The sequence below is a fragment of the Pelodiscus sinensis genome, chromosome 4, assembly GCF_052426305.1.
Source record: "Pelodiscus sinensis isolate ZL-2025 chromosome 4, ASM5242630v1, whole genome shotgun sequence".
Classification (NCBI taxonomy): Eukaryota; Metazoa; Chordata; order Testudines; family Trionychidae; genus Pelodiscus; species Pelodiscus sinensis.
The window spans coordinates 101336011-101624368 of NC_143055.1; the positions used below are offsets into that span (position 1 = coordinate 101336011).

A 288358-nucleotide genomic window follows, 5' to 3' on the forward strand; every position below is an offset into this window, starting at 1 on the left:
GGATGGGAGGGGGGGAGGAAGGAAGGTAAGTGTCTGTGAATTAATTATATACATATGTGTTAATTTTTTTAATTGTATCCTTTGGTATATATGTTTGTGACTATTTTCTTCCACTATTTGATCTGAGGAAGTGGGTCTGACCCACGAAAGCTCATCATCTAATAAACCATCTTGTTAGTCTTTAAAGTGCTACATTGTCCTGCATTTTGCTGTAAGGGGAGAGGCAGCAGGAGGTTTGTAAGAGGGAGTGTTGAGGGAGACCATGGAGGGATTTGGAGTCCCAATGGGGAGTTCAGATGGGGCCGGGGACCCCATCAGTGGCTTGAGGAGGCAGTGGTGAGGAGGGCAGGGCCGCGGGATCAATTCTTAGCGTAGGGATGCTGGAAATCATTTAACCGAACTGCAATGTAAAGCCTTTGTAAGGGAAACCGCTTACATCTGAGGGGATGGGGAAGGGGGGAGATAGTCCCATCTCCAGGCTGCTTATTGCCTTCCATGCTCCGACTCCTCCAAAGGGGGGCGCCCAGGGGAGCGGGCGGGAGGAAGCGGCACTGGCCCCCCACGGTTGCCTGGCGGGGGCTCCTGAGGCGGGTGAGGCTACCCCGTCCTGCGAGGGAGCTTGTGTGTGGGGGGGGCCCTAAGGGTCCGCACCCCGGGGAGATGCCAAAGCAGGTTGCAGCGATTCACTGCCCCTGCCCGCTGCCCCCCGCGGCTCGGCTCTGGGGGCAGGCACCTCTCTCCGCTCCGCTGCTCCGGCGCGAGCCGGCCGGGGGGAGGGTGTGTGCGCGCCGCGGGAGGTGGGGGCAGGATTAGAGCGAGGCAGCGGCCCCGCCCTCCCGCTTCACACTGGGACCGGCTCCGAGGGGGAGATGGCCCGGGAGAGGCGGCACTGGCACCATGGCATTCCCCAGCCTGCTCGTGGCGCTGATTCTAGGGACGAGCCCCGCAGCGGGCAGCTCTGACACGGCCTCGCTGAACCCTCCCTTTGCCCCCGCGCACGGACAGCGCCGCCCGCCTGGCCAGCATCCCCACCCTCCGCCCCGCTCGCCCCCCGGCTGCCCTGGAGGCCAAGGGCCAGGGGGGCGCTTTGTCAACGTGACCGAGTTCGGGGCCGAGTGCCTGCCCTGGGCGGAGGTGCCCGCTTTCCTGGAGAAGACCCCCCAGGGCAGGGGGCTGCTGGGCCAGCACAACTTCTGCAGGAACCCCGACGGCAGGAGCAGACCCTGGTGCTTCTACAGGACCAGCCGGGGCAGGGTGGACTGGGGCTACTGCGACTGCAAACAAGGTGAGCGCGCGCGCGTGTGTGTGAGCGCTGCAAAAGCAGGAGCAGCAGGCACCCGCGGCTCCAGCCTGTGCTCAGCCGGATACCGGTGGAGAGGGCTGGATCGATCGCACGGCGGGGGTGTGGGTGCAAGCCGGGTGTATTGCTTGCTTGTCGAGATTGCTGTGCCGTGCGAGTGGAGGGGGGAAAGGAGCGATGCGTGTAACAGCTGCTTGTGGGCTCCGCCGTGGCCGTTTAGTTGGTATGCGCGAGTGGGTGGACGGCCGAAAGGAGCGTGCATTGGAGGGCTGGTGTGTGTTTTGTCTGGGTCGGTGTGTGCCCGCACTGGGTGCCTTTGGCGTGTATTGAACTCCTTTCCCTGGGAACACACTGGCTATACTGTAACCGAATGTAACACTGCTAAGCTTCTACGGGTGCAAGTGATCATTTCTGTAAAGGCGGTTTTGGCAGAGCCATATTTCACTAGAAAGGAATTTTGTACAGGTAGATCATGACTTTCCTTTTGTGTGTCTTAGCTAAGCTGAACCGTATTTCATTTTCACCCTACTGTGGGTGAGGTTAACACCAATTTTCCTGCTAACAGACTGCTCAGGGCAGAGGAAATTAAAAAAAAAATCTCTTACAAAAGTGACAGGTACATAAGCGATACTCTGATCGGTTTTTACCTTTAAGACATCTGTACACTCGTTTGGAAGCATAAAAAGGTCCTTCTGTGTTCCTACTTCTGGTAATATATTTCTTATACTCTTTGAACTGAAAAGTTATATCCAGTATACTACTAATTCAATTTACAATAATCTCTTTTTTGTAATGTTCATGCACTTCTCTGGAAATCTAAGAAAAATAGAAAGGAATTGCTTTAATCAGGCAGTTTGCAGCGCTTCTCTTTCAATTTATTTTTTAAATCTTGGAAAAATTGGGTGCACAGATTAATGCTGCTGCTAGACAACTTGTATGCATGTAACTCAAAGGGCCTTATTGCATGTTCTTATTTATTCACAAAACTCCCATTGATTGAGGAGGGATTTTAGCAGATCAGTTATAAATTTCCCCACATCCAGTAGCATTCCAGGGGTGGTCACATTTGTACATAGATAATCAGATCTTTAATTATTTCCATAGCCGTAAACATTTCATTCTGAATCAGTGGTTCTCAAACTTTTTGGCCAATGGTCCACTCCACACAATGCAGTCCTTTCTGCAAACCACCAGCCAGTCACTTATGGGTGCAGGATGGTATGGGGTGCAGGGTCTGGCCAAGAGGCAGGGTGCAGGAGAGGGTTGTAGGTGGGGGTCTGGGCATGAGGAGGATGGGAGATGCTTACCTGGCTCCGTGCTCCCACTTGGCTGTGATTCCGACCAATTGGAGAAGCAGGAAAAGCCTCCTGGTAAGTGTTTTCTGTGCTGCTGTTCCTCCAGCCAGTGGAGGGGAGCAGTAGCATACAGAGCTGCTTCTCCACAAATTGGATATCGACCACGAGGTTCATCCTCCCTGCAGTGGGAAGCCAGTGCTGGCACTCCAACTTCATGGTGGGGAGGGGGAGAGAGACATGGACCTGGACTGCCAGTGCAGGTTCCCCACTGCAGGTGGTCAAGCCCCAAGCCCACCTGCAAAAGTACCACACTTTGAGACTCACTGGGATCATACTAATCTTTTTCCTGTTTATATCCATTTCCTCCAAAATAAGTTCAAACTATTGTGAAGAAATAAAAGAAAAAAGTAGCTAGCCTGTTGTACAAGTTCCCTTATATATCATTTGCATAATTATAGTGTAGGCACAGAAGTATATTTTTTTATTTTATTTTATTAGGATTTTGTTATGCTTTTCTTTAAGGATTGATTTCCCTTTCAGATCCCAAAACCAAAGTAACTGAGATTGGTTTTCTCCAACAATAATTCCAGTGTGTGTGAGAGCAGCTGGGAATGAGAAAGAGAAGGTGATATGAATTATGAGATAATTGTATTTATTTCTATGATCCATTATGCAAAATGTATGTGGAACAATAACAGCTGCATTGCTTATTTATACATTAATAAAAGTAATGGACTTTTTTCATCCGCCTATCTGAAATTTATGTTCAATATCAAGCATAATTTTCTGTACTCCTACAATAAGATAGTGGTTCTGTGTTACAGATATTTCCTTGGGGAGAGTATCAGGCAGCTAATGTCAGAAGAGAATTCGGTGGAGAAGACATAACTATACACTAGGAGAAAAAATATATGTTATAATACAGCCCTAATTTTGATGAAGGGTTTGCATATCGGCCTATTTAAAAAAAATAGCTCTTTTCCAAATGTTTCAATTTGATTCCCAATGGTCGTCATGAATCTCTAGATAATAGAGCATGGAGTCAAGTGGATTCAGTAACTTTTAATGTGTCAGATTCTACAAAAACCCAATCTGCTTCCATTTAGATCAATGGCAAAACTCCTTTTAAGTTCAATGGGTGTTTTATTAGAGGAGAATGCTCTTAAAAGGATTGCAGGATTTGGTTTAAACTTGGCTTCTTTGTTGATTTAAGCTATCACTTTGCAAAAAGGAAATGCAAGTCCTAGTTCAGGTTGACTATTTCTAGTCCAGTACCTCATTGGTGCCAAATCAGAGAATTTGCCTAACCACGGGAAGTCAGTGTTGTCTAGCAACATTTCCACTGCTTACTGTACTTTTGGAAGACATTTAGGCTATGTCTAGACTGCAAATCTCTCTCAAAAAAGAGCATCTAGACTGCAACTAGTACTTTCAAAAAAGCAAGCCGCGTTTTTGAAAGAGAGCACTCAGGCAGTCTGGATGCTCTCGTTCAAAAAAGCAGTTTGCATTACATAGCACTTTTTTTCTAAAGAGCACTTTCGAAAAAAGGTGTTCTTCCTTGTAAAACAAGGTTTTCTGTGGTCGAAAAAAGTAAATCGAAAGAACGCGGCGGCAGTGTAAATGCAGGGGAAGCCTTTTCGAAAAAAGGTCACTTTTTTCAAAAAAACCCTGTAGTCTAGACACACCCTTAGGGGCAAATTAAAGCTAAATAACAGCACAGAAGACTGAAAGCCGGGACTGGTGGCTGTAAACAAACTATGGGACTAGGGGAAACTTAGCTACAGATATGATAAGTGCACATCTGGCTAACTAAATTCATGCTGGAACACGAATGTTGCCGGACCAGAGTGTGCTGGATTAGAGAGGTTCAATGTGTACCAGTCAAGACAGAGGACATAGCCTCTAAATAGCAGCCAACTCTTTCCAGCTAAAGATAGTTCTCTGGTCCTTTTAAAATTAATAGCAAACACCCATTGATTCCACTGGGACAAGTGTATAAAGCAGTGGTCCCCAACCTTTCAAAGTCGTCGGGCGCCAGGGGGCGTGGCCGTTCTCCCGCCGGGCGCCAGAGGGCGTGGCCGTTCGCCCGCTGGGCGCCAGGGGGCGGGGACACTTGCGCCCGGGGGGCGGCCCCCCCCCATAGCCGCGCGCCCGGGGCCGGCGCTCCCCCTGCCATGCGCCTGGTGCCAGGCCAGCCCCGAGCACCTGGCGGGGGCATGGAAATGCCCCCGCGGGCGCCATGGCGCCCGGGGCACCGTGTTGGGGACCATGGGTATAAAGCCTTTGTCAAAGAAATATCAAAATGTATGTTCAGAATATGTCTGATGGAACATGGCAACAAGTTCTCTAAAGACCATTATAATGCTGACTCAAAATAAATAGCTTCTTGTAAAATGAAAAATAATACAGCTATGTTAAAGATGAGATTTACACCAAGAAAAGGCAGGATGTTCAAAATAAATCTCAATCACTCATATTACATGTGTTATGGAAGTTCATTACATAGTTGTTAGGCATCTGCATTAATAGACATGATGGCAAGCGTTAAGCCTTTATTGATTTTCCTGGCTCTAAATTTGTCTTGTCTTTAACATTAATAAGACAGACCTTTTGTTTCATGTGTGTGTGCACTTAATTGCTTTATATTTTAACATCAGTAAAACAAACAGAAAAATCTCATTAAAATTGTGCTTTGTCTGATCCCTGTAATTCCAGTTTTTATATTTTAATTTTTTTTTCATTTCCTATTTTTTGAATTCATAGACATTTGCATGTTACTTACTTTTTGAAAGCAACCTGGCCAAAAATTGTTCATGATTAGCCAAGGAAACCATGGATTAAAACAAATGTCTACAATCCTATTCTGTCAGAATACTTAGTATGAAAATGCTAGTATAAACAATGTTAATGTTGTAATGTTTTAGGTATCTAAAAGGGTGTCACAAGGAGGAGAGAAATTTTTTTTTTCTCCTTGGCCTCCGATGATAGGACAAGAAGCAATGGGCTTAAACTGCAGCAAGAGAGGTTTATGTTGGACATTAGGAAAAACTTCCTAACTGTAAGGCTGTGTCTAGATGGCAAGTTTTTCCGCAAAATCATCTGCTTTTGCGGAAAAACTTGCCAGCTGTCTACACTGGCCACTTGAATTTCCGGAAAAGCACTGACGATATCATGTAAGATTGTCAGTGCTTTTCTGGAAATACTATGCTGCTCCCGTTCGGGCAAAAATCTTTTTCTGAAAGACTTTTGCGCAAAAGGGCCAGTGTAGACAGCACAGTACTGTTTTCCGCAAAAAAGCCCCGATCACGAAAATGGCGATCGGGGCTTTTTTGCGGAAAACCGCGTCTAGATTGGCCACGGACGCTTTTCCGGAAAAAGTGCTTTTGCGGAAAAGCATCCTGCCAATTTAGACGTGCTTTTCTGAAAATGCTTTTAACGGAAAATCATGCCAGTGTAGACGTAGCCTTCGGGTAGTTAAACACTGGAATAAGTTGCCTAGGGAGATTGTGGAATCACTATCTCTTGAGATATTGACCATCTCTTGGGATGGTCTAGACAGTATTGGGTGCTGCCGTGAGGGCAGGGGGACTGGATTCAATGACTTCTCGAGGTCCTTTCCAATTCTAGTGTTCTATGATTCTAACATAAAACTGTTGTAAATGTCTTTCATTTGAGAATCTCAGAGGAAAGTGTTCTTTTCCGTTTTACCAATGGGAAAAACAAGTCACAGAGGTTGAGTGACTTACTTAAGAGTGAATAAGTTAGTGGTAGAGTTGGAAATAAATTGACTTTCAGGGCTTGATTTTCTTCTAATCTATGAAACTTGTATAGGGTAACTTCATTACAGCCAGTTGAGTTACTACTAGGCTACGTCTACACTGGCCCCTTTTCCGGAAGGGGCATGTAAATTTCACCAGTCGTCGTAGGGAAATCCGCGGGGGATTTAAATATCCCCCGCGGCATTTAAATAAAAATGTCTGCCGCTTTTTTCCGGCTTTTAAAAAAGCCGGAAAAGAGCGTCTACACTTTGAAGTAGGAATAAGACCCTCCGGAAAAGGGCACTTTTTCCGGAGGATCGGGGCCAGTGTAGACGCTCTTTTCCGGCTTTTTTAAAAGCCGGAAAAAAGCGGCGGACATTTTTATTTAAATGCCGCGGGGGATATTTAAATCCCCCGCGGATTTCCCTACGACGACTGGTGAAATTTACATGCCCCTTCCGGAAAAGGGGCCAGTGTAGACGTAGCCCTATTGTATATATGTGTGAGAGCAGGATAAAGCCCTTTCTGATTATCCTATTCTACCTCCTTGTAATGTGAAAGCCTAAAAAACTGTGAAACTAAAAAAGTAGCATGGGTTAAAAATTATATCCAGAAGTCATATTTCTCTCTGAGACAGAAACAACTTCTCTGGAGTCATTCTTGTTACAGTTCTACATTATCCCCTGACTACCTAATTAGTTAGATAATTGCAGCTCCATTATATGCCTATCATTTCAATTTATTTTTAAAGGAGTCTAAAGCCATTGATCATTGACATGATGAACTGTAATATTCCAAGGAACTTTTGCAACCAATACATGCAGTATTTAGGAATCCTTCTGTCTCAAAGATCCCTGAATGTGCAGTAAAACTGCCTACTAAAATCTCTTGCTTGTTCTTGAAAAAGTAGTTCTCATGTGTGCACAATATCCATTTTTCCCCCAAGAGTAAACTTCTTGGATTAGATCATCATGTTAGACGGAGTTTAATGCTTATGAAAATGAGGTATCAATAGCATTGGCTAAATGGAAGCAAAACCTGATCCAGTACCCACTATAGTCAATAGGAGTCTTTCCAACTCAGCAGATATTATATCAGGCACACTGCAGGATCCAGCACATCCAGCACAACAAAAAGACTCTCCCTTTCCTGCTCTGTACCGCAAGCAGGAGGCTCCCAGGGAGGGACAGCTCCAAGGCAAAGGGCAGGAAGTGTGGCAGTGCAGGGAGGGGCAGCTGAAATGCAGGCACTTGAGAGCCTTTTGGCCAAACCAGTCAGGATCACCTGTCAGAGGCTCCAGGATCTACCAGTTGATCCCGGTCTACTGTTTGGTGACCACTGTTTTAAAGTCAAATTTTGGAGTGGGTAGTGCCATGGAAAGTCATTGCAGTAGCCTTTCATCGCTGCTGCCGGGGGTGGGTGTGTGTGTGTAAAGGAGGCAGCTGCTCTGCAGCCCAGTGATTTAAGCTGTGGCCCAGTGATTTAAAAGGGCCCAGGGCTCTCAGCCGCCCCCTGTACAGCAGCAAGAACTGGAACTGAGGCTCTTTAAATCGCTGCCAGAGTCCTGGATGGTGTTGAAGGTTTGGTTTGGGGAGGCTAGCCCCCAGCTCCGCCCCTCCTGCCCAAGGCATTACCACCACCTCTGGGGGCTCAGGGACTGCCCCCACCACCACCTTGCCCATGGCTCAGCAAAGTTTGTTGGCCACCCTGTCTTGGAACAATTGTCAGAACCAAATTGAAAATGAGTTTGATGGTCTTATCCTTGTTCGTAATTGTCAGCCCCTACAGTAATTCAGCAAAGACAGAATAATCTCGGATTTGCAAAATTGGGCCTTTCCTAATTAAGGACTGAACTGCACTAACTAGCCTCTCTCCTGCTTCTCAAAAATAGATTTACATCCAAGTTACAAACCTTTGAACATAGTAGTCTATAAAGGAAATGCTGACACACCTTTAGCTAACACCATGAACACGTGTTGTAAAATTTGCACATAAGCAAATGGAAGTGATCCTCATCTCATTTTATTCACATTAATCTATACTGATACTTGTTTTTGGTGAGATGTAGAATATAGACACCTAGAATCTTGATTTAGGAGCAAATTAACAAGAGAGGTAAGTGGTACAGCCGTACTGTTTACAAGCTGCAAGAAACATGAAGACCATCTGTTCTTTAGTGCTAATTAAAAGTTGGCTGAAAGTTTTTTCTCTGTGTCTTATCCTGAGCCTGTGTGGCAGGTGTTGCAGAGCAAGTCTCAGCAACAGCCAAGCAGATAAACTTACTTGCTGTTAGAAGCAAACCCAACTTGGTTTAGAAGATAGCACCAGTTATGAAACCCATCTGACTCAGGGCAGATCCTAGAGCAACTAAAATTGCCAAACTGTTTATAAACACATTAACTGTCAATAACCTTGGGTGAAACTGATTGAGAAACACAATGCAAATGTTTTTCCTCAGTAAAATAAATCATATAGAAGAAAAAGGGAGTTTCTGTTAAGAGTTTATAGTTCTGTATATGTGATTTTCTAGTCCTCTTTCTTCCATTCTGGACTCAATTAAGGCAGACTAGGTCACCACCTTCTACCTTACTCAGTAGCCCTGCCCTTGTGCCTTATCCCCATGTCATGGAGCTTTCCTGTTTCCCAGACAGGCAGAGCCCCCTACTTCTTCCTCCCAAGATTAGCAACAAGGTCTTTCTTCCATTGAGAGCATATTGGATGACAGTAGTGGACCACTGTACTGTAGAGAGAAGCAGGGCATCAAACTACCTTAGGGAAAGAGCAAACTTGCAGTATTCTTCTCGTACCACAGAGTCCTGTACTGGGGTAGTGTTGATTGTGCTCCTTAGAACAGTGAGTCTTGACAACAGTCAGTTGGGATGCACCTTTTACAGCATTGTCTCCAGGAACCTATAGACCTGGGAGACCTCATTGTATTAGTTAGGTTCAGGTCACTTTTTCAATATTTTCTTTGCAATCAACAAAGACAGAAACTTACTTTTAAGTAAGTGAAACAGATTCTGATGAGAACACTTGACTCTATAACCACAGGGCATTTACATCTTCATCTAATTCTGTTTCCACTTTTACTTTTTAGTTATATCTGCATCTACAGCTATTAATCCAAATAGTTTTGTATGAAACAAGCTTGTTAGAGATGTGGTGGTCTTTCACGTACCATTTTCATAGAAAGGATAAAAGAAATATTTGTATTCTTTGAAACTACTAGTTTCAGATGAAGCAGGGAGAATAGAAGGGAGAAGCAGAAGCTCCAGTGTGTTCCTCCCTTCTGGAAAGCTCAAGGTGATGGTCAGGACTCAGTGGATTCTGAGAGGGTGTGTACAATGGGATATGGTGGTAGCAGAGACAAGCTGTAGTTGGTTGCTTCCTTCAGTGCTGGTTGTTTTTTTATTATTTTTTTGATTTGTTGAAAATTCCATGACTTTTTTTAATCACCATTTTAAAATTAATTCTTCTCTTCCACTAAACCAGCATTTTAGGCAGAAATTCACACATGAGGTAATGTTGCTTTACCAGAGGTAACTCTACTCCAGACCCTGTATCCCCTCCAGAGATGGGATAATGCACAACTGCTAGGGAAACAGTAAATGAGCCTGGCTTCTATGGCAGCCTTGCTCTAGGGAGCATCTTGCTTTATAATGCCGAGGGAAGACGAAGGTTAGATCTGGGCATATGAACCCTTAGTTAGAAAGCTGTATCTCTCTCTTTCTTTTCTGTAAGGCCACAAGCCCTCTCCCTTGGTGAAAGAATGAGTAGTTTGGGGGAGGGGAGGAAGGAATAGATTTTAACGCCTGCTGGTTCTTCACTTCTGTGCATGCTAAAGAAGAGAGAATGTTATAATCCCTTCATACATATCTTGACCAGCACATTATGACATTTTCAGTTCTTTCCATACAAGCTCAGGAGGTAACAGATTAAAATCATAGAATACTAGAACTGGAAGGGACCTTGAGAGGTCATCGAGTCCAGTCCCCTGTCCTCATGGCAGGACCCAAAGCAGACATGGAGGCTTGTGCAGGATTTTCTGTGTTTTCTGTTCTAAGCATAACAGCTTGTCTGAAATTGAAACTGTAAAAGTGAAATTGACTTGTTAAATTTTCAAGATGAAAATTGACCAAAAAAAAAAAAAAAACCCCAAAAAATCCAGGAGAGAGAAAAGTAAGTTGAACTTTTACATTTTCATTTTCTTTTAAGGTACTCCCAGTAACATTTTGTTGAGGTTTAGGTTTACAATACATGATTCTTAAGGTGATGTCCTTTTAAATTATTTTCTTGTAATTAAGGGCACATCTACACCACACATCAATTGCGTAGCTTAAGTCGAAATAGCTTATTTCAGCTGTTGGTGCTGTCTACACAGCAGGAAGTCCAAGTTAGAGCACTCTTCCTCTGACTTTCCTTACTCCTCATAAAATGAGGGTTACAGTAGTCAGAGTAAGAAGTCCTCCATCTCAATATTATTTCAACATTATGTTGAAATAACTACTGTAGTGTAGATGCAGACTATGTTATTTTGGAATAATGTCAGATATTTTCCCATTGACTTAGCAGAAGCTGGATGGCGGCCTACATGCATGCACAGAATCAGTTACGCTCTGGAAAATACATTAGCATGGACCATTTATTCTCTATAAGGGTATATTAATGAATAGCTAATTACCAATATGTTATGAACATATACAAGTATTGATAAATGTAATTTCTTGTTCTATTGTGATACATCATATATCTTATATGAGGAGACCACGCCTATTACAAAATCAAGAGTGTTTTATCTATAGAAAAAACAGCCAGACTCTCAAAAAGGTTTAAAAGATTAATGTGTTTTTTTAAAGTTAGCTCTATTGCGTCCTATATAAATTACGTATCACATTTTGTCATATGGATATTTTAAAACCATATAAATCCAGGGAGTCAAATTTAGAGTAGCAGCTGCCAGAATACTGCAACATGTTAAGTAAACTTTGGGGGAAGTTGTTTTAGTTCATTGGTTAACTTATTTTATCCACTACATAATTATGACATGAGTCACACGTCTTTAGGGTGCATTACATACATATGAAGTACATGCAAGTACGGTATCACTTTATTGTGCAAACAGACATCCTGTAAATAAAACTTTTGTAGAGAACTTATACAATTTGGATAATTTTATCCTGACTGTTATTTTATGCAATGTTAGACAAGCAAAGGATGTCAAGCTTTAGGGCAAAATTCTCCAGTTTGCAGAGTTAATCTTGACTACTTAAGTCAAGATCTGCCTTGTAGTTCATAAAAGGAGGATTTTGCTCTTCGAGTATTTACTTATCCAGATAATAGAAAGGTCTTGCAATATTTACACAGGAAATATTCTTACTGCTCTCTGAGGCTGTCTCACAGAATTGTGAAAGGAAAAAGATAATTTTATTTTTTTAAGAACAACATTTAAAGCTTTTTTTTTTTTTTTGCATGTCTGGAATCACTTTGTTCTAAATATTGCTGTGTCTGCAGTTGACTTGTGATTAAAATAATGGTTTATCCAAAAGGGTTTTGGAAATAGGAGCTAAAACAGAAATAGATGATAAAATTCCAATGTGTGTAGCTGGCTATATCTGTGTGTCTGAAAGGGAAGGCTATAGAGTAAACTATTGATTTATCCAGATGTAGAGTCTTAAAAATACTGTTATTTCAGTGCTTTTATATACTATTTTTATAATTAAACCTTTTATAACATAATGTATTCTGTAAAAAAGATCACCTTATAAAATTGAGTATATTATTGTATAACATGCTGTGAACATACATCATGAACAAAACGAGAGCATACACCAGATTTGGGGTAAAGGACTTGAACTACTTTTACTGTCAAGGTTTTCTAACTCTTGAGAACAGAATTAAAAACAAAATAGACTTACAGTGACATTTGTAGGGAAGGAACAAAAATTTAGCCTAGCCATTATAATAAAGAGAAAGATTTTCAATTGGAAGAGGGACTATCTTATGCTATTAAATAGAACAGAGTACAAGCAGGTGGATCACCTGCTATTTCATGCTGTACCTATCCATGGTATTTAATAAGTGCAATATATTATCTTGTCAAATTAGTAGCATTTTTATGGCCCATTCATTGTTTGCTCTCCCTTTGTACAATAACAAATATCATTATGATTGTTTTACATTTGGTGCTTGAATTGCATGTAGCTATAAGAAGTTTTTACACTTCTGGACAGAGAATAATGTGGTATCTACTATAATCCTATTCCATTTCTTGACTTTGTTTTCTATGTTCTTAACATGTATTTTGGTGATCCACACGCAAGGACTGTGTGTGTTATAGTTACATTTTTAGGTTGTTTTATTTGGGATTTGATAGAGGCCTATAATGAATTTGTAAGAACTACATCATATGTTTGAGGGCAAGTAAATACAAAAGCATTCTTTAGCCTGAAATAAACTGTTGGCATCCATGACATGCATACTATTATATGGGTCAGTGCAGAAGCTATGCAATCCATGAGATTGTTTTATAATTACTTTAAATCAGATGGAAGGTAAAAATATAGCACTTGTGTATAATATTTTGTCTCCTTTTTGTAACATTGTTGATTATGTTAAAAACATTCATGTAAAGACATCACATTTATATTGATATGTGCATATATTTTCTCTCCCCATATTTTTGATATTTTGGCTTCAGTAATAGAACCAAGATGTTTCCTCAATAAATTATTGTGTGGAATCAGTTACCTCCTTTTGTGAGTCATCAGAAACGAATTATAAGATACTGGAGAGTGCTAATTAGAAGCAACCTCTTCAATAAACTTGAAGCAAGTGCATGATACATGAAATAGGGTTCATCATAGAGTGAACGGAGACTACATGTCCTACAAATAACACAAATTAACTCAGTCAGTGACAGCAAATATCTTATTTAAAGAATTTACAATTCTCTTTTATCTAGGGTCAGTGCGACTTCGAGGTGGCAAAAATGAGTTTGAAGGTACAGTTGAAGTTTATTTAAATGGAATTTGGGGAACAATCTGCAGTAGTCACTGGGACAATAATGATGCCTCAGTCATATGTCGGCAGCTTGAGCTTGGGTAAGTTTTAGTCGGAGATCAAATTTACCAGTTTATTTCAATGTCATCTTTAAGAGTTCTGGGTTTGATAGGTATTTTAAAAATTCATTATAAATAGGATATTCTAGAAAAAAGTATTGCTCTTAAGTGATAGTTTCATTCTCAATTGATATAGTACGTAAATGACAGAAAAAGTGGTACCTACTTAGCAAAGTTATTAGTGAGAGAGTTGTGAATATGTACATATAATCTGCATGTAACATCTTCACAGAAAGAAATGGATATTGTGTTGCAGACTTTGCTGTTGAATCTATACCTATGTGTCCAGTGCTATAAAGATGTGTGCAGCAATGCCACAATATAACATTAAGCCAAAGTTTGAATCTCTTTTCTACCATGACCCAATATTCAGACATTTACAACTAGAGGAGATGACAGCTTCTGCAGGCAATTAGTGTGGGTGTATTGGGGGGCATGCCCCAGAACAGGCGGGACCTGCACTGGAAGGGGCAAGGCTAATGGTAGCCAGCCCTCAGCGTCACTAGGACCGTGCCACTATTCCCATCCCTCAGACACACCCTGTATGGCACTCCAGCAGTGATTTAAAGGGCCTGAAGCTCCAGCTGCTGTTTCAGTAACAGCAATTGCCCCTTCTTCCTCTTCCCCCTCCTCGGTGGGCCTATTCACAACCCTTACTCCTCAGATGCACCAAAGTTTTGCTGCCTGAGGCAAGGTAAAAAATGCCAGTTTTGTCTTGTATATTAAAACTGGTTCTCCTCAGTATCCTTACCCCAAATTCTTTTAATGCTTCAGATAGAGTTGTGAAAGTGTAACCATGCACACAGTTAACCGATAAGCCTAGGCTCATCAGTTAATGTGCATGGTTACACGCAGCCCTCCCACCCCAATGTTACTACCTCTGATACAGAGGCAGCAACATGAGGTGGCAGGCAGGAACCACCTGTCCCTGGCATGTAACTGTGTAACTACTGACGTTTTTAGTGGTTACATGATTACTTAATTAAACACATTTTAACATCCCTAACTTCAAAGGATTTGCTGTGAGAATCAACACATGGTTTGTAAATTGCTTTGGCATCTGAAGAGAATTAGAGGCAAAGATGGTAATCAGGTTTTCAGACTGAAAACTGGGACATTGAAAATGAAAGGTTAGAACATGCAAGTACTGTTTCCAATGGCACTGGAGAGCCGTGCATGGGACAGTGAGAGAAAAGTGTCAAGCAGTCCCCTTGTCGTCTTTTCTGCTACCTTACAGATCTTCCATGCAAAGAAGGGATGGCTTGAGGACTTGTCTGAAGGAGGCAGCTCATTGGGAAGTCTGAGGGAGGTTGTTAAGATGTGGGGAGATCCTTGATACATAGATATGATATTCACAACAACCTTGCAGATTTAACAGGCTCATCTGGTCAGTAAGTCCTTCAGGTCTCTAGACTCATCAGAGGAATAAATATACACTGGAGGAAAGAAATATGGGGTTTAATTCTGACTTCACTGTACATGAGATAAATCAGAAGTTCCACTGAAGTCAGTGGAGCTTTAGCGGTATAAATGAGGCCACAGAGCAATTTTTTGTAAAACCAATAAAAACCTGTTTCTTAAACAGGACCTAACATTTGGGAAATTGCTGGATTCCAGGGACATATGGCCTGTCACTTCAATAGTAATTCCTTACACCTGTTCCAAAAAAGCTTTGGGAAGGGAGTTGTAACTAATTTTTGGTGTATTATTTTTACACCGGGCTTCACATGACGAGGTTCTCTGTATGCCTGCTCCACCATCCTGACTTTAAATGTTAAGCAAGTTTTGCATGGTTTCAGGTTTTCATGGAGAATGTTTACAGAATTCTAGTCATGTTGCACAGGTTGAGAAGTCCTCGATTAGGCTAACATTTCAGTACCCCATTGTCCTTAGGACTATCTGGGCCTAGCAAGCAGCAATTATTTCTGTATTTGCCTAATCAGAAACGATCTATTCTACCAGATGTCTCCAGGAAATAGAAAACAAAATGCTTTGTCAAGACTCCAAATTTATTTGAGGGAGGGGAACATGTATGTTTAATCTGCCATTATCTGTAAAGTTATCTGACAGAGACAGGAGAATGACTGTCTAAATTATGGGATCTAACAGGCAGGGTAACTATCATATCATACTCAGTAGGATGCCTTGAGTAGTTCCGAGTGGTTTGATTAATTAAGTAATAGTGTTCAGAATATTTTCTGGGGATAAATTATCACTAGGAAGATGTGAACTATGCTCCATTAAACCTAGCCAGTCATTTATCTCTAGGAAGTACCTATACAGATATGGCAATTGCTGTAAGATGAAGGGTTAGAGAGAAATGGTCATAAATGTATGGATTTCCCCCCCGAGGATAATGTAATTTAGGCTTCTAGAGAATCAATGCTGTGTGCATTAGTCAATCAAATTACTAGAATCATCTCAACATCCCTTTCAGTTTACCATACATAGTAACTCCAAAATATGGAGGCTTTATTGCCTTTATGGCATTGTTTCAGCTGTACATCAAAAGTCCTTGTTTGCTACTGGCTCTAGGTGTTAGCATGCAATATTTTCACTCTGACATTTCTGGTGATTATTCTACTTTTAAGAGTGCCAGTCAGATCTGAATCTAAGCTGTTTTGGAATGTCTACTGTTAAGCTGCATACACCAAGCCAACTTATAAAAATATGCAGCTTAGAGGAGATAAAAGTTCAGCCCATCTGGAGACTGTGATTTTGCTTATGGTTTCAGCTGCCTACGTGCAGTATTTCTTTATCCTGTTTTCATTTTAACTTGTTCTTACCTTCAGCACTCTGGGTACTGTACTTTGTTTGCATAGGCTCTTTATCAGCAAGAAAAGTTTAGTGTTGGTGACAGAAGCACTTAAACAAAACTGACTAAAAATAGGAATTCATGCAACTAAGAGTGGAAAAGTATGCATGCTTATGTTGTCATGGCACAAACTTTGGGCCGTATGTAAGTGGTCTGGGTGTTCTTCAGGTGCCCAGCACCTCCATAAATTTGATCCTCTGACCTTACACTGTCTGCTTTTTCCTCATTTGCAAAGTTCATTTACTTATGGGACCAGTGCTGTAACAAGGGCAGGGCAAGTGGGGCGCTTGCCCTGGGTGCATCATAACCAGGGCGCAAAAATGCAATAAGTAAAAATAATAAGCTGCAAAAGTAAAGCATGTGATGTGTGCTAACCTAAGGAGAAGGGGCACATAATATTTTGTCCCAGGTACAAAAATACCTAGTTATGGCACTCCATGGAACAAATCCTGGGCATCCTGTAGAGGTACATAAGGGACAGAAGCAGCTTTGGATATGTTTACACTGCAGCTGGAAGCGAGCCTGAGCTCAAGCGGCTACCCTCAGTGTCCCCCTGCTTATTTTAGAATATTAGTTCAAGCTGAGCTAGTGCAAGTCTGTCTACTTAGCCTTGCAGGGTTGCTCCCAGCTGCAGTGTAGACATACACTTAAACCTGTGTTATCTAAGTGGTGGAATAAGAGCACTAGAGGTCTCATGTAGGGAAACTGCCTTTTGTGGCCTATGGGAGAGATCTCTGTGGTTGGTCTCTGCCACTCAGAATATGGAAGAGGGGAATGTGATTGGGTTAGAGGCCATGCAGACCCAATTGGTCTATGTGCACTATGGCTCCACTGTACCAAACCATCTTACTGCAGTGAGAAAAAAGGCTACATTTGGTATTCCTCTTCCTATCCTGTATTAGTAGTGAGGGCCCAAATACATGAACATCCCGACTATCTGCAGACAAGGATTCTGCCTTGCAACTTTTTCTTGCCAAGCAAGACTTTTTCTCTATGCTCCAGGACTTGCACTTCACTGCATGTATTTGTGAGTAGGCATCTCAAACAAATATTTTGCAACTATTTTTCCTAATATCCAATGCTAATGTTTTTCCTCCTCAGCAAAAGTGGTACAGCAAAGCATGCACCATTTTCTGGACTGGGTCTTATCCCTGTTTATTGGAGTGATGTACATTGCCATGGTGATGAAGAAAATATACTGCTGTGTGAAAAAAACATCTGGAAAGGTGGAACATGTCCTCAAAAAATGGCAGCGGCTGTCACATGTAGCCTTTCCCATGGTAAAAGTATATAATTTTTTATTAACTTTTTGTCTGATTTGAACAGTCATAATGTATGAGATTACATTAAACATCTTACTGTAATTTTATCTTCCAAGAAAAGATCTGAAATAAAATATATTGCATAGGATCATTCACTTTTTAAAAGTCACATTGTTCCTTTAAAACATAGGTTATGAGTAAGGATCAGTTATGTAGCAGTGGACATTCCAGAGGGAATTCTGTTTGAAACTAGCCAGAATTCCTCCAAAGTAGAGGGGAAAAGAGTCTAAAGGCAATTGCAGCTGCTGGAGTGAGCTTGTCACTCTTGGAAACAGTGCAGTGTACAGCAGCTCCCCTGGGAACCATGAAGGGTATTGAGGCCATGATTTCATTTTCACTTTACCCCCATTCAGGAGCCTAGCCCAGTGGCACTAGATTAAAGCTGTGATTGTTGAAGGTCCCTGCAAAGGATTATAAGGAATTTTTAGGCTCTGTACCTTCTTTTCCTCTCCCTCTGACCTTATGGCCCATGCCAGAATGGACACATTTTTTTCAAGTTTCTATGAGGGATATTCTGATACAGGCAGTCCCCGGGTTACGTACAAGATAGGGACTGTAGGTTTGTTCTTATGTTGAATCTGTATGTAAGTCGGAACTGGCGTCCCGATTCAGCCGCTGCTGAAACTGACCGCCAGTTCTGACTTACATACAGATTCAACTTAAGAACCCCAAGTCAGCTGCTGCTGAAACTGATCAGCAGCTGATTCCAGGAAGCCTGGGGCAGAGCAACTGTGCCTCGGGCTTCCTGTAGTCAGCGCTGGTCAGTTTCAGCAACGGCTGACTTGGGGACGTCTGGGGCAGAGCAGCTGGGGTGCTGCTGGGTTGCTCTAGTAGCACTGCTCCTCGGCGCTACTGGACCAACCCAGCAGCACCCCAGCTGCTCTGCCCCAGGAGTCCTGATTCAGCTGAAACTGACCAGCAGCGGCTGAATCAGGACGCCTGGGGCAGAGCAGTTGGGGTGCTGCCGGGTTGGTCCAGTAGTGCCCAGAGCGGCGCTGCGGGACCAACTGGCAGCACCCCAGCTGCTCTGCCCCAGGGTCCACAACAAAAGCCTGGTCTGCTGGGGAGGGGGCACACTAGCTGCGCCCCCCCCCCAGCAGACCAGGGATATAGGGAGCAAAGCGGCGGGGGGGGGGGGGGGTGCCTCGCCTCTGAGGCTTTGCTCTGGCGCCGGACCACTTTGCCCCCGGTGCCCCTGGTTTGCTGGAGACGGTCCCCAGCAGACCAGGGACACCGCGAGCGAACCCGCAGCAGCGGCGGGTTCCCGCGCTTCTGAGGCTTTGCCAGAGCAAAGCCTCAGAAGCGCGGGAACCCGCCGCTGCTGCGGATTTGCTCTCGATGCCCCTGGTCTGCTGGGGACGGTCCCCAGCAGACCAGGGGTACCGGGAGCACCTTTTCTTGCCCCGGAGCTCGAGGTGGCTGACCGCTGCCTGTGAGCTCCGGGGCGAGAAAGCCCCGTTCGTAAGTGCGGATCCGACATAAGTCGGATCCGCGTAAGTCGGGGACTGCCTGTATTTAAAACGTCCAAAGAGTAAGTGATCAAGTTGTTTTGATCATACTTAGCTTCACAGTTTGACAGGAAACAGGGGCGGTAGTCCAGTTAATTTAGAAAACAAACTGGACTACAGGAAAAAAAACTTAAAAAATGAGTGATCCTGTAGCACCTTAGAGACTACGCAAAAACGAACAAACAAACAACCCTCCCCCCCATCTAATATATATATATTAGTATCATGAGCTTTTGTTGGCATAACCCACTTCTTCAGATGTGGACCACAGAAAAAAAGAAAACAGCAATACTGAAGGCCAAATGGGAGTTCTGCCATTGACTTGCATAGGATCCAGATTTAACTCCTAGAGTACATAATATACAGAATTCTTTACTTTTGCTATCAGAGTGAATGTGTTTGGGATCTGTAAGTATTATGTGCCTCATTTAAAAATATTTATTTTTTGTACAATTTAAATATTTTCCCCTTAATCCTAATTCCACTAAATTAAAGTTAACTGTTATATATCTGAGGAGAAATAATTTCCATAAGAGGAAGGTTATATCTAGCATTTAAGCAATTGGATTAAGCACAATTAGGGCCAAGTTTTGAGCCTTGCTTTCATTGGGCCTTTCTTTTTTTTACCTACGGAAGGTGGCCTCAAATAACTATGATATAATTTAGGACTCTTGAATATTTAACTACTTGACTGTGCCTGCAAATCAGGTACACAAGTGTCCAAGTGAAAGTTAATGCCTTAGCAAATAGTGGCTAGCAGAAATAGGTCAGCCAGAAGCCAAACATTTGAGTCTTATTATTTGCGCAAACCAGAAAACACTATACAAGTAGGTACAGTTTAAGTTTTTGAGATTCTTCCCTTCCTCTGTTCTTCCCCTCCCCCCAGGAAGTGCATTAAAATAGTGATGTTTTATGTATGCATGAAGTACAGATGTAGAAATGTCATTAAAGAGTATTTACAATCCCACTGTTTTTGTCAAATATTCACAATGTAGATGTAGATATAACTCCAGTGATGTCAGTGTTGGATTGAATCCTTTGTTGTGAAGTTTACATCTAGTGCAATTCAGAGTGGAGTTTCTAGCATGTTATTTCCAGGGCAAGTAAGGAACAATGTCAGCAACCCCAGAATGAGCCTTCTGCAATATGTCTGACACCTCCTACCACCCTAATGAGAAGGAATTACTTTCCAATGGAAAGAGATGACATTCAGCCACCACACTTGCATCTTTTTGCTAGGATTTTTCTAAGCAGAGCACGTCAGGGCTACGGCAACACTTTAGCCTTCCGGAAAAGCTTATGCAAATGAAACGCGGTGTGGAATATTGCCACGCTTCATTTGCATAATTAATTAGCAGCTACTTTTGCACAAGAGGCTTTTGCACAAAAAAGAGCTGTGTAGATGGCTTCTTTTTGCACAAAAGCCCTCTCTTGTGCAAGAGCCGTTCTTCCTGAAAAAAGGAGGAAGAACGGCTCTTGCGCAAGAGGGTTTTTTGTGCAAAAAGGAGCCGTCTACACAGTTCCTTTCTGTGCAAAAGCAGCTGCTAATTAATTATACAAATGAAGTGTGGCAATATTCCACGCCACGCTTCATTTGCATAAGCTTTTCCAGAAGAAGGCTACAGTGTAGCCTTAGCCTAACTGATCAAGTCTGTGTGTATTTTTTTTTGTAATGGGAGCTGCTATCCATAAAAGACTGTATGGATCCTGTAGCCTCATTTCACTCTATATACATCCTTCTTCCTTTTCAACTTGTTCCCCATCTAGCCTTTCAATGTAAACTTCATCAGAAAAATCGTCAGATTTCATGGCTGGTGAAATGGTCAGAGGAGCCTTTAGAAATTCCAAAATGTTTACATTTAGCAGCAAATAACTGGAAAGATAACACTAAGTAAATTTGCTGAAGGGTGCACATTGAACTAAGTCACACTTTAGTCATCCAGACATTGGATACTGATGTAATCTTTAAAAAATTAAACCAAAACAGTTCAAGTGCATTGTATAACTTTGTATCATTTCCATCATAATAGTTTCATACTGTATGAAGCTGTTGAAAGGAAAACTGTGCAGGAGTCACAGCATGAGGGGACCTTGTGCCCCCAATTTGAGCAACAAGGAAAGCTCTTTGCAGAGAGAAGTTATGTCAGGGGAAAAACTATCCTCAGTTAAAATAATCCAGACAGTTAATGAAAAGTCACTCTGTGGTACAGACTGGGATCCGTGCCAGAAGACATTCTGGGTGAAATCCTGGCCCCACTGTGTATCAGTGGGAGCTTTCCCATTGACGTCAGAGAAGCCAGGGTTTCTTTCAGCCTATGTGATCAAAACTCTGTGGAGCAAAAGCTGCCTTCACATACTTTGGTGCAACCCCCCCCCCCCCCACCATCTTCACTGAGGGCAGCATTTGTCCATGTCACCTTAAAATTCTGAAACACTTAGGCACTTGCATAACTTCACTGGGGTGATTTTTATGGGGCTACTCATCAGTGTAATATTCACATGCCTACGCATTTCCAGAAGGTGGCCTGACAAACTTTCTAACCAGTTCAATTTCAGGATTGTCATTTAGTTAAGATGTTGCATAATACTTGACAAAAGCCAGGCAAACCTGAGCTCTCTCCATTTGTGTATAGTTTTGAGGAAAATTGGGGGAAATAAATCACCATCTCCTGTTTTGTGTTTAAATGCAGCCTTTATTCCAATCCGCCTGGCTGGTGGGAGCAATGCTCATGAAGGAAGAGTGGAAGTCTACCACACTGGCCAATGGGGGACTGTCTGTGATGACCAGTGGGATGATGCAGATGCTGAAGTTGTGTGTAGGCAGCTTGGCCTTGGGTTAGTTTTTTTTTAAATACACTTTGCTCATAACCAAGTAGGAAAGCTAAAGTCACCAGAATTATAGAATTATAGCTGACACATTTATTAATGCTTGTAGTAAAATGGGCCTGACATTTTCCAACATACTACCCTGTTTTCACTTGCTTATAATTTAACCAAACTTAAGCAGGCCAAGCTGAAATTTTTCATTATAAGAAGCTGTTTTGGGATGAAGATTTTCTTCAGAAAATGTCATAAAAAACAGTGCAGTCATTTCCAGTTATTGGATTAAGAAAAAAGTTTTGTTAATGTTTAAAAAAAATGTACAACAATGTAATGTAATTGACCAAGGACAGGGTGGGCCCATTGCTCAGTGAAGAGGGAGAAGCAAAATAACAGAAAACTTGCAAATGGCAGAGGTGCTGAATGACTTTTTTGTTTCTGTTTTCACCAAGAGGATTGATGGTGACGAGATGCCTAACACAGTGAATGCTAGTGGAAATGGGCTATGTTTAGAAATTAAAATAAAAAAAGATCAAGTTAAAAATTACTTAGAAAAATTAGATGTCTTCAAGTCACCAGTGCCTGATGCAATGCATCCTAGAATACTCAAGGAGCTGATAGAGGAGGTATCCGAGCTATTATCTTTGAAAAGTCATGGAAGTCAGGAGACATTCCAGAAGACTGCAAAAGAGCAAATATAGTGCCCACCTATAAAAAAAAAAAGCCCAGGAAATAAGAACAACCCAGGAAACTATAGACCAGACAGTTTAACTTCTGTGCCAGGGAAGATAATGGAGCAAGTAATTAAGGAATTCATCTGCAAACATCTGGAAGATAGTAAGGTGATAGGTAACAGCCAGCATAGATTCGTAAAGAACAAAGCATGTCAAACAATCTGATAGCTGTCCTTGATAGGATAACAAGTCCTGTAGGGATAAGGGAGAAGCGGTGGTATACCTAGATTTTAGTGAAGCATTTGATACGGTCACACATGACCTTTTTATCAATAAACTAGGAAAATACAACCTAAATGGGGCTACTATAAAGTGGGTGCATAACTGGCTGAATAACCATTCTCAGAGTGTAGTTATTGATGGTTCACAAACATGCTGGAAAGGCATAACAAGTGGGGTTTCGCAGGGTCAGTTTTGGGACTGGTTCTGTTCAATATCTTCATCAACGATTTAGATATTGGCATAGAGACTACGCTTATTAAGTTTGCAGATGATATCAAGCTGGGTGCAAGTGCTTTGGAGGATAGGGTCAAAATTCAAAATTATCTGGACAAACTAGAGAAATGGTCTGAGGAAGACAGGATGAAGTTTAATAAGGACAAATGCAAAGTGCTCCACTTAGGATTGGATAAATGGACGGTAAGATGGATAGAAAGATGGCTAGAAGGCCGGGCCCAGCGGGTAGTGATCAACGGTTCGATGTCAGGATGGCGGTCGGTTTCTAGTGGAGTGCCCCAAGGTTCGGTTCTAGGACCGGTTTTGTTCAATATCTTTATTAATGACCTGGATGAGGGGATAGATTGCACCCTCAGCAAGTTTGCAGATGACACTAAGCTGGGGGGAGAGGTAGATACGCTTAAGGGCAGAGATAGGATCCAGAGTGACTTAGACAAATTGGAGGATTGGGCCACAAGAAATCTCATGAGATTCAACAAAGACAAGTGTAGAGTCCTGCACTTGGGACGGAAGACTCCCAAGCATAGTTACAGGCTGGGGACCAACCAGTTAAGTTGTAGTTCTGCAGAAAAGGACCTGGTGGTTACAGTGGATGAGAAGCTAGATATGAGTCAACAGTGTGCCCTTGTAGCCAAGAAGGCTAATGGCATATTAGGATGCATTAAGAGGAGCATTGCCAGCAGATCCAGAGATGTCATTATTCCCCTTTATTCGGCTTTGGTGAGGCCACATCTGGAGTATTGTGTCCAGTTCTGGGCCCCCCACTACAAAAAGGATGCGGAAGCATTGGAGAGGGTCCAGCGGAGGGCAACCAAAATGATTAGGGGGCTGGAGCATATGACCTACGAGGAGAGGCTGAGGGACTTGGGTCTGTTTAGTCTGCAGAAGCGAAGAGTGAGGGGGGATTTGATAGCAACCTTCAACTTCCTGAAGGGAGGTTCCAAAGAGGATGGAGAGAGGCTGTTCTCAGTAGTGACAGATGGCAGAACAAGGAGCAATGGTCTCAAGTTGTGGTGGGAGAGGTCCAGATTGGATATTAGGAAAAACTATTTTACTAGAAGGGTAGTGAAGCATTGGAATGGGTTACCTAAGGAAGTAGTGGAGTCTCCATCCCTAGAGGTATTTAAGTCTCGGCTTGACAAAGCCCTGGCCGGGTTGATTTAGATGGGATTGGTCCTGCCTAGAGCGGGGGGCTGGACTTGACCACCTTCTGGGGTCTCTTCCAGTTCTATGATTCTATAAGGGGATGGTTGGATGAAATAACATGATCTTGGTAACTAATTGACCATTCATTATCAGTTGGAAATAGGTCAATGGAGGGATGATAGGAGTTGCTATAGGGAACTTTCTGGGTGTCTGGCTGGTGAGTCTTGCCCACATGCTCAGGGTTTAGCTGATCGCCATATTTGGGGTCGGGAAGGAATTTTCCTCCAAGGTAGATTGGCAGAGGCCCTGGAGGTTTTTCGCCTTACTCTGTAGCATTGGGCACAGATTACAGCTGAAGGACTCTCTGCATGTTGGGTCCTTCAAAGTATTTGAATGCTTCAATATCTTTGATATAGGTGAGAGGATTATTCTAAGAGGGGTGGTTGAGATTCTGTGGCCTGCACTGTGCAGGGGGTCAGACTAGATGATCATAATGGTCCCTTCTGACCTTAAAGTCTATGAGTCTATGAGGAAGAAACCGTCAATTTCACACATACAGAATGGGAAGTGACCCACTAGGAAGGAGTACTGCAGAAAGGGATCTAGGGGTCATAGTAAACCACAAGCCAAATATGAGTCAACAGTGTGACACTATTTCAAAAATGATTCTAGGATGCATTAACGGGAGTGCTGTAAGACGTGAAATAATTCTTCTGCTCTATTCTGAACCGATTAGGCCTCAGTTGGAGTATTGTGTCCAGTTCTAGGCACCACATTTCAAGAAAGTTGAGGAGAAACTGGAGAAGGTCCAGAGAAGAGCAACAAAAATGATTAAAGGTCTACAGAACATGACCTACGAGGGAAGACTGAAAGAACTAGGGTTGTTTAATTTGGAAAAGAGAAAGACTGAAAGGGGATATGATAGTGGTTTTCAGGTATCTAAAAGGGTGTCACAAGGAGGAGGGAGAAAATTCTCCTTCGCCTTTGACGATAGGACAAGAAACAATGGGCTTACATTGCAGCAAGGGAGGTTTAGGTTGGACATTAGGAAAAACTTCCTAACTGTCAGGGTGGTTAAACACTGGTATAAATAGCCTAAGGAGGTTGTGGAATCTCCATCACTGGAGATATTTAAGAGCAATTTAGATAGACATCTATCAGGGATGATCTAGATAGTGCTTGGTCCTGCCGTGAGGGCAGGGGCTTGGACTTGATGACCTCTCGAGGTCCCTTCCAGTTCTAGTATTCTATGATTCTATGAATTAAAGGACTAGCAACTCTTTACTTCAGAGCAGAAACTTGAAATTTGGCAATGGTGCTGCATTGCCTTTTGCTGTTTCTGAAAATCTGCCCAAATTTTGCCAAGTTATGAGGCTCTGGAATATATCAATTTACACATGTTCACTAGATACTTAGCATTTGGCATCTCACTTCCACATGTACAAATAATAGTAATAATAAAATTGTTAAAAATCTATTTTAATTTAAAACTAATCCTTTAAATTCTTACAACTCCAAAAGCCAACAGTTTCTTGAACTGTCCATAGATATACCCAGTCTCCCAAAAATAGAATATAGTGAAAACACTGCTCAATTAAAATAGGGAATGTGGACAGGTAGCACTGTATAGAAAGAAACCAAACTTAAGATATATCAATATATGGATGTATAGGATCCTAGAAATTAGAGATGAAAAAGTCTGGATATATCTCTGTGGCTACGTCTATACTGAAGGTATTTGTCGGCAGAATGTCTGCTAATGAAGTGCTCATTAGCATTTGTTGCGCAGTCATTTGCATATCTCTGCCTATGCTTTTTGAGCAAGAAGTTTTTGTGCAAAAACAAGCAGTGTAGTTTTGCAAGTGTCCGTTTTGCACAAAAAAAACCCTTTTGTGCAAGATCCCTTATGCCTCAGAAAAGGGTTTTTTTTGTGCAAAAGGGTTTTTTTTGTGCAAAACAGACCCGTCTACACTGCTTGTTTTCGTGCAAAAACCTCTTGCACAAAAAGCATCAGCAGAGATATGTTAATGACAGTGTGACAAATGCTAATGAGTGCTTCATTAGCATACTCTCTGCTGACAAATACCCGCAGTGTAGATTAGCCTGAGTATTAAAAGTACTGAATGTCTTTTGTAATGCTTTCTATAAGGGCACAACTGAATTCTGGTATTTTGTATTGAAGACTCATTATGTAAAGAAAGGAGATAAATTCTGGTAGTGAAAGAAATAGAGGAATACAGATAGGAAAACTCCATTCTAAAATCTGTCACTGATTTGCTATATAAGCTTGTCAAGTCACTTAATTGCTCTGTGTCAGTTACTCCATCTGTAATATGTTGTTAATTATGCTTACCTACTTCATGTCAGGTTTGCTTTGTTGAGGTGTGTATGGATTAGGTTTAATTAATATGCTTTGAGATCAGGTGAAAGTCATTATAGAAATACACAAATTATTGACATTATATGCATGTAATAAATGATTGTTTGGACAGGATGGCTGATATATCTCCATGGTATTTTCTAGAAATATCAATTAAAAGGACAGAGAAGGAAAATGTCATGCATAAAACATAACAGAATATGGTAATGATACCAAATATCATAACTTTTCTAAACATTATGAGGGCTCAAAGTAATTGGGGAGGCATGGGGGAGACAATGTGCTCTCATTTGTCTCTGTAGAAATCAGAGTTTAGTAAGCCAATCTGACAATGTGGAGTTAAACCAGCCAGATAACTAGATTTGTGAATCCCAACTTGCTACTTGAAAATTTGCTGCTGGTAATGATGGTGATTAAAGGATATCCAACATTTCCACCTCTACCAATGAGTTAAAGGTTCTTCCTGATGGTATGAGTCTTTCCTTATTATGTTTGGATAGGGGAGTAGCCAAGGCATGGAGCCAGGCTCGCTTTGGAGAAGGCTCAGGCCCAGTGCTGCTGGATGAAGTACGCTGTACAGGAAACGAACTGTCTATAGAACAGTGTCTGAAGAGTTCCTGGAGAGAACACAACTGTGGCCATAAAGAAGATGCTGGAGTTTCCTGCACACCTCTTACAGGTAGTCTCCTGAACAATGAGCATATTAATATTAATTACAAACCCAGGAATGAGAATTGGAAAAGTGATGTGTTTTAGAATTGTAAATTACACTGAAGCCAAGTAACAGTCAGTAATAAAATATGCCAGCCCTGTCCTGCAGTCCAGCTGTAAGCATGTGTGAAACTTGGAACTACAGAAGGTCTTGCTGTTCAGCATGATGCCTTTACATCTCAGAGTGTGTCTAGACTACAGGGTTTTGTCGACAAAAGTGGACTTTTGTCGACAAAACTAAACCTGCATCTACACTACCGCTGAGTTCTGTCGACATAACGTCGACAGAACTCAGCAGTTTTGTCGATGCTGGTAAACCTCATTTTACGAGGAATAACGCCTTCTGTCGACAGAGTTCTGTCGACAGAAAGCGTTATTGCATCTAAACTGTCCTTTGCATCTACACTGCCATGTCGACAAAGCAGCTTGCTTTGTCGACAGAACTGGATGTAGTCTAGACGCTCTTTGTCGACAGAAGCTTTGTCGACAGTATCTGTCGACAAAACTTCTGTCAACAAAAGCCTGTAGTCTAGACGTATCCTCTGTAATCGATCTTTCTTCTATGCAGAAAAGATAAAATTTATGTACAATGGGTCATCGACATTAGAAGCATAATCTGACTCATATATTTACAGCCATATACTGCCTCCATTTTGTAGTACTTCTCTCATCAATAACAATACTATAAACATTTCAGTGAGGAGTGAAGGCTGTTTTTTGGTCACTGTCAAAAAGGTCAGCATTTATCAACAGTCACTCTCCTGTGCAATATACTATAGTACTTTTCTGTAAGTGGTATCCAGATCTCATTGTGCGGTGGGAGTGAATGTTGACATTTTAATGGCACCCGTAGTATATGGCTCTTAAATTGGAAATAAACAGAATATACAAAAGGAATCTGCAGAGCCACAGATACTATGTATACTTTGACATTGCAAATTAAAACCCAGTCCTGCCAACTAGTCATGTGAATAAAGATTAGCAGTCAGTGATTCAAAACAATATCCCATTGCACTTGAACAACTGCTATATATAAAGCATTGCCCACTTGACCAGATATATTATGTGGGGCTTTTTTTTCATCTTCTCTTCAAACATTATTGGCAGACATGATAGCCCAGTGATCTGACCCAGTACACTAAATGTTGCAATTTCTTTTCCTGGGAAATGGGAAGATAAGCGCATCTTAAGCAGAACTGATTCTTGTTTCTTCTTACTTGTTAATGCCACAGATGGTGCAATAAGACTAACAGGTGGGAAAGGCAGTCATGAAGGACGCCTGGAGGTACATTACAGCGGGCAGTGGGGCACAGTCTGTGATGATGGGTGGACTGAGCTGAATACACAGGTGGTTTGTCGGCACCTGGGATTTAAGTAAGATCCTTTTATATGAGACAACTCAACACTTGGCTTAGCAGTACTGATATCCCTTTGCAAAATACTGTCTGCATTCTGCAAACTATTAAATGTGCTGTGTTGCCTTTTTTACCTGGTATTTACACTAGCATCAGTTTTGCACTGTGAAAAAGCTTTGTAAACTGCACTTCAGTAAGAAACACTGTTCAGAACACTGAACAAAAATCAAAAAATTTCCTACTTAATTTATGAAGCTGGCTGTTCTCAGATTTGGAAGAACATTAACACATTGCTGCTCTGAGTCAATTTGATATATTTAGAAATCCAGGGGAAGACTCTCATTGTCTTTACTGGGCTTTGGTCAGAAAGGTCATTTTCAGAATGTGAAGAAAATTCCTCCTTGAGATGAAAAGAAGAAGTTCATAGCTCAGCCATAACTTCATACTATTAAGATCATAAATAGTCACCTACAACTGATGTGTTTCATGGACACACATTGCACTCATGGACCCTGATTCTTCTCTGCAGGATATCAATAACGCCTATTCTCAATCTCAGTGAGAATTACTTTTATTCTGAAAGAGAAGAATTGCGTCTCTGAAATTGTGAAATAATGCATGCTATGTGCAAAGAAATGAGCTGAAATCCATCAAACTCTATCCCCATTTCCTCCAGTCTCTTTTAGACATGCACCAAGTTCCTTTCTAATATCCTTCTTGCTGCCTGAGGCTAACTAGACATATTCTGGAAAGAAAAGCTGCTTTACCATGTTATATTTTACTTTTAAAAGTCTGATTATGCCAATCTTTTGCCTATGGAACTCCCATTAAAGTCACTGAGGCTTCCCCATGGCATAGGTAATTCAGGATCTAGCTAAAAAAAATTAACAGCCATGTTCTGGAACACTATTTTTTAAATCCATCTTTTACAAAATTTCCATTACGATGCCGTATTTTTACTTTGCATCATCTTTGCAATTGTGTCTGAGTACAGAGATAACTATGAGCAAATGGAATCTCTTTACTAATATATATTGTCTTTATCTTGCTTCATTTATTCACCCTCTGAGGATATAATTCATTATTCATAATACAACAGAAAGGAATTCCACAGTATTTCCAGGAATGTGGCATCTCCAGATAAGTCAAGCAGAGGTAAAGAGCTAATTACGAAAGACAAAGATTGATAATAAATAATGACAGAGAAGGGAGTACAGAATGTAATGTTAATAGGGCCACAATTCAGCAAGGCACTTGAGCTCACACTTACCTTTAAAAACATGCCTAAGTTCCAAACTCAGTGCTTAAGTGCATTGAGAAATGAGAACCATACAGGTAACATTTTCAAGTAGGGATAGAAAAGGTTAACTGGTTACCCAGTAACCATTAGGCTTACTGGAATGCTTACCAGGTAACCAGTTGGATGGAAAATTGCAGCAGGCTGGAGCAACCCTGGCTGAGTCCAGCCAACCGTGTGAGGGCGGCAGGCAGGGTTGTGCCTGCGTTGTTGGGCCAGTGGGACGTCAGCCACATGAGGGCAGTAGGTGGGGCCTCAGCTGCTCCAAATTGGTTTGGGCGGCCTGGCAGGGCCCTGGCCCCCAAGCAGTGCCCCATCCTTGGCTGTGCTGGCAAGCAGGTGGTGCTCTGGTCCCCGCTGCTCTGGGCTGGCAGGCAGTGCCCTGATCCTGGCCACTCAGACTTGGCCCAGGCAGGACAGTGGGACCCTGGTCCCACTGGAGCAGTCAGGGCAAGCTGGCAGGACCTCAGTCACGCTGAAGTAGCCTGGCCCTGCTGGGGCAGTCAGCCCTCTGCGACTTAGCCCAGATAGGCTGGTGAAACTCTGGCCTTGACTGTGCTGGAGTGGCCCAGGCAAAGCTCAGCCCCGGTTGCTCAAAGTCAGCCCAGGCAGGCTCATGGGATCCCAGCCCAGCTGCTTGCCAATGGTTAACCAGTTAAACATTATAATTTTAGTCATTTAATTGGTTAACTATTTAATTGGTCATTTACATCCCCATTTTCAAGATTGTTTCAATATGCCAGTCATTCTTTAAGAACACAATGAACCATGATTTTCTCTGAAAAAGGCATACATAGCTTTAATGTCAGCTGAACTTTCTTTTGCCAGAGATACATTTGCCTATTCTCCTGTGCTTGAGAGCAGTTGGTTTTATCTACTCACAAAGAATCATTTCCTCTTTGGTGCTGACATTTCATATATCCCCTGTGCAGTATTGCTTATAAATTGTGCATACATGTTATCTAGGTATGGGAAAAGTGCATCAGAAAGATACTTAGAAGAGAGCTCAAGGCCTATCTGGTTGGATGATGTCAGCTGCTCAGGAAAAGAATCAACCATCCTTCAGTGCTCAAAGAGAGAGTGGGGAAAGCATGACTGCAGCCATCAGGAGGATGTCAGACTAACCTGTCACCCAGATGATGATAGCCATAGACTCTCTCTGGGTAAGGCACTTTTGTAACTAATGAATATCAGTATTCCTCTGTGTACAAATTGAGGAAAAATGAAGCCTCTTTAAAAGATACTACAAATTTGAATCTCCACTTATTCTTTTGCCTGTATGTAGTTAGGCTGTCAATCAGACAGAGGTAGGCATGTATGTATGTGAAGAGAGAAAGCTCTTCCCTTGAAGAGCACATGGAGCTGGTAGGCAGTGTTGCACATGGGAACAATGTGAATCAGTAATGCAGAGAATTGCAGTGAATCCAGAGCCAATGAAACTTTTTGTCTGAATGGGATTTTAGTCTCAGTGAACACCTCCTGATAACATTGATACAAGTTGGACCTCCCTGGTCTGGCATCCTCGGACATGACTGGTCCCAGATGATGGATTTTGCCAGATGATGGGAGGTCATTTCTAGCCCATATGCCACCAGCCCCCTCCAGCCCTGGCCCCACTGCTGGCCTCCCAGCCAGCTCCCCCTCTCACTGGCCTTCGCTGCTCTGCTGAGTAGGCCAGCCACCTGTGTGCACTGGGCTCCTGCTGCAGCACACAACAGCCCTGCCACCTCTGTGCACATCCGGCTCCAGCTGCAGCATCCAGCAGCCTTGCTGCCTCTGTGTGCACTGGGCTCCCTCTGCACTACTGGGTAGCCCCACTATCTCATGAGGGGCTTCTACTGCCCTGCTGGGAAGTCCCACTGCTGTGCTTTGGGCTCCCACTGCCCTTCCAGCCTGCCTGGCTCCCAGACGCTAGCTCTCTACCAGGACTCTCTGGTCCTGAAATGTTGCTGGACCAGAGAGTCCCCATTAAGAGAGTTTCAATCTGTTGTACTTTTCAAGTTGTAATAAATGGAAAATCAGTAGTATGGACTTAGGTTCTTGCACTCCATCTGAACAGAGATATTGGTGAAACAAAGGACATTCAGAGACATAGAAATGGACTATGAAAATGGCTGGAGACGTAAGATTTACTTCTAAATCATTGTCATTATTAGTGATCTGTACTGTATTACAGAAGAGTCTAGACATCCCCTCTAAAATAGATGTACTGAATTTGGAAAAGATACAGAAAGGTCAACAAATGATTACAGGTAAAGAACAGCTTCCATTGATGAGAGAGTAACAAGACTGGGACTTTTCAGCTTGGAAAATAAATGATTAAAAGGTGGGGGATAGGTTAGAGGTATAGCAAATTATGGTGTGGAAAAATAGAAGAAATAAATGTTATTTATTCCTTCATTATAACATAACACAAGAAGATCACCCAATGACATTTACTGGCTGCAGCACTGGGCGGTGGAGGGGGAAATGGGAGGAAAGCCCCTGCCAACCAGGAAGGCTGAGGAGAGAGAGAAGGTCCCTGCCACTTGGGGGGTGGGAGGGGAAGGGGGTTGGAGAGGAAGAGGAGGGGAGAGACAGAAGGCCTGCCAATCAGGGGTAGGGTGGGGAGGGGAGAAAAGCCCTGCTGGATGGGACTCCTCACCCTGAGCCCCTTCTCAACCCCCAACCCTCACTCTTGTATCCCACACATTCCCAGCCCCCTGCCCTGAGCCCCTTCTCAATCCAACCTTGACTCCTGTACCCCCACATCTCCAGCCTCCTGCCCTGGCAGACCTGCACAATGCCAGGCAAATGTTCTAGTAAATTTTATAACGAAGATCCTCTGTCCCTATCTGGGTAATGAGAGTATAATTTACACTAAAATTATGTTCTTCCAGTATAGCACTTCATTACAACAGAAGAATAAATATGAAATTGACATTTACTATAATGTTTCTTGTTGGACAGAAGACAAAGGCTATATTGTTACCATATGTTTCCTAACATTGGAGAAAACATTAAATATTTCCTTTACAGAGGAATTCAGTGGAGAAAGAGTATGAGAAATAAGCTTTTTAAATACAAACGTTAAAGGGAGAGACACAACTTGTTGAAGACAAACCAGATTTTTGTTAAAATTCCTCTGCAGATATTCATTTGTAATTCATTTTATTTCATTTAACAAGTTTTGCTTATGTATTTAAATGTTTCCCATAGAATGGTGAGAAACCAAAACCTGAAATATAAAGCTTTTTTAAAGAACAATTCTGTTCTAAAGCTTTTTTCACTTTTAATAAGATGACCCTGGGTGAATTTAGCCCAAAGGTTAATTCCAAATTATCACTAGTTTTACTTAGAGCAAAATCTCCCCCATTATTTGTTCTCTCTCATGAACAGGCAGTCATTTTTACTGGTTTATTAGCTAAGTTGTCTTCAACTGGAGGGATAATGAGGAGGAAGAATAACTTGTCCAATTATTGAAAAAAACTCTAAAGTATTAGGAGTATACCAAGTACTACATACAAAAAGTTTTAGGAGCTGGTTCTCATTTACACAGAGTAGATGGGTCTCAAATTGGATTTATGCCTACTTTAAAGCCCTTGCACTGCCCAAGAGCTGAAAAAAGGTATTAGTGTAAATGAGAATTATACCCGTAGGACCTTTTTATGACAGTATTTTCAAAACATGCAGTCCAAATAATTAGCTAGAAGAATAATATATGCAATTGGCCTTTAGGTAAGAGACCATAATTAATAAAAATATCATTAACATTAATGACTGGAAGGCTGATTTTGCATTATCAGATTTTCTGAATGAGAGTATATGAACAAACAATTTAAAAAGCCAACAAAAATCTATAGGATTTTTCAGTTGGACCTACTCTGTTTAGTTTTAATAACGTTAATATTTCAGACTATAGTAGTCAACATGCTGGAGAATACTGTGTATATGTAATGAGTGCTTAGTAACATGAATCCTCTCCAGTACTGGGGATAGTACATTTGCTGCTGAGTGAGTATACTCTTAGGTAGGCACTTTGTGTGAGTGATTGTATTTATCAGTGCGGTTTTGCTAAATCCATCTCGAAAAGCAGATGGGTGCCATGTGGGTATAGACTATAACATGAGAATCAACCAAATTGTTTTCTACTGCTGAGGAAAGAATTGGGCTTTGCAAGTTACAGTCAAGTTACAAGCTGTGCTCTGTATTTATATATAATGGAAGAAACAGATGAATTCTACAGCTTAAAACATATGGAATAGCGTGGTGCTTCATAATATGGTGCAATGTGTATAAAATGCTTCATGCTGCCTGGCATGGTAAAATACGTAAATACTTCAACAGATTATATTAAAGTGGAAATCTTTTTGAACATAAGCGTCAGTTGACCCCCTCTCTGGAATAGGATGAAAATGACCTAACATGCTACTTTTTGTTTCTACTGTTGTGCAACTTATTCCCAGGTCCTCCCATCAGGCTGATGGATGGTGAGAATAAGAAAGAAGGACGCGTAGAGATTTTTATCAATGGCCAGTGGGGGACAATTTGTGATGATGGATGGTCTGATAAGGATGCATCTGTGGTCTGTCGACAGCTTGGCTACAAGTAAGAAAAATCCTTGAACTGTTCTTCTGATTACCATATATGATTGCATAAAGTCTGTGCAACTGAGTATCACTTCATCAAGTTTCACTAGGTAATACTTGTCTGCTTAGCATACTTTTACTCTGCTGTACTTGAAATATACAAAAGTCATGCATACCACAGTTTTACTATGTCTTCATAAGGAAGCTAATATTCCTCAGAAAAGGGGTAGTAGTGCCAAAGCATAACTGTCTTTACTATGTTCAGATAACAATCGAAGTGTAGGTTAAAAGCAGTTCTAGAAAAATCTATTTAATAAAGCCAAATCTTTCAAGATAACTAAGCTACAGTATAAATACTATATTTTACTTGTTATTTATGTAGCTGTTCCTACTATATATGCACAATAGGTCAAATTCTCATTTACACTCAACTTTAGTGAGTTGCACCAAAGTAAATAAGAGAATTAGGCTCAGCATATCTGCTGAATGTTCTTCCCTGCTTTGAACTATTTTTAAATTACCTCTTTGGTTATAACTGAGCCCTTATTTCGAAATAACAAGCGGAGCATCCACACTATCAAGCCCATTATTTTTTAAATAAAGGACTGGTTATTTCAAAACAGTGGTAGTGTAGATGCTCCACTGGTGCTCTTTGAAATAACTACTCTCCAGGGTCATTCAAAGTATTTACTCCCCAGTGCTTCCTGGGGCTCTAAGTCAAGGTAGAGGGTCCACATTCAGGATATATCTAGACTACATTGGGGGTTTTTTTGGAAAAAACTGCCTTTTTCAAAAAAACGTTACCTGCGTCCACACTGCAATCGTGCTCTTTCAAAATTAAATCTAAAGAACTCAGGGTTTTTTCCGACATTGGTAAACCTCAAATTACAAGGAAGAATGCCTTTTTCAAAAGAGCTCTTTCGAAAAAAGGTGTGTAGATGCAGCACAGGAACATTTTTTGAAAGAAGAGGCAATCGAAAAAAAGTACAGGTGCCCTGGTGGCCATTCTGTGAAAAAGCAATCAGGGTTTTCTTTCAAGAGAGCGTCCATGCAGTCTGGACGCTCTCTTTCGAAAAAGCAGATCACCTTTTTGATCCAGTTTTGAAGTGTGAATGCTCTCTATCGAAAGAAGCTTTTTCGAAAGAGCTTTTTCAAAAAAGCTTCTTTCAAAAGAAGCTTGCAGTATAGATGTACCCTCAGGGAGCCTGCCCTGGACTAATTGCACCTGTGGACACGCTATGTCAAAATAGTTATTTTGGGAGTTATTTCATTTCAAAATAATTTCCTAGTGTAGACTTGCTTTGAGTTTGATTTCTAGTCTTCCTAAAGCACTAATGAAGTTCAAGGAAATTAACTGTCATATCATTCAGGAAGGGAAAGATTATGCAAACAAGAAGAAAATTAACATTCAAAAGAATACACTATGGTGTAGTCTTGAGCTGAGTGATACAGATAATGCCCATTAATGTTAACAGAAATGATTATGTGTATCTCTGAATCTTAGAGATCCTTTGGCTTTTTTAAGTTTTATTTTTATTGTAACAGTTGTTTTGGGGCTTGGGTTCTAAATGACAATAATCTGAATTTATATAATACTTTTGATCCCGAAAGATTTTAAACTGATGCATGTGGCTGCAATTTATTTATGACCTGAATTGTGGCCATGTTTGAGGTGAAACAAAGGTAATATTTAACAGTTCAGTGTAACATTACACATTAGAAAAGGAAACTTAGTACAGAATATCTATCCTAATATAACTACAAAAGAGTTATATAAGGTCAGACAGTAAAACCAGCTTTGAATTTGGATAGAGTAGGGACATTGATCTTACTCATGCAAAGACCTCAATGAAACTGTTTATTGTTTTTTATAAACTATTATTGTATTAATATCTATGTGCTGTGATCTTGAATGACGTCAAATAGTTGTGAAATCTTAAGTAGTTTTAATTAAGGATGTTAGCATATAGTCGAGTAAACGATAAGCCTACCGACTACAAGTACTCCCCTCCTCCCTGCTGCCTCTGTAACAGCATCCCATGGAGCAGCCTTTGTCTGCAGCAATCATGAGCTAAAGAACCTTATAGATTTGTATTATTTGCTACTGAATCATTTAATCTGCTTCTTCCTCAGCTTAATTAGACTTTTCATATTTGTCACAGACATACTAAATCCACTCATTCATCCCCACATCCCATTTTTAAGCCAGCTCAAAGATATAATTTGATTCTTAGTTTATATTTTGTCATTAAAGGGGGTCAAAATTATGGAAGATAACATAGTAGGGTACATATCAGCTGAAGGATTTGGGGCAAAATACAAATCTTAGATATTTGGGGATTCTGATAATTGGAAGAGTTAGCCAACACACTGCCCTGAGGGCTGGCTTCCTTGCTCATTCAGTAGATGATACAGTTACATTCCAGAAGCATGACTTTGTTCTTATTTGCAGCCATATATATGAGAATGATCATATCTCAGGACTTCACTACATATTTATCTGTTTGCTTTGGTTCAGACTTCAGTCTGAGCGCTCATTTGAATGTTCCATTTCAAAGTTAGGATGTTCTATTTACACACCTAAGTTTAAAAATGGGGATCTGTGTGTGCTGCTTTTCAGAGACAAAAACAAGCGCTTTTCTGGAAAGTGTTAGCAAAGAGCTAACTACTGGAGCTGACATCAGTTGTCATTTAGAATGACCAAGGAACTAAAAGTTCAAAAACTGAAGTATTATATTCTACTTACATGAATGTGATTTACACTTACAGCACTGCTACTGGGGACTGTAGGTCTGATTTCACATTTTCCAGGAAAAAAAAAAAAGCCTGTAAATCATACATGCACATTTTTTACTCAGGCCAAAAGGTATGGGGAGATTTCCTTAAAATTCAGATTTATGCAGCACAGAGTAAAACAAATAAATTAATAGTTGTACTATACATATTACTCCCAAGGTTAACAAGGAACTATGTTTCTATTTTTACAAAATAATCTTATTAACTTTTTATTAAGATTTGTTTCTGGAGCTGAATCTGGAATACCCAAAGTGTCTAGGGTCCAGTTAATAGTACTTTTAAAGATCTGTCATTAAGCCATCTTGCATACTTTTAGACTAAAGTTAGTAGCAGAAAAACAGTCTGAAGAACTTTAAAAAGCCATCCTCTAATGGGAAAAGCAGTTGTAAAATAAAAAATTAATGGTGGCTATTAGGGATATGGAACATCTCTCTCTCTATATATAAAAAAACTTTTCCTGTGGGATGACAGAGTGACCTGTCTCTGTGGTGCTCAGGCGCTATGTGGCCTTCCTTCTCCCCCTCCAGTGCTCAGTCTGCCACGCTGCAGCCTTGGCCTGGCCCAATCCTCCCCCCCCCCCCCAGTGGCCAGAGGGCTGGGGAGGTCTCAGCTGGCACCCCCCAGTGTCCAAGGGGGATAGAGCTGGGGCTGGCGAGGCCGGAGTGTAGGGAGTAGAGCTGTGGCTGGCAAAACCTCGGCCCTCCCCAGCAGCTGCGTTTTGTGTGTGTGTGTGTGTGGAAGAGAGCGGGGGCTGGTGAGGCTGAGATGGGGAGGGGATGGAGTTGGTCCAGTCTTGGCCCTGCCCGGCAGCTGGGGGGAGGCCACGGCTGCCACAACATGGCTTGGCCCTCTTCGGCAGCCGTGCAGAGAGCTGGGGCTGCTTACCTCCAGAGAGAGGGGGGTTGGCGAGCATAGCAAGTGGAGGGTGGAGGGGGGAAGAGGCAGGCCGCTAGTACATATATATGAAATGAAGATTAGAGTATTTTTTCAGTACAGTTTTCGTAATGTAGCAGAAACTTCCATTCCACATATTTTATGCAGATTTTCTATACGAGAGGACAGATCTTTTCAAGATATTAACTGGAATATCCATGCATCTATGGAGTTGGTGGGTCTAATCTACCATTCTGAAGTAAAGATCCCTGCTTTTTATCTGTTATTCTTTTATATACCTACATAATGCTGAATTCAGCATTCCTTCTTGTTCTACAGTAATAGTATCACTGGTGGCACAGACAATAGAATTTTCCAAAGTGTTCTGCATGAACTGAACTCTGCCACCATTGATATTGCTGAGCATTTTACCACTGTCTTCAGTATGAATAGAGGTAGGCCAATAGTGCGCACTTTTGAAAATCCCATTAGAACCCTTGGCTGGGTGCCTGACTTAATAACAAATAGGAACTTTTAAAATAAATAATGTTTATTTCTAATGGTTTACAACTACCATGTATTTGGTTAATATATTGGGATCTTAGTATCAACATGTATTTTAGCAAAAACTCTGTAAAATTCACTTTCAATTTGTGGTTATCCTTCTAATCTACACTATGGAAGAAATTTTGGTCTCAGTTTCTCTGGATTTAAACTGATGTGAAAGAGGTCAGATTTTTTCCTTTTATTTTTCTGTACTGGACTGTTTTAGGTTTACAGGGGGTTGGATGCATTTGTACTGCTTGCCATACACCACTATTTTTAGCATACTAGTGTGTGTCATTCTGCAATTCACCTTCTCATCTACTGAAGACATACCTCAAGTGCAACAGCAATCTGGGACTGGTGTTTTGTTGCTTTTTGCTTTAAATATAAAGGCATTGTTTTTTTTCTATTACAATAAAGCTACATCTACACTGCAGCACCATTTGTATCCCAAAATAGTTTTCCGTGACTTTTGAGCACACCCATTATTTTGAAATATAACGGGCTTGCTATTCCAATGTCCCTGTAAACCTCATTCCACGAGGAGTAAGAGATGTTTCAGAATAGTGATTTATTTCAAAGTAAGTGCCGTGTAGATAGCGCCAAATTTTGAAATAAGGTATTTCAAAATTGACTTGAAATAAGCTACATAATTTGCGTAGCTCAAATTGCATAGTTTATTTCGAGCTATGGTTGCACTATTGACGCACCCTTAGTGTCCTACTTCAAAGAGCTTTTTTAAATTAATAGGATTTCCAAATGAACACAAGACTCCATTTTAATTACAGTGTCCCCACAGAGCTCATTGTGTTACTGTAAATGCCATGAACCTGGAAAGTATCAGAGGGGTAGCTGTGTTAGTCTGAATCTGCAAAAGCGGCGAGGAGTCGCTCCTACACTTCAGTTAGTCTATAAGGTGCCACAGGACTCCTCGCCGCATGAACCTGGAAAGAATCGCTGAGATGGTACCTGAGGCCCAGATCCTCAAAGGTATTTAGGTCCCTAAGCACTAATTTCAGTGGGAGTTAAATACCTTAATACAACTGAGGCTCTGGGGCCTATCCTACTGCCTGGGGCAGCTGTGAGATACCTGCTCTGGCAATCTAACATATGCAGCTGGAGTGAAAGGTGGTAATTAAGAAATATATACACTTTCTGATAAAGATGGACTGAAAGCTGTTCTTTTAGCATGCTCTAGCACAAAATTGAAATGCCCAAGACCTAAATACTATTCGATATCAAAATCTCCCAATTAATTACTTTTCCCCTTAAAGCAGTACTATTTGTTGCTGAGCATCATTAGAATTAAGTCTTAAAGCCTGTTCTCTGGGAGAAGTCCTTTTAAAACTAATTTTTAATTAAGCAAGTGCCAATTAAGTGGAGTGCACTGAATAAACTCCCATGCCTAGCAACTATCAGCAATGCGGCAGCCAGCACCAGTGCATGGCAGCAGTAAGTTTCCTAATGTGGTGTGGAAGAGCTCCGATGAAACATACACTGAGAAACTTGACCAGTAAGCACCACTATAAGACTGGCAGAACGTAAAGGTATTTAACTCTCCCTCCTCGAAGCATATATCTAGTACTGAGCTGTGCTATCTGCCCAGCAGATGCAACTGAAGATCAGGACAATTATACGTATCCTGGGGTATTCATTACTTCCTTCTCTTGTGGGATGGCTGGGAGAAAAAGATGTGTAATAACCCTGGCTACCACAAACACACAGTTAATTAAACATGCTATGCAGAGATAGATGAACATGTTATGCATCCTATTTAGATGTGCCTGGGGGAAGCAAAGTCTGACTGATACATTAAAATAACTTCTCTATTAGATTATGCTACAGAGATTAATTTTCCATTTTATCAACTCAGCACTTAGATATAAAACCAATGTTATATGGTAACTACATGATCTACATGATGGTTTGTATGGCTAGAAAAGATCCAACTCTAAATTTTAATTATTGCAAAAGAATTATTGCAACAATGAAATTTCTCTTTACGTGTATTATTATTTTACTTCAAACAAAAGTACACATGCTGCAATTTGAGGGTTATATTCTGTATTAACTATTAGTGATTTTCTGTGCCATGATTTATGTTAATAGTTGCCATTAATGTATGGTATTCTTGAAGGTATAGTTCTTAGTTAACTGTAGAGCTCCTTTCTTAGCCAATTTAGTTTTCTGAAAGAATTGCAGCATAAATAAATTATTTTATCATACACAGATGCTGAGTTTAGGCAAGGATTAAACAGATTATGAAAATCCTTTCCATAGAGCTTTTTAGCAAAAGCTAGGAAAACATTTTATAAACATTAACTAATGAATCCTCCAAAGATAGTTACTATGCTAGTGCAGGGGTTGGCAACCTTTTCAAACCAAAGAGGCAAACCACATCAAAATTCAGAACAAGTGGTCAAGAAAGAGCCAGTATAAAAATATCTATTTGCATGACTGAAAATATACAACTTAATATTACTAATAATTGACATACGGATTATCGGGAGGAAAGATAGCTCAGTGGTTGAGCATTGGCCTACAGAACCCAGGGTTGTGAGCTCAGTCCTTGAGGAGGCCATTAGGGATCTGGGGCAAAATCTGTCAGGGATAGTACTTAAGTCCTGCTGTGAAGGCAGAGGACTAGATTCAATGACCTTCCAAGGTTTCTTCCAGTTCTAGGAGATAGGTGCCCCCATTCACTTTTTTTATTAGCATAAATGAAACATTGTATTCAAGAACTTTATCTAATGGGGCTTCTGTTGCTGCATTTTTTTGGACATTTCTTTGTAGTTTATATCATAACTGGTCAATTTCAGCTTCCTGAATGTATTCAGGCTGTCTTCTGTCAATCTTGAGAGCAAATTGACTTTGAAGTGATTCATATGAGAATCTGCTCTCACATATAGATGGAGCCAATCACTGAAAGTTAGGTCAAGCTGACATTCTGCATGTTGTTGTATGTGACAAAGTTCTTTCCAAGGTTGCAGAATCAGATTATCATCATGCTCCAATATCTTTGTCAACCCACTTGTGTAGATTTGCCATTTCTGCATGTTGTCGAGCAAGGCATCCTAAATCAGAAGTCAGCTTGACGAATTTTTTCACCCAGATATCTGACTCCTTGAAATCTGCTATTTTCATTTCCAAATCATTGCCTGAGATGCCTGGAAGGAGTGTCAAATCTAATTCTTCAACAGGTGCTTTATGGGCAAATCAAACTTAAACAAAGCACTGTGTTTGCAAAAGTCAACTAAACAAGACTTGAATGTCATTAGGAGCTCAGAAATAAACACAGCAAGCTGCTGTAAATCAAGGCTGATATTTGGATTCTCTCTGATACTAATCACTAAACATTCATAATCTTTCAAAATGTGCCAGTCTGCCCATCTCATTATATTTGTTGAAGACAGTCAATTTTTACTCAAATCCAAACATTACATTTCCAAGTTTGGTTCCACAGATTGCACACAAAGTGCATCCTGATGCACCATGCAAAGAAAGTTCAGAAGTGGGAAGTTCAGCTGTTCTGACAACAGTAAGGAATGCCCTGTATTTGCCAACCATGCTTGGTGCACAGACAAAAGATTATCCAACTGTATTTCTTTTTCGTTTACAAAGTTGATCACAGTTTTAAGGATGTCTTCGCCTCTTGTTTGATTTTTTTAGTGGTAATATTTCAATCCTTTCTTTGTGCACAGCATTTTCACAAATATATTGTCCCAGAATACAAAACTGATCAACGTCACATATGTCAGTTGTCTTGTCCAAAGCAAATGAAAAAAAAGTAGCTGTTCTCAAATTTTGATTTGTTCCTTGTCAATTTGATGGGCCGTTTTCACAGCTCTGTTATAAACTTTATTTTTTGCCAATAATGGTATGTCTTGAATTTTCTGTAAGATTTTGTCGTTGTGAAACTAGTTAAATAGTTCATGACCAATTTTTAGCATGCATCTCTTCACATAATCCCTGTCAGTGAAAGGCTTCCCCTCTTGAATAATGCTGAATGAGCCTGCAAAAACTTGTGGAATTAAGTGCCCACTTTTTTTTTTTTCGACCATGCCAGTAGGCTATTTTGTCCAGTGTTCATTTTTCGCTGCAACTCCTAGCAGGCTTTTTTTCATGTGTCACCCTTGGGTATTTTGTAGCAAATGCTGCATGTTTCATCATGAAATTATTTTATTTTGTTTTGTTTTGTTTAAGAGCAATCTCTCACTACAAATGAGATAGTGTGGAGATCCAGACCTATCCACAAATACATACAAGTCTGTTTACTCCTGAAAATTTTGGTACTCGTCATCTCTCTTTCTCTTCACCATTTTTAGAGTTAGGGGGTCACAGAGTTCACCATCATGTATGATTGATGGAAAGATTTCTTGACCTATCAAATAAAAAGAGAATATGCATAACCCTCAATAAGTAGAGAGGATGGTTGTTAAAATGAACAGTTACAGGTGAACTAGACAACAAGATCATATTGACATGAGTAATTGCACGTTTTTAAATTTTAATTTAGAAAGTTGGGTATATTTTGGGAACGACAAAAAAGCCATATTTGGCTATAGTGCCATAGGTTGCAGACCCCTGTTCTAGTATATAGATTACGTTTAAGGCAATGAGAAGATAAGTGACTTGTCCAAAGTTCTGCAGTGAACTGGTAACAGAATTTGGAATAAAATCTCAGTCTTAATCCTTGGTACTGCACTCACATCCTTTTCTATATATTTCAGCGTAGGCAAATGTAGGACAATACTTAAAAACATTTTAATTAAACAATGGTGTTCTGCTTTCAGAGGCCCAGCTAGAGCAAGGACTATGGCATATTTTGGGGAGGGCAAAGGACCAATCCATGTGGATAATGTGAAATGTACAGGAAATGAGAGATGCTTGGCAGACTGCATAAAACAGGATATTGGAACACACAACTGCCGTCACAGCGAAGATGCTGGCGTTATCTGTGACTACTTTGGCAAGAAGGTCTCTGGGAACAGTAATAAAGGTGAAATACTTTTGTGAGATTTATGAAAAACTAGGTATATTAATTATGATGATAGCTGGCAAAAGAAATGGAAAGAAGCGGACCTCAAGGAGAAAAACGTATCTATAGAAAAAAAGCTGAGAAATGCTCAGTATATTAAAATCTATGAGTCAGGTGCTTGCTCTCTCTGTAAGTCTGACAGTACAAAGGAAACACAAAGACAATTTAAATGGCACAGGGGAATCCTCTAGAAGTGTAACCCCGTGGAGACCATTAGTTAGGTACAGCCAGGGCTTTAAGTTATGCTTAAGTAAAATGAGATCAAGGGAGGCATAAAGGTGAGTGAACAACCACCTTTGTCCTCTCCCACCAGCTGTGCCAAGTACAGATTGGAGACAACTAAGGAATGAAACCCATATAGGGTGAAATTCTGCTCTCACACCAGTGTAAATTTGGGATTATTTAATCATATGCAGTGTGATTATATCCATGCTAGCCTCAGGGCATTAGCGACACAAAATGGATGAGTAATACTGTGTATTAGACCAATTTCTGTTGGAGAGAGAGACATGCTTTTGATCTTAAGAGTTTATATAGGCAGTTAGGACATGATTCTGCAAGGTGCTGAGTGCCCTCACTATCCAATGAGACCTGAAGAGCTCTGTGTAAGCACAAAAACTTCTGGTCCAATAAAAGGTATTACCTCATTCACTCTGTTTTTCAAATTTGTAGAAGTCAAAGGTGTGACTCCAGATTTACACTGATGTAACTAAGATCAAAATATTGGTTTTATGTTTAAATCACTTTAGATATGAAAAATAATGAAAGATTTCCAGCTCTGTGTGTATAATTCATATTACAACCTTCACATTTATTAAGAGATTCTTTTTAGTGGATCGCATGCAAAAGGGTACCTTGTTCTTACACTGAGAACTGAAAAGTCCAAAGATTATGGTTTGAATAATTGTTCAGATTTCATTTTGGGAATGGGGGTAGTGCTCATTGTCTACAGTCCTGAAAATATTCTGAGCCAGACAGAACCTTTAAAAGCTGTGGATCAAAAACCTATGTATGTGAGTCTTTTTATGGAGAAATAACATTGTGTAAGTCAATTACTGACACAAGAAACATAATAAAATACACTTTTCTTTATCTGCTGTTTGGGAGTTCAAAGCCTAAACCACATTTTCTATTTAGATTCCCTTGCTTCCGTTTGTGGATTGAGGTTGCTGCATCGTAGACAGAAGCGGATAATTGGTGGTAAAAATTCTTTAAGGTAAATGACATTCAATACTGTAAAAGTCACTTTTAGTATAAAAGTGTGGGATGTACAGTTGCCATAAACCATCAGTCTTGTTTAGCTACTGATTAAATTTTTTGCTTCTCATGAAATAAATGCAGATTAACAATGTGAATTTTGCTATGTTGGGCTTAGTTGGGCACAAGGAACATAATTTTGTTCAGGTATAGTTTTTTTTCAAGTCAGTTAGAACTGGTTGAATTTTTCACCCGTTAATTCAGAGTGAAGCATAGCTTTGTGCAGCCCCATCCAAAGGCTGGTTTTCCAGCTTACATCTCTTCATCTTCCGTCTCTGTGCCAGGCTCTGTGGTTCATTGTGACCTTTCTGTGTATAGTAGTCACACATACTATACACTCACACTGTGGTAATACTATACATTCACAATGTAACTTTGGCAGATTAACTTTTCCCCGCTGCCTGCTCTCTGCCAGAGCCTTTCCTGGCTGCCAGCATCTTTCTTGCAATGCTTAAAGCACTCCAGCAGTGGAAAGCTGCTGGAGTGTTTCACTGTAGCAGGAAAGAGCTCCAGCAAGGGGAACTACCAGAGCCCTTCCTTATAGCTGCAGTCTTTTCCTTCAGTGTTGAAAGGCTCCAGCAGTGGAAAAGCCTTTGTAAATGGAAAGACACAACTTGAACAAGCAAAAAGCCATGGAGGTTATGTATTCAAGTACATACCCACATCCTTTCCTCTACTTGCTTAAGTCATGCCTCACCTTACCATCTGCAGTGTTATTTATACATGTGATAGCATACTATGCACATTACATGCTTTTAAAGGAGGCACCCTGTAATACACAGTAATTATACATACACTTCCATAGGAGCCACTCTGCCTATAGTACTTCTTGTACAGCCCTCATATGGGACGTAGAGAATGGTTGTTTTTATTTCTCGTATCTTTGAGAGCCATTTGATGGCAATATACAATATTCAGCATTTGAGCCACTGAACACACAAATTTTATTTCATGTTTCAGTATCTTGAATGACTGTGGAAATCTTACAGATGTCTAATGAGAATGCTTGAGATTTTGAATTCAAAATTTGCTTTATGTGAATACTCTAATATATACTTAAATGTTGTTTTGAATTAATATTCCTACTGATGAATTTGTTCACTGGAGTATTCATAAAAAGCTCACACAAAAGGAGCAAGCATGCCTTCAAAGCAAATCCGAAAACCAGATAAAAAAATCACTGATAAATGTTAGCAGTATTTACCAAACTCGGTGGCTGATATTGCATTTCACTTTTAGGTACATTGTAAATTTAATCTTTAAACATATTAGATTACCCTTCTTAGAAAACAGCCATTGCAGTTTCTCCTGAGAAGCAAATCCAGACCAATAGCTATGGACCATATAGATGGATCTTTGGGACTGTCATGAATTTAAAAAAAACCTAAAAGGCTAAATAATGAAAGAAGGTTGTGTATTATTAATTCTTTAAATACATTTTGCTTACATAAAATATACTTCTTTGATGATGATATATCTGTGAAATAGGACTTTTAATTACAGTAAAACTCCAATAGTCCGGCATCCAGTAGTCCGGCACTCCTGATAGTGCAGCATCAAAATGACAAGGGCCTAGTGAGTGAGCTTCTGCAAAAAATGAGTCACAAGGTAACAGTGGCAGCAACTGAACTGAGCGAAAAGGGTAAAAAAGGGTTAAAAAAACTAAAACATTACAGTATATTGTATACAGTATGTACAATAAAAAGGGTTTAAGAACACTTTATATACTGTATACAGTATACATAACTATTTTATAGTACCTCCTGATATTCCGGCATATCTGATAATCCGGCACCACCTAGGTCCCATAGGTTCCGGATTATCGGAAGTCTACTGTAACTAGTAGTTGGTTCTTAGCCATATTGGTATATGACATGCACCCAGACTTGTGTAATTGCAGTTACAGGTAGACTAGTTTTCTTAATATTTATGAACTATGACAACCACAAAGACTATATGAATACAGCAGTAAAGAACAAGATACAAGGAATTTGATGGCGAATGATACAACGAATATTAAAGTTTTTATATAAATAAAAGCGGTGGACCATCTAGAATACCATGTACAGTATCGGTTACCTCAACTCAAAAAGGATATTGCAGAACAGGGGTGGAGTTCAGAGAACAACTCCTAAAATGACAAAAATAATATAGAAAAAAAAATGACATATGCAGAGATTGAAAAGATTGGGATTGTTTACCTTAGAAAGGAGAGAAATAAAAGGAGATAAACATACGAAATGACAGTATCAAGAACAGAGATCAGAAACTTCTCTTCTCCCAGTATCATAACACAAGAACAAGGGGACCGGTTATTAAATTAAAAGGAGAGAAATTTAAAACCAATAAAAGGGAAATATTTTTTCACACTGTGCATTATTAGACTGCTGTAGTTAGTGCTACATAAAGTCATTGAAGCAAAGTATTACACCAGATTCTAAAAAAGAATTAGATATTTGTATAGCGGTCATGATTATGAGTTATCATAATTCAAACATACTTTTTTGAAAGGGATATCAAACCTCACACTTCAGGTCTTAAGTTAATTTTTAACTATTAGAGACCTGCATGAGACCTATGTGAATGTCAGATTACCCTACGTTCCCTTGAGCATCTGGTACTTCTCAGTGTTACCCACAGGACACTGGACTAGATGGAACATTGCTTGATCCTATTTAGCAATTCCTGTGTTCCAGTATTTCTATTCAAATGGATCGTTTACAGGGACAGAACAAAATTAAACTAGCTACTACTTATGTTTTCTCTCTTCCCTTCTTGCTAGTTTTGTATATGAGAAGATAAAAGAACTAAATCTTGTGATTCCACAATGAGTTCTATCTTTAGACAGTGGGCATATGTATTCTTGATCTGATAAATTGTTTGGATTTATTTTGAACAGATGACCACATGTGGAGTTGAGAAGGAGCTAATCTGTGCATTTGTTGTTGTTTTTTGCCTTCCCCTAAATCCCGTTGATTTTGAAGGGTAGATGGAACTACTTCGGCTTTTGCCGAAGCTCACTCACTAGGCTCTTGCCATTTTGATGCCAGACTATTGGATGCCGGACTATTGGAGTTTTACCGTATTAGCTTTAATGGGAAAAGAAAAGTAGATTTTTCATGGAATTATCCCCACCTCTACTCCCAGATTTTTGGCTTGGCAGCCATCTCCTTTACAGTTTCATAGTTTTTATATAGTAACTATTAGAATTGATACCTTTTCTCTCATATGGACAATATTTGGTGGGGGACAGAGATTATATGTTTTTGGCATTAAGGACTTATTCTGAGAAGGGATGGTTACACTGATTCAGTGGGATGAAGGGCTTAGAAGTTGGATGTCCAAGCAGTCTATAAACTATCCTTGAGGATTGTTAAATGGAATTCTTAATGCTATGCTAACATGATTAAATGGAGTCCCAATTGTTACTCAGTAAATAACATTTTAAGTTGTTTAAACCAATGTAGTAATATTGACTTTACACTCTTGCCAGTTACCTTTACTCTTCCATTTTGCTTAGCACACTAAAAGACATGACTGATTTTTTTCTCTCTTTAGGGGCGGCTGGCCCTGGCAGGTTGCCCTCCGACTAAAATCATCTCATGGTGATGGAAGACTCTTATGTGGTGCCACTCTCATCAGCAGCTGCTGGGTACTCACTGCAGCACACTGTTTCAAGAGGTAGTGCTGCATGATTAACAATGGGATTGTTTTCCACTACCACTGCATTGTTACCTTAGCTAGGCCAATGGGAAGGATACAGAGGCAAAAACCCTATCCTCACTACCAGCATATTGAAAATTTTTCCCCAAAAGACAGATTTCTGTTTTTTAAAATAGTGCTGAATTTAACTTGTATGTTTAAACTATTCTTACATTCTAGCATTACACAGATGGCATTCATCACTCAACAAATCTGTGTTCAGAACGTTAGCATTACCAGGGAAAACCTTTATAAAGAAAACTTCAGACTTCCTTAGCATAATCACCTAGGGGTCTGTCCTCATGGGCTGTGTCTAGACTACACCTCTCTGTCGACAGAGAGATGTAGCTTAGGCATGTCGAAATTGCTAATGAAGTGGGGATTTAACTATCCCACGTTTTATTAGCATAAGCATGGCCGCCGCTTTTGTTCGAAATGGAGCTTTTTTGAAAAAAACCCCAGCAGTCTACACGTGGCTCTTTTGAAAAATAAAGCCTTTTTCGAAAGATCCTATAAACCTAATTTTTCAGGTCCTGAGGTTTCCAGGATCTTTTGAAAAAGACTATTTTTCAAAAGATTCACGTCTATACTGCTGTTTTTTTTTTCCGAAAAAGTGGCGGCCATGTTTATGCTAATGAAGCGTGGGATATTTAAATCCCCACTTCATTAGCAATTTTGATATGCCTAATCTACATCTCTGTTGACAGCTCTGTAACACCCTGAGACACCTCAGTGTTAACCTTACAAAATGAGTACATGAATCCTGTGTTGTATTTTGATATTCTGTCTGAGAAAGCATAGTCAGATATGAAACTTAACATTCTTCCTGTAATGTTTACAGACTAATTGAGTTTATCTGTAAGATCCTCTCTCTGATCAAATATTTTTGTTTTGTGCATTCTAAGGGAAAAGTAAATTTGCACTATGCTCTTGTCTGGAACTAATTAGTTTTTCTTACTCCTTCAGCCAGACTATTAGCAACTGCCTTACTCTTTGGTTTCTTAGGGTATAAAAATTAAGTATTTTGCAGCCATCTTAAGAATTCCCCCAGCACACTCAGGAAAGCTTTAAAACACATTCAGCCAAATATATGGATAAGTCTAAGAGGTTTTAAGCTACTGCGGCTTACACCTTCTTCCAGCCACTCAGCCTACCATAGAGTAAGTTACACCAGCTTCAGCTTCCTTCCAGCCATTTGTAACTATAGCTCTCATACAAATCATCTCTGAATTGACCTGTTTTATTTCACCGTGTACATTAAACTATCATCTAACTTTTCTATATTTATTCCCTCATTTCTGCTTTTTATATATTTTTTTATTTTTTACTATCTTTCTGCTTAATTTCTTTTCTGATAGCCCAATCCAGTATTAGTAACATCACAATCACTGCTGCTGAAGTTACTGCAACATCACAAGCACTGATGTAAATAGCAAGGCAGTGGATATAATACGCAGACATGGAGAAATCTTCATTTTGCAGCAATGACTAGGAAAGAAATATAGAAGAACTTCATAATAATAATAAGAAGGAAGCTGGATAAAATTGATCTCAAAGATGCTGTGAGCAATTTAACTTTAACCTTTGTCCCTTTCTTTTTTCCTCACTTCTTAGTAGAAGAGAGGCAGGAGATTGCGCTCATTAAAATGAATGGAAATTGGTACCTTTTATTTAGAGGCAGCTGCTCAACATATTTTCATTTTCCTGTTTCCAACTGCCATGTGGGACTCTTCTTGGTAACTGTTCAAACCTTAATAGCTAGACTCTGTTCATTAAATTGCACACTGTTTCCACTGAGATTCAACGTGGTTTTGTTGCAGAATATGAAAGTGCAAAGTCTTGGGTTTCTATCATTAAAGCTACTATAAACTGAACTCTTAATACCTGTTCATGAGTCCCATGATGATAACAAGGGATGAAGGTTAGCAGAATATTTTAGACTTTTGATAAAGCATTTTTTTCAAGACTTGAAAACAAAGCCCACTCTACCCTTCTCTCCTGTTACTGAAATTTTGACAAATAATAACTTGCATTTCACATTTTGGACATATGGGGGAAGATTCTTCACCCCAAAAGAGCTCCATTCAGGCACAGCAGAGAAAGAGGAAAACCATAGAATGCAGGGATTTGAGTGTATAAACAGTTAATGGATAAGCCTGGGCTTATTAGCTAACGTTCACAGTTAAACGCCGGGGCTCACCCTGCTCCTGGAGAGCCACCTGTCACCCCAACGCTGCTGCCTGTGATGTAAAGGCAGCAGTGTGGGGTGGCAGCTGGCTCCCTGGGAACAGCATGCACCGGCTCCGAGGGAGCTGGATATGAGTATTGTCCACTGAGTTTTTCAGCAGTTACACATTTACATAATTACCCACGTTTTAACATCTCTAATAGGAAACCAGTTGTGGTTTGCTGATCTTCAACTGGCCAGGAGGCAGCTCTAGCTTAAATCTGTGGAGAAGGTGATGTTCTGCGCCCTACTGTAACTTTCCGGTTTGCACATGCCCTGATCTTAGGGAATGCCCAAGGCATACTACTTGCATCCTTTTTTGCCAGGAGTAGGGACAGAGGGCACAAAATATGGCAGAGCTGCCACTGTGATCTTTCTGCCAGCAAAGTTCTTGTACCCAGGACTAGTTCTTCAATAACACTGGCATAAGACCAAAAAAATTCAGGCTGTCTCCCATGTACTCTTTAATGTGCCTTGTAGCACAAAAATAGGCATCCACTGCATGCATTTTTCAGCTTTTCTTATTTGTTGTAAATAGAAAAATAGATATTTTCCTTTTATAGCCTTTTGCCCACATGTAGTTAAGGATGTTAACTTTAAATTAATCAGCTATTCAATTAGTCGATAAGGGCACCTCTGCCTTTGAAATGTAGCAAGAGCCAGCAGGGCTCTTGCTACATTTCAAAAGCTATGTGCATGCGGGGAGTACAGGGCCAGCGAGGGACTCAAGCTGTACTGTCTCCAGGGGTGGGGAGCAGGGGTACAGCGGGGAACTGGCTGGAGAGGGCTAAATTTCAAAAGCAGGGAGCACAGGGCCAGTGGGGGACTGCTTGAGTCCCCTGCTTGTCCCGTGCTCTCGCAGTGCATCTGCTTTTTAAATGTAGTAAGAGGCTCGCTCTTGCTACATTTCAAAGGTGGAAATGCCACCATCCCTGCATCCCTGCTCCCCACCCGCAGAGATGATGCTGGGGGGAAACCAGCTTTTAAGCCAGCTCCTGCTTCCCCACTTGCTGCCTCTCTCTGATAGAGGCAGCAAGGGGGGGAGGAGTGACTAGTCAACTATCAGATAAGCATATGTTTATCGGATAGTTGATTAGTCGCTTATATCCCTACATGTAGCAACTCAATTGGAGCATCTCTTCTTGGGTTGAATCTGAGCAGACACCTCCATTCTCAACTGCTCATTGATATGCATCTGAGCAAGTATGTACACGTGCCTAAGCAGAAACCTTCAGTGAGGACCAAAACTCCTCTATGGTATAATTCCACTGGTTTGAATGGCTGCACTGGGGACTGATTTGGCTTTCTGCATCCCAAATTCCCATTGATCAAGTGCTTATTCTCGCTAATGCTTATATGGGAAAGCAAGAATGCAGAGCCTTATAGTGAGAATGGTGGAATGAAGGCATTTGTAGTAGTTATAAGAACATAAAAACATAAGAACGGCCGTACTGGGTCAGACCAAAGGTCCATCCAGCCCAGTATCCTGTCTACCGACAGTGGCCAGCACCAGGTGCCCCAGAGAGGATGGACCGAAGACAATGATCAAGCAACTCGTCTCCTGCCATCCCTCTCCAGCCTCTGACAAACAGAGGCCAAGGACACCATTTTATCCCCTGGCAAATAGCCTTTTATGGACCTAACCTCCATGAAATTATCTAGCCTCTCTTTAAACTCTATTATAGTCCTAGCCTTCACAGCCTCCTCTGGCAAGGAGTTCCACAGGCTGACTACACGCTGTGTGAAGAAGAACTTTCTTTTATTAGTTTTAAAACTGCTCCCCATTAATTTCATTTGGTGTCCTCTAGTTCTTCTATTTAGGGAACTAATAAATAACTTTTCTTTATCGGCCCTCTCCACGCCACTCATGATTTTATATACCTCTATCATATCCCCCCTCAGTCTCCTCTTTTCTAAACTGAAAAGTCCCAGTCGCTTTAACCTTTCCTCATATGGGACCCGTTCCAAACCCCTAATCATTTTAGTTGCCCTTTTCTGAACCCTTTCCAAGGCCAAAATATCTTTTTTGAGGTGAGGAGACCACATCTGTACACAGTATTCAAGATGTGGGCATACCATAGTTTTATACAGGGGCAGTAAGATATTCTGGGTCTTATTTTCTATCCCTTTCCTAATAATTCTTAGCATCCTATTTGCCTTTTTGACCGCCACTGCACACTGTGTGGTAGTTTTCAGAGAACTGTCCACGATAACTCCAAGATATCTTTCCTGATTTGTCGTAGCCAAATTAGCCCCCATCATACTGTACGTATAGTTGGGGTTATTTTTTTCCCGATTTGCATTACTTTACACTTATCCACATTAAATTTCATTTGCCATTTTGCTGCCCACTCACTCAGTTTGGTGAGATCTTCTTGGAGTTCCTCACAGTCTGCTTCTGTCTTGACTATCCTAAACAGTTTTGTATCATCTGCAAACTTTACTACCTCACTGCTTACCACTTTCTCCAGATCATTTATGAATAAGTTGAAAAGGATTGGTCCCAGGACTGACCGTTGGGGGACACCACTAGTTACTCCTCTCCAATCTGAAAATTTACCATTTATTCCTACCCTGTTTCCTGTCTTTTAACCAGTTCTCAATCCAAGAAAGGACCTTCCCTCTTATCCCATGGCCATGTAATTTACACAAGAGCCTTTGGTGAGGGACCTTGTCAAAGGCTTTCTGAAAATCCAAGTATACTATATCTACTGGATCCCCCTTATCCGCATGCTTGTTAACCCCTTCAAAGAACTCTAACAGATTAGTAAGACAGGATTTCCCTTTACAGAAACCATGTTGACTTTTGTCCAACAAATTATGTTCTTCTACGTGCCTTACAATTTTATTCTTTACTATTGTTTCGACTAATTTGCCCGGTATTGATGTTAGACTTACCGGTCTGTAATTGCCAGTATCGCCTCTACAGCCCTTTTTAAATATTGGTGTCACGTTGGCTACCTTCCAGTCATTAGTTACGGAAGCCGATTTAAAGGATAGGTTACAAACCACAGATAATAGCTCAGCAATTTCCCATCTGAGTTCTTTTAGAACCCTTGGATGAATGCCATCCGGTCCCGGAGATTTGTTAACATTAAGTTTTTCTGTTTGTTCCAAAACCTCCTCTAATGACACTTCAATCCGGGACAGTTCCTCAGATTCATCACCCACAAAGGACGGTGCAGATTCAGGAATCTCCCCAACATCCTCAGACGTGAAGACTGAAGCAAAGAAATCATTTAGTTTCTCTGGAATGGCTTTATTGTCCTTGATTGCTCCTTTTATAGCTCGATTATCTAGGGGATCTACAGGATTTTTAGCAGGCTTCCTGCTTCTAATGTACTTAAAAAACACTTTGTTATTTCTTTGGCTAGTTTTTGGCTAGCTGTTCCTCAAAATCTTTTTTTGCTTTTCTTATTACATTTTTACACTTGATTTGACAGTGTTTATGTTCTTTTCTATTTATCTCACTAGGATTGGACTTCCACTTCATAAAAGATACCTTTTTGTCCCTCACTGCTTCTTTTACATGGTGGCTAAGCCACGGTGACTCTTTTTTAGGTCTCTTGCTATGTTTTTTAATTTGGGGTATACATTTAAGTTGGGCCTCTATTATGGTGTCTTTAAAAAGTTTCCATGCAGCTTTCAGGGATTTGGCTCTAGTCACTGTGCCTTTTAATTTCTATTTAACTAACCTCCTCATTTTTGTGTAATTCCCCTTTTTGAAATTAAATGCCAGGGTGCTGGACTGCTGAGGTGTTCTTCCCACCACAGGAATCAGTGGATTTATCAGTGGATTTAGTATGGAGAATGTACTTGCCTTATATATTGAGTAGCTAAGTAAGGAAGAATTTTTAAATTACTAGTGCTGTATTACAAAGAACTTTTTTAAGTCTGATAGTGACAAACACACCATCTTCAACAGTTTTTGCAGCCAGAACACTGACACGGACAACTGCTAGAGCTCCATTCAGACACAGCAGAGAAAGGGGATGACCATAGGAAGCCAGTTGCAGCTCCCTGATCCTCAGCCACTGGCCAGGAAGCAGCTCTAGCTTACATCTGTGGAGAAGGTTGCATCAGTGTAATTAAGATTGCATTGATATGATTTAGATTGGGATATCCCACATTCCTAGCACATTTCACGAGGCTTACAGGAGTGGTTGACAAAGGCTTCCCTTGTTGACCGCGCCGCGTCTAGATCACCGTGCTGTGCTGGATCAGCTGATTGTCGGCACAGTGTGGCAGCCATTTTTATTTTAACAAAGCGGGGATTATTTAAATCCCTGCTTCATTGACTATGTCGAGTAAATTACTTTACATGGCTCCGTCGATGGAGCCAGGTAGTCTAGACACACCCTTCATGTAGAAAGGGCAGAAACTAATCTCACTCAAAATTTAACATTTTAATTAGAACGATTAAATATCTGTTTTACGGTAGGATGCAGAGGTCATGGTCAAGAAGCATATCTTATATTGAGTGCTGTACAAAATGCTTAAAAACAATCCCTGCTCTGAGGAATTTAAATCTAAAGACAAGACATACGTGGTTGGGGGAAGAAAGTTAAGTGTCATAGTAACATATGGTAGGTAGACTAGCTAAGTGAAGAATTTGCAGGGTCCCCTTTTCTTAAATCAGTATGAAATAGCTAACCACTCTAAGTTTTTAACAACTCTAGCCATTAATTAAAGTGTTTTATAAATAGCTCCAACTGCATTTTACACATCTTATCCAGAAGTATTACTAAACAGATCTCCAAGGCAGCAATTTTATCTTAAGCATTGAGATCAACACAAGAAGGAGCCCATATTAAGCGTACAGTTAGGGAGTGAAGCGTGCAGCTGTGGCACTTTTTCCCCCCAAATGCCACTGATGTACCTAGTACAATGGAAGGTACTGGTTTTCTGCACATACACTTTTGAGGAACTATACCCCTAATTATGTCCTATAGAGGTGGGACTACATTTGCATCTTGGTTAAGAGCAAGTCTAGAACCCAGTTCTGCAAGTCCTCTTCACACACAGGACTTTCAGGATTGGATTTTTAATGTCACCAAATAAATCAACTCTATACTACCATACTGCACTGATCATAGTTTAGACATTGACATGAAGAGGAAAATGAAAGTTCAATAAAATTATGAATGGTGTGGTCAAAGTGAATAAGTGTTATTTACTCCTTCACATAACACAAGAATCAGCGATCTCCCACTTAAATCAACAGCCAGCACGTTTAAAACAAAAAACGAAGGAAGGACTTCTTCATGCAGAGCACAGCTTACCCATGGAACATGTTGCCAGGGGACACTGTGCAGGTCAAAACTGTAACAGGGTTAAAAAACGAACTATGTAAGTTTGCTAATGCTAGGCCCCTCAATAGCTATTGGTCAAGATGGTGAGGAAAACAATTCTATGCTCTGGGTGTCCCTAGCCAATGATTGCTTATTCTGTTCACTCCTCTGAAGCACCTGGCATTGGCTACTGTCAGAAGACAGGATAGTGGACTAGATGGACTATTGGTCCAACCCAGCATGGCCATTCTTAGGACACACTCTCCAGAGTATCCATCAACAGACGCACATAACTGTAGCTGTGCACTGACTTAATTGTGTCTCAAAGTTACTACTGAATATACTATGGCTACTTCTGTGCTCCTTGCATATTTTGGCCAAACCCTCAACGCAGGATGCATAAAGCCTCCAATTTTCAAGTATAAAGGAAATGGGTATAAGGTAAATTCCTGCCTGATATAGCCATACCTGTCACTCACTTATTTCCCTACTCCAGCATAGTGGACCTGTCAGGGAATGCTAGGGAACAGGAGAGCATCAGGTCAGAGTACCTTGTGTTGCGGTAATCTCTGGTTATCATGACTGTTAAAAGTGGGCCTCAGTTGGAATAGTCCTGAGACTGCTTTCATTTTGTGCCAGCTTGTGAGAGTGCTAGGTGATTTTAAGCCAAATTTGTCCCCCTTGGTGTCCTATGCCAAGTGCAATTCAGCCAAGCCTAGGCATCTGGGCTTTTGGGGGCAATACAGTTTGGAAAAATCTATCCCTCCATTTCTTTGTGCTGCACTATTCAAAACTTGCATAATGCAAATTGTCAAGTGTTATCTGTGTAAATGTCATGTCACATATATTGCAGAAAGCCCCCAGCTCTCTGCAATACACTACAATACAAGGAAAGAAGTCTCTACTTCCTTATGAGATATACTGTGGTAAACAAGGACCAGATTATGGTCAGATGCTTTTTGTGCACATATGGGATGGACCATCCAGCTGGTGGGCACAATTACATCCTCTGGCTTCTTTGTATCACAGGTATTCTCTCATGTGCTCCCTGTGGCACTAGCCGCTATAGCAGAAGCAGGACAGAAGAGAGGAGACAGGACCATGTATCATTCCCAGTCCTCCTCAGTACACACGTTCACACAAGCTGGAGGAGCTGATCATCACCCTATCATTTACCCACTGGACAATTCTGCTTCTTTTTTGAACTGGCTCTTGTGCAATGTTTAAATGTGACAGAATGCATAATTACATTCTAAGTAGGGATGTGAAAGTATAACCATTTACATGGTTAACCCATGAACCTGGGCACATCGATTAACACGTACGGTTATGTGCAGCCTGGGCGAAGCTAATACTCAGAGGTGGGGCTAGTACTGGGGAGCTCTAAGAGATCGGGGGTTCTAAGAAGCAGTCTGACATTGGGGGGCACTGAGGTATGCGTGGTGGGGAGCAGGCACTGGGGGTGGGACTAGTAGTGGAGAGGCTTTAGGGGCAGGGATAGCAGGGGGGACTCTGAGGACAGGGCTAATATTGGGGAGTGGCACTGGGAGGAAACTGGAGGGGTGCAGTGGGGCTCCAGAAACAGGAGGCTGGTACGGGGGTGTCTGGTGGTGGGCTGTAAGGGACAGAGGGCTGGCACTGAGGTGTTTGGGATGGGGACTGCCATGGGGGGCTCAGAGCGGGAGGCTGGCACAGGGGACTCGGATGCAGGGGACTCTGGAATAAGTGGCTGGTGCTGGGGGGTAGAGTTGGGGTGCTCTAGGGATTAGGGCTGGCACTAGGGGGCTCAGGTATACCCCAGAGCCACAGCGAACAGCTGGCTTCAGCTGCGGTAGCCACCCGCCATGTGGCAACTGCTGGAGCTGAAGCTGGCTGTCCATGACGACTCTGGGGCTTTTGGCAGATGGTAACATTTTATTTCCATATTCATTATTTGCATAATGAATATGCAAATACAGGCAGTCCCCAACTTAGTAACGGGTTACATTCCGAACACCTGATCATAACTCGGAAATACCCTTAAATGCGCTGCCCGCGCTGTTTGAAAAACTTGATGTACATGGTTCTCAAATTGAAAATATTATAATGGGGTTAATGGCAGGTTGGTTGTAAGTACAGATGGTCGTAGTCAGTGTGTCCGTAAGTCGAGGGATGGCTGTATGAAAATAAAATGTTACTGTTCTGCCAAAAGTTTGAGAATGGGTTTGCCGGTCCGTGGTATAAAAAAAGATTGGGAACCGCTGCGCTAGACAAAAGAAAGATATTTACTTTTAATGCTAGTGACTCTGCATCTTGCCATCCTCATACATAGGAACATGCAGACATACGCTACTAAAATAAAAATCACTAATATGTTTTCTAACTTTTATCAGGGATTATCTGAGGCAGTAGGCTTCCATTGAGAATAGAGAGTTATTAATGGCAATGAGATCAACAGTTAAAAATACAGGACCTGAGGCAAAAATTATTGGACTATCTAGCATTGCTTAAGTGGTAAAGGAAAGAGCATCTTTTGCTTAACTGATTAGTCACCAATACTGCGTATTTGGTTTCCTGAGTGAGATTCAACCAAATATGTATATAGCCACGGAGCTATGAAATTCAAGCGGAGAATTGAGGTGTCAATACAAAAGAATTACATTTCATATTTTGGTGGTGGATTCATTTAAGTGAACTATTAAGAGATGATTATATTAGACTGCATTTAAAAGAGGAAATGTTACAGAAAAGGAAATTCTGCATCAGTTTCCTTTGTAGGTTCCTGGTTTTTTTAGTGAAAATGTAAAAAGCTGGCTAATATTTTGGTAACATCAGCTAAACTTATCCTCTGAGTATGTAAGCTCACCCAGTGGGAGAGGTGACACTGGAGGAAAAGTATTTGGCTGGCAACCTAATCCATTCCAGTGTCAGGACACACTTTGCATTCCAAGCATTACATCTGTTCTGTAAATAATCGCTAAGTGTGAAGGGAGACTGTGGTCAAACTGTAGCTTTAACCATTCAGCTACCTTGACCTTGTCTAGTTTGGCGAGCTACACAGTGATAACCGTGGAGTTATTTCTCTGGCAGCATGTAAAAAATATTTCTGAACAGGTATATTTATGCCTCTGTTATGATAATTTCACAGATGAGAATTAAGATGAAAAGTAGTTTGACTTTAACAGTGTTCCAGTTGCCACGTGCATCACTGTGGAGTGTTTTCCATCAATGCCTTATAAATAGAATGTGAAAAGCCTCCCAAGAAATCTTGTTTCTAGGGTCGACATATACTAGCACCTACACTGACATTTTCATCAAAAATGAACACTGTTCAGTTTGAGTTAGAGCTCTTGATTTGGTCATGTCACATCTCATAGCCTTTCACCAAGTTTGCAATGCAATTGATATAGAACTCCTTAAGTCACCTTCCAGAAGGTGCAAACATTACTTTTGCAGCCTCCTATCCAATGCTCTTTATAGTGACAGGCAGCGGAGATTGCTCATATGCTTACTGAATTGTTTCTGCACCTTCATGCAGGGAAGGGCACTCATGATTTCACAAGGAAACAAATTCATTACATTGCTAAAATTTTCCATATTTATAGTAGGCAGAGGCACAGAAGTTGGAACTTGGCGCAAGCAGGGACTGCAGCTTTTAAGCTGGCTCCCCCAGCACCGGCTCCCTCCATTGCTGTCTCTCTCCGATAGAGGCAGCTGGGGGAGAGGAAGGGGCCGAGAAGCGACTAGTCGAGTCACTACTTGACTACCCGATAAGCATTTGCTTATCGGGTAGTTAACTAGTCACTTACATCCCTAATCTACAGTCATACTGGTATTTTTCACTAATAAAACATATCTGTATATGAATATGTAGAAGCACTTCAAGCACTAAAATTTTCAAGATATAATGTTGAGAATTTTTGCATATAACCCATGAAAATTTAACAGCTTTGTCTGTCTTTGCAGCTTAATTAACATACTTGTTAGAACCCATAGTTTACATACAAGTTCCCAGGCAGCATTAACAGGAAAAAGTACATAACCACTGTCCGGTTCTATAGCCACACCAACAGCCAAAATATGAGAAATTTAAACATTGTTTCAGTATAAGTCAAGAAGAATTATGAAATAATATCAGAAATTACAGAAGAACATGATGCTATGAGAAACAGGGACTCTGGTATTTAACATAAATTGCCTATTGTAGCAGCATATGTATAAACATTCCAACTGTATTCTGATCTCAAAGTGCTTTCTGAAAGAGTGTAATGGATGGGAAAAATAAGGCCCAGACATAGACTTGCCCAGGCTCTCACATGAGAGGCAACAGTGAGAACTCAGGTCTCTACATTATAAGCCTACTACTTTGTACTGGCACACAACACACATAATAGTTAATAGCTGTAATAAAGAGGAACCACCGTAAGAGACACCACTACTATATGAGACCAGTATAAAATGACACATCAGTGATAAGACCAAATTAGGCCTAATGCTGTAAAACACAATTATCACTTTTCTTACCTTTTATTTAGTATGCAATGCATTGAAACAATCACCATAACAACACAGACATCCAAGAACATGGGCTAAGTCAGCACACCTGAGGCCGACCATTAACTTATATTCTGAATGTAGTGACTCAATGCTGTCAATAAACCTGCCCTGTTTAAAATAAGGCATGTGCTGATCCAGGCATGGAAGAGTGGGATGCTTGATTTTCAGAGCAGGAAATGGTTAGCATTACTAAGAGGCAGCAGGTGTCTGGGATTTTGACAGCTTTGCTTTGATGCAGAATTTTGGACTTTGCTGATGTCATAGTTCAGATGACCTATCATGCTCCACAAACCCATTTACAGCTTGATGGAGTGTATTGTTGTGTAATATCTGCCTAGAAGCATTACCAGACTAAATAGGATATCTTAAGGCACATTCCTGCCCAATCTGTGGAAATTTTGCCATTTACTTGAAAGAACTGAACCCATAAGATCAAATCGGTGATTTTATTACTGGAGAAAAAATGAGGTTTTAACAGTGAAGATATAGAAACTTATAAAAAATTAAATTCTCTGTGAGAAGTGCCTTAGAAATCAGACCAGCAAACACCAAAACATGCTGGACAGGACCAAAAGCCTCTGAGTGTATTGTAATAAGACAACAAAAGGAAGTACTTTATTTTTCCTCCCTTTATTTGAAGGGACATGCTCCTTTTTTGCTGATGATATTTAGCAATAATACTCAGAATTCTCTAAGGACACTCCCTTCCCATAAAAATGGATCCACTGATAAGTTTTCAACAGACTGTTTTGTGTTCTACCCTAGTGGCTCCCAACCTGTGGTCTGCAGACCCCTGGTGGTCTGTGACGGTACTGCAGGGGTTTGTGGCAAGTTTAAAAGGATTGGGCCCACCATGGAAGAAAAAACCCCTTTCCCGCAAGATTGGTAAACCTCCTTTTTTAGGGCATAAGGATCTTGCGGGAAAACAGGTTTTTGAGCAAACAGAAAACATCCACACTGCTTGTTCTTGTGCAAAAACCCCAGCACAAAAACAGTTTGGCAGAAAATATACAAATGAGATCGCAACTCATGCAAATGAGTCCCTCATTAGCATATTTTTTGCCAAGAAAACTAAGTGTAGATGTAGCCCAGGGGAATAAAGGAGACACTAGACAGTGTGAAAATTTGCAGGTGGAATAGAGGGTCTGGGGAGAGGGTTTTGATAAACCTTTGCCTGATATTTGTACATTCATGGTGAACCAATACATGTCCTACAAGAGGTCTTGAGGAAAAGGGTCCTAAGATTTTATATTAGGGTTAAGACAATAAAACCAACACTTTTCAATCCTAACTGGTTCTTTTCTGGGAATAGAGACAAGGCCTGTAAATCCTAATCCTCAGTAGGCAGTAACAGAAATAATGATATGAGCAATTTCTGGCCAGAGTACCTGTGCCTCCAAAGTATCCTTCAAGTTTCCTCTTCAGTACTGAACATATTAAAAGTCATGATTAGATGAATATATCCCACACAAGTAGCTGCCTGTGACTGAACAGCCTTCAGGTATCTGGGGACATTGGTCCTTCCCACCTTCTGTATTTTTTTCCTTACTTTTTTGTTAGTTTATCTTTGGCTGAGATGTATAGAGGCCTTCAAGCTCCAATGTCCCCAAAATTTTTTTAGTATTAATAATTTTCTTTATTCAAGGTTACATTTTAAAGCTATCTTCTGTTAAAAGTTTCGGTTTTTTCACCTTTCATGAATTTATTTGAGAGTACTGCAGTACTGTTTAGTTTTATTAGTGGTTTTGCATTGGATGTTTGTGTTATACTATTTTTAAACAATATGAGTCTGCTTTTTCTTTTAAAGTAATTGTCTAATAAATGAATACAAGAAACTCTCACTATCTGCATAGCTTAAAGGACTGAGGCTACATCTAGACTGCATGGGGGTTTTTTTTTCAGAAAAAGATACGTAAATTGCTATCTTTTTCCACCTTTTTTTTCGGAAGAGGCTTTTCTGAAATCTACATGGGGCAAAATTTTGGAAAAGCTTCCTTTATCGTAAGATCCCTTATTCCTCTCACTGAGAGGAATACAGGTATGCTGAAAGAACAAGCCCACTTTTTCGGAAACTTCCGAAAAAGTGGATGCGTTCCCTGGACGCGGCAGAGGGAAAGCTCTGCAGTCTAGACATAGCCAGAGAACATAGCCTAAATTTGGAATTTCAAGAAACTTCTGAATTTCACATAACTATTGTTGAGATAACTGGGTTTACCACCAATAAAACTACTTTAGTATTGTCATTTGATTAGTAAAGAGATCCTTTGGTCACAGCTGATTGTCTATTTATGTTGTGAGTTTGTGATATGAGCCCTGCTCTCATTCTCAGGTATGGTAACAACACTCGTAACTATGCCGTGCGAGTTGGGGATTATCACACACTGGTTCCTGAGGAGTATGAGGAGGAAATTGGAGTCCAACAAATTGTGATGCACAAAGAGTACAGGCCTGACAGTAATGACTATGATATTGCACTAGTGAGGTTGCAGGGACCGGAAGAACAGTGTGCCAGATTCAGCACCCATGTTTTACCAGCCTGTTTGCCACTGAGGCGAGAGAGGCCACAGAAAACTGCTCCCAACTGTTACATCACTGGATGGGGTGACACAGGTAAGAGTGACATATATACGAATTCATCCAAATTTTCCTCTGCTTCACCCACAACAATTTGAACTATTTCTTAACAAATTGTTCAATTTGCTATTTCTAACATTAAAAGGTGGAATAATTGTTACCAGGTTTCCTCATTTTTAGATAGGAAAAAAGTTTGTCCCTATACAGGACTAAAAGCACTAATTTCTTTTAATGTAGTTTGTGCTTAAAAAAAAAAAGTGTAATTGTCTCTACCCTTATCTCTTCATTCTCTCAGACTAGTGTTAATTACACTAAATCATTGTTATGTCATCTATCCACTCTTATAGCTTCCCATCAAATTGGGGTCCACACTTTCACTTTCCTTTAAAATCACATTAGCTATGCCATATTTAATCTTATGAGGACCAAAAATACTTTTACTGATTTATTTAAATGACACCTGGATGTCAAATGACAAATGGTGAGAATATGTAATGGAGAATCAAGTGCATGTTATTTTTCCTCTCTTGCTGCTACTGCCATTTCCCAAATCTGAAATTGCAGCAGCAAAGATCTGAGTTAAAGATACAGGGGAGGCAAAAAAACTACAATCAGACTTTTAGATAAGGAGCAGGACCTGTTACTCTACTGGGTATGTACAGGAGTTTCTTTTCCAGAGGGCTCTGTTCCTTCATAAAGAGCCACGATTTACTTTTATGTTTTTATTGGGTTAATGACAGAGGCTTTCCCTGCTGTTGCCATTGGCCGGTGCTACCTGGCAGTGGTCTCGGTGGTGCCCAGCGGGGAAGCAGCAGGCCACACTGCCACCAGGAGCCCTCTAGTGCTGCCACAGCCTGGCATCCAGCCCCACCCATAGGGAGCCAGCTCTGCTAGATGCCCTGGCATCTTCCCACAGGCCCCACTGCTTCCAGGTACTACATAGGGAAGGCACCACATCAGTAGCTGGGGAAGCCCTGGATGTGGCAGGACTGGCACTGTCATGCTGTGGGGCTGGGGAAGCATCCAGGGGAGCCCGGAGGCCTTTCCCGCATAGGACCCACCCATCCTGCCTTCCGCTCAACAGTGCGGGCAGCTGCATTTTCAAGGCGGGGAGAGCTGCTCTGTAGGGCAACTGTGCTCAGCAGGGCTCCTCCAGAAGCCAGGGGAGGGGACTGCCTGTTTCCCCAGGAAGTCAAGGGGTGTATGTGCAGCAGAAGGAGCAGAACCACTAGGGGACTCTGTCCCCTACTTTCATCCCTCACTGAAGAGCTGGTGTAAACAGAGAAAAACTTCTGTATTGCATTGTGCCCAGTGCCCCCCACGCCCTAGCTTTTTGCAGAGGTAAAGAACAAGCTATCTGGAATCTCAGGATTTCCTGTGGTGACAAGGTACCATTTGGGTTGCCATAAACACAAAGCCAGTGCAGAGGACAACAGAAGAGCCACCCAGCGCTGAAGTGGGTAGCAATTCTAAATATTTGGTTTTGTTTAGAAACAATAGCCTGTAGGAACGTGCTACTTCTAGTAGCAATTTCTGATAGGAATTATAGTACCATAGCAATATTATACTAGTAGCAGTCTTACAAGGGAGCATCTCTCTACAAACCACCTACCAATGGTAGCAACGTGAAGCCGGTAAGTGTTGGTCCTCATGCCCAGCCCCCTGCACACCAATCCCCCTCTCTAATTCCCTTCCCTCACCAAAGCCCCACACCCCCAACTTACTCCTGCACCCTCCCTGCCCAGCCAGACTCCCTACCTTAAGCCCCCTCCTTTGCTCTTGCTAACTCCGCCCCAGCCAGACTCCCTATTCCTAGCCTGATTCTGCACACTACCACCCAGACTTCACACCCTCACCCCTCCAGTACCCCACCTCCTGCGCAGATCCTGCACCCCATCTCTATCCCACTTGCTAGCAGCTGTCATACACATGAACCCCTAATTTTTCTGCCTACCCGAGCCTAAGTCGTCCACAAAATCCACTAACTCCGGAACCCCAGAAAGATAATTCTGGCGTATGGGAAACCCTGAACCTCAGTCCTTCCTGTACCTTTCCCTTGCCCCGTGGGGCTGGAGTGCCAGAGGAGTGAGGTGTCTCAGTTGGGGGCCATATCAGTGAGGGTTGGGGCTTTTTGCTTCTCATTTATGTGATCCCCAAGTGATTTTTCTGTGAGTCAGTGGCCCACAACCCAGAAGATGTTGCCCATGGCTGCCGTAAAGAAAACACTGAAACCTTTTGTATTGGACATAAATAAATATTTTACTTTATTTAAAATGAATTGATAAACATGAGAAAATTAAAATGCTTAACCTGTTTAATAATTTAAATTAAACTGTTCTCCCTAGCTGCAGCACTAGCAAAATGGCTTGGGCATAATTATGTAATTAACTGTGAGTTTCCATTAGCAACTGGAGCCAATGTCCACAAGCCAGAAAGTTTGAGAACCACTGTCCTAAATGGTAAGAGTTAGGCTCACCTAATTTAGTATGCACCTTCCTCTTATCCTAACTTAAATCAAGGTCAGGGTTTGGTTGTAAGAAAACAGGATGTGCCGGGAATGTGACTGTTTTCCATAACACAGAAAGGGCAAGGAAAGGAGAGAGGGAAAGGGAGGAGGAAGAGAGAGGAGGAACAGGATACTGAGAGTGGGCACTTGGGCAGTGAGCCAGTAGGGGAGAGCAATATGCAGAGTGGCCCTGAGCCTCTCCTCACCTCCTAGCCCTCACTTTCACTCTCCCTCACAGCCTTCTGCCCTGCCACCCCCACATCCCTAAGACCCTGCCCAGACTCCTACACTGCCAGTTACCTACCCTGGAGGACTCAGGCAATGCTGGGTAAATCTTCTGGTTGAAAATAGAGAATAAAAAACCAGGATATGAGGTCTGCAATACTGTGCATATTTTGCCAAATAAAACCCACCTCTTAGCATTTTATGTAATTCACTATACAAGAGTTCTGAAGAGATACTACTTAGTTTAGTACATCTATTTAAATGAAAAACTAGCTACTTCAAATCCTACTTTAAATGCAATAAATTACATAATTGCACCATTTACTGAGATTTTCAATGTTCTGTGCAGTCAAGTTTGTCATACAAGGATAATTAAGAATTTTTTTAAAAAACAAAAAATGATGTTTCCACTTTTCAGAGAATGATAAGGCTTATGACTTTTTATGATGTGTTATAGAAAAATATTTAAATGACTTCAAATATGGAATCTTGCTTGGACCTCTACTAGAGTGAAATACAGTAACTAGTGCTGCCAATTCATTGCAGTTAACTTGAATGAGTGAAATAGCAATTTAAAACTGTCATTAACTGCTTTGTTTAACAGTAATATTTATTACTAGACTGAGCTCTGGAATCTGGAGTCTTATTTATACAGTAGCAGCATAGTTCCCTGTAAGGTGTGCACCTGCGCAGCCATGCACAAAAATTCTCCTGCTGGAAGGTGAGTGGCATAGTGGATTTCTGCTCCAGCAGCAGCCACGTGGGCCCAGCTGGCTGGGCCATGTGGCGGGCTGCTGCCCCATGTGCTGCAGCCGAAGTCAGGGCTGCAGTGAGGCTGTCCCTGCTGGGGAACCTCACTGCATTCCCCATTCCAGCAGTCATCACGTGGCCTGGCTGCCCCATGTGCTGTGGCTGGAGCCAGGGCCACGGGAGTCGAGAACGCATATATTCCTCTGCTATTGCAAAGGCAAGGTCAGGTTCCTCCAGCTGCTGCTGCTTTAGGGTCTCACAGCAAAATGGCTGCTGCCAACTCTGATGCAAGGCATCAAAGTGAGTCGTATTTTACTAGTGTGTGATGGGGTGGAGCAACCCCGCCACTTGAGCGAGGCAGACGGGGCCGCCGCGGAGCCGGCAATCAGCGCGGCAGGCCCGAGCGGGGGCGGAGGGACACGTCATCACGCGGCGCCAGGGCGCGCCGGTGATGACGTCGGGAGAGCAACGCCAGGGACGGCAAGGGGAGGGGGGATAAAAGGAGCCGGGGAGGCCAGGGGAAGGAGGGCGGAACCGGCGGGGCCAGCGGACCCGACTGGGCAGGAGCCAGCGGCAGCGGGGCAGGAGCCAGCGGCGGTGGGGCAGGAGCCAGCGGCAGCGGGGGTGAGACCTGCGGCAGCCAAGCCAGCCGGAGGAGGGGCCCGAGCGAGGGAGGAACGAGCCACGGGAGCCAGGCAAGGAGGCAGCCAAGGCAGCGGGGAGCCCGCAGAGACAGGCGGGTACCCGGGGCAGTGAGGGTCGGCGGAGTGGAGCAAGACCCAGGGCGGGCTGTGTAACCCGAGAGCAGGGGCGTTTTGGGGTACCGGCCCCCCCTGCTACCACTGAGAGGGCACCTCTCAGTGTCAGGGCCCTGGGTTGGGGTCCGGAGAGAGGGCGGGCCCGGACCCCCCACTCCGCCCGGTGACCCAGAGTCAAGTGGTATCCTGAGCGCGGCCTAGGGGCAACAGGAGAGGCGGCGGCCCGGACGGGCGGCCTCTTGACACGTGGTGGAGAATGTGGGCAGTGGCGGCCCTGTAACGGAGGGCACAGGAGGAGAGGGGCCTCGTTTTTCTTTCGGTCTTGGTCCCTTCCCCCTCTTCCATTTCCATTGCTACCCCGAATAGGTTGAGGCACCATGGATGGGGACAAAATCGTGGAGTGGCTGGTGGATAGCCAGCGTCAATTACAGAGGCAACAGACAGAGGCATTGCGGCAACTGACAGCCGAATTTAGGGAGCAGCAGAAACAGCTAGTTCGGGAGCTGAGGGATGGGACAAGGCCGGCGGGACCCACCGACGAGGGGGAGGAGGACATGACGGGCCCAGTACGACTACCCATCAGGCTCGCCAAATTGGGGGAGGAGGACGATACCGAAGCGTTTCTAGTGACGTTCGAGCGGGTGGCCATAGCAGCCCGTTGGCCCCAGGAGCACTGGGCTACGATACTCGCCCCCTACCTGTCCGGCCCGGCGCAGCTCGCCTACCGAAGCTTATCGGACCGCGACGCGTTGTGCTATTACAAGGTCAAGGAGGCGATCCTCGACCAGATGGGCATTTCCCCAGAGACGTACAGGCAGCGGTTTCGAGCAGCAAAGTACGGAGCGGGGGAGCGCCCCCGAGCGGTCGCCCAGCGGATCCGGGAAGCCGGGCTGCGGTGGCTGGAGCCATCTAATAAGACAGCAGCCCAGGTGGCGGACCTGGTGGTACTTGAGCAGTACTTGCAGGTGCTCCCCGCGGAGGGCCAGCAATGGGTACGCCGACACCTGCCCGGGACTATGGAAGAAGCCGTGACGCTCATGGAGCACTTCATGGCGGCCGAGGCACCAGTAGGACACGGCAAGATAGGGTCCGTGACCAACCCGGCGGGTCGGGGAGACCCCAGCCCCAGAGGGAAGGAAGGGCGGGGCAACACAGGGCCCAGGGCCAGAAGCCCCCCAACCCGAGGGCCGGAACGGCGATTAGCCCCAGTGTGGCGCGGGGCCGCGCACCGCGAGAGAGTGGAAACATGGACCGGGGCCGAAAGGGGCACGGAAGAAGCACCGGGCCCCCAAGTAAAACCGACGTGCTTCCAGTGCGGCCAGGAGGGCCACTTCCGCCAGGAATGCCCCATGATGGACTGCACGTTTGGACAGCCCAAACCCCAGAGAGGGCCGCGATCGGAGGTAAGCCGGGCCCGTATAACAGGGCAGGTACGCCTAAATGGGGAGGCAGTGGAGGCCGTACTGGACTCGGGGTGCGGGCAGACGCTAGTGCGGCGAGACGCGCTAGGGAAAGGGGTGCGCACCCGAACCCCGGTGTGGATTAAATGCGTGCATGGGGACACTAGGTCGTACCCCACGACCTGGGTGAAGATACACGACGGGCAACAGGGCGGGGATCTGCGAGTAGCAATAACACCCCGGCTACCCTGCCCCGTGTTACTGGGCAGAGACTGGCCCGGACTGCGGCGGCTCCTGGGGGAATGGGACCCCCGCGACCAGGGAGGCACGCACGAGGCATGGGCCACCCAGGAGGAGGACACGGGGCCGCTGCCCCCGCAGGAACCGGGGAGGGGAGAGTCATTGGCAGCCCTAGAGATCGATAAGGGCGATTTTCTAGTCCTGCAGCGGGAAGACCCGACGCTACAGCACGCATGGGAGAACGCACTGAGCACCCCGGGGGAGGGCGAAGAGGCCGAGCAGAGGCCCGGGCAAGGCCCATATTTCAAGATCCAGGGGGATCGGCTGTATCGGGTCCCGGGGCTAGGAGATGGGGCAACCCAATTGGTCGTGCCGAAGGCGTATCGGTGGCGGGTGATGGAGATGGCCCATAACAATCATTGGGCAGGGCACCTGGGGACCGAGAAAACGCAGCAACGGGTGCTCCAGAGGTTTTATTGGCCAGGGGTGTACCAGAACATTAAGGATTTCTGCCGGTCGTGCCCGCAATGCCAACGGACCTCTGGGGCCCGGGTACCCCGAGCCGCCCTAGTGCCCATGCCGCTGGTATCGGAACCCTTCGAGCGAATAGGCATGGACCTGATAGGACCCCTGGAGCGCACCCGGAGGGGGCATCAGTACATTTTGGTTGTAGTTGACTACGCGACGCGCTATCCGGAGGCCGTGCCCCTACGCAAGACCACTACAGCCGCGATAGCCGACGAGCTCGTAAAGATGTTCGCCCGTGTTGGACTCCCAAAGGAGATTTTGACCGACCAGGGCACGAATCTGGTGTCGCGGCTAATGAAGGAGCTATGCAACTGGCTGCAGGTGAAGAAGATCCGCACCGCGGCCTACCACCCCCAGACGGACGGCCTCGTCGAGCGATTTAATCAAACTTTGAAGGCGATGCTACGGCGATTGGTGGAGGATGATCCACACGATTGGGACAAGCTGCTACCGCCCCTGCTCTTCGCGGTACGGGAGGTACCACAGTCATCGGTGGGGTTCTCGCCGTTTGAACTATTGTACGGCCGGCGGCCGCGGGGTATACTAGACTTAGTGCGGGAAGGGTGGGAGGAGCAGACGTCCTCCGCACTGGGGGCCGTCCAATACGTAATTAAGCTACGGGACCGTATGAGGACCATAGGGAGGTGGGCACGGGAAAACCTGGAGAAAGCTCAAGAAACCCAAGCCCGCCACTACGATAGGGGGACACGGCCGAGGACCCTCAGTCCGGGTGACCCGGTCTTGGTGCTGCTGCCAACAGGGGAGTCCAAGCTGTTAGCCAAGTGGCAAGGGCCATACCGGGTCATTAAAAAGATCGGAGAGGTAGACTATGAAGTCCAAGTGGGGGGTAGGCACCGTCAAAGCCAGGTGTACCACATTAACCTATTAAAACGGTGGGTACCACGGGAAGAGCCCCTAGCAGAGGCCTTGAGTACAGAGATCGAGTTTGGGCCCTGGGGCGAGGAAGAGGTCACCTGGGCAGCTAGCCCTGTGGGGAAAGAGCTAAATCAGGTTCAGCAGGGCCAACTCCGGGCAGTGTTGCAACGGGCAGCGGCCAGCCTAACGAGCCGACCTGGGAGAACGAGCCTAGTGCAACACGAAATCACCACGGAGCCGGGAAAAAAGGTTCGAGACCCAGTGCGCCCCATCCCCCGGAAGTTGTGGGACACAGTCCAAAGGGAACTGCAGGACATGACACGGTGGGGAGTAGTGGAGAAATCGCGGAGTGAGTGGCGGAGCCCCATCGTGCTAGTGCCAAAAAAGGACGGAGCGACACGTTTCTGCATTGACTTCCGTAAGCTGAACGCCGTGTCTAAGTTTGACGCGTACCCCATGCCCAGAGTAGACGAGCTGCTGGAACGGTTGGGGCAGGCAGAGTATTTGTCGACAATCGACCTCACAAAGGGGTATTGGCAAATACCCTTAGCACCGGCAGCCCGAGAGAAGACAGCGTTCGCTACCCCGTTTGGGCTTTTCCAATTCGTCACCATGCCATTCGGGCTGCACGGCGCGGCAGCTACATTCCAGCGGATGATGGACGAGATATTAGAAGACCACCGCGAATACGCCACGGCATATATAGACGACATTGTCGTCTTTAGTAGGACTTGGGAGGACCATCTGCAACAGCTGGAAGCTGTCCTGCGGGCGCTCCAACGAGCAGGACTCACGGCAAACCCCAAGAAGTGCCAATTCGGAAACAGGGAAGTATCGTACCTGGGATACACGGTGGGGAGGGGGCGGTTAAAACCACTGCTGGACAAGGTACAAGCCATTAGAGACTACCCTCGGCCCCACACCAAGCGACAAGTCCGCCAGTTTTTAGGCCTCGCGGGGTATTACCGGCGGTTTATAAACCACTTTGCCTCACTGGCGGCCCCGCTAACAGACCTTACAAAGAAAGATCGCCCTCAAAGGGTGGTGTGGACGCCCCAAGGTGTGCGGGCCTTTGAGGCGCTCCGCCAGTGCCTGATGTCAGGGCCAGTGTTACGGCCACCTGATTTCGAAAAACCGTTCATATTACAAACCGATGCCTCCGAAGTGGGGCTCGGAGCGGTTCTCGCGCAGGAGGAAGAGGGCACGGAGTACCCCGTAGCCTACCTGAGCCGCAAGCTGTTCCCTAGGGAAAAAAACTACGCAGTGATTGAAAAGGAAGCGTTAGCCGTCAAATGGGCCATAGACTCTCTGCGCTATTTCCTTACAGGCAATGCCTTCACGCTGGTGACGGACCACGAACCCCTGAAGTGGATGCAGACCATGAAGGACAATAATGCGCGGATAATGCGGTGGTATTTAAGTTTACAACCTTTTCGTTTCGAAGTCAAACACAGACCCGGCAAGGACAATGGGAATGCAGACTGCCTCTCACGGTTGCCGGGTGACGAGCAACCGGGGGTGTAGGAACTTTGCAAAGGGGGGAGGTGTGTGACGGGGTGGAGCAACCCCGCCACTTGAGCGAGGCAGAGGGGGCCGCCGCGGAGCTGGCAATCAGCGCGGCAGGCCCGAGCGGGGGCGGAGGGACACGTCATCACGCGGCGCCGGGGCGCGCCGGTGATGACGTCGGGAGAGCAACGCCAGGGACGGCAAGGGGAGGGGGGATAAAAGGAGCCGGGGAGGCCAGGGGAAGGAGGGCGGAACCGGCGGGGCCAGCGGACCCGACTGGGCAGGAGCCAGCGGCAGCGGGGCAGGAGCCAGCGGCAGCGGGGGTGAGACCTGCGGCAGCCAAGCCAGCCGGAGGAGGGGCCCGAGCGAGGGAGGAACGAGCCACGGGAGCCAGGCAAGGAGGCAGCCAAGGCAGCGGGGAGCCCGCAGAGACAGGCGGGTACCCGGGGCAGTGAGGGTCGGCGGAGTGGAGCAAGACCCAGGGCGGGCTGTGTAACCCGAGAGCAGGGGCATTTTGGGGTACCGGCCCCCCCTGCTACCACTGAGAGGGCACCTCTCAGTGTCAGGGCCCTGGGTTGGGGTCCGGAGAGAGGGCGGGCCCGGACCCCCCACTCCGCCCGGTGACCCAGAGTCAAGTGGTATCCTGAGCGCGGCCTAGGGGCAACAGGAGAGGCGGCGGCCCGGACGGGCGGCCTCTTGACATAGTGTAAAGCCAGCAAGGGCAACTGAACACACTCCAGGTTCAGCAAGGGCCCTCAGGCAGGGCAGCAGGGAACAGCACACAATGCAAACTCAATGCAACAGCAACCATACACCCCCCTTCACTTGCTGCTCAGCTGCCTACAGGGATGGATCTTATAGTCCAGAGCAGAGCTCACTCTTCATACCACAAGGGCAGGCAGGCTTCCGGCTTGCCTGCCTGGCTCTGTGGAGCTCAGCAAGCCAGGAGCAGGATCTGGGCCCTGCCCACTTGTACGGCAAAACCAGGGGCTGGGTTGCACTTGAGGAGCCCCCCGGATGCTGCCCACCTGGAGCTTATGCAGATACAAGTTTCCTCAAGTCTTGGCCCCACGGGCAGCTTGGGAGCACACTCCAGTCCCACCACACCCCTGCTTGGCCCAGCGGTCTTTGGACAGCCACAAGCAGATACCTGCCTCTTGTGCCCCCCACAACTTTTGTCTGTCCCTTCCCCAGTCGGGGTGGAGCTCAGCTGTGTTCTCCTCTTCACACCCCTGTAGGAAAGCAGTTGCCTACAAGCCCCAGCAGCCTGTGTGCTTCCACCTCACTTGTAATTGGAATGAACCAGCCCAAAGGTGGCTGGGGCTTGTCATCTGAGGATCAGGCTGAGCGAGGACTGAAAACGTCTAGTTTGGCCTAGCAGAAGTCAGGCTGGGCTTCGAGAAGGACCACATACACTGAGAGTGACTTCAAGTTGCCTGTGAAAGTGGCAGGTATAAAGGCTATAACCTATTTCCGCACTGACTAAAATACATATCCAGTGTAGAAAGGAGTCTCACTCAGGAAAAAAAAATGTAAATGGAGCACCTGGTCAGGTTTTAATTTCGGAACACTGACACTAGTGCTGAGGGGTTTTGGTACAATAAGCTTAGTAAAAAGAAGATGGAAATCAGTGTTAATTTGAGACGGTTTTTGTTTCTGGATACTTCTTTTATCTCTAGCCAGCTGTGTGTGTTTTGGCTAGAGCCAGGGCCACAGTGAAGAGTAGGGTACATATTGTGACTGGGTCAGAGAACAATTGGGGAACATAGGATTGAGCTGCAAAGGCACAGGGAAATCAAGGCGATAATGATGATTTGGGAGATGTATAGAGTGGTTTTGAATGGACAGGAAGAATGATCAGGTATAGGGTGGAGGGTTGCAGTGGCCCAGAGCTTGCTCAGATTCATGCTGATCTGGAGTAGGAGTAGAAAAGAAGTAAACAGTCAACTACGGCTGCTGACACCAAACTCATAAGGAAACCTACAGCAACAATTACAATTTGAGGAAAATCAAAACTTATGCCACATCGCCTTTAGTTCAGACTTCTCTTTTATATTGGGTATGTTTTAGCCTTTTTTATGTTGTTTTTTTTCTATTTTTAATAGAAAAATCAAACTTCTCTCATCCTTGGACCCCTAGCGTCACTCCAGCAACCATTCCATAAGTAGAATCTTCTGGAAAAAAAGTCAGGGCAACAAAAACTAGGATACTTGTCTTTAATAACATTTTACTGATTTTGTTCTGTTCTATGTTCAAAAAGTTTCTAGTAAATTGATTTGCACAAAGGTATGACTTTAATTCTTCCTTAACTACCTCGTTATTGTTTTTGTCTGTAAGCAGATTTTCTGTAAAGACAACTTTTTTTGTATTTAATTTGTCTGTTCTTTTGTTTGGTGTAGTATAGTTGTTTTAGTGTGGCACAATATAACAATAATAGAAGTCAGCCTTGGTATCACCGAGTACCTGCCCAGACTAAAGTAGCTTTCAGAAACCTTATGATAGTCTTCATTTGTAATTCTCCCCCTTTCTGCCCCTTAGATTTTCAGCTAGGAAAGTATGCTCAACTTGTTCCTCCTATCATATCAAAATACATATAAAGCACAATCTAACGCTATGGAATAGCTGTTAAAAGGAAATTAGATACATTTTAGGAATTATTATGAACAAAGATTCCTAATGTTCATATAAACTAAGATTAGCTTATGTGAATGGAGTCTGCAAACATATAGTTTACAAGGCAATCCCGAAGAGACAGAATTTAAATGTGTATGTTAATGGAGGAAAGTTTAGATACCCAGTATCTTTTAAATAACTTCGTCACCTCCGCACAGGGACCATGCAAATTTTACATAAGAGATCATCTAGTCCAGCTGGGGGAGGGGCTGGGAGATGGCTATAAACACATCAAGTTAGCTACTGAAAATTTTGCAATATTAATTTTTTTCTTTGACTCCATATAAAAAACATTTGAAGTCATGCACTTTGTTAATTATCCCTTGTTCTGTTATTCTTCTATAACATTTTAAAAGATATTTATTAATAACTTGGGGGTTATGGTGGTGCACATCCAAACAACCACATATGACCTCAATATTGGTGTACAAGACAAAACTCGCTCCACTCATGGATGGAAAATCTGAGGGAACACTGAGTAGGCAGTGCTAACTTCTTTACACTGTCAATTCTAATCCTTCACAGGGGTAGCCGAGTTAACTTAGGAAAAAATTAAACAAATTGTCTGGTAGCACTTTTTTTCTTGTTACAGTGTTTTGTTAGTCTTTATAGTGCTACCGGACTATTTGTTGTTTAAGTTTTTTCAATTCTAATCGCGAGGATCATTTTTTGGGAAAATAGAGTACAGGTTCATCAATTGCATGTCCCCAGGGAGAGTATTACATAGGGATAGTAATTTTTTGTAAGAGCAGCTTTATAGATAGTTTACTAAGAACCAGCATGGAAAGCTGAAACTCATTTGATATAAACACAAGCAGCTTGCTAAATGCTAAAGACTTCTGATAATTACCAAGTAGGCTGGTTTTGAATAGTGTTCTAAATGTGAAGATCTCTTCTGCCAATAGCTCACTCAAACCATCTAAAAACAGTTTTTCCATTACAAGTGTTACAGGCTATATTTCTGTAGAATCAATTATCTAATGCTGCTAAATCTATTGTCTTGCTTACAATTTACTGTCTTTTCAAAGGAAAAGATGTATTTTCATCTTTTTTAATCATTGCTGGAACACTATAGTAATGTTTAATAAATACAGATAAATCATACCTATCTAATCAAGTATCAAGTTATTTTGGTCTTTCTTTACAGGAAGGGCCTATTCAAGAACATTACAACAAGCTGCCATCCCCCTACTTCCTAAGAAACTGTGTGAAGAGCGTTATAGGAGAAGATTCACAGGGAGAATGCTCTGTGCTGGGAACCTCCAGGAACAGAAACATGTGGACAGTTGTCAGGGAGACAGTGGTGGACCACTTATGTGTGAACGTCCAGGCGAAAACTGGGTTGTGTATGGGGTGACTTCCTGGGGTTATGGTTGTGGCATCAAAGACTCGCCAGGAGTCTACACCAAAGTCTCATCCTTTGTACCGTGGATAAAAAGTGTGACCAAACTGTGATCATCCCGACTCAGAAACAGTAAGCATTAATAAAAGGAAGTCTGTTTGAGTCAGATATGGCAGCTTGAACACCACAGCCTATGCACAGCTGGGACCCACACTGGGTAGAAAATGCACATGTTCTTCTGTTTTACATTTTTTTAAAAATTTTTGTTGAGTCAAAGATTTATATTCACACTACTTTTGTAGTTATAGATTAATGTGTAATTTCTTTCATGTTGAGCAAAAGTGTTCCACTTAACTCCTTTAATCTTAAAAAAGGCATAGTCCTATTCTCTCAAGTACATTTCAGGTATAAGCAAAGCACATTTGTCTCTGGAACATTCTTGGTAACAATTCTGCACACTTCAGTAGAGCAGACTGACTGTTACACATGCTAATAAAAACCTAATACTGCGAAACATATGTCCTCACAAGCCAGCATTCCCGCCTTCCCCACCTTGCACAATGTCCAAGTACAGTAAAACTCCAATTGTCCAGCATCCAGTGGTCTGGCACTCCCGATAGTCCGGCACCAACTGGAACCCGGAAGTGCTCCCGCCAGCTGGACAATTGGAGCTGCTCCGTGCCACTTCCCCAAGTCCGCCGCTGCTGAAACTGACCAGAGGCGGACTTGGGGAAGCAGCTTGGAGCAGAGCAGTTTGGGTGCTGCCGCGTTGGTCCCGCACTGCCGCCCCTCACTTCCCTGCTCAGTGCCCGGCAGCACCCCAGCTGCTCTGCTCCGTGCTGCTTCCCCAAGTCCACGGCTGCTGAAACTGATGAGCGGCGGACTTGGGGAAGCGGCGGGGCAGAGCGGCTGGGATGCTGCCTGGTTGATCTTGCAGCGCCGCCCCTCATCCCCCTCCTCAGCACCCTGCAGCACCCCAGCTGCTCTGCTCCGCAGCTTCCCTAAGTCCGCCGCTCGTCAGTTTCAGCAGCCGTGGACTTGGGGAAGCAGCACGGAGCAGAGCAGCTGGGGTGCTGCAGGGTGCTGAGGAGGGGGATGAGGGGCGGCGCTGCAAGATCAACCAGGCAGCATCCCAGCCGCTCTGCCCTGCCGCTTCCCCAAGTTGCCGCTGCCACTTGCAGCCCCAGCTGGCCTGTCGCTGACAGCTGCGTAGGGCTTCCTCCGCCTCTCTGCAAAACGACGGAGGGTTCGCCCCACGCCACGCGGTTCCCCGCCGACTCGCCCTCCTCTCCCCCCAGATCCGTCACAGCCCCCCTGCCGGAGTACCTCCTGATACTTTGGCATATCCGATAATCCGGCACCCCCTGGGTCCCAAAGGTGCCAGATTATCGGAAGACTACTGTACAGCTAGACAGTGCAGCGGGGTATTAAAATTCTTGCCAATAAAATGCCCCATATACTCACATATGCCATATTAAAAAAAATGAAAGAGGGCAGAGGCATGTTTGATTTTCAGATATACAAAAGTTCTTCATAAATGCTTCAAAAAACAAGGCACACGCACATACTATTTTTGGAGAGAATTACAAACCTTTAGGGGAACATTTTAACCTGCCTGGTCACTCAATTATGGATTTTAAAAGTAGCTATTCTTCTACAAAGGAATTTGACTAACCAATTACAGAGCGAGTGCAGAACTGGAATTTATTTACAGACTTGACACCATTACCCAGAGCCTAAACAAAAATGTTAAATGGCTAGCACATGACAAAACCAATTTCTCCTGCCATTAACATCAGCATTTCCACATCAAAAGCTATGTTTGGGACATAACAGAATCTGGATTCAGGTATGGGAACTAGGGATGTTAAATTTCCATTAATCAGCTAACCGAGTAGTCAATGGAATCCCCATCGATTTGTTGATGGGGGAGTGGGTGCTCGCTATCCCACCTCCCCTCTCCCTTTGAAATTCACAAGGGCCACCTGCAGCTCTTGTATATTTCAAAGGGAGAGATGCAGCAGTGGGGAGGAAGAAGTACCCACTGCCTGGGTTCCCCTCTGGGCCTATTCCTTTGAAATCTACAAGTGCCACAGGTGGGTCTTGTATATTTCAAAGGGACAGAAGCAGCAGTTGGACCAGTGTGAGTTCTGAATAGCTGGCACTTCCCTCTAGGTATCCATGATCCTGGTGGTGGGAGAAGACTTTTTGAGTGCTCCCCCTTGCTACCTGCAGGTCAATCAGGGCCTGGGGAGGGGAGCACGTGAAGTCTCTCGCATTCTGCCTTCGCCCTGCAAGGGAGCTCCGTGCTTAGAGTCAACCGCCAGCTGAGCAGCAGCTGGCAGGTGACTAAGTGCTAAGCCTCTTGCAGGGTGGGAGAAGACTTCATGTGGCCTGGGGGCAGGGCGAGTGGCAGGGCCTCTGTGGGCAGGATCAACTCACATGGAGGGCTGAATCTGGCCCGCGGAGGCCCTTTTGCCCACCCCTGGGCTAGCCACTTGTGGCTATTTGGCCAGTTGAGTGTGGCTAGTTCGCTATAGCAGTAGCCACTATAGTGACGACTGCTTCAGAGCTGGTTGGACACACAGAGCTAGATAGTACCAATATACTCAACATATTTCCTTGCAGATATTTTATCCAATTCCTAATTAGCTTGTTCAAATTAAATGTACGATAAGAGAAAAAATTGGAGCCCAATGCCACAGGACTTATTTTACACAAAAAATCTTATTTGAAAGAACTAACAAAATGGCCAGTTTTCAGATGTCAACCCCAAAAAATTATTCATTCACATCTGTTTCTTCTGCTAATTCTCTAGTAAATACTATTCTCACGATCATAAAAACCAGTGATTAAACACTACAAAGAATCTTTCACATTGAAAAAAGCAACCCTTATTGGTGTGGCAACACAACTATTAAGGATGAAAAATTAATTTAGTCCACAAGAGGCAGTCACTAATTACTGTTACACTAGTGTCTCATTATTATACGATAAACTGAAGTACAACAATTGTGCTATTTCTAGGATGCACAGAGTGCTTATTAAAAGTCAGTTCTAAGTAGTTATAAACAAGTATTTTTTTGCTCATGACCTCTTTCACATACTATCACTTTTGAAAAGATGCAATGAAACTTATCTGGGCCAAGCAACATTCAAGTGAGAGAGATATGGCAATTCTGTGTCATCATATTTACCAAGTGTGATTGTACACAATTGTAACCAGTAACTATTTAATTGTAAGTGTTTTCCGTCTCTGGAAATTCCAGTTGTGATAATGTGTTGTGGCCTTCTGTGCACAAAATGGAATGCTTGGACTAATGCATGCTAGATGTATGACTGAATGTTACGTGTCCATGTACATGTTCAATTATGTTACTGTTAATCAGGTACACAACTTTGTTAGCATGCAGAAGTTTTGTCGCAATATTCTAGATCCACACTGATTTAATTCTTTCAGAATTGGCCCTCAATTTATATCAAGATGTGAATGAATTAATTCAAAGGGTCATTCACAACTTAAACATCTTGTTGAATTGGTGCTATATTAGTATAATCGCGTGCTTTTATACAGTATTTGTACAGCTTTCTGTAATTTTGCACTATTGGGATAACATAAAACACTGTTAGAAATGTTAATAAATATATTGAGTTCAACATTTGGGAAGTCTACTATTATGTGAATCAGCTGATTAAATTTAAACTTATTCATTGCTTATATTTACATCTTTAAAATAATGAAAATGAATCTACTGAAAGGGAAAGGAAAAAAGCTAACAATAAATTCTGTTCCATCATAAATATTTTCAAAGCTTCCTCAAAACTTTTCACATCCAGACAAGTTTTCCTGTAAAAATCATCACTGAATGGAAACTTTCTGGTATCTAAAATGAACCAGTTAAACAATTTTTGCCATACTGATAACTTTAGAAATACAAACCTGAAAAACACCTCTGCCAATGCAGATTACGAATTATAATACAATCTCCACTGTTTTGCATACTTTTGTTCTAAAAGTTTTTGAATCTGAGTTAAAATATTAAAATGTTGTCTCTATTACTCCATTTCATAGCCATAATGCATCACTGGCATAATCATGGTGGAAGCCACAGAGAATACTTGGGGCATTTTTATGATAGAGGATGAGATTACAGCGGCAACTCCCGGAGGGACGTGTATCCTAGTTTCCATCAAATTAAAAAGTAATATAAACTAGAGGGTGATGGCAAATCCATAGGATACATTGGCATTGCTGTAGGTCTGGTCTGAAAGATATGCTGAGGTGTGTAATGTTTATAAATAGGGGGCTGTTCCAAATAACTGAACTCAGGGAAAGAAAAATAAGTAGAGATTGAAGCAGGAAATAAAATTAAAGTTTCTTGCTCTTTGTGAAGAACATTGATGTACTTTGGAGGGAGTAAATACCTGCTTTCTAACTCAGTATTTGCATTTTGGAATACTAATACCTGATACTGAAGCCTGCAGCTGGTTGCACTACAACATGTAATCATTCAACCTCATGGACCTATTGGGAATTTAAGTCATTCAACCATTTTATAAAGACTTCCTAGCTCAAGTACTACTACTAAATGTTTACTGGCCAACGTTCTGACAGATACAAGAGTTCCAATGTTTTGTAAAATGTCTCAGTTGAGAATCAAGGATGTTATAGTTAATGAGCAGGAGCTGGCACAGCCCCCCGCCTGACACACGCAGGAGGCTGCTCTAGCCTGGAGAATTGCCTAGAAATAGCATCCCTCCATTGTAGGTCTATTTTCTCCCAAAGTTTTGCTGCAGGTTCTCTGCAGATGCTGTCTTAGCCCTATTTCACTTCCTTTGCACTCTTCTCATGAGGCTGCCTGCTTCCCTTCACAGGATTAGGGATGCAAAATCCTACACTTCAGTTAGTCTATAAGGTGCCACAGGACTCATCGCTTTTGCAGATTCAGACTAACACGGCTACCCCTCTGATACTTAAAATCCCATTGAGTTAACCAATTAACTGTTATGTTTAAATGCTTAGATGGGTGAGGGGAGGGGCCCTGCTTCAGTCCCCATTGGTTAACCATAACTGGTAAGCATCATTCTATAAGGGTGATGCTTACCAGTAAATCATTCACATCCTTATACAGGATGTGATACCTAGTTGGCCAGCCGTCATCTGTCCTGCTTTTTGTAGTACTGCTCAAGGATTTGTCCCTATAGCACTTCCTAAATTTCTCCCAGAGCAGCTGCAGTTGGTAATTGACATCAGAAGGCATCTTGCGTTCTCTCCTTGATAGTAGCACCCCCCCCCCCAATGCAGAAATACTTCCTAATTTCTTGTTTACACCAACTTGTTCAGTTTTTTTTCACTTGGAGAAGCAAAAAATGAACACTCAACACACCATGAATTGCTACTTTTCTCTTCAGGTGGTCAGCATTGAAGGAGCCAATATTTTGTGTAACGTTTGAGCCAATATTATGGGTAATGTTTTCTCCTTGTATTTGGATGGTGGGGGGGGGACGGGACAGAAGGACATGACAAACTGAAACTGAGATTGTGCTATTAGACAAAAAACTGCATATATTTTAACACTATTATCACTTGCTCTGCTTAAGAACATTTATTCCCATATGGAAGAATACTTGAAATGATTTGCTTAGAACACTAATGTTGGATAGCAAAGTTTGCATTCTACCTCATCAAGCTATTTTTTAAAGTGTCACTGTGAAAAACTGATGACTAGGAATCCAAACATAAATGCCCTTCTGCTACATGCAAAACCAGAAGTAGCAAATTAACAGTAATCAACCCTAATGTTTAAACCCCATTTTCTTCATGAGTTAATGCATTGGTCAAACAAGAAGTGAGGAGGAATAACTGAAGAAGCCCTTAGCACTCATGGCAGATGTGCTACTTTATAGATCATATTTGAAATGTCTTTGGCAAAGCTTTAAAAAAAAAGGCATGAAGGGGAACCTTACCTTGCGTCGTGTCCCCTTGTAGCAACAGCTGCATCCCATGCAGTCCCAGCCACCCCGGAGGGAGGCCTTGCTGCTATGGCCACGCAGTCCTAGATAAATGAGATACGGCTGCCGTGGCCATGCAGTCCAGGGGCTGGCCCTGAGGCGCTGCCCCGAAGGCTGTAGGCACCGCTGCCGCAGTCACGCGATCGGTCCCAGAAGTGCCACAGGTCATCCCAGAGGCTGGCCCCAGAAGTGCCATAGCAGTAGTGCTTTCAGCCTCCTGGGCTGGCCCTAGCCGACTGGCCACAGTAGCAGCACCTCCGGGGCTGGCCCTGATGAGGAGCCTCAGCTCCAGCGCTGCCTCCTGTCCAGAGGCTGAGAGGAGGGGGGACGGGGCTGAGCTCTTCCCCCTCAGGGCACATGCCAGTTAGGGGGCAGGGGCAGGACTTGCCTCACAGGCCAGATCCAGCCCGCTGAGATGCTTTTGCCCACCACTGCTCTCTCAGATACAGCAGCACGGGAGTGGGAGCTGCTCAGGTGGACATGGTACTCGTGGGGAGCCGGTTTTTACGCTAGCTTCTGACATGCTCTGGCTCCCCCTCTCTCTTTGCTGCCTCTTATAGGTTCAGCAGGCTGCCCTCTGCGAAGGGACCCCGGTCCTAGCAGCTAGAGACACTGATGAAATAAGCTGACCCTGCACACCCTTGGGGCACCCATCAGAGTTGGCTGTATATCTCTCTCTCACACACACGACCGTCGGCTGACAACTTCCACAGACATGATCTTAGTGGAAGTAGCTCTAAAAAGTGAAGTATGATGCTTACAATAAGAATGTCCAAAAAGTTGTGTAATAAGTGTATTTTATTCAAACAGTCTAGTATTTTTGTGAATGTAGTATTTTAAATAGCTGCAGTTCTCCCTCTCGAGTTAGCAAGGACCATTCATTTCTGAGGTAAGAATTGTGGCTGTTCTGAAGAATGGCAGTTTCATTTCTAGTTTTTCCACATTAATGTAAGTATAGCACAAGAACTCAAGTTATCTGTTTAATATTTGGATTAAAAGTCAGAGGAATCATTGCAACAAGAATTTGAATGTTGTGTAAATCATACTTTTTAGAAATACAATTTTTTGTAAGTGAAAAAACCACGGAAACGGTTAATTTCATGTTCTGAATACACGTATTGAAACAGGAGGAAGTAAAACAAGGAAAAGGATAGCAGCAGAAGCAGGTGCTATTAGAAACAACATTGCTTTTGTGCTAGTAATTTTGGACGCTAAAAGGGTTTTTAATGGCTTTTTGTTTTAATGGATGGTTGGAAAGAGGCAGTAGTGAAAATCTGTAGTACTTGCTTTGGAAAGCGGTGCAACATCATAACCCAAGAAAAGCTACCACCAGCCGGCATCATGAGCAAGTGTTAAAAAGCCTGTCCAATACTAAAATCTGGATTGAATGTGAGTAGAGAAAATTTGGATGGGCACTTAAAAAAAAAAAAAAAAACCTCGAGATGCCATCTGGTTCATGAAGACTATGAAATAGCTTTAAGAATGTATTTTCATTGTTCTGTGCTCACCCTCTTAGAAGCTGCGGTACACGCTGCCTTTGTCAGCCACACGGCTGCATAGAAACAACTGGCATGACTAATCTAGCAACTATCTATTTTATTTCAAGTTTCTAGAAGTCTGGCTGCGGTGTTTGCTCTGCCTTCTTCAAAGTCAATACAACTTAGGAATGTTTGTCATGAAAAGAATAGAGTTTGTAGTAACAGAGTGCACACAATTTCAACAACAAATATTAAAACAAGAGTAAGAAGCATTACATCCTGTGGCAGTTTCAAAGCTTAAAATCAGATCAGATAAATATAATTACCTTGCTGGTGAGACTAGAAAGTTTGTTCACCATACAACTTTTGTAACTGTATGTAGTTTTTGCACTACTGGATTTAGTTGGGCATTTTGTGATGTCAACTACTTTCAAGTACTAAAAGTAGTTGTGAAGCAACAAAAATGTGGGTACATATTCTAAAAAGTGTCCCAAGTTTGAAGTTACCCATATTAACCAGTCTGAAACAAAGCAATAGGTTTTTAAATCAAATAAATGTTTATTTGTAACACACAGAAAACATCCAACAAGTTGTAACACACATACCAAAAAAGCAGCATATGTAGGTTCTATTAGGCCCCCACTGAAATGATAAGAAATTACTAAAATATGAACAGGATTATTTATTTTAGTAAGGAACTAACATTAATTGCTTTTATCAATTCCTATATAGCTTTTAGTTTCCCCAGTTTTTATCGACTTATGCCCCAAATTATTTATTTTATCCTAATCTGGATTTTTGTTGCAGACTATACTTGAACTGGTCTTCCAAAACATCCCAGGGTAGGAAAGTTAATTCTAACTTAGATGTTTTGTTAATACCAACCACAACACAGAACGAACCACTTTCAGTCTTTACGGCAGAACAAGTAGTTCGTTTTAAAAAATAATTACCCCCAGGCCCGGATTTAAAACGACACTTACTTGGGAACGGATGGTGGCTCTGAGTCTCGGGCCTCTCGGGTGCCTGGAAGAGGGCAGAGAAAGAAGCGCGTGAGGATCGCTGGGTTCTGTGGACCAGGCGCGTTACTGCCGGCGGGGCAGGCCAGCCACGTGTTGCTTGCTCCAGTCAACTAACTGATCCCAATGAGATGGTGAAAGCTATGCCAAAAAGCAAGACGCTGCTCTTCCATGTCTAGGAAGGGAGGCTGCCACAGCAGGCAGGTCCCACGGATGCATGGAGCGACACCGAGACAGCCCCAGGCCAAGGGCCTGCGTTAGGCGCCTGCCGCTAGCGGCGCGCGGGCCGCGGGGCCCGACCCGCTCCCGACCTCTCGGGGAAGAGGAGTGGATGGCGCAGGCCCCAAAGCGCCGCACCGCCCTCCTCCCGCGCCACGGCTCCTACCTGCTGCATCGGCCCCCACTGGCGGCGGCGGCGGCTCCCTGGGCTCCGGCCCCCACGCACCTGCAAGGACACAATGAGCCACGTTACCAGAGAGGCGGCGGCCCCCTCAGCGCCCGCCACCTCCTCTCCCCGCCCGCCATGTTCTTCCTGGGGCCGCGCGGAGGGCAACAGCCGCGCGCCGGCCGGAAAGACAGGCCCCGGCCCGGCAGACAGGGGGAAGGGCAGCGCGCGCGCCGAGCGAACGCAGGGTCGCAGCCGGGAGACCCTCTTCCGCGCCAAACACCAACAGCCGCAGCTCGGAACAAGCCCAACGGCCGCCACGCGGCTCCCCGCAAGACCATCTCCCCGCCCTTTCCGGGAAGGCGGTACTTCCGGCGTGCGTGACGCATGCGGCCCTCCCACTGGAGCAGGAGCTGCCGCCCTAACCGCTCCGGCCGCGACTGCGCAGGTGCGGCCTCTCCTGCCCTGCCTGAGTGGCGCGAGGTAGCCGCGAGCGACGATAGGAGGGGAGGAGCTTGATGGTTAGACAGCCTGCTGCACCCGAATTGCAGCGCGTGCGCGTTGCCCCGTGTCCCCGCGCTACGTGGTGACAGCTCGGCTCTGCTCCTGAACGTCCCTGGGCTGCCCTGTGGTTCCTCACGCGCCACCGCCGGCTGCAGGCTGCAGCAGCCCCAGCATTGCTCTTATGCGTGTGGATCGTAGGGCGCTGACATTGCTCCCAGAGGCTTGTGTGGGGCACAGGCCTGGGGGCCCAGCTCCTTGCATTCCTCCCTTCCGATGCTCCCTGTGTAACTGCCAGCCTCCCATCCCCTGTGGGCCCCTTCTGTCATGCCCTGGGCGCTGTGTCCCCCATTGACCCTCACTTCTTCATGCCCTGCTTTCCCTGCATAGCATGGTCCCCATTTGCCAGTGGTTCTGATTGCCCCAGAAGTCCCCCATTTCCTCATACCTGTGCACATTCTCCATTCTCCCCCATGCCTCTGTGTTCCCCTCTCATCAGGGTCCCCCGCTTGCCCATGGCAAGGAATTCCTTGTGCCACCTATTACTGCAGTGTGCTGGTCCTCTGTTCTCTCCAAATATGTTCGTCTATAGCAGTGGTCCCCAATGCGGTGCCCGCGGGCGCCATGGTGCCGTTGGGCCATTTATGTGCGCCCGCGGAGCAATCTGGGCTGGTCCCACCCCCGGGCGTGCGGCAGGTGCCAGCCCCGGGCGCATGGGCGGCCCCAGCACCGGGGTCGCGGCGCATGCCAGTGTCGGCCCCGTGCATGTGGTGCCTGGGCTACCCCTGTCCAGGGTCGCAGCACATGCCGGTGCCGGCCCTGGCTCTGGGTGAGCAGCACATGGCGGAGCCGGCCCCAGGGCGCACAGCGCCTGGGCAGCCCCTGCCCGGGGTCACGGCACATGCCGGTGCTGGCTCCTGGCGCGCGGCACCTGGGCGGCCCCTGCCTGCTGTCACAGCACATGCCGGTGCCGGCCCCGGGTGTGTGGCGCATGCTCGGCCCCGCCCCCAGGCCCGTGGTCCGTGGTCCGTGAGTGGCCTCGCCCCCGTATGCGTGGCGCGTGAGCGGCCCTGCCTCCATGCCCCCAGCAGTCCCAAAACATTGGGGACCGCTGATCTATAAGCCTGCTTATTGGCCCGAGATTGTCCCTTGCTGATATGTAGGCAGGGAACAAGGACACTAGGCTGCTTTTGCCTGGCCACATGGGTTTATTAATATAATGGGCACAGTTAAAATTGGAACTGAAGTGTTACAGCTTATGGTGGGAGGGTAATATTCAAGCTGCCTGGCTTCTCTTCTAAAACCAAGGTCAAGCAACCAATTAGGACGGGCAAATAAAAGGAATGAGGGGAGGGCATAAGAAACCAAATAAAACTTGGCCTTGGCCAGAGCACAGCTTACCCCTTCTATGGATTATGAAAAGGGTGGAATAATGACCCGACTCACAGTCCTTCAAATGGAACGTGACCATAAATTGTAAGGGGGTGGGACTACATGTGTGCATAGGCCTACTAAGAAGGAGGGGAGAGTAGAAAGGGGAATGGAGAAGTGGGGCAGGGAACATAAGGACAGAGGCAAGGCTCTGGTATCACACTCAGAGCTGGGAAGAGGGACATAGGGAAAAAGCTCGGCAGCATCAGAGCTGGAAAAGAACGGAAAAAAGCTTTATTGGCATGCAGAGCTAGGGGTTAGAAGAAGAGGTTCTACTGGTGAATAGATCTTTAGTTGGGGAGGGGAAGAGGAAACCTATTGGCATACAGAGATAATAGATAATTGGTGTCTAAAGATGGTGTGAAGGGCTTTGGAATATGCTTGCTTGGAACCATACCCCAATAAACATCACATTGCTTGCACTTCATACTTCTGGTCTTCTGTTTTCTGTCTGCAAGAAACAGGGCAGAAGGTAAAGGTAAAACCTTGTAACAAAGGGCTCTATGGATATGTCTAGACTGCAGGCTTCTTTTGGAAGAAGCTTTTCCAGAAGAGATCTTCCAAAAAAACTTGTTCTGAAAGAGAGCCACACTGCCACAGTGCATCGAAAAAGCGATCTGCTTTGTCGAAAGATAGCATCCGCACTGAATGGATGCTATCTCACATTTAAGCTGTGATTGCTGTGGACGGAGTGGCCACTAGGGCACCTGTGCTTTTTCCTCTTCTTCTGAAAGAACTCCCTCTTCTGCGTCCACATACACCTTTTTCCAAAAGAGCTCTTTCGGAAAAGACGGTCTTCCTCATAGAATGAGGTTTACCAATGTCAGAAAACCCCCTGCATTCTTTCGAAAGAACGCAATAGCAGTGTGCACGTAAATGAAGTTTTTTCAGAAAAACTGCAGTTTTTCCAATAAAATCTCTGCAGTCTAGACACACTCTATGGCTGTGTCTACACTGCACCCCTTTTCCAGAAAAGGGATGCAGATGAGACAAGTCAGAATTGCAAATGAAGCGGGGGATTTAAATATCCCCCGCTTCATTTGCATAAATATGGCTGCCGCTTTTTTCCAGCTCGGGGCTTTGCCGGAGAAAAGCGCCAGTCTAGACGGGATCTTTCAGAAAATAAAGCCTTTTCCGAAAGATCCCTTAGTCCAATTAAAATCAGGAATAAGGGACCTTTCGGAAAAGGCTTTATTTTCCGAAAGATCCCGTCTAGACTGGCGCTTTTCTCCAGCAAAGCCCTGAGGCGGAAAAAAGCGGCAGCCATGTTTATAGAAATGAAGCGGGGGATATTTAAATCCCCGCTTCATTTGCAATTCCAATTTGTCTCATCTGCATCCCTTTTCCGGAAAAGGGGTCCAGTGTAGACACAGCCTATGTGTATCCCCTTTCCACCCATTTCCCTTCCATGTTATGGTCTCCCATTCTTCCCCCTGTCAAAGGTTCTATATGCCCTTTCCCATACCAGGAGCTCTGTGTTTCTCTGTCTCCTCCCCTAAGCCAGTATCTCTGTGAGGGACCCTACTTCCCTCTCCCCTTACCTCCCCATTCTCCTTTCTTCCCAACAGATGTATTTTTAATTTATCTTGTTTTCCTTTCTCTTTCTGGGTGTCAGCATTTTCAAAGTTTATGGGATAATCATCAAAGATGAGACTGAAATGTTGTTATGCTGGATTGTGTTAATCATTGTGAACAACCGTTCTTTCATTTGTAAACAATTGTAAAAGTGGTTGAAGCTGTTAGCTCTTCAAACCAGAAACAAGGAGATCCATGTGTCTTTCATTTCCCCTTTGTTTTTTGATTTTCCTCAAAATCAATAGGATTCTGGCCACTGATGACTTATGGCCATTCTCTGACTACTTGGAATTATTCGGATGTGCATTCAAAAGTTATTACATTGTGGACAATAGAGAAATGCCATTGAATTGGCTCTAAGGCCTCAGTTTGCTTCATCAATAATGTGAAGGGGCCAACTATTGTTGAGACAGCAGATTGAAAATGTAAAAAAAAAAGATCAGTGAATGAGTCTAGTTTGATGACAGTTTTCTACCTTTGATCTCATTGAAATTCTGAGTTTGTATTTCGATTTAGAAATACAGGCAGTCCCTGGGTAACATGGATCTTACTTACATCGGGATCCCTACTTACAAATGGGGTGAGGCAACCCTGCACTGGCTGCTTCCCCCCAGCAGACCAGGGAGACGTGAAGCTAGCGCCCCCCCCAGCAGACCAGGGAGACGCGGAGCGGCTTTTCTCAGCAGACACCTCAGCTTGAGAATAAAGAACTGAGGGAAGTGAGGTGTGGGAGAATAAAACTGAGCTCTGGAGAAATGTTTGGCTAGAGTTTCCCCTATAATATGTACCAGTTCTGACTTACATACAAATTCAACTTAAGAACAAACCTACAGTCCCTATCTTGTACGTAACCCGGGGACTGCCTGTAGTCCAGAAAGTGATAATGGTAAGGTGGTAAGGATATTCTTTTCTAAGCACGAACCTCAGACATTAGCCACTGGATGGCTCTGTTGCACTGTTGCTAGATAGTCAGCAAAAAAAACAACCAAAAACAGAACAAACAAAAAAAAACCTTTATGAAAGTTGTTGGGTTCCAGAAAGTTCATCCACTATTGCTTACAAGCATGTAAATCTATAATCCAGTGATGAATGCTAAGCAAGGTTATAATGTTCTTAATGGATATGTCAAACTACTGAATGTATGAGATCTTCAACCTACTAAATTAACATGCTGAAACATTAGGGATGTGAACTGGTAAGCGATCAATTTCTGTTAACAGTTAAACACTCTAGGGTCCTGGCTGCCAGCTCTGTGCCAGCTCTGCCGCCGGCAGGCATCCTGGTGCATATTGGGTCCCAGCTTCCAGCCCTGCGCCTTGCTCTCTGCTGCTGGCAGGCCTCCTGGCACATGACTGCTGGCCCCTCACCTCGGGCGTTGCTACTGGAAAGCATCCTTGTGCATGCAGGGGTCCAGCTGCTGGCTCCACTCCTGGGGTTCCAGGTGTCAGCCCCATGCATGCTAGGATGTTGCCTGAGGCATGGGGCTGGCAATCAAGACCCTGGAGCACTCCTCCAGCACCCTTCCTTTACAACGCTGGGTAAATGTTTAACTGTGTAACAAATTGTTATCCTGGGTATATTGGTCAGTGTTAATAGGGTATGTAAAATGGAGTTTGTATGGCCTCCATTTTGTGAGAGGGATACAATTCAGTTATAGAACAAAAGCTTCCAGCTTCCTGCCAAAAATTAGCGTTGCACACAGCCCTTGTCTGTGCACCCCTCTCAAAACATTGTGCACTTGGCATTATGATGCTGCAATCATCCCTCCAGGTTGCACCCCTCCCCCCCCCGCTGAATAGCTGCACATGACCCTGATTTAATGCACCCAGCAACCAAGTCCCTTTTCCTGCCTAAGAGCCAATAAAAGCCCCTGTCTGAGGAAGGCTCAGGTTCCTACTCTCCTCCTTTTCTTTTCCTGGGTTCTGAGTTCTATTGGATTTGTTAACATCTATGGACATTGTGATATATGTGGATCCTGTTGTGTGATTAACTTATGTGCTACCTGTGTGTGGAGATCTCCTGCGTGAAGGGAGTAAGCTGGAGTTAACAACAGCTGCACTCTTTATCACCTTTCCACAATTCTTCCGGACCGGGTGACCTTACTGAAGGGTTAGTCACCACCGTATCCAGAGAAGAGCTACTCTTCATACCATTGAGGATCACTTGACAGCCCTACGTCAAAAGACTGGGACTACTGCTTCGAGGGATCTCCTCACAGATCCTCCTCTGAGACTTCAAAATAGCCAAGGAGTTGTAGATTGTGAGCTCCGACCCTGAGATTGTAATGTATATCCTATTCATCTAAAGGTCTTTTCTATCTTCTTTCTTTCTTAGGGATAGGGTGGATTGTATTTGAAGTTGTTCCTTTGTTTGCATCTCCAAATTCTTTTAAATATATGGTTTGGCCCGAAACCTTGTGTTTGCCTGTAATTAGATCGATAGATCACCAGTGATAGAGATTCGGGATCTGCCAGGCGTACCTCACTTCTTGATTCAGGGACAATTATATCTTTAGTCAGAGCGAGACCTATCTACATTCTAATTCATTTCATAACCGTTAGTGTTCCCTGTGTAACAAAATAGAATTTTGATCAGTTACACAGTTACTGTTTTAATACTTTTTTTTACATCCCTACTTTATTAGTTTCTACTGATGTGGCAGAACAATTTAGTCAGATAATGGTAATATTAAGACAATTCAGGTTTATATTAGCATTATGTGAAATATGTATTGTATTTTTGGCAGGTCCACAATTTAAGGTATTTTATTTTCAGAAATATCACTGTTCAATACTTGTAGTCTACCCTATGTTCATCCTTATATGACAAACTTTGGTTGATGCAAGTTATGTTGTCATAAAGCTGCCACAGTTAGTATACCGCGTCCGCTTGTGCATTTGCATACTTAGTTCCTTGTGTCAGTGCTGCACATGCTCGTCAGGTGCACTTTGAGTAGGTATCTCAGTGTGCAAACTGCCACCATTCAGTGCATTTTGGGAAATTTTGGCAATGCATTGTGGGGGAGAAATGAGTTACACAAGGTAATTGAGCTTACAGGATCAACTTCCCAGCATGAAACTGTCTCCATCACGTGTCATCTATATTCTGTCATTTTCACACCTCTTTTAATCCCACAAATTCATGCTGTAGGGTTCTGCATGGAGGATGTAAATAACCATTAAAATAGTTAACTGGTTAAACTGATACAATTATACCATTTAACCAGTTAACTGTTGGGAAGCAGGTCCTACCTGACAGCCCCGTGTGGATGGGAGCCTGCTTGCCTGGGGCCCTGCTTGCTCCACTCCAGCATGGCCATGGTCCCCCCCTCACCACCTGGGTGGCTCTGTTGCAGACAGGTTTGGGGTCCCACCTGCCCGCCCCAGCACAGCCGGAGTCCCTCCTGGCCGCCTGGCCCACCCCTATTCTGCACTATTGTCATAAGCATTGCAAGATCAGGACACAGGATCTTTTGTGTTTGCAGAGATGAAAGATGAATTAAACCAGGGAGGAACATAATGATTTATTGGAGGACAGATTACAGTGAGACATAGCAAGAAATAATTCAAGATTGTTGGTGGTGTTCAACACACTGCTGCAGATGAAGCCCAAGAAGTGAGCCATTATTATGGTGTGATCTCACAATAATGCAGGCTTGGAATGATGAATAGTAGCTGCAGGAACATCAAAATGAGAGCTGCACTGACAGCAGAGAAGCAAGTTCCAACAACCTTTGGAACTTGCAATGCTTGATTGCTACCGGTTAGTGGGAAGTAATTTTGGAGTTGGGAAATCTGTTGTGTGAGCTGTTGGCATGCAAATGTGCAGGGCCGCTGATTGCCTCCTGCTATGCAGGACCGTGACTCTAGGTAAAGTGCACGACATAGGGCATTGGATTTACAGCACTGTAGGTCCTGAAATGCTGAAATAGACATCTCTGTTTTGGCACCAGATCATCTTGCCAAGATGGTACATCAACAGAATAGGCTACTTTTCTATGGTTATTCAAGTGTTGGTGGATCACTAAGGACATTTCACAAGCATCAGTGTTGGCTCGTCAGGAAAGGTGCATGCTGTTTGCATCTTTAAGAACACAGGGCCATTCAGAAATGATAAGTTGGGTGTTTCTTTCTCATCTGGTGAAGCACCACTGACGATGTTAAAATGCCAGTAGCGTTCCTGGGGCACTCAGCGAACATCTTGCTCATTAAATAAAACAAGAACTATCTTGACAGGATCAAAGAAAGATTCAGCTGCAGGCTCAGTTGGTTCAGAAAGACAACTGAATGCCATTGTGGTAGATTGAAGGAACATTCATGTTGTTTACTCATAAGATTGGAATGAAAATACATTGCAACAGTTATAGTTGCCTGTTGCATCCTACTTAAATTTGTGACGCAAATGGAGAAAATTGCCACCAAGATGGAGGTGGAAAGCTGTTGCTTAGGTTTGAACAGTCTGAGCAACATATGTGAGATCACATGCCCCTCAGATTTGCTGCTTAGCTTCTACTGAACATGTTCATATGGACAGAGCATGCTCACTAACGCTACTGAAGCCAGCAGTTCTTACTCTGCAAACCAACTTAGGGTTGCCAACTTTCCTGATTGGACAGACCAGATGCCATCCCCAGCTATTGGCAGGCACAGGTTGTGTCAGAACAGACAGACACAAAGTCTAATAGTAGAATTCAATACAGAGCTATATGGTGCAAGGAGGATCTGAAAGGCCACTTTACACCACAATGCATTAATATGGCTCACTGTTAATATGCTCTACCTGGCCCGTAGGATTTGAGGCCAGTAGGATTTGTTTGTTGTTTGGTATACATCTCTGAACATAAAACTGTCAATATGTGTATTAATTTTTCAGTGCTTGTTGTAGATTATTGATCATTAAATGGTGTTAGTCCCTGATCCTATGAGCTGTGTCTCACTCTACAGCAACAAGAGTGCTTTGAGAACTGCTATGCAGTCTGCAGAATATGTGATAAAACAATAAAGATGAATTATTTCCCAAAGAACATAATTTTATTCAGTAACAAAACCAGTGGAAAGAAAAATATGTGCACTTTAAAAGCAAATACATTAAAAACTTAATAAATTAATGGAACAGAACTTAACAAGGGGAAAGATCATTCATGTGCATATTTCCTACACATACATCAGCTGGGGGGCTCTCACAGGTCAGTATACATGAAGCTGTGGGTGTCCTTAATTTCTCCCAGGGTGAAGGCATGGGGTAGTGATTTGACTCCAGATGCCATGTTGATGGAGGATATAGGGAGGTGGTACAATTGTGTTCTCCATGGATTGCAAAGGAAGGCAAGCCTGTGATTGTTGAATTTGTAGGTCCACAAGAGTCTGCAGGAGCTGTTTTTGCTGCCAGAGAAACCCCATTATTTCCTGATGCATCGCCCTCTTCTCTTCCTGCTGGGACTCTGGGCCTTTTTCCTGTCCACTCTTTTCTTCTCCAGACTGTCTGCAAAGTTCACCATCCAGGCAGAGCTGCTAGGGGTGCTCATTAAGCTGGATAACTAGAAAAAAGATATTTAAAATTTTGTGGGGTTTAAAGGAGAGTGGGACCTTCTGGTCTTCCTGACCCCTGAGTAGTAGAGTTCAGAATTGTAACCAGAATCCAGGCATTGCAGGAGAGCTACTAGAAGACTGTTAGGGTTGACATAAGGGATGTCAACTTGTGCTGCATCAACCTTAATACATCAACAATGGCTTGACACTGCTTGGGGAAGTAGTATTGCTGTTTTGGGGCATGTACAAATGTAAGTGTAGATACATACATATTGAAGTCAATACAATGTGGCTTATGTTATCCCCAAGACTGCAGACCAGGCCTTATTGGTAAGGGAGACTGCCATTATATTAATAGTTCAATATTAACAACTGTGCACGGCAATAGCCACAGCGAAGCAGATTCCTTCTTTAATACTGATAATCCCCATCATCAATCACATTTAAGAAATATTGATAGATGGAAGAGATGTAATATACATGCTCAGAGGATCACTGTTTGTAGCTGGAAGAACTGCAATGGTACTTGTATTTCTTAGTACCCTTTGGCATGGATATTACCCTTTATGTAACCATTTAGCTAACTTATGCAATGTTGTATAATGAATAGCAATGGATTTGCTCTCGGGGACTTTCAGACTGGCATTTTTCACTCTCAAGTATAATTCACTTCGTTATGATGAGCAGTGTTTGACTGCATTTTTGTATGATAGCAGTACAATAATGTATATTTTCTCATTCTTATCTTCCTGGGATAGTGCTGGATTTCACCAATGTCCAGTATTAAATGTACTTATCCCACGTGTTACAATCATGCCTTCTTGCGGAAGTCCATTGATTTCCTCTGATCTTGACTAGGAACATCACAAATTGCAGCTGAAAAAGAAAGGGCTTTGCTTATACAAATGTAAACTAGGAGTCATTCAATGGAGTTACACCAGGGAAAAAATGGTGTACAGCCAGAACCAAGTCCTAAAAGAAGTTATAACATTAGTATCACAATTGTCAGACTGCCATCTTTGTATGTCAGAGTCAACTTGTCTGATTTCCTCCATTCAATTGTGAGATTGCTCCAATCATACTGATCACGTCATTTTAATTTGGAGTTCATTAATCTCCTGAAATTTCTTGCCCACTACATGAATGGTATGTGCGGATTTTTTTCCCTGGTAAGATGCTTGGATCTTCCCTCCCCCCTGCAAAGAAAGACAGTTTGTTAGTACCATCAATGTGCACTGACCAAAGGATCAAAGGATTCAGAAATGTTTTTATTTAGAGGAAAATAAAACCCCTGAGATGATTGTGCTGGTTCTCAAATCTAACTGGATCAACTAAACAAAAGGCATTAATGATTGAACTTCCGTTTAATAGGTTGCATATGAATTGTGAACGTTGGTTTTGAATTGGCTTATCCTTTTTTCTATTAAAACTTTTCTTTTTAAGGTTAAATATATAGTGTCTGGGTAAACTAACTAAATCATAGCACCAGAGAATGAAGCTAGCTAATAAAACCATGTTAGACAAGGGACCATTCCTGTCATTCCTTTCTCATTAGTTTTGTTGGGAGATTTACTATGCTTTGTGAAAATGAAAGTTGGATGATGGTATTGGGGGTTTAAAGGTCACATCTTCGGCCTAGATAAAGCTAATTTTCACATACTGGAGATCTGGCCATCTCCTGCCTACATATAAACTAAGCCTGAACAGGTCTTACTTTGTACCATCTGTGTTCCAGACTTTTGTTCCACTGTATATCATGTGAACAAATGGGTTATTCCTTCCTATTCTTTTATTTGATGTCTACATGTTATTTGAAATTTCAATGTTTGCCTTCCAGTAAGGGTCCCACAATTAAGACCTGTACACAATGGTTACAGGTAAAATGTTATACAAGAAAGGAATGTTTTTTAGACATTCTGGACTAGTGTAGCTGACTGGACAGCTGAAGAAAGGAGTTATGCTGGAAGACTCACTAGACGTCATTAGATTTTTATAGACTGCTGTGTCCTATGATAATGCAGTCTGAGCTGTATAACTGAGGACATTTAGTATTTTCTTTTGGCAAGCCCAATAAATCGGGGTTGAGGTAGGCTATATCTTTTAAAAAGAGAGCAAAAAGGTTTCAAGCGATGGAAAATCCACCACATCCTTGAGCTATTCCAGATAAAATTATCCTCATTGCAAAAACTGTATGCCTTATTTCAGTATGAATTTGTCAAATTGAGGAATAAAACAAGATAAGTGGAAAGGTAAAGGGATAAAAGAGGACAGATAGGAAAAAGGAAAGACGGCTAATGGAAAAAGAAAAAGAGAGCAACAGAAAACTAAAAGGAGACAAGAAAAAGATAAAAACAAAGTAAATTGAGGCAATTTGATAGACAAAAGGCCTAATTTTCTATGATCTTGCACTCCATTTCTTTTCTTGCTTGCCCACTGTTTTTGTCTGTGATTTCTTTAACATATTTCCTTCCTTTGTTTTCCTGGGAAAACCAGACACATTTTCCTTTTCTCCAGACATAAGCGGCGGCATCTTCTTACCCACTTATAGCCTATAACTGAGCAGCAGCTCTCATCAATGCAAGGGGTAACTGAGGGTGGTTGGCACCAATCAGCATCAACCCCTTTATGTTGTATCTCTTTTTTCTAAAGCTCTTGCTTTTCTCCTTGGGCTCGTCTACACTGGCCCCTTTTCCGGAAGGGGCATGTTAATTTCACCTATCGTAGTAGGGAAATCCGCGGGGGATTTAAATATCCCCCGTGGCATTTAAATAAAAATGTCCGCCGCTTTTTTCCGGCTTTTAAAAAAGCCGGAAAAGAGCGTCTACACTGGCCCCGATCCTCCGGAAAAAGCGCCCTTTTCCGGAGGCTCTTATTCCTTCCTTTGAAGTAGGAATAAGAGCCTCCGGAAAAGGGCGCTTTTTCCGGAGGATCGGGGCCAGTGTAGACGCTCTTTTCCGGCTTTTTTAAAAGCCGGAAAAAAGCGGCGGACATTTTTATTTAAATGCCACGGGGGATATTTAAATCCCCCGCGGATTTCCCTACTACGATAGGTGAAATTAACATGCCCCTTCCGGAAAAGGGGCCAGTGTAGACGTAGCCCTTGTGTTTTCTCTAGCCATTGGCTGCCTGACTTGTTTTCTTTCTCCTCTTGTGAGTCCTCCTTTGTAATTCTGCTAAATTTACCCTGTTCATCTAGGAGGCACATTAAGAAAGATGGTTGATGCATCTTTCAGGTCTGGAACATTTTGGACTGGAAAAATCGAAAGTTCCTATTCTGTCAGATGGCAGCTTTAGCTGAGTTGGTGATTTGAGTCTAAGAATGTTGTATTGCTGGATGCTGGTGGTAAGTAAAACACTCTCATTGTGCTAACTCAGGTTATTTGTGTTAGTACTTTACTGTTTTTTATTACCCAATTAAAGTCACTGTAGTTAATTTAAAAGAAACTCAAACGTTTTAAAGTACAAGTTACATCACTTCCCCATAATGAGCAGAATGTATCATGTTGATATTTTCTGTCACCTCAGGACAACACTATAAACTTTTGGCTGTCCAGAATGAAGCAGCAGCACATCTATAGTTCTTTTCTGACCTCAAGTATTGACAGTACAGATTTTTTCTTTCATAATAGTAATTTTATAGTTTTTTTTATAGATTTTCTAATGTTCCCTCCTGTCTATCAAGGCTATTGTAATGCCTCAATTATAGAACAAAGTTCCTTCAAACCTCACCCAAGGTAAATACTTTTAATAGAGCTCCCTTGCTCTGTGTATATAAAGATCTGAAAATGTTACCATAGCAGACTTGCAGCTTCTAGCACAAGCTATATTAAAAAGTAATCAACAAGCAAAGACAGTAAAAAAGCAGCTGCACAGCACAGTAATATCCACATATTGACAGAGTAAGCAATATTTTTCTTTTGGAAAATCTTTCATGCAATCATGAGCTTCTGGACTGTGTTGAATTGGAGACAAGAAGCAATAGCTGCAAAAAAACCCAAACAAACCGGAAAGAAGAGAATTTTTAAACACATACAATCACTATCACATGACAGTGTATTTTCTTATCAGAGTTTATTGTTGCACATCAGATATCATGCGACTATCAGAATAATATTCAGTTTTATTAATTTTAAAAAACGTTGAGAAAAATGTTTCCAGAATTTTTCATTCAATGTGAATGACAAAAATATTACACCTATAAACACGGAAATATCTATTTAATTTCTTCCTGAGGAAGTTTCACATTTTTAAGCAAAGGAACAGGATATTCTGTACAAGCTAGTCTGCAAATCAGTTAAACTCATTATTTTCTCAAATGTGGAGCTGGGAAAATACTGCTGCACTTCCATGAATGTTTACTGAAACAGTTATATGAATTTACAACATCAATATTTATGGCCCTTTATGTTCACTTTCTGAAAATAATAATGCATTCAATTTTACTGCCACAGATGTTTGTGGAAAGCAAATTTTAATATCAAATGCATGAGTATTTGCAGAAAACATGTTAAAGTCTACCAATTTGTGTAGGAACTCCTTGCACTCATCTAACCAGGGAACAGAGAATATACTATATGCCTTATTTGATCAATTACAATTAATCAACTCAGCCTGACTATCCAATATTTGCAATACATGTTTCATAATCGTTTTTTAAAAAGATACATTTAAATTGGTAGGATATTTATGGAAATGCATTTGAAGATACTGCAGTCTGCTTGAAGATAAGTGATGAGCTTCACAGATGCTAACCTTAGTCAAATAAATAATTGTTTTATGAATTACTTGCTCAGTTTTACTCGTGTGTATCTCATTATTTGCAGATTGCAGCTATTGTATGTAAAGTCTGCATGCTTTGCTGAGACTCCTTGTTTGTAAGTAACCTGACTGATTCCAAATACATGTTATATTTACTTTTTACAGGCTTTTGCTGAATATGGTAAAAACATAATAGAACATTCTAAGGACAAAAGATGGGTAGGCGCGCTTATTCCCTTTTAGGGCTCATACAACAAATTTCAGCCCCAAATATATCTGCAAATCAGAACAGTAAATATCTTTGAAAACTCAAAGAACATTATCAATTTGTCTTTACTATCCATTGATTTTAAGAGTCACAATAATATTTCTGATGCACCAGAAATTAATGTTGTTTGGATTTACTGGAGATACTCATGCTAAATAGCTTGATTCTGCACTATTTTCTGAGGCATTGCCAAAATAAGAGTTTTAAACTAAAAGGATTTCAAGAACAGGTCCTGTGCAATGTACAATTCTGGTGACAAAAGGTCAAATACTTTTGTTTTTAGTATTTACTCAGGCAAAACTCCCTCTGAAGTCAATGTGCTCGAGAGTCACCACACTTCCTGATAACCTGGATGAAATGGAGCTTTATTACCAGCTACTTGCCTGGCCATGGCAGCCAAAGGGTCCCCACTTGGGTCTGGTCTACAGTACCAGGGAAGGTCCAAGTAAGATACACAATTCCATCATAAATTATTTAGCTGGAGTTGACCTATCTTTCATCACGTTTCCATACCATCCACACAGCGGGAAGCTGATGGGAGCAAATGCTCCAGTCAGCTTCCCTTAGACTTCGTGAGGAGCAGGAGTACCAGCACTCATGGGGGCACCCTTTGAATTAAATCTAGCAGGTCTATACCAGATCTGCTAAATTGAACCCCGTAAGTTCAATCATGGCATTCCCATGACCTTCCACGAGGTGCTGCTGAACAGGGTCTTCTGCTAGAATATACTACTTCATCTATGTCAGCTTTTTGAGACTAGGGGGGAGATGATCTACATATCCCAGTGCACATCCAAGCCCCATCCAACCTGGGGCTACTCATATTCCTTACCCCATGCCCCCTCCCCTCCCTCCTTAGACCATGCAGAGAACCTTTTGAGATGTCCTAGATAGAAAAGGCTGTGCTACAAATGTATCTGAGCCCCATCCCTAGAGCCCAGAGGGTTGAGACCTGCACAAAAATATTCTCCTCCATGTGCAGCAATCTTTGTGGCATGATCTGGCTACAAAATGCTTATATAATGCTGCTTTATACAGAGTACAGTAACTGTAGCACCAGAGCACAAAACAAAAGCTCTGTGCGTTTCATACAAACGGTGGTATTTTCTTTTTAATGTTTTGGTTCATCAGTTGTGTGCTAAGGATGAAAGGACCTTATTGAAATCAGTGGGGCTATTAGAACATCACCTGAGGTATTTCTCCCCATAAGTCACATTAACATCTTAATTGTTACAAATCCATACAGACATGTCACATCCATTCTTTACACATGTGGAGAACTTTTTTTTTGCAGTTATTCAGAGTCCAGAGGTTATCTTTTACTATTAAAAAAACCCCCTTAAGACAAGTTACATTCTGGACCTAATTCACAGGACAGTAAGTGAAATAAGATTGTTTTCATTCTGTCTACAAATAATTATGATGTTCATCTTACAGAATGTCTATTCTACTAGATCCTTATTGGTAATCATGCATACTCCTTTATGCAATAATGTGCTGAGTAATGTCTATCTTTATACACTGCAAATTTTTCTCTTCTGGCCTATCAAAACCAGGCATTACAAAGTCTAAGTACAAAAATTACAAGTTAGAATTACAATAAGGATCTCAATATCTGTTTTCTATTTAGTGAACAATAAATTGGTTTCTATCCCATTACCATAAAAATTAAATTGTGTAGCTTATGACAAAGAGTGCCTAGAAAAGCTTTCCACTGTTTATTTTTAACTGCCCCTTTAAAGCAAATATTGGGAATGTAGTTATAGAACCAAGCACCAAATTTGGAGCAGTAGTATATATATAGGGAGCAGAAGTAACCTACTATGCCCATTTCTTGACTTTGGGCGTTTACTCATTGGCCATCTTGCAATTTTAAAACACATTAAGCAATATTTCAGTGGAGTAACATGAGAGCTAAATTTGACTAATTTTTAATTACCACTTTCCTAAATTTTTGAAGCATTATAATTAGGCCTTGGGCTCACATGGCTAAGTAGATGAGAAGTTTAATGGAGAGTAGTCACACTGTGTAAATATAAACATATACTTAATTGTTTGCAGTAGGGGTGTTAGATAGCGGGTAATAGAATAGTCAACTAACTGCTTGAATTCTTAGTGGTTAGTCAACTATTCTATAGATCCTAGGGGTGGGGCTGGCAGCCAGTGCGCTCCGGCCCCACTCCTGGGGAATATCCTGCCATCCTGCACTTCTGCCTCTATCAGAGGCAGCAGTGCAGGGTGCCAGGTGGGAGCCAATCTGCAAGGGAAGCCAGTTTAAAAACCAGATCCTCTCACAGACCAGCTGCCGGCTGCCTCACACTGCTGCCTCTGATACCGAGCAGCCTCTTTGCAGGGAGCTTGGACCCCGTGTGAACAGGGGCTGCTGCTGTGAAGCAGCCTCTGCCCGTGGTGAGCCAGGGCCTGCCTTGGGCAGATTCACAGCAGCCTCCTCTGCTTCCCCTCATGCTGCTGCCCCAGATTGAGGCAGCAGTGTGGGGGTGGAGAGGAAGGCAGCACCCCAGAGCCGGTGCTGGGAGGGAACTGGCTTTTAAGCCAGCTCCTCCCAGCACCATCTTCTGCTTCCCCCCCTTGCTGCCTGAGATACAGAGGCAGCAAGGGGAAGGAATGTGAGTAGCTGACAAGATTAATTGATTAGCCTAGGCTTATCATTTACTTATTGACATCTGTAGTTTGCAGTACTGCAGTCTAATTTTGTATCATGAGTCTCCACTGTATTTTTATTAACTTACTCATTTAATTACAAAACCTTTTAAAAATTATCTCCTTTGGGAAAGCAAGTACATTTTCTGCAACTTGCATGTAATAAACTGGAAGGCATTAAGAGATGCCACTACTTACTGTTCAGTTGGTAGAGGAGGAGTTTTGGGAGACAAATCAAATACAACACAAAAAAACCCAGGTCAGTGTAATATAGGTCTGTTTATGTTTACACCAGTTTTTCACTGATGTAAGTCTACTAATTTCACTGGAGTTATTCCTGATTTACAGTGGTGTCACATCAGAATCTAGGTGCAATAACTTGTAACAACAGATAGATGTGAAAGATCTACTCAGGTCATTTGTTCATTGCATTGCTATGGTTTGGTCCACAGTCATGTAATTTAATACTCAGGCTTTGCCTACACATTAAAAAGTTTAAAGTGTAGCCCCAGCAGCACTTTAAACTGAAAGCATGGCCACAGTATGAGTGCTGGAAGAGAGATCTTGCAGCACTCTGTGTAAACCATCTCCATGAGCGGAGTAACTTACTGCATGCTCTCAGCACTGTACCCTGGCTCACACTGGTGCTTTACAGCGCTGTAAATTGCTGCGCTCAGGGGGATGTTTTTTCACATCTCATGAGCCAGAATGTCACAGTGCTATAAAGTGCCAGTGTAGTCGTAGCCTCAGATTATTACAATACGAATTTCTTTTTTAACTTTGTGCATCTTATATCTAGTCCGATTTCTTCTTAATCATATAATAATCTTTTTTTCAGATAGTTTATATTCCTTTTTGTTGCTGTTTCAGTTGATTGTGTATGGAGGTGCCGTATTTAAAAGCATAGGTTCTGAACATGAAAGGGATCCACAGCATCCTATGGTTTCATCATCACAGATCAGGGCCATATTTCTTACTTATTGATACAGTGTTTTAGCTTCTGGATTCAGGATCTGGCTCACACTACATACTCTGTCCTGTTTACACTTAAGGAACATGTGTTTTTACTCTTCAACACTGTTCATTTATTTTTAAGTTAAAAAATTTGGTAAGCAGATTCCAAAGGCAGGAGTACATTTGTCCATTGTATGTTTTCTTAGTTTTGTTTTGTATAAAGACACATGATAATAATAAAAAAGTATGAAAACCCTTGAGCAGGCAAACAATGGGCTACAAAACTTACATGAGACACAACACTCCTAAGTTCAAATATAAAAGTGTAAATATTTACTATTAAATTGGACAGTTGTGTAGCTTTGCTTTTAAAGCTTATACCAGTTGCTATTGATCTCCATATGTGCGCACAGTAGTTTACAACAATTCCACAGGCCCAGAAATGGCGAAGAGAAATCTTGCAGGCCTCCAGTGTTTTAAGTGACAATCATTTTCACAATCCACATGCCAGCATATGGAAGAAACTTCATTTTTGTAGTCTCTTTTGAAGAGGTATATTTTACACCTGCCTTCTGGTAGATATTGAAGGCTTTAGGTAAGATGACTAAAGTTGGAAGAGAAGATTTCAAGAAGCTTTCTTTCAATGCTATCTCACTTTCTGTAGTTCCTGTCTCAGCCATGATGGCAGGGGTTGTCCCAATTTGTGCAGGAGTTTTGACAGGTCCACATTGTGATCTCTGTAGTAGCTTGACAGAAAAGCCCTGCACTGATAGATAAAGAAGTAGACATTTTTATTTAATAAATGATTGTACTGTAGATGCTTTGGCTTTTGTAGTGTGTTTCACCTGTATCATAGAATCACAGGGTTAGAAGAGACCACAGGAAATCATCGAGTGCAACCCCTCTCTCCCGCCCTCCCCCCCGCTTCCCAAACCAGGACCAACCCCAAAGCCAGGACTTTGTCAAGCCGGGACTTATCTGATCTATGCCATGCTTTCTTCTATGCTGTACACTTTCTCCTCTGTTACATATTATTTTATACAGCATCTATACTGGGGCAGGCAAAACACAGACTGCATTAGTCCTGCCAAAACGCCAGATCTGGCCCACCATTATCCAGCAGGAGTCTTGGGCAGGATCCCTGCCTGCTGTGCCCTCGCACTGCTCAAAGCAGCTGGCTGAGGGAACCATGTGCTTCTCTGTGCGCCACACACTGGAGGGGGAGGGGTTCAGAGAAGAGGCAGCTTCACACTACTTTCACCCTCTAGTACAATCTCACAGCTGCCATTGGCTGGACACGATGCATGTGGAGTAGGGAGCGTGCAGAGGGCCCTCCCAAGGGCGCACAGACACACACACGGCCTCTCAATGCACAGCTGAGAAGCCGAAATTTTAACTGTGTTGCAGCTTTTTGAGAGCTAGGTTTTTCAATATGAAGAAAATGTTTAAAAAACAATTTCAGGGTAAGTTAATTTGGGAATATATTGACCTTTATAGAATCATAGAATCATAGAATAATAGGACTGGAAGGGACCTCGAGAGGTCATCGAGTCTAGCCCCCCGCCCTCAAAGCAGGATCAAGCTCCGTCTACACCATCCCTGACAGATGTCTATCTAACCTGTTCTTAAATATCTCCAGAGAGGGAGATTCCACCACCTCCCTTGGCAATTTATTCCAATATTTGACCACCCTGACAGTTAGGATTTTTTTCCTAATGTATGATCACTCTTTATACAAAAGGTTGAAAAATGATAATATGGTTCATGGGATCAGAAAGGCTTTGGCTGTAGAAAATTAATACAATAAACTATAGGTTCTTAATTTTATCTTCTTGTTCTTGTTATAATTTTTTCAATTGAGATTCCCAAGTGTGTGACTGGGGCACTCCTGCAATCCATTCCGATGCTCTAGTGCCTCAAGAACCATGGTTTACCTCTAAATCCATAGGAGGGTATTTTCTGCCTTTGCTCTTTCCAAGACACTTCGTTTTTCCTTCTTCCAGGAGTTGGCACCAGAAACCTTTATGTGAATCGAACCTGAAATGAATATTTTGTACACTTTCAATTCAGCAAACAGGTCAAATATATTCCCACGGTCTTTAAGATTTTTTTAATCACTTCAGCAACTTAATATTTTGGGTCCATTTCCCCCTTATTATTCAGGCAGGGCACCTATTAGCACTAATGGGAATCTTGCTTTTATGTAGAGGAAAGAATCAAGAACAACAGGTTAGCTATCTAGGTATCCCTATAATTTCTAGAGCACACAGCTGAGCAGAGATCCCTTTGAATGTAGGTGCAAACAGACCCTATTCAATTGTATTAATAGTTAATGTTTATATTGCAGAAGTACTCAAAGACGCTCGTTGGGATTGGTGCCACATTTCATTGGGGGCTCTATAAACCACAGAAGAAGGCATAATCCTTGTCTTGAGCAGCTCACAATATTAATAGACGGACATAAGGTGAGAAAAAGGGATATAACATATAAGACAATGGTCAGCTTCTGCAACCATTACTCATCTTGAGTAGTACCTTAGGGTATGTCTACACTACAGCGTTATTTCGACATATCTTATTTTGAAATAACATGTCTACACACAAAATGCATTTCAAAATTGCTTTTTCCTATTTTGAAATAGCGTGTCCACACTGAGTGGATGCTGAATCGCATTTCAGGCCGGCCGGAACCAGGTCCAGCAGGGTATCAGATCTGGAGTTACTTTGTGTGGCTGCTGCCTGAGGCTATCTGAGGCCTGTGCTTAAATGAACTGCCCCCCCCACCCTCCAGACAGCCGTTTCTCAGCTTTCTCTGCTTGCTTGTCTACCTCGATGAGGGACAGCAAAGCATTTTGTCTCTGTGTGCTCTGATTGCCCTCACTCGGGACACCACAGCACTCTGCAACAGGGAGCCAGAGCTGCCCCTAGGCACTCTGGTGCTTCCCATGGACATGTTGCTGCGAGCCTGGCTGCACTTTCTGCAGGCTGTCATCTGGGAGGTTCATCGGGAGGCTGTCAGCATCCAGGAGGCCCTGTGGGAGAGCTTCCTCCCTGAAGAGCACTAAGAGCCTCCCTGGTCTGCCCCACTGGGGGCTTGTGCCTCATTCCTCCCTCACGTCCTTCCACTTATCCCTCCCTAACCCACCTTCCTGATGTAAAATAAAATACATGTATTTTCATGAACACAAACACTCTTTATTTAACAAAACTGGGGGGCAGGGAATGAAACTCTGGTGAGACTGGGGAAAGGAGGTGGGAGAAGGGAGGAGAGACGGTGGGACAGGGGAGGGGGAAACCTGGGAGGAGGGAGCTGGAAAGGGGAAGCAAGGGGAAGAAGGGGCAGGGGAAGCTCAGGGCTATGGGGTGGAGGTCTCGCCAGACCAACTTGATTGTCATGCAAACCTGCTCCTGGGTTCACATGTGGCCTTTGCGGGCCAGGCTGGCAGCTCTCCTGCCATAGATGGCCGTGTTCCTCCGTCTAGTGCAGAGATCATGGACGTTGGGGACATCCCCCCAAACCTGAATAAGGTCCATGATCTCCGCCCTGACCAGGAAGGCGCTCGCCTTCTCTGGCCCTTGGCAGGCTCCTGGGAGCTGGCAGACTGCTCCTGGGGAGCGGTGGAGGGCTGGCTGCCAGTGGCTTGCTGGCTCATGTTTTGGGGCTGCTGGGTCAGGGCCAGTGTTTGCTGGCTCTGGGCTGGCAGGCTTGGAGCTGGCACAGGCACTGTGGCCAGAGTCTACCCCTTTAAGGGCTCCAGGGGGGGGGGGGGGAAGGAGAGGAGTGTTCTTGGTTGAGGCCAAAGTGGCCTCCAGGACACCCTGGGAAGGGCTGGAGGCTCCGTATTTCGAAAAAAGTGTGTGCACAGCACCAAATTTGAAATGAGCGCTCCACTATTTTGATTTAATTTCGAAATAGCAGTTTGGCTGTGTAGATGCTAGTAAAGTTATTTCAAAATAATGGGTATTGTTATTTTGAAATAACTTTGCTGTGTAGACATACCCCTATGTATCCATTAGTTCCATGGAAATCTGAGTGACTACTTACAGAGTAAGGTACACTCCACTGTGAGTAAGGGTGGCAAAGTCAGGCTCTAATCCGCGCTTCATTTGCAATTTTGTTCGTCTGCATTTGCATTCCTCTCTCGAAAGACATACCCTGTCTGTGTGGCATTAGGCAACTGGCATTAGGCAACTGTTTATTTTTATTAAGATTTTTATACGATGTCCACCACTATACTAAGAGAGCCTACAATAACTAGTCTATCATTAACTTTAGTGCATCCATCTGACCCCCTGGGCTCATCTAGACTACAGGGAATGGTTGAAAGAAGATATGCAAATTCAGTGGGAATGTGCAGATCTTCTTCTGATCGCACTTTCGAAAGCAGAGTTTTTGAAAATGAAAGTAATTAAGACAAATTACTTTGTTGAAAAGCCACGTAAACCTCCTTTTTTGACGAAGAGCAGCTTTTTGATGAAAAGGGTGGTTCGCCAAAAAAGCCGCGGAATTTGCCTATCTTCTTTTGACTGTTCCCTGTAATCTAGATGAGCCCTCTGTTAACTGGGCACGATAATATTTACTAACCTCAAAGGGCTTTGTGAAGATTAATGAGAGGATGTAAAATGCTTTGAGTTCATTAGATAAAGAACATATATGTTTATTTCATATTATATTATTGCAATTTTGTAGATACAGGTAGAGGTGGGAATTTTCTATCATATAGATCAATTATGAAATGACACAGAGGGCTAAATTAATTACGGATATAACTAAACTGATTTAAATGGAGCTATAACAGGATGAATTGGGGCAAAGTAATGGAACAAGTTGCTTGAATGTCAGTTATGCTAAATGAACATTATTTAGCTGTGTCTACACTGATGCGATCTTGTGCAAAAGTGGCTGTTCTTGCGCAAAAACTTGCTGCCTGTCTACACTGGCCGCGTGTTCTTGTGCAAGTAAACTGATGTTCTGATATATGAAATCAGGGCTTCTTTCACAAGAACTCTGACACTCCTGCTCAGGAATAAGCCCTCTTGAACAAGAGCTCTTCCAGAAGAGGCCAGTTTAGACAGGCAACATGAATTTCTTGCGCAAGAAAGCCCTATGGTTAAAATGGCCATCAGAGCTTTCTTGCGCAAGAGAGTGTTCTACACTGGCATGGATGCTCTTGCGCAAAAGCACGTCTCTTGCGCAAAAGCACATGCCAGTGTAGACGCTCTCTTGTGGAAGAGTTTTTGCAAAAGAACGCACCAGTGTAGACGTAGCCTTTGTGTTTAAGGATAGAGAAGAAGGAAAAGCCTGCTGCAGAATAATAATTCACAGCATGCAGGTCAAGGCCTTGGGTGTATACAAGACATAGCTTTCAATAGAGTTACTTCCTGGAATGAACTGGGTCTATTATGTCTTTACAATATCCTTGACTTTATCTCATGAAAGATAAAATCTGTTTTGCTACATATGCCACAGAAATGAACAGAGTACAACTGTCTGAAGGCATTAAATACAGAAATCCCTGGCAGAGAAAATAATTCTTCTCTGAGCGCCTCTTATAAAAACAGAAAATAGGCTCACAGTCAAAAGGTTATCAATCTTATTTTAAGGGCAAGTGAATCTAAATGTCTGAATCCAAAGAATTTGTGTACGTGTGTTTATTACACAGAGAGTGGATTTTACATTCCTCACATTGATACTGTTGAGTCTCCTACAATGATGTTGAACATAAAAGAAAACCTGCCTTCTATCCATTCTGTTTACGCATGCTGAATCTCTTGCTGTTATGGAAAGCCATCTCTCCCTTTTACCCTTCTAAAATCCAACCACAAATCAATAATTGTTTTACATGTCAGGTGTCCCCTCTCTGTAATATTCAAACACCATGTTTAATACCTGGTTTAATTCATAATTCACAGAAAATGTAATCCTACTGAGTTGCACTCTTTCCACGTGTTGTTAATGATTATTTGAAGGGCAGTGTGAAATCATGCAAGAAAGAAAAATGTGCAGGCTGCCTCTGGCTTGCGATGCGATTGGTTATTGGGATAGCATCGCAAGTCGGGGGCGTTGTAACTCAAGCCAGCATTTATGACAGGCATTGTGTGATGTTGTAAATGCGGGGCTGAGGACGTAAATCGGGGGATTTCAGCCCCTTCCGCACTTACGGAAAAGGTTGTAAGTGTGGGGGGTCATAAATCAGGCTGTCGTAAAGCGGGGGCCTCCGGTACTTTCTATGTCTAATCAGCACATAAGCAAGTCCGGATTTTTCCATGGAAATTAGAGAGGTTGAAGACTCTGAAAAATACATGTTATTTCCCACACTAGTAGTATGACTTGCATGCAAAAGTTGCTGTTATTTTGTGTTAACTTCACTTACAGAACCAATACTATTTTGTTATAGCCAACAAATCTCATATAAATCTGATCTTGCAAGGTGCCAAGGGGCTGAGCACGTATACACACAAATACCCAGTACATTTAGATGTAAAAAAGTTCAATGAATAACAGCAAATTATAATTTACAGAGACTATTGAAACCCATTCTTTTCAGACTCTTTGTATACAGTTCTACACTTACTTCTCTTTAAATCAGTCCATTGCTAATATTCCATTAAATTAATTGTGAATCAACTCACGTTAGAGCTTCAGAGTAATTATAATGGGGAGAAACTCCCAGAAATTTCTGCACTTCATCCATCACAGTAGCTGGGTCAGTTCTCAATTGCTGTCCATCAATAATTAACAACTGCAAAAAAATATATATATACATTGCATTGAAAATTCATTTGTATTTCAAGCTTCAGAATAAAACTTTCACCTATGTCAAGCTTGTTCATTAAAAGAAAGTGAGATGCCCTATGGAATGGTAACAGGTTCAGTCTTATTTATCATCATCATTAATGATCTGGGAGAAGGGTAAATGGCACCTTAATTAATTCTGAAATGAAATTATGTGGGAAGCTGTTGTGAGCACCACTGAGGACAGAAAAATGATGCTGAAGGACCTAGTGAGATTAGAAATATTGGCAGGATATTAAATGAGATTCATCCTGGAAAATGCAAGTTAATATATCTGGAAAAAAATTAGATGCCAACCCCCCGCCTATACAATGTGAAAAAGATATTCTGAGACATGTTTGCTCTTTTTTTCAGAGAATCAATCAATTCATTGACAGTTATCATCACTACTAAAGAAGGCATTTAGCTCCCTGATCCTTTGTCACACACTAGTTGTTCCTTGTGCCCAAGAGCCTTCATGGTTCAACAGTGGGAACTGAAAAAGCAAAGGTACACTTGTGGATAGGAGATGACTAATCTTCAGGTCCAGGTTGACTGTTGGATAACCAGTCATTTTCCTTGTGGAAAAGCGGCTTTTTGTGGTCACAGATCCAGTTCACTAACAATCCTTCTGAGACACTTCCCCCCTCCATTAGAAGTTACCATTAAATGTGCAGTAGAGCTTGTTGCATAAAAGTAGGTCTCTCCCAGCTTCCTGTGACTCTCTACTTCTGATCATAACTGTTATCCAAAAATTCCCACTGGAGACCATCCAGGGTTACACTAGTATGGATTTATTGATTGAGGAATTAACACTCCACTATATGGTTAAACTAAAGAGGATAGAGCTGCCACTAAGGCTATGTCTACATTGGCCCCTATTATGGAATAGGCATGCTAATGTAGCACTTGGGAAAAGGCAAATGCGCGGGGGATTTAAATATCCCCCGCGGCATTTGCATTTTCATGGCCGCTGCTTTTTTCCGGCTTGTAGATAAGCCGGAGAAAAGCGTCCAACGTCTTATTCCTTGAAAGTAGGAATAAGAGATCCTCCGGAATAGGGCTTTATTCCAGAGGATCGCGCCAGTCTGGACGCTTTACTCCGGCTTATCTACAAGCCGGAAAAAAGCGGCGGCCATGAAAATGCAAATGCCGCGGGGGATATTTAAATCCCCCGCGCATTTGCCTTTTCCCAAGTGCTACATTAGCATGCCTATTCCGTAATAGGGGCCAATGTAGACGTAGCCTAAAGGTTTAAACTAGAGGGGGAACCAGCTATCTTTCAAACACACACACACCTTCATTCATTCACTCATTCACACACATTCATTCCTGCTCTCAGGCACTCACACAGGCATATGGGTTGCAGAAGGAGTCCAGGCATATAGATTCTGGAGGGTCTGTCTGCTGATCATGGTTGGGGAGCTGGTCAGAAAAGAAAGAGAACTTCTGGCTGGAGAAAGAGGAGCTTTTCAGAGAAAGGGTTTCTGCTATGTGCTCTCTCTCCTTTTATTGCCTCTGTACAATTCCTGCGACTCATCCACATTCATCACCAGAGAGCATGCCCAGACTTCCCTTGATCCAGCAGAGCAGCAATGTCTCCTTAGTTGATCGGATGACTCATCAGCTGGCTCCATGTGATCAGCCTGGCTGTTTCTAATCCCAAACACACAACAGTTTCCACTCGCGCACACACATTCATATCTCAGGGGAGAATTCAGTTTAGAGCAAGTTACAAGCAGAGTGGATGAAAGGTACAAAAAGTTATAAAGTGGCAAGGTTTTACAAAGATTACAGAGTTGCAAGGTTTAACAAAGATTACAACCAGTTGCAGAGTTAAAAGGCAATGCAGCTGAAACAATTACAAAGCTTCAGAGAATCATTTACAAATCGTCAGTAATGAAGTGTTTTGGAAAACAACTCCCCCCCCCACCCAGCAATGCAGTCAGCAGGAGTTTTTGTCAGTCTCTAAGTCATATGTTGGCAGGATCTTACAGTTTAGTGTATTTCCAGAAAATCCAGGTGTAAAATCAAGTAATAGCTTGGGAGGAGGCTTTATGCAACAATAACTTGCTTTTAGATTTAATGGAGATTGCTGAATGAACTAGGACTAGTGTGTGGCTTAGGGGGAGGATGACTGGTGAGTGAATGAAGAGACTGAGTGAGGAAGGAATTTTTGTGGCAAATACGGCTGGATGAAGACATGCTGAGGCCCTAAGATGTGTCCAGTTTAAGAGGCACTGTAGCATTACCAAAAATGTGCATTTTTCTAACAGAAAGAACAATGAAAAAGGAAATAATAAAGTTTTATATTTGCATATATTCCAGTACATAGGTGAGGATGCAACTAAAAACTAGTACTTTTTTTGTAGTTAGAGACCCCTCATAATCTGAGGCTCTAAATTGTATCTTACTTAGCTTGTGTATAAATCTGGCACTAGTGGCAAAATAGCATGTGTTCATATAATTAAAACATCATATCATAATTCCTGTGAACAGGGGTCTGAATTAATTGCATAGTCAAACTTCTGGCATTTCCTAACTTCTAAGGCCTAGACTTGCAACCTTAAGACTAAAGACTTAAGATTAAGGCACACTAAATGACCATGTGAATCTCGCTGCTGTCTAGAAGACATTCCCTGTGTGCTTTGATCTACCCTGCTTTGAAACAGGAGTAGATCACAGTACACTAGAAAACTTAACGTGAGAAGCAGCAAGGTCCATGCAGACATGCACGGCATGGCAGGCTAATATGAGATAAGATTTAAAACCGGCTTTCCTTAAGCTAAGTGTTTGTACAGACAAGTCCCTAGGAGTCCTATATTCTATATCAGAATCTGAAAGAAGTGTACTCAACTAGCAAACTTTTTTTGCCCATTTCCTGCATATGCCTGACCTCTTTTTTGCCTTGTCCCTTCAACTTGCCCAGTTTCAGGTTCAGTTTACCACTCCAATTCCTCCATATACTCTCCCATCCCAGTCTCTGCCCTCCTGGCTCCTTTTCCAAGTTTAGTCTTTGCCCCTGTCGTTAAACCTCTCTTAATTTTCCTCCTTGCTCCTCAGATGCCAGCAGTGGACTCAATGAGGGAAAAGGAAAGACTGACTTCCTCCTCTCAGTTTCTGTGCCTAGCACTTCACCAATCAGCAGCAATTGCAGACAAATGCCTACTCGGTCTCTTGCAGCCCTGAGAGGGAGTATGCTCAGTACAGATGTGATGTTCAGATTCTCCACTGAGAATATGAGAATGGAAATTTCCAGAGGCTCAAAACCTGACCAAACATCTGTAGACTTTCACAGGATTGGCAAAAGTTACATCTGACATCAGGGCAACCCTCTACCAAATTTCAAGTCCTTGATCCAAAACATTAGAACTTCTCAACAAATGTGCTTTTTAAAAACATGGCTCAATTCAGTCAGACACAGATATCTGTAATGGAAAAATGTTATTGCAAATGGTTACATTTTGGCAAAGCTCTAAATGACTGACAACAGGGTTTTTAAAATGCTTTGAGATCTAAAGATGAAAAATGCTATGGAAGAGATAGCTATTATTACAATTGAAACTATGAGGGAATCTTAAATATTTGTGTTGCTACCTGCTGTACCTAGAATATGTATGACTAACTATATATATAGTTGTATGTCTTATCTGTCCATGAGTCCGTCCGTCTGTGAGTCTGTTTGTTCAAGAACTCAAGTGCTTAGGGTGCTAACAAACAATCATAAAAACAATTTTTATTCATCAATAAAAATACATCCTGGACTCAAAATTATAGAAAATGTATGTAAACAAAATAATAAAGATATGAAAGATCACTACACATTAGTTTATAGGTGGATGAATATTGGACCTCATATGAGCCCAACATGAAAGAAATACATTACTTACTTCGTGTCCTCGTACAAGCTACATATGTACGTATTGGTCCAGTTGGGATATGCTGGATAGACTCCACACTTTCTTTGCATCTACAGCTACACTTTATGCTCACTTGCTGATTTTAGATCTGCATAGATAACCCAGTCCCTCCATTCAGTTCTTCATCCTAATTTTTCCCCTTCTGGCTCCTTGTTCCAGTGTAGCCTTTGCTTCTGCCATTAAACCTCTTTTAATTTTCTAAATTTTAATTTTATTCATGCAGACTCCATAGCAAATTTGGATACAACTGACTATGTCTTGTTGCCTTGGAAAGTAAGATTCACTACTGATGGGTTTACATAGAAACAATGAGTCCAATCAGTGGTTTGTCCAACAATTGACAATTGCTTGTTTTCACCAAAGTCTCTGTGGGACCTATCATAGAATGCATACTGCTCAACACAGGAGACCTTTGGAGGGATCAAATCTGAACAGAGAGCATCACATCAGTATGCTTGTATTTAGGGATGTTAAGTACTAGCCGACTAGTTGATTCCCCCACCCTTGCTGCCTCTATCAGACAGAGGCAGCAAAGTGTGGGGGGGTACTTCAAAGCAACAGCTCAGCACAGCTGAGCCTGGGACCAGCTGTGTGGTACTGCTCCCAGCTGTCCCCGGGTTCTGGGGAAATGCCGCACAGAACCTGCGGTCACCTGGGGAGTCCCCAGCTGAATCCGGGTTCCACTGAAATGCCGCATGGAGCCTGGGATCAGCTTGGGAGTCCCCAGCTGACCCCGGCTCCGCGTGGTATTTCAAATCAGCAGCACAGCATGGAGCCCAGGATCAGTGGGGGACTCTTATCAAGTCCCCTTCTGAGTCCGGGCTCCATGCTGAGCTGCCATTTGGAAATGCACAAGAGACCCTGCTGGGGACTCTTGTACATTTCAAAGCTGGCATGCCCCGTGCATCCTGGAGTCAACGGTAGCAGGGACTCTTGTACGGAGCAGGAGCTCTTGTATATTTCAAAGGAGGAATGTGGAAGTGCCTATCGACTACGTGACTAGTCAATTAACCATTACTTAATATCCTTACTGGAATGACAAACTGTATATTCTATGGACACTGCAACTTCGGATCCTAAAAGAACATGTAGACAATATCACCAGGCAGAACATCAGAGCTTCCTTGTTCACATCATGGGAAAAGAAATGTTGCAGACTCTGGATAAATTCTCTCCTCCATACAAGCTCTTAGACTAGGAAGTGCTTCACTAAGTGTCAGCATTCAGAAACATCAAAACCAAAAAGAAAACCTATCAATCACACAAGGATAATGTATGCCTCCCCTATGTTATGCAATAGAAGGATTACAGGGTTTGTCAGGCATGTCTTCTAAGGCGTGTGGGGACCTTAGACAAGAGAAATATCTTGTGAAGTATGTGTCTTCAGAGACCTGGCAGGGCATGCACTTTTTAGGTTCATTAAGTTATATCTGTTTTTAGAGAAGCACACGTTGGTGTGTGCTGGAAGGCACAGGTCTCATGAGATGCACACCCTGGGAAACAAACCCTTTGAGGCCGAATGGGAAATACACAGATTCATGAAATGATTAGCTCACAGATGGACCACTGAGCTTATGAGCAGATTAAGACTCTGAAGCAGTTAATAACTAATGAGCCTTATGTCTTCATTTATTTGTGTATCATTCCCAATTCCAGACATTCTAGCCTCTACATCATCAAGTGTGTACAGTGTTCAGGTCACTAAATCTCCTCTGCCCCCATGAAGGGTTGATAATGCATTAACATTCCATGATGCCAACCCAGGCTTTGATGCTGCACAGTGAAGAAGCATTACACAGTGTCATTTCAATTTATCGTGACAAACTTAGGTTTCTCATCAATGCTTGTTTGCTAATAAGCTATCAAATGGCTGATGCCTGATACATTCTAAAGAACTGGGTTTCCAATTCTGCTTTCAGATAGGTTCACCAATACAATCAATAGGATGCCAGGGGGTGCAAGAAGCTGCAGTGCTGAAGTTTCCTCAGTTCCAATCTTCAGCTCTGAGATAATGTAACCCTCAATGTTGCTGTTCCTGTTGCTTTTTGTTGATGAAGACTCAGTTGTGCAGTACCAGGGTGTCACTGCATGGCCATGATATCACAAGAAGGTACCACCAACCAATAAGACCATTGGTGTGTGGGTTTGGACAGTTAGTGCCCCAAAACACACACACACGTATATAGCAATAGTAATGAAAACTTCAGAGAAGGAAATAATCTCGTATCAAATACATACAAAATAGGATACTATGTTACACTCTATTCACCTGGTAAGTTGGAAAGTAAGTTAGCCATCTTTCTATATGGGTGGCATACCATCCAGGTACTAGACATCTCTTCTGAAGAGCTCTAAGCTCTGAAGGGGCTCGAGGTCCAGCAGTGATCACCTGATAGAAGCTAAATTTTAGAGCTGCAGGATCTTCATGAGATCGCTGATGCTGTAAAAGAAAGGTAAGTTACAAGAGCATCATGGACACCAGAGTCCAGAGTCACAGAAATGGGACAGAATATATGTGGACAATAGTCTAAAGGACCTGTTTGTGACTGATGAAATTACTTTAGAAGTGAAATTCAGATAAGTAGTTTTGGTCTATATTAGATAAGATGAGAAGATAATAATATCACTATTTATAAAAAATGGTGACCTTCTACTTATGCAGCCAAATCTTGAAATCCTTATACAGCTTATATACAGCTCTTACTCCAGCAAACCTCTCATTGAAAGCAACAGTGAATTCAGATGATTATCAGATAGATAACTTCTATTGAAACAAAAATATCCGTGTGTGTTCATATGTATGTATATAAAATCCTGAGGCCCTAAGTTTTTATTTGTTCTTCATTTTGTTCTTCTACAAATTCTTATTGTAGTCAGAAGACCAGAAGGGCTTTTTGAAATAAGAGCCAACAATTAAGAATAGGATGGATACATGCTAGTCCTCTTTGGAGAGATCCCACTGTTTCAAATACCCCATGTACATAACTAGTTGGAAGTAGGCATTATAGAAATACTTATAAAATTAGACAGATAAAATAATCACATCTTCTATTTTCTGGATATAGAGCCATGCTTTTATGGACTGTGTTATCAGGCATTTATTATTGTTTTGTCTACTCACTGTGAATTATATTTAAGATATTCAAAGTTCCCCTTTAAAATTAGCCTGGCTTGTTTGTGACACTACCAAAGAGAGAATGGTAGCAAAAGTGGTACTTTTGTAGTATTGAGTGAACTCTGAGATAAAACACAGTACTAATTTTTATTGCATGTAATTTTAAAAATACTTGATATTGACATTGGATTTAAGTTGCAAGTTTTATTTTAAAAAGCTAATTATTTTTCCAGAGGATGATGAAATGTTTTTGTGTCTACTTGTATTTCACTTAATGTATAAGTCTGAGATATACAACTGTTATACATTCAAGCCTGATGAATATATGAATTTGGTTATAATGTAGGCCCGTATGTTCCTTTTTTATGGTCAGTTTAACAAATATTTAAAAATTTAACTTTACTCAAAATTCAGGTCTTATTCTGTGTCTGCAAAAAACTGAGATCATGAGTAATTGCATGGACCCCACATTTGGAAGCACAATTTGGGTAATGCGTTCATATGCATTCTATTAAAACGCACAATTAGTTGTGTAAATGTGCATTCTTTATATGCAATTATTCTCAAAAGCACTTTTTCTGCATGCATATATTATGGCCAGAATTCTGAAAAATATGGCCTTGAGTGTTTATATATATTTTAAAAGAGTGGACTATCAAGTTTATCAAACTTTTTCTGTACTCAGAGACAACTGTTGGATGATGTTCTGGTTTTCAAATAAAGGCTTACCTAATCAAACCCCTTTGCTTTTCAGTATTTGATCACAATATATTGAGAGGATCCGAGGTAAAAACTGTTTGGTACATATTCAGTTAGAACCTGCATGTATTCTGCAAAGACCCTACCTGATACCAGGAATATGCCCGATCTGATGGGTCGATCAGAATGGTGATGATCTTGGCCTTAGGAATCAGGGAAGCTGCTCGTTTGGGAGCTTCCTCAGAATGGAAGTAGTTGGCACTTTTCTCAAACAGAAAGTCAGTGGTGACATTGGATGGTACAGGGAAGAAATCCATATACCTAAAAAAGGAACACTGTCCTCAGCATTACCCAAAAGTCCTGTTTACATTAAAAGCAAAGAGGGTGGATGCATATGTAAAATATCTTTGGGTACATCTAAATTACATCCCTCTTTCAAAAGAGGGATGTAAATTAGACATTTCAAAATTGCAAATGAAGCTGGGATTTGAATTTCCCGTGCTTCATTTGAATAATTGTGTCATGGTGTTTTTTTCAAAAAACGCTGTTTCGAAAATGAAACCACGGTCTAGACACGGTTCTTTCGAAAAGAAAAGCGTTTTCAAAAGATCCTATACTCCTCAAAAAATGAGGTTTACAGGATCTTTTGAAAAAGGCTTTTCTTTTAGAAAAAATTGCATCTAGATTGCGGTTTCACTTTTGAAATAGCCTTTTTAAACCCTTTCCCCTCCCCCCCCCCGCCGTGATGCGATTATGCAAATGAAGAATGGGAAATTCAAATCCCGGCTTCATTTGCAATTTCAATATGTCTAATTTACATCCCTCTTTCGAAAGAGGGATGTACTCTAGACATAGCATTAGAGAATAATTCATAGAAACACAGGCACAGTCATTGTCAATTAAAAACTTTTTTTAAAAGGTCTTGTTTTTTGTAGTGAGAAGAAAATGTTACAAGCATAATAAATAATTTGTCCTTTTAAAATTAGTGGGCCAATTCCTGCCTTCAATCATTTTGTTACTCATTCAAAACTCCCATTAAAGTCAATAGTAAAGATTGAGTAAAAATAAAGACTTTTCGATTTGGCCAACCGCTTTTTTTTAATATAAAAAATGTTCTTTATTATTCCTGTTACAGCACAGGATGGTGTTTGGTGTTTCAATTATACCACAGCAGAATAGTGTTAGAAAATAATATTCAGAATCAGGATTCTTGCTATCAAATCTGACAAAAGTTTGTTAACATGTAGATGTTACTTAAAAAACTATCAAGAAAACCTAACTACCTTTTCAGGCAAGAGGCCTCTATCTAGTAGCACCAATAAATCACTATTCTACATATCACAGTTTTGTGGAAAACAAAGCAGTCTGTTTCTCACTTTGTTTAGTTCTGATAAGACTTGTTTAGCAACAACCTACATACCAGTTTACATTATTTTTATGGAAAAAAAGGAATTGATAAATGTGGGTCTTTGCATTTTTCTTTTTGCCTCCTGTTTTTAACAAAATAATATAAAATATAATATATAGTAATCTCTTTCAAATGGACTGACAGTAATGGCTGCACAGAAAATTCTCAACTACACAGATCTTGTAGTGGACCTCTGCCAGGGGAATGAATTCCAATTAATATAAAAGATTGTTTCATAAAAATAAGTTGGTGGATAGTTAATACATTTTATCAGTTTGCTGTCTGCTATTTTCTCTCCATAAGACTGACTGCTCACACTCAGTAATAAATGCTGATCCACTGACCTTTGTAATAAGAATCTGCTGCAATAATTATAACTCTATAAAAACCATATATCTTAAATGAGATTGTATGTGAATTTTCTCCACTTGGAATATATAACAGCCTTTACACTATTAATTTTATGGACGAATACAGTTTAAGGTAATAACTGTTTCCCCTCATATCAAGGAGTAAAGGAACAAGACTAAATATTAAGAATCTTGTATTGGTGCTCCTTGCTTAATGCGCTGTGTTACTATTTTACACCTTCGAACATTTTTCCTTGTAGCATTTTTTGAAAGCAAGACTGACCGAATGTATCTTTGTAGAGATCTTTGATAACTTCTTGGGTGAACTATGGGGAATAAGATAGTGATGATGAGCTTTTTCTCTTCACTTATCCCCATTTACTACTGACTGCTGAACATTTTCCTCATTGTCCTAGAAATGCTTTTTAAAAGTATTTTCTCCTTCCCACCTGACTGGCACATTTCTTTTTTCCATTTAAAACTAAGAACAAACTACTTGTGGCTGAAATTTCCATTAGATTTTCCTTTCAGTATTTTAGAAATAAGATATTCAACCTGAAATGTCAATCATTCTATCTTATACTCAACTTACAATATTACTTTTATTGTCATAGTGTCAAAACCATGTGTAAATAGGAAACAAAGTACCCGCCAGGGAAATATGTGAGAATCTCACCCCTAAAGAGATGCATAATTAAGACACATGCAACGCTTTCCCTTTTCTGTTTTTCACACATTCTAAGTATATTAACATCTTGAGACATACATGTAATTCTCATTAAGATTAATTATTATTGCCTCAAGTTGAGAATAGACATCTTCTTATATGCTACATTAGAAGGAAGATAAATACTTAGGGCATTTACCATTATTTTGACTAAGGTTATCATAATTTATTTATGTGTACTTATATATCAGATAAGAAGGCTAGTAGTGGTCATTTTAAAACTGTGTAGACACACATTACCAAACGTAATGCCATTTTTGTATTGTGCACAGTACATAAACTTTTATATTTATACTAATAACCCATCTTACCAATCAATCCCCCTGTGGTAGTTATTTCTATTAAAGAACTGTACCTCCTCAAAGGTTTTTGGGCTGGGGGAGTTACTAATGATGGAAGGATGCATAATCAGGAACAAATACAAAGCTGTGGTACCTAAAAATAGGATGAAAGTACAAAGATTAACAAAGCATATATATATTCTATGGGCCAGCTTCTCACCTGGTGGAAACCAGCACAATTCCATTGAGTTTAATGATTCCATGCTGATCTACACCAGCTGAAATCCTGGTCCTATAATTCTGAACCAAAAACACTTAAAATAAATTTGTAGAGCTAATACTGAATACAGGAGCATGACTGTTGATAACACATCTATTCATGTTTTTAAAATTTGATTTAAAAAACAAATGATGGCATCTGTGCTGAGGCTGTCACAAAAGAGGTTAACCTAAACTCCAGCCCTCTTGTTAGATATATTAACAGTACACGGTTGGTGATACAGGAAAGGGAATGGATAAAAAGTGTGGCATTTTCTGATCACAATGAGAAGTGACTATGAATTGAAAGAATAAAGTCCTGCAGCCTTACAATCTCTATCTGTCCTGTAGGAATTTCTTGACTTGCAGTGTAAATTCCACTGAATAACACTGATATGCTGTAAAAAAGGCACTCTTTTCCTGTAGGACATGTTGAAGCTTAGGGGCCATAGAACTGTGTACATGTTTTGAAAAATTACTGTCTTTACCTCCTTCAACTATAATAAAATCCTGTCAATCACTCTGTCACCACTCTGCTTATCAGAGTGTTAATCACATCACTTTTTAGTTAAATCGTATGCAATAATCTAACACTCTCCACTACAGCTACACTATCAAACTTTGTAAAATCTGTTGTACTAAACTTGGATAATGTCAGAGAATAAAAAGTGTCATCAGATAATCAAGGTATATACAAAGCTCTGAGTGACTAAAAGTAATTATGTACTGTAATACTTTTAATTTATTTATCATTAGGCTCATTAAAATGCTGTAAACTCTCACCAGTTTTCTGGGGTCCTATAACCAGGAATTTTGGTAATCGATCACAGGTTTTTTCTTTAGACCAGATATCTCTGTGCCTCTTGTCATCACAGGGGTTCTAAATGGGACAAAAGTAGTATCTGAGAATTTTATATGTAATTATATTTGTTCAGTTTTTGCCCTACTTACATAAATTTCCAGTAACTATCGGGCTACAAGAAATCATAGTAGGAAATGTTATCTGCCCATTTATTATAGGTACCTATAAACTATGTGACAAATTCTGATCTCACTTACGATGGTGTAACTGGATATACTCCCGATTCACAATGTAACAGACCAGCACTGAGTTCTCTGAATTCATCTATGTGTATAGGAATTCTTAGCAACTGTATTAAAAAAATGTTGTTTTCACCGTGATCATCTTCTATGTATACATCCACTCAATCTTCAAAACAGGCTTTGGTTGACATTTGTTTAACAGACAAATCCATTCCTGTTGCTTACATTCAGTGGAATTATTCCCAGGGTAAATCTGGCCTATTGTAGTTTAGATGTAAGAACCATTCAAAATGAGCAATTTGATCATTTGTATAAAAATGGAATTGTACTTAGATCACTAATGAGGTTCTCTATTTGCCAATCCATTTTTTTTACTTTTTACATAGCAGCTAAGGCTATAAGATATAGTTTTTAAAATGTGTGAACTGATTAAAACTTTAAGACTTTATTTTGATCCTCTGCATTCACATGTATGTATTGTTACTTTGTGCATCTCCAACTACCATGAAGAGTGCATGCTCAGTCTACCACACTCCTCAGAGTAAAAAACATGCAGGTGTGAAATAACATGCAAAAGGACTTTCATGCTAGGGTTCATTTTGCTACCAGTTTCATATATGGGCACAAGCTGACACAAGTGCAGTCATTAAATAAAGGAGATCTAGTTCTGCTGCTTCTGATAAAAAGGGGAAATGAGACTTTTAGAATTTTTTTAAAGAATCTTCTGAATTATGCCAGCAGACCTAACAAATATGCTGATAATATAATTTGTTGTAAAATGAATAAGAACAATGTATATACTGGCAGCTACAATTTAATTAAAATGTTTTCAAGCAGAGGTGAGGAAGTTAGTTATATTCATATGAATTGTATAAAAACTGCAACACTGTCAGTACTTTTTAGTCCAAATTATTTGCATTTTTTTCAACAAATAATTCTTAATCTGTAGGTCATTCAAGTACAGTACATTGCCAATTTTTTAAATTCATGCTCAAGTTGTTACATGGCATGATTTTTCTTTTCTGATTAGATGTTTTATGTAACTAAATAACAACAATATACATATATATATAAATTTGATTACAATAAGAGCAATGTAAATTTCAAGCTGTGTATTCAAGTATTAAAATTTAATTTTGACACTCACAGTCACTGATTAGGCATGTAATTCAAAATCCACTGTTGGAAAACACTTGAGTGTTCAAATTTAAATTGTGGTTTTTGAAGATATTTGCTTTAGTAAAATTTGTCCTTGGGAATATTTGTGCCAAGCCAACCAAAAAGGGGGTATGATCACACTTTAAGTGAATTCAATTGTCAGAATGAATATTCAGATGGAATTTTGTGCAATAGTTGGGTAGCTTTAGTTCTAATGTGTAGTATTAGTTAAACATTAAAGAAAAATATTACATTTGAAATAATTGAACTGTCATTGATTTTGTGCACAAGCCATGCTGCAACATTCACTAGTTCCATCACTTATTTTTCTGTATATTCAGTGATCATAGTGTAATGAACAGGTGATTCACTGAGTATGTGTCACTTCCAGGTTCAGTGAAGACTATGGATTAAGTTGATATTCACATACAGGCGGATCCGCACTTACGAACGGGGCTTTCTCGCCCCGGAGGTTGAGGTGGCGGATTGCTACCTGCGAGCTCCGGGGCGAGAAAGCCCCGTTCGTAAGCTGCTCCGGTGCCCCTGGTCTGCTGGAGACCGTCTCCAGCAGACCAGGGGCACCGGGCGGGTTCCCGCGCTTCTGAGGCTTTGCCAGAGCAAAGCCTCAGAGGCGCGGGAACCCACCGCGGCTGCCGCTTCAGTCCCGGTGCCTGTGGTCTGCTGGGGACCGTCCCCAGCAGACCACAGGCACCGGGACTGAAGCGGCAGCCACAGCGGGGTCCCGCGCCTCTGAGACTTTGCCAGAGCAAAGCCTCAGAGGCGCGGCACACTGCTGCCGCTGCGGCTCTGCTCCCCGTGTCCCTGGTCTGTTGGGGGGGGGGGCGCAGCTAGTGTGCCCCCCCCCAGCAGACCAGGCTTTTGTTTTGGACCCTGGGGCAGAGCAGCTGGGGCGCTGCCGATTGGTCCTGCAGCGCCGCTCTGGGCACTACTGGACCAACCCGGCAGCACCCCAGCTGCTCTGCCCCAGGTCCTGATTCAGCTGCTGCTGGTCAGTTTCAGCAGCGGCTGAATCAGGACGCCTGGGGCAGAGCAGATGGGGTGCTGCTGGGTTGGTCCAGTAGCACCGAGGAGCGGCGCTACTGGAGCAACCCAGCAGCACCCCAGCTGCTCTGCCCCAGGTGTCCCCAAGTGAGCTTCTGCTGAAACTGACCAGCGCTGACTACAGGAAGCCCGAGGCGGAGTTGCTCTGCCCCAGGCTTCCTGGAATCAGCTGCTGATCAGTTTCAGCAGCAGCTGACTTGGGGACGCCTGGGGTTCTTAAGTTGATTCTGTATGTAAGTCAGAACTGGCGGTCAGTTTCAGCAGCGGCTGAATCTGGACGCCAGTTCCGACTTACATACAGATTCAACTTAAGAACAAACCTACAGTCCCTATCTTGTACATAACCCAGGGACTGCCTGTACTTATTTTCAGTTTGCTGACTTTTAAGTAAAGGATAAGTAAGTCAATGGAGTTCATACCATCACAAAATTAGGACCAGTATTGGTACAGTTCTTCCTTGGCCAGTTCCCAACTTTTTAATGAATTACTTTTTAATCTATTTCTAGTATGCCAATCATAATAGCATCTAGTGATAGAAATGTAGCTGCGTTAGTCTCGTGTAGCTGAAACAAAAACAGGAATTTTCTTCCACTATTTGATCTGAGGAAGTGGGTCTGGCCCACGAAAGCTCATCACCTAATAAACCATCTTGTTAGTCTTTAAAGTGCTACATAGTCCTGCTTTTTATAATAGCATCCAGACACCAATAAGCCTTAATTCTCTTTCCATTTAGTAGGATAGATACACTCCTCTGCTACTGCAGTTGCCAAGAAATACAATTTCCTTCATAGTAAAATTCAATTATTTTTAAATTATGTTTAAATTGCTTTATTCCTGTTGGATTATTTTGTAATTAGTTAGGGGAGAAATTACACAATAAAGTCTTTACTGTATATGTAAATATCAGATGCAGCCAACAATAAAATGAGAAAAATTCCAAACATAATCTTAATCTTTAAAATTCAGCAGGTGATTTATGAAATTATTAAAAATATCACTCTTTTGTATGATGGTAAGTTAAAACAGAATTATTCACAAATAAGACAAAAATATTCTCTTTTCATCGTTTCTTTTACCTACCTGCCAGAGAGGGTCCTTTTGCTCAGGAAAGAGTTCAAAGTACTTGTGAGCCAGCTGGACTGGAGGCAGAGTTTGCAGTTTCAGATTGGTCCAGCTTTCAACAAAGTTGGCTAGATTCACAAAAGTGTACAACCCCAGGCGGTCATTCCCATAGTTGGATAAATGGGTCATGAAGATGCTGATCTTTAAAAATAAAATACAATGAAGTACACATTCTCTTATTGTGCCACTAGATGGTAGTGCAGTCATATAAAAGTTTGTTTTTGAATGCTACTTCCATTTAGAACTGCCACTGATTTTGTTCATATAGGAAGAATGTCTACCACCAGTCTCACTGAACAGAACTTTTTTCCTCAAGTGGACTTACTGGGAGGGGGAGGGGTTGTTTGGCTGGCTGGCCAGAAGAGGAGAGTTAGAGGAGGGGAGGGGAGACATAAAAGTGCTAGAAAGGAGGCCAATGTGGAGGCTGACTCATCTCCCAGTAATGAGGGGGGTTAAAAGGTCAGCCTCTGCTAGGACCCTCCCCTCTTATTCAAGATGCAGAATTGGCAACACCTATCCTCTTTCCCTATTCTGGTAGCATATATACCATGTTATTGGTTATGAGTACTGTGAGCATTGCACTAGCCTCCCCGCTGAGGGGAGCTGAGAAGGAATTTTTCCTTCTTTCCATATTGGCCTAGGTGCACGTTTTTTTCATCTTCTTCACAGCAAGTTTGAATGGGTCCCTGTTCATGCAGAGCATGATGGGCGGAAGCCTTGTGTTACAACTCATTATTTAAGCGTACAGTGCAGGTACTCCATAAAAGGCATATAGTAACGGATAAATGTCTTGGGGAAAGGACTTAATGGAAAGGTGCTCAGTAATTAAGCAAGTTGGGGGTAGTTGAGGGACTCCAATGACTGGTATGGTATGGAGCCACCCCCCATCACTATAGTCCATCTTACCCCTCTTATGAGGAGAGGGGAAGGGGTGATGGTTAGAAAGGTCCTGGCAAAGGAGTTGCTTAAGGGATCTTTGTGGAAAAAGGAGGGAGTTGGTTGAAGCTCCTGCCGCACCCTCCCCATGGGATTGTAAGATCCTGGCAATGGATCTACTGGAGGGACCTGGGTGGAAAAGGAGGGGGTAACTAATAAAGGCACTTCCCCCTCCCTGGTAATTATGGGAGAAATCAAGGGAGGGTTACCTGCACTGTACATGTTATCTGCCAGGTAGTCCCAGACATCTAATAATAAAGTTGTGGCCCGATTAAACCCATATTGAATGTCTCCTCTCCTTTTGGCATAGCCAGACAATCAGTGTGAGAATGTGGTCCATACTTTTACCACACTGTATAATACTGTATTCACAGCATCTTTATTATAGTAGTGCAGATAGGCACAGCATTGTAAAAACAGCACACATATGTTCTTCTTGCTGTGAAATACACATGCAGAAGGGGGTAGAAACAAACAAAAAGATCTGGATGTTATTTTAAAGGAAGAAGGAGTGCTTAGCATTTATAACACTAAAGGTCTAATATCCTCTTGTTCTCTGTGATTCAAATGTTATTATTTAAGCAGTACGTTATTAAGATAGAGAACTCATCTTCCTATGTGCCTGTAAAGCACTCTACCATACCAGTGGTATTATATAAAAATAAGAAGATTGATAATTTTGGAAATTGTGAGCTCTTTTAGGGCAGCCAGCCTAATTAATGGGCCTAAGAAAGAAAAGAATTATTTGATGTAATAAATCCTTTGACAATGTCCAACTGTTTATTAGAGCTATTTCCTCAAGCAATGAACACATAGTCTAATTATATGTAGAAATGGGGAGGGGAGACATTTTCCTGCAGCAAATTAGAAAATTTTCAAACAATTGTGTATGAAATATTTGCAATGAAAAATTTTGCTTGATTTCATAAGCACCAATAAGTCTGCCTCTATTTGGCTTCCTATGGCTTGATCATGCAACTGTCATTCAGAAGAGTATTCTGAGGTAAGGTCACGGGGTCTCAGGAACTGAAGATGCTCTAGTCTGTAATACTCATAGGATGTGCCAATAATCTTACAGGATCACATCCTGAGGTATACCTCTGTGTGACTGCCTGAGAAAGACTACTGATGTGGATAAGAGGTTTCAAGATCAGGTTCATATTTAGATGCAGTTTCCAAATTGTGGTAAACAGGAGTTGCACTCACGAGTAGGACATGCAATATTGGGCACTCAAATCCCATGCTGATGAGCACAGTGTAAATATACAGACAAATAAAGACTAGGGCTCACTGGAAGCAATCATGTGAATGAGGGCTGCAAAATCAGAGCCCAGTTTGTAAGATATCTGCCTTGTGCTCATATAATAACTTGTAATTCCCTGACATTTAGAAGAGTGAAAATCCCACCCATTTTTTGAGAACCCAATGCAAAGCCACATTCTATAACCTTGCTTCTATGAGAAATTTAACACACTGAGTTTCAAAAAACTGCTAATTCTGCTCATCATCCATTTCTGTTCTACTGTAAATGAAACTTGCAATAAGTTCTCCTTTTAATAAAAGACATTTCCTGTGAATGATTCTACAACCATTTCAAAAAAATACATTATTTTGTGCGAAAGAATTTAAACCTTAAATTAAAGAAACAAAAGGGAGTGGAGAGATAGTTTTAGATCTACATTGTAAGAAGCTGACCTTTCATTGTTTTGGTCTCAAAATATTTAAAGCAATGTAGCTTGTAAGACACACAACTTGTTTAAAGCTTAGCATTTCTAGTTTTGTAATTCTAAATTAACATTGTGCACCATTTGCAGTAAGTGAATGCATTGTTTAATGAGTGTCATTTCGTGACACTTCTTGCCTTGCGAGGCGAGCCTGGGGCTTCATTTTGTGCTATTCCAGAAGAATATGGAGATACTCCAAGAGATAATTTATTAGGGCACAATCTTCTTTTTAAACTAGGACAGTAACTTTTTAAATAGATGGAAGTATTCCCTTTAGGCAAGGCATATTACATAGTTTTGCCAATTGTGTAACCTTTTCAAATTTCCTTTATTATTTCTAGTTTTGAAAGCATGAGCAGACCAGCAACTGGACTGTTGTGCTCAACAAAGATATAATTGGAATGTTTCCACAAAAATGTTAGCTTGCTTTCTTGGCAGCTTCTCTTTTTCCTACACCTGTACTGACCTCTGACATTTATAATGTCAGTTCATCTCCTGGCAATTCCTTACCTGTCAACAACTTCAGTACTGCACTGGAAGAAAAAAGGAAGAGAACTTGAAAAGGTTATTAGTTCAGGGAAAATATGTATTATTCTTTCCCTAAAGGGAATATCACTATAATTTAAAGAATGTAATAGAGTGGAAGTTAAAAAAATGGACTGAATAGATCATAATAAATCATCTTCAATATATGAAACACTGTCAATGAGGGGGAAAATGTCAACAGAGATGTCTATTTGAGTTTTGCCACCATTCTGATACTACAAAGACTTTGTGAGTAAATATTTACAACAAAAGAAAAATGATCAAATACCAGTTTAAAACTAAGATAAATAAGTATTTACAGAAAGCCATATTTATTCTTAATATATAAAGATGTAGTGTATATATAATGTAACAGAAGCTATCTTCTTTACTTCTACACTCAATCCAACATATTATAAATTACCCAATATTTTCTTTCAGGGAAAACGTAAGCAGTAGATTTCCCCACTTATATAGATATTCCTCATGTGAGCAGCTATTAAAGTCATTGTCAGTCCTAATGACTGAGGGAAAAGACCCATAAATATTTGTGAACATGTAAAATAATGACTCCATCTTGTGCTACATGGAAAATAAAGAAAAATTACTGACCTAGTAGCTCAAAACACCAGTGTATGTGACCTGAGTGCTGTGGCAATTGTTCCTTCCCTATATTGGGTCAGAGCAGCCTGTAAGTTGCCTGAGTCTATGTCCATCCATGAAAGGCCCCTGTAGGCCATTCTGTCAGCCATAAATAGCTAGAGTATAGCAGTGTTCTGGCCACACTCATTTCTCTGGGAACAAGCCTGATATTCATGAGGCACAAGGGGTTTTCAGGAGAGATGGTGCAGAGCCAGATATGCCAAACGTATACACCTGCCATAGAACTTTCTTCTACACTCGGGGAATTGTATGAGGGAGATCCACAGCACTTTTGTGGCCAGAGTCACAATCTGGTCCCTGCTTTCCTCTTGCTGTAGTGCTATGCAACAACCCTTTTGTAGCTTAAATTTCTCTTCACACTGGCCCAGCTGCATAGACTGGAGTGTTGGAGGGCAGAGTGGAGCTTCTACCTATCTCCTACTCCTGCCTTCCCACACACCTTTGCAGAAAGTGGAATAGCTTTCCAGCAAGGCTCTGGCAATGTAGAGAGCCAAGCCAAAGAGGCTCCTTATGTCCTGACTTCTATTCCTGGGAATGCAGTCTCATGACTGGGCACTGATTATTATTTTTCATTCTTGTTGAGTTTTAATTTGATGAATTATATTTTTCCATTACCACAAACTCTATAGTAACAAGTTTTAACAAAAGGGAATGCTTCCCCTCCATGTTGGGTCCTAATTACTGTGGTGTTAGCAAGCATGCCGCTATAAGCTTTATTCTCTTAAAAAGCCACAGCACTAATTAGGAGATCTAACTGAACCACATTGCTCTGCAGAGGGGCTAAATCTAGCAACTCACATACATTGGTCTATAATCCTGCCCCAACAATCTTACATCTCTGAGCAATTCCATTAAATATAAATGAAACTTCATATATTTTTCTATGCCTTTCTTAAAAGGGAACCAGCTCTGAATGAATTCCTGTGTACTCCAACCTGCCCGCATTTTAAATTGTGTCCTTCAAGGAAGGCATCCTATTTCATTCTATTATACCAAGCCCTCTTATGGCATCTCAGCATTTTCTCTATTTCAGTACAAGCAGGTTCACCCTTCTCAGCCTTTCCTCATAAAGAAACTATCATCTTGGTTGCACTTCACTGCACACTCTCCATGGGATTTAATATCCTTCATAAGGGGACTGAAACTGAATAGAGACAATCTTTAAAATGATAGTTTGGGACTAAAACTGGCCTCTGGGCAGCAACTCCTTTCTTGCTCCCACCCCTCTCTGAATCACAGTGGCAAAGGTAGTCTCTCCTCTTTTCTATTTCTGCACAGAGCCCTCTGGATAGCTGTATAATCATCTCCTTTTGGCTTCTTGTCAGCAGCTCCCTTTTATTTCCTCCACAAAATAAAAGTGGCAAAAGTGCTCTTTCTGTTCTCTCCTTCCACACCCTCAAGGTAGCTGATCAAAAGGTCCTTTTGGCTTCTGATTAGAACTGAAGAAATGAAGGGAAACAGGACAAGCATTCAAAAGATATAGCTTTTATCTTTTTGAATGCAATTCTGCATTCTGCATTTCTTATTGTGATGGAAATGACTCTGTCACAACAGTTCTTCCCAGCTGGGTGCAACAGCTTGTAGGTCAATAATTATCATTTACATTGTGACCGGGTCTCTGCTATGAAATGACATGCAAGATGAACTGAAATGATCTAATTTAGGTGTCAAGAACCAACAACATATATTTGCAAGTAGCTTATGGAAAATGAAAACTCTAAAAATACCATGCTTCTAGAGAAAGAGAAACTATTTTAAAGTACTGATTTTATTCATTCAAAACACTGTCATACCTATTAAAATATGAAAGTGAGGAATTCCTTAGTTGAGATTCCATACCATTCATACAGGCAGGTGTTTTTCTGAGCAAAGTAGAGGAGCCACCTTTCTACATGGCATTCTGCCTTCCGCTCAACAAACTTTGGGGAAACCCACAGTGTTATTTTTAGGGATGCATGTGTGATAACTCGATTATCCTTCTGTTCCCTGGGGTACGTATACACTACAGCGCTAATTCGAACTAACTTAGTTCGAATTAGTTAATTCGAACTAAGCTAATTCGAACTAACGCGTCTAGAACTAAAAACTAGTTCGAATTAGCGTTTTGCTAATTCGAACTAGCAAGTCCACATTGAGTGGACCCTGAACAGGGCTTAAGGATGGCCGGAAGCAGTGCCGGCAGGGCATCAGAGGAGGACTTAGAGTGTGGAGATGCTGTCTCAGGCTAGCTGAGGGCTGCGCTTAAAGGGTCCCGACCCCCACCCCTGACAGACAGTTCTAAAGGGTGCCCCGCTTGCAAAGCAGTCCTGGCTTGGATTGCCCGGAGTACCCAAACTGGGCACATCACACCACTCGGCCATCAGCCCGGCTGCACTTGCCGCAGGCTGCCATCTGGGGAGAGGGGGCGATCGGGGGGCTGCAGGAGAGCTTCCACCCCCAGAAGCCTGCAGAGCCAGCCCAGTCCTCCCCATCGGGGGCTCGTACCCCATTCCTCCCTCACCTCCTTCCACTTACCCTTCCCTAGCCCCCCTTCTTATTGATGTACAAAATAAAGATAACGTTTCTTCCAACATTGACTCTGTCTTTATTGAACAAAACTGGGGGAGACTGGGAAAAGGAGGTGGGAGAGGGGAAGAGAAAGGCTGGGAGAAGGGAGGGCAACTAACATGATCAGGGGTTGGGAACAGGTCCCAGATGAAGAGAGGCTACAGAGACTGGGACTGTTCAGCTTAGAAAAGAGGAGATGGAGCGGGGACAGGATAGAGGTCTCTAAAAGCAGGGGTTGGGTGGAGAGGGTGCACACAGAAAAGTTCTTCATGAGTTCCCATAAAGAAGGACTAGAGGACACCAAAGGAAAGGAATGGGTAGCAGGCTTCAAACTAGTAACAGAAAGTTGTTGTTCACAAAGCAAATAGTTAAACTGCGGAACTCCTTGCTGCAGGAGGCTGTGAAGGCTACAACTAGAACAGAGTTTAAAGGGAAGTGAGATCAAGTCATGGAGGTTGGGGTCCATGGAGTAGTCTTAGCCAGGGGGTAGGAGTGGTGTCCCTGCCCAAAGTTTGTGGAAGGCTGGAGAGGGATGGCACGAGACAAATGGCTTGGTCACTGTCTTCGGTCCATCCCCTCCAGGGTCCCTAGGGTTGGCCGCTGTCAGCAGACAGGCTACTGGGCTAGATGGACCTTTGGTCTGACCCAGGACGGCCATTGTAAGCTCAGAGCTCAGGGTCGGGGGTCTCAGTGGACCCCCTTGATTTTCATGCACACCTGCTCCTGGGTGGCCAGGCTGGCAGCTCTCCTGCCCTAGCCGGCCACTTTCCTGTGCCTAGTGCGGAGATCGTGGACGAGGTCCACGATGTCCGCACTAGCCCAGGAAGGTGCCCGCCTCTTGCGGTCCAGGGCAAGCTCCCGGGAGCCGCCAGCCTGGTCCCGGGAAGAGGGGGTGGGCTGGGGGACATCGGGTGGGTGGCTCTGTGCCATGCCAGGTGCAGGGTCTGCTGGCTGGGTGCTGGCAGGCTTGCACCTGGCACGGGCACCGTAGCCAGCCCGTGCCCCTTTAAGGGATCCGGGGCCGGGAGGGGGGCATAGAGTTTCCCTGGTGTTGGCCAGAGTGGCCACCAAGGAAACCTGGGGAGGGCTAGCCTCCCACTAGTTCGAATTAAGGGGCTACACACCCCTTAATTCGAACTTGTAAGTTCGAACTAGGCTTAATCCTCATAAAATGAGGTTTTCCTAGTTCGAACTAAGCGCTCCGCTAGTTCGATTCAAATTCGAACTAGCGGAGCGCTAGTGTAGCGGCTATGAATGTTAGTTCGAACTAACGGACGTTAGTTCGAACTAACATTGTAGTGTAGACATACCCCTGTTTCCACTTTCTTGTCTCAATCATCTCTCTTCAGAAAGGAGAGGGAACCATACGAAGGACCACTGAAATAGGGCAAAAGTTTACCAAGCTCATTGTGATAACTAGGGTGGGTCCTGGGGCTTGTTCAATTACTGTGAATAACTAATGGGAAGAGAAGGAGAGAGGTTGGCAGGCTTGGGGAGGGATAGTGGAGTAGAGTGTGTGGATTTCCCCACTGCAAACATCCTCCCCCAGTTTTATAAAACATATCAAACCTCAAACTCAGTTTGAGCATATTCAAATTTGACACAAATATTTTACATAGGTCTAGTTTAGGCCCCAGTACTCTTCCTTCCTGTAATCTGCATGCAGAAATAACTCCCACTGACTTCAGCAGGACGGAGGGGCGGCCTATACGTATAGGCTGACTCGGCCGTCACCTAGGGCACTATGTTAAATGGGGTGCCCAATGATGACATCATGCCATTGAGGGCTGTGGAGGCGGGGCATGCCGACTGCGCATTCCGCCTGGGACGCCAGTTGCTGGCAGCCCGCCTTGGGCCGCCCCTGAGCAGGAGTCACTTGCACACAGGACTTGTTGGATGCGGCTATAGTTAGTGAAGGAACAATAACATGGGAATAAAGAGCAAGTAAACTGCATACCAAAGTTCTCACTATAGTTTTACATTTGGACCTGAAACTAGATTAGCCCTAAAGGAAAAGGCTGGTGGGCACTAGTTTCATATTTATAACTGACTAAGGCAAACTAACGTGGAGAATTCAACTTTAATTGACTCATTTTCTTGGTGCTATATTATTCACTTACATATTTTTGTCATGGGCACCATTTTGCCCTCAAATTCACACCATATGTCGTGCATCAATATCTAGGGCAGAATTAAGGGATTATAATTCAATACAGGCAGTCCCCGAGTTACGCGAATCCGACTTACGTCAGATCCGCAGTTACAAACGGGGCTTTTCCCGCCCCGGAGGACGTGAGTGGCGGGATGCCCAGATATGCTGCAGTCCCGCCGCCCGGGTCCTCCGGGACAAGAAAAGCTGCTCCGGAGCACGCGGGCAGCGGGACAGCCCAGACACGCCGCGGCTGTCCCGCTCCCGGCATGCTCCGAGGCTTTGCTCCTCGTCTCCCTGGTCTGCTGGGGGGAGCCCCCCCGGCAGACCAGGGAGACGGGGAGCAAAGCCTCGGAGGATGCCGGCAGCGGGACAGCCGCAGCACGTCTGGGCTGTCCCGCTGCCCGCGTGCTCCGTGGCTTTGCTCCCTGGTCTGTGGGGGGGATCAGTTTCAGCAGCGGCTGACTTGGGGACACCTGGGGTAGAGCAGCTGGGGTGCTGCTGGGTTGGTCCCCGCTGAGGTGCGGCGCTGCGGGGACCTAACCGGCAGCGCCCCAACTGCTCTGTCCTAGGTGTCCAAATTCAGCCGCTGTTGAAACTGACCAGCGGCTGATTCCAGGAAGACTAGGGCAGAGCAACTCTGCCTCGGGCTTCCTGTAGTCAGCCGCTGGTCAGTTTCAGCAGCGGCTGAATCTGGATGCCAGTTCCGACTTACATACAAATTCAACTTAAGAACAAACCTACAGTCCCTATCTTGTATGTAACCCGGGGACTGCCTGTATAGGAAATTCAGTATTTTAAAAATATGATTGATGATTAATTAGTCTATCTCTTTTAGATGCTAAAAGCAATTGCATTGTAAGTTTAACATATTGCTGTTATTTTAGCTGCTGAGAAAATGTTTACAAGCCACGAATGTATGTCTAATTCTCAGACCACCTATTTTCCAATCAATTCTGCATTGTGTACACCGTGTTTGTAGTTCTGATATTGTCTCCATATTTCTCAGAAGAGTTCAGTTTCAGGTACTCAGGGACTCAATAACAGCTGTTCTTGTTCTATTAGACTCACAAAATGATAGAATAATGAATTAGGTTGCAGTCTACACTTGAATAAATATATTTTTTAAATTGGTAAAGAGACATTCCTTTTTGAGCTATGTGGCAGAAGTTGCACAGCCTTGTCTCACAGCTGCCATAGACGTGTCTATTTGTAAAGATACAGCTCTAATTGGTTTAATTCAACTTTCACAGTAGAATGTACTTTCTCCACAAAACTTCCTAGAATCGTGGAACATTTATTAAAAATACAATTACACATCTGGTCTAGTGAATGAAGAACTGGGCCGAGAGTCAGGAAATCTGAGTTTTATACTGAGCTTTACCACATATTACTTCATGATCTTGGGTCAGTCAATTAACTCATCTGTTGCAGTTTCCCAGTCTAGGATCCAAGTAGAATTTCTGTTCCTAAACTCATGGGAGCTCAGAAATGCTTCCAGAAGCATTGTTGCAAGTACAAGGGATTCCAAAGTGGGCAACAAGGGATGGGGAGGAGGTGAGGCTATTGCCCATCTTTCCTCCTGTGAAATGGGGCTAGTATACAGAGTAGAATCAACATGCAGGGTATGTCTAGACTATATCCCTCTGAGGTTTACAGGATCAGTCGGAAAAGTCTTTCCTTGCCGACCAATCCCCATCTAGACTGCTGCTTTTTGCTGGCAAATTGCCACGTCGGCAAAAAGCAGTGGCCATTTTTATTTTAATGAAGCGCAGGATATTTAAATCCCTGCTTCATTAGCAATTTTGTTATGTCTAATTTACATCCCTCTGGCAACAGAGGGATGTAGTCTAGACATACCCGTAGAGAGCAGCCTGTGTTCCATAAAGGGGTGTAGTAAGAGGTGTACTGTCCCATGCACCTCAGAGAGCTCTGGGAAGCACTTAAATCTCAGTGCTCCTTTGGGGGTGATGTGGGCTGTGCCTAACAGGTACATCTTGCTTATAGATATTGTACAAAGCAGTTAATGGATTAGAGAATGCCTTTACTTTTGTATCCGGCTCAGTAGTTCTAAGCCTAACTATTCCCAAGACCCACATTAAGAAACAGCAGATTCCAGTGGCTTTAATACAAGTTCTCATTTTCTGTGTTAAAGATGATAATTTCTCCCTTGTTGCAAGTCAATTAGCTTAATAATACTTCAAGTTACTAAAATATGGGGAAGATGGACAAGGAAAATAATACTTAGATCTGGGCACAGCAAATTAGAGTTATTTTAAGGTGAATCAGACATGGGGCACAAACCACTGACAATTTCGCTTCTTGCATCAGTCATGCTGTTACCATTGACAGAAATACACGTCCAATATATTATTTTCAATGCAAGGATGTCTACCAATTCAGTGCTTTTGCTGGAATGCCTTTCCACAGTATATTCTCCTTCTTCCCTTAGATACAGAGACATACAATGTCTTCTGATGAAGTGCATATACATATATATGGTATACTTGTTTTGGGGGTTGAGGGTAGGATAACGGTGAGATGCAAAAGGATTTCCTAAGCCATGATTTCCTCAGTAAGAACTGATGGACATCACATGGGATGACAAAGCACCTGAGTGGTATACAGCCACAACAGTAGGAATATGAAATAGTCACTTTAGGGTCAATCTTGCCAAATGCAGAATGCCCATCTGGAAAACAATGAGAGTCCTAACTGATATCAATGAGAAATGAGAACATTCACTATTTTGTCCTTGTTGAATTGCATAGTTTGATATTAAGATCACTGGGCTTAATAAATGGTTCATATTTTAGAATATTTATCTCTGCTAGGTTCCCCTGCTGATTCCAGGATTTAGAAAGTAAACCAAATATATTCAAAAACTGAAATAAGCTCTTGTCTTGTAATACATTCCAGCATGCTGATGGGAATCTGATGCATTTGAACACAGCACACTAAGTAAGTTTCATATGCTGAGAAAATATGCACTTTATTTTTTAATTTATAATTTATTTCTACAGTAAACAGATGTGGAATAGTCTGCCCTCCATGAAGATCTCACTCTGAATCCCTAATTAGTTATATTACTTCCACATTTTTGTTAGCACTAGCTATTATAACTTTGAACATTCTTGCTATCCCTCTAAATCGCCAAACCCTTTTTGAATCTTGTTAAACATTATGTGAAAAATGATTTCCTTTTTGAATTGTCCACCTTTTAACTTAATTGAATATCTCCTTGTTTTGGGGTCATGAGACAGGAAAAAGAGACCTTTTGATCTACCTTTCTAAACCATTTTTTATTTTATATACTTTTATCAGGTTCCCTTATATTCATCTTCTTTCTTAGATAAACAATCCAATCCTTTTCAATCTCTTCAACTCAGGTTCTTTCCATTACCATAGTCATTCTTGTCACCATTTTAATTCTATTGCTTCTAATTCTGCAATATCTTTTTTTGAGAGTGACATGTACTGCAAACAGTTTTCCAGATGATCCATACTACCACATACATAACTGTAATTATAATTTTTTCAGTATTATTCTACAGACTGTTCCTTAGACATCCCAATATCATAAAAGCATAATGAATAAGCACATATGTTCCAGCTCTACTGAAAACATTGACAAAACTCTCATTGACTTCAATGGTACAAAACTAGACCCAGTCAACTTATCTGTTTGGATTAGAGTATATTTCAATGCACATCAATGTTCAAATGGACAAATGTGTATTAAACACTTTGAAACATTTCTGTTATCATTCCCTCTCATTACTGGGATACAAACGGAAGTTCATAATAGCTACTTCGGAATCAAATGAACACAAATAATCCATGATCTATTGTACAAATCACTGAACTCCTGGCCACTATGTAGCATAGATGGGAGCTAACTCTCAGTTACCTCATGAAAGCAAGCAGGGAAGCTGCCGGCATTGCAGACCAAGGCAAACGAGTGATGTGGAACACGTTTCTCTGCCACTCCGTAGCTGCTATCAGTCCCTTTTTACAAGCAAGTGCTACATTTCTAATTAGGGCTCCATGTTAATTTGGGGTCTTAACCAGGCAACAGTTGATACAGGCAGCACAGAAGCCCATATATTTCATTACAGAAAATACAAGCGCTCTATAATGTTTTTATAAGTTCTTATACTCTGTTCACTGCTACAATAGCTAAACATCTTCCAGTAGTTCATTAAGTAATCTGAATGCACATCCCTCATGTGTTATTTGTTCTCTTATCTTCTCCCCAGGTGGAGAAGTGGGCTATCTTGTTTAAGTTTAGGGATTTTTTTAAATACACATGTTGCTGCACATTTACAAAAAGGCAAAGTCAAATAAATATGCCTTGTAACTGAAACCAAAAGTGGAAAGATGTGTGATGATCCTTAGTTCTTGTAGGAGTTCATTCCACATTCACACCTGTCCCTGAGAAGTTCTCCTGCATTTTATCCTTATTGTGGAGAGCTCCATTGTGCCAGAGGAGAGAAGTTATCGACCACTGTTTACATCCTAGCTGTGGTGAAGGTATAATTGTGTGTCATCACCATATTGTTGGTACTTGAGCCTAGGTCATCTAACCAATTCACCTCGTGCAGTTGCTGGTAGATGTTGAAAAGGACTGGAGAGGGAACAGATCATCATGGGACTTTATAATCATTTGTCCTTTGGGCTCCCAATGGAGCACAGGCCAGATGCCCCTGGGGAGCAAGCTGCTTTCACATAAGAAATGCATGATGATTGGCATGTGGAATGTAAGAAACACTGAGAGAACAAGGGACTCTATAAATGAGGGGTTTAATAGTGGAAATGCAGTTTCCATTACTACTCATTAGGTGCATCCCTCCAGGAAGGATTCAAAATATTTGAGCTCATTTCCGTGGACTCCTGCCACCTCTTTCAGGCAAGACAGAAGTATTGCAGTCAACAGTGTCAAAGGCTACAGAGAAGTCCAGAAAGAAAAGATGAGCCATCTGCCTTCCTTCCAGGAGATACAAGGAGATAATCCACCAGTGCCACTAACGTGGTTTCAGTTCCATATCCTTGCCCGAATCCTGATTGTGCTAGGTGTAGATTGCTAGTATCAGTTAAATTTGCTTGTGGTTGGCCTTTGGGTAGCTCCTGTGCAAGCATGTTCAGCAATGAGAGGTTTGACACTGAGTGTTAGTTGGCTGGAACCAATATATCCTGGTTGGGTTTCTTCAGTGCTAGTTAGATGATTGTGTATGTGACTGAGGATGGGAAGCTTTTTTTTTTTCTCTGAATAAGGCACAGTTTATTTTAATCAGGAGTGGCATTCTCCAAGAAGGTTTTCTGAATGTGCACGATCTTTCCAGTAAAGCAGGGTGACACTTGGTGATCTGTTCTGATGCATATTGTAGGCACTCAAGATTAATAAGGTACATTATCACCCTGGATAGCTCCTTGAGCAGGAATTGGAAGTTTCAGTGAAGGCTGATGGGAATGTTCTCTGGGCCCTCTTGGTCCAGCCTCAACATAGGCTTTGAGGAATTCATTATGTTTGATCTTGGAAATCTAAAGCAGGTGCTCTCTCAATTTAAACTCCTCCTCTTATATATACAGTCTTGTCACATGTGCTCCATGTCACTTGGCAATAAAAGTACCGACTTCGATGGACATAGGTTAGTAGCATGGGTGTGTGCCCACAATATCCACAGTGTTCTGTATGTGAGCAAGAGAAACAAATAGCAGGAGATAGAGAAATGTTCACACTGATTTATATCAAAGGTGTGTTTGTATGCTCAATTCTGCTTGGTCCTTGGATCCAATTACTCTCAAACTGGCCCACAGGTAGTAATAGTGTCTTCTTGTCATGTTTTATTAGTAAATCCTACAAAAACTATACTGCTGATGGCACTGTACTATATCTACCTGATGGTTATATATCATTCAAAACCTAAATGCTCACTTTTTTCATCCTTCACAAGATACCCTTATTGGTATCATTTCATTCTTTGAGACACTGACCAGAAACCTGTTTCTATTAATCCAGAATATTCATTTAATACAGCAGACAAAGATGGATGAATCAAGCTTTCACTGAAGGGTCTAACAATTTTATCAGTCGTAGATACTTGCCTGGAATATTTTTTATGCCATTACAGATACAGTATGCCTAGAAACTGCACTAGTTTATTTAGATTTTATGGGCGTATTTTGGGATTTAAAAACATTTTTGGTTAAATTAATCCAATTTGATAAATATTTGTATCACCTAACATTTCCTTCCCTAAAAGTTTTGTGGGACCATGTTTTGTCACTTTCATGATGTTACCTTAATTTTGTGAGGTGAAAATGATTGATGATGGATCCTTACATGTTTATTGTCTGTCTGTTTAAACAGATGTAGAGGACAAAAAGCATTTGAATTCAGTCCTTCCTTTTGATATATTCAATAGGTTCACATTTCCTTATATTAGTGGTTCTTATACTGTGCTTTGTGGACTGATTACTTCCAGGTCATATGATGCTTGCCTTTCCTCTTGTTCCCAGCTTTTCTCCACAGAATCAAGGTTCTTCTTTGTATGGAAGGGGCTGAAAACCTATTGAAGCAGCTGAAAAAAAGAGGAGGATCTAATCTATGTAGCTCCACTTGGAGCCACTGCTACATAAAAGAAGAAAGAGAAGAACTAGGAGTAATCCTCAGAAACAAGAGACCAATTACTAAAGAGAATTTACAGCTGGATAGATGACTAATGACATTGACACCACATTTGTTTTACATATAAGAATAAGAACCATATGATCTGAAGCCCCTTCCTAGTTCTGACCTATGGCTTTGGGGAAGTCTTATAACCTCTGTGTGCCTCAGTTTTCTGATTGGTTAAATGAGAAAAATAACATTCATATAGTACTAATAATACAGGACTGTTGTGAGGCTTGATTCACTATTTTTTGTGAAGCACTACACTAGATCTTCAGCTGTTCTAAATTGGCCCAAGTCTGTTGACATTAATGATCTGGCCCTTTGATATCTTCAACAGAAGACATGTAAAGTATCTTTAAAAAGTTGGCAGTGAGTTGTAAAACTAGTCAGTCCTTTTTCAGAGTTAAGTAGCACTTAAGAATTCAGAGCTTTTTAAACATAATAGGCATTGCTGTCAAAGTCATTCTACAGCCACTAGGAGATCACAATTCAACCAGCAGTCTCGGGATATAAACATATTCAGAGGTTTGCAGACCACAAGATTAGCTATTTTGGTACATTAGCTCTTATGTCCCACATAAAATATATTCAGCAGAGATCGTTTGCAAAGCAGGATTTCCTGTGTAGACTGATGCTTTTCTTACCTGCAGGGTGAGTGAACTGAGAATGCCCTGGGAAAATGGCACTAACAGAGGTTCTCACGTCAAAAGCTTATAGATTCACATATGGTACTGGTTTTTGTGGTTTATTCTGTGCTTGTGGTTATTTCCAGACTTTTACAGGAAGAAGGCCTCTTTGGTGAAAAGCTACCAGTGCATGTCCAGACCATAAAGAACATTTGGGGGCTGATTTTTTATGGGGATTGACTTGAATGTGAAGTACTTGTATGCAGTTTCTACGGAACCAAGTTAATAACTTAAGCCACAAAAAACTATATTCACATAATATTAATAGTCCAAAGCTAAACCAACAACATAAGTGAGATCATAGTGAGGGCTTCAATTTAAAATTAAATTAATCCCGTATCCAAAATTTCTGTGAACTGTATAAATGTTTCATTTTTAAATCAGAAAATACTATTTACTTGACAACACAATGGTTTCCTTATAATGGTTCCTCTTAGTGCTCTTTCTATCTATGGCAAGTTATAAAAAGAGAGTTCCTGTCAAATTTCATTTTCCATAATAGGCTGACTATTTCTTTAAACATAAATCTAAACTACTTTACGGTAAGTACATGAAAATTTATGAAATTAAACATAACATGATAACTGAAATATTTGAAAACATGAACTTTACTTTTTGAAATGTCTATTATTTGCACAAATAAAATATTTTTGTTAAGACTTGCAATTTATGATATAAATACATTTAACAATGTTAAAAATGTGTATGATATGTCTCTTTTTTAAAAATTGGTTACCCTTCAGCCCAAAGTCTAACAGCTCTAGCAACTATTTTAAAATAAGTATTTACAACTTATGGTCTATCTTTTCAAAGGCAGCCCCTAAATATATACCTTCAATTTGTCATGGTAAATTTTTGGCATGCTATTTGTGTGCATATGAAATTACAATAAAAAGAGTGCATTTAATTCTAATTATTTTATATTGTACTGTATGCTGAATAATATGTTACATTACTTAGACTTGTACAATCATGCAATTAAATACTATATTGTAACTCATACAAAGATATTATACTTTAAATTAAGACTAGCTGAAACAGTCATGCTGAAACACATATGCACTACACTAATAGCCAGGCAGGTTTCACTGTTTATGTTGCCTTTCCATCCAGTTTATTTTATACATCAGCTGTTGTGTTGCAATATAGAAAGGCTGTAAACTCTTTGGGGCAAGGATTAACTTTTTATTATGTGTGTGTATATGGTGCCTTTGACAAGGGGGCCCTGATCTCCAACTGTGGGCTCCACATGCTACAGTAATTCAAATAAAAAAGAAATAAAACACAGAAGAAGCCCAGTACAGGGAGGGAGGAATTCTTAATTTTGAATTTCTTGAATTTTTAACAATTAAACTCAGCTTTAAAATGTAATCCTCAATAGTAAGGCATTTTTATATACAGGAATTTCTTTAATGACAACTGGAACAAAGAGAAATAATATTAATTAACTAACAAAAACAGGAGAGAATGTAGCCAGAACATCAGAAAAAGAGTCTATTCACAACTGAATAACAGCTAGTACAGAAAAGAAACACATTTTGTGGTCTGTCACATCCAAACACACCACAGTATCAACCTTGCTCTGTTTAAGAGATCTGATAAATATACAGCACAGGCTGGCATGGTGTTGCTGTATTAATTTAAATCACAGGGAATGAGCTGGCAGGATTAGAACTAAAAGGTCTCCTACACAACATTTCAGAGCATTAGTGCTAGGCAAGATGTCAAGTAATGTATATAAAAGCCAGATTTTGCTTTTTAAATCAAATACCCCCCCATCTGTGCACATGCAGCTGCATGCTTACTTAGATGGGAGCAATGAAGGATTTTAAATAATAGATAGTGGAAGTAGAGTGGATACCAACTGCAGATTTTCTAGTAGGTGAGTGCTGACTGCATCAGCCCACTGACTGGCTGGAAGGGAAAGACGTAGAAAAGTGAAGCAGAAAAACTGGCCATGTCAAATAACTTTTTCCTAATTGGCTAATGTTAAGACTGCCAAACCGAAGAGTTTGAAAGACAAACAAAATAATCCATGAATTTTTCCCCAAACCAATATATATTTAAATTCGTGTTCTAGTACATGCATTCCTATGCCAAAAAGAACAAGATGGCACCACTGTAAAGAAATGTAATGCCTTGTAAAAATCAGGATGGTCACAGGAAAATATCTCACAGTATGGAAGATTAATGCTCCATTCCTCTTATGCCCAACAGAAAATGCTGCTTCAGACTTGGCCATGTCACTCTCCCAAGCCAAGATGTAACAATCGCTCCTCCGGCACCTCTTTTGTTTTTGGCTGGGTTTATGATTCATGTAACTAGCTCTATGTTAAGCTTTCCTATAGCACTGCTGTCAGGATCAGAAGAGGTCCCGTCAGCTAACTGGTATCCACGTATCTTTCTAATCCTGGAGTGTAGCATACCACCTGACTCCAGTTTTTGGGTGTTATATATTTTTCTTCCAGTCCCATTTGTTGAGTAAGCTCACTACACTTGAGGAGCTTTGTTCCATATCCTGACAAAGCAGCCCTATTAGAAAAAGAGCTGCAGTAACTTCCTGAAACATCCAGAGTTAGACTGACATGTCCCACCAAAAGTGCTGTTCCAATCTCACCCTATTAATGTATGGGTATGTCTACACTTGCACCCTCTTTCAAGAAAGGGATGCAAATGCAGCTGAGCGAAATTGCAAATGAAGTGCGGATTTGAATTTCCCGTGCTTCATTTGCGTATTCGCATTATGGTGCTATTTCAAAATAGCAATATTTTGAAAAAAAAAATGCTGTCTAGACACGGTTATTTTGAAAGAAAACTCTTCTTCCACAATAACTGGTAAACCTCGTTGTAGGAGGTATAAAGGTTATTCCTCTCTCGAAAGAGGGTGCAAGTGTAGACATACCCTATGTGACCTGAAAAGGGGCAATTTGCTATTTGACCTAATGACACTGGCTCATCTGAAGATAAGAGTGACTTCTGCAGACACCCACACTAGAGAGACTGCAGCTTTGTGGACGATGTGTTTTTCCTTTCTTACATTCACTGAGTAACCTCTAAGCATTACAAAAACCACAAAAAACCCAAATCCCTGAACAATTAAAACTGAAGTGTAAAAGAACTGAACTCTTGAAAAAGAACTGCTTGCCAATGTTGAGTCAAATTCCCTAAATTTACTTAAAGACAGATTCTTTTCTCTGAACTCCCACTTATGTTTTGTGTACTGAATGAGAGCACAGTAATATTTATGCTGAGCTAGTGAAAGGATCTAAAAGGAAATAAATGCCCCACCCCTCTGAGCATCTATGAAAGTCTCAGCCTTAGTATTTAAGTGTCACTGTAAACACATCATACCAAATGTTATTGTACATTGCAAATGCAACCTAGCTTTTATCAATATTTTCCCTTTCAAGTCCATCTTGATTTTTGACCTTGAGGCCAAGACTTACCTACGAGTCTCATTTCAATTCTTGATAAATCTGACCTAATCCAAACCAACTGCATTTTAATAGGGATGTGAACAGGTAACGGGTGATGCTTACTGGCTACCAGTTAACCGATACCCAAAGGCATCCCCATATGGGTAAGGGGAGCTGGGAGCAGGAGCCACACCCCTGCGCAGAGTTGTCCCCACCAGCAGTGGGGGATCAGCAGTGGCATCCCAGTTAATCGGTTAATTGGTTAAACTGATCAGCAACCAAGATCTTACATCCCTAACCTTTAACATTCTGCAGTTTAATAGTTTGGCTGTTCAATTTTTTTTCTCCACCAGGGATAAATAAAAGAGCAAACACACTAAACAGATTAATTGTGTGGTCCATTTCACTAGAACTTTACTATGAAGTACAGTGAACTGTGCCTACAAACCCGTAAATAAGCAATTCTCCAAAAGCATAGAAAAGTCACTTATTTGTGCCTTTCCCAAATCCAGTAAATGCTTCTAACATTTATAACTTGGAAATCTCAAATTTTTATTCTTATGGACTTCACCCAAGGAATCTGTTGCAGCTTTAGCAATAAGAATTCACAATATTTTATACTTTTTTAAACTAAATCCTAATTATTGCTGAATCTAAAAAAAATCAAAGAAAAGCAAAACAAAATAAAACAAAACCAGAGACTTAGGTTTAGCCACCATATCCCTTGAGAGACTTAGTTGATCAGGAAATTGCATTTTAATAATTTTTGTCAATCTTTTCAAAAGCAGGTTGTAGTACTTACTGGATTGAGAACAACTGTGAAAAACAACTCCCCTCCCTGGATACTCTTGTCTAGTTCTTTTGGACCCCCAGGATACTCCTTATAGAAAATTGTGTGAGTGAATAGACCACAGGTTTGCCTAGGAAGGACCTGTGCAAAAACAGGATAATAAAGAAAAATATTTCAAAACAAAATGACTTTCATTCCTTTTGTAAACTAATACATTAAATACAAATGAACTTTTGTAATTGTACCGTTTACTTTCCATCATGTTATGTATATTCAGCATTGACCTTGAGCTCAAGTCATTCGTTAGATTGACAATTCATCCAAGATCTGAGTAAGCTAACATTCTGATATATTGGTCAGTTACGCATTTTTGAATAAACAAAGAAAAAAATTGACTGTTATAGTGAAACCATAAGTCATTTTTCCCATAAATTCATGAGTTTTTATTTGAAACTGAGTGACTGCTGTCCAAAAAGCCAGATGTAATTCAGAATCTCCAAAAAACTCTTTTGTGTGTACTGGATATCTAATCTAACTTATATTTTAAGGGTAGTCACCAAAACCTTTTAGTTCAAAAAGTAAGGTCATAATCTGAAAAATGGTTTTATAAAATCAGGTTGGTATGTTTTGTATTTACTGATTGTTATTCAAATCTGTTCAGTTTCTACTTAAAAGTAGGCTTTCTTTTTGCCAGTCCTACAAACTCAGTGCAGAAGTTGAAAGTGAAATTGGTTCTTTCTTGCTCATGCATCATTGACATCTTATTCATATGTAGTTATTTTTTGTTGATGATACATAAGTTGAAATAGAATCCAGCTCTCTCTCTCCTAGCTGTACTAGCTCTGCAAGACTCATGGACTAAAGAGCAGTATAAACTTATTTTTAATTACTATAATAAGCATGTATGATTCTAAACCAGTCTTTCTTAAACCTTTTAAGACTGAGGAACACCAAGGACCTTTTTGCCGAGCAAAAAAAAAAAAGGTTGAGGGAAAGGGCAGCCATTTTTAATTCCGTTGTTCTCCGCAGTACACCTCTGACTGCCTCGTAACACACTGGTGTGCCATGGAACACAGTTTAAGAAACTGTTCTAAACACACATCAGGAACAGCTCCATTGAGCAAGATTATGCTATTTCATGCATTTACTTTTTACCACAGAATCATTGTTCCTTGTTTACCTAACTTGAAAAATGGATGGGGTCCAATCATACATGTATGTTTATACAGAAAACTTACATCTTAAGGCTGAACACAGCTAAGAACCAGATTTTTAATTACCTTTAAAAATATGGACTTAAATTTCAAATCACAGTGCTTATCAAATAATAGTTTGACAAATTCAGTGTCTGCTGAACAACAGGGCTCACTTTTTCAAGCCTCAAGTCTGACACCTGCTATGCAAATTCCTTATCTTGAAGAAATAAATCTTTTTCAGCATTTTATAGAATTTTATATTCTACAATGACCATATATCATAAAGCCTAAATAATTATGAAATATATGGAATTCATTTATGTATTATAATCCTACAAATGCTATTTAAATTCTTCTGGTTTCCCTGATGAAATACTAGTGCAAATGGTACAAATACATGGAGATATGTTAAGCAAGTGGGGAAATGCTTCTGGTAAATCTTATATCAGATCTTTATTTTGAGTATGTGTTTATCATCAGCAACCTGCAGATACAGTAAATTAAAGCACTCGCTCTGAAGAACAGAAAGCCAGAGACTTCTGAGACAGGTGATCTTATAATGATTGTTCTTGGCAAATTGATTTTTGGCCCTACTGGCTCATTTCTCAAAGCTTCGGTTAGATCTTATTCAATATGTGCCTTCAAAATGATACGTTTTAACCAAAATTTATGAACAGAGTTATTTGGAGAGTTCTCAGAATCAATCAGCCCTATTCAAATGCTTTATGCCCCCAAGAATATCTAGAAACATATTATTTTACTACGGCTAATCTTTTCCTGAGACTAAGTTTTAGCCTGAACATGTATGGTGATTTTATTTTTTTAAAACTTTTAGTAACTACAGATCATTTTAACTGGTTTCTCAAAAACCTAAATTCACACATTACATTTTGGAGTATTTGTCAGAATACTGCTATTCGTGGTAACTCTTCAGGATAATACCAAAATTGCTATATAAGCTAACCAAAAGTATTAACTGGAGCTAAAGCACTGGGCATACTCCTATAAAAGCACTCAAGATAGCCTCAAGCATGATGTAGTGCAAACATTAGTGATCTCTCTCACTTACACGCACATGGAAAAACACAAAAATTACCCAGAAGTTTAGAACATTTCACTGACAATAATGTTCGGGGCTTTGCAAACACTGAACAGCGAGGAAATACCCATGCCTTAGTAATCATTGCCTAAACCCTGGTCTACACTTGGAATTTATTTCAAAATAACCCCCCTTATTTAAAAATAACAGGAAGAGCACCCACACTACTAAGCCTGTTATTTTGAAATAATGGGCTGGTTATTTCGAAATCTGTACTCTGCTTTCCTCGGGGAATAATGATTATTTTGAAATAGCATTAATGTGGATGCTCCGGTGCTGCTATTTTGAAAGAATTGGCCTCCAAAGGCCTCTGACAACTGATTCCCCTCCTAGCTCTCCCAGGGCCACTGGGACCCCACAACCTAGGGCAGTGTGCCTTCTCAGGCAGCCAAAGCCTCCCGAGCTACCGAAGGCAGGTGCCAGTCCCAGCCCCAGCTCCATTGTTGAGGTGCTCTCCTCCCCCATTCCAGGTTCTTTCCTAGGCCTTCCCCTGTTGTATATCCTCCAAATAAACAGTCACCTTTTTCCACAAAAAAAGCTTTTTTATTTGCTCTGCAGGGGAAGGGAAAGGTCAGAAGGGAGGACAAGGGAAGGGAGAGGAGGGGGAGGAAAGGCACACAGATGGAATGCAGGGGCCCCTTGTGGAGAGGCACAGGGGAGAGTCTTACAGCCGGCCTTGCACGAAACTGTCCCTCAAGGCCTCCCTGATGAGCACAGCCCCTTGATGTGCTCGCTGAATGGTGCCGGTGTCTGGATGCTCTTATGCCCTGGCCAGCCTTTCAACTTCTGCCCCCCACCCTGGCAAGAAAGTTTCCCCCTTGCTCCAGGTTGAGGAGCACACAGGAGGCCATCACCACAATGGGGAAGTTGCACTTGCTGAGGTCCAGATGGTTGAGGAGACTCCAGAACCTCCCCTTTAAACAGCCGAACAGACACTCCACGACTAAGAGGCACCTGCTCAGCCTAGTGTTGAAGTGCTCCTTGGTGGGGTCTAGGCTTCCCATATAGGACTTCATGAGCTAGGGGAGCAAAGAGTAGGCTGTCACCCAGGATGCAGATGGGTATGCCCACCTCCCTGACTTTGATGGTGTGGTTGGGGAAAAAAGTGCCACTGGGCATCTTTCAGAACCGGCATGAGTTCTGGAAGATGTGGGCATCATGTGCCTTCTCTGACCAGCCAACGTTGATATCAGTGAAGCATCCCTGGTGATCCATGAGGGCCTGCAGCGCCATGGAGAAATACCCTGTTGATATAATCCGAGGTACAGTGGTTGGGGACCAGGATGGGGATGTGAGTGCCGTCTATGCCTCCCCCTGCAATTGGGGAAGCCTATGGCAACAAAGCCATTAACAAGGCTGTCCATATTCCCCAGAGTGACAACCCTACCTAGCAGCATGTGGTTGATGGCCTTGGCTACTTGCAGGAGCACAGCCCCAATTGTGGATTTCCTCATGCCGAACTGGTTCCTGATGGAGCAGTAGCTGTCCAGCATGGTGAGCTTCCACAGGGCAATGACGGTGCACTTCTGCACCGGGATGGTGGGTCTCAGTTGGGTGTCCTGTCACCTGAGAGCAGGGGTGAGCCACTCACACAGCTCTAGGAAGGTGGCCTTCCACATGCAGAAATTCTGGAACCACTGCTGGTGGTCCCATCGCTGCAGGATGATCTGGTCCCACCAGTCTGAACTGGTCTCCTCTCAACAGAAACAGCGTTCCTTGGTGTCCAGGGGAATGAGGGGCATTTGCAGCAACAGAAGCACCAGGACCTGGGCGATGACCAGCCCAGAACAGAGACCCTCATCCTGCTGGAGCAACATGTGGATAGTCTGGACAAACTGCTCCATGAGGCACAGGACGAGACCTGTGAGCCTGGCACTGCTTTGCAGCAGCTATGGTTCCATGTTGTGAGTGCTGTGACATATGCAAGGGCAACCAGAACATACTGCATCCATTTTGCGTCCCGCGAGAGGGAGGCAGTGGAGGAGTGGTGTGTGAGACAAGGCTGTAGAGAGGAGACCCTGAAAGCACGCGTCATGCATGACCAAGCAACCACAGGAAGTGTCTGCACTCCTGGTGCCCTCCTTGGAATGCTTACGGTGCTCTAAGACCGAGACAGGCTTTAATCAGTGTGGACATGCTAGTTTGAAACAATTCTGACTAATTTCGATGCTCCCCTGTAGTGAGGATACGCTATTTTGATTTTGTTCTTTTAGGAGTTATTTTGATTGTATTTATTTCAAAATTATTCCCTAGTGTAGACATGACCTAAATGCCATATATGGAGTATCAGTAATTACAAGCTACTCTCAGGAAGCAGTGCAGTCAGTGTCAATATGAATTACAGGGAGCACAGTGGGAGAATTCAGGGGCGCTGGAAAAATCTGGGTAATGTGGGTGCTGTGAGCCATTGAACCAAACTGTAATCCTTGGATATAATGGAAACTGCTTCAAGCCGGGGAATAGTTTGGCACCCCCAGCACTCCTAGTTCCTACGGGAGAATTAGGTGATTTGGACTAGAGTTGACTCCATGCAACGATTCCACACCCTGAGGGGATGCTTTCTTCCCTCAAGCTCTCTGGGCATCTGCCTAGCATCAAAGCCTTGCTACCACTTGGGCCAAGATATTAGCTCCTGGTTTAAGCCATAGTAAGAAGCACAATGGGAGAATGTGTGGGAAGAGACTGTAAGATGAGGGACATTTCATACAACTGAAGTAGCACTTTATTGTTTAAAGATGAAATGCCAGATTCTCAACTGGTATATGTTGGCATAGCTCCTTTATAGCCAATGAAGCTATGACAATTTACAACTAGCTGATACTCTCACCAATAGCACTCAACAAAGTATTACTGGTGAGATTTTCAAGATGGCTGTAAATTACTTTGTTATACTGACATTTTCCTTCAGATTTTTAAAGCAGTATCAAAAGCTGTAACAGAGAGGCCCCAAGGTCAGAAGTTATGCTACTTTCATCAGCAGTATGGTGAATGTCAGCAAGAGGCTTAGACATGCTGATTTTAATTAGCAGGTTAAGGTCAACTATAATTTATGACTTATGTGCTTCTCACAATTTGAACTTTTAGGATGAGATGCTTTTACACTTTTTGTTTTATTTTTTAAATTAGTCATGAAAAACTGAAGCAGTAAGATTGAATATAAAAATCACAAAAGCAGCTCACCATGATATTTTTGTGGATGAAGCCCCGTCTGTATCGTGCAGGTTTTAGATGTGGATACTCTTCTGTGCTGGTGATTTTGATATTCCAAACCTTTTTCCAGGCCTCATAAAGTTGAACATGTACAGGGTAAACCCCGGAGTGGTGGGGAGCTACTGCATAGCCCATGTCAGTTGGAATGCCATGTTCCTGAAAAAATATCAGGAAAAGTGAGTGGTCTAGAATATTAAATAATTTAATGCTTGTGTAGCTTGCAAGTGCCATTTTTGGGAGATTAAAATGCAGCTAGGGATGATCTGAAAATGCATGCTGGTATAAAAGGGATGCAGTGAGATATGCAAAGGTTTAAATACACAAATATGGAATGAAGTTTTAGGAATGAGGAGAAAAGAATGACAGAAACGTAAGAAAAATATTTTGTGTTCTTATACCAATACTTCAGAAAGGGGGACATGCCTTTGCAAGTTTTTGAGAAAAAAATTCTCTGAGACTGAGAATTCAAGAAGCATGCCAATGAATACAAGAGATGGCTTCTGCCATTAAACGTACCTCAATACAAAATATGTGACACTCCCCACCCACTGTGGGCCTTTAAACAGCTCATACTCAGGCAAAACTCTTCCTGATTTCAGTAATTTTTACCTGTGTAGCACTGAGGACCAGAGCCTGTCACAACTTTGCTGGTAAAATTTACCCACCATGTAGAGGACCATTACATGACCTATATATACCCCTTAAGTCCCAAGTGCACGGGGTAAATTTCCCCTAAGGAAAAAAATGTTAGATCAGATGTTTCCCTAGTACTATATACTTGCTGTACCAGCTGGTGTCATGAATACATCAATGTTACACATTTAACAATACACCAAGGGAGGCTGACAGCCTCTGCAAGCCCCCGGGCAAGGTGAGGGGCCAGCTACACAAAGGATGAGGCCTCAGGCAGAAGGGGCAGACAGCCCTCTGCACTGCCTGGAGCGTGCTGCACTCCCCCGCCCTCCACAGCTTTCAGAGCTGCACAGAGGCTACGTCTACACTGTAGCCTGCTTGCGGAATAGTTTATGCAAATGAAGCTCAGCATGGAATATCGCCACACTTCATTGGCATAATTAATGAGCAGCCATTCTTGCACAAGAGGCTTTTGTGCATAAAAGAGCAGTGTAGATGGTTCCTTTTTGTGCAAAAAAACCCCTCTAGCACAAGAGCCATTCTTCCTCATTTTTTGAGCTTCATTTGCATAAGCTTTTCCGCAAGAAGGCTACAGTGTAGACGTAGCCAGAGTGTGCAGCACAGCACTCTGGCAGAAATTTAAAGGGCCCATCACCACTGCCCTAGAATCGCCAGGTCTTAAGGCAACTACTGTATTAATAAGTGTTTCCTCCAGGTCCTTCCAGGACTCTGGAAGAACAAGTCTTGCTGGCAGACTGGCTTGAGCGAGCTTTCCTTAAGCAGGGGTGCAACAAGGCACTGAAACCTCTAACAAGGTACAGAGAAGGCCTAAAAAAGAGCACTATGACAGGATCTTTTTATTTATTCTTAAAAAGCGGGGTTTGCTTTTAGCTATAAATCCCTGATAGCCAAGGAGTGCGTGTGTTGAATTGTGAATTTTTTTTCACAACAAAATTATATTTGGACTCAGAGGGTTTAATTGTAAATGAAAACAGTTAAGGAATATTCTGAAACTAAGTAAGAATTTATGTTTGGATAGGATACCTTCATTGCAAAGTAGTCACAAGTTCTCTTTTCACTACCTGGTTTGGGGAAGGGGCACAGAGTTTCCATTGAAGACTGCCCCAACAGTAGTACACCACAAGCAGGAGCGGATATAGGGCAGGGCGAACGGAGCGGCCGCCCTGGGACCCGCACTTCAAAAAGCCCCGCGCATGCGCTGTGGCGCCGCTGCGCATGCGCATGGCATCACTGCGCATGCGCCGTGGCAAAGGGGGGGCCCCGCAGAATTACGCTGCCCAGGGCCCCGCAAAACTGTCATCTGCCCCTGACCACAAGCTTAAAAAGCAACTTGGCTGTCTTTGGGTACGTTTAGACAGCAGTGCTATTTTGGGTTACTCTGAAATAAAATTTTCTGTGTCTTAACAGCACGCCCATAAATTCAAAATGCAATTGAAGTAATGGGCTTGTTATTCTGATGTCCTGATAAACCTCATTTGAGAGTCTGTTTTCCAGTGTTCTATTCCCAGCTCTGAAGCCGCAGAGTCTTGCCTGTGTCCCCATTCCCCAGCTCCTCCTCCTTAGCAGACATAACTATACCTGCAATGCACACCCCCAATCACACCTCTTACAGCTTATGGTCATGATCTGTTTTGGAGGGCTGTGAGTCTGGGGTCTTCATCCCACCCCTGTTGTGTTCCACGGGAAGGACAATGAGTGAGGTTTTGCTCTTTGCTTTCTTTGTGTGTTCTGTCTCCCCTTATGCCGCCCCCCCTTTGCCCCTCCTAACTAGTTGCTTGACCTTGGCTTGAGAGAAAAGCCAGGCAGCATTCCAGTTGACAGTCATATATTATACTCCCACTATATCCTGTAATGCTTTAAGTATTCTTATCTATTCTCATTATACTAACAACCCCATCTAGCCAGGCAAAAGCATCACATATAGTGTTTTTGTCCTCTGTTCACACCTCCCCAAAGGGTATAAAAAAGTTATTCTTTTTAGTAATAAAGCCCGTGTAAGTAATTGCTAGCTGGGGGAGCAACAAGCCTCTGCATATCTCTTTTTACACTGAGAAAGAGGGTAAATTTCATGAGCTTTCACTGTATACATCTCTCTACAGCATAAAACAGATGATTCTAGGGTTTAAATCCCAGAGGATGTATACTTAAGTGCTGGAAAAGATCTCACACTGAGCTACTTTCAGTATGTGTTTGAAGTCTGTGGGGTGTGGCCCTGTCCCTGTGTTGAAGCAGGCTCGTGAACCAAGCTCAGCAAGATACGGTTACAGTATGCCCAAGTTGTCAGAGGAAGCAGGTTCAGTGAGACTCAGCACATCAGGTGACAGTCCCACCACATTCTTCTTGCTTGCATGGAAAGAAATAACATTTTTTTTCTTTTGTGGTGAATTAAATGCTTTTGGAAACTGACAAACATTTAAATCCTCAGAGGTACGAACACCTCAGGAATGGATATGTTTTGTAACTCCGAACAAAACGTTCTTTCAAAATTCAGCTTTGAAACTTTACTACGCCCAAGAAAAATGCTATTTTTTCCTTTTTTTTAGTAGTTTATATTTAACAACGTGCTATGACTGTATTTGCCTTTTTTGTCTCCACTGCTGCCTGATTGTGTACCTCCTGTTCATAATCAGGCATGTGGTTGACTGGTTTGTAACTCGAGTACTTGTAACTCTGAGGTTCTACTGTACTGACATCTCTTCAGAAGGACACCCTCTCTTTATTTCCAAAGAAGATACAAAATAGGGAGCAGCAAAGCACACTTATTTTCATGGCTTTGCCAAGGTGCTGGAATCCAGATGAACTCGAGGTGAAAGGGTAATTCATGTTCCATAATAATCAAACACTCGCCTCTCTCCTGAGACTGCCAACAAAGCTGTTGATTGGCATGGAGAGGAGTTGGACTTAGACCACTAACTCATTCATATTGCCCACAAACAGCCCTATTAGAGTAATCCCTTTTTGTCTGTGACTGTCTTGGGGTGGATTCTAATTTGTCTTAAGGGTATGCCTACACATCAAAGTTAATTCGAAATAACAGTCATTATTTCAAATTAACTTTAATAGCGTCTACACAAGAAAACCGCTATTTCAAAATAAATTCGAAATAGCGGGGCACTTAATTCGAATTAATTAAACCTCATTCTACAAGGAATAATGCCAAATTCAAAATAGCTAATGCAAAATAAGCTCTGTGTAGACGCTTATTTCAAAATAGGGGGCCTCCAGCCCTTCCCAGGGAGCCCTGGTGGTCACTCTGGGCCAAACCAGGAAAAATCTTCTCCTCTCCGCCAGCCCCAGAGCCCTTAAAGGGATAGACTCTGACTACAATGCATGTGCCAGCTACAGGTCTGCCAGCACAGAGCCAGCAGTCACTGACCCTGACATAGTGACCCCAATATGAGCCAGGCAACCAGATCCAGCCAGCCCTCCACCACCCAGTCCCCCAGCTCCCAAGAGCCAGGCAGGGGCCGGAGGTTTGGGGGGAGGCCTCCAATGTCCATGATCTCTGCACTAGATGGAGGAACGCGGCCGTCTACAGTCGCATAGCTGCCACCATAGCCACAAAAGGCCACATACACACCCAAGAACAATCAGTTCCATACATACAAGATGGGAAGCGACTGTCTAGGAAGGAGCATGGCAGAAAGGGATCTAGGGGTCATAGTGGACCACAAGTTGAATATGAGTCAACAGTGTGATGCTGTTGCAAAAAAAGCAAATATGATTCTAGGTTGTATCAACAGGTGTGTTGTAAGCAAAACTCGTGAAGTCATTCTGCCGCTCTACTCTGCACTAGTTAGGCCTCAGCTGGAGTACTGTGTCCAGTTCTGGGCGCCACATTTCAAGAAAGATGTGGAGAAATTGGAAAGGGTACAGAGAAGAGCGACAAGAATGATTAAAGGTCTAGAGAACATGACCTATGAAGCCAGGCTTCATGAACTGGGCTTGTTTAGTTTGGAAAAAAGAAGATTAAGGGGGGACATGATAGCGGTTTTCAAATATCTAAAAGGGTGTCACAAGGAGGAAGGAGAAAATTTGTTCCTCTTGGTTTCTGAGGACAGGACAAGGAGTAATGGGCTTAAAGTGCAGCAGGGGAGGTTTAGATTGGACATTAGGAAAAAATTCCTAACTGTCAGGGTGGTCAAATATTGGAATAAATTGCCAAGGGAGGTGGTGGAATCTCCCTCTCTGGAGATATTTAAGAACAGGTTAGATAGACATCTGTCAGGGATGGTGTAGGTGGAGCTTGATCCTGCCTTGAGGGCGGGGGGCTGGACTCGATGACCTCTTGAGGTCCTTTCCAGTCCTATTATTCTATGATTCTAAGATCAGGTGCGCATGAAAATTAAAGAATTGCAGCAGGGATATGCCAGGGCCACATGAGGCAGCTCCTCAACAGGGGCACATACCTACCCCTATTTTGAGGCCCTGGACCACATCCTGGGGGGCGGGATGGTCTGTGCCTCCCCAAGGGACAGCGATTCGGGTCCGGAGGGCTCTGACCAGGGCATGGAGGAGGAGCTGCCATGAAGGGTGCTACGGACCTCCGAGCTGTCCCAGCAGTGGAGTCACCAGGGTCGCCCGGGGAGGCCACACCATGTAAGTGCCATTACTGTCCCCTTCCCGGGGGGGATGGGGAGGGAGACCAGGGACCGCGTGCATGGGCCTTGCTTACCACGGATCATGCAGTAACCTGTGCATGTGCGACCACATGCTGTGCCACCTGAGCAGGTGGCTTCCGCTGTGTGCCACACAGGGTCTGTGGCCTGATAGCCACACATATGTGTGAAGAGACCTGACATGCTCCTGAACCCGGGGCGGGACACAGCAGGACGTCCTCCCTTCACAAGCCCCCTCTACACAGAGGAATGGGACATCTCCCCCCCACCTTGGCCACACTATACACAGCACAGGAGCATGGGTGCGGTCTTGGGGCAGCTCCCACTCTCAGGGATAGCCAGACATTCCAAACATGGCCTCTGTGCAAGCACATCGGCTCTGATGGCGCAGGGCATGGTCATCGTCATCTTGCAGATGGGTCTGGGCTTCACCCACTGTGTCCTCAGGGAGAACTGACCACTTTTCTTCTTTTTCCACAGTCACACCAGCTGCACGTGCAGGGCACACCACCCCACCTGGGACATGCTCCCGCACACGAGGGCTCCACAGGAGGACCAGCCGAACACTGCAGGAGTACCGAGAGCAGCACCTGGGGGCACTGTGAGCCCTGCACCGCATCCTCGACCGCTGGGTGGAACTAGACTTGAAGCTCTGGCTGGAGCAGCTTGTCCAGGGTCGTGCCATCTATGCCTATCTGGAGACCGTGGTGCAGAGAGTGCTGCCTCCTGTTGCTCCAGCGCCTGCTGCCTCCCCAGCTCCTGCCCCTCTTCCCACTTCTTCTCCCCCTCCCGCCTCTCCCTCCTCAACCTCCCCATCCCCCCCGGGGACATCGAGGCCCCCGCACCCACCATGCTGGGAGACAGTTGGCCCGGCGAGACCCCCACCCCTGAGTTCTGTGTTTCCCGTTCCCCTTCTTCCCCTTGATTCCCCCTTCCAGCTCCCTCCTCCCCTCTCCCACCCTCTCTCCTCCCCTCTCCCGCCTCCTTTCCCCAGTCTCCCCAGAGTTTCCCCCCGCAATCCTGGCCACCACGGGCAGTCCGAAGTGCGGCTGGGACAGAACAAACCCTCCCATGGAGGGGACTTGCACCCCTCCCCTCCTTTTTCCTGCGGCAGACCATCCACTCCTTGCTCCCCCACCCCCTGGCACAATGGCCGGAGACTGCCATACCTGGATGAGCACTGCTCCAACGGTGGATTTCCCCATGCCAAAGTGATTGCCGATGGATTGGTAGCTATCCGGCGTGGAGAGCTTCCATAGGGCGATGGCCACATGCTTCTGGAGGGGAATGGCAGACCTCATGTGCGTGTCCCGTCACTGCAGAGCAGAGAAGAGCCACTCACAGAGCTCCAGGAAGGTGTCCTTCTTCATCCTGAAATTCTGGGTCCACTGTTGGTCTCCCAAGTGCTCCAGGAGCGCTGCTCCTCCACAGCTCCCAACAGGGTCCGGAAGAGGACCTGGGGGGTTGGGCTGTTGCAGATGGTGCCAGGCAGTCTCCAGCACTTGCTGCCAGGCTTGCAGCAAAACATCCAAAAGAAGCACCACAGTGCCCAGAGGTGGCTCTGGCTCCAGGGTGCCGAGTGCTGTGGTGTCCCGAGTGAAGGTAACCAAGCAGGCAGAGAGAAAAATGCTTTGCTGTCCCTCAGTGAGGTAGACAAGCAAGCAGGGAAAGCTGAGAACCGTCTGTCCAGAGGGCCTCAGACAGCAGCCACACAAAGCAACTACTGACTTGATGCCCTGTTGGAACCGGTTTCAGCTGGCCTTAAATGCGATTCCGCGTCCAGTCATCAGTGTGGATGCGCTATTTTGATTTAGCAAAAAGCTATTTCAAATTGCATTTTATGTATAGACGCGTTATTTCGAAATACCCTAAGAGATGAATGAATGATTTCTTAATGTCCTTAGGCATCCAGTCTCCAAATAATGGGAACCTCTACCCTGCAAAACCTATGGAAGGGAAGTTGTGTCAGGAATGAGGCTCTCTTTTCCTGTAGAGGTGAAAACTTCTTGTGGAACAAGTGCCCTCAGAGGTCTGTCTGGAGGATGCAAATTGTGCTCTATGTATTCATTCACAAACAAACACATAGTTTGTATATTTGCCCCAAGATCAGAACAGTCAAGATTTAGTCCTAGACCACTGACAAGTTTTCTAGAAATGAAGTTTCTCAGCTATAAAAATCTATTTGATCACAAGGCAGAAAGGCTAAATTGGAAAGACAATGTTGTCAGTGTAATACACAGTATTTCCTTCTATTCCTGGAAGAACCTGAAAAATCAGACATTAAAATTGTAATGCTTATAAGTAAAGGATAAGCTATCTGTCCTCATTTTCAGAGTTTAGGGAGCCCTGCACCTGGTAAAGTAGGACTTGTAAAAACACATGTGGTTTATTAGGTAGATAAATTTTTTAAAATCCCAATTTTTTAAAATCTAAAAAATTTGCAAACACAAAATTTATGGCAGACGCAGAATGTATGATGGTGTAGTGTAGTATAAGGTTTTATTACTATGCATTTGGGATAGCCTGCATTGTTCACTTTGAGCTTCCTCACTTTGTGGTCATGCTTGATAAAACCTACGTATCACTCTATCAATTATTCCTTATATATTCCTTGGTTCTCTACTGAGGGAGCAGAGTGTGTAATGTACATTCACTTCAATGATAAGCAAGACTCAGTAAAAAGCGTATAGGAGTTGGCCCATTGATTTGATTATATGTAAAGAAACAATAGAAATACAAACAGTTATATAGCTTTAATCTATTTATATTCAGTACAGAAGTTCCAATTCCCTTTCTCTTATCTTAATCTTTTCTACTTCGCTTGAGCATACACAAGCATCAAAAAGAATAATCTTTAATAAAACATGTAAGAGACTGTATTCTATAATGTCCTATTTAATCTTCTTCATTCAACTCTCAACAAAAGTGTGAATTAAGGGGTTTCCTAAACTGCCATCAATATTCGCTAATAAAGATGTAATTCAATTACAATCTTTCATACTAATAATGAGCATATAATCTTTTTCCACATAACAGAGTCTTCTTCAGTATTTCTCAAATATTGTTATTCTTACGCTGAGCACTTCACACACATACTGTAAAACATTCTTTTGTGAGAGTAGGTTCCCTGCCTGGCTCTGTGCAGCTCCCCAGAAGCCACCTGCTCTGTGCAGTCCCTCGGCTCCTAGATGGAGGCACAATGGCAATGGCCATGGAGGCTCCGTACGCTGCCCCCAGGACCCGTGACCAATGGAAGCTGTGGGGGTGCCACCCGTGGGTGGAGACAGCACACAGAGCCACCTAGCCAAGCCTCTATCTAGGAGCTGAGGGGCATGTTGCCACTTGTGGGGTGCCACCCATGGTGAGCATCATCCGGAGCCTGCACCCCTCCCCTGCTCCTATACTCCAACACTCTGCCCTAAGCTCCCTCCCATACTCAAACTCCCTCACAGAGCTTGCACCTCCTCCCTCTCCCCACACCCCTCCTCCAGTTCAGAACCCCCTGCTACACTTTGAATCCCTCGGCCCCAGCCTGCAGCCCCCTCCTCTACTCAAACCATTCACCCCAGCTCCACTGCAGTGGCTGTACCCCTAGTGCAGAGCCCAAACCCTTTCCTACATCCCAGGCCCCTGCCTTGAGCCCCTGGCCCACACAAATGCCCTCTGGGAGCCTGCACCTCCTCCTGCACCCCAAACTTCTTCCCCAGCTCAGAACTCCCTCCCACACACTGGCCCTTCCTTCACCCCAGAGCCCAAACCCTCACCTGTAGTCCTCTTCCCTCCCCACACCCCACTTACCCTGCTGCCCTAGGTGGTGAAAATGAGAGAGTGAGTGAGGGTGGTGGAACGCGAGCAACAGTGGGATGGAATGAAAGGCGAGTGGGGCAAGGGTGTTCAGTTTTGTGCAATAAGAAAGTTGGCAACCCTCAGTAAGATTGGTGATAGGGAGCTCACTGGTTTTAAATGATGTAAAAATGCCCTTTCAAAGAGGTTTTGAAATAACTTTTTGGCTTTGAAATCTGAAGAGCAAAACCAAAAGATATTTTAGTCTCGGGGAGAGGGTGGGTAGCTGTGTTAGCCTGTGTCTGCAGAAAACAAAGGAGTCCTGTGGCACCTTAAAGACTAACAGGTTTATTTGAGCATAAGCTTTCATGGGTAAAAACCACTTTGCCAGATGCATCTAGGGTTGCCAGGTGTCCGGTTTTGAACCAGATAGTCCAGTTTTTGAGGGTTCTGTACTGGAAAAAAATTAAGAAAATACCGGACACATAAAATGTCTGGTATTTTCTAATTAGTTAAGTTTTATATTATTAGGAGTATCAGTACGCAACTATGCGAGAGGGTGGGCGGGGGAGCGGGGCAGGAGGGAATTCTCAGGGCCGGACTCACTCGTGCTTTGCCGGGACCGTGTGCAGGACAGGCAGCGCCCCAGAATCTGCGTGCGCTCAGGTCAGTCCCGCTCCCCACCAGCCGATTCTCTCCCCCCACTCCCCGCTCCCTCTGACCCCCTCCCAGCCAGCCTCACTTCCCGTTGGCCGGTCTCTCCTCACCTGATCTCCCGCAGCCAGCCCCACTGCCCCCCGACCAGCCCTGCTTCCCGCCAGCCGGTTCCCCCCCCCCCAATCTCTCCCAGCCAGCTCTGCTCCCCCCAACTCTCTTCTGGCCAGACCTGCTTCCCCCCAGTCGGTCTCCCCCGCATCTCCCACAGCCAGACCCGCTGCTCCGGACCCCCCACCAGCCCTGCTTCCTGCGAGCCGGTTTACCCCCCTCCTACACATCCTCCCAGCTAGCCCCGCTGCCCTCCTAGCCAGTGTTCCCCCCCATCTGAGATCAAGCGTGTCCGGTATTTTTTTTTAAACCACCTGGTAACCCTAGATGCATCTGACAAAGTGGTTTTTTCCCACCAAAGAATATGGCCAAAGATTTTAAACACACACTAGTAAACTGTATGTCGGAAGCGTATCTTATGTGTATACAACTAGTACAAACAATACAATGAGTCTTAGTTACAGTAGATCAATGCTCCTTGTGGTGAAAACTTTGTGTTTCAATGCATACATTTTTTTAACTGCTAGGATCTAAGAGCCAAGGTGCAGTTTGTAAAAGAAAAATAATAGAATGGAATATTGGAAGAGTGATGGTATTCCAACAAAGCAATCAATGATTTACAACATTGATTGTGGTGTAATAACTGGTTTGCGGGCACTTTGCCAGAGTTAGCCCCTGGTGGGCCACCACAGCTATATTTTCTTGCACCACCACAGGTATGGGCACTTGCAACACTCCTTGGCCACCCCTTGGCAACACCTGCAGGAATGGCGATCCATGGCCAATGGGAGCTGCAAGCACCCTTACCTGTGAAGATGCAGTTAAATAAAATGGCAGTGGCCCATCAGGGGCTAACCCCGCTGAACCACTTCATTCTTATGCCCAGCCCTGCTTTATACTATCCTTACAAAGGATCCAATTCTGCAGTTTCTCCGCTCACAGAACTCCCATTTATTTAATCAGATTCATTTACCTACACAAAATCCTCTGCAAAATTTTAACTAAGGAAAGACTAAGCAGACTTCAAGAGAAAGGCTCATAAGAGCAGATTACTAAGGCCAAGCTTTGTATACCTAGTACAGCTTTTTGCTTCAAGCCAACTAAGGTTTCTGTACATTATACCAGCTGCTAGTGGCTCCCAAGGGCTGTTAAAATGGTTGGGGGAATGAAACAGATTTAACAGATCTATGACTGCATATTCCTCACCTTAACTGGGCTCCCTATACTGTGCATTGGAATGGTTTTAATGTAGAAAGTGCTAAACCAGTCCTAGCAAGTCCTAGAATTGGGGGAATTCTCAGGCTATAATGAAGCCAACTGTCCAGCTGCTTTGTGCTCTATAAGCAGCACATAACAGCAAGAGTAGTGTTTGAGATTTGGTCCATGGTGTTTATTTTTAAATGGTGAGCCAGAGCCTATGGGAGCCGTGAGCCTTTGTGGCTACAGAACCTTTAGATAAACAAACTGGAGCCGACCGTTAGCAGCATTCTCAAAGTGGACTGGGAGCCCACTTTGAGAGAAACTGCTGTAAGATAAAAAATGACTATTCCACATATTTTGGAAGTGTTTAGTTTAACATGACCTGCAACTTAGCAGCTATCTCTAAAGCAACTAGAACAATGTTCTGTTGTTGGAGTCATTCTTTGTGTGTTTCAGTTAGTCTTTGCATTAAAAGTTAATTGTAAATTAATGAATATTCCGACCAATATAATAAAATTAAATGTTCACATTTTCTGTGAGGGAGTAAAAACAAAGTGACACAATTTGTAACAGTATAATGGATTCAACTCTCCTCTAATATTACCAGTACAATTCCACCGATTTCAAACTCCTGGTTTACAATACAGTAAGTGACGGAGAATTATGCCCAATAGTTCTAGAAAACCAAGGGGAGTTGTAGCCATGTGCCATCAAGAAACAGCCTCTCTTGGGCTCCTAGCCCTGTCAGTAGCAAATCTCATCTGACTCTCCTTACATTCTCCATCACTTAGAGCCAAATTAGGGCTCGCTCATATATGAATGTGCTAAGGGAGAAACACTCCCTATGCTTTCTCTCCCAACCCTCATCTACTATCTATTAACCCTTTGCTCCCCCACAAACAAAAGCATAGTTTAGCTCCCAGTGAATCCTTAAATTGTGAAAATGAACATGATTTTAAACAATACAATCTATTTTACATCAGAGTACTATACTTCAAAATTAGCAGCCTTCACACCTGTAAATAAGTAGCATAGTATAATCCACATAAGTATAGTCCTGGGGGAATTTTGTGCCAAAAAGTAAAATTTCTGTGCATATTAAAATTCTGCATATTTTATTTCTTTAAATGAGACAGAGCATTGGAGGAAAACCCCAAACCCCTCTGCCTAACAGTAATGTAGCTAGTACTGACCCTTTATTGCTAGTTATTAGTCATATGCAGCCATATGCTCAGAGTTACATCATAGGCAACTGAAGAGCAAATAAGGGCTAGGGACTCAAACTCACCATTTACATTGACTACTGACCATCTCAAGAAAGGTCAGTAACAAACAGTTGATGGACATTCTGTTAGGTAATTTTTCAGTCCAAAAATTAGTCCAGTTCTAATCACTTAAGTACCATAAGCATTTATAAGGCCACACTGTCCTTTAAAATGAGGCACTCTGGCAATGAAAAGGAGCCTTAAAATGTTTACACCCATTTTATACTCCTGAGAGAATTCACTAAGAACAATGTGAACAATTCACTGAGTAAGCAAGCAAATACATTCTGCTTGCCTGAGGGGACAGTGTCTACCCCATGTCTATCTCCTCAGAAATACTCCAAAACCCTACCCCTCCATGGCAAGCACATTGCAAGCACTGAGTCTCTCACTGTTCCTCACACATGACTGTCCAGTCCTCCTCTCCCCTGTCCTGGCAGTGATTTTATGTCTCTACTGTCTTCCCTGGCCAGACAAACTGACCTGCCTGCACTGGTGGGGAGGAATCCATGATCATTCTTGTGGCTTCCCTTTATTTCCCCATCAGAAGTCATTTTTCTGTGGAGAAGCAAAGACATTTGCTGGGGCCATGAAATCTGAGTATTTTTATAATTTATTTAAACTACAGTACAATGGATGGAGAATTGAAGAGCATTGGAGGAAATCCTCCAACCCCCTAACAACGTAACAGTAATGTAGCTAGTATTGACTCAGAATTCCCCCAGGAGTAATGGGACATCTGGCTTGTTTTTGTTATATGGCACTGAATGGCAGAATCGAGCCAGGTATATTTTGCTTTCCCCAATTTTTTTATACATGTATCTCTCATGTTGTTTTTCTTTCAAGTTCTCTCTGAAATATCTTTTTTCAGTACCTTGCTGTGAATAAATAATTACTTAGCAAAGTCAATGCTTTTCAGAATAGCTATTTTTATATATAAACTGATCAAATGTGTAATTGTAATATATATTCATAAAGAGATTTTACTAGATTTCAAAGCAGAGAAAGAGCTTTGAAAAAGTTCAGAATGGCAGACTTAGATTATATTTCATTATGCAAACAATGCACTTCAGTATTAGAGCTGGCTGAAAATTTTCCACCAGAACATTTTTTTCCTATGGAAAATGCCACTTCATGAAATGTGAAACTTTCTGAGGAAATGTGCTAATGTTGACAAAATTCTGTTTAGAAAACTGAATCAAAATGAAGCATTTCAAACTTACTGTAATGGAATGATTTGATTTTTATTTTCAATACAACTTTTTGCTTCAAAATGTATTTTATATTATAATGTAAAATAAAATCATCAAAATAGGAAAGAAAGTTTTAAATTTGATCAGAATTGAAGTTTTCAGTTGAGTCAAAAAAATTTTTTTTAAATGTTCATTTCATGGAAAATTTCAGGTTTTTTTTTTGCATTGAATAACATCTGATTCAGAATAAAAATAAAATTAACAAGCACAGCATTTCCTGAAAAAAAGCCAATTTTGATTCTCACACAGCTCTTCTGAGTATACAGAGCAAAGATGGTACTTACTAAGGCAAATTTTTTGTTGAGAATCATCTGCTCCACCAGTGATGACTCATTATGGAAGAGATGAGGCTGCATGTGACTCCACATATGGGGAAACCACCAGAATTCATCTACAGAGCCCAACAACAGGTCATCACCTTCGTCTTCCTCTTCTGTTCCTGCAAAAATATTCCCCCAAAACAAAATTTCCAGGTTTATTATGATGTTAAAATCATTAGGAAAAACAAGAGGAACACCAGCATTCTAGAGTCTGATGCATCAAAAATATTTAATAGAAATTTGATATTACAATGATGCTAAATAAAGGTTTTAAAATATACTGAATATAAACTCCATCTCCCCTGATATAATTAGTTTTGAAAAGCACACATTCCTCTCCACCAGATTTTACAAGCATCAAAATGCATGATAAAACACTGTTCTCTCACACATATATTACAAAACTAATACAAAAACCAGCTAAAAAGGACCTATAAAAAGGCATGCAATGAAGAGGATAAATAACAGTGTTAACAAGTTTTATTCAGCGTAATTTATTCAGACAAAACTCCTATTGCCATCTATTCTGATTTACCTTTTACATTACATAGCTTTTCTGAAGTATTCCTCTACCAACCTCTTCATACTGTCCTATACCACTCTATTCCTTTCTCTTCCCTTCTAATTCTTACATTGCTCATTATCTTATGACATGTCAATTTCCTGCTTATCCAGTTGTATAGTGCTTCTTCCCATAAACCACACACATTTAAAAATCCTGTTTCAGCTTCTCTAAGCATCAAGTTGCCATTATTGTTTCATAATGATTATTCATTTTATTTACTTCACTAAACTGACTTCTCTCCCAAATCACATTGTACTATCTCTAACTTCTATCCCCTTCATATCTTCCTCTTTCTCCGATGAACCATGTATGACTTATTCCTTTGTTCTTTCCACTGATTCTACCTCTGTCTTCATCTGGGGAAACTGAGTTAGAGAATCAAGTTAGAAAGGAAAAATAGGGCAGTCAGATGTAATGGCACAGCATCCCCTTTGGGATCTTGAAATTTGCTTTGTGATTTTTAACAATATGGGGCAACACTGAGCCCAGTTCCATAGTAACCTACTTATTTATGGTTTTACAATATGGATCAGCTTGTATCACTAACCTGCATGTGGAGCTGTGCTATCCCAGAAATTCTGGGAGGGACTGTGCAGCCTCAGGAAGGGAAAGCACCTGCTCTCCTCTGCAGCTGGCCAGTTCTGTCTCTTGCCTCCCTCCCCTTGGGGGACCTAGGGACTCAGAGATGCTAGAAGGGACCAATTCACTCAAGAAAGGAGGCAGAGAATTGTTATCATCCCATCCTTCTCCCATGTAATCACCACAAAAGTCAGACAATCTAATCCTATGTTCTACTTTAGCTTGACTCAATCATTTTGCATTTCTTAGTCTCATTTCTACTTATCACCTTATTTCTTTGATTTCATATTAATGTCCTTCAACTCTGACATTATCTTGTGTTGCCTTTGTCTCTCCCGGTCCCTGATGTGGTCCTACTTTTTTATTCCAGCAGCATATAACATCTGCTTCCCTGTGTAACACACTGCCCTTTTCCCTATTCAGTGCCTTATCCTGTCTTTTTATGTCTACAGATGTTCTATTTATACTTGCATATATTTTTACAACCTATCTGATGATTCAGAGTTGTGTTTTGGTCAGTTATATGAAGGGCTAAATCTGTGGCCCTTACTCAAACAAAACTCTCATTGAACTTAGCGGGAAATTTTCCTTGATTAAGGACCTCAGTTTGCTCATGAGATATTACTGCGTTTTCCACACAGAACATGTGCAATAATGACATAGATTGTAAGCTATAATACGTTATCACCCGGCAATCATGGAAATTTATGATGAAATATCCATCTTCTTCCCTCATTGCAGGTTGGTGACAGACAATATATTCTAAGGGTTTTGACCAATGAACTTTTAAATATTTCAGCGGGCTTTCAGCACTTTCCTGGAACAGATACATTATACAGTCAAACCCGGCAACTTGAGAGTTCCAGTTCTCAGAATTTACATTTTTCTTTATATTTCATTTATCAAAGAAGGATTAAAAAAAAACCTTAGCTTTTCAAATATGAGTGCCCATATTTAGGCACTTAAATAAGTGGCATGATTTCCAAAATTGCTGAACACCAGCAACTGCTGCTCTCTTTCCTGAGTGCTTAACAGTTTTGAAAATCAGGCCTTTTGTTTGGGTGTCTAAATATGGATTTAGATGACTAAATATAGAGACTAATTTTCAATAAACTTATCCATAAAATTTCTTCTCAAATGTACTTTTAAAGAGCAAGATTTCATAAAGGGAGATCAAAAGCAGCAATTAGATAACATGAAAATTATAAGAGATTAAGTTTTTCTTTGTTTTTCCCCATATATCTTTCTGACAGATACCTACTGGAATTTTGTAACTGTGTTACATGCAAGACAAAAGCAGTAAACTATATCCTAAGAAACAGAAAAGATTAATGGTTGAAACCTGAAGCTCTGAATATTATCTCACATTGAGTCTACGCCAAGATCAGGTGTTTACATATTGGTCAAGAAAACAGTAACCATTTACTTTCTTAATAATGATGTAAATCCTCTTGGGAAATTTTTCTGAAATGACGTGTGTTCTATGTAGCCAATTTTGCAAAAATCGAGTGATGGGAAATATACACCAATTTACTCCCTATTATACAATATGCACCAATTTACTCCCTATTTTGCTGTTGACAGGCTATAGGGCATATCAACTGATCACAGAAAGAAATTTAAGCCTGCTAGAATCTTGAAATATGAACACTGAATAAAGTGGCTGCTATTAAAAATCAGAAATTACTACAGTTTTTCCTTGTATTGAGAACAGGAAATATACGTGACTACTCTGTGAAGTCACAAATATTTACTCTGTCAGGGTATGTCTACACTACCCCGCTAGTTCGAACTAGCGGGGTAATGTAGGCATACCGCACTTGCAAATGAAGCCCGGGATTTGAATTTCCCGGGCTTCATTTGCATAAGCGGGGAGCCGCCATTTTTAAAACCCCGCTGGTTCGAACCCCGTGCAGCGCGGCTACACGGGGCACGAACTAGGTAGTTCGAACTAGGCTTCCTAGTTCGAACTACCGTTACTCCTCGTGAAATGAGGAGTAACAGTAGTTCGAACTAGGAAGCCTAGTTCGAACTACCTAGTTCGTGCCCCGTGTAGCCGCGCTGCACGGGGTTCGAACCAGCGGGGTTTTAAAAATGGCGGCTCCCCGCTTATGCAAATGAAGCCCGGGAAATTCAAATCCCGGGCTTCATTTGCAAGTGCGGTATGCCTACATTACCCTCCTAGTTCGAACTAGGAGGGTAGTGTAGACATACCCTCAATGTTTACTTTTAGTGGCATCTTCTCTATGATACCTTTGGTAACACACTTGATCGTGGAAAGATATCACAGACTGTGTGGGAATAGAGGGTCTGCTACTGGGAATTTAGGACTTGATCAGGAGCAATGTGGTCCTTAAGATTTATGGTGCACGGCAGGTGCCCTCAGGGCTGTGAGGGCAGGAACAGGGCAGGCAGGTATAGATGTGGGGACTAGAGGGGTACTGCAGCACTCCCAAATTTTATGTGTGGTCCCAGCTGTCACTTGAGTCTCTGCTGCCAACCCCATACTCAGGGTCCCGGGGGCTGCCCAGGGCTCTGCCGTCGGCCCCAACCCCAGGGTCCTGGGAGCCGCGCAGAGCTCTGCTGCTGGCCCTGCCCCTATGGTCTATCAGCCTCTACCTCACTCCCAGCCCCATGCCCATCCCCAGCTTCAGCTCGCAGCTCTGTTCAGGTCCCCTCTCCCAGAGACATGGCCCTGGTCCTGATCTCCAGGGACACAGACCACCTTACCTGCTTACTGTCCTGTTGGCCCTAGAGCATATGAGGCCTAGGGCACGCCAAAATTACACAGCTGCATATGCTGCATATGCCTAAGAATGGCCCTAATCAGAAGAGGTACTCATTGGAGTCAGCCGGTGTTGAAGACAGCTGGAATTGAAGACATTTGATTCTAATTCAAGCTGCTCAGTACTTCTCAAGTGTCCCTTATGCTGGAGCAACCACAAGCATGGCATTCACAGATTCATAGCTTCTAAGGCCAGAAGGATCATCTGATTATCTAGTCTGACTTCCTGCACAACACTGACTTTAGAACTCCTCCCAACTTTCAAAACTTCGATAAGTTAGCCATCATCTTCTCTGTACGCTAAATAGAATCAGTTCCCTGATTTTATCACAGTAAGGATTGTTGTCCAATCCTTCCAGAATTATTATGGCTCTTCTCTGAATCCTCTCAAATTTACCAACTTCTGTAATGAATTATGGACATCAGAAACTAGACACAATTTTTCAGCAGCTGACACATCAATGCCAGATACAGGGGTAAAATAACCTCTCTGCTCCATATTCTCCTGTTTATATAGCCAAGGGTTGCATTAGCCCTTTTGGCCAAAGCATCACCTTCGGAGTTCATGTTCAGCTGATTATCCACCACAGCTCCCAACGCTTTTTCAAGTGACTGCTTTCCAGATACGTACACCATGAGGGAAGCTATCTCTTACACTTGTTGTCCCTAAATATATAACTTTACAACTGGTGACATATTGTTTGCTTGTATCCATATTACTATGCAATCGAGACCATTCAATGTCAGTGATCTGTTGTATTCATTACTTAACAATTCCACAATCTTCATGTCATCTGCAAACTTACTTTATCATTAATGAATTGTTCAGAGAGCTTTGCCAAACCAGTTTAGATGTAAAGCCATGTTTTGAAGATATTCTTTACTTGGTTGTGCATGACAATTACCATTTTGAATAGAAGATATGAATATTCAGGTATATTTTTCAATATATGCAACAGATCTGGCCTATATGCATTCCTGGATTTCCTTCATGGAAACTGAAGGTATGAGTGAAAGCTGAATAGAACCTTAATGCATGTGTAAGATATTTTAAAAAGTATCACCTTGGCTGTGTCTACATTGGCACCCCTTTCCGGAAAAGGGATGCTAATGAGACCAGTCGGAATTGCAAATGCTGCGGGGGATTTAAGGGTACGTCTAAACTACATGCCTCCGTCGACGGAGGCATGTAGATTAGCCAGATCGGCAGAGGGAAATGAAGCCGCGATTAAAATAATCGCGGCTTCATTTAAATTTAAATGGCTGCCCCGCTCTGCCGATCAGCTGTTTGTCGGTAGATCGGGGCAGTCTGGACGCGACGCACCGACAAAGAAGCCTTTCTTGATCGGCACAGGTAAACCTGGTTTCACGAGGCATACCTGTGCCAATCAAGAAAGGTTTCTTTGTCGGCGCGTCGCGTCCAGACTGCCCCGATCTGCCGACAAACAGCTGATCGGCAGAGCGGGGCAGCCATTTAAATTTAAATGAAGCCGCGATTATTTTAATTGCGGCTTCATTTCCCTCTGCCGATCTGGCTAATCTACATGCCTCCGTCGACAGAGGCATGTAGTCTAGACACACCCTAAATATCCCCCGCGGCATCTGCAATTCCGACTGGTCTCATTAGCATCCCTTTTCCGGAAAGGGATGCCAATGTAGACACAGCCCCCGTGTCTAATCCACAAGGACACTATATAAATATATGCAAAATAATCTAGATAGGTGGATCTAGTTTGCTTAATACAATGTGGGAAAACTGGGCAAAAAAAATGCATATACCTAGGACACTATTGTTATGGAGAATACTGCTTTACCACAAGGGTTAGTCAATGTAAATCATCTTTCAAAAGCAGAGTTTGACTCAGTATAATCACACAATTAAGTTATATACCCTGAGGCAGCCTATTCTATTTATTATATTCTTGTGAAGAAAGCTTTCTTTTCTACTCAGAACCTGACTGCAGTTCCGCAGTATCCAATTACATTTAATAACAAAACTGCATCATCAGTGTAATTTCTACTTCCCCTACATTACAAAGATACTTCCAATGAAAATGAAAGTGATTTTAGAGTTTCATTCTTACCTGTATGGTAAAATTTTCCTGAAAATCCCAGGTTGAAAGTAAAATTTGTAATCTGAGCTCTCAAAAGATTCTGCGTATCAAGCAGGGCCTGAAAATAAATACACAAAGAAATGCACATGATCTTACATGCTCTCATTCTTTTTCCTGTATAAAGACCATGACAAAAATACAATTTATGTCTGAAAAGCCAAAGACCAAATTTAACTCTGAAGTACATGCATCTTCATGGAGAATATACCTATATTGTAAGCCTTTTCAAAGGCTGCAATTATAATTAACCCCATTTTAAAGATGGGGAAACTAAGGCCTTGTCTACACTATGTGGTGGTTCGATGCTGCAGCGATCGATCCACTGGTCATCAATTTATCATGTCAGCTGTAGAGGAGATAAATCAATCTCTGAGAGTGTTCCAGTCTACACAAGTTCTCCACCAAGATGAGAAGAATAGCTGGTGTTGACGGGAGAGCAGCCCCCGCGAACCTCACCAAGATGCTGCAGAAGGTCAACTTCAGCTCTGCTATTTGCATAACTGAAGTAGATTGATGGCGCTGCATAGTGTGGACAAGGTCTGAGACACAGGGAGGAAGAAGAGATGTGCTAATGCTCATTCAGCAGGCCAATGCCAGAGCTCAGACCTGAATCCAGCTTCCCTGAGTCCCAGTCTAGTGCCTTGCTCCTTAGGAAACACTGCCTCCCACAACTGTTGATTAGATCAAGTGGGAGTAAATACATAGAACATCTTACTGTAGCTCAGAAATTGTTGGCCAAAAAAAAAGAAAAAAAGACAAAAGAAAAAATAGACGAGAAAAAGTGAGATGAACATTGAAGCCTATTCTGCATCAAACAACTGGAATTTAGACCACAAAGTCTGGTTCACTTAAACAACATGCTGGCTGTCACCATATACGTTCTTGCACAAAATTAGTACAAACAAAAGCTATCAGGATGAAAGTAATGGGCTCTTATTATTCCATCAGCGACATCTTCACTCTTCAAATTTCCAGATTGACTTCATATGTTGTGACTCCAAAAGTTACAAATTATTTCAGGAGACGTCCCCTAAGCAGTGATACTCTAACAGGGAAGCACACGAGTATAGTAACTACTTAGCATATTCTGTTTTAATAAAGAAAAGTATGTTAAAAAAGATAGATAATTTTAGATCACTCAAGAGAATGATTATCAAAATTACTGGAGGAGATTTTCAAGGGGACAGCACCCAACTTTCCTTGACATTCAATACCCTTACTCCCATTTTTGCCTTTGAAAAGCTCCCCAATAATTTATGCAATTATAATTTATAATTTTAAATATACATGCCTTTCTTCATATTCTTTTCTAGTTATACATTTCTTTAGAGGTGCATATATCAATTAAGGTACTTACAAGTAGAAAACTCAAGACATCAGAATGTGAGCATCGATGAAGTTGGTAAGGATCTCTTTGTTTATAAATCAAGAGATGCGAGCATTGGTTATAAATAAGTACATAATATATAACAGAAAAGAATAAATAGTAACACCCCCCCCCAAAACAGGCTATAAGAAATCCTTCACCTTCAATGCAGCTATGCTTGCTTAAAAAAGGGATGAATTTGAACCAAAGAAGGTTTGTTCAAAAAGTTTTGATGATCAGTGAATAATGTCAGGCATATCCTGAATTTGCTTTTCTCTTGTTGAGACTAATAACATGGAATGTCTCTGCTCCTCCAACTAAACAGCTAATTGCTTATGTTACACAGCTAAAGGCACAGAGATTTGTGGCAAGACAGACACAAAACTGAAACCATTGTGAAACATCATTTTTTCGTTCCATGCTGTCCAGCTTGGCTTGGAGCCGAAAGAGTACCATATTGTTTTCACTCTGCCTGGTGTCACAGTAACACTAGCAAGACTGCCATCAAATAACTGTTGGAAGCTTTTAATAAACAAAATGGGTAAGGAAGGGGAAGCTGGAACAGTGTCCTTTGATTAAAGGACTAAAAAAATCAGAGAAGTGGAACGAAAATTAGTCATAGCTAAGAGTTTTGAGGCAGAACACAAAAAGAACAATCTCTTCAGAGCCTGTGCAGCATGAACTCAGTGACAGGCTAAAAAGAGGTTAAAGATAATCAATGACCAATAAAGGAAAAAGAATATTAAAGTGAGGGGATTCCTACCCTGACTGAAAGTAGAGACTCCATGGGGTTTGTTATTAAAATAATCTCTGAGCTCATGAGATCTGACCCAATAAAAAAACTGATCTTTGCAAACAGATGTCACTGGATATGCAGATGGAAAGACACAGGGGGCAAAAAAACCTGGCAGTACCCTTATTATGATAACGATGAATACTTTTGAAAGAGACAGGTTACTTAGTTCAGCCTGACAGAAAAAAATTTACATATATGGCCATAAGCTCCCATTATTCCTGGATTATATCCAGCTGCCCAGGCCAAAAGAAAAGGTCTTACATAAAGGTAAAAAGCCTTCTAGAAAATGTGATTTTGAGGTACTTGAATACTAATGAAATAGGCACATCAAAAATAAGACAGATATACGATGCATTCTTTTTGCAGCACAAAGGAAAGAAAAAATTAGAGCAAAACTCATAATCAGTGAAATCAGAATTCTGCCCCAAAAAGCTGGGTTAAAATGAATTCCAAGCTGAATTCCAAATGAACAGCTCAGAATACTGATGTAATTTTTATAATTCTTACTAAAGAAGACCTCAGTATCAAATGTTCTTTCCTGGTCCACCTAAAACATAAACGTTTTCTGTGGACTACAGGTTAAATTCAACTTCTTTGTTATGTTAAATTGTAGCTAAAAGCTTTATACAGCCTCTTCCTGCACAACTGCCTATCTACCTTCCTTCTATTTTCATCTTAGTCTCCAAATGATGGAAGGAAGGTAGATAGACAGTTGTGCAAATTACTATTTTGGAATTAGCATTACTCCTTGTGAAAAAAATGAAGAAATAAATTGTGAAAATGCTCTAGAAATACAGCTTTGTAGAAAGTACTCATTGCACATTTCTAACACTACATTTGTTACATCATTGATATGACAATTCGAAGTATTTGAAAATGAGGACAGTGGGAGACATAAACACACTCTATGTCATCTCTGTGTTAATTTGATTCTGGTTTTCAATTTTTATTGAAGGGAAAAGAAAATATTTATTTCAGTTAGAAGTTATCACCCTCATGTATCAATGATGGCCACAGTCTTTTTAGTGGAATTTCATGAAGACCAGAAATCATGACAAAATGAGCTTTGCTGTAAAACCTACATAATTGTTTCCTGTCATGAATAACATTTATGAATCTCCAAAAGTAATCTAGAGTTTGCTTTTAGGCCATGTATCCACTAGGAAACTATTTCAAAATTACTAAATTCTACTTAAGAACTCCTGACTCAACAAATTCTCACTATGTAGAAGCATCGAAATTAGTCCCAGGCAGGCCTCATTAATGTGGATGCACTCCCTTGGACTTAGAAACCCAGAAGCACTTTGGGGAGCTATGGGAGGCCTTCTGGAGACCAATAAGTTCGAATTAGCGGTACTGGTGCTCCACACTACCGTAATTTCAAAATTACTATTTCTGAATTAGTGTTACTCCTTGTGAAAAGCAGGAGTACAGAGTATGAATTACAAAATAATGGGCTTGGTAGTGTGGGTGCTCCACTTATAAATTCAACCTGGGGGAGAGTGTATTTTGGGATAAGGTCCTAGTATAGAACTGGGCTTAGAGAGTAAACTGCAAAAGATTTTGTGTAGTCACAGAATCACAGAAATGTAGAGCTGAAAAGGAGCTGAAGTGGTCATCTGATTCAGCCCCCAATGCTGAAGCAGGACTAAGCATACCTAGCCCAACCCTGACAGGCTTTTGTCTAACTTGTTCTTCGAAACCTTTCATGATAGGGATTCTAGAGCCCCCCCTTGGAAGCCTATTTCAGAACTTAATTACTCTCATAATTAAAAAGCTTTCCCTAATATTTACATTAAATCTGTCTTGCTGCTGCTAAGTTCTTATCATAACTGCAAAGGACATAGTGAACAACTGATTATTGCCCCATTTGTAACAGACTTTATAAACTTGAAGATTGTTATTAGGTCTGTCTGTCTCATCAAATCTTTTTTCTTAAGTTTAAACAAACCTATTTTTTTAACCTTTCTGCATAGGTCAGGTTTTCTAAACCTTTTAATATTTTTGTTGCTCTCTTCTGGATTCTTTCTAATTTACCCACATCTTTCTAAATGTATGGTGCTCAGAACTGGATTTCAGTAGAGGCCTCACCCTTGCTGAATAAACACTATGGCTACGTCTACACTGCAGGCTTCTTGCACAAGAACTGTTTTGCACAAGAGTTCTTGCGCAAAAATTGTTGCGCAAGAGTGTGTCCACACTGCCATATGCTTTTGCGTAGGAGATGTGCTTTTGCGCAAGAGCATCCATGACAGTGTGGATGCTCTCTTGTGCAAGAAAGCTCTGATGGCCATCTGTTGCCCGTCCACACTGCCTTCTTGTTCAAGAGGGCTTATTCCTCATGGGGAAAGGAATAACTCTTGTGCAAGAATCCCTCTATTCCGATGCTTTACTGTAAATTTACTTGTGCAAGAACGTGTGCACAGTGTAGACGCTCCCCAAGTTTTTGCACAAGAACAGCTGTTCTTGCGCAAGAAGCCTGCAGTGTAGATTTAGCCTATGGGATAACTATCTTCCATGTGTTACATATGCAACTCCTGTTAATACACCTCCGAATATTAACCTTTTTCAACTACATCACATTGACGACTCATATTCAATTTATGATCCACTATAAGCCCCAGATATTTTTCACTTATTCTGCTTAGTAGTTCTGCTTAGTTGATTATTCCTTATTTTGTACTTGTCCATTTGATTTTTCCCTTCCAAGTATTGTATTTTGTACTTGTTTTTATTGAACTTAATTTTGTTGATTTCAGACCAACTCTACAATTTGTGAAGGCCATTTTTAATTCTAGTCTTGGCCTCCAAAGTACTAGCAACTTCTCCCAGCCTGGGGCCATCCACAAATTTTATAAGCATATTCTCCACTCTATTATCCAATCAATAATGAAAATGATTGATTTTCATTAGAATCAACAGGAGCCACATACGTAAAATCTTGCCTACCTCTTCGAGGCTTTACCAGCTTGTGCCCACAGCACCTCTGCCTATCTGCAAGCTACTTATGCTGTCTCCAATACAAGTGAGTGCAGCTGCAATGTGAACTACCCTCTAGAGTTAGACAGACAAGCTGAGCTAACATTTAATTGTCATTCCTATGACTTATTTTCTGGGTGATTTGACATTTTACTCATTGGTTAGACTCTAAAAACAAAATGTTAAACTTTTGAAAAATATACAGCCACAGATGGCAGGGACTACTACCGTGTATGTTTTAGAGAAAGAGAGAGAATGCGAGGAGACGGGCGGAGGGTGCTCTGCACTCAGGATATCTCCATTAGCTGAGTTACACAAATACAAAATTCAGCACTAGTGTATTGTGTAACCTGTTCATTAATATCTACATATTTACCCATAATTTATTATTTTGTCTATTGCGGTCATTGCATTGTTATAGTTTTCTCTAGTTTATCAGAAGCAGCTGGGTATCCTACTACAGTATTGTGCACCTGGTTAATATAAACATTTTATTTCTTTTCCACTTCTTTTAGGTAGGACCTTAGGCTTTGGACATTGCTTCCACCAGAGCTCAAGAAGAGATTGAATCTTTTATAGGGTTGCCAGGTGTCTGGTTTTGACCCGGACAGTTCAGTATTTGAGCTTTTTGTTTGCGAAACAAATTGAGAAAATATAAATGTCCGGTATTTTCTAAATAAGTTGTTATATAGATTGTGATGTAATGTCAAGTGTGTCTGGTATTTTTGTTGAAACCATCTGGCAACCCTAACCTTTTAGTATTCACACTATACTGCAAGACTGTCTTCATTGAAGAAAGAGAAAGAAAAAGACTGCTGTTCACATTTCCATCAAGCACTATCCCACAATAATTCTTGAGAAGGTAACATAATCTAGGAAAGGGATGAAAATGGTTCTGGCTACAATACAATGCTTCTTTTTTAATTCTTATATTTGGCATATAGGTACTATAGAGACAGATATAAAAAAATCCATAGATACATGAAATGAGATGAATATGTAGGGACAGATTCTCAGCAGGTAAAAATCACTTTTATTTCACTGAAGTCATTGGAGCGACTCTATTTCATTTGTGAGTTTATGCCATGGGAAATGAAGGCCTTTATGTACATAGTTAAAATGTTATGGTGTCTAAAGCTATATTTTGGTCATTTAATCTCCTTTTGGATGAATTGCCATGACCATTTGCAAGCTGAGTCCTAAAATAATAGCTTAAGTAATTTTCAAGAAGACTGAGCTCCCAAGAGTACCGGGTACCAAAATATGGTCCATGAAGCAATTGTTGGTGGTCTATGGAGAGCTGTCTGGTCACATGGCTTCTTCTACTTGTTCAAGCTACTGAATAGAATTAAAAAAAAATCAAACCCACCTTTATAGGGAATTAAGTCAAACCAAACTAAGGCCACTTTAATTCTGAATAAGAGCATCTATATAGGGATTTAATACACTTGAATTACATTTAGTTAATTTGTTTTAACTTTCCTGAGTGACCTATAGCCCTTGTCTACACTACCAAGTTTTTTCACTACCCCCCTCCTCCTGCCTTTCAGCAAGAAAAAAAGCAAGAGCGTATGCACTGCAAAGCGACTTTTGTCAGGAAAAAAGCACAGTTTCAGGGACAAAAAACTACTTCCATCCCTGTGACAGAATTTTTCTTCCCCATCCCCTTTAATGTCAATAAAGGGCCAGTGTAGATACTGCTTTTTTTTCTTTTTTTTGGTCAACAGGAGTTCAGCCAGTATCCCACAACGCCTGTGTTGGTTGCTCTGCTCAGTATTTTGATCTCTGCTGCTCTGCAGGCATGCAGCCTTCCCCTTTCAAAGCTACTGGAAGTATCTGACAACTAACTGTGCTGCTCCCTTTGGGGAACAAAGAGCAAATCATCTGAATGATCCTATTCTGTCCTGGACTAGGAACTTAAAGGCAGGCAAACTGTTGCTGAAGCGAGTCAAGGAGAGGGAGAGACTGCTGTACTGCTTTATTCCTCAGCACAGAGAGCTCATAGAGATACTCATGGTGCCACTCCTAGCAGTTGAGAATACTGTGGGAAAATTTGTAGGGAATCCCAAGATGTTCATGCTATCAGCTCCACCTTCTCACAATACTGCATTATGGCATATATACACATAGTACATTGCTCAGACTGTCAATAATGGTGCCCTCCTGTAAATTCTTTGCTATTGCAACTTGTGTTCCTACTTTCAAGTTCCATGAATGTTGCTACACTACCTATTTATAAAAGCTAAAATGACAAGATGATCAGGAAGTAGAACAGGAGTTGAACATTATGGGGAAAGTTGTGGGGGAGGGCTGGCTCAGAAGGCTGCATGGGGTAAGGGACTGGGGTGCAGGAGATGGTGTAAGTTCTGAGAGGTAGTTTGGATGAAGGAGGGAGTTGTGACCTGGGTCAGGGGATTGGTGTGGAGGGTAAGGGAGTATGGGTTCAGGAGAGGATTCTGGCCTGGGGAAGGGGCTCTAGGAGGTGGTGCAAAGTCTGAAGAGAACTGTGACCTGGGAGAAGGGGAAGACGGGGTGCAGACTGCACCAGGTTTGGGTGGTGACCTGGGGCAAGGGAATGGGGTGCAGGGTCTGGGAGGGTCTTGGGGTGCAGGAGAGGATTCTGGCCTGGGGGAGGAGTGTAGAAGGGGATAAAAGGTGTGGGAGGGAGTTGTGACCTGGGGCAAGGAGGTGCAGAGAGTTTGGATGGTGACCTGGTGGAGGGAATTGGGGTGTGAGAGGGGCTGGGGTGCCAGAGGCAGGCTCTGGCTGGGAGGCACGTACCTAAGCATCTCCTGGCCAGCAGCCCTGCAGCACCCTGATGGCAGGCTGGGATCCCTGCCTGCTGCAGCCCCAGATCACTTAGAGCTGCAAACTGCTCCCTCCATGTAGCTCTCAGCTCTGGGAAGGGGAAGAGGCTAGTGCTGCCCCCGTCCCAGGCCAGTCTCTCAGCTCCTATTGGCTGGCTGTTTCCAGCTAATAGGCGCCAAGAATTGGGCTGGGACGGGGAGATCACACAAAGCCTCTTCCCCCTGCAGAGCAGAAAGCCGCATGGACTGTGCTTTAAACTGTGGCAGATGTGTGCCTGAGAGGTGGTCTGGCCCCCGGGCCGTATTTTGCCCAGCCTGCATTACCAAAAGCATGTAGTGTTTATAATAAAAGGAATAACTCCTTTCAGTATACTGGATATATTTAAAAACTTTTTGAATAATTTTCAGACAAAAGGAGGAAAATACTTAGGGGTTTTTTTTATGGTACATTATCTTATCTGATCTAAGGAAGTAGATAGGATAGGTACAAGAAAAGAACTAAGACAATTTTCAGCTCTTTCAGCAGAATTTAGCTGGCAGAGATCATAAATTATCATAACAAAGCTGGAGAAAAGTTGCTTCTCTGGAGTTTGTTTGACAAACAAATGGAGAAACAAAATGAAAATAGGAAGAAGTATTTCACAGTTCCTTAAGATATAGTAAACATTCGGGAAACAGTTCTAAATCCTGTTTTCAACTAAAAGCAAACATGGGTGCGTATAAGTCTGCAAAGTCACTTTTGATATGTAATAGGTTAAAAGTATGGTATGCTAGCAATTGTAGTTGATCAAGTAATGTAGCAGCTAAATTTAAAAAATAAAGGCCCAAGCTCCTCAGGGTAAGAGTCTCTTATCTTGTGTCAGCCATTCAAGAACTGTGTTGTTCTCAGCCAGTGATATTTTTTGGCACTGTAGAAAATGTGTTTTTAAAATTTTTTAATGATCGTACTCAGTAGCCCAATCCTGAAGTTGCAGCATATATAAACTCCCACAGATGGCACTTTTGGTATAACCTGGGCCAGTTAATCAGGTCCTCAAATCTGAGGACTTCAAACATTTCTTAAGCATCAAGTGCCTGATCCAGGTGCAACTGAAGTGATTTCATTCATTTCAATAAATAACGGATCGTGTTCTCATTAAGCATCACCACATCCTCATAGAATGAGATATAGAGCGGTTAATGCTATACTCTTCATTACAGCTTGATTTTGTGTGCTTCCATTTTTCAGTGTCCAACTTGAGAAGGGGGTGGGGTTCTGATTTTTCAGAAGGGCTCAGCATCTACAACTTTAAGACAATGAAAGCCTTTCAAAAATCAAAATAAAGAATTCCCTATAAAAGGAAGCACCAGAAAAAAAAATCAGTGGCCAATTTTGAAAATGCTGAGCTAAATGTCATACACAGGATCAGAGTCAGTCAGTGGCTACCCAAAAATTCTGATGATTAATAATATGCAAAATTCACAGAGAAAAGGCGTGCAAATTTGAAGACTGATTCACTAAATTACAATGTTTCATTTTTTAAATGCTGGTAGTACAAATATTAAAATCATATAAAATTTCATATATCTGGGGGGTGTTCCTTTAATTTTTCAACAGAATACAATGACATGCTCATTTACAGTAAAAGCTGGGTTATCTGGCACTTTACCTACTGGGAATCTGTAAATACTGGCACTTCTGATCTTCAGTAGGGTCCAGTTGGCATGGGGCTGGCAGGCTCTGTATCTAGTTCTGAGTGACAACCTGGAAGTGGTGACATAACCCTGCCGCTCCTAGATAGAGTCATGGGGGCTCTGTGCACTGCAACCAACCCACCCCACCCCAAGCACTGGCTCCACAGCCCCACTAGCGAGGAACCATAACCAGTGGGAGCTATGGGGGCAGCAGGAAGCACACAGAGCAGCCTGGCTGTGCCTCTGCCTAGAAGCAACAGGGACATGTCACCAGTTGTAGGGAGCTGCCCAAGGTGAGTATTGCCCAGATCCTGCACCCTGAAACTCCTCCCATGCCTCAATCACCTGTTCCTAGCCCTCTCCCACACCCAAACTTCTCCCAGAGCCTGATCCCTACACCCCCTTCCACACCTAAACTCTCTTCCTGATAGTTAATGCCAACAAAACAAAGCTTTTCCTGGACATCTTCAAATTACATTGGCACATTTTTGTTACATGAAGTGAATGATTTTGATGGTGAAGTGATTGCACACTATTGGGATATTGTGCTCTTTCATCTCAATGAATCATGTGCATAAACACGGAACATAAGATATATTTCTGACTTGATCCTCTTTCACCAGTTCTTTCTGCGGGGGGAGGGGCTTCTAAAGGGGAAAGCAAGGAAGTAAACTAATTATGGAAAGGTAGATGGAAGGTTTTAAGTACCTGGAACTAATTATATTTAATAAAGGAAAGCAATTAGCAGTGCCGTTTTCAGGATTCTACATGGAATTCTTCTTTATTAGTTCTTGATTAAACTGTGGTTTGATAGAAGGGATGAGAATTACTGGCCCATCTTAAATGTTTTCATCATTCTGCTGTTAATACCAAGAAAACCCCTTCATTTCTTTTAATCAAAGGTCAAAAACTCAAGCCAATTAAAATGGAAGAACTAATAAACACCCTGCTGGAGCATATCATATTTTTTTCTCTTGGAGTTTGATTATGCAGGATTTTAAGTTCAATAGAGGGTACGCTGACTGTATCTTATTTTTATCTAAGCCTTCAACTACTTATAAAATAGTAGGAAGGCATAGGTGAACTCCCAAAGCAGAATAAAACTGTAAATAAAACCAACATCTCACCTTTAACCTGCATTTAAAGTTATTGTACATCCATTAATTTTAGTTCCTGTGAAAGGTGATTAACTGAGAGCTCCAAATTGAAAACCTATTGGTCATGGAACAAGAACATCTCAGGCAGCTGCACTGCAAGATTCTTGAGGTGCCTCACCTCAGTCATGAGCCCCATTTTGCAGTGAGATGATAATTCAAATTCTATCAGTTCATTCACTGATGGCTTCACTCTAACTACTTGATCTTGCTTATGTTGATTATATTCTACTAGAAGATTTACCTGGTGCTGCTCAGATCCTTGACTCAATTAGGTTTTTATTTTTCTTCATTTAAATCCTTGTTCTGGTGTGTCGCTAGGGATGAGGGTTTCAGTATCCATTCTCCCCCAGGGAAAGAAGACTACCCCAGCCCTCTCTCACCACAGTAGCTTGGGGCCAGGTGAAAAACACCTCTCTGTGGCTGCTGCAGCTCTAGCAGGCACAACCGGGGAAGGGGAATGTCCCGTGGCTGGGACAAGTCTAGGTTCATCTGTCCCCGTTGTCCAAAGTCAGAATGAGGAATGGAGCTAACTGTGCACTTCCCTCTCTCCCTGATGAAGGGGAACGGCCAGCAATGTTCTCGTATGAAGTGGGGGAAAACTGCAGTCCTCCCTGCAGAGCGCCAGGAGAGGAGGGAGGGGGAGAAAGACGGGAGAGGCTTGGGGCTGGGGAAGTCCTGTACTGGGGATGAGGCACACCCCTAGCCAGTCCCTTTCACTTGCCTGGTGATTCTGTCTCTTTTCATAGTATTCTATGCGTCCCCATACACATAGGGTTGAAAGCCTCAGCTTCACTCCCTCCCCCGGCACAACCAAACCTTTATCTTGCTTTAAGTTATGATAAGAAGAAGCTGCATACCAAACGTGGTCCTAGCTCTTATAATTTATGAGGGCTTCTTTAACAAATGGATGGACAGACTGACTCTCGCTCAGGTTAGGTCTAGACTACAGTCCTTTGTTGGAAAAAGCTACGCAAATTGCGCTTCGCAATTTGCATAGCTTTCTCTGGAAGAGGCTTTTTTGCCATTTGTCCCAGTCTAGATGGGGCCAAATGGTGGAAAAACCTCCTCTTTTGGAGGAGCCCTTATTCCTCATAGAATGAAGAACACAGAGCTCCCCGAAAGAGTGAGTTTCCTCTTCTGAAAAAAAAAGGAAGAGCAAACTCGTTCTCTGGACGTGGTGGAGTTTTTCCAGGATACCTCTGGAAAAACACACAAGTCTAGATGTACCGTCATGGACAAACTCACTCTCTCAAATATATTGTAGGTAAGTAATAGATAAACTTTAAGTGGCCTTTCTGGGGCATGCAAACCACATGACAATGTTCATTAGGAAGGAACCAGACTGAAATAAATAATTCATCTGCATGGATCCTTGAACAACCACTTATAATAAATTTTGGTCCTTACTAATGTAGACACAGAGTGATCTAGGTGTGAAAAATCTAGATCTCACTGTTTCCCTCATTAGTCATCTGATGTTATAACTGCCTCTTTCTTTTTGTTCACCAAAGTTTAGATACAAAAATAAAAAAAATGCAAAAGTCAGTGATATTAAGGCCACTGTAATAAAAATATTAAGTGAATCAACATGTTCAATAGAATCTCTATGGATAGTAATTCCATGCTCCAATAATAAGAAATTAGCAGTAGGGATATATTACCGACCACCTGACCAGGACAGCGATACTGACATTGAAATGCTAAGGGAGATTAGAGAGGCTACCAAAATAAAGAACTCTATAATAATGGGGGATTGTAATTACCCCCATATTGACTGGATACATGTCACCTCAGGAAGAGAAGCGGAGATAAAATTTCTCAATGGCTTAAATGACTGCTTCTTGGAGCAGCTGGTACAGGAACCCACAAGGGGAGAGGCAATTCTTGATTTAGTCCTGAGTGGAGTCCAGGATCAGGTCCAGGATGTAACTGTTACAGGACCGCTTGGGAATAGTGTCAATAATATAATAACATTCAACATTCCTGTGGTGGGAAGAACACCTCAGCAGTCCAGCACCCTGGCATTTAATTTCAAAAAGGGGAATTACACAAAAATGAGGAGATGAGTTAAACAGAAATTAAAAGGCACAGTGGCTAGAGCCAAATCCCTGAAAGCTGCATGGAAACTTTTTAAAGACACCATAATAGAGGTCCAACTTAAATGTATACCTCAAATTAAAAAACATAGCAAGAGACCTAAAAAAGAGTCACTGTGGCTTAACCACCATGTAAAAGAAGCAGTGAGGGACAAAAAGGTATTTTTTAAGCAGTGGAAGTCCAATCCTAGTGAGATAAATAGAAAGGAACATAAAGGAGCTGTCAAATCAAGTGTAAAAATGTAATAAGAAAAGCAAAAAAAGATTTTGAGGAACAGCTAGCCAAAAACTCAAAAAGAAATAACAAAATGTTTTTTAAGTACATTAGAAGCTAAAAAACCTGCGGGTCCCCTAGATGATCGAGCTATAAAAGGAGCAATCAAGGACGATAAAGCCATTGCGGAGAAACTAAATGATTTCTTTGCTTCAGTCTTCACGGCTGAGGACGTTGAGGAGATTCTCGAATCTGTACCTTCCTTTGTGGGTGATGAATCTGAGGAACTGTCCCGGATTGAAGTGTCATTAGAAGAGGTTTTGGAACAAATAAGAAAAACTTAATGTTAACAAATCTCCGGGACCGGATGGCATTCATCCAAGGGTTCTAAAAGAACTCAAATGGGAAATTGCTGAGCTATTATCTGTGGTTTGTAACCTATCCTTTAAATCGGCTTCCGTACCTAATGACTGGAAGGTAGCCAACAAGACACCAATATTTAAAAAGGGCTCTAGAGGCGATCCTGGCAATTACAGACCGGTAAGTCTAACTTTAGTACCGGGCAAATTAGTCGAAACAATAGTAAAGAATAAAATTGTGAATCATGTAGAAGAACATAATTTGTTGGACAAAAGTCAATATGATTTCTGTAAAGGGAAATCCTGTCTTACTAATCTGTTAGAGTTCTTTGAAGAGGTTAACAAACATGCGGACAAGGGGGATCCAGTAGATATAGTATACTTGGATTTTCAGAAAGCCTTTGACAAGGTCCCTCACCAAAGGCTCTTGTGTAAATTACATGGCCATGGGATAAGAGGGAAGGTCCTTTCTTGGACTGAGAACTGGTTAAACGACAGGAAACAAAGGGTAGGAATAAATGGTAAATTTTCAGATTGGAGAGGGGTAACTAGTGGTGTACCCCAAGGGTCAGTCCTGGGACCAATCCTTTTCAACTTATTCATAAATGATCTGGAGAAAGGGGTAAGCAGTGACGTAGTAAAGTTTGCGGATGATACCAAACTGTTTAGGATAGTCAAGACAGAAGCAGACTGTGAGGGACTCCAAGATCTCACCAAACTGAGTGATTGGGAAACAAAATGGCAAATGAAATTTAATGTGGATAAGTGTAAAGTAATGCACATCGGGAAAAATAACCCCAACTATACGTACAGTATGATGGGGGCTAATTTGGCTACGACAAATCAGGAAAGAGATCTTGGAGTTATCGTGGACAGTTCTCTGAAAACTTCCACACAGTGTGCAGCGGCGGTCAAAAAGGCAAATAGGATGCTAGGAATTATTAGGAAAGGGATAGAAAATAAGACTCAGAATACCTTACTGCCCCTGTATAAAACTATGGTATGCCCACATCTTGAATACTATGTACAGATGTGGTCTCCTCACCTCAAAAAAGATATTTTGGCCTTGGAAAAGGTTCAGAAAAGGGCAACTAAAATGATTAGGGGTTTGGAACGGGTCCCATATGAGGAGAGGTTAAAGCGACTTGGACTTTTCAGTTTAGAAAAGAGGAGACTGAGGGGGGATATGATAGAGGTATATAAAATCATGAGTGGTGTGGAGAGGGCCGATAAAGAAAAGTTATTTATTAGTTCCCTAAATAGAAGAACTAGAGGACACCAAATGAAGTTAATGGGTAGCAGGTTTAAAACTAATAAAAGAAAGTTCTTCTTCACACAGTGTGTAGTCAACCTGTGGAACTCCTTGCCAGAGGAGGCTGTGAAGGCTAGGATTGTAACAGAGTTTAAAGAGAAGCTAGATAATTTCATGGAGGTTAGGTCCATAAAAGGCTATTAGCCAGGGGATAAAATGGTGTCCTTGGCCTCTGTTTGTCAGAGGCTGGAGAGGGATGGCAGGAGACAAATCGCTTGATCATTGTCTTCGGTCCACTATCTCTGGGGCACCTGGTGCTGGCCACTATTGGTAGACAGGATACTGGGCTAGATGGACCTTTGGTCTGACCCAGTACGGCCGTTCTTATGTTCTTATGTAAAATATGCACTTTACTGCCACACAGTTCAGAAACAACACAGAAATGCTACTCAGAAAGGTCCTAATACTACTCAAACAGAAGGTTTACTTTCTATATAATGCATCTTGAAATGCCAACTCCAGTTCTACATTTCAGCAGAACTAGCTGCTGAGGAATTATTAAAAATGTTCAGTATTTGGGGACAAATGCTGCTTTCTACACCTCATCGGTGGAAAGCAATGTATGCAATGGAGTTGCTATGGGGTCCACTGCTTCAGGAGCAGTCTTTGTAGTTGATACCCTACACCAGCAGAGCCCTATTGCACTGTGCTCTCTATGTTGAGCTTTGTGGGGAAAGAAGATTCAATTCTTTTTGGATTCACAGGCCTTAAATCCTGCCACAGAGGCATGCAAGGCCCCAGGTTCTTATAGCCACTATTGTCCGTGGCAATTGTGCAGAATTCACACCTACATTTTCTCCCATGCTGAGAGAGAGAGAGAAAGAAAGAAAAGGAAAGAATATCCATTGAGTACACATAGTTGTGCATGTTTTTGAACAGATTTTGGTCTGTGCCCAATTGTCATTCCTTTCGTTTATGGATCTTTACTGCCTGAAACCAGATACATTAAGACTCAACTATCCCCATAACCATAAAAGTTACTGCTTCCAGCTGCAAAGAATTTTAAATAAATCATGTCTTACAGATTCTGTTTGTTTGCATCTTTATACAAGATAAAGCCGCAGACAATCAGAGCTTGATAATGGATATTACTTGCTCACCTGTTTTCTGGGCCATAAAATATTTCAGGCATGTGAATTGTCATTTTTTTCATAGTTCAGAGATACCATTGAAAAACAACAACTATTACCACTACAGTAAAAAGCTATTACATGCTTCTAGAGAAATTCAAGTCTTTATTCTAAAGGTGTAACAAGCTTAAATTTAGACAACTTAAAAAGAACAGCAGGTATGACACATTGTGGCATTACTGAATATTGGCCACTACCCAAGAAAACTAGTTTTGGATTGTTTTTTTAGTTTCCCCAGTCAGACAAAGGCTAATACACAAGCACACTATGCCAGCATTATTGATTGGTTTTATGTATAAACACAAGAAAACATGGTCCCCTGCATTTAGACAAAATCTCAGTGGTCCAAATCTTGAACCCAATTCACACAAGAGCAAGAAGCGCAGTTATCATTGCTTGACTGGTTTATTCAACAATACAAAGTGCAGGCTGGCTCAGGAGAGGGTTGACCTAATGCACAAATGGTATCACCCACTCATACTCCCTGGCTGTGTCTAGACTGGCATGATTTTGCGGAAATACTTTTAATGGAAAAGTTTTTCCATTAAAAGTATTTCCGCAAAAGAGTGTCTAGATTGGCACGGATGCTTTTGCGCAAAAGCATCCGTGCCCAGTATAGACGCGCTTTTGCGCAAGAAAGCTCCGATGGCCATTTTAGCCATTGGGCTTTCTTGAGCAAAAAATTAAGGTGCCTGTCTACACCGGCCCTCTTTCGCAATGTATTCTTGCGCAAGAGGGCTTATCCCTGAGCGAGATCGTTAGAGTATTTGCGCAAGAAGCATTGATTTTGTACATTTGCGGCCGCTTTTCCGCAAAATCTTGCCAGTCTAGACGCATCCCCTGTGTATAAATGTTCTCATCTTACCCCCTAATATACCCTAAAACTCATAATCCCACTTTATGGCTTGAGTTAGTGAAACCAGAAAAGAAGAAAGATGAGTACTGTGTCCTTTTATCTTGGAGAAGTAAGATCCAACAGCAACCACTGGAAAAGCTTCCTATCCCCTTCTCTCTTAATTGACCAGAAATTCTCTTCAGCAATGGCCAGATGGGCTCTTAGACTTTAAGACCACATTATCTAATTTTGATGGTCCCTTCTGACCACTTTCACATTGTGAGCCAGGGAATCTCTCCTGCTCACTAAGGCTGTGTCTAGACTGGCCAGTTTTTCCGGAAAATCAGCAGCTTTTCCGGAAAAACTTGCCAGCTGTCTACACTGTCCGCTTGAATTTCCGCAAAAGCACTGACTTCCTACTGTAAGAAATCAGTGCTTTTTGCGGAAATACTATGCTGCTCCCGTTCAGGCAAAAGTCTTTTTCCGAAAGACTTTTGCACAAAAAGGCCAGTGTAGACAGCAGAGATTTCTTTTCCGCAAAAAAGCCCCGATCGCGAAAATGGTGATCAGGGCTTTTTTGCGGAAAAGTGCGTCTAGATTGGCCATGGACGCTTTTCCGCAAAAAGTGCTTTTGCGGAAAAGCGTCCTGCCAATCTAGACGCTCTGTTCTGAAAATGCGTTTAACGGAAAACTGTTCCGTTAAACGCATTTCCGGAAAATCATGCCAGTCTAGACGTAGCCTAACAGATTTACTTCCTAACTAACTAGCCTGTCAGAATTGACACTAGACAGCCTATGTTTCTGACAGTCAGCTAGGGTACAAAGGGCTCCACTTATCACAGGCTTGTCTCCCTGTGTCCAGGCATAGCATTGTGGCTGCCCCCCAGCCAATGGTTACTTTGTCAATGGTCTATCTTCCACCAATTTGGCCCCCTCAGCCAGATTACATTATAATCCACTCTGTCCAGGATAAGAGTCCCACCAAGATATAGTCCAATGACCATATAGCAGGTCTTCTGTCAATTTCAAGGGTCTGTGGTCCTTAAACCTCTTCCCTCTGGGGATTTCACCTCCACCTCCCTCAATGGCTGGTAGGGTTCTAGGCTCAGCCAGGGTCCCTGAGCTAGCAGACAAAGTCTAATGCCACAGACACTTTGCTCACTTCCTGAACTGCTTCCTTCCTCTTCTATACCCCAGATAATGATTATAGTTTATCTTCTTGCAGTTTCTTTCTGATACATTTTTCCTGGCTTAATAAACAGCATCAGTCCATCCTCAGTTTGGCTTCATTATCAATTACGTCTAGCTTTTTTTTTTCTCTTGATGGGGCTGCCTGGTATGTTAATTGCCCTTTCAGGCTCACCTCTACATGATCTTTTGGGAAGTCAGGGGATGAAAAGTACTTCAGCTTGGCATGCATTAACTGGCTGTGTGCGCACTTTGTCACCATATGCTACAAGTTCCAACTGTAACAAGTTCACTATGGAATTTTAATGCACAGTAGCAGGATCCAAACAGTCAGGCACCCCAGCTTACTGTGCACTTAGGGTGTGTCTACATTGCAGCTGGGAAGTCCCAGTAAAGGTAGACAGAGTTGGGCCAATAACATGGATACTGCTGCATTAGTGGCAGCTCATGTGAACAGTCTTGGGAAGTTAGATGGGCTTGAAGTCAGGTGGCAATATGATTCATTACCACACAGCAACAATAAATCAGAGTCTTGCAACCTATCCTGAGCCCAACAGGAGCAGACTACAAGGATCAGATTTGGATCAGGTTGGGTCTGAAAACAACCCAATCCTCTGGTGGTCAGGTCATGTCCCATTATCCTGCCTGTGGGGGGGTGGAGGAAGCAGGGTCAGTACAGCAGTGACTGTATACTCCTGATTCTGTCAGCCACTGCTACCACATTGCATTCTGTGTACACTCTGGAGTGAAAGTGCTGCTGACTTCCTTGTCTATGACTGATGTTTTAGGGTTAACATACTTAAGGTTCCCCAAAAGAAGACACTTTTGGGGTTGAGGGGGAATTTGGATGGGCGCTGGCGGATGTGTATCTATACTGGGAGTTTGATTTTAGCAAAGATGACTGTTAATGTTCTCAAAATTGAGGCGACTAGCATCATCATTGTGCCAGGGACATACACTGTGAGCCAAATGTACCTGATTTACACCCCCTTTGTGCTGTTATGAAAAGTATTCAGCTTGGAGTCATTTTCACCAGATAGACACTTGGGCCGTGTCCAGACTCAGGGTTTTTTTCGGGAAAAGTAGCCTTTTCCCGAAAAAACTTCCCCTGCGTCCAGACTCAAGCCGCGTTCTTTCGAAATTATTTCGAAAGAACGCGGCTTTTCTTTCGATGGCGGTAAACCTCAATTTACGAGGAAAAACGCCTTCTTTCGAAAGTTCCTCTTTCGAAAGAAGGCGTTCTTCAATGTAAATAGGCCGTCTTCGAAAGAGAGCATCCAGACTCGCTGGGTGCTCTCTTTCGAAAAAGCGGATTTCTCTTTCGAAAGATCCGCCTGCAGTCTAGACGCGATCTTTCGAAAGAGGCTCTTTCGAAAGATGCTTTCGAAAGAGCCTCTTTCGAAAGAAGCCTGCAGTCTAGACATAGCCCTAAAGAACTCAGTTTCTGCTCCATCCTCTCTCTAAAAACGTTAACTAAATCAGTCTCATATTTGCCTAATACTGTAGTAACTTAATAAAAGCAAATGTGCCATAACACTGACTAGAACCAGAGGTGGGGGGAGGGTGCTAAGTGTCACTCAAACAACTCATCTAGTTTACCTCTACCCAAAGCCTACAGCATTTTTTTAGTATTGACTTTTTTCTTCATGTTCACATTTTTACAAAAAGTTTTTAACTTGCAAATGTGGATTTAAAACCCAGGACTGCAATGCATATAGATTAGGCCATGGAATAACTGGTATACAGGCAGTCCTCGAGTTACGCGGATCCGACTTATGTCGGATCCGCAGTTACGAACGGGGCTTTTCTCGCCCCGGAGGACGGGAGCAGCGGGACGCCCAGATGCGCCGCAGTCCGCCGCCCCCATCCTCCGGGGCGAGAAAAGCTGCCCCCCGTCTCCCTGGTCTATAGGGAGACGGGGAGCAAAGCCTTGGAGCACGCCCGCAGCAGCACAGCCCGGGCGCGCTTGAGCTGTCCCCGTGCGGGCGTGCTCTGCGGCTTTGCTCCCCATCTCCCGACCAGCAGACCAGGGAGATGGGGAGCAAAGCCTCGGAGCACGGCCGCAGCGCGCCTGGGCTGTCCTGCTGCGGGCATGCTCCGCGGCTTTGCTCCCCGTCTCCCTGGTCTGCAGGGAGACAAGGAGCAAAGCCGCGGAGCACACCCGCAGCGGGACAGCAGACCAGGGAGATGGGGAGCAAAGCCTCGGAGCATGCCAGCAGTGGGACAGCCACGGCGCGCCTGGACTGTCCCGCTGCCCAGTGCTCTGCGGCTTTGCTCCACGTCTCCCAGGTCAGCAGACCAGGGAGACGGAGCAAAGCCGTGGAGGACTTGGGCGGTCCCGCCACCCCCGTCTTCCTGGTCTGCTGAGGGGGGTGCAGCTCGTGCCCCCCCCAGCAGACCAAGCTTTTCTTGCCTACCCCTGGGGCAGAGCAGCTGGGATGCTGCTGGGCTGGTCCCGCAGCGCCGCTCCGGACCAACCCGGCAGCATCCCAGCTGCTCTGCCCCAGGTGTACTGATTCAGCCGCTGCTGAAACTGACCAGCAGCGGCTGAATCAGGACGCCTGGGGCAGAGCAGCTGGGGTGCTGCTGGGTTGGTCCAGTAGCGCCGAGGAGCCGCGCTACTGGAGCAACCCAGCAGCACCCCAGCTGCTCTGCCCCAGGCGTCCCCAAGTCAGCCGCTGCTGAAACTGACCAGCAGCTGACTACAGGAAGCCCGAGGCAGAGTTGCTCTGCCCCAGGCTTCCTGGAATCAGCTGCTGATCAGTTTCAGCAGCAGCTGACTTGGGGACGCCTGGGGTTCTTAAGTTGAATCTGTATGTAAGTCGGAACTGGCGTCCAGATTCAGCTGCGGTTGAAACTGATCAGTTTCAGCAGCGGCTGACGCCAGCTCCGATTTACATACAGATTCAACTTAAGAACAAACCTACAGTCCCTATCTTGTACGTAACCCGGGGACTGCCTGTATAGATCAAATTATGGAGTACTGTCAAGGATTATTTTTTTCAAAATTAGGTGCCCAATGTTAGGCTCTTACATCGATATTAATCCTAAAGCAGCAGCTTGATTTTTAGAGGAGCTGAACATATGAAGCTCTCATTGACTATAGCAGGTGCTGCTGGCTTTCTGCATCTCTACAATTCAGACCATTTCCTTTGGTGCCTAAATAGGATTTAAGTGCATAACTTCATATTCTTAATTCAGCAGCTTTCTAGTTTGCAGAACTATGGGGTAAAATATAAGATGCAAACTGATGTGCCACATCAGAAGAATTTAAATGTGTAAGAGGTTATTTATTTTTCTCCTTAGTGGTGATGTCTTTTTGCGGGTGGGGGAAGGCAATCGAGGCTTCTTATTATTGTGGAAAAGGTAAAAAACCAGTAATTTTTCAAATTTAGTTCTGTGTAGGGAATAGATGTTATGCTCTCTATATCTGTAAGATGTGAATATGACACATGACTTCATGTTTTCTAGACTCTTCAAAGTCATTCCACTATGTTGGAGGAGTGGGGGAGGGAAGAGAAACAAGAGGCTGGAGAAACTGCAGGAGTCACTGGCAACAATAAAGAGGAAAAGCCAAAGATTTGGCATGGGAAGGACTGTAGCTATGGAGCAGCAAGACTCTGGCATGAAAAATATAGTATCTATGCAGTAAAACATAACCTCAGCAAGCTTATTAAAGATAAGAAGTTTTCTTGAGGCATTAACGAGATGAAGAATATATTAAAGATTAAACACCACAATATAATTGGTGAGTCATCTAAAAAAATTCTTAATTCAGCTGTTTTCTAGTTTGCAGAAGTATGCAGTAAATTATAGAAGTCCTGATCCTCAATGGCCAAAGCAGCCACCTACGATTTCCGGCAGCCAGCCTTACTTAAAGCTTTTGAATGACTACGGTGTTGGAACGGCATGAGTACCAGGGACATCACTTCTCCTGTTTTTCAAGTAGAACCCAGCGGTGAGAGAGAGAAAGTGACTGCTCTTTCACAATAATTGCTATTAAAAGTTTACTAATGTTTCTTTTCCATTTTAAGAATTGCACAACCTTCATGTGAATTGGTAGTGAAGTATCAGAAGGACACTGCAAATGATTAAATGGTATCTTAGGAAAATTTTGGAATGGGTGGTAATACTTTTATCTTTACACCGAAAAAAAGTAAAATAAACAATAGAGATCACTTTGAAGTCTACAGAGAACAAGATGCTGGAAGTGGCAAAAGGCAGTGGACTAACAATTATGCTATCTTTCCTGTTCCTTTTGTTGTGTAAGAGTGATCTTAAAAAAAAAAAAAAAAATCAGACATGTTGTTAGAGTGACTTTTCCCAGGCTGAACTGTTGAAACGAAAGAACATTTTTTTTTAAAGTACTCTGTGAAAGGGCTAATATGACAGTCATTTTCGCCCACCCTTTCTGATTTGCTTTGTTATTTTGTCATGCTGTGTTCCTGTAGTCACTGTCTTGGCTTTATATGCCTTTATGTTTTGCAGTTAATTGTTTGCTTTTTTTTTAAACATGATTGTAGTGTAATTATATTTGATCTTTGTGGAGCATTTTTATTCCACTGTACTACAACAGTAATTTATCAATACCTATAGATCGTCATTTTGGAGGAGCCCAGAGCTTGTACCATAGACTTGGGGAAGAGATGAAGCATCCAGTTTGGGGAGTATTGTGTCCGGTATACTGCTTTGTTAGTGTCTTTCTCTGAACTAGGAAGAAATGAATACAACGCATAGAAAGGAGGTTAGAATCAAACTTCAGATTTACTGTATTGCCAAGGCATATCAAGCAGAGTTGTACCATAACTCTTTAATTTCCTTTCTTATTCTTGCGGAACATAAGTTTTTATTTACAGTATAAGAATCAGTGGGTTTTACAATACTATTCCAGGAACTTTGGAAGAGGTTCTTAAATGATGACAATTTCTCTGTACATACATAACAGCAATGTAAAAAGAGCAAGGTTTCAGATTCTTTTGGCCTACATCTAATTAATTTTATTTTTAATGTAAATTTTTGTCCATACATTTTGGAGCAACATGTGATCTCATTACCTCAGAGGTACAACAAACCAGGGCAGAATCTAGATTTTGTGGCAGGATACACAAATAATGTATACAGGGTCATACCAGTCTACATCCAATCTATGAATAGAGATCCTCATACTTATGAATATTCACTGCAATCCCTAAAGATAAAAGCCACTAAGGGATTCAGTATCTAACACAGCTATCTGGCTTTGGAATATGGATAGTGAATTGGGGATTGCATTTTGGCTAGTGGGTAGGAATCCTGAGTTCCTGGCACATGTGGGGTCTATGCTATTCTACACAGGCATAAGGCCACCTCTGGATAAACAAACCAATATCAATGAAAAGCAGAGGTTGTGTTGAGAGTTGGCGCAGCCTATCCTGAAGGGAACATCTGATTACGGAAGTTTGGAAGATCATAGCCTTTAAATCATAAAAATCCCACCAGGAACTGGGATGAGGATGCAACTTGCAAAAAATACAACAGTGAAAGAGTTCATTCAATCTAGAGATAGCAATATACAGAATGGTACTGGGAGAAATGATGGAAATTAAAATATAGAAAAGAAACAAACTAAAATATACATGACAGAAAAAAAATTGACTGCACAGGGTCATTGTGTTGACCATGATTAATGTTTTGTAATGGCTTGACAAATGAGAATTGGCATGAGATTCACAAAAGCTGCAACTTTCTAGTGGGGTTCCATCAGTAACTGTATGCTGAGGAAGACACCCATGTAACTTTGCAGTAAATTGCCCTGCTGAATAATCCACAGTTGAAATGTAAAACTCAGGCATAGGTAAGAAAAGCAACACTCACTTAATGAGGACACTGGTAGGGTGAGTATTGTTTTTCTCCTCTTAAATATACTTAAAGATGTTTGGCATCAGCTGGGGAGAGAAAATAATGAGACTGTAACAACTTTTTGTTCTGATTATGAATGTGTCTACTGGATGGCAACAAGTTACCATGCATGCAACATGCATGATCCTCTCAGAGTTCATCTTTATGTTGTTGTTATAAAGAGGGAAACATACTTAAATACTTCTGTATGTTTGCTATTAGTTACAATATTACTTACATTTTAATAGAAGTGTGCACTTTTTGTAGGTGAAGGTGGTGTTGCCAATAATCAGCAACTTCCTTTCTCTCCATATCTCTAATCTTAGGAAGTAAAGGACTTCTGTTCAAAATAAATGACAGGTGTATCAGCCCAGAAGGCAGAGTATATTGCTTACATATTGGACAAGTCCATCCAGGGAAGGTCCCCTGGACAAGCCAGAAGGGATAAATGTTTGGTGGCAGAGAAATGAAGTGCTACTTGAGGTAATTCATGTAAATTATCTTCCTGCCTTCCCAGCTTCATTGCTTTCTGTCTGGTGTGGGTCATTGCTTTCCTTGGCCCCGAGTCTGCAGAAGTTATTCAAGCACTTAACCGATCATATTTATTTGAAAGCAGATTTCCTTTCCAATCACCTTCATTAATGCTTCTGTTCACAGGGAACATGGACTATTTTTATAAAACTGTACTGGTGTTTAGTTAAAACACTGGCGGCATATCCTCTGCTCCATATTTGGTAGTACCATCTCCATAGAGAAATGAGGTAGGAGTAACCGCACTACCCTTACCTTAGTCCCCCCCTTCAGCCTGCATTGTGAAAATTAGCTTATGAATATGCATAACTCAAAGATGCTTTATGCCTATTAATTTATATAGTTACAGTCTGCTATATCTGTATATCCTATATTTGTGCATGTATCATTCCTGTTTGTGAAATTGGAACTATGAAGTATGAATCTGTTTATAGTAGGAGACACATTACTGGTGCCCCACAAGCCTAATGGCTTGCTGATCAACTCAATGACTTGTAAACAGCCTTGTTTGCCCTTTAAGTCCAAATGGTGCTTGGTCTTAGGAAGTTGTGAGACCATACCACTTGGTACAGGAATCTATTTTGAATGTGGCATTTTTCTATAGCTTTCCTATGAGCTTTCCCTGTGTAAAACACTTATATACAGGATAAGATAAATTTGGGGGGGTTGGTTTGCTGAGTGTTGAGCCCTTAGAATAGAGATCTGGGCCAGCAGGGCAGGATGGTGGGAAGCCCCAGAGAGCAAGGGAGAGGGTGTCAGTGGCAGGATCAGCACACTGGGGAACAATCCCAAGGGGATTGCTGTGACCACACTCCATTATACCTCCCTACTTCCCTTCATACAGCTAGCTTACCAGGCATGCTAGCATAAAGTAAGGATGGTACTATCCAGTGGGATTCTAGCTGGCCCTTGAGCAGGTCTGTACTAAACACTGTTGCCTTCATTTCTTTGTATGTCCATTCATACAGGTTCAACCTAAAAGGGCTACTATGATCATCTAGCTGTAACAATGCAGCCCCATTGATTCTATGATACAGTGCATAAATAATATCTTTAAAATCTACCATATATTTTAAGAGAGTTTGTCTATCTATCCATCCATGAGTCTGTTTGTTCAAGAACTGCTCCTAAACCAGTAGTCACCAACCAGTCGATCACAATCAACTGGTCGATTGTGGGGGCACTGCCGGTCGATGGTCAGGCAGTGTTCCTAGCCCTTCCTACCCTCAACAAGGAGCCTGCACTGGCACTACAGACTCCTGCAAAAACAGAGCTAGCTCCAGCTTCCTGCAGTGGGGTGAGAGGAGGAGGCAGTCCCACGGCTCCGTACCAGATGCAGCTTCTCAGGAAGCACGTGCTGTTATGGGGAGGGGAGGAGCAGCACGTGCTTTCTGAAAAGATGGATCAGGCGCAGAGCTGCAGGACTCCTCCCCCCCCCCCCGACACACACCTCAGGAAGGAAGGGAAGACCTGCCCACAATAGCACATGTATTTTCTTGTCTTCCTTTCTTTCCCTGTGCTCCAGGAAGGGAGGTAGTTAAGATGGTGGCACAAGATCTGGAGTGGCTGGATTTCTTAAGAGAGCCATACGTGCGTTTCTTCCAGCACTGCCTACAGATCCTGTCCCAGAGATCCGCATCCCTGGAGACCTCTTGGTATCAGCTGAGGTGCCTCTGCCCCCTCTCCCTTAGCCAGACCCCCACCAGCACCCTGTGCCCTCCCCCTGGACAAAACCCCACCAGCACCCTGCTGCTTCTCCCTGGCCAGACACTTACCCCCAGCTTGTTCCTGCACCCTACTTTCTACCCAGATTCCTCACCCCCACCCCACCCCATTCACTGGCAGCCCTGTCCCTCACACTGGATCCCTCATTTTTGGACCCACCTCAGAGTACAGAGGGGTCCACAAAATCCACTAACCCTGGAACCCCAGACGAGTTAATCTGGCCTGAGGCCTTGAACATAAGAACGGCCGTACTGGGTCAGACCAAAAGTCCATCTAGCCCAGTAGCCTGTCTGCCGACAGTGGCCAGCACCAGGTGCCCCAGAGAGGGTGGACTGAAGACAATGATCAAGCGATGTCTCCTGCCATCCTTCTCCAGCCTCTGACAAACAGAGGCTAGGGACACAATTTCTATCCCCTGGCTAATAGCCTTTTATGGACCTAACCTCCATGAAATTATCTAGCTTCTCTTTAAACTCTGTTACAATCCTAGCCTCCTCTGGCAAGGAGTTCCACAGGTTGACTACACGCTGTGTGAAGAAGAACTTTCTTTTATTAGTTTTAAATCTGCTACCCATTCATTTCATTTGGTGTCCTCTAGTTCTTCAATTATGAGAACTAATAAATAACTTTTCTTTATCGGCCCTCTCCACACCACTCATGATTTTATATACCTCTATCATATCCCCCCTCAGTCTCCTCTTTTCTAAATTGAAAAGTCAGTCCTTGATCCTCAGTCCTATCTAGTTCCATGGGACTAGAGTGCCAGGGGAGTGAGATGTCTCAGTTGGGGCCACATCAGTGAGGCTTGGTTTTTTTTTTTTGGAGGGGATGCTTTTTGGCATCTCACTCGTGTGGTCCTCCAATTGATTTTTCTGTGGGCCAGTGGTCCCTGACCTAAAACAGGTTCCCCACCTCTCCCATAAATTAAGACAACGCTGAAATGTTTTGTTTTGGACATAATATTTTATTTTAAAAAAAATGAAGCTTGGCCAACAAACCCCAAATTGGGGTCTAGCCTGCATCTGGCTGCAGAATCATAACACTCCTGTACCGCCCTCCCAACCCCAAATCTGAGCCCTTCATACACGTGAACCCCCTGCCCTTAGTCCCTCCCATTCTCAAACTCCTGCCCCTCCACATCCCCAGTCTTCTGCCACAATACTCCTACAGCATCCAAACACCACAAACCTGTGCCCTGAGCCCATCATATACCCAACTCCCCCCGCCCTGAGCCCCTCATATATCCCAGCCCAAACTTCTGCATCCCCACATCCACAAGCCTGCGGATGCTCAGCACCCCCACATCCACAAGCCTGGGATGCTCAGCATCCCAACCCTACACCTGACCCCAACACTGTCTAGTCTGGCACCCACTCCGTGAGCCAGCATCCTCTTCTCCACCTCCTCTTGCACCCAAATTCCAACCCAGAGCTTCCACCTTTCACCCCTTCCCACACCCAAATTCCTCATTCACTCCCCAGAGCCTGCACCTCCTGTCTCAACCCAGTAAAAGTGAGTAAGGGCTAGGGACAGCAAATGATGGAGAGGAGGGGAATGCAGAGCACGTGGACTCAAAGAAGAGATAGGGTCTTGGGGAAGGGATGGGTTAGGGTTTTCCTGACATTTAAAAAGTGATCTTGGGTGTAAAAAGGTTGGAGGCCACTGTCCTAAATGGTAAGAACTGGGAGCACTACATTTGGTATGCAGCTTCCTCCTATCATAACTTAAAGCAGGATAAGGGGTTGATTGTGACTGGACAATGGCATGTGCCTGGAATTAGGATTGCCAGGTGTCCACTATTGGACCGACAGCCCGGTATTTGCGGCATATGTCTGGTAAAAAAAAAAAACCACCAGAAAATACCAGATATGTAAAATGTATTCTCTATTTCTCGGACAGAAGGCTGCTTGGGGCAGTCTTCCTCCGACACGTTTGGCAGGGGTAGTATGGGCATTTAAAAGGGCCGTGACTTTTTTTTTTGTCTCAACAACTTTTGGATTTTTTTGCTCAACCAATTTTTTTCCCACTGAGTTTGGTATTTTTTGTGAAACTATCTGGCAACCCTACCTGGAATATGATTGTGTTTCATAAAACACAAAGGGAGAGATCTGCTTGCAGTCATAATGCAGAATGACCAGACAGATGGGCACAACAGGAAAAACAGTACCGAGGTGGGGGCTGGGCTCTTGATGTTGCCAGCTACTGTACATGGGTAAGAGTCCCCTGAAGACTGGACCTCTTGAAATGCCCCCCCTGCCCTGATCTCCTCCTCACTCCCAACTTCCAGTCCGCTGCCCTGAGCCCCTCCTTAATGGTCCGAGCAACGCTGGGTAAATGTGTTAGTATTAAACACTTCAGGGGATATTTCATAGGTTTGGCTGTGATTAGCACTACAAAACTACGCAAGGGGAAGAGAGAATACAAAAAGCATCCTTGTATTTTCTGAGAGCAAGGACCACACAAGGTTATTGCCAAGAACAGAAATAACCTCTGTGTGGAGGAAGGAACTAGGGATGTAAAATCCCATTTAATCTGTTAACCAATTAAACATAATGTTTAACCGGTTAACAGATTAAGTGAGATCTTACGGGTGGGGGACCACCCCAGAGAGCTCACTGTTGACCAATTACCAGTAAGCATTACCTGGTAAGATTCACATCCCTAGGAGGAACCAAACTGTGGTCTAGGTTTTATAATCACTTTCATATTTAGTGAGAAGGTTATTCATATTTTACCCCTTTAAAAAGCTCACTGTGTTTCATACTCTCCGGCAAAGCAGGCCACCTATTGCAACATTCCTCACAGTGACAGCACCTCTGCTTGCCGCAAATATCCACAAGATTTACACCACCACTCAGATTTCCATCCTAAGGTCATCCATTTCATTCTCCCCCATCAACTTTACATTTAACAATAGGGATGTAAAATGATAAGAGACAAAATCATCACACCAATTACGCGTGACCACTTTTCACAAAACCATCACCCCACATCTGACCTCTTAGTCTTCATCCTTAAAGGAAACATGCACTACACCTTCAAACAACAATTCCAAGAGCTAAAATTTGTAACTTGCTGGACGCACAAAATCGTGGTCTTAATAAAGACACCGAATATATGGCCTATTCCAACATTCTGTAACCCAATAACCACATATTATCCTAAGACTGCAAAAGCGTTAACAGCCCACTTCACTTTAAATAATCATTTACAACATTAACTACATGTTAACTTATGTATGTAGCTATGACACTATGGGTAGCTCTATACTTAAAACATCACAGATAGCATAGTGCTGCAGTGTTGACACTGCCTATTGAGAAGGGAGGGTTTTCCTCTGTTGCTGTAAGTAATTCATGTTGCTGAGTTGTGGTAGCTAGGTGGATGGAAGAACAGTAGCACTATCTGCCCTAGGGATCAGCTCTGGCATACTTAAGCCCACTACTTTTTTTAGCGTAGGCCAGGCCTACGAGTACTTTTCCCAGACCTGAAGAGCAGCTCTCTGTAATTCAAAAGGTTGTCTCTTTCACTAATAAAAGTTGCTCCAGAAAAAGCTATTATCTCCCTGATCTAGTCTCCCAGGCAATCCTAGAGGTATAGTTCCAGGGCCAAATACAATACATGAGGACTCCCCATTTGGCAGCATTCCTCAAGTCCCACTCCTGTACATAGTGGTTTTCACACCACATTCTTGTTCCATCACCAGTACTGCTTGTCAGGTAAAAGGGAGAGGGATAGCTCACTGGTTTGAGCACTGGTCTGCTAAACCCAGAGTTGTGAGTTTAATCCTCACAGGGGCCACTTAGGGATCTGGGGCACATCTGTCAGGGATGGTACTTGGTCCTGCCGTGAGGGCAGGGGACTAGACTTGATGACCTCTAAAGGTCCCTTCCAGCTCTATGAGATAGGTATATCTCTCCACATTTTAAATTACAAGCCACGTATGGCTCATCAGACCCTTCAGTCCAGCCCCTGAGATCCCACCTGAGAGTGGGATGGAGATGAACTGGCTACTCCCAGCAAGGCTAACTCTCAGGCAGCATGGAAAGCTAGCTGCCACCCCACCCTTCTTCGTCTACCTCTTCTCTCCCTCAGCTTCAGCTTCCCCAGTGCCAGGGCAGCACGGAACCAGCCCAATGCTCCATGCAGCTGCCATGCTGCCTGCCCCATGCTGCCTGCCCCAGTGCTCCGGGCAGCACTGTCAGAGGGCAAGGAGAAGAGGGGTCAGATAGATGGCAAAGGTCCCATAGAACTGTCAAGGGGTGTGGCTGGGGCAGGGTGTCCTAGGGTAGCAGTCAGGGCAAGTGGGATAGGAACTTGGAGCCCAGGAAGTAGGGAATGGGGGTAGGGGGAGAGAAACTGGTCAGGAGGCGAGATCGGGCCACAGCCTCCTCAATGTGGCCTTCCATACAATTTCCCTACCTAATGTGGCCCAGAGGCCAAAAAGTTTGCCCACCCCTAGTTTGGAGATAAAATCTGATAGTGTTAAAAAGGTAGAAATATTAAACAATCCCCTTTCACACAAAATACCGCTGTGAATTTCAGTGCATCAACTTGCCAACATCATCTGCTTTGACATTAAATGTTAATAAAACCAATTGGCTCAATTTTTTACACAATAGTAGCAGGGCATAAAAAACTATTGAATAGTTTTCATAAATTAGTTTAGAGTTTTAATATAATTTTAAGATCTAATTTGTGTCATATCTGTCTAATGCTTTATGATGCATAACTTTCCATAAATGTTGTATATGAAATACACTCCTGCAGCTAAATCAGTCTCCCTATGGCATAAGATACAAAGGAACCTACAACACAGTTAATAACGTTCCCTGTCTTTCTACCTCTTGTATCTTTTACTTATTATTCCAGACAAGTCACTGTAAAACATCATAAAAGCTCTGACGAACTAAAGATGAAACACATATATTTATAATAAATGGAATAAAAAAAATGAAATAAGTTGGTTAATAAATTAGAAATACAAAATGAAACAAAACCACGAAGCTGCAAATAGTTAATCACAGAGCTGTATGTATTTATAAAGGAATTTAAAAAGTAATCATATATATAGTAGCCCAATGTCTGTGACTAACGCTGAAATGCTGGCTGTTCCCTCTGGGGGGTGCTGTTGCCTCCCGCCGTGGTGCTCAGCTGATTGCTGCACCGCTCAGCCGGACCGCCATGCAGGAGCAAGCAGCGCAAGCGACCGTTTGGGGTCCATAATCCCCACGCTGCATGGGGAGCGCAGGGCCCAAAAGATCGCTTGCGCTGCTTGCTCCCGCGCGGCGGCTCGGCTGAGTGGTGCAGAAGTCAGCCGAGCACCACGGCGGGAGGTGAAGGGGGGTGGGGTGGTGACATTCACAGCCAGGGGGTGGGGCCTGGAGCCACTGTCACACCACATGTCACCGCCCCACCCACCTTCGCCTCCCGCTGCGGCGCTCAGCTGACTTCTGTGCCGTTCAGCCAGGCCGCCACAGGGGAGCCGAAACGGCCACTTGCTCCACTTGCTCCCCCGCGGCAGCCTGGCTGAGCAGCGCAGAAGTCAGCTGAGCGCCATGGTGGGAGGTGAAGGGGAGTGGGGCAGTGACATGCGGTATGACAGCGGCTCCAGGCCCCACCCCCTGGCCATGACCAGACCCTGGCTGGGGGGAGGGTGGGGAATGAGAGGGAGGGGGAGGACAACTGGGAAGCTGCAGGATCAGTGCTGGGAAGGGAAACGGTGCAGGGTGGCAGCTGGAGCTCATAGGCAGCTGGGCTGTCGCACGGGAGCAAGCAGTGCAAACAGCCATTTGGGCTCCGCGCTCCCCATGCAGGAGTAGGAGGAGGAGAAGAGAAAGAAAGAAAGAAAGTAAGTGAGAGGCAGGAGGGGGAGGAGAGAAAGAGAAGCAGGAGATGGAGGAGAGCTGAGAGAGAGTAGGGGGAGAGCAGTAGGAGGAGGGGTGGGGGGAGGAGGAAGAGAGAGAGAGAGAGAGAGACACCGGAGGCTCAGGAGAGAAGACCGAGATAGAAAGGGAATAGGACGTTGAGGAGAGACCTGAAAATCCCGTTTTATGATGGGCTAATTGGCTAGTATCTGAACATGATGCCTTCACAACAAGACACCTTTTCTCACAGAAGAGATCTGAAGCTCAATATGGTCGTAAGTATTCATCCTCCTGTCTAATTCTCTTTCGTTGTAACTGTGTAAGACACTTTCAGTAAGGTGTCACTCATTTACAAATAACCTTTTTCTTTAAAAACAAAATCAAAACAACATAAATAAGGAAACAATTCCCCTTTAAAATTCGGACAGTGTTTGAAGATATTTTTGGAGGTCTCTTGTAGCCAGACAGAACCCCTCCGCCCCCACAAAACCATGTCTTCAAAGGCTCCAGGGCCTCCAGAGGTGCTGGAATAACTATGGCCCTGGATGCTAGACAGGAACCAGATAATAGCGGCAATTGGGCCAGCAGATGATCGGGGCCTCAGGCTGCCCTTGGCTGGTACCAGTAATGGATACGCTTACACATCATCCCAGAAGAGGAATCTGCAGCCCCATCAGAAAAGAATGTCCGGCCCTAATGATTTAGGTACCACAACCTCACAGGTGCAAATTAAGCTTTGGACCCCCTGTGGGACGTTCCAACTTAATTGGTATTTTAATGACAAGAGAAGCATCTACGTGATCACAGGGGTATAAAGTTGGGGCCTTTTGCCCCACTCTAATTGGAGATCCAACCACATACCTGCTGGTCAGGCAGCACCGGACCCCCGAGACTAGCCCTAGCCTTCATCCTGTACCGACTGCTTCCCATTGGGATTGAGAGGAACACTGGCTTCGCCTGAGTAAGGATCGCAGGGGTGAGAATATACCTGCTAGGTGTCTATTTTGCACGCATTTCAATAAGAGCTCAGAGAACCAAAAGGGATCTATGGTACCTTTAAGTGACTTTTACTGTATTTTTCTGTCTTGTCTTTGTAGTGGCTGTGTTATCTGTAACACAGCAGTAACATTTAACAGCTAAGCTTGCCTTGTAACAATAAAATAGTAACTGTTTAAGCTTTAACCTGACTATTCCTGTTGCTGTAACAGAACCAAACACAATAAAAAAGAACCATAGCCAGTTTGGCTATCTTGCCACGGTCAGGGATAAATGCAGTAAGAGCTGAGCGTTGAGTCGTGCCGCCTCCACAGGGCAGACTCTTGGGGCACCCGTCACCCTCCCCGGCTGCCTGCTGTGAAGGGACTTTGTCCTAGCAGTTAAAGACTTGGGTGTGATAGGGCTCAGAGACCACTCAATACCCTGGCCACCAGATAACATCTCTCTGGAAGGTATTGGTAAACTGTCTGGTTTATTCACTCAGGAGTTCAAGATTTGTCATCCTCCCCACTCATTCTCCTCTAACACACAAAAAATATTATTTATATCAGGAGGAAGCTTTCATATTTAGGTCCCCCCTCGATATACAAATAATCAACAAGGTGCGTTCAAGGAAGTCCTTTCCCTTTTTTACCCCCAAAATTCATTTCAATTATGTGTTTTAAGCATCGAGGAACACCTTTTCATGTAAAACTATAGCATATTGGATGGAACAATACTTCAGAAACCATATACAGGGCAACAAATATACTCTGAAGTTGCTAAAATCTAGGCACAGTTGTAACGTTAAAAAAAGGAAGAATTTAACGTGGTTTCTATGAGTAGAAAAGTTTCAAAAAGGAACAGAGCTCTTTCACCTGCACTCAGTAAGAGTATCTGCATATTTATAGCTTCTGCATACCCAAAACATAACACATGACATGTGGCTCTGGTATGAGAAATCCATTAGAAAAAGAGAAACTGAACTCAGCAGTATCAGCAGCTCAGGGATGATACTGACATTAGAACCCTCATGGTTCTGTACTGGGACCTGTGCCACTCAATATATGTATAAGTGATCTGGGAAAAGGGACCAACAGTGAAGTGACAAAATTTGCAGATGTTGCAAAATGACTCAAGATAATGAAGTCCAAAGCAGACTGCAAAGAGTTACAAAGGGCTATCACAAAACTGCATGAAGAGGCAAAATGGCAGATGAAATTCAATGTTGATAAATGCTAAGAAGTAATGCATATTGTAAGGTATATTCCCTACTTACAAAATGAGGTCTAAATTAGTTGCTATTACTCAAGAAAGATGTTGGAGTCACTGTGGACAGGTCTTTGAGAACATCTGCTCATTTTGCAGTGGCAGTCAAAATGCAAAATGTTAATAACTATCCCTTTCCTAATAGTTCCTAAGATAGAACATATAATGCAGCTATATAAATCCATGCATGGTACACTCATACCTTGATATCCCATCTAAAAAAAAAAACATTAGAATTAGAAAACACATAGAGAATCATGACAAAAATTATTAGGGCTATGGAACAGCTTCTGTATGAGGCGAGATTAAAAAGACTGGAACTTTTCAGCATAGAAAATAAGTTGACTAACAGGGAATAAGAGTAGTACATAAAATTGTGACAATACATAGTCACCTGTGGCATTCATTGCCAGGGGATGCTGTGAAGGGAAAATGTGAAGGATTAAACAAACAAAAAAAAATCCACCCTAAATAAATTCATGGATAGGCTCATTGATGGCCAGGGATAGCTCTTGGTGTTCATAACCTCGGACCACCAGAAGCTGGGAGAAACTGAAGGGATGAATAAATTGCTGATTGCCTGTTCTATTTATTCTTCTGAAATACCTGGCATTGGCTACTGTTGGAAGGCAAGATACTCGGTTAGATGGACCATTGATTTGACACACTATGATCATTCTCATGAGGACTATGGGACACCAGGAATAAATACTTACGATCAATATTCTCTGCTTTGCAAGAGCACTGTTCAGTGTGGGATACAGAATGAGAGGGACATTAGAGAAATGGTGATAGCTTTCTGAGATTTATCAATGGCCCTACTCCTGACAGGACTTAGATGGGTTGCCATTGGACTCTTTCACCACTGGATTCTACTTAAGTGCAGATTGGCAAAGTGAAACTCCTTTCCGATATGCTCCTTACACACCTACTACATGCCCCAACACACACACACACACACACACTTTTAGACTCCAAACATGCAGACCTGACTGGGGCACCCCTAAGTGTTTATTTTTGATAGTGGAAATTTGGGCTCAATTTTGGCATACAGATTATGGCACCTTTGCAGTTTCTGGATCAAATGAGCCATATTATAGTAGCGAATCTGACTCTTATCCTAGTAGGTACCCCTAGATTAGATTGTTTAAATAGACCAAATTACAAGCTAAAGTTTTTCCTGTACTTGTATCAGCTGTTGGTTTTTTTGTCTATTTGTCTTTAAGGTTCTATTGTGAAATGCAGACTTAGAGTTATGAACACCTCAAGCATGGAGGCGGTCTGTAACTCCGCACAAAACATTGTGGTTGTTCTCTCAAAAGTTTACAACTGACCATTGACTTAATATAGCTTTGAAACTTTACTCTGCAGAAGAAAAGTGCTACTTTTAACTATCTGAAGTTAAATAAAATAAGCACGGAAACAGTTTTCCTATCTTAATATTTTTTTAAAATTTGCCCATCCCGCTCCCCCCCCCTTTTTTTTTTAAATAGTAATTTACATTTAACACAGTACCACTTTGTCTTATTTATCCTCTGCTGCTACCTAATTGTGTATTCCAGTTCCAAATGAAGTATATGGTTCATTGGTCAATTTGCAACTCTAGTTTTTGTAACTGTCAGGTTCTAATGTATACATAAACAATATAAACATCACCAAAAGTAAAAGGAAGCCAGACACATAATAGACATTGGATTTGAACCTGCAAACCTTACTCAGCTGAGCAATCCTTAGCTCTGTGAATAGTCCCATCACATTCAAAAGAACTAGACACATGAATTAATATTGCTTTAATACAGAAGGCTTACAGGATTAGATTTATATTTCCTCCTTTGATAAGTCTATTGTGAACACCATTCCCCAATACTCACTAAATAAAACAGGACACAATGACACGTGTCACATGAAAGCAAGTTGGACATGGTCACTATAAAATGGGTCTTTCTGGCAACTATACATTGTTTCTCATGAAAAAGTGACTGAGAACAGCTACATTTTCATGTGAGGGAATAGCATTAAATTGCTTGCTCTTTATTCACTCCACTTTTATCCTACAATGCCTTATAGAAGAGCTTGAACTTTGATAACCACCTCTTCTTTCCAAAACCTGTATATCCAACTACATAAAAAACATGACAAACACACAGATATTACCTTTCCCCCTGCTCATGACAGCAGCATAAGGAACATTTATTACCTTTTTCTCTTTGCTACCAGTAGCTGTATAATTATTTTCTTTCCTCCACACATGCAATGGATCAATCAGGCTTGTAGGAATATCACGTTAATCTTCTTGCTATTCTTGCTGGGCCAAATACTCAAGAGGGTACATATTGCCTACAGAACATTCAATATGAAGAATAATGCCTGAGTGGAGTCTAATGTGAACATCAATATGCAATAAAGGGGGGAATTAAATTTGTGAGTGGGAGTTTGAGACAACTAGAAAACAGTGAAGGGTAACAGAGGGATAAATACTATTTTCTACCATCCTGTCTCATATTTCTTATAAAGTACCATAATTTATAATTCTGAAAGAGAAAGGCAATGAGAGAAGACAGAAGTTTTACTTCCCACCACTTCACAATGTCATAGTTTTTCATTTTCTGAAAATGTAATCAAACTTCAGGATAGAAAGTCTGTGTGCAGGAATGGCACCAGAAAGAGCAGTCTGTTGCCAAAAAAGGTTATGCGATTGCAGGTATCAGATGCCACTGCAAAAACATGTCCGCCCCCACCACCACTCTTGCTTGTATCTCCTTCGAAAAAATCTCAGTGTTTGAGAAACACTAGATTGATAATGAAAAAGATTTAATATAATAAATGTATAGACTGCCAACCGAGATAACTATGGGCTACCAAGATAAACCTAATCTTTCTTTGTGTGTCCATTAAAATGAATTATTTGCACTGCATTGGCTTTTAGGCTACTAAAAGCAGCAGATAAAGTGAATGGAATTTAACATTGTCACTGGATAATGGCCTCTTTCTGCTAGATAAATACGGAGACAAAGAGAAACAATTAATTGAAAATGAACACAGAGGTGATATTACCAAGTTTATTTCAGTGGGAAGCAATTAGGCTACTAGAGCATTTTCTTCCACTTACATTATTTCTATTATATCAGATGTGACAAAGTAAATAAAAGATGGATGGACACTGCTGATGCAGAGTGACAGCTCCTCACTGTACCATATCGAAACAACTACATTCATACTAGCTTAGATGTCATACAGTGACGGACACATCAGCAAAGATCAGGTAACCTCAATCTCAAAAGTGTTAAAGGGTTTTTTTTTTTTTTTTTTTTTTTTAAATAGCTAAAATTACCATTGGGTGTTCTTTCCACTATAGCTAAAATTAAACAGTAAGTTAATTTCAATAAGTTATTAGAAAATGGAAAAACAAAAACAGCAAGGCCTAGTTGCCCATTAGTTTTTGTACTGATGGGCATCAGACAAAAACAGGCCCACACCACCAGATTTTTCAGAAGTGTCCACTATCTGTGTCCTTAAATCCCAGGTACTGAAGTGGAGATGCCTTCTACCTCATTTTCATATACAGAGTACACTTATCTCCCTCCCTCTCATAGTAACTATAGATTTGTGAGCAGAGGATAAACAATCAATATAATAATTATTTTCAAAACCACTCAGCTCCTGTTTAGCCACCTCAAAAAGTGGCCACATACAAAAGAAAGTGCTTAGTACCTAGTAGCTCTCATTGTTCTGGTAACTTACCAAGGGTGCCTAAGTGAAATTATTAAACTGAGTTCTTTGAAAATCTGACTCTATATGCACCTTTTCTGTAACTCATGCTGCCTCAAGTCTGCTGCACCGCCTTTGTATCTGTCACTTCTTATCATTTGTGAAAGAACATTAGCTTGCCCTGTCAGAATAAAATACTAAGAATAAAATTCTATTTATCCTGAACAAGTTAATAACTAGAGAGTTAGGCAGTAATGTCTTTCGAACACACAATGCTTGGATGAAGGTCCAGGGAAGCGAGACTCATTACTCCATGGAAAAAAAAAGTAAAGTTTAAGTTTACCCACGTACACAGAACAGTTTCTTCCAAGGTCTATTGTGTGTCACATCTAATGCTGCCACCATTCTATGATCCCCATCATAGTGAGATAAATTTTACTACATACTGTGTGGGAATCTCTGGAGTGGCATAGGGCTATCTGCACTCTCAGCTACTCCAAAGCACTTTTGTAGGTCCAAACATATTTTGAATAAAAATGACAAGCTCTACAGACCAACAATAAAGGCTCTATTTGTGTTTCAGGGCCCCAATGTGTGACTTCAATGGAGTTATACTAGGAATGAATATGGCCAGAAATTATTAATATTAAATTTAATAGGAAAGTTATGTAAAGAACTCTGTAATTGAGATGAAAATGTAATATATAGAAAAGTATCAGTTCCAGTGCTACATTGTTAGAATGTAAATGCTGTTAGTTTAGCTAAAATGAGTTAGTCATGGATGCTGAATATAAGCAACATCCCTATTAAGCAGGCTATTTCACACTGGAGGCACACAGTTCTCTATGCTACAATCAGTACAGAAGAACTCAGTAAAATACTATCCCTCATATCTAATATGGTGGCATTTATACACAAATATGGTTTCCAACAACAGATATTCAGTTATTTCAAATTAATTCTACCTCATTCATTCACCATGTCATTGTGTTGCAGAGGGTAACTCCTTTGATATTAATAGTAATGGAGATGCATTGCATCTGACAGTGCTAACATGTTTAACGGAATACATTAGCTTTAAGCAGATTAAGGATCTGAAGCGAACACTTTTTTCAGATGCAACTGTTTGAAAAAGCATCTCTATTTCAAAGGTTGAATCTGTTTTACCAGTTCAGAAATTATTTCTGCTTTGATATTTTCTATATAATTAATTACATTTTTTCTCCATTTGGCAGTGTTTTGTAAACTAGCCCCACAGAATAGTAACAAGACTAATCACTTTTGCATTTTCTTTAAGAATTAAAGATGTTTTATTCACAAGGAATGTCTTTTAAATGTCTGTATAGTATTTTTGCTTTTGGTAACTGACTTCAGTGAATTATTATTTTAACAGAACCCAAATTGTAATGTTGAGGTTCGCTTCACAGGAACAAACAAAAGAAAAAATAAACTATTTCTGACTGTTCATTTTCATGAAGTGCCTGTATTATTTCTTAATTTAAGTTTCCTTTTTGCATTTCATCAATTCAGTTCTTCAAAGCAGCTTTGCCACAGTGACTGGAATGGAAGTGAGAGCAGCAGCAGGTTCTAAATCTTCCCTATAAAATTCAGCCTTGTATTGAAGAGGTTCTCAAAATACTAAAATGAAATGCTGTAACCACACACCACATGCAAACAGGGATTATTGTGCCTTTTTTCTTGTTTACCTACCTCATAGGTATCCAAAAAAGTAGCTCCTTATAGAGTATATGTGTTGAAAGCATTTTTAGGTAGCCTCCAACAGTTTCATATCAATTTGAACAAACATAACAAGAGGTTATTGTTTTACATTTTTGGAAAAAAATTGAGAGAATGTGTCAATGCTAATTAAAAGAAGTGTGAAACTGTCAATCATTGAATGAGCCAATATATGTAGAGGGATGTCAATAATTATAGTGAAATTAGCAAAATAGTACCCAATAATATAGTATTACCCTCCCCAAACCGTGCGCTGTCTCTTATAGCTCTTACCTCCCAAATTTTCTTGTATTCTCAGTTCAGTCTAGTTAGGTTACCAAATATCTTCATCATTTACCCCATTTTTACCTTCTAGACCAAACATTTGAGTTTTTGTAAGGTTTCCTCTGATCTGTTTTGATACTAGATTCTTTAAAAAAATGCATAACATAAAAACAACATGCTTAAAAAAGTCAACCTCACCCACACATAAGCCACCATTGTAATTAAATGGTGGAGCACCACAGAGTGAAAGACAACACATTACAGGTGCTTAGAACTAAAAACAGTGGAAAACTCACAAGTCAGGGGAATTCAACAAGTGACAGAGTGATTCAGAGATTTATAAAAACTAGCTTGGCTGCATGCAAGAACCACAAAATATGGAGAGAAGGAGGGTAAAACGGTGTGACTAAATCCTAGCACTTCAAAAACTGGATTAACAATGTGGCCTTCTCTAATAGTTATGTTGGCATCAACTCATTCACCTGCTGTTTGCAACATACATGTATTACATCAAAGGTCACCAACCAGTCAATCATAATTGACTTGTTGATCCCAGAGAGTCTCTCAATCAATCGCGATGTCTATGAGTGTAGTGGGGCTGCTGCTAAGGAAGGCTTCCTGCTTGCCTCAGCTCCACACCTCCCAGAAGGGGCCTGGGTAAGGGACAAGGGTTTTCATGCACTATTCTTGCCTGAAAGGCAAGCCCCCACCACTCTATTGGCTGGGAATGGGGAACTGAGGCCAACGGAAGCTGTATGGGTGCTTGAGGAGAGGGGCAGCATTGTAAAGCCATGTGTTCCCCCTAGGGGCATGTTGGCCACTTCCAGGAGTTGGCAGGGGCTTGGGGCAGGCAGGCTTTAGCCCTGCTTAACTGCCACTCCAGAGCCACTTGAGGTAAGTGCCACCTAGTGGGAATCCACACCCTAGCCCCTCTCCTGGGCCAGCCCCTCCCACACCCAGTACTCTATTACTCTGCCCTAGCCCAGAGCCACCTCCTGCATCCAAGTGCCTGCACCCCAACCCACCGACCCAGCCTAGAGCTCTCCCCCACATTCAAACTCCCTCCCAGATAATGTTCCCGTTCATCTTTTCCATCCAGGTGTGAATTTTTTCCTTCCACGTGCGGAATACATTTATGCGAATTGAGGCACGCATGGAATGGGCACCACCATGAGAAACAAAAACAACCAAAAAAAAAAAAAAAAAAAATCTTAGCTGTGGGTGTTTTGCTAAATCTGTTAGGTAACATTTGAACCTCTCCTGAGCAGCTGCATAAGTGCACATCCTACAGGGAACACTGCTTCCAGATTCCATACCTCCTCATGCACCTAAACTCCCTCCCAGAGTTTGCACCCTTAATCTCTCCTGAACCCCAACATCCTGCCTCAGACTCAGCCTGAAGCCTCCTCCCACCCCACACAACCCTTGTCCCCAGCCCAGAGCCTACACCCATCCCCAAACCCCAATCACCTGCCCCAGCCTGTTGAAAGCAAGGATGTAATAGTATAGTGGATTAACTGATAAGCAAAAGCTTATAGGTTAATGCAATAGATGATGCATTTCCCTTTCCCCGGCCCCGCCAGTACATTTTTTAAGCAGACTAGCCAGCAGCCTGGCTCAGTTCTGGCTTGTACCGGTCCGGGAGCTGGCCCCCCCTCCACAGATGGGGGCTGCTGACTCCTCACACTGCTGCCTCTTTTAGGGGCAGCAGTACAGGGAGACAGGTAGCCAGTCCTCAAAGAGAGCTAGTTTTTAAAATGGGCTCCCCTTGCGGACCAGCTTCCACCTGGCACCCTATGCTGCTGCCATTGGTACAGAGGCAGCAGCATGGAGTGTCAGAGGGCTCCTCAGGAGTGAGGCTGGAGTGCCTTGGCTGCTGGCTCTGCCCCTGGGGATTATAGAATCGTCGACTGATTAGAATTCATGAGGTTATTTGACTATTCAATTAACCGATATTTTAACATCCCTAGTTGAAAGCAAGTGAGGGTAGGGACAGAGCAAGCAAAGCGGGGCTGCAGAGAAAGAGCAGACAGATCCTGGACAAAAAAAAGGTTGGAGCTCAGTGTATTACATACTAATGAGAGGGGTCTTTGGGCCCAATCCTGAGAGGTGCTGAAGACCTCCTGGAAAACGTGAGTGCTCTCAATTCCCAATGTAGTATCTCCCACCTGGCAAGATCAGATCCTTTGCAATTTCTTAGCCCATTTTAAGTTTGACTGCTGTTAAAGGGAACAAAGAGGATACAGTTTCCCATTCACAGATGCAGAGGGCTCTGGATATAGCAGAACCAGTTTTTACAAAGATAGGAAAGCAGAAACTTGAGATGTCAAGCAGGAGTACATACCTTCAACAAGAAGTGCAGCAGGGGCTCCTTCTCTGTCACTTCCCACAGTACCTGAGGGATTGGCGGGAGGACCTGCTACAATGACCCACCAGCCTCACCTAACTCGCCTTTTCAAAGGTGCTAATAGGCTATAGATTTAACTTCATCCCTGAAGCTATAGCATCTGCCACAAAAGAACTTGGAAGCTTGCAAGTGAGAAGGATTCTCTCTTCCCAAAACCCAAAGAATATTTACCATATCAAACACATATATGTATTTGGGATTGGAGTGGCAGGGCAGATATGCATCTTTGGTAGATTTAAAATATTAATTTCTGTATATTTAAAAATAAGAATTCACAAGGAAGCTTTTGCATATACTGTACCTGCACATCATTGACATTCATCCTTGTTCCTTCCTTCCCAACAAAGATGTCATCTATGTCAACAAGAATGTACCGATCCAAGGACAACGTGAGCTTTTTCCCAGACAGGAAAGAGACGGCATCTATAAAGATGAGCTTGTGCAGCCAAAAGTTCAAGTTGTTGCCGAAGAGGACTCTCTGAATCCCATCATGAAGCCCTAGATCATGAACCACTGTAGCATGGAGAGCACTTTTAGTGCTGGGTAGTGGGAGATTTTCTACTGTCTTTATTTTTGCAAAGATCACTGGCTGATAGGACGAATGATTAATCTGAAAAACTGTCCAGTCATTTCCAGGCAAGGGACCTTTATCAAGCTTAGAGGATTTAGTTACATGAAGTAATGGAGAATGAGGGTTAACACAACAGTCCTTAATACCCAGATTGCCATGAACATGGAAAGGAAAGCCCTTAAGCTGAACATTCTGCAAGTTGTTCTCGCTGCCTTTATGGAATCCAATGATACCCACACCATATTCAATACAGTATTTATCTAGGAGGCCTTTGTTCCATGAATCCATATTCACATATTTTGAAATATTTTCATACACAATGAGAACATATTTGCCTTTACTTTTGTCTATAAGCACTGGAAGGTCTCCTTTCCCAGGAGCAATCTCTATGTGATACTGAAATCTGCTGGATTCTAGAATTGTTATAATATCTTGACCAAGTGTTGAGTACTGGCTTTCCACAAACACCAAAACTACAGGATCTGTCCTCATGGGATCAATGGGCTTCATTGTCTTGAGTTCCATTAGCTTGTATGGCAGCAGCTGAAGATCACCACATTCCACTTCTGAAGAGATTTCAGAAAGTTCATTTTCCTGTTTGTAGCCATTATACAAATAGTAAGCAGAAATAACAATGCTCACCATACAAAAAGTGGCAAGCAAGATAACTGTTCTTTGAAAATGTCTGTGAAGTTTCATGAGAAAACTCATGTTGTACACTTGCCTTAGATTGCTTCCAACAGCAGCAGCATTTAAAAAACCAGCAACTTTTCAACAACTTGTTCCAGTTCTGCTTAATAATTTATGTCACCATTGCAGCACATATGTCTATCTTCAGCAAGCTTTATAGAAGGTATAGTCTAAAAGAGAGGAAAATAGAGGTTTATTGCATCTGTAAAAATACTGTATTTCATCTAGCTGGTCAAAGGGAAACCATTGCTAAGTATAGGTTCAGAAATTAACAATTCAGAACTTCAATAGTTTCTTTTGAGATATTTGAACCAGTTCTGTTAATCCCTCTTCATGATTATAAGCACTTTTAAACAACTCAGTTTTTACTTTTTAATTCCAGCTACTTCCAGTGTGCTTGTATAACCACCATCACTTTGATCATCACCAGGAACCGATCACAGGATATCAAGAGCTAAGAGACTCTGCATCTTGAGTAAAAGATCACATCCCAGATTGTTAAAGGGCATTTTAATTGGAATTAAACACTTAGGCATCTAGTGGTATTTTCAAAAGTGCCATTTTGCAAATTTAGGCACATAGCTATCTTTTAAAATCTGGCCCTAGAAGACATAGCTGGCAGCTGTAATAGACTCATTGGGCTCCATTCCACATAGGTATACATATCCTTTACCCATTTCCCACATCCTGCCTCCATTTGCACAGGAAACTATCAATTCTGCTACCAGCAAGGGCAGCCATGTGGCCCTCACTAAAAACTGGTAAGATACCAACTAGCCTAAACTTTGACATGAGAAGAGTTCCTCCTATGGAACTCATGAAGTGTAGGCCACAGGGTATTCCAGAAGTGAAAAATCTGGGATTGTTTCCTGCATCTAATATAGTCAACAGCAAAACTTCAAGGTTAACTCCTAATTGAAATCAGGACTGAAAGGACATTTTCAAATTTCTGATTGGGTGTGTTAATAAAAAAAAACCTCAGTATCTTTTTAACTCTCTCAACTTTAGCTATATCCCATAGGTCTGATTATGCACAGTAAAAGTAAGTAGTATAAACACAAAGTAAAAAGCAATGAGGGTGTGTGCATACAGAAGTTTCCTTCGTAGCAGAATTGAGAAGAGTTTCCTGTGCAAATGGAGGCAGGATGTGGGAGATGGTTAGGGAATATGCATATTTGTGTAGAATGGAGCTGAGGAGAATCCTGCTTTAATGGCAACTCTAATGTAGCCCCCAAGTTTTTTCTTCTTAATTACAGGACTAGGAAAAAGTGGTCTCTCATTAAATCATGGGGATTACTGTAAACCAAAGCTCATGTCTTGCCAGACAAATTCATTCTCTGCCTATATCTATTCCTTTTTTACCCTATGTGCTTGAGAGTAAAGGAAGGGGTGCACAAGTGTATTAAAACTTACTACACACAGGGGAAAGGCCTACACCTAGCTATTATCTTTACTCACAATTGGACATAACCTCGTTCACATTTGCACCGGAGCATAACAAACTTGCATTCCCTATTGCACTCTGCATAGGGATGTAATAGAGTAATTGACTAAACGATTAACTGATAAGTGGTTGCTTATGAGTTAACAATATTGACTACATGCAATATTTCCCTCCCACCCAAGTACACTTCTAGTGGGCTGGGTGACAGGCTGGCTTAGTCCCAGCTTGAGCCAGGACCCAGCATCAACCCCTGTGCTGGCTCTCAGCGGGGGTTGATGCTGGGTCCTGACACTAAGAGCTGGTGCGCAGGCAGGCTGGCTCAGTCTGGGCTTGTGCTGGGATCCGGCATCAACCCCTGCTGTACTACAGAGCTGCAGCGGAGGTAGTTGTCAGACCAGGCAGGAGCCGGGATTGAGTGGTAGTAATGCTACCCCTTACTGATTAATTGTGTAGTTGACAAAAGTTGTGTCAACCACGTGATTAACGATTACACACTTTTTAACATCCCTAGTTCAAAGCCCAAAAGCATAAAGGCAAATTATTCAGGATTCTGGAAATGGGAGGAATCCCAGCTCTAGAAAGCAGAGACAGCTATTAAAAATAAAGACTAAATGACAATCTGCGTGTGTTACAGGGACACTTTTGAATAGCAAGCATCTTACGTGATTAGGCTATTATCTTTACTATCAGCCTAGCTAGCAATCAAGGGACTGTTAATCTGATCTGAAATAAGATAAAGATTTTTTTTTGAATTTTCAAAAATCATTCAATTTTGATTGATTGAGGCAAGATGGAAAGGTCATTTTCAGACAGCTCTCACATTTGTAGACAATATGTGGCCACAAAACTTCTGTCCAGACTTCTGCACCTGAAATTCAACTGACAGATTGAAAATATCCCTTATGTCATAACATTAATTATAATGTGTTATTTACTGAGTATTTTCAGCATGCTCACTGTCTAAATAGGCATTAATTAATGGCCAATAACTATACTTTGCACCACAATTAGCACTGTACATAACTTAATACAAGATGTACATAAAATATAACGTATTTTAGATGAGCATTTGGAACGGACCTCAAAGTGGTAGAATGTTTGCAGGCTTTTTGGTTTTGTTTCTAACACTTACGATGCACTACCAATGACAATATTCCTGAAAGCAATCTATTGTATGGAGTTATTTGAATGAAGAACTGTGGTAATTTGATTCATAAGAGAAACAAAAGAGAGTTCCAACCATATGGAGAGGTACATAAGGAATCAAAAAGGCTTCTGAGAAGTCTGAGATTTTAGAAGAGCTTTAATTTTGTTTGGTACCTCTAAAAACTTGTGACTGTTCCTCAACTAGTATAACCAACAAAGCCAATTAACTTCAACTGAACCATGCTGGTTCACACCAGATGAAGATCTTACTTCCCATGTAAAAACTACCACAATATCCAGACAGAGTCTCTAACTATTTTATGGCCTTGGAGCATTATTGTACAATATTACACAATGACTTTTGAATGACCATTGGCCATTCAGTCTGAAGTAGCGCAAGATACCCATTCACTTCTTCTATTCTGTACCTTAGTTCCTGTCTGAGGATCCCTAATTTGATATCTAAACATTTTTGCATTCATGAGATGTCCACCTGCAGATTGATACCAGAATCTATTAATCATGGTCCCTACTGCATTGTTCCTAACATGCAATATCACAGGGCCTCCCAAAAATAAAAAGATAACTTATGTCTTTCTTCTCCATAGGTAAATTTGAATAGCTAGACGTTTTTGATACATATGCAAACACTTGTTGCATGTGAGAAGAACTTACTAAGGGAAATTTAAGTTAAACAAATAAGTTTTGCATTAACTTCTGAGTACCATTTTTTTTCCCTCTCGTGAAACCAACTTTCATAGCCCAGTTCCTGGGAAAATTCTGTCTTCTATACGCAGTAGTGCTCATTCAATTAGTTAAGTTGCATCATTCCAGTGGAACACAGCTGCAGTGGGAGATCATGGGTATGGAATGGTAATTGCCCGGGAAGCTAGGCCAACCCCCCAGAAGGGCTTTTAATATTAGACCAAGTATCTTAATATTTGACCAACTCCTGCACATAGGAAAAAAAGGTAACTGGAGAAAGTTATACTCATGGCCATTCCATTTCATAATAAGTATCTGTGTATTTTAGAAGTGACAAAGTCTAGCTTAATCCATTCCTGTATATTTGGGTCAATTTCCTCAAGAAATGTACGTCCAAATAGAATCCCTCTCATCATAGAAACTGCAATCTGTTAAAATTGTATTAGTGTCCGTCAGCAAATCCTTTAGCCCACCAGAAACATTTTTCTTGAACTCCTCTATATTACAAATCAAGTTTCATCAGCATAATTAATGAAAAAACTGAAAATATCCAAACCAAAAGAGAAAATATAAAAATAAAAGTTTCCTATTTGAAGCAAGATCACTTAGTTTAACTTAAAGTTTACCTCAGCCTCATGTTGTTACCCTAATCTCTGAGTAGGAACAGTACAGTTATGCTACACTCATACTCCTGTTTACTGAAATGCATACATTCTTTTTGACATCTGCATTATGAAAACAAAAATAATGTGAAGTCAGGCCTCCTGAGTTTTCCAACAAATATTCACTGTAAGTCATATTTCTGTAGTTACATATAGCTGCAGAAATCTTTAGGTCTGTCTCCTAACCTAATAACATCATTGTGGCTCTGTTCCATTGCACGCTGACCACTGCCTGCACAGCTGCAATATAATGTTCAAGTTCAATATAAAAAAAAACTGGTTTTAAATGAAAACCAGAAACAATACAAATATTTTCCAGACTGTGTAGCCTAAACATTAAAAACTATACTGTCACATTATTTAACCGCAATATAATGAACAAAAATGCATTTTAGATCATCATTAAATTACCTGGAGAAAATAAAGTGTTGGCCTAATTAGAGAGTTATTTTAAAATTATTATATTAATGTTGCTAAACAGACAAACCTCTGTGCACTAATGAATGACAAAGCATATCTATTTGTTGGCAAGCAATGGTGGTTCCGATGACAGTACTCTCATATTTTGGAGTCCAATAAAAATACATATTGCTTCCAACTACTTGGTGCCAATCTACCATAAAAGTCAAGCACTGAACACTCAGGAAAATAAGAAAGCTGATATTTAGTCTATATGTTTGGAAGATATCTTTAACAGAAAAGGATATTGATATGTGATATCAACTGTCAGGGAAAGTAATTGAAAGATGTAAGTATCACAATTTCAGGGCTGAAACAGATGACTATCTGGGGACTTAACATTTCTAAGCATACCAACTGAAAAGGTGGAATGGATTAGATGGACTAAAGATGCTTTCCCCCTTGATTTCTATGCTTTTAAACACACGGTCCAAATCTTTCTGAAAAGTATTATTCATTTTGTTATTAAATCTCTATAACTTCAGCTTTTTTATGTATAATTTTACACGTAGTGACACCAGCCAGAAATATTGCATGATATGGAGGGGATGACTGCTTAAGGAGTCAACCTGTGGAACTCCTTGCCAGAGGAGGCTGTGAAGGTTAGGACTATAACAGAGTTTAAAGAGAAGCTAGATAATTTTCATGGAGGTTAGGTCCATCAAAGGCTATTGGCCAGGGGATAGAAATGATGTCCCTGGCCTCTGTTTGTCAGAGGCTGGAGAAGGATGGCAGGAGACAAATCGCATGATCATTGTCTTTGGTCCACTCTCTCTGGGGCACCTGGTGCTGGTCACTGTCGGCAGACAGGCTACTTGTACCTTTGGTCTGACCCAGTACAGCCATTCTTATGTTACCTAGATAAAATTTCAAAAGGCTGATAGGACTTCTCAGCTATACATACAACTTCTGACATATGAAAGAAACATTTGGCACATGCCAAATCTGCAGAGGTCTGGGATGATTTTAGATGTTAACAGCTGATGGGTTATGACTGTATTATGATGATTATTTTTACTAACACAGCAATCAAGTAACTCTCTATGTCCCGAAACACTAGAGGGCAACAGTGCCACACAGAAAAAAACTATTAGCTGCAGGTCGGGCTTGGGTACCAGACTAGGAAGACAGATGCTAACTAAGCTAATAAATAAGAACTCTTCCAAATGCGATACCAAACTTGGGATGTGTCTTCTTAAAGGCTGTTTTTAGAATCGAACCCTTGCCAGCTGAGGGGTTAATACACTACGCTGATAAATAGACATCCCACCAAATAAGCGTTGCATGCAGAACTCCCCAAAGCATGTACTCCAGAGCATTCGCACCAACAGAGCCACCCCAGGAGTTGTAGGTCTGAACAGACCAGATTAAAAGGGGGGGGGTGGAGGTTTATACGCCCTAAAAGTTGCACAGCCAGACCACTAAGCAGCGGAGAACTTAGTAGGGGGGCGAGGGGGAGGCTGGGAACGAGGAGATGTAGCAAAGAACAGAGTTTGGAGACTTTTCTGTCAAGGCTTAAAGGCCGAAATGGGAGCCCAGCCCTCCCCCAGGTTATTACCTCCAGGTGCACTCCAGGAACATGCCGGTGTTGCTTCTACTGTCCCTAGACCCGCTGCAGCTGCTCCTGGGACGGGACACGGGGCCGCTGCCAGTCTTTCCGTCGCTCGCCGCTGCCTTCTCAGAGCCGGGCTGCCAAGCCCCCACCGAGGCAGCGGCAGGCGGTACTGCTCCTGGAGCCCCCTCCCCCCGCACTCCCAACCCGGGCAGCCCAGAGAAGAACGAGCCAAAGCAAAGCAGCTGCCGCCCGAGAGGCGCGGGTGGGGCGCAGCGTGGTCCAGCCAGAGCCCGCCGCCGCCTCTTGCTCCAGCAGGCTGGACGCTGCTCTGCGTCTCTCGCACTCGCAGAGGAGGAGAAGGCGGGAGCAGCGAATGGGGGACTCCGTCTTCCCCGCCATTGGCCGGCGGAGGCTCCTCCCTTCGCCAATCGCCTCTTTCGTGGGGAGAGGCTTGTGCCCGGGCTTGGGGGCGCGGCCCGCTGCGGGTGCTTGGCTTTGCTCTGCAGCCACGCAGGGGGAATGGCCGCTGGCGAGCTGCTGCTCTCACGCGCTGTGCTGGCCGCCCCACTCCCGCCGCACATGGCAGGCCAGAGGGGTAGCAAGGCGTGGTCCTCCCTCACCTCGGAGGACAGGCTGGGTGTGGCTAGCGCCCTGGCCAAAGCCGCCTGCTCTCTCTTGCTCTCAAAGTGCACGTCCCTGCCTCCCACTGCCGCTGTGTGGTACCAGAACGTGGGAGTGAAAACTAATTTCACGCCCCACGCTGCCCTCCGGGCCCCTCCTACCTGCTTGTTTCTTCCAGTTGCCTGTGATCTCTGGCTAGTTAGATATGTGGCCTTGCTCTAGTTTTTTTTAACCCCAGTGAATAAATAAGGGCCCCTGAAATTTGTTGGTGCACGGATATAGCACTGAAGCAGTCAGCAGCCCCCCTACTGTTGATGCACTAGATCAGTATAAAGCGAAGGGCAATCTAGGCTAGGGAGTGTGGGCCAAATGAGTTTCCCTTCATCTTAGTGCGGTGCAAGATTGTTGTAACCAAGCTACCCTCCCAGGATAGGGTATTTTTGCTAAATGTGCTTGCATACCTAGACTTTGTGAGGTGTGCCAACTGAACCATACTAGCACTTTGATTGGCTACAGAGGGAACACATGGATCTCACAGGCAACCTTGTGTGCAGTTAGCAAGCACCTGCTCTTTCCTTACATGAATGTGAGACTTTAGGAATACAGGTAGGAGGAAAAAAGGATGTGGATGGAACCCTATGAAATCGGGCAACCCTGTGCATGGGCAACAATAAACAAGGTCTGGGACCACACATAGAACCCACATGGGCAGCATGTGAACCTTGTGCTGCAAATTGCCCATCATTAGTGTAAAAAGTGACTGCTCCAGTTTATTTCAGTTGCCAACCCCCCTATTCATTCAGAATCTTAAACCTGTCATTTCAGTAAAGATTTAAAATTGTATTTTTTGCTTCCTTCCTCCCTTAGTCTGACATAGTAACTATGTCAGAGAACATAAACAAATCTCCAGGGTGTTTACGTACGCAGCATGCAGTGGGGGAAGGACAGGAATGAAGAGTGAGGACACCTAAATTCAATTCTCGGTGAGGTAGCCCTTTTAGTCTGAATCTGCCAAAACAACAAGTCCTGTGGAGTGTTAAAAATTTATTTATTTGGGCATAAGCTTTTGTGGGCAAAAACTCACATCTGACAAAGTAGATTTTTGCCTATGCCCAAATAAATTTATTAATCTTTAATATGCCACAGGACTCCTTGTTAAATTCAATTCCTAACTCATTATCTGATAGAAATTTACATAGTCCCCCATCTTACTATTGCACTCAGTTTAAAATATGCATTTACCGCCTCAGAAATTAATGTTATAAAGCATCCTGAAATCTTGGATAAAAAGCACTACAGAAGTGCAGAGAATTTGTATTTTAATATTTTATGTGGTTTGGGTGCAACAAAGCCAAATATGGAGGGACAGATTACATAAAAATGCTCTGTTTACCATACAAATAAGTGTGGGAAATCATACACTATTATATACACTTATTTTGCATGCCCTAGCCATGGACAACACTGGTGCTGTCTAAAACACTGAACAAATAGGTGAATAAAAACTAATTTTGTTCAGCATGTAAAGTGCCTATCACACAAAAGGTATAGTGTTGATCTTCGGAAGCATGTTGGGCCAAATCTTTTTCATTTTTCTCATGCCAGTATTACAACTGATTTCAGTAAGACTGGTAAACTTGAATGAGATGAGCAAGATTTGGTCCTGTATTCACTCAGACATGAATCAGATGCAAAAATAAGTATTAGGGATCTGATTGATGCAGCAACACTGCACTGATTGGTGCATATGAATCACCAGCTGGAGTCCAATTCTGCTCCTCTTACTCAAGCAAGAGAGTCGTAGTGAGAAAGTGAATGTTATTGTTTTCAAAAGAATATATTTATCATAAAATTACAAGAGTCTCAAATTGTAACCTTAGAATCTGCTCCTTCTGCCCCATTACCCTAAATTTAATGAGGTCAAGGGGTAGTCTGATTCAAATCTTCCAACAAAACATTCTCTTATTAGTGCAGCCTTTGTCAGATCCAAACACAAGAGACTTCTGTTTTCTTTGTCCAGTCCAAAACAGTGGAAATTCCAGAAAGTCTGCAATATAAAAGATTTGAAGATGAAATCATGCAAAAATAGTGCACAAGTTTTTAGCACCATTGATCTGAATTATCCATTCTGTCATTTCACTCTGTACCTGAACATCAGACCTCATTTTAAGACAATATTGGATTATGATCTGCACAATGCTTCCTTGCTGCTTCCTTGGCCCATCTCTAGTTATAAGCATGACAAATTTATCTCTGTGTTACAACATTAACATTAAACTTTCCATATTGCTTTAGCTGTTTATTGAAATTATTTATTTCTCAGATGTCATTCTTTTAACCACACAACTGTTTTTATAGGGTATATTTTATGCAGCTTTGCCAGACTAAATTAAACCAGGCACCCTATTTTACTACATTCTTAATAAAAAAATCTCATGTGTAATTTTCATTGGGGGAGGACTGTGACAAGCATTTAGGTTTTTGAAAACATGGAGCATCTGGGCAATAATTAGTTGCGTATTCTTATTCTTCCTTTGTTTAGTCTTAAAATTACAGCCAGACCAGGCATAATACATTACTACTATAGCTAATTACAATCCAGAAGGTTTTTTAAAAAAGATCTAAAAGTACAAAATGTTAACAATGAAATATAAATATAGCAATAAATATACTAAGCACTACATAAATATTAACAAATGAATCTTTAAAATGCTATTGCCTTATTTTACATGGAGGGGGAAGACAGACAAAGATCAACCAATGATTTTCCAGAGGGAAGTTCCAAGGGGAACTCTCAGTCTGGATTTCAGTAAGAACTTGCCTCCAGTGCTTGGTTCAGATCACCAGAGCTCATTACTCCCTATTGTAATAAAAGTGGCTGGTTTTGAGGCCAATAGATTCAGTGGCATTGTACAGTAAGGATGCATCTACACAGCACCCTAAGCTCAAAATAAGATACACAATTGATGATTGAATTTTGAAATAGTGCATAATTTTTAAATTTGACGCTGTGTAGACGCGCCAAGTTTTGAAATAGTCTATCTCAAGACATCCCTTAATTCTTGTGGAACGGGATGCTGAAATAGAGCGCCCATTATTTAAAAAAAAATATTTCAAAATAACAGGTGGCTTATGAAGACGTGGGGTAGCTCTTTTGGAATACCTGTGGTATTCTGAAATAGCTGTGCAGTGTGTACGCAACCTAAAAGATTAAGGGCCAGATTCCCTTCTTCGGTACACTAGCCATCTCATTAATTTTAATTGAGTTAAATGCATGTAACTAAGAAGATAATATGATTTTAGGCATTGACATACATTTTGACACTTATGCAGTTAAAAAATAATCAGTTAAGAAGCTAGTGGGGGAAGAAAAACAGGTCAAGTCCTATAATCTTGTTGCATTAAAAATGTTCTCTATATCACTTCACTATGCTTCATTTTTGAAGATGCAGCAAATCGCACGGGGAAGCAGCCATGCTTAGAAGATTCTCCTGATAAATTTTAGCTTTTAAATGGAGAACACATTTATAATTTCCTTTCAATAGTTGGTTTCATTTTCTATACCTTATCCTGAAAAGTCCTACCATTTGTGGGCACTGTAGTAGTATCTTTCAAGCCACTTGAAGGCAAGTTGCTAATTACATGCCTTCCTTGATGACTACTTGGCAATAAAAGTGTTTTTGTTATCTGTGGGCATAGTACAAACTGTTGTAATAACTAGGTTTTGTTCTGTTTTAATCATGGGATCCAAACAATTACCATCTTTGTTAAAACAAGTCATGTGAGCCTTCATATTGCCAATGCTTGAATTTATAAAGCTCCAAAAAATTCATCAAGGTATTTCTCAATTCTGAGCTGCAACATTAAAACATCATTTACCACTCAAGCTGCACACCATGTACTTGGTAAGATAGATTCATTAGCAAAGACGACTGAACATTTTGTCACTCTACAGGACAATTTACCAGAAAATTTGCTTTTGGAAGGAGAGAGAAAAATTTTCCTTTCCAATATCAGGTCTCTGGCTTTCAAGGGGTTGTGTTAGTTAATAAATATTCAAATCACAGGATAAATTCAGAATGTATTAATTTTAGTTAGCTGTTTTGAATATATGTCAGTTTGATTGAAAGGTCCTTAGTAATATTGAAATTGGTTAGAAGAAAGTAGAAGTGGGGGTAGGAGAGGATTAGAGATGCTGTGAGCAAAGTCAGACTAAAGCAGACTTACTCTTTTTAAAATAGTAGTATTTAATTAAAACTCCTGTCAAACAATTTTGAGGAAAAATCAAAAAAGGATTTCAAGAAATGTAATAAAATATAAATTGTGATAACCTGTAAAAACTCGAGAACAATTTAACAATTATATAGGAACAAAAGTTCTGAAAATAATCTAATTATTTGCAAAACAAAGTAAATACTGTACCTCACCCCATCACTAATGCTCAGTATATTATAGGAATTTCCTCCTCAGTAACATTTTATGTCTAAAATTAAGACATTGTACATCTTTAAAAAGAGGAGAGAAACCAGTGTAGGGTTGGACTAAAAATTTTTGGTACAGCTAGTTAAAAAAATTGATATTCTCTCAAATGTTGCAGTAATCGTATTGTTATTAAATCATCATTGTTAGGATTCAGAGACAACATACCTAACATAATAAAAGCAATTTTCACTTAAGAACTGGTGTTCAGGGCTGTATGCAGACTCAGGTGAAGACTTGAACTCTGGTAACATGAATATGAACATAATATTACACATTTTTCTTAAATGAAATTTTAGATTCTGGAACATAAGACATTATCCTTCAGGGAAAAATATTGTCTTGCCAACCTGTCCTAGCTGTCATGAGGAAGAAAGATGGCAAAATAATCTCTGCTAGAATTAATCTGAATGCTTGATATTTCTGCTTATTAATTTTTCAATTCAGATGCTATACCCCGTAGATTAAAAAAAAAAATCAGGCATTGAGAGGTATTATCATATATTGCTTTAATTTAATTCCATTGATAGGTTGCCCGTATATAGTCCTATACTATGTACAAGATCCAGAATCTTAGTTCTCCTGTTGATAAGGTATGGGAATCTCATAATAGCACAATTCTCCAATGCATCACATACTATAATAATTCTATATTTTTTATGAGAGGATAATAGAAATATTTTTATCTCAGCCTGAAGACTTGACAGAAAACAATTCTTCCAGACTTTGTGAAGGATCCAGAGATTGTAATTAAATCAAGAAAGTTATGTTATGGATATGTGGCAGTCCAGAAGAGATAGGAGATTAAAACCAAGGTCTGAAATTTATTATTTATCCTCTTCATTGCAGAAGTGCAACCCACACACCTAGGCTATGTCTACACTGGTGGCTCCTTACGCAATAATTTCTTGCGCAACGGTTCTTGTGCAAGGAGTCCTGCGCAAGAACACGTCCACACTGCCATGTGTGAGATGTGCTTTTGCGCAAGAGCGCCCATGGCAGTGTGGATACGCGGCAGGGATTCTTGCGCAATAAAACTCTATAGCTAAAATAGCCTTCTTGCACAAGAGAGCATCTATACTTGTGCTTCTTGCGCAAGAGCTATGCTCTTTTCTTGTCTTGGCAAGAGCTCTTGCGCAAGAGAGCTTACACTTGTAAGAAAAGAGTGTAGCTCTTGCTCAAGAAGCTGTCTCTTACCAAGTGTACTGTACATCTTCTTTCACAGGAGCAGGTGGGCAGTGTGGACGCTCTGCGGATTATTGCGCAAGAACAGTTGTTCTTGCGCAAGAAGCTGCAAGTGTAGACACAGTCCTAGTGTGGTTCCATGCAGTGACACTTAGACTACATACAGTGAGAAATTTATAAGGGAGCTCTAAAGCCTAAGCTGAGAGCCACCGGGCTTTACAGCTCAAGCTGTAGATGATCCCGTACTAAGCTCCAGAGGTGTCCCAGGTTCAAATCCACGTGGTGACAGTTATAGAGCACCTCTAAGTCCCAGTCTCATTTAGCTAAGCACTACATAAACATAACAAAAAGATTGTACCTGCTTCAAGGAGTTTAGATCATTTTATTAAGTAGGAGATACAGTGAAGGGCCTGAGTTAGCATCTGGTGGCCATTTCATGCAAATAGATTTTGTGTGGAGATTACCAGGAGTTATTTTTATGCAATTATGACTTAATATAGTGGAACTTTTAATTTTATCTGATCAGTGTTTATTCATATTGCTTATGCATCATGTCCCCTCAGATCTTATGCTGATTTATACTACCTGAGGTCTTAATGTTCCCCCCCATGACCAGGTTGAGTGTTGTACATCTAGGCTGCCTTACACCAGCTAATGGTCTGGTTCATTGTGTTTTATTTCCTGCAAAGTGCCATGCACTTTTAAGACAATACAGATAATAATGATAATTAATGCCCCAACTCCTCCTACGGTCCTGTCAGTGTGATAGTTCAGGGAAAGGGACATAATTCAATATCTGTATTTAAAGCATCACATGGTTGGGATTCTTTTTCCTAACATTTGCATGTTCTTGTTAGAGGGTTACTGACATCTTTCTGTCAAACAGAAATAATCCTCAACAGAAACAGGAAGCGGAAAAAAAAACCTGTAAGGGGGAAAAACAAATTCTGATTTTTAGCTACCCACATTGCAGTCTCTAAAGGTCCCAAACTAGCAAAACAATCATATTTAATTAAGCATTTGAGTAGTCCCACTGAAGTTATGCTTGTAGTCTGGGGCTTAATTTCCTAGACACTTTTTGTATGGAGAGGATTGAACTTTTAGCTGAACTTATTAATGAGGGAGGAAAAAACCTTCCGAACATGTGGGGACACTATGAAATGAAGAAAGAGTCCCAGAAAAAATGTCAATTTACATATGAAATATGACATAAGATATTACTCTACAATCAATTTGGAAGTCTTGATTATCTCTCAAAGGCTCTTCTAGTCAAGTGGTGCTTTGGAAGGACTAGGTTACCAAATGGTTCATGTTGCTGTATGACATGCCCATGGACAATGCATACAACACCTTGTTGGCCAAATTGTGGTATTTACCACTAGTCTGTTCAAAGGGGCAGTTCAAAGGCTGAAGAGCCTAAAGAGAGCTCAGCAGGGAATAGCATATGCAGAAAGCCTGGTCTCTATCCTAGCAGTCTGAGCTGTAGGGAGACTGAACTGGTGCATCAAAGAAGCAAGATTATGTATGCTTTTGGGGACCCTCTCCAGGTTGTACAGAGAGCAATATTTGCAGTCACTTTGCCCAAGCAAATATGACACTGACAGGCTCTTTTATAGATTTTGCAATCAATCCGCTCTCAGCATCCTTCCCACCTGTTGCAGTGGTTCAATGGCTCTCAGCACCCCCACTATAAAAATTATTCCAGCACCAAACTAAATCCTGTATTTAATAGAAAGCACTTCAAGTCAAGGGGTGATGTAGCACCCCGCTGCATCCTACCTCTAGCACCTATGACCTCTTGTCAGCTGCATGAGGGCCTGCCCCCCCCCCAAAATCTACCCCTATATTTTATATCCACAAGATACATATAACCTCTATCAATTGTACATTGCTGTTGAAATCAGCAGGGCTATCGTGGCATAACCAAGGAGAGAATTTGGTCCTTAATATATGTATGTATTGCATGCTTTTCAAGACATTATCCGTTAGAAAAAATTGTCAATCTTTTTGTATAGCAATTTGTGGAAACATAAATCCAACTGTCACTAGGCTCTCTTAAAAGATCCTAACTGTCTGACTAGTAAACGCTCCACTTTGGATGTTATCAGGGAGATTGCATTTTGATGAATGTGAATATAATGAGGAGTTGTATATGCACTTTTATTTTAAAATTGTCTTTATAAATTAAGCAGAGAAGTCTTGCAATATCTTTAAATCACAGAGGCTGAATATCCTCCTACCAGCTGACTTTTGCCAATGCATGTATATATGCAATAAATTTGAAAATAAAATAATTCAGATCTGAATATAGGAATAAGAAACATTTAAAATTAATGTTATGCACAAGATTCCAGGACAGACACAGCAGCCCCTTCTTTACTGTTAATAACAATATCTGGAGGATTATTTGTGCTTTTTTTCTAACACTGAGTACTCCAATATGTTTGGGTCCCAAAAATCTGGGAATAGCAGTTTGGTATCTTCCATGCGTTACAGTATAAAAAAGTCAAATTTGTAACCATCCAGCTGGGAGAAAATAACCATGTGAAAGGTTGCTTAAAGAAAAGGGGATCCCCCTCCTCCCACACACACAATACAGCAACAGTAGCATGCAGAGACAGAGCCTCAGAATAGCATTAAGGTGAAACTAACAGTATAAGGAAGCCTGAGAGTAGATATAAATTATAGAGGCATTAATAGATTGGCTCCTGGCCAGCCCCACATTTATGATTTGGGAATATGGTTAACAACATCATCTTTTGCAGATTGCAGCAGTCTGGCATCTTAATGGAGAATTTTGCTCTTTAGCCTATGCTGGCTTCCATTTTATTGGTGTGAAACTCAAGGTGCTGATTTTGATTTATAAACACTTAAGGATGTAAACATACACCACCTTTCTCCTATGAAATTGGTAACTGAAGCCAGTGGAGGTGCTTGTATGGAGGCTTTGGGTAGAGCAGTCTCAATGATGGGCCCTGCAACATTCACTTGGTCTTTGGCCTGATGGTGCCAGAATGAGTTGGCCTGCAAGGCATGCTGCAAGGCCTGTCTATTTTGTCCAGGCTCTGAGTGGTTAGAGAGGTAAATATTGATCTGATGGGAAAGGTTTATTAATGTGCCCTATGAGCTGATAGGCTATTTGTATGCGTATTTAAAGTATTTTTTAACTTGAGTCTTGGAGAGGCTCTTTTTGGTTAACAAAACAAAACAAAAACCTAAAGAACCAGTTATGGTATAAACTGCTATTTTGCTCTGTATTAACAGTCTTAAATCAAACTTACTTTGAGATATTAGTACAAAAAGATCCTGAACTCTATGAAATTGGTTTTGGTTAAGTGTAGAAAACACATTTTGTTCGTAAGTTCTGCTTTTGTTAAGATCTTTTATGCCAAGTTTCAGCTTGCAGCAAACTTTTAGAAACAGACTATAAAACACTTTTCTTTAGAGTTTTATAACGGAGATGACACAATCTAAACTGTAGTGCTGCAAATAGCAAACCTATAATAATCCTACAGTCCCCAGCAGCCAGCTTTTATTCCACTATGGGCATGATTCTGAAGATAAAGCAACAAAATGAAACTGAAATGATTGAAGAGCTCTTGTAAAATAACTTTACAGCGAAGATTAATAGAATGGAATTACTCTATAAGGTATTACAAGCACTGGTGATTCAAAATTCTTACCCCCTAAATTTAGTTTGGAATACTGCTTGTATGCCTCAAGAATGGAAATGCAATAATAAAAATCTACTTAATTGTGGACTAATCACTGGCCATTCCCTCCTGGCATATGGCAGAGTTTTTCAACCTCGTGACATAAATACTTGATAAGAGCATAAGAATGGCCATACTGGGACAGACCAATGGTCCATCTAGCGCAGTATCCTGTCTGCCAACAGTGACCAATACCAGATGCCCCAGAGGGAGGGAACACAACAGGTAATCCTCACGTGATCCCTCTCCTGTCATCCACATCTAGACAAACAGAGGCTAGGGACACCATCCCTACCCATCCTGGCTAGTGGCCATTGATGGACCTAACCTCCATGAATCTATCTAGTTCTTTTTTGGAACCCTATTAAAGTCCTAGCCTTCACCACATCCTCTGGCAAGGAGTTCCAGAGGTTGACTGTGCACTGAGTGAAGAAACACTTCCTTGTGTTTGTTTTAAACCTGCTGCCTATTAATTGCATTTTGTGGCCCTTAGTTCTTATATTGTGGGAATAAGTAAATAACTTTTCCTTATTCACTTTTTTCACACCAGTTATGATTTTATAGACCTCTACCATATCCCCACTTCGTTTTCTCTTTTCTAAGGTGAAAAGTCCCAGTCTTTTTAATCTCTCTTCATATGGGACCTGTTCTAAACCTCTAATCATTTTTGTTGCCCTTTTCTGAACCTTTTCCAATGCCAATATATCTTTTTTGAGATGAGGCGACCACATCTGTATGCAGTATTCAAGATTTGGGTGTATCATGATTTTATATAGAGGCAATAAGATATTCTCTGTATTATTCTCTATCCCCTTTTAAATTATTCCTAACATTCTTTTTGTTTTTTTGACTGTCGCTGCACACTGAGTGGATGTTTTCAGAAAACTATCTGCAATGACTCCAAGATCTCCCTCTTAAGTAATTGTAGCTAAATTAGTCCCCATCATATTGTATGTATAGTTGGGAATATTTTTTCCAATGTGCATCACTTAATAACATTAAATTTCATTTGCCATTTTGTTGCCCAATCACTTAGTTTGATGAGATTTTTTTTGAAGCTCTTCACAGAGCTGGGACAATTCCTGCTTTGGTCTTAACTATCTTGAGCAGTTTGGTATCATCTGCAAATGTTGCCACCTCACTGTTTACCCCTTTCAGTAGATCATTTATAAATAAGTTGAATAGAATGGGTCCCAGGACAGACCCATGGGGGACACTACTAGTTACCTCTGTTCACTCTGAAAACATATAATTTATTCCTACCCTTTGTTTCCTGTCTTTTAACCTGTTATCAATCCATTAAATGAGCTTCCCTCTCATCCCAGGACAACTTACTTTACTTAAGAGCCTTTGGTGAGGGACCCTGTCAAAAGCTTTCTGGAAATCTAAGTATACTAACAATATCCCCTGGGTCCCCCTTGTCCACATGTTTGCTGACCCCCTCAGAGAAGTCTAGCAGATTAGGAAGGCACGATTTCCCTTTACAGAAACCATGTTGACTTTTACCCAACAAATTATGTTTATCTATGTGTCTGACAATTTTATTCTTTACTATAGTTGAAACTAATTTGCCCTGTACTGACGTTAGACTTACCGGTCTGTAATTGCCAGGATCACTTCTAGAGCCCTTTTAAAATATTGGCATCACATTAGCTATCTTCCAGTCATTAGGTACAGATGCTGATTTAAAGGATAGGTTACAAACCACAGTTAATAGTTCTGTGATTTCCCATTTGAGTTCTTTCAGAACTCTTGGGTGAATGCCATCTGGTCCTGGTGACTTGTTACTGTTAAGTTTATCAATTTTTTATAAAACCTCCTCTAAAGACATCTCAATCTGGGACAATTCCTCAGATCTCTCACTTAAAAAGAACAGATCTGGTTTGGGAATCTCCCCTATATCCTCAGCCATGAAGACTGAAGCAAAGAATTCATTTAGCTTTTCCACAATTTCGTGATAATCTTTGAGTGCTCCTTTAGCATCTCGATCGTCCAAGGGCCCCACTGGCTGTTTAGCAGGCTTCCTGCTTCTGATGTACTTACAAAACATTTTGCTATTACTTTGAGTTTTTGGTTAGCTGTTCTTGAAACTCCCTTTTTGGCTTTTCTTATTATATTTTCACACTTAATTTGACAAAGTTTATGCTCCTTTCAGTTTTCCTCACTAGGATTTGACTTCCACTTTTAAAAAGATGTCTTTTTATCTGTCACTGTTTCTTTTACTTGTTTGTTAAGCCACGGTGGCACTTTTTTTGTTCTCTTACTGTATTTTTTTAAAATTTGGGGTATACATTTAAGATGGTCCTTTATTATGGAGTCTTTGAAAAGTTTCCATGTAGCTTGTAGAGATTTTACTTTTGTCACTTTTGACACAAATATTTAAATGGACAAATGGCCCTGAGCTCAAGCACTTAAGACAACTGTTGTCACTTTTAACTAAACCAATGTAGATGTTAAAACAGTTAAAGTTCAGAATGTGATTTAGATTCTCTTATCCAATTGATCCCATTGTTTTCCTTAAAAGAGTTTGTTGCTAAACACAAAAACAAATAAAACCCCAAAGCTAAGCAATCTATTATTTAGCTACCATAGAAGCACCAAAAACTCAGGAAAAGACTATGCTTCTACTGCAGGCTAAAAAATAAATCATGGTAAATGCCCCCACAAGTTGGGGGACAGAAACTCATTAATTTTCTCTATTCAGATTTTACAATTCATCATTCCACGCCAAAGAGGGACCTCTCTCCAGCATAACAAGCAAGAGCCACAGTTTTGGAATCAGGAGATTTGTTGGAATCAATATAGTTGTGAGGAAAGCTATGCACAATATACTTTTCTCACCCCTGCAAAAGTATGTTAATATGAATATCAGTAATACCTACCCCACTAGCTACTTTCCATAGCACAATGTCTGCATAGGTTTATCATTGTGGCGGGGTCCCCTCACCACGCCCTCTCCTCCACGAGATTAAAGCAGGCCTGGAGGCCGAGTTCTGCACAATCGCCAGCCCTGAGGCCTAGTCCCACCCAATTCACAGGCCCTGAGGCCTAGTCCAGAACAACTCGCAGGCCCGGAGGCCTAGTCTGCAGTCAAAGCGGGCCCTGAAGCCTAGTCCCACAAAATTCACAGGCCCTGAGGCCTGGTCTGGGGTTAAAGCAGGCCCTGAGGCCTAGTCCGGCACAATTCGCAGGCCCTGAGGCCTAGTCCACGTCCGGAGGGGATGGGGTAGGGGGGTCCGGGCCCTCCCTCTCCACCAGACCCCAACCCAGGGCCCTAGTAGTGGCGGGTGGAACAGATTGTGCTTGAAAAATTGACATTTTGTCACCCACTATGGCCTTTTTTTCCAAACAATAAGGTTTGCTACAAATTTACAACCTTGTTTTTAACAAAAGTTGTGATGAAAAAATTAAATTACATTTTGAAAAAAAAATTCTACATTCTTTAAATCATTGAGATGGTTATGGAAAATTCTCATTTTCTAAAAGAGTTTCAGTAAATGACTTTTTGTTTGTCAAACTAGATTTTTGATAAGTCAATAACCTTTAAAGATAAAAAATATTTTTATTTGAGCAAGTGGCAACATTTGAAAAAATGAAGTGGTTTATTTTTAGCCCTTTGAAGTGAAAACACTTGAAATTCTGTGCAAAATATTCTTTCAAATAGCTCTATAAATTCACCACCTGTAATATTTCACTTGCATCCCAGGATTTCAAAGTGCTGTCAGTGTTGTTAGGTAGTTTTAGTAATATTTCTTTGAGTTAGTTAACTATTACTTCTCTCAGATGGCAGATGGTAAAGCTGATGAACAGAGAGGTTAAGTGCTCAAGTTCACACAATGAGTTAGTGTCAGACAGAGGAACAGAACTCCCTAATTCCCACTCCTCATTACTGGTGAGCAGATACACTCCCACTTATATGTTCAGGATAATTATTTGAATAAAAATAGCCTGTTTGGCAATATTGCTTGGTATGTTTATTGTAGCCAGTGTTTGAAACCATTTTTTTCACTGTTGTGAGCTGCATTTTAGCACATGGCATTTCCTTTTCATGAGATTGCTAAATGCAATATCTGATTTTCCAGGCCCCATTAGCCATTTGAAGCTTGTTTCTGATTGTAGATTGGTGGAGGTGAATGTTGTGCCTTTAGCACAAGACTATTCTCTCTCTTTATCTTAACACTGTAATATTTCTTCTCCGTGACATAAACAGTGTTCAAAGTACTTCAATCCCAGCCACATATAGTACAAATGGAACAAATACAAAGTGATTTATGCACACTTGACTGTATTCTATATCTTATTAGATGAAGAAGGATCACTGTACTAGACAGGGACACATTATTCCAAAAAATCCATCTTCGTAGATATCTAGTGCTCGGTCTTATGTCCTTTGCCAATGTGTTCTAGCATACTATTGCTATTTTTCCACTCTGTGATCTTTGCTATGTGATGCACAGTGTATGTGGGCCTGGAGGAGTTCTGGGATGAGTTCCATTGCTTGAGGAATGCAATAGCTGCAAGATACAGCTCACTTTATATTACTTATTTACAAGTAATTTTTGCTGGAGCATCCTGTGATAAATGTCAGTTTCCAGTTTCTGCTAGATGTGGTTGATGTTGTTTAAGAAAACATTTCCCTCTGACATACCTGGTCTCCCTTCCACCAATTTTCTTCTCAGTTTCCTTATATTGATTACATTCAATACCTTTGGAGTAAGTTTCCACTAAATAAGTCATTAGATTTATAGATAGAATAATGAATTTAGCCCTGTAGATGTTTTACATAAGACTGGAGATTTGATCATGTGAGAAATCATAAAATAGAGCTACAATATGCAATTAGTGTTTTCTTCAGTATCTGAAGTACTGCTATATAATTATTGCAGATATTTAATCACAAAGGGTCCAATCCAATCCCTACTGAAGTCAATGGGGATGTTCTCTCTGACCTCAGTGAGAACTGGATCATACTGAAAAAGCCCTGTATTCTCCACTGGGTGATGTAGGGAGTGGAACTACAGTACTCACGTGGCAACATCTATGGGGAAGGCAAAAGTGGTTATACAGTTAGAGCTAATATACTGTATAGCCACCAACGCATTCTATAATTCCATACTTTGAACACCACTAAGTTATGCTCTGAACTCTAAAAATCCTATCAGAGGACTATTTTAAGGGGATTAAGGAAGTATCTGTAGCATTTTATGTTATGTACACAGCTGAGAGCTGTTCAGAGAGAGCTCATACCTTCAGACCATGTCTTTGTCAATCAAATGAGCTGGAAGTTGCATCATCTGACCATTTTTTTATTCTTGGCCACACCTCCAAAAGGGATCTTTAGGAACTCAGGGTATGTCTACACTACCCCGCTAGTTCGAACTAGCGGGGTAATGTAGGCATACCGCACTTGCAAATGAAGCCCGGGATTTGAATTTCCCGGGCTTCATTTGCAAGTGCGGTATGCCTACATTACCCTCCTAGTTCGAACTAGCGGGGTAGTGTAGACCTACCCTCAGAAAATGCAGATATTTGAAGGAAATTCTGTGTCCCATTTTACATAGGAAGCTGGGAAATAGCAAGTACAGCTTAAAACCACAAAGCAATGAATTAGCAGAACAGAAGCTAAATTTTTTTTTCTGGTAAGGCACTTTAATTACTAAGTGCTCAAACGTACAATACACAGTTTCATCTGTCTTTTTATGCTGTGCATGTGTGATGAGATTCCTCTACTCACCACTGGACAGCACTGCTTCCTGGTATTGCGAACACCCCTTCCAGCAGTTACAACCTTTCAGTTTCTCCTCTGCAACTCTCCTCTTGTTCTAGGAACCACAGCATCCTTTGCAGTGAAGTGGAGAGAGGGTTGATCAAGCTGTGGTTTCCTCTCCCAGGAGGGACCTATCAAACAGTCTCAGGCAATCTTCTGCTTCACCACCTCACAGTACCACTCCCACCCTCTACCCCAGGCAGTTCAGGGACCACTTTACACCACAGCCAATGTCCATTCCCTACACCTTGCTGCCTTTCCCTGAGCTGCTGCTCTACCTCCTAGTCCTCGCTATTTCTCCAAGTTTGCCAGTCACTTCACTCCCTCATCTGAAGAAGTAACTTTAGTCAACTAATCTCCACAACTCCCCCTAGATGTAACTACAAACTTCTTTCTTCTGACCTCTCTGCTTCCAATTTCCTCTCCTGGGCACATGGGCTTCCTGTTAGTTAGTTGACTTCAGGATAAAGCTTTCCCCACTCAATTAGCTGATTGGGTACAAGTGGCCTAATTCAGCTATTGCTGGGCCATTGTAGGGATCACGCCCCATCATTGTATATCTAATTCAAATACAGAACCAAAGTGAAAGATCTCAGATTTTCATGATCCCTTTTCCAACACTAACATTTTTCAGAGTTTCATCCTGGGCCCACTGAACATAAGTTTCTGATCAAATCAATCAGGCTGTGTCTAGACTGGCAAGTTTTTCCACAAAATCATCTGCTTTTGAGGAAAAACTTGCCAGCTGTCTACACTGGCCGTTTGAATTTCTGCAAGAACACTGACAATCTCATGTAAGATCGTCAGTGTTCTTGCGGAAATACTATACTGCTCCCATTCGGGCAAAAGCCAGAGGGCCAGTGTAAACAGCACAGTTTTCCACAAAAAAGCCCCGATTGCGAAAATGGCGATCAGGGCTTTTTTGCGGAAAACTGCGTCTAGATTGGCCACGGACACTTTTCTGCAAAAAGTGCTTTTGCGAAAAAGCGTCCTGCCAATCTAGACGTGCTTTTCCAAAAATGCTTTTAACGGAAAACTTTTCCATTAAAAGCATTTCTGGAAAATCATGCCAGTGTAGACGTAGCCCACGTGTAAAGACATTTCTATTATACTCTTCAATAGAACTAACAAACAGTGGGAAAATGTGCTACAACCCCCCTCCACCTCCAAGTACCCTGCCCTGAGCCTCCCATGCCCTCAACTCCCTGCCCAGACTCCCAGCTCTGATTCCTGCACCTGCACCTCTCCCCTACCCTGATCCTCCCTTCCCCAATCCCCTGCCAGATATTAGCTGTGATTCGTACTTTTCATATCTCCTTTGCTAATTTTTTTACAAACATTGGGGTGACTGGCTTTTGTACTCATGGTGCCTTGGAAGCAAGTAGACCTCATGTGAACAAGTACATTCACAATGAAAGTGCCCACCCTTCCACTCTATATACACACTAGCCTGGTGTAGTTCAGAGGAAGGGTATGTCTACACTTGCAGCCTATTTCAGAATAGGGCTGCAAATGTAGGCATTCAGAATTGCAAATCAAGCCCGGGATTTAAATATCCCGCGCTTGATTTGCATTTTCCCAGCTGGGGTGCCATTTTTGAAATTTACAAGCCCGGAATAACCGCCTGCGTCTACACGCAGCAGTGAAACGGGCGTTCGAAATAAAGCCCTATTTCGAACTACTTGTTAAACTGCATTGCAAGAGGAATAACAGGTTATTTCGAATGCCCGTTTCATTGCTGTGTGTAGACGCAGGCAGTTATTCCGGTCTTGTAAATTTCAAAAAATGGTGCCCAGCCGGGAAGATGCAAATCAACAATGGGATATTTAAATCTCGGGCTTGATTTACAATCCCGAATGCCTACAGTTGCAGCCCTATTCCGAAATAGGCTGCAAGTGTAGACATACCCTAAGGGTATTAGGAGGTCAAAGGAAAATAGGAGAAAGGGAAATCCAGTGATTCCCCAAGAAACAGGACTATCATTAGTTATCTTGAGCAACAAGGAGGGGCATAACTAGGGGGCATGCAGACCCACAGCCACTGGGGGCTCAAATCCAGAGGTGAAAGTAAGCGGTTTTACCCTGGTGCCACTCTCTGGCAAGAAAAATCCAGACAGCCAGGCTAAGAAGCAGGCAGCTGAAATGGGTTGGTTGGGGGTGTCCCTCCCTCACCTGGGGCTGACCCACCCCATGATCCCTACAGAACTCTGCTGCTCTTCCCCTTCCCCAGATTACCAGGGAGCAAGGGGAAAGTGGGCAGCTTGTGTGCCTTCCTCTAACTCCCAGTTGCCCAGAGGAGGGCCGGAGGACTACTTCACACAAGCTGCACACTTTTTCTCACTTCCTGATCATCAGGGGAACAGAGACAGTAGCAGTAACCTGGTATTGTGCAGCTGTAGCACCTGCCTCACCCTCCTAAAATGGCACCCTTGACTCCCCAGCACTCATCCCTACACCCCCTAGCACGCTGACCTGACCCTTCACCTCCAAGCCCCCTGCCTCCAACACCCTCAGCCCTGATTCCTGTACCCCACCTCTCTCCTACCCTGAGACTCCCATCCCCCACCCCTTGCCTTTATTCCTGAATCCCCAAGTCCCCTCTGCCCTGCGCCCTGCACACTCCAAGACCCCTGCCCTGATCCCCCAACCCGAGCCCTGAGCCTTCTCTTTCCAACCCTCTGCCCTGAGCCCCCATACCTATAGCTCCCCATTGACCCCAGCCTTCTGCCCTGATTTCTGCACCCCCCACAGCTCCACAGAGCCTCCCCAATCCCTGCCCATATTCCTGAACCCCCAATCAACCAAGTCCTGAGACCCCACACCCTCAGCTCTCTACCATGACCCCACTCCCAAATTTCCAGTGGTCTACAATGGATCAAGAGGGTTTAAAGAACCCAGCGCACAGTTTATCCTCTTCATAGATGTCTTGGACACATAGGCTGGCATAAAAGCAAGGCATGTGATACTATAACTGTAAGAATTTTAATGCTGCTATTTGCAGTACAATGTATGTCTCAAGAAATCTCCATGTTGAATAATTAGGAGATTATTTCATGTAATATTAAGCAACCTAGTAACTGCTCTCAAATTTAAATGATAGGACATTTGATTTTATTAAAACTTGAAAATGCTGATTTTTGACTTGAATAACGTCACTCTTTTTGTTCTTTAATGAAATGCTAGGCACAATTAAAACTATGAAAACTTACTTAATTGCTCTCTAATACACTGGGAAGATGGGCTAAAATAATTGTTAGCTAAGCAGTAAAATGCTCAAGAGGTGAACCATGAGAGGAGGGGAGGAGGGACACAGAGTCATACCTTGCTTAACCTCTCCAGAATAGCTAGTTGCACCCCCTGACAACAAGTAGAAGAATTTGATATTTTTACCACGCACAGTAGTTTTGTCATTTTAAACAGATATATCTTGTAGTGATGGTGAGATTTTGGGCTCAGCTTGGTATCTTGTGCTAGGAGAAATTTCATTGGGAGGGAAAATAAACCAGGAGCTATTTTAATATTTTAGTCTTCTGGGTTATCCTCTGACGTTCACTTCCAAGTCCCAAGATGGGTGGCAGGAAAGTATTATGTCTGTTATACAGATGGGAAAACTGAGGCATGGCAAGTCACTTGCCTGTTGGAATGTAGCAAATCAGAAGTAGAATTGGAAATTGAACCAAGATCTTTTATCTGCCTCTTGTTCCATTACTGCAAAACTATCCAGCCTTGAAGAATGCAAGCTAAAATAGTACAATAGCATTTGGTTTTATGTAATGCCTTGTCTTTGTAAGCTGTCTTCTAGATATTTAAAGAACTGTAACAAGATGACTATGCACAGTGCTGTATCTCATAGGCAAATGCCTTAGAGACAGATCCTCAGTTGATGTAAACTGGTGTCTCTCACTTGATTTCAATGGAGACAGGTTGATTTACATCTTCTGATTATCGTGGCCTGGCCTAGGATGTACATCCCACTGCTTTTTCTGGGGAGCACCCACACACCCAAAGGTAGAATTTAGCCCTTTGTCACAATGTGTTATAAATTGACTCACACACAGCTTTGGACAAAAGAACCTATTTTATTAAAGAGATAATGTTGACTAGAATTCAAGGATTTTTTCTAGTTTTCACAAACAGGAAGGTTTAACTTCTGCTAGAAAGAATCCAGAGAAAGGAAATAAGGCATCCTCGTTTATTATAACTTCAAAAGCCCAGCTCCTCTGACAATGCTGCAGAAGTCCAAACAGTGCACTATACAACGGTACTATAATGGCATCAATGTCATTAAACCAAATGAGAAAAGGGAAGACATTTTTAGAAATGATAGAGCTGGATAGCACAGGAGTCTCATGCCCAGAATATGCTCTGAGAGTTGAGACCCAGTGTGTTCTTTGATTCCTGTCTAGATTTGACATCTCAATGTTGTGATTTTTCATGTCTCACATACATGTTTTGGACTGAAATACACCCTTTATAAAGGTTTTAACAGTAGGGTCTCGTGTTCTCATTTCATACAGGTAGGTAGTTTCAGTTTATTTTTTAAAAACATTAATACAACTTCTCACATCACCTTGCTGACATCTAATCTCCCAGATGTGGAGAAATGAGTAATTGTTACCCATCCACTTCTTGCCTGTCTCCTAAGTCTCCCAACAAAGGTCCAGTAGTAGTTGTCATGCTGTTGCTTTTGCTACCCCCCAACCTGTCCAGGAGGAATTAAGCTGAAAACTTTTACTTCATAAAAACCACTGAATAGTATTAAAAAGGCTTACAGTGAATTCTCAGTGCACGCAGAACTACTATTGACCTCAGGAATGTAGGCCTAGGTCCCACATGCTAATGACTTTTAGAGACTATGGACATAGGCCAGATTGAAGCATCTGGTCTGGAAGTTAAAAACTCCATGCCCAAACACTAATCTCCAGTTACCTCAGTCCTTTAAATTTGAACCAGAGGAATTGACTTTTGCCAATCACAGAAGGAAAAAAAAATCCCCACAGTAGTTACAAGGGTACATTTTCATTATATTCTAAAGAGAGTGATGGCAACTCTGACATCCTTAATAGAAGCTGCATCATGTCTAATGCACCATACATTATCCTGAAAAATTTCCCTATCTTTTGCATTAGGGACCCCCTTGTGTAACAATTTTTCTTTTGCCCTTTATTGATTTTTGAAACATGTACAGGTACAACATTGTCTATAGAAGAATTTATTTTTCCTTCTTTCCTTTTCTTTCTAGAATTCAATTTATAGTATACCTCCTATGAGAAAAAAAAATCCAACTTTGCATAACATCTACCAATGCAAATTTTAAATCAAGTGAAGTTAGTAAAATGCAATGTTAATTTTAGTGTAGTTGATGAAATATGAAATATTTTTATATCCTTACCCATTAACAAATATACTACATTGGTTTTATGTTTTGGAATCAGGCAGTTATCTAGAGATTTGTCTTTAAAACTCTATTTTATGGGGCCAAAAAATAAAATAAAATCCAAACCTCATTCTCCTTCTGCATTAAATTGCGTGCTTCAGTAGGAATCTTATAGTAGAATTGGGAAAAGTTACAACACATTAACCCTCTTGACACCCCATATTCAATTGTTCTTAGGCAAAATGTGCAGCTGTATTGGTTCCAGGCTATTAGAGAGACAAGGTGGTTGAGGTAATATATTTTATTGGACCAATTTCTGTTGATGAGAGAGACAAACTTGAGAGGTTTTTTTTCGAAGCTGTGACACTTGCAGTATCTTTCCCAAACCTAAAAAAGAGCTCTGAAAGAGTGTCTCTTTTGGGCAAAGCAGTCATATAAATTACACTGCCTATTCTGTTTGTCTCACTCTTTCAACATTGACCAAAAGCAGTAATCACTTTTCTTTTGATGTTCACAGTGATAAGTTATCTGAAATGTCACATTTATTTTTATTTTGAAACTGTAAGTAAAAGGAGAAGCAGGCCAGTGACTTTTGGCAGGAGTCATGGGTTTACTGGATCTTCATGTGGGTTCTCCAGAAGGTGAAGTCAAATACAAGAGTTTTAGAATTTGCAGCTTTGGACCTATGAGGAGACACTGACTCCCTTGCAGGGTTTTCCCAAGCAGGGTAAATAGGAGCTTCCCCGCTCAGAAATGGTGACAGGAGGACGTAGAGGAGCAAAAAATTAAAAGCAGCATGGTGGTTCCCACTGTAACTAAATTTCAAAGCAGGGGAGTGTCTTAGAGGTTTCTGGTGTAAACCTGAGACTTCCCTAGGGGATGGGTGAAATTGTTAGGGGAAGTAGTGAAGGCTGAAGTAGGGAGAGACATTGGTAACATTTTATCTGATTAAAAATAATAGCCATTCTTTCTATCAGAGATTTTCCTTTAGATTGGTGTTCTGAAAGCAGTCGTACAACCTCTCAGGTGGTGTGGGGTGGTTCCTTTTACGCTAAACTGCAGCACTAGCCAACCTTTGGCAGTTTTTGAATTTCACAGTTTGGTTTTGTTTTATGAGAAGTATGTGGCACTGAGCCCTGAATCAGTATGAAATGTGTTTAAAAGCTGACACAAACAAATTCTCTAGGGCACAGCAGAGGTTCTTATGGGAATGTTCTGCTCTGCTTGGTTCAGTTTTCTTGGGCTATAACTGTTAGACTACATTGGAACTAGAAATAAATCAAAAGTTAGGAAAAAATCTAATCTCAGAGAAGCTTGTAGTCATTTTCACAGAAAACTCAATTAGTCTTCTATCCTTGTGACCAAAGAGCACATCATCTTCTTTTGTCAGACTACATAGTTGTGGAACTTACGTAAAAGTAGATGCTAATGAAATTTTTCTTGAAGTTTCAAATCACCATATGCTGAAGCACTCAGATTGAATTACTTCCAGAAAATAAGCCAAAAACCTAACACCTACTTTCAAAGCAATTAAGTAGAGGATTTGAGATCTAGCATCAGTTTTTAGTTCTATCTCAGATTAACATTTTTTGGCTCAATTCTCTGAAAACAGAGCCAAATTTATTTGTATGCTTTCAGCCTTTTCTATTTATTGAGTTTGAAATTAATCACTCTTTCCCCTCTTGTTAATATTTGATCTATATTCAAGAATAAAGCCTCTGTTGAAAAAAGTAAAATATAAAGGTACAAAAGTATAATGTTGTAAATAGTAAAATAACCAAAAATGATTGCTTGTATCCATGCATACACTAATTCTCCTCAAAATTCTTTCAGTTCATGCCATTTTGGTGAGGGTATTTACTGAAGTAACATATTTACAGTTCTATTACTGCAGTACCTTCAATAATCTAGTTTATTCCAGCGAAAGAGTGAAGATCCAGTGATCAACTGACTGGCAGGCTAAAAAGCTGTTCAGGCTATTTTCTTTTTTTCTTTCCTTTTTTAAATGCAGCTATGACTGCTGGATTAGGTAGATACGCCATAATGGGCATGATAGAAACCGAAGATAGATAATATGCACAAACTTTTATACAGTATATAAAAATAATCAAGTCAAGAATTTAAATGTGAAAAGTGCCAGGAACTTCTGAATTAGCAATTTAATTCTGCTCATGGTCTTTATGCCCACACTCTGTGTATGGAGACAGAGACATTTCTGCATTGCTCCAGTATATGTGTCTGCCCATATACACAGGCATTGCAATGGATTAGTTCTTTGTTACATAGTATGAGCTCAATCTACCCTCTCAAACATTTTTAGTATGTTGGGATGGGTTACTGTGTGTGGGTGATGGGGGTCTCTCTCACTTGCATTGGAAGGATAAAAAGGAAAGATGGATTAGGGTTAGATGACAGTGTCTAGCACAGAGTGGGGAACCTCAGTCCTGGGCACCAGATGCAGCCCCCAGCTTGCCTAGATCCAATCCCCAAGGCTCATCCCTCCTGCCCCCTGCATTGGGGAGCCCGAACCCCCTGCTGTCCCCCACGGGGCAGGAGCACACAACATCTACTAGGCTGGACCCCCCCTTGGCTTTAGTGTGTGAAGGGAACGTATAGAGTGTGTTTCTCCTTCTCAGTCGGGCCACAATAAGGGTTTTTTACTTGTGTGGTCCCCAACTGATTTTTCTGTAGGTGTAGGGGTATGTCTAAACTACATCCCTCTTTTGAAAGAGGAATGTAAATTAGACATAGAAATTGCAAATGAATCCAGGATTTGAATCTCCCATGCTTCATTTGCATAATCACGTCACGTCATTTTTTTTCCCCGAAAAACACTATTTTGAAAGTAAACCTCATTTTTTGAGGAGTACAGGATCTTTTGAAAAAGGCCTTTCTTTTTGAAAGAACTGCACCTAGACTGCAGTTTCACTTTTGAAATAGAGTTTTTCGAAAAAACACTGTGACATGATTATGCAAATGAAGCATGGGAAATTCAAATCCTGGCTTCATTTGCAATTTCGATATGTCTAATTTACATCCCTCTTTTGAAAGAGGGATGTAGTCTAGACATAGCCTAGGTCGGTGACTCCCGACTAAAAATCGTTCCTCACCCCTGGTCTAGCAAATTGGTTTTTAAAAAAAAGGGAAGAAAGTTATAGCCTTTATTAAGTGGATATATGTGGGAGTTTGGCAACAGCTGGAAATAATCACTTGTTTGTATCATGAGGGGAGATAGTTGAAACGAGTCTCAATCTTATATTTGGATAGTGACGAGGGAGTTGCTGGAGGGTGGCTTGGGAGAACAAGGAGAAGAGTGGTAAGGATATTGTAACAAAAAGGGAGAGAGAACCTTTAGACTGAAGGCTTGTGTGTGGATGCTTTAAGGGAGCTGGCCCTAAGCCTATTGAAGTCAATGGCAAAATGCCCCTAAATAACAATTTTCTGAAAATCCATTTGTTAAAAGTCACAACTTCAAACTAGCTTTGACAAAACTTTTTGATGTTTTAAACACTCAAAATGTTGTTTGGATAGTTGGTTAATAATATTAACATAGTGCCCAGAACTCTGAGTCATAAACCAAGACCCCATTCAAACACAGAATAAAAAAGAGGGTACATGTCCTTAAAAGCTTACAAAGAGACAGATGAATACAGATGGGGGATGGGTAGGAGGAGAACACAGAAACAATGAGGCGAAACTAACATGATAGGCAATGACAGAGAATAAAACTTATTATAAGAATAGTAGAACTATGAATACACGGAGCTACATTTTGGCTTGTCACTATGCATAGTCTAGGAGACGTAAAAAAGAGACAGGGAACCACCTCTTCACTAGCACCTTTTGTACAGGCTCTGTCTCAGTTGCATTTCTTGTGGTCACCTGATTTTAGAATCCAGAGTTGTCAGCATAATTCATTGCAAAAGCACTGTCTTCGCTCCCAACATAAAAGACATCTGCTCTAAAGAATCCAGGTAAATAGGTTATTTTATAACTTGTGTGTTAAAAGAAGTACTTATTCATTTGTAGTTGTTTCAGATATTCAGCACATGAAATTTTCACTTTAATCAGAGCTTTCATTTGCATGAAGCTTGCATCGTCTTAAACCTAATATAAATATATTTAAATAACTAATTATTCACATAGAATGAAACTAAAAATCAGACTGAAGACATGACTTTATCAAAGAAATCCTAACAGTGACATGCAGTGACATTCATATATTGCTTTCCTGCAATTGTTCCCCCTTGAAAATAGGATTAGTACTAGTTGTACTCTTGTAGTGTTAAAATGTAAGTATAATATTTATGGGAGCAGTTAATTTGAAATTAAATTAGCTTTTTCACAGATCAGAGGAGGCTTATTCAATTAGAGCGGCATACTCCTCTGTCTAGGAAAGAGCAAAGAACAATGGAACATTATTTCTCACAGAATTGCAGAGATGCCCCCAATCAAGTCAGATCAGGAAGAAATCAAATTAATTATAAAATCATTTCTGTTATGCGAGGCTTTTTTAAAGTCTTCAGGCAAATAAAGAATTATTTGAAGCAATATGTTGCCTCACCACAAAATGACTATGGACTCCAATATTGTACTGTTCAAGTCAATGGTAGTTTCCTCACCAGTTTTGATGGGAACCCACCAAGTCCTACATGGGTTTATGCATTCTATTAGTATATTACTTTTTTAGCATACCAAATTTGTTAGATCCTTTAAAGATGCAGTTCCTGCTCTTAACAGTTTATGTCATATATCCCTTAAGTAGCTAAGGGATCAAACCTAGAAAGCATCTCAGTTTCTTATTTTAAAACTAACAAGGGGATTATTATTATTACTATTTATTTGTATAGTGGTAGTTACAAAAAAATCTTGTATCACAAACCAGGATACCATTGGTTATCTAAGGTAGAAGAGACTGACACGTCTTTGTGTTATGAGAAAAGAGAACCAGACAAGAGAAAAGGGGTCAGAATGTAAGGCAGGTAATGGGAATGGGGCAGCAATTAGAAATATAACAAATGGGGAAAAAAGGGAAAGGAGATATTAATTTCCTACTTGTTAAAACTTGGATATAGGTTACTAAGGGGAGCTGAAACATCAGAAACAAACCAATGGCTGGCAGGGCTAAGTACAAATTTTTCTAAAGTGGGTTAGGAACAAAAAAATCACAACATGATATTTGTCCCTTACTAGAGATAAATAATAAAATTGTTAGTGACACTAAGAATACAATTTTTTTTTTCTGTACTTGGAAAGAAGCTGGTTGATGTACTCTTCACATATGAAAGGTGAAGTGTTTTTCAGTCCATTACTAAGTAGGAGAATGCTAAACAGTAGGGATACATATTTTTAAATTAGGGGGGAATAGATCCTTTGTACCCAATGGACCAAAAACAGTTGGATAAGGAGATCTTTAGTCAACTTATATTAATTTTTAATAAATCTTGAAATAACAGGGAAATGCCAAAAGACTGGAAGTATGCTAATGTGCCAGTATTAAAAAAAAAAAAAAAAGTCAAGTGGAACAACTGAGGTAATTATAGGAGATTAGCCTAACATCAGTCCTAGGAAAAATAACTGAAAAGCTGATACTAGATACAATTAATAAAAGTAGCGAAAGACAGGAATAGAATTAAATGCCAGTCCAACATAGTTTATGGAAAATTGGTTTTGTCAAACAAACCCAATTTCATTATTTGATGAGATTACTAGTTTGGTTGAAAATGGTGTAGTTGTCATATACTTAGTATTTTGTAAGGCTTTGTTTTAGTACCACATATCACTCTTATTAAGAAGTTCTCTCTCAGTATTGCTAATAAAGATAATGTTAAATGGATTAAGAACTGGCTAACTAACAGATGTAAAAAGTAGTTGTTAATGGGACATTGGCATCAAATGGGGATGTTTTTCCTGGGCTTCTGCAAGTACTCGGAACAATGCTATTCAGTATTTTTATCATTAATTTGAAAGTAAACGTAACATCACTGAGGTGACATTTGCAGATGGACTCATGCTAGTACTCAGAATGTGCATTGCCCCTCTATGCCCCCACACAAATTTTGATTGCTAAGTGGGGTGCTTCCACAGGCCCTCTGCCCCTTTTGGTGGCCATATGAGGGGAGGCTAAAGAGACTGGGACTTTTCAGTTTAGAAAAGAGGAGACTGAGGGGGGATATGATAGAGGTATATAAAATCATGAATGGTGTGGAGAGGGTGAATAAAGAAAAGTTATTTACTTGTTCCCATAATATAAAACCTAGAGGACATCAAATGAAATTAATGGGTAGCAGGTCAAAAACTAATAAAAGAAAGTTCTTCACACAGGACACAGTCAACCTGTGAAACTCCTTGCCAGAGGAGGCTGTGAAGGCTAGGACTATAACAGAATTTAAAAAAGAGCTAGATAAATTAATAGAGGTTAGGTCCATAAAAGGCTATTAGCCAGGGGGTATGGAATGGTGTCCCTGGCCTCTGTTTGTCAAAGGCTGGAGAGGGATGGCAGGAGACAAATCGCTTGATCATTGTCTTCAGTCCACCTCCTCTGGGGCACCTGGCACTGGCCACTGTTGGCAGAGAGGATACTGGGCTGGATGGACCTTTGGTCTGACCCAGTATGGCCATTCTTATGTTCTTACTGGACCCTCCCCTCTCATACAGGAACCAGTCACTCCTGTTTATGGATGATAAAGTTTGGCAGAGTGGTAAATAATAACGAGGACAGGGCAGGCATACAGAACTGTTTGGACTGCTTGTGAAGAGGGACCATTATAGTAAAATATATTTTAATACAGTCAAATGCAAATTCATGCATCTTGAAACAGAGTGCTGGCTAAACCTACATCCTGGAAAGCATTTACTCTGAAAAGTATTTAGAGACCAAAGTGGACAAAACAATCTTCATCATTAGCTCTCAGTATGATGCTGTGGCAAAAAATGCTACTGCAAACACTGATTGTATAAACAGGAGAGTAGTTTGAGTCTGAGTTGGGAGGTGATTTACTTCTTTATACAGTACTGGGGAGTTTGGTACTACACACAGTTTTGGTGTCTACATTTTAAAAAAATGATGTTCAAAAATGGAGACTTCAGCTAAGAGTAACAAAAATGATTTAAAGATTGAAGAAAGTGCCTTAGAGGGAGATGTTTAAAGAGCTCTATCTATTTAGTTTAATAAAAAAGAAGAGCAAGAAGTAACTTGATTACAGTGTGTAAGTACCTTCATAGGGAAAGTATCAGATAGTAAATGGCCCCTCAGTCTAACACAGAAAACCATAAAAAGAATTAATAGCTGGAAGCTGAAGCTAGACCAATTCAAATAAGAATTAAAGCACAAATTTATAACAGTGAAAGTGATTAACCACTGGAACAACCTACTAGAGGAAGTGATGGATTCTTCTTCAGTTGATGTCTTCAAGCTGAGATTGGGTGTCTTTCTGGAAGATACACAGTAGTCAACACAAGTCACTGGGCTCAATACAGGGGAAACCTGATAAAAATGTATTGGCCTATATAAAACAGAAGGTCACACTAGATAATGGTGGTCCCTTCTGTCTTTAAACTATAAATGGATGGAAGAGCTTGGAGGGAGATGCTTAACAGTGGAAGAGACATCAGCATTAAGGGACTGAAGTCATAGAAGGGGTTAGGTGAGTAGAAAGGGGGACAGATGGGTGATATCAAAAGACATTATCCCTTGGTCTAAACTAGGAGATAAGTTCGAATTAAGACACTTAACTTCAACAACGTTAATTGTGTAGCTTAAGTCGAAGTATCTTAACTCAAATTTTGGTGCCATCCACACTGAGAGATGTCGAAGGGAGCACATTCCCTCTTCGACTTCCCTTACTCCTCAGAGAAGCAGGACTACCGGCATCGATGGGCGCATCCTCTCAGTTTGAATTAGTGTGTCTTCACTAGACCCACTAATTTGAATGCTGGAAAATCAATTGTGGCTACTACGATTTTATCTGTAACATGGACATGGCCTACATGATAGTTATAGAGGGGAAACCTAATGAGAGAGAGAGAGAGAAAGATATGCTTGGTGAAGACTAAGGCTACGTCTACACTACACGTTTTTTCAGTAGAAAATATGCCGAAGGACTCATTAGCATAAATTGTGACTTCACTAGCATATTTTCTGCTGTTTCTTTTTGCGCAAGGGGTTTTTGTGCAAAGAGAAGATGTGTGAACATTTCCTTTTTGCGCAAAAACCCTGTTTTGCGCAAGATCCTTATGCCTCTCCCGGATCTTGTGCAAAAACCCCTTGCTCAAAAAGAAATGGCAGAAAATATGCTAATAATATTGTGACTTAGGCTAATGAGTCCCTCATTAGCATATTTTCTGCTGCAAAAACATGTAGTGTATACATAGCCTGAGGCTACGTCTACACTGCAGGCTTTTTGTGCAAGAACACTTGTTCTTGCACAAAAACTTGCCGGGTGTCTACACTGCATGCGCGTTCTTGTGCAACTAAATTTACAGTACTGCATCAGAAAACAGGGCTTCTTCCGTAAGAGTTATTCCTCTCCCCACAAGGAATAAGTCCTCTTGCGCAAGAGCTCTTCCACAAGAAGGCAGTGTAGACAGGCAACATGATTTTCTTGTGCAAGAAACCCCTATGGCTAAAACGGCCATCAGAGCTTTCTTGCGAAAGAGAGTGTCCACACTGCCATGGACGCTCTTGCACAAAAGCACATCTCTTGCGCAAAAGCACATGTAAGTGTAGACTTGCTCTTGTGGAAGACCTTTTGCACAAGAACACTTGCGCAAAATAGTTCTTGTGCAAGAAGCCTGCAGTGTAGACGTAGCCTGAGTGAATAGCCCTGTAGGTCAGTGGGAGATTTCAACCAGGATTTCAGGTCAAATGAGGTAGGCAGCATGAATAGATGTGCCACTAAAGGATCAGATGGGTTAAGCTGAAGTCATTATGGATGAGCATGGGAAATTATGAAAAGGAATCAGGAGTCAAAAATCAGATAGGAAGGATGATGGGGAGAAGCTGGGTGGGTGGCGGGTGATAGCAACATAGAAGTGGAGAGGCACATTAGGTGTCATGCTCTTCAAAAGGAGAGAAAGAGGGGGAAGGAGGAAGTGAATGGAAATGGCAGGAACAGGATCTGTAGAAATTATATTAAATATAGGCATGAGAACATTTCAGGGTGATTTTAATTTAATATATAAAACAGTAGCCTATTGATGTTTTGTAAAAATCAAAAACAGATATATCAGCTCCAAGTCTGATATTGAGTAAGCCTATGGGGATTTGGGAAAATTTGGATATACTGTATTCATTCAGTTTGGGTCCCTATGTTTCAAAGAGAGAATAATATTTTATGGTTTAGCACAACTGTTTCAATTGCAGATGTCATCTTGCAAGTCTAAAACAAATGTAAGAATTACTTCAAAGCTGGGAATCATGTTATGTAAATGTTCAAATCTCTGTGTGTGTGTGTGTGTGTGTGTGTGTGTGTGTGTGTGTGTGTGTGTGTGTGAGAGAGAGAGAGAGAGAGAGAGAGAGAGAAATGGTTTTGGTTCAGCTTTGTACTAAAGTGTTATAAAGGAAAATGTGAATAAAGAGTAAGTGATATATCTGGAACTCAGAATATGCAGTGTTTTTAGATTATCAGGAGCATCACTTCAGATGTATAAAAATACCATTCATTTTTCAAAACCCTATTGTGTTAACTTTTAGCCTTGATTTTAAGTGTCAAGTAATCCTAACATGCAAGCATACTAGGATATACAAAGTATCAAGGGAAGACTGGGAAAAGTATTTACAAAACCTATAAAGCTATATTAAAACTGTGATGCAATAAAATACATTGCAGCAGACTGTGGGAAAACAATATTCACAAACCAATATCATCTTATTAAAGCTAATGTGCAATAAAACACATTGTAGCAATATCTGTAACAGTTATCAGTCTAGAGCCCTTGAAATATGTTTTTGACCTCTTCCAATGGCTTCTTGCTGGCTTTAAGTCTATAACTCAGGTATAGGCACTCAGGAGGCGGGTGGATAGAAGAAAGGGCTCTGTTCCTGTATTAACTGAACATTTAAGTTGCATTAATAGCCCAGTCCTGCAAACACTTATCCATGTGACTAACTTGACTCACATGAGTAGTCCCAATGAATCAACTTGGACTACTCATATGGGTAAAACTACTCACCCATATGTAAGCATTTTCAGGATCAGGACTTACGTTTGCTCAGGCTTTTGGGAATCTAGGCCTGATTTTCAAAAAAAGTGTGAACTCGCAATTGCACCTGAAGTCTGTGGGGTGCTACATGTGCTTGGTCCCTGTTAACATCAGGCTCATAGAGCAAAATCTAAAACTTTCTGAAGTTAATGGGGAGGGGGTGTCTTTCCATTGACCTCAATGGGCTTTTATCAGACTTCATACTGTGTAAGTTCAGAAGCAGAACACTGGTATTTTCATTGTCACTCCCATACTAACAACAGTAAGGTATGGCATGCAGGGGATGGTAGGTAACACTATTGAGGCCTGTTAGAGTTGAAATTGTTTAATGTATGAAGCCATTTTGCTTTTGAATAAAGTTGTAAATCTATGCACATGAAGCTACGGGGATACTGAACAGTAGCAGAATTTGTTCAAAGCTCAAATCTGCATGGAGATAAGGAAGATAAAAAGCTGTGAACAAGGGAAATTTCCTGTGTGAGTGTCGTCACAATGAAAGACAGAAGGAGCTGCTGGACAGAACAGCTGTGTCTGCACTGGCATGAATTTCCGGAAATGCTTAAAACGGAATACTATTCAGTTTTCAGTTTTTCCGGAAAAGGAGCGTCTACATTGGCAGGCTGCTTTTCCGGAAAAGCCCTTTTTCCGGAAAAGCGTCTGTGGCCACTGTAGACGTGCTTTTCCGGAAAAGACTACTGGGCTGTCTACACTGGCCCTTTTCCGGAACAGTGTTCTGGAATAAGGACTTATGCCCGAGCGGGAGCAGAATAGTTTTTCCGGAATAGTGGCTGATTTTGTACAGTAGAGCATCGTTGCTTTTCCGGAAATTCAAGGGCCAGTGTAGACAGCTCGCAGCTTATTCCAGAAAAGCGGCTGATTTTCCGGAATAGGTGGCCCAGTGTAGACACAGCCAACTAGTGAGCAAGTGGCTTCTTTAGAAAGTTCAGATGGGTTTAATTCACTTGGCATCCAATTCTCATACTGTTAGGGTATGTCTACACTACAGCACCAATTTGAACTAACTTAATTCAAATTAGTTAATTCAAACTAAGCTAATTTGAATGAGTGCAGCTAGACCTAAAAACTAATTTGAAGTAGCGTTTTGCTAATTTGAACTAGCGTGTCCACACTGATTGGACTCTGGGTCGCATTTAAGGGCAGCTGAAACCAGTTCCGGCAGGGCATCAGGTCAGTAGTTGCTTTGTGTGGCTACTGTCTGAGGCTATCTGCGGCTCAAAGGGCTTAAAGGGATACCCTTGGACAGCCGGTTCGCAGCTTTTCCGCTTGCTTGCCTACCTCACCGAGGGACACCAAAGCATTTTTCTCTCTGCCTGCCTGTGTTGGTGCTTCCCATTGGGGATGCCGCCACAGTTGGCACCATGGAGCCAGAGCTTGCCCTGGGCATGCTGCTCCAATTTTTGGACTTGCTGCTGCAAGCCTGCCAGGAATGGCTGGAGGCTGCCTTGCACCATCTGGTACACATCAGCCCCCTGCCTTTCCCCCTGGCCTCCCCAGGGGTTGTGGAGGAGCGGCAGCAGTGCCCGGACACCAGCATGCCCTGCTGCATCTGGCATCTGGACACCAGCAGCAACTGGTGGGACTGCATCATCCTGGAGCTCTGGGGAGACAGTGGACCCAGAACTTCAAGATGAAAAAAGACACCTTCCTGGAGCTCTTTGAGTGGCTCGCCCCTGCTCTGCGGCGACAGGACACTTGCATGAGACCCGCCATCCCCCTCCAGAAGCATGTGGCCATCGCCCTGTGGAAGCTCTCCACACCGGACAGCTACCGATCCATCGGGAACCAGTTCGGCATGGGGAAATCCACTGTCGGAGAAATGCTCATGCAGGTACAGCACTCACTGGCCACTGGGCCAGGAAGGGAGAGGGGCTGCAAGGAGGGGATGGGCCACCCCAGGGAAAATGGGGAGAGGGGGCGGGAGGAGGCGAAAGTGCCCCACACGGGAGGTTTCGGTCTGTCCCGGCCGTACTACACGCCTCCCGTGGGGGTTGCTTCCGGGAGTGGGGCGTGGGGGCAGTGCCAGGGAACGAACACTCCCAGCCACCTGGGCACCCCAGTGATTCGCAGTTTGCTGTGCCTCTCCTGCCGCTGGTCAAGGCCATCAACCAGGTGCTGCTCTGCAGGGTGGTCTGCCTCGCCGACCCGGACATGGTCATCCAGGGGTTCGTCGCCCTCAGCTTCTCCAACTGCGGGGGAAACATCGATGGGACGCACATCCCCATCCGTGCCCCGGAACACCAGGCCTCCCAGTACATCAACCGCAAGGGGTACTTCTCCGTCCTCCTGCAGGCCATGTGTGACCACCGGGGCCAGTTCACGGACATTAATGTGGGCTGGTCCGGCAAGGCACACGACGCCAGGGTGTTCCACAACTCCTCCGTGTGCCAGAGGCTGAAGGCTGGGAGCTGTACCAGATGGGGGTAGGCCACATCAGGGTCAGGGACGTGGACATGCCCGTCTGCCTGGTGGGGGATGTGGCCTACCCCCTACAGCCCTTGCTGATGAAGCCATACATGGGGCACTTCAACCCCTCCCAGCAAGCCTTCAATGCCAGGCACACCAGGGCCCGCATTATGGTTGAGGGGGCCTTCAGATGCCTGAAAACCTGATTTAGATGCCTCCTCGCCTGTCTTGACCTTGCCGAGCACAATATCCCTCCCATAGTGGCAGCATGTTGTATGCTGCACAATTTATGTGAGTGGAAGAAGGAGGCTTTCCTGCCAGCCTAGATGGCTGCGGCTGAGTGCGTGGCTGGCCAGTACATGCAGCCCCGCACCGCCGCTGTCTGGGAAGCCCAGAGAGGGGCCGTCCAGATCCAGGAAGCCCTGCGGGAGTGCTTCCAGGTGGAGGAGGACTGAATTCTCTGGGGCATTCTTCCACCCTCTCCTCCTTCCCCTTTCCCCTCCCTAACCCCCCCTTCCTAACGTAAAATAAACACACCTGTTTTGCCAACAAAAATCTCTCTTAGCTACTGTATAACCCAGGCATGTACATGGGCTGCAGCACATCCTTCTTCCCACACTCTTTTCAGGGAGCAGAAAGAGGATTTGACCCATCAATTCCCCTAACACACAGGAGAAGCCTCACCACTGGCCTAGAGAGGGAGCTTCTGATGCACCACCTCACCCCACTACTAGTTAATTAAAGTGGAACAGCTTCAATGGGTAATGTTGTGGGAGCCCTGATCACTATAACCCTTGATCCACTGATAAGGGCATTCACCTGGGTGGCAGGTGAACCGTCTTCAACTCTCTTTTCATGAAGCAAGGGAAAAATTAAGATGGTACAAATGGCCAGACTGGCTCTGACCAATGAGTTTGCTAGCCCAGTCGCTCATCTTCTGACAGTTCGATGCCAGATGCTTCAAAGTCAATGGACAGAAGAGAGAAATCATCAAGTGAACTGTCCTCTGTTGGCCACTCCCCGCATCTGGCAGTCTCCCTCCTGAAAAAGTCAGTTAAACTTATCACTAACCCCTCATTTCTGTCTTATGCACTAAGGCTTCTGTATTGTTGCAGTGACTACAGGGGTATGCTCACCAAAAAAGTAACATAAAAACAAGGAACTAAAGTTTACTGCCGTTATATAATATACATACTGCACAGCACTTGCAAACACTGCCCTTATGCAAAACAATTAAAACCCGTTTCAAGAGCAAAGGTTGTATTGTGCCTCTTACTTATGCTCTAAGGCTCATGGGTTTTCCAAGTACTGTATCACCTCTTTTAAATTAGCATTAAAATGCATGTCTCATCGGGTATGTCTACACTACCCTCCTAGTTCAAACTAGGAGGGTAATGTAGGCATACCGCACTTGCAAATGAAGCCCGGGATTTGAATTTCCCGGGCTTCATTTGCATAAGCGGGGAGCCGCCATTTTTAAAACCCCGCTCGTTCGAACCCCGTGCAGCACGGCTACACGGGGCACGAACTAGGTAGTTCAAACTAGGCTTCCCCGTCATTTCATGAGGAGTAACGGTAGTTCGAACTACGAAGCCTAGTTCGAACTACCTAGTTCGTGCTCCGTGTAGCCGCGCTGCACGGGGTTCGAACCAGCGGGGTTTTAAAAATGGCGGTGCCCCGCTTATGCAAATGAAGCCCGGGAAATTCAAATCCCGGGCTTCATTTGCAAGTGCGGTATGCCTACATTATCCCGCTAGTTCGAACTAGCGGGGTAGTGTAGACATACCCATCCAGATTATGTAAAGTTGCAATTCCTAGAGTCAAAAGACTAAAGAAATTAGCTGTGCATGCTTGTGCAAGAGAGGAAAATCATGGGGAAGTATAAATCCAAACTGGAGCATGGGACAAAGAAACCTGTTGGTCTAAATTCAGCTTTGTTACACAAATGTAAATCTAATATAACTTCATTAAGTTGAATTGTGTTACACCAGTGTAAACCTAGAGTAAATTTGGTCTAATAAAAATTTTTGGTCAAAATTTGGTCCAATAAAAAAAATGAGAGAGAAAAATAGGTGGAAAGACTAAAACTTGACAGAAGCTTTTATGAAACCGAGAACATTGAGTCAAATTTAATGAGTGGCAAATAGCTTGAAGATGCTTAGCCTTTCAGTGGTGCACAGATAAGCACTGAAAGAATGTGTATCTAGATTTAATTTTAATTCCTTGATTTTGCTAAATTGCTTGGAAAGCTCACTGGAACATGCTCTCTCATGGGATATGAAAGCCTTAAGGATAGAGTTAAGCAAAAATAGAAATTGTATATTATATATTTAAACATTCTCTGCAACCTCAGGAAGGTCTTTGGACAAAATAGATAACCCAAACTTTGCCCAAATTTGGAACAGACGAGTTTGCCAATCATTCATTTTTCATATACATGAATGAGTTTGGAGATATTTTCCAACGCAAAGGACAGCTTTTTATTTAGGCTGAATTGTGAACTAGTTGCAATCTGTGTAGACATCAGACTTCTTTCGGAAGAACCTTTTTTTTGGAAGAGATCTTCTGAAAAAGCTTCTTCTGAAAGAGTGTCCACACACAAAAGCACATTGAAAAAGTGAGCTGCTTTTTCATAAGATAGCATTCACACTGAATGCTATCTAGCATTTAAGCTCTGATTACTATGGACAAGCACATGGACTTTTTCTGAAAGTCTCTTTCAGAAAAAGACTTTGTCCTCATAGAAAGAGGATTACCAACGCTGGAAAAACCGCTTTGTTCTTTCGATTTATTTTCAGAAGAACACGATTGCAGTGTGGACGTAACTCAGGTTTTGTTGGAAAAAACAGCCGTTTTTCTGACAACTCTGTAGTGTAGACATACCCACACTCTTGGATTACTCATTGGCTACGTCTAGACTGGCATGAAAAGTTTTCCGTTAAAAGCATTTTCAGAAAAGAGCATCTAGATTGGCACGGACTCTTTTCTGCAAAAGCACTTTTTGCGGAAAAGCGTCCATGCCAATCTAGAAGCGCTTTTCCGCAAAAAAGCCCCGATCGCCATTTTTGCGATCAGGGCTTTTTTGCGCAAAACAAATCTCAGTTGTCTATACTGGCCCTTTTGCGCAAAAGTTTTGTGCAAAAGGTCTTTTGCCCAAATGGGAGCAGCATAGTATTTCCGCAAAAAGCACTGATTTCTTACAGTAGGAAGTCAGTGCTTTTGCAGAAATTCAAGTGGCCAGTGTAGACAGCTGGCAAGTTTTTCCGGAAAAGCGGCTGATTTTCCAGAAAAACTGGCCAGTCTAGATACAGCCATTGTGGACTAGTACATTCCCCTGGTCCAGCATTCTCGGGACCTGATTGGTCCCAGGTCAGGGATTTTGCTGGACCAGGGGAGGTCATTTCTGGCCCCCCGGACACCAGCCCCTTCCAGCCCTGGCCCTATTGCTGGCCTCCCAGCTAGCTCTCCACTTTCAATGGCTCCTGTTGCAGCCACCACTTCCCAGTGCACCACGCTCTTACTGCAAGGCCCAGCAGCCCCTACTGAGCAATCCCACAACCACGTGTGGGGCTCCCACTGTCCTGCTGGGAAGCCCTGCTGCGGTGTGTCGGTCACCTGCTGCCCTCCCAGCCTACAGGGCTTCCATGCACTAACTCCCCACTGAGACAAGAGAATCCCAGTTAAGAGAGTTTCAACCTGTAATATAAAGGGACCAATCCTGCCTGCCTTCCTTGCACATCCAAGTCTTCTCATTGAAATTAATGCATGTCTGCCCCAGTGTGGTTTGCATGATGGGGTTAACATCTGTGATTATTCTAATGCTGAGATGACTTACAGATTAACATGCTAAAATTTCTTATCTAAAGATTGCAATGGGTGAGGTGGGAGAAAAAAGCTTCCTCAGAGTACAAAGAGAAATGATTGCTCTCATCTCAGAATGAAGTATGAGCTGAATACATTTAAACAGCATAGTGCTTTAGGCCACTTTTTTTTCTTAATTATTTCTCTACTCAGAAAAAAAATCACAATGGGTGAATTGAACGCAATAATTAAGAAAGTTGCTGCTGTCTGCCACAACATAGGATATTAATATGTTTTCTCAGCAATCACTCCATGAAATTCATTCTCTGTGCAGAGAGTTAGTATGGGATCTATGCACCACATACATCCCAGATAAACTCTGTTTTGAGATTTTAAAGCTTCAGAGGGGTAGGAGTTAGTCTGTAACTGGAAAAACAATGAATAGTTTGCATTGTAAAGACTAAAAAAAAATATAGATGGTATCATGAGCTTTCGTGGGTACAACCCATTTCTTCAGATGAATGGAGTATTAAAATCCAGTTCCAAAATAAATAGGGAATGGGGATGGGGAGGGGAGAAGGAAGGGGAAAAAATAGTGAATTAGGGTTTTTATGTTCCATGAAGCTGATAGAGAAGGTATAAATTGTTCTGAAGTACCCATTGTTTGGTTTTTTAAGTCATTAAGATGTGGAAGGTAGAGTGCTAGCCAGGTAATGTCTTTATTCATACCTTTGTGATGAGTCCCAAACCTGTAAATGAAGTTAAGTTCCGAGGCTTCCATGTGTATTTAGCTTGTGGAATTGGCCTTAAACAACACAGTGACATTGAGATCCATTAATGTGTACCTGGGCCTGTTCAAGTGTTCTCCAACAGGTTTTGGTGTGTTGCCTTTTCCGATATCTGATTTGTATCCATTAATTCTTTCCCATAGAGACTGTCCAGTTTGGCCAATATACATGGCAAAGGGGCATTTCTGACATTTGATGGCATAAATCACATTGGTGGATGTGCAGTTAAATGAGCCTGTGATGTGGTGGCTGATGTTGGGTCTAGTGATGAAATCGCTTGTGCAGATGTGTGGACAGAGTTGGCACTGGGGCTGATTGCAGGGGTGAGTTCCTGGGTGATTAGGATGGAGATGTGTTGCATGGTTACTGAAAAGAATTTGTCTGAGGTTAGGGGGTTGTCTGTAGGCAAAGAATGGTCTTTCCCTCCCAGGCCTGTGAGAGTGAGGGGTCATTTTCCAGGATAGATTGTAGATTGTTGATAATGTGTTGGAGGGGTTTAAATTGTGGGCTGTAGGTGATGACAAGTGAAATTCTGTTTTCTTTGTTGGGGCTTTCTTGAAGTAGTTCATGTCTGGGTTTTCACTTCTCTGGGTGGATATTTCAGTTTTAAGAAGCATTTATATAGGTCCTGTAGGTGTTTGTCTGTTAGTGGGATTGGAGTAGATCCTTTTGTATCCTTGGCTATAAATTATAGATTGAGAAATGTGTCTTGGATGGAAGCTAGAGGCATGACGATAAGTAGCAGTTGTAGGCATCCGGTATAAGGTGGTGGAAATGTGTCCGTCATGTAATTGTACTGTAGTGTCAAGGAAGTGGATCTTGTGTGGACTGATCCAGGCTAAGGTTGATGGTGAGGTGGAAGTTGAAATCCCTGTGAAATTCTTCAAGGGTCTCTTTCCCATGGGTCCATATGATGAAGATGTCATCATTGTAGTGTAAGTAGAGTAAAGGTGCTAGAGGGCGAGAGCTGAAGAAACATTGGTCAAGGTCAGCGATAAAGACGTTGCCATATTGTGGGGCTATGAGGGTGCCCATGGCTGTGCCACTGACTTGAAGATACAAATTGTCTCTGAATCAGAAATAGGCGTGGATGAGGACAAAGTTGCAGAGCTCTGTAAATGGGGGTGCAGTGGTATCATCAGGGATACCTCATAATCTGTGTTCATGTGGAATGGTGGTGTAAATGTTGTGGTTTTAAGTCACACTGATATAGTTGTAGCTTTTTGAACAGGGGATAAACTTGTCTGTTTAACCTCTCTGTTTTGTGTTGTGAAGGGTCTGTGAATGTACAGTCCAAAATTGGCAATAGTTATTTTTATATCTACATCATAATTGATATCAAATTTGTTGTCCAGTATCACCTCAGGGTTTCTTTCATCATTACCTTGTCTCAGTTTTCTCTTTCTCATTGGCTGTGTCTACACTGGCACCCTTTTCCGTAAAAGGGATGCTAATGAGACACTTCGGAATTGCAAATTCCGCGGGGGATTTAAATATCCCCCGCGGCATTTGTATGAACATGACTGCCGCTTTTTTCCGGCTCGGGGTTTTGCCGGAGAAAAGTGCCAGTCTAGATGGGATCTTGTGGAAAATAAGCCCTTTTCCTGAAGATCCCTTATTCCTACTTTCAAGGAATAAGGGATCTTCCGGAAAAGGGCTTATTTAAATCCCCCGCGGAATTTGCAATTCCGAAGTGTCTCATTAGCATCCCTTTTACGGAAAAGGGTGCCAGTGTAGACACAGCCATTGAGTTTGTGTATCCAGAATTATTTTCCACCAAGAAGTATTAGTGTGGTTAGTTCTCATTTTACATCCACATTTCTAACCTCTTTTGATACTATTTTCTATTATTTTTGTGTTCTCGTAGGGTATGTCTAGACTACATGCCTCTGGTGACAGAGGCAGGTAAATTAGACATACCGACATAGTCATTAGAATAAAAATGGCCACCACGTTGTGCCAGCTCAGCTGTTTGTTGGCACAAAGCGGCAGTCAAGAAGGGGATCTGTCAGCAAGGAACATTGTTCAAGATTGCCAACCGATCCCTTATGCCTCATGCAATGAGGTTTACAGGATCGGTTGGCAAAGGCTTTCCAGTGTTTTTCAGCTGCTATGGAATTGGGAAGTGCTGTAGCTTTATTAACATGATCTTTCCCTCCTCTCCAAAATGAAGCATTTTTTTTAAACAAATGAAGATCCTTTCCCCTCTATCCATGCCCACACAATGATAGATAGTGTCTAATAACAAAGTTAAAGAAGTCATTCTGTCTAATTGAAAATAAAACCCCACTTCATTTTCTAGATGACAGAGTAGTTTAATCATGTCTAGTTCACAAATCTGATGAGGCTACAACTGAAAAATGGCAGCCTTGAAAAAAAAGCCTTGAAAACACTTACTAGGCGACAGTTGGTCCATTCCCCTGAAGTCTTGAATGGCCCTTGGCAGCAGCTGAGGATCCAGGGCAGCTGATTTAATGGAAACCATAGGTATAAAACAGAAGTTTCCTTTTGTCCCCTGTTGATAAGAAGGCATGAGGAGATTCCCACTTGGTTCTGGCCTGGGGGAAGGTGAATTGCCCTATAGGAAAGGGTCTGAAGCTTTTCAGCTAAGAGGCAAAGTGTGCTTTTTCTGATTGCTACCAGTCTCCTTGAAACCAATATTTTAGAATCACACGAATTTTTGCTCAACCATGCTGATTCAGATACTAAACTGATCATGCCATAATTACATGGTTTGTACTTTATTGACCCATCATGTTATACTGCCATTCATTCTGCTTCTGGCACCGTGCGACCCAAGTGCAACACTGTTTCTGTGACGCATATGAAACACTAACCGATCATCTATGCTTTGTTAAACATATTCAGCTAAAAATCATATAAAATATTTCATTAAGAGGTAGATTTCTCCTCTTTCATTAGAGATTTGAAAAGATTGGCAAAAACTGTATAAATGCTTCTTTTGCTCATAGATGATGGAACTAACAATGCAGGGGGCTGCAGAACCCCCTGGCTTGAAGTAGTTTCCATTATATACCAGGCTTACAGTTTGGTTCAATAGCTCTCAGCACCCCCATTATACACATTGTTCCAGCACCCCTGTTTGCTCATTAGCAGTGGAATGTGCTAGTTATTTAAAGGTTTACTGTGGTGCCATGAAAAAAAAGTTCATTTGCACTCCAGAGTCTGAAGTAATTTATTTTTGCATTCACACACAATGCAATGAAGTTACTTCAAAATACACATTAAAAGTACATAAAAATCTAATCTGTGCATTTAAAAAGATATAGGCGGTAAAATGGAGAGATTAGAAGATGGTATTCCAGTAGGACCTGTGAAGGCATTGTACATTACACAGGTACAATTCTGCCTGTAGCTCCTCCCTGTATAGAGAGAGTTAGATTGAAATCTAGTGGACAGTGGAGATAACAAAAAGGATGGGGGCTCTAGGCCTGCTTTCTCTCTAGTCCTTCTGGGAAACTGAAAGATGTGGTTGCAGCAACATTAGATTTACATTTCTTGATCTCCATGAGTTCCAGAGGTGCAGTTTTACCTAGACTCTGTACAGAAAAAGTATGCTAGAAGAAGGCCAATTGTCTCATCTTGACTCCCTTGACCAACCATTAAAAAGGGCACAACTTAATTCAAAGTATCTCTAATTTTAGCACCGGATAGTAAGGAACTCCATTGCTAAGATGAGACTCATGTAGAAGGGTTTTACTGAATCTGCAGCAGTAATTACAAGGAGGAGGGAGAAAAAAATATTCTTACCCTCTAAAGATAGGACAAGAAGCAATGGACTTAAATTGTAGCAAGGGCACTGTACGTTAGACATTACAAAAAACTTCTTAACTCTCAAGGGCTATGTCTACACTGCCACCCTAGTTCGAACTAGGGTGGCTAATGTAGGCATTCGAAGTTGCAAATGAAGCCCGGGATTTAAATATCTACCTCGGTGTACCAATAGTTTGAATTAGAGAGCCTAATTCGAACTACCTACTCCATGCCGCGTGTAGCTGCGGGCACGGAGTCCGCACTAAGGGGGATTTAAAAATGGTGGCACCTGGCAAGATGCAAATGAAGCCCGGGATATTTAAATCCTGGGCTTCATTTGCAACTTCGAATGCCTATATTAGCCACCCTAGTTCAAACTAGGGTGGCAGTGCAGACATTCCCAGGGTGATTAAGCACATGACTAAATTACCCAAGGAGGCTATGGCAACTCTGTCATTGGAGATATTTAAGAGCAGGTTACACAAACACCTGTCAGGGATGCTCTATGTTGAGCATGGCCAAATTGTGGCTCTTGAACCACATGCAGCTATTCTACAGTTAAAAGTGCAACTCCCAGAATCCTTTGTGTTCCCACCCCCATTCTCCACCTACAAGACTGGGCAGGGAGAAAGATAAGGACAGGGAAAGGGGAGTCTAAGGGCTTTAGCCCAGCAGGGTGGAACTGTGAAGAAGACCGCATCCTGGCAGGAACCCCTGGGGCAGGTTCTGTGTGTCTCTTGTGGTTCTTGAACTTCTAACAGTTATTGTATATAGGTCAGTGGGTCATTAAATTTGGCCACTCCTGACCTAGATAGTACTTTGCCATGCCATAAGTGCAATGGACTGAACTAAGTCATCTCTTTAGGTCTTTTCAAGTCCTTTGATTCTAGTTTTTATTTACTCACTTAAGTTACATAGGCCACATATTGCAAATTTACTGCAGAATTTGAGACCCTGCATATATGCCATTTTCGATAATAAAACTAAAAATTCTATTTTTAAAAATCACATTAAGTCCTCTGGACAAAGTAATACAATCCATGGTAATACTGAGATAAAATAGATGAGCACTCTGATGTAGTTATACTGGAGAAAACATTTTCTCCTTGTTTACAAGCAGGGGCAAGATGAGCTGAACTGAATGCCCAAAATGACTTTGTTCTTTCTACATCTTAGAAGCATCATTACAATGGCCAAAAGTCCCTCATCAAAGTCAACAGTGGATTCCACTACTGAAACCACAGCTTCTTAAGAGGATCTTACATTAGACTGGAACTTACCTAACATGCCATTGGCATTGGTGTGCATCTAAATGAATATTCACTCCCTTAACAAGTAAGGATAACTAGCAGGCATACCAATATCGCAGTGAATTTTTGTGGAAGGAGTTTGAGGGTAGTTGGCCCGCCTTCATTACAGCATTGCTATAATTTATAAATGCAAAGCTCTAATGTCTGTGACTGGCTCTGAATTTTTAAGTGCTTGCTGCAACTGAAGCATTTCAGTAAAACTATAGGTTCTGCATGTGCGAAAGCAAGAACTCGCATGTCAAACACAGATAGTAAATATTGCAATGGGAGCAGTAGAATTCACAGAGGCAAGTATTAACAATACAAGGCCCTGGGAGTCAGGCTGGTTACATACAGGAAGGCTTTCCGCAGACTACTCTCACTCACAGCAGAGAACCTTGTAAGTGGTAACGACTGTTACGACAACCTGAAGTCTGCCTGTAAATTTCTGATATAATTAATGAGCCAGTTCTTATTGCAAATGATGACACCACCAAGTAATGATCTACTATGTATTGAGCTGGAAGTATGATTATAAAAAGAGGAGTATTATGCGGTTTGAAATTTCTATGTTGTAACAGATTTATTGCTTTTCAGTGACAGCTTTACATTACTTATTATTCACTTCTCTTGTTCTATACATTTTTTATTTTCTTCGAGTAACAAGAAATGGTAATGTTTCTATCGATAGATTTCTCACTTTCTCTCTCATCTTGTTTCTAACAGGTAATGGAATAACCTTAGAGCTGTCTAAAACTGTCATGTAAACTTTAGCACGTTTGGTACTGTGACAAGGGTCCCTCTTCCCTAAGCCACCACTGGGTAGGCATCCTCCTCCTAGCCTCAGGGGTTGGGGTTTTGCAGTGGATCTTGATGGTAGGGAGCCAAGCCATGTGCCCTCAGACTCCTTCCCTAGCTGCGTTTACCTAGTGCTGATCCAAATTGTTCTCTCCATTTCTTCCTCTCTGTCTTTCCACCACCTTCCTTTCATTCTCTCACTCTCTCTCCCAGCCTCCAACTGCTGAGGCTTTTAAAGGCCCTCAGTCAGCCAGCAGAGAAGGCAGCTGGCCCCAATTTGCCTAAGCCAGCTCCCTCCCAGCTGCATCTAATTGGGCTGCAGTTCTCTGCTTCTTCTTACAGGGGTTTTTACCCTTTTGGCTGCCTTTTCCCCTCTCTGCAGCAGCTCCCTGGCCTGACCCTGTCACAGTATTCAAAACAGAACAAAATTAGAACATCTGTGTAATAAAGGGGTATTATCTCCATTATACAACTTAAAACATCAAGGCTGACAAGTTGAAACCCACATTTTCAAAACCGGGTAGCCTAAAATTTGGGATTTCAATATTATGAAGTTCGTTACATACTTCAACTGCTTTTCATAGCTTATGAGCACTCAGCATTTCTGAAAATCAGGGCTTTTATTTCTATCTGAATGTTTGATATTTGTAACTTGTACTTTGCAGGTTAGTTTTGATTGAAAACACTGGTCAGGTGGCACGTTCCCATTCCCTGAGTGGATTAGACTCTGGTTTCTTATCTAAGTAAAGTAGTCACATTTATTAATCAAAAGTTTATTTTCAGCTATTAGTCTTTTAATTCTAATATTTGCCATTTCCTCTGCACAGTATATTTACTCACTAAATTAGTCATGGGGAGCAAACACAAAAGAGGTGTTAACCCAAAGATAATTTGCAAACTTCAAAAACAGAGAAATCTGTTTGCAGTATTAGTTCAGACTTACTCCTCATGCTGGACATCACATAATTTGCATAATTACCACTTTAGAACTAAAGTGATATTAACATATAGACAAGTAAGTGCTTGTATGAGCTACTGGTATAGTTACATAGTTTTCTATTTCCTTTAACTGCTTATTTCTAAGGGCTAAACACTCCACTGGTGTAAATCATGATTAGTAGTATAGTATTCATTGGTATTTTTGCCTAGTACCAACTTTACCTTCAATTGTATGGACTTCCTCCCCACCCTGTTAGTTGTACAAGGTTTCAATTTAGCTACATATTCTATATTTCATTAATGGTGTGCTTAATTTAAACCTTCAAGACAAATTTAAACTGATTCTATTTCACTGAACTCATGGTACAGGCACAGGTTATTTATAGAAAAAAGGTTTTACTTTTTGCAGGTCCAATGGTAACTTGCTTTGATGTACTAAGTGTTTTGTTCACATTTTATTCTGAACTGTGCTAAATTAATGATGCTGTGAAATAAGTAGTGTATGAAGAAAATATCTCTCTGTTTGAAATGACAAATTGTTTATTTAGATTCAGGTGGTAAACAAAGCTTCCATCCAGATATTATGGATGTCCTGACAATAGTTAGAGGGCTTGATCCAAAACATTGACTTATGTAGATATTGATTTGGGATTAAAATGCACAATGCCACAAAAGCCACTGTAATAAAAAGTCACATGAAACGACAGAGTGCCTCTACCACCAATATTTTATTGCAATCTACATTCAAACCTCAAATTTCCACATTTAAATTCCTATTCGCAGGTTTTCAAAAGTGCTCAGCATCCACAATTTGAGACTGCAGAGTGGTCAGCACCCACCTTTCATAAGCACCCCCTTTTCTCTGGGGGATATACCTGAAAGCAATCTTTTTTCATGGCAACACCCATCTCTCTCGGGCAGCCCCTTTTGGTTGGTTGGGTCAGAGTCTGTTTTTTGTTTTAGTTGTGTCAGTGAGTCTTCAGTGAGTCTGCCCTCTGGCTGAACTGTATATACCAACCCCCACTTCAAGATAAGTACTTGGACTGTTTATTTCGGTGCTAGTATGGGGGACATAGCACTAAAGATTCTTCCAGAGGCACTACCTTCTTCAACCATCCAGCTGGTGCCCATGTCAATACCTACAGCTGGGTGTTCCAGCCTTCTTAGGCTCAGACTTCAATTAGACCTGAGGGGCCATATCAATACCCCCACTTACCAGGCTAAGTTCTGAGCTTAGTCCCCTGGGGCTTCAGTCTGCCCATGCTGCCCTTCCACTGGTCCTGCTGCATTTCTTACCAGTCAGACACCCAGTTTTTAGCAGCCTACCCCAGCCTTTAGTCTGTTTGCAGTGAGCTGTCCATGGTACTGCTATTCTTCCAGACAGCTACAGTATTCACAAGGTCTTCACTCCTCATTCTCCACACAGCAACTAAAGGCTGTGTTGCTAGCCTTTTATCTGGCCATTCTGGCCCCTTATTGGTCACTCCAGTAGCCTTTTTGATTGGCCGTCTTCTTGGTGTCATAGTCTAGGACAGAGTGATGCATGGTTGCGAGGACTCCAGCAGGGGCCTTTTGTCCTAGTTCACCCTACCATAGAGACATATTTTAAAGAGCAGGTAGCTCCCATTCAGTCATCTAAATAAAATGGCCACATTTTAAAAAAAAAGGTTTTGAGCACCCAGCAACTCCCACGAGCATTTTTGAAAATCTGTCACTAAACTTGGGTATCTAAATGGGAGTTTGTGTTCTTTGGAAAATCTTGTCTCCAAATCCCCTATATAAGGCCATTAACATACAATTACATTTGTTTACCCATCCCAGCCACATTACACTGAAACTAGTGATGCCATTCACAATTCATTGCTATGGGAAAGAAAATCTTTACTCTTTATTTATATTAATCTTCTAAATCACAAGGCAGTAGGTAGGACAGAACTGCTTGCAGGATGTTTTCTGCTTGCCATGCTTTATTGTGCTCAATGGCAGGCAATTTGTTTCCGTAAAGAAGAAGTCAAGCATCTTTATTTAGCAATAGGGAAAATGCTCTAGGTATCATTAATACCCATAAAGCTTACACAAACCCAGAATCCAATCACTATTGCTAAATTTAAGGCACTCTGTCAAATTTTGTCCAAGTATGCATCTATTATTCAGAAGAAATCAAACAAAGCAAAAGAGGCAAGAGAAGATCCATATTTAACACTACTCAGCTGTGGAGCTATATTACTGTAGTCACCTGCTGCACTCCTTTAGAATACACAAGGTTAAAGAGAAAGAATGTGCTAAACCAAGGGACCATCTAAGGTGAAGTGGTCCATTAACAACAGTCTGAATGGTCTCTGAGAATTTTTGCTATTTACTTATGCTAAACTATTTGTTGAACATTGTATTTAGCCTTTCCCATACCCAAGGATGAGCTCTGTGTAGCTCAAAAGCTTTTCTTTCTTGCCAATAAAAAAAGAATTACATCAGCCACTTTGTCTCTCTCATATCCCGGGATTGACATGGATAAACGACCACCACTTTTCTACAACAGACATAGAAATATTCAATTACTAGATGAGAGACAAAAAAAGGATGACTAAGTAATGTGTAATAGTGAGGAAAAGAGTGGGAAAATACAATCAGACAAAATATTTCAATAAAAGGACCAAAAACTATTCCATAGTTGAAGAACAAAAACTTGTTAAGGATTTGGCCTGATGGGCCATAGCTAATCAAAACTACAGAGATCAAGAACCAGCCAGTTTGCTCATACTCAGTGATCACTAATCAGGCAAAAACTTATAAAGAAATTGCAAGCACCTGCTCAAGGTAAATGACAACTTGGCCAAGACAAGTAAAGGGAGAGCAGATATACAAGTTGAAAACTATTCACAGACTGACCCTGAACTGTCTGGTACAGACAGATTTGCCTGAAGGGAGGTTGTAATACAACAGAACATGAAGATTGCTGAAAATGTCTCCATCAGTCTTTTATGGCATGTCAGGGTTGTGTTAAAGCAAACTGAAGAGTTACCTGTTATTGCATTTGTAATCTTTTAATAATGCTTTAATTTTTTAAAAAGAAACCCAGAACAGGGTAGAGGCAGGCTGCAGCCACACAGTGCAGTAGGAAGTTTGTTACATCATTTCTGTATATAGTTCCTTTTCTGATCCTGACGTAAGCTAGGACAGCCAAGAAGGGAAATGGAAGGAAGACTGCCGATAGCCTGCCTATTGAATGAAAATTATTTCATTGTAATTACAACAGAGATAAATGTGGCTCATCATCAGGAGTTAGAAAGTAGCTCAGTCCCTATGCCTATTCAGCAGCTTATATGGTGAGATGGAGAACAAGGATGCTAAGCAGAGTTAGACAGAAAGCTGGAACAGAGATGAGGGGTGGACTGACCTGTAGCATCATAACCTACCTCTAATTGGCGATTGGGGAGGTTAATTCCATTCTTTTGTGCTCAATTAGTCTTTTCCCCCAAATGAACATTTTTCAGCGAGGGATGAATTCCATGCAGTATAATTCCACAAACTCCTGACTACTTCATGTTTATTTTTATTTTATAGAACAAAAATACTCTATTATTCTGCCCCAAAACTGTAAACACTCAAGGAAACCAAAACTAACTTGCTATTGAACAAGGTGCTAGAGATTAGTTAAAAAGAAATATATGAGAGAAAGGATGTCTGTGTGTGTGTTGTTTTAATACCAATAATTTTGGAGTGCCCCACTGTAATATAAAGAACCCTGTATTTTACAAAGCTAGCACAAAACAAGATCAAAATGTACATTAATAAAACAAATGGCATATGTGAATCATCTGGTGACTGTGGGCAAAAAGTTGGCAGCAGTTCAGTTTGCTTACAATCTTAACAGGCCTCTCTCTCTCTCTCTCTCTCTCTGACGGTGAATCTAACATGCTTTAGCAGAAGTGCCAGAAGCAGGTCTGAGTACTTAAATCTCATGCTTTCCATCAGAAAATTGCCTGAGAAGTCTTGTCTCACAGTTACATTATGCCTCATTACAGGTCCTCACTGCTGTATAGTTTGGACATCAGCATTGTTGGATAAAAAAGTGATCACAGAGCATCTCTTATTAAAGGCGACCTACCTACGAATTGCAGATATATGTGAATTACTGAAGAAATTGAAAATTTGAAATCATCAAAGCATTTAGGAACAAATCTCTGTTTAAATGGAAACATTTTTGTTCCTCCTTCATGTGTTCTTTCTCAGTTCTGCAGAATCTAATAGCGTATCTTCAATCACTTTTAGCCGCTTTGAAGCCAAATTTCTTGCCTCTGGCGCCTCCAGGCTCAACTCCTCCCATTGAAGTGGAAGCCAGTACAATAATTTCCAGAGCCATAGAAGAATCCACATTGCAATTTTACTACTATTAAAGTAAAGGATGACTCACTCTGACAGCACTTTCTATTGCAGAGCACAGGGAAAAAGGACCAAAGTACATTTTCATTACATTCAGGCACTCATCACATTCCAAACTTGAAGCAACTGGCTGAAATCGTAGATCTGCCTGATCCAAGAAAAATAGGTATGAAGAAAAGAACTTTTTTTTCTCGTTTGGGTCCTAGATTCAGACAGTGAATAGTTTGCAGCAATATTCATGATGGAGAGTACTTAAACCATGTAAAACAACTATATACAATTTCAGATGAACAAAATAACGAGGAGTATTGAGGTAGCACTATGTACAGCACCGGATGAGGCACACATATCTCATTTCTAATACTTAGTGCAAGTATGAAGTGGTAAACAGTTGCCTCGTCCACATTTTTTTTCTCATTTGGAGCACGCTGATTCTATCCCCATGTGATTGTATACAGCTGTGGTTTTTAACAAAGGAGCTTTTCATTTATAAGCTTTTGATAAGGCATTATTTGAACCATTTTACAATGATGAATTTAATCTATACAGAAATAATGGGAAGCAGGAGCAAGGGAGAAGGGGACTTCTAAGAAGCCAATTCTGGGATCCTGCTTGAATAGCTCTCCAAAACCAAATTTCTAGGCCTATCTGTCCAAGGAAGTAAGGGGGAAATTAGGAGAGATGTATTTGTGTTGTCAAGAGGCAATGGTTCTTTCCCTAAAGGATTTGGAGGCAATAAGCACACAAATTGGGTGAAGGTTTAAAGATTTTACTAAGCAAATATCAAGGTAAAGTACAATACTTAATATCAGAGTAAAGTACAATGCGTATTAAGCCTAAGCAAATCTCCGAATAAAATGAAATGCTTATTAAGAAAGTCTTAGGATAGGATACAATGCTTACGTCCCTTCTACTGCCAGGAACCCCCTGAAGAAGGGCAGCGGACGGACCCCAAAGCCGGTGTGTAGCACCTTCCATGGCTTCGGTCTACGCTGAGGTTCGAATATTAGAAATATCCTAGGCACTTATATACTATTGGATTTTTAAATTTTTAAAGTCCTCCTATAGAATTATAAAACAGGGATTAATTTAGTACTTTATACATTTTATGATTTTCAATTATATTTGCTATTCCACTCTATGGAACCCCAATTCTTCCATTCAAGCTCTCTTCCAAGCCTACTTGCTTGTGCGTTTCCTTCCAGAACCAGCCTGGAGCCAAAATTTATTAATAAAATGAATGGAGTAGACACATGGGTGGCGGATGAGCCCCCAAGTTGGGGGAGGCAAACCTGCCTGGCCCTACCCCTTCCAATCAAGGTGCTGCCCTCACATGCTGGAGCCCTGAAGGCTCCCTTCCCCATGAAAAGAAAAGCCCCAAGGGATTCTCAGATTGGAGAAGCCCTGACTTGCCCACCCCAACATCCAAGCCCTCTGTGCCCAATGCTACCGAGGCTCTGCGCCCCAGGTTCCTGAGCACCAGGCCTACTCCAGCACCTGACAGAGCTGGCAGCCTCCTTGAGCATTATGCCAGCCCCTGTCAAGCACCAGGCTAGTCCCAGTGCTGTCCTTGTTCCTTGAAGGCCCCGCTTCACCACCGAACTGCTGGCCTCAGTGGTACCCAGCAGAGCCTTGTCACTCTACTGGCACTCTCTGTTGCTCCTCACTCTACTATCTTCAGTAGGAGGGACGTGATGAGTATTGGGAATCTTTGGGGTAGTGGGATTCTAGGGAAAGTTGGGGGGTACTATCACCTAGTTGTCCAGCTTCCCTGGCCTATTATGCCACTCATGAGTAGGCAGCAGCAACAACAACAAAAAGTAAAGAGGGAAAAAGAAGGAAAGAAAAAAAATCTGTATGTTAATAGTTATTTTTTAATTATCTGGCAAATTGTTGAAATAAATAGTGACTAGTGATGTACCATGTTTGCAGAGTCCTGTTTCAGTGGAATGCAGTTATTGTTTTCATTTTAGTTTAAAATTCATTTCTGATACAGACCCAAATCACCAAGTGCTTTTTTATTTCAGTAGAGGTTGTGGATGCTTCGGAACAGAAATCCTGTAGGTGGACAAGAATAATGAGCGCACTGGTTTGTTGTCAATAATCCCAAGAGACAGGAACAGTACATGTAGCTTTCTTTATCAAAACATAAAAAAAATATTTAAATGTTATTGATAAGTACAAAACCTTGTTTACAGTTTTGGCACTGCCTTGAATGGTGGAAATGCTACAGCCAATATATGAAAATAGCTTGTATGATTTTTCCCCTTCCTCATTTGTCTTTTACCTATTCTCTGTCAAGTTACAGAAATCAATAGCAGCACATTGACAGAACCCAGATTGGCTTGAAGCTCCACCAGTATGTAGCATCCAGTGTGATATATTTAATTCATGCAGTACTTATTGCTTTCAAGCTTTCTAGTCAACAAGAAATAAAATATGGATCTGAAAAGCAAATATACAAATCTTGAAAAGTATTTCATTCCTCCTTCCCCCCCCATTTAAGTTTCCTGCCTCTGCTTTGATTTTGGTGCTTTATACATTTCCTCTACATAAGACATGACAGCTTGTTGCCGCCTGTATTCTAAAACGACAACTTCTGATTCTAATCTTCACTGCACTGGAGCCAAGTTTTTTTTTTACTGTCCATTCTGTGATCATCTCTTTTTTGGGGCACCTGTATAACCTGCTGACATCTTATGATAAGCTGCATTTAAAATTGCATTTATCTGAGGTCAAAGATGAAGCAGATCCACACCAGTTGAGTTTTAAGTCTACATTTTCAAACAGCTTCCTTTTTTGCAGGGGATGGCTATGCTCCCAAAAATGACACCTGCATTTTGGGTGTCCATAACTACTTACCAGTGTAAAGTTGCCAGTATTTCATGAATGATAACATGTCTGATTTCAGCCTGCAAACAGATATCTCATTACTTTGATGGTTAAATATGTGCTACTGATTGATCACACTGGGAAAAAACTCAGGGTATGTCTACACTACAGCACTAATTCGAACTAACTTAGTTCGAATTAGTTAATTTGAACTAAGCTAATTCGATCTAACGGATCCAGACTAAAAAACTAGTTTGAATTAGCATTTTGCTAATTCAAACTAGCATGTCCACATTAAGTGGACCCTGAACCGGGGTTAAGGATGGCTGGAAGCAGTGCCGGCAGGGCATCAGATGAGGACTTAGAGCGTGGAGCTGCTGCCTCAGGCTAGCCAAGGGCTGTGCTTAAAGGGACCCGACCCCCACCCCGGATAGACAGTTCTCAGGGGTGCCCTGCTTGCAAAGCAGTCCTGGCTTGGAGTGCCCTGAGTGCCCACACTGGGCACATCACAGCACTCGGCCATCAGCCCGGCTGCACTTGCCGCAGGCTGCCATCTGGGGAGAGGGGGCAATTGGGGGGCTGCGGGAGAGCTTCCACCCCCAGAAGCCTGCAGAGCCAGCCCAGTCCTCCACATCGGGGGCTCATACCCCATTCCTCTCTCACCTCCTTCCACTTACCCTTCACTAGCCCCCCTTCCTGATGTACAAAATGAAGGACAATTGTGTTCCAAAATGGAATCTGTCTTTATTGAACAAAACTGGGGGAGACTGGGAAAAGGAGGTGGGAGAGGGGAAGAGAGAGGGTGGGAGAGGGGAGGGCAACTACAATGATCAGAGGTTCAGAAGAGGTCCCATATGAAGAGAGGCTAAAGAGACTGGGACTTTTCAGTTTAGAAAAGAGGAGACTGAGGGGGGAAAGGATAGAGGTCTATAAAAGCATGAGTGGGGTGGAGAGGGTGCATAAAGAAAAGTTCTTCATTAGTTCCCATAATAGAAGGACTAGAGAACACCAAAGGAAAGGAATGGGTAGCAGGCTTCAAACTAGTAACAGAAAGTTGTTCTTCACAAAGCAAAGAGTCAACCTGTGGAACTCCTTGCTGCAGGATTTTCATGCACACCTGCTCCTGGGTGGCCAGGCTGGCAGCTCTCCTGCCCTAGACGGCCACTTTCCTGTGCCTAGTGCGGAGGTCGTGGACGAGGTCCACGATGTCCGCACTAGACCAGGCGGGTGCCCGCCTCTTGCGGTCCCGGGCAAGCTCCCGGGAGCCGCCAGCCTGGTCCCGGGAAGAGGGGAGGGCTCGGGGGCATCGGGTGGGTGGCTCGAGCTATGCCAGGTGCAGGGTCTGCTGGCTGGGTATTGGCAGGCTTGCACCTGGCACGGGCATCGTAGCCAGCCCGTACCCCTTTAAGGGGTCCGGGGCCGGGAGGGGGGCATACGAGTTTCCCTGGTGTTGGCCAGAGTGGCCACCAGGGAAAGCTGGGGAGGGCTAGCCTCCCACTAGTTCGAATTAAGGGGCTACACACCCCTTAATTCGAACTAGTAAGTTCGAACTAGGCTTAGTCCTCGTAGAATGAGGTTTACCTAGTTTGAACTAAGCGCTCTGCTAGTTCGAATTAAGTTCGAACTAGCGGAGCGCTAGTGTAGCGCCTATCAAAGTTAATTTGAACTAACGTCCGTTAGTTCGAATTAACTTTGTAGTGTAGACATACCCTCAGAGACTCAGGGTATGTCTACACTACAGTGTTTTGTAAGAAAAATGGCCATTTTTCCGACAAAACTTGAGGCACGTCCACACTGCAATTGCATTCTTCTGCAAGAAAATCAAAAGAACAGAGATATTTTTCCTCCATTGGTAACCCTCATTCTAGGAGGAAGAAGCCTTTTTGTGAAAGAGCTCTTTCACAAAAAGGTGTGTGTGGATGTGGAAGAGGGAGTTCTTTTGGAAGAAGAGGAAAAAGCACAGGTGCCCTGGTGACCACTCCATCATAGCAATCACAGCTTAAATGTGAGCTAGCATCCATTCAGTCTAGATGCTCTCTTTTGAAAAAGCAGATTGCTTTTTTGATGCACTTCTGCAGAGTTTTTCGGAAGATCTCGTCTGAAAAAAGCTTCATCCGAAAGAAGCCTGTAGTCTAGACATAGCCTCAGGTCTGATCTCACAAATAGTTATGATTAGAAAGAAAAGGATAAAGCAGAGGAGACCCTGCCCCCCCTCCTACAAGCCACCTTCCAATAGTATAAAATATTTATATCTATCCTGGTGGTTTAGGATAGTTTGAATTTTAAAATTTGTGACACTGACTCATAGAAACATTGAACTCACTTCTCTGTTCCAGTCAAACAGAGCTTGCCTGAGCTCTGGGAGGGGACAAAGATGGCTTTGAGCCACCTTTGTGCATCCCTTATTCTCAGGTACTCTGAGTACTTCTCTAACATACAGCTTGATGCCTATGGAAACTGAGCTTGTTCTGGGAGCTGGGAATAGGGAGAACAGAGACACACTGGGTGTGTCTAGACTGGCAAGATTTTGCGCAAAAACTTACCAGCTGTCTACACTGGCCACTTGAATTTGCACAAGAACACTGACTTTGTAATGTACAAAATCAGTGCTTCTTGCGCAAATACTTTCCTGCTCCCTCTCAGGAAAAAGCCCTCTTGCGCAAGAATACTTGCTCAAGAGGGCCAGTGTAGACAGGGAAGAACTGTTTTGTGCAAAAAAGCCCCGATGGCTAAAATGGCGATCGGGGCTTTCTTGCACAAAATTGCGTCTAGACTGGCCACGGATGCTTTTGCGCAAAAGCATCCGTGCCAATCTAGATGCGCTTTTGTGGAAATACTTTTAAAGGAAAAACTTTCAGTTAAAAGTATTTCCGCAAAATCATGCCAGTCTAGACGCAGCCACTAGGTATACCTCCTTTTATTTAGCATGCTGTCTGTACAGGCACTAGGTCACCTATGGATTCCTTCTATGCTGTGGGAATGGATTGGCCAGATTGATCTTACTATGTATCTCCCTTTCAGTAACAAACAAATGGAAAATTGTCATGGTCATGAGCCCATAGTTTTAAAAATGTCTTTCCCCCCAAAATAATAGACTGTAATACGTATACCCTACTGTATTAATGTGTGGCCTACACAATTTTTATTTGGAGAAACTGAACAAAAGAACAGGCAGAATTTCAGGAACTAGCTTTTAAGATAAATCATTGTATCAGTAAATCTAAGTTATTTTTTTTAAAAGTCCCAAATGGCTTCCTCCCAACATGTGATATCTGCCAAATACATGATTGGACATATTATTGGCATAGGCCACAATCATGCCATTGAAACCTTTGTATCATCATGGATCTAAGGATTATAGCATCAGAGGGGTAGCCCTGTTAGTCTGAATCTTTGTTTGGATTAAACAAAGACTGTGAATGGCTCGCTAACTACAAAAGCAGCTTCTCCTCTCTTGGAATTCACACCTCCAGATCAGCTACTAGAAGTGGGCCTCATCCTCCTTGGTTGGATTTACCTCGTCATCTCCAGCCTGATTCTGTCCTGCATATTTATACCTTCCTCTGGAAATTTCCACTGCGTGCATCTGAGGAAGTGGGTCTTTGCCCACGAAAGCTTATGCTCTTACACTTCAGTTAGTCTATAAGGTGCCACAGGACTCCTCGCTGCTTTTGAAGGATTATAGCAGTTAATCTTATCATTGTTATTTGTTCTTTGCAGTATGATAGCACATAGATTCACTCCCAAAGAGGCTACGTCTAGACCGCAGGCTTCTTGTGCAACAAACTTTTATCAGAAGAGATCTTCCTCAAAAACTTCTTGTGCAAGATTGCGTCCACACTGCAAAAGCGCATCAAAAAAGTGATGAGCTTTTGCGAAAGAGAGCGTCCAGACTACATAGACACTCTCTCGAAAGTAAGCTGTGATTGCTAAGCACAGAATGGCCACCAGGGCACCTGTGCTTTTTCGCCTTTCCTCCTTTTGCACAAAACCCCCCTCTTCCCTGTCCACACACACTTTTTTACAAAAGAGCGCTTTCTCATAGAATGAGAAATACTTATGCCAGAAAAACCCCTCTGTTCTTTTGATTTTTTTGCGCAAAAATGCACTTGGGATGTGGATGCTCTGTGAGTTTTTTTAGAAAAATGTCCATTTTTCCGAAAAAAACCTCTGTAGTGTAGACACATCATTGTGTTAAGTATTAAGCAAACACAGATTCAGACAGTGATAGACATTGCTCAATGTGTATAGTTTATTCTATGAAAAGTCCCATGAACACCAAGATACTATTCAGCAAGAGTAAGTCTATTGCCATCTGGTACATAGTAAGAGACTGTAAATTCTTCAGGGTTATGACAATCTAAATAGACAAGACAAACAAACTGTCAGGGAAAGTTGAGTAAACACCAATATTTTACAAATAGGGAATTGAACCGAGAGGCACATTTTCAAAGTTATTTACACATATTTACACACCTAACGATGTCTTGTCCTATGTTTCCATTGAACTTGCTTAGGTGCTTTTCTAGATCTGAGGAAGCACCTATCTACATCTTTAGGCATGTAAATGGCTTGGACAATTTGACCCCTAGGAACCTAAGGGGTGTTTTTAATGTACAGAATTTATTTCAATGGCATTTGCACATTATTGAGATATCTGACTTGTGCAGGAATTGCATCAGCAATCAGTTTCTTTAACTATTAGGCTCTCTGTGTAACCCTGAAAAAGTCTTATGGAGCAAAATTTTCAAATAACTTAGGCTTGTGAGTGATAACACAAGTCAGGTTTCAGAGTGACATGCACATGCCATTGAAACAAAGCCAAGATATTATAAACACTCCTTAGTGAGGCAGGATGGTCAAGTGGCCAACACAGCTCTGTTCTTGCCTCTGACACAGATCTACTTTGACACCTCAGGAAGTCCCATTGATAGTCTGTATCTTTTTCTTTTTTCCTCAACTTTGGGTGTCCTGTCTCTTTAGGCAGTACACTCTCTGGTGATAATGTCTGAATCTTACTCTGTGAGTGTACAGGGCCTCCTTCTTAGAATGTCTAAGTCAGGGGTGGGGAGCCTTTTTTGGGGTTGGGGGCTGCTGACTCACAGAAAAATCAGTCAGGGATCAGGAGTTGCGGGGAGGCAGCGGCGGGTGTGGGTGTGTGGAGTGCCAGCTGAGGTTCCCCAATTCTGGGAGGAGGCCCTATGCTTCGGGGGCCAGATCCAGGCAACACAGGGGTTGCATCTGGTCCCTGGGCCTTTGGTTCCCCACTGCTGTTCTAGGTGCTACCGTAATAAAGTAATACCCTGGAAACTATCAAAGAGGCACAACTTATCAGAAAAAAAGTGACCTTTCCAACATCACTTTCCATTTTAATATTCATTTTAGAAGTAATTTTTCCAAAAGCCACTTCATAGTACCAGGATACTGTAATGTTAATGGCATTTATCCTCACTTCTGTAAATGTCCTTGTGCCAGTCATTGTTATGTCACCTATCAACCTGTCCTTTTTCATTGGCAGGCCAGAATATTAAACTACAAATTAATTAAAATAGTTAAAACAGGGTAACAGACTTGAGATAGGATAGATCTACTTTTCATTTGTTACATTTCCATCTGTTCAAATATCTGGACTGAAGCCCCTGGCTCATAAAATACTGGATAGCTATATGTGTGTCCTAATTTGTTCCACAGAAAAGCATTTTCAAGATGTCAGTATGGGGAATAGTATCAGAGGAGTAGCCGTGTTAGTCTGAATCTGCAAAAGCGGCGAGGAGTCCTGTGGCACCTTATAGACTAACTGAAGTATGGGGAATGCAGATAATGGGAAGGGAAGAACAAGACTTTATAGGCAGATAATACTTCATTGAATATTGAGAATAAATATGGTTTTATAGAACCATCGACATTATCTATCACATATACAAAGCCAGAGCTATATATGCTGTTTTACAGACACAAAGACAAGGTTTATGATCCAGAAAGTATGTAATTTATGGTCTTAATCCTTCAAACCTTTACTCTGAGTATTCCTTACTCATCCTGGCTGAGATTCTACTCATAGGCTATGTCTACACTGAAACTTTTTGCAGCAGAAAATATGCTAACGAGCGACTCATTAGCATGAGTCGCAATGTCATTAGCATATTTTCTCTCTGGGAGAGGCATAAGGATCTTGAGCAAGGTTTTTTTGTGTAATAAGTGGCTACACTGCTTCTTTTTGTGCAAAAACCCCTTGTGCAAAAAGAATCAGCAGAAAATATGCTAATGACATTGCGACTATACAGAGGACCGGCATAAGGCTTATGTGTCATCTAAGTCCTCTTAAACCATTGATTTCATTGGAACGATATGTGAGTAAGGGCATGCAGCTTTAAATCCTAACAGTGTTTCTACACAGCAGGGCTTAACTCAAAATCAACTATGCAAATTGAGCTACATCAATTGCATAGCTTATTTCACAGTAACTTATTTCAAAATTGGGAGCATCTACACAGCACTTATTTTGAATAGAGCATTCTTTCGCTGACTTACCTTATTCCTTGTACAATGAGGGTTACAGGAGCTGGTGTAAGAAGTCCTCCAGCTTGACAGTATTTCAACATTATTGCAAAGTAAGTGCCTGCTGTGTAGATGCAGACTAAGTTATTTCAAGGTAATGCTAGTTATTTTGAAATAATGTTGCTGTGTATACATACCCTTAGAGAAGATGCAGAGAAAGGAAGAAGGGAAAGAAGTAGATTTTCACTCAGAAAAATGGGGAGTTGAGACTACATTGGTCAAGGTCATGAATAATTTTTTTTGGTTTTACAATAAAGAAGACAGGCCATTGACGTGATTATCATAGACTTCTCAGGAGCTGTTGATAAAATCCTTTTGTCAGTTGTGTTTCAGAAAAAAATGCATATAATTATTTGTGCATCTAGAAATACTCGCTAATGATACCCATGGAAATGGAGTCAATTGGTGGTGATGGACAACTGAAGATTATCACTGTCACCACCTAGTTATATGAAATGCAATATTTCTCAAGGCTGTTTCCTCTCTTCCAGTCTGTTCAAACCATAAAAGTTTCTTTGTAAGATCGTTTCTATATCTAAGGGAAAGTATTATCAGTCAGTATGCTTATGTCACACCATAATATTGCCTGCAAGTTTGGTTCGTACCCTAGAGAAATGCTTGACAGATACTGCATTAATTGAATGTGTCACAGTCCCGTCAGTCACTTTCACACATTGGCAGACAGACACTTTGCCCTTCAGTAGATATCATCATGGTCAGAACACATGGCCTGAATCTTTGAAGGGATTTGTTCAGAGTTAATGAGTCAAGAGAAGACAAAAACCTACAGGGGAAAAAGTTTGTCAAGGATGGAGGAATTGTCGCTTCCCCACGAGTCTCAAATGTGGAAAAGGGCCTGACTTACACCCTTGCAGATTCTCAGGTATCAACATCAATAGCTCATCTACTGGGAGAACCTATACAGCTGCTCCCCGAGTTACGAACAAGTTATGGACTTGGTCTGTAACTCGAAGTGTTCTTAACTCAGATCCCATAGAGTTACATGGCGACCGCGCTGTTCGTAAGCGCAGATCGCTGTTCGTAACTCGGATCTGCATTTATGACCACTTTTGTCGTAAGTGAGGATGGTCGTAAGTGGAGGTGGTCGTAACTCGGGGAGCGGCTGTACCTACATAGAGAGTCTGCATCCTAGTATCCCCTTTTCCTGGGCTGCCTTTTAGCATGACTTCCTTAAGGTCTTGTTACCAAAGACTCCTAGGGGACAGCCACAATCCTGTGGGCTTCCAAGAAGAGATAATAGTAGCTGGTTAATATCTGTGAGAATAGAGGGAAGGCCAGGTGAATCCACTGCCTGTTTGATTATTTCGCCCTCTGCTCTAGGCATATTTACTTCTAGCACTGGAAAATGAAGCTGTCATACCTTAAAACTGACATTCTATAAAAAATATATTTTTAGGGTACTTATGGATCTCTGACTTTCTGTATAGTGACATCTTAACTTATGAGTAAGGCAGTAATAAAAGGTTTATACCATATTGTCATGATGTTCCTTCTGTGTATAGCATGATCTGTACCATAAAAATGTATGCCATGAAACATGTATGCCAGTTACAGAATACTGTGGGAATTTTAACACCATCATTAGTCAGTTTTTCACCGTATTAAATATGCATACTCAAAGTCACGTGAACAGATTTGAATGCAATATTAACAAATCTATAAAGACAACCTATAATTCCCAAAGGAATAATTCAAGGCACTTCAAACATCTCTAAAATGGCTTTTGAAAGGAAGTAGAGACAGGACAATGTGGTTGCTCTGTGGAGGAGCAAGAGCAGTAGTTCAAATCCACACATAGGGGCCACATTCTCTTCAGTTGCAGCCAGGCAGTGACTGTAAAACAGGAGAATTGGAGTCAGAATGGGATTTGAAAACATTCCTAGTACTAGAATTTTTTCCCGTGCCCTCCAAAACAAAACCAGACACCAGACATGAGTTACATGTGCAAAATGAGGGCAGAATTATTTGGCTCTCTTTAAAAAGAAAAAAAAAGTTCTTCTTCTGCTTGCAAATAGTGCCTTTAGTTATGTAAATGAATGTACTGCTGCCCTACTAAGTCTGCAGGCAGGCAGGCAAACTAAAGCAATCGCACCAAAATTTCACACCCACCCATTCATAAATCGTTCACTTTATAGTCTGGTTGTTTTCATTTACATGTTAACAAGTAAGCAAATTACAAATTCAAGTCTTCTAAAAAAAAAAAAAGACAGCTGGGCTCTGTTTTGGGTTTTGACAGCGATGATACACAAGACAAAACCCAGCACATGAAAACAAAACCCAACCCAGCTGTCCCGTGCCAGCTTAGTGGAATTAAGGAAACAGAAACAAAAAAAAGTATTTCTAACCTTTTATCTAGATTCCAGATGCATTAATTCAATTGATGTGCAGTTTAGCCAGTCGTCATCCAATGAGTATCTTCTACAAATAGTAGGATTTGCCTTCCACCCCGCCTTTCCCTGCAGAGACTACTACAGATGTAGGAGTCCCATCATCCCCTATCCCGGTTTCCTCTCTCCTGAAATCATAATATTTTAGTACATTAATAGTGAAATGTTCAAGTAAAATGATATTGAATGCAAAATAAGTCCAGAGCTCTGTCTTGTCATTCTTTTAGAGAGGGTTTTTTTGTTTGTTTTTGCTTGCCAAAGATTAACACACCAACAACTACAAAAGGTGCTCTAGTTGCATGTTATACTTATTCTTTTTAAAGCAAAGAAGTGTGGTGACTTATGAACATTTTAAAATAACCCCCCTTTCCTTCCATTTAGTTTGGATAGTATTTAGGAAAGGGCATAAAGAGATGTGGAACTATACAGAAATGAAAGGGAATGAGACTCAGATAAATTCTAACCCCCCCCCCAAATTGAACAATGTGAAAGTGACAAATGGTAAAAAGGACAGTAGTGGAAAGGAAATCTGATGTTTAAACCTTCGGCTCCTGGCTGGTGCCCATGGCAACTCTACTGTCAAGTTGGTAAAAAAATCCTATTCTCTCCTTTGATTGCTTTCAAGGATAATCCTTGCTGCTTTTTCCTGGGAACCATGACAGATTCTCTCTTTGGGGATGGTGCAGGACTTTCTTTTATAATGACTCTAATAAATAATGGAGTGTTATCGTCCTTTTGGACAACTAGCTAGGAAATTTGACCTGCTTAGGACACATTTTCATGCTTATACACAAGTGAAGCATTATGTGCTATCTTTTGTTAGAGAAACAGGTATCTTTAAATGCTTTATATCAAGTGTTTATGCTAGTCTACAAATTCTAAATCGAATTCAGAATTAAATTAATGTACAAGAAACTCACTTGAATAGCTCTATTGAGCTCAGCATGTGGTATTCATGCTTTCTAAATTTAAATAAGGTTTCCATCTGTTCTGTCATTCAAGAATTTCAGTATAAGCTACTGCACAGAGGATACATACATATAGGCAAGGTTATACTTTAAATGCAATATATTTTTTAATACAAATCCCAAAGTTTTTTGGTTTATTATTTAAAAGAAATATGGCATGAGAAGCTGAGGCCATTGGACTTCATTTCAACACACCTGTGTCCCAATTCTGTAACTGGATCTATACTGGGGAACCCATCAATCCCATGTGCAGTTCTAGTGAGATCCACTAGCAGACCCAATTCAAGGTTTGGGCCTTTTGGTTGCATTGTGAATCTCAAGGCTGAAGGCTGGAAGACATATCCTTGAAACTCTCTTTTTAAAGAAATTATACAGGTAAGAAGGCTCTGTTTCATACACTGGGAAAGATTGCTAGAGGAAGGCTTGAGACAAAATGCAGGGGGTTCCAGATTTTAACCTCCACAAACAAGACAACATTTGCATCAGGACTGTTTCACATACCAAATTTGTTCATTCATAAAGATTTATTAGCAGTTCCCACTGACTATTGTATGTGTCTTGCATTCTTTGAAAAAAATCAAATGGCTCAATAGGCACCAGAAACTCCTCCAAATCTTTAATCTAGCCTCACAGGGAAAGCCAGAGAGAATAGCTAAGCAGCAAAGCAAGTTAGGAAGTTAAAAATAGCCTGGCTTTTTAGAGAGGGAATTGCAGAATCATGGATCCTTTCCTGAGGCTCTGCTCTCTCAGAGGGCAGAATTTGAGTGCTTCTGCTGACTGTTTCCTTATCAGGCAGGGAGAGAGACAGTCCCCAAGACCATCTAGAGCAAATAATTGAGAACTTTATGCAATAGATCAAAACCAACACTTAAACTTCACTCAGAAACCCTAAGTAGTTATGTGATGAGAAGTAAAATTTTGGCATGGGTCAGAAATTGTCTAAGACACAGAGTAAAAAACCAATAGTTTTTGCCATAGAATAAAAAAAAAAAGTTGCCCAAAGTGCCTGTACTAAGGCTTGAAGGTTTTGATACATTTTAGAGAGTCTGGAAGAGGGTCCAAGAAACACACATATTTATTTAGGATGTTAAAGTCTAGAAACCACAGAGGATTTTCTGAGGCACCTAGGAGAGCTAGTTGAATGAGCAGCATGACAGCAGGCAAGATTTGATATTGGTAAATGCAAAATAAGACACAGTGGTAAGACTAACTAGTGTTAAGTTAGTGAACAGTTCATGGAAAGAGTAGACACATATTATGGACAGCTCAGTGAAAACCTTCACCCAATGTGCAGCAATAGTTATAAAAACAAAAATGGTAGAGGGTGGGATTTTCAAAAGCACCAAAGTGGCTTTTCTTAGCATAATCTGGCCATCCAATCTAAAAAAAGGATGTAGAAGAATAATGTAGACTAGAAGAATAATGAAGAAAGGAGTAGACCCTGGCCACAGTGCCTGTGTCAGCTCCAAGCCTGCCAGCCCAGAGCTAGCAGTGGCCACCGGGGCCCCTGACCCAGAGACCCCAAAACATGAGCCAGCAAGCCATTGGCTGCTAGCCCTCCACCGCTCCCCAGGAGCAGTCTGCCAGCTCCCAGAAGCCTGACACGGGCTGGAGAAGGTGGGCGCCTTCCTGGTCCAGGGTGGAGATCGTGGACCTTATTCAGGTTTGTGGGGGATGCCCCCAACATCCATGATCTCCGCACTAGACAGAGGAATGCGGCCGTCTATGGCAGGATAGCTGCCAGCCTGGCCACCAAAGGCCACATGTGAACCCTGGAGCAGGTTTGCATGAAAATCAAGTTGGTCCAGCAAGATCCCCAACCCTGGGCCCTGAGTTTCCCCTTCCTCTTACTTCCCCCTTCCATCTCCCTCCTCCTAGGTTTTCCCCTCCCCTCTCCCACAATCTCTCTTCCCCTTTCCCACCTCCTTTTCCCAGTCTCCCCAGAGGTTCATAGCCCTCCAGTTTTGTTCAATAAATCCAGTTTCTATTTTTGAACATATGTGTCTTTTGTTTGACATCAGGAAGGGTGGCTAGGGAGGGGTAAGTGGAAGGACGTGAGGGAGGAATGGGGCACGAGCCCCCAGTGGGGAGGCTCTGAGTGCTCCTCAGGGTGGACCCTCTCCCGCAGGGCCTCCTGGATCCTGACAGCCCCTCAATGGACCACCCGGATGGCAGCCTGCAGCAAGTGCAGGTGGGCTGATGGCAACAACCCCACGAGATGCACCAGCGTGCCCTGGGGCAGCTCTAGCTCCACGTGGCTGAGTGCTGTGGTGTCCCAAATGCGGGCACTCAGGGCACTCCAAGACAGGATTACTTTGCTGTCCCCCATCGAGGTAGACAAGCAAGTAGGGAACCCTGAGAACCCTGAGAACTGTCTGTCCAGGGTGGGGGTAGGGTCCCTTTAAGCACGGAGCTCAGTTAGCCTCAGGCAGCAGCCCCACATACTAAGTCCTAACCTGATGCCCTGCCGGCACTGATTCCGGCCAGCCTTAACTTTGGTTCAGGGTCCACTCAGTGTGGACGCGCTATTTTGAAATAGCAAAACGCTATTTCGAAATAGTTTTTGTGTGTAGATGCGTTATTTCAAATTAACTTAATTCGAGTTAACTATTTCGAATTAAGTTAACTCAAATTAATGCTGTAGTGTAGACGTACCCAAAGTGACTTTCCAGAGGAGGTAAGGCATCCATTTCTGTTCATCCATTCTCACAATACAAGATGAAAGGGGCAAGAAAGGCAACAAATTTAAAACTAGGAAAAGAAAATACATCAAATAATTAAAAAGTAGAACTTATTGCTACTAATTATTGTTGAAGTCAAGGGAATAGTGAGGTATTTTAAAGAACTGCCTTTTAAACAGTGAATTATAAAATGCAGACTTACTGAAGATAGGATTACAACATTATTTTAAAAGAAGGCATGTAAGCCCTTGTATGCCAGGTGCTGACTGAGGAAGATACTCAAGCATACGCCTAACTTTAAGTTCATTAGGGTTTCCACCAAGGTCAGCATGAATAGCCATGAGTGGGTAAATTATTTTTTAGCAATCCACCTAAAGGGATTCTAGCACTTCCTTCTAAAGCATATGATACTGGTCACTTAGGGCATGTCTACATAGTAGTGTTATTTCAAAACAGAGTGCGTGTCTAAACAGCAAGCCTGCTATTTCAAAATAACTGGATGCTTACTCCAATTTCTGTAACACACAGTTCAGGAAGAGTAAGGGAAGTCGAAGGAAGAGTGTTCTTCCTTTCATTTCCTGCAGTGTAGTCAGTGCTAAAAGCTAAGTTAAGGTACTTCGACTTTAGCTACGCAATTAATGTAGCTGAAGTTGCAGATCTTAATTCAACTTTGTCCCATAGTGTAGACATACCCAAAGAGAGAAGACAGTGGGTCTAATCCACTAGGGCTCTTTAAATACATTTCAGAAAAAGAAATGAGTAGATATTTACTTACATAATCAGGTTTAAGAAGGTACATTTGCTTTTAAGAAATAAAGGAAAGGGGTTCGAAAAGCAGGAATAAATAGCCTGGAGAAAGCAGATGGTGCGGTGGCTGTGATGGCCCATCAGAAACGTATTATTTCAGCTGGAATGCAAAATAAAGATGTCTCAGCATTTCTATTACTCATAAAAGCAAATCTAACCAGTGTGCAAAAAATGCCTGCTTTGTTATATTTTCAGGCACTCCTGTTGCTACTTACAAATAACAAATGACCAGATTGTGGTAAATTAGCTTAGATATTTCACTAATATTTAATTTAGTCATTCTAGCTGTTAGTAGCAGCTGTTTAAGAAAGGAATAATCCAAACATCTCTACTCTTCAAAATACATGTAAAAAGACAAGATAAAATGTTCAAGCTTTTTTTCTGCAACCATGAGGACCAGAAGTTTTCATTAAAAAAATCAAACAAACTGAGGATTCCCACATAATCACTTGAATCCAGGAGCTGGGCATTTAAGAAAAAAATGCCAGATACTGAGACTCACAGTATATTCACCAGAACTAGCAATGCTGTTCTAGACTTCTAGGATGCGTTAGTTAATAGACACATCATGTTCCAATTGATACAGAATATGACTGAAAATCAGGACAGACATGTTCTATTTGAGCTATCAATGTCCTGTGAGACATTAGGCAAGTCTCTGTGCCTCTGTTTCCCTTTTCCTACTTTTTCTTTCTTGTCTAAAGAGACAAGATTGTCTCCAGGGCTACGTCTACACTGGCCCCTTTTCCGGAAGGGGCATGTAAATTTCACCAGTTGTCGTAGGGAAATCCGCGGGGGATTTAAATATCCCCCGCGGCATTTAAATAAAAATGTCCGCCGCTTTTTTCCGGCTTTTAAAAAAGCCGGAAAAGAGCGTCTACACTGGCCCCGATCCTCCGGAAAAAGTGCACAAAGTAGGAATAAAACCCTCCAGAAAAGGGCACTTTTTCCGGAGGATCGGGGCCAGTGTAGACGCTCTTTTCCGGCTTTTTTAAAAGCCGGAAAAAAGCGGCGGACATTTTTATTTAAATGCCGCGGGGGATATTTTAATCCCCCGCGGATTTCCCTACGACGACTGGTGAAATTTACATGCCCCTTCCGGAAAAGGGGCCAGTGTAGACGTAGCCCATATGTTTGTACATCACCTAGCACAATGGAACCCTGATCTTGATTGATTGTTAGTGCCAGGGCCGGATTAAGCGGGAGGGCTAGCCGGGCAGCTGCCTGGGGCGCCAACCTATGGGGTTGCCATCAGGCGCCATAAGGTGCGCAGCGCGCCTGGGGCGGCGCTGTGCATGCACCGTGTGCCCGGAGGCGGAGCCGCACCTGTGACACGTGCCCGCTCCCCAGGGTGCAGGAATGGCTCGAGCCGGCCCTGGTTAGTGCTACTGTAATACAAGCAGTAAACAGAATGTGTAAGATAATATTCTAATAATATATCTTTATAATCTAGTCTGGACAAAAAGTTGCAGAAAGACATTTTCACCCAAGGTTTCAGTTCTATCAGTAGATGAGGTTGCCAGAATTTCCTTAGCAGAGTCTGTGACAATTGCCTCTCAGGCAGTATGGATAGGGAAAAGGGTCACAATTCTAACTTGTTCCCATCTCTCTTGCTGAGGGTTGAGTTCTCAAGTAGCTCAACTGCCATTTCCCTTCACTGAAGCACCACTCACCTCTTCACTCCAACTTTGGACTTCAACATGCACATGTACTGGCTGGCTTCATTCCCTCTTAAGCTTTGTACCCCACTCTACCCCCTTTCCTCCCTAATACTAGATGATGGGGGTTTCTACAGTAGTCTGCTTGTCCTTCTGGCCTCTCTATTTTGCCTGCCTTCTACAACCGCAAAGCAAGGGCAGTTCATTAAAACTGAAATATCATCTAAAATTTAACTCCTAATTTAATTTTTTTAAAGAAAGGTTGAAGAGCTTTTAATATTAGTAAAGTTGCCTGGGAGATGAAAGCAAGATGTTAACAAGGCTTCTGGGAAAGGCAAGAGATGAATTTTTATATCACATTACAATTGCGAAGGCAGCAGGGGGGGAATTAAGCACAAATGTAATCCCCTCCCAATCATCTCAAAGTCTTCTCATAGTGAAAATATTGTAAATGGTCTGTATTTCCGTTCTTAATCAATGAATTGCAGACTTTCCTATCTTCTAAAACAGATGCAGTTTTCTATAAGAAAATAAGCACTGACTACATGCATATAATTTTATTACACGAATCCAAAATGCATCATGCCACTGTCTTTTTCCCTGCCTTGCTAGAATTGTCCTTGGAAGCATTGTCTCTGGCATTTCTCCTATTAGCATTAGTCACAAGGAATAAAGCATCACACTAATATTCTCTCTATTTTTTCATCCATGTGCAAATTAAATTTTGTTGTGTCCATCAAGGCTTGTGTAGATATGTACTACCAGTAGCAACACAGGATGACAGCTGTGGGTGCTCTGCTAAGTGACATTTGAATCTCTTCTGGGGGCCACCCAAACACTCAGCTTACAGGGAACACCGCATAATGGCCTTTTGGATATACACTAAAAGGTGCATGGGTATTAGTTCAGTCAGCAACTGATGTTTAGGAGCACCAAACTTTTCAAAGGTTCCCATGACAGCTTTACTAATAACTCATTGTATTTGGATCCTGGAAGTTTATGTGATTTGCTTTTGCTGCAGTTCTCTGTAACAAAGTTGCTTTGGCATGCACCACTTGCAGATTGGCAGTCACAAGAGTGGTGGACTGAGAAGCTGCAACTGCCATAGTAATCCATATGCAACAGGAAACCAAAGCAAGCAGGCATTATGATGCAAGATTCCTTTCTCTCCT

At 42.1% G+C, this 288358-nt stretch overlaps 2 protein-coding genes, 1 long non-coding RNA gene and 1 other non-coding gene across 5 annotated transcripts; 1 reads left to right on the top strand and 3 right to left on the bottom strand.

The window, feature by feature from the left end:
• The first annotated feature begins 723 nt into the window (after nucleotides 1-723).
• Nucleotides 724-77155, top strand: PRSS12 (serine protease 12). 2 transcript variants are annotated; one of them, XM_014579665.4, is made up of 13 exons: nucleotides 724-1285; nucleotides 13315-13453; nucleotides 17388-17572; nucleotides 21807-21951; nucleotides 27153-27331; nucleotides 28596-28737; nucleotides 30982-31178; nucleotides 34461-34602; nucleotides 43592-43797; nucleotides 44974-45052; nucleotides 48652-48774; nucleotides 63179-63459; nucleotides 76033-77155. In XM_014579665.4, exons 1-13 carry the CDS (start codon nucleotides 898-900, stop codon nucleotides 76338-76340), a joined length of 2514 nt encoding a protein of 837 aa, XP_014435151.3. In that variant the 5' UTR covers nucleotides 724-897; the 3' UTR covers nucleotides 76341-77155. The 2 variants fall into 2 exon arrangements, with proteins under 2 accessions (XP_014435151.3, XP_006112673.3); XM_006112611.5 differs by having other exon boundaries at nucleotides 726-1285; nucleotides 17388-17566; nucleotides 76033-77154.
• Nucleotides 77156-84251: 7096 nt separating this feature from the next.
• LOC142829569 (uncharacterized) lies at nucleotides 84252-85962 on the bottom strand. Its single transcript, XR_012904090.2, has 2 exons — nucleotides 85122-85962; nucleotides 84252-84743 (listed from the first exon to the last, which is right to left on the bottom strand). It is a non-coding gene; the product is annotated as an uncharacterized LOC142829569 (long non-coding RNA).
• Nucleotides 84828-84959, bottom strand: LOC142829734 (small nucleolar RNA SNORA24). The gene has a single exon (XR_012904478.2). It is a non-coding gene; the product is annotated as a small nucleolar RNA SNORA24 (small nucleolar RNA).
• A 17329-nt stretch (nucleotides 85963-103291) lies between the features above and the next one.
• Nucleotides 103292-220484, bottom strand: LOC102459910 (bifunctional heparan sulfate N-deacetylase/N-sulfotransferase 3). The gene is made up of 14 exons (XM_006112612.5): nucleotides 219741-220484; nucleotides 212807-213936; nucleotides 170203-170290; nucleotides 164154-164308; nucleotides 150301-150486; nucleotides 144838-144966; nucleotides 124675-124857; nucleotides 121114-121210; nucleotides 120103-120226; nucleotides 117453-117627; nucleotides 115762-115932; nucleotides 109431-109540; nucleotides 104732-104834; nucleotides 103292-103563 (listed from the first exon to the last, which is right to left on the bottom strand). The coding sequence occupies exons 2-14, from the start codon at nucleotides 213785-213787 to the stop codon at nucleotides 103444-103446; spliced, it is 2622 nt and encodes an 873-aa protein (XP_006112674.3). The 5' UTR covers nucleotides 213788-213936; nucleotides 219741-220484; the 3' UTR covers nucleotides 103292-103443.
• Nucleotides 220485-288358: the final 67874 nt, after the last annotated feature.

What these genes read in the sequence shown, in the direction of transcription:
- LOC102459910 (XM_006112612.5), bottom strand. Translation starts at nt 213,787, where the DNA reads ATGAGTTTTCTCATGAAACTTCACAGACATTTTCAAAGAACAGTTATC. An exon ending in TGAATGTCAATGATGTGCAG is followed by an intron (nt 170,291 to 212,806) that starts GTACAGTATATG and finishes ATTTATTTTCAG; the next exon opens with GCCCTGCTTGATACGCAGAA. An exon ending in ACCCTCCTATGGATTTAGAG is followed by an intron (nt 103,564 to 104,731) that starts GTAAACCATGGT and finishes TTTATCTATCAG; the next exon opens with TGCAGGGCTTTTCTGTCAAG.
- PRSS12 (XM_014579665.4), top strand. Translation starts at nt 898, where the DNA reads ATGGCATTCCCCAGCCTGCTCGTGGCGCTGATTCTAGGGACGAGCCCC. An exon ending in CTACTGCGACTGCAAACAAG is followed by an intron (nt 1,286 to 13,314) that starts GTGAGCGCGCGC and finishes TCTTTTATCTAG; the next exon opens with GGTCAGTGCGACTTCGAGGT. An exon ending in TTCCTGCACACCTCTTACAG is followed by an intron (nt 27,332 to 28,595) that starts GTAGTCTCCTGA and finishes TTAATGCCACAG; the next exon opens with ATGGTGCAATAAGACTAACA.